Consider the following 288358-nt stretch of genomic DNA (forward strand, 5'->3'; position numbering starts at 1 on the left):
AGCAATCAGGTTCTTAAAAGACGAATTTTAATTGAAGAAAAAGTAAAAGAATCACCTCTGTAAAATCAGGATGGTAAATACCTTACAGGGTAATCAGATTCAGAACACAGAGAATCCATCTAGGCAAAACCTTAAGTTACAAAAAGACACAAAAACAGAAATATACATTCCATTCAGCACAGCTTATTTTATCAGCCATTTAAACAAAACAAAATCTAACACATATCTAGCTAGATTACTGACTAAGCTCCAAGACTCCATTCCTTTTCTGTTCCCGGCAAAAGCATCACACAAACAGAGAGAACCTTTGTTTCTCCCCCCCTCCAGCTTTGAAAGTATCTTGTCTCCTCATTGGTCATTTTGGTTAGGTGCCAGCGAGGTTATCCTAGCTTCTTAACCCTTTAGAGGTGAAAGGGCTTTTCCTCTGGCCAGGAGGGATTTAAAGGTGTTTAGCCTTCCCTTTATATTTATGACACCTTCTCATAAACAAACTAGTGAAATACAACCGAGCTGGACCTACTATAGAGTGGGTGCATAACTGGTATGAAAACCGTTCCCAGAGAGTAATTATCAGTGGTTCACAGTGAAGCTGGAAGGGCATATCAACTGGAGTTCCACAGGGATCAATTCTGGCTCCAATTCTGTTCATTATCTTCATCAATGACTTAGATAATGGTACAGAGAGTACACTTATAAAGTTTGTGGACGATACTAAGCTGGGAAGGGTTGCAAGTGATTTGGAGGAAAGGATTAAAATTCAAAATGATCTGGACAAACTTGAAAAATGCTCTGATTAAATAGGATGAAATTCATTAAGGACAAACGCAAAATACTCCACTTAGGAAGGAACAATCATGTGCACGTATACAAAATGGGAAATGACTGCCTAGGAAGGAGTACTGCGGAAAAGGATCTGGGGGTCATAGTGGATAACAAGCTAAATATGAGTCAGTGTAACACTGTTGGAAAAAAAGCAAACATCATTCTGAGATGTATTAGCAGAAGTGTTGTAAGAAAGACATGAGAGGTAATTATTTTGTTCTACCCTATCCTGATTAGGCCTCAATTTTGGAGTATTGTGTCCAGTTTTGGGTGCTACATTTCAGGAAAAAATGCAAATAAACTGGAGAAAATCCAGTGAAGGCCAGCAAAAATGATTAAAGGTCTAGAAAACATGATCTATAAGGGAAGATTGAACAAACTGGTGTTTGTCTGGAGAAGAGAAGACTGAGAGAGGATATAACAATTTTCAAGTAGATAAATGGTTGTTACAAGGAGGAGAGAGAATTTTTTTTTAATCTCTGAGGATAGGACAACAAGCAATGGGCCTAAATTACAGCAAGGTTGGACATTAGGAAAAATGTCTTGCTTGTCAGGATAGTTAAGCACTGAAATAAATTGCCCTAGGGAGGTTGTGGAATCTCTGTCATTGGAGATTTTTAAGAACAGATTAGACTAACGCCTGTCAGGGATGGTCTAGACAAGACTTAGTCCTGCCATGAGTGCAGGGGACTGGACTAGATGACCTCTCAAGGTCCCTTCCAGTCCTACGATTCTATGATTCTATGAGAACACACATGCAGAAATAGCATCTATATTATTTCCTATTGTTTATATTATATTTCTTCCCCTTTCATTTAAACCTCTCACTTACTGTGCTGAAGTTTCACTGTTTCCTTTACCCCAACTGTGTCAATTCCTGAGTTATGGCCACAGAAAGAGCAAACGAATGTTCAAAGTCAAAAGCAAAGAGGAGCAGAGGAGCAGCTGAGATGGCTGAGGCAGCAATAATGTTGCTGACACTACAAACCTAGGGCCTGAGCCTAGCTTGAGAACATTGGCTAACAATGGGAAGATCTACTTTGGACTGATCAGGCTGCAACCTTCTAACTAAATACAGATGAAAAGTATTATGCTGGTCACTTCTCCTACCCAAGCATCCAGAATCAGTTGAGGATGTAACAAGATCCTATAGGCTGAGAGCCAGTTTAACAAAGGCCAAGGAGACCAAACCTCCACTAATATTTTCAGTTGTTCCCCCCAAAGCTTAAGCTTCCCTCAGACTTTTACAGATGAGTCTCAAACAGCTAGCCCTATTCCTAACTCAAATCTCTATTAGACATTGGTATCCAGATCCTCAAAGGTATTTAGGTATCTACCGCATACTGATTTCAATGGGAGGTAGCCACCTAAATACATTGGGGATCTGGGTTTGGGGAATTTTGCTCCCTCTATAGACTCTTTATGCTAGAATCAGTCACTCTCCACATTCTAGCTACTTCTTTTCTTTCATTTCCTTTCTTGCAGGCCAGCAATATACTGTGTTGATGTGTGAGGATGACGCGCTGCAGCACATGTCCCTATGTTTTTTTGTAGCATTCTGGGGAATTGACATAATGTCCCTGCCTCTCCACTCAGTCACACCAGCTTTACACCAGTGTGGACCCATTAACATCAGTGGAGTACATTGGTGTAAAGCTGGTGTGATGGGATGGAGAAGCAAGCCCAATATATAGGAATCATATTTTTTCTGCGGGCCTTTTTAAAAATAGCAAATTCTGCAATACTAAAAACTCCAAAGAGGCCAGATCTCCAGCTGGTGTAAACTGATGTAGCTTTATTTTCTTCAATGGAATATGGTGATTTACACCACTGGTCATAAATGTTTATTGCTTTGAAGTAAATAAAATTTAAAAATACTTTAAATGTTATTTAAATTACTACAGTTCCAAACTGTAGCTAGTAAACTCTGTAGTTCTACTCTGCCTTCCTAATGCTAGCTCTTAACTGTAAACCCAAAGAGATGATTTTGCCTCTTCTGCTGTTTTATGTCATCGTGTTTGATGGTGGCAAGTGATTTAGTAGAGCTACATCAAAGTTAACAATGCCAAAAGCAGATTTTTTCACAAGCCTAGAATAGATGTGTATTTTATTCCTCCATAGTAATGATTGCATATTTAATTAAAATTAACATGGATTAGTTAATTGAATTAATATTTAAATAGGAGTTGTCACAGTATTTAATGAGGACAACAGGACTAGCCTTACCGTTGTAATTAAATTACTAGGGACTTCTATTTCTGACTGTAGTTACATAACATTTGTCTCAAGAATAGATTATGTAACATTATCACTTCTTTTTTTTAATAGTAAAAATGCCTGCCATTTCTGATGCTTCTCTGTGCTATTTTGATAGCTTTCTGTATTCTGTTTTCTATATGGATTGACCATTCTCTTTGTCTGCCATACGCTAACTGGAACTTTAAAAAGAGAAGAACAAACGGTACGGAAATAAGAGTGTGGGATAATGTGCAATGTTACAATAGCAAATATTATTGTAGAAGTATAATGCACAAAGTATATTAGGCATAAAAATTTAATATCATATGTTGGTGACAAAGATAAGAGAGAAACATTTTAATGAAACAGATCCATTTCCACAACAAACATGAAGAAGCATCTCTGTATCTCAGAGAGCTATGCTTGCACTTTTTTTCCTGGGTTTACTCTTATAAACCATATTATCTTTATTGAAGACGGAAATAAATAGCCAAATAAGATGTATGAAACAATTTCAATATATTTTTGCCTTTGTGATATTTTATTAATACAACTATTTATGGAATAGGCTGTGTGCAATGTGATTAATTTTGACTTTTGCCAGTATTTCCATCTTGAAGCCATGAGCTGATTAATTTAACCTCAACACATTCATTTCTTTTGTTTTCCTGCATGGTTACAGAGATATTATACTGTCAATTTAATATTGTGGAGGGTCTCTGGATAGTGGAACTGATGTGGTTCCACTGGTCAATTGGGGTAACAGGATTTGTGGGGACTGGGCAGAACAGGGGGTACATACTCAGAGCATGAAAGGATGGGTAGGGTCAGAAAAATGTGAAGGACAAAAGTACACTGTCCCCTCATCCACAGTGGTGGGCTATATTAGGCTAGTGCATCCTCAGAGCAGCTCTGTACCTGCTCTCTGGTAGGAGGAGGGGGAATTCTTTCCCATTAACCTCTCCCAAGGAACTGCCCAATATAGTTAAGGCTCCATATGAGAGGATTTGTCCCTTTGAGAATTCTTTTTTCTTGATTAATGTACAGTGGCTCAGATTGTCCTTTCCAGTATTGTGAAAGCATTGTGTAACTATCTCTTCCCCTGGAAGGGAGTAGTACTGCATCCCTATCACCGCCATTCCTTCTCCCGGAAACCCCAGAGATGTCCCACCAAAATTGTTCTGCAAAATTTTGAGTTAATACTGTGGACAGGAGGAGGGTGGAGTAGAGGAGTGGCCATACATTGTAGCAGTCCTTAGATATCCTATTGGTAGTTAATGCTTCTTAATATCACATTGTGTTTTCCTGTGTGCCTTCTGCATATATTGCAGGGACACTCTGTAACATGGTGGGTTTTAGCACCCAGCGGAGTACAGAGGCAGGAGGCTTGCATTGTTTTGGGGGTTATTTACATTCTCAAGGACATTAGTCAGAGAGCTGTTTTCTGTGTTTGGAGTTCATGTGAGTGCAACAGAAACTGGAGGCGCAGGAGAGAGAGAGAGGGAGAGAGAAAAAAGCTATTTCCTCTGAGCTAGATTGACTGAATTTGTTATCTAATCAGGCCATTTTGGGTTGCTTGCGACTGAAGAACTGGATGGGAAGTTGGTAGAATTTATTTAAGTGAAATTCCACTGTGCTAGAATGGTAGTAATTTAAACATGTAATTTGGCATTTTGTGGGTCTTTCTATTTTATAGTCATATCCGTATAAGAAAATAGTTAAATTTTCTTTAAGCTGTTGGAGTATTCAGTTTGTCTTTGTCAGGGAACAGTTAGTAGGTGGTTTTATCATTAAAGGAAGTTTATTCTGAACTTTTCTGAAACTGTTTCAGCTTGAGATATTCAGCACCCTAATAAAGAGACCACAAGCAGACACCAGCAGACTGCAAAATACAACAATTTATAAGGGTGAGATTAAAAATATATATTAGCTGGAACATAATATTGAGGGTTTTTTTAGGGCTGTCGATTAATCGTAGTTAACTCGCGATTAACTCAAAAATATTAATCATAATTAAAAAAACTTAATCACAGTTTTAATTGCACTGTTAAACAATAGAATAATAATTGAAATTTAATAAATATTTTGGATTTTTTTTATTTAAATTACAACACAGAATACATAGTGTACAGTACTCACTTTATATTATTTTTGTTACAAATATTTGCACTGTAAAAATGATAAACAAAAGAAAGAGTATTTTTCAATTCACCTCATATAAGTACCATAGTGCAACCTCTTTATTGTGAAAGCACAACTAACAAAAGTAGATTTTTGTTACATAATTGCACTCAAAAAGAAAACAATGTAAAACTTTACAGCCTACAAGTCCACTCAGTCCTATTTCTTGTTCAGCCAGTCACTAAGAGAAACATTATGGGAGATATTTTTATATTTATGGGAGATAATGCTGCCTGCTTCTTATTTACAATGTCACCTGACAGTGAGAATGGACGTTCGCATAGCACTTTTGTAGCTGGCATTGCAAAGTATTCACATGCCAGATATGCTAAACATTCATATGCCCCTTCATGTTTTGGCCACCATTCCGGAGAACATGCTTCCATGCTGATGACTCTCATTAAAAAAAAAATAATGCGTTAATTAAATTTGTGACTGAATTCCTTGGGGGAGAATTGTAAGTCTCCTGCTCTGTGTTTTACCTGCATTCTGCCATATATTTCATGTTATAGCAGTCTCATATGATGACCCAGCATGTTGTTCATTTTAAGGACACTTTCACTGCAGATTTGACAAAACACAAAGAAGGTACCAATGTGAGATTTCTAAAGATAGCTACAGCACTCGACCCAAGATTTAAGAATCTGAAGAGCCTTCCAAAATCTGAAGTGGAGCACATTTTCAGAAGTCTTAAAAGAGCATCACTCCAAAGCAGAAACTACAGAATCATAGAATCATAGAATCATAGAATATCAGGGTTGGAAGGGACCTCAAAGCAGGACCAATTCCCAGTTAAATCATCCCAGCCAGGGCTTTGTCAAGCCTGACCTTAAAAACCTCTAAGGAAGGAGATTCTACCACCTCCCTAGGTAACGCATTCCAGTGTTTCACCACCCTCTTAGTGAAAAAGTTTTTCCTAATATCCAATCTAAACCTCCCCCACTGCAACTTGAGACCATTACTCCTCGTTCTGTCATCTGCTACCATTGAGAACAGTCTAGAGCCATCCTCTTTGGAACCCCCTTTCAGGTAGTTGAAAGCAGCTATCAAATCCCCCCTCATTCTTCTCTTCTGCAGGCTAAACAATCCCAGCTCCCTCAGCCTCTCCTCATAACTCATGTGTTCCAGTCCCCTAATCATTTTTGTTGCCCTTCACTGGACTCTCTCCAATTTATCCACATCCTTCTTGAAGTGTGGGGCCCAAAACTGGACACAGTACTCCAGATGAGGCCTCACCAATGTCGAATAGAGGGGAACGATCACGTCCCTCGATCTGCTCGCTATGCCCCTACTTATACATCCCAAAATGCCATTGGCCTTCTTGGCAACAAGGGCACACTGCTGACTCATATCCAGCTTCTCGTCCACTGTCACCCCTAGGTCCTTTTCCGCAGAACTGCTGCCTAGCCATTCGGTCCCTAGTCTGTAGCTGTGCATTGGGTTCTTCCGTCCTAAGTGCAGGACCCTGCACTTATCCTTATTGAACCTCATCAGATTTCTTTTGGCCCAATCCTCCAATTTGTCTAGGTACTTCTGTATCCTATCCCTGCCCTCCAGCGTATCTACCACTCCTCCCAGTTTAGTATCATCCGCAAATTTGCTGAGAGTGCAATCCACACCATCCTCCAGATCATTTATGAAGATATTGAACAAAACCGGCCCCAGGACCGACCCTTGGGGCACTCCACTTGATACTGGCTGCCAACTAGACATGGAGCCATTGATCACTACCCGTTGAGCCCGACAATCTAGCCAGCTTTCTACCCACCTTATAGTGCATTCATCCAGCCCATACTTCCTTAACTTGCTGACAAGAATACTGTGGGAGACCGTGTCAAAAGCTTTGCTAAAGTCAAGAAACAATACATCCACTGCTTTCCCTTCATCCACAGAACCAATAATCTCATCATAAAAGGCGATTAGATTAGTCAGGCATGACTTTCCCTTGGTGAATCCATGCTGGCTGTTCCTGATCACTTTCCTCTCATGCAAGTGCTTCAGGATTGATTCTTTGAGGACCTGCTCCATGATTTTTCCAGGGACTGAAGTGAGGCTGACTGGCCTGTAGTTCCCAGGATCCTCCTTCTTCACTTTTTTAAAGATTGGCACTACATTAGCCTTTTTCCAGTCATCCGGGACTTCCCCGGTTCGCCACGAGTTTTCAAAGATAATGGCCAATGGCTCTGCAATCACAGCCGCCAATTCCTTCAGCACTCTCAGATGCAACTCGTCCGGCCCCATGGACTTGTGCACGTCCAGCTTTTCTAAATAGTCCCTAACCACCTCTATCTCCACAGAGGGCTGGCCATCTCTTCCCCATTTTGTGATGCCCAGCGTAGCAGTCTGGGAGCTGACCTTGTTCGTGAAAACAGAGGCAAAAAAAGCATTGAGTACATTAGCTTTTTCCACATCCTCTGTCACTAGTTTGCCTCCCTCATTCAGTAAGGGGCCCACACATTCCTTGGCTTTCTTCTTGTTGCCAACATACCTGAAGAAACCCTTCTTGTTACTCTTGACATCTCTGGCTAGCTGCAGCTCCAGGTGCGATTTGGCCCTCCTGATAACATTCCTACATGCCCGAGCAATATTTTTATACTCTTCCCTGGTCATATGTCCAACCTTCCACTTCTTGTAAGCTTCTTTTTTATGTTTAAGATCCGCTAAGATTTCACCATTAAGCCAAGCTGGTCGCCTGCCATATTTATTATTCTTTCAACTCATCGGGATGGTTTGTCCCTGTAACCTCAACAGGGATTCTTTGAAATACAGCCAGCTCTAATCCGAACCACCAAAAAAGAAAATCAACTGCGATGGAGGCATCTGACTCAGATAATGAAAATGTACATGCATCGGTCTGCTCTGCTTTGGATCCTTATTGAGAAGAACCCATCATCAGCATGGATGCATGTCCTCTGGAGCGGTGGCTGAAGCACGAAGGGATATATGAATCATTAATGCATCTGGCATGTAAATATCTTGCAATGCCAGCTACAACTGTTCTCACTTTCAGATGACATTGTAAACAAGGAGTGGGCAGCATTATCTCCAGCAAATGTAAACAAACTTGTTTGTCTGAGTGATTGGCTGAACAAGAAGTAGGACTGACTGGACTTGTAGGCGCTATAGTTTTACATTGTTTTATTTTTGAATGCAGTTATTTTTTGTACACAATTCTGTATTTGTAAATTCAAATTTCATGATAAAGAGATTGCAGTATTTGTACTAAGTGAATTGAAGAATACTATTTCTTTTATTTTTACAGTGCAAATATTTATAATAAAAATAAATATAAAGTGAGCACCGTACACTTTGTATTTTGTGTTATACTTGAAATCAATATATTTGAAAATGTGGAAAACATCCAAAAATATTTATATAAATAGTATTCTATTATTGTTTAATCGCGCGATTAATCATGATTAATTATTTTAATCACTTGACAGCCCTAGTCTTTTTTTCTTTTAATGTAAGCAGTGGGTGGGATCCTCTGATCCAGCTGAGTTGTGGATGCCCCAAAGCCTCATGTCAGGAGGGCTGGTTAGGCCACCTCACAACTTAGAGCAGTTTCAGGGCTCCTCTATCTTGCACGTGGTTCCCTGGGGATCCCAGAACTCTTACAATGGCTGGAGATTGCCAGAGTACTGGCCATGCTTCCTTTTTCCCAGCCAAATCCCATGTGCTGGGAGCTGGGAGGTATAGCATCCCATCTGCTATACCAACTCTATACCATCTAGCCCAAGAGTGGCCAAATTGTGGCTCGCAAACCACAGGCAGCTCTTTTACAGTTAAAATGTGGCTTGCAGAGCCCTCCACACCTCCTCCCCCCATTCTCCACCTACCAGAGTTGGGCGGGGGGAGCTCTGGGCTTCTGCCCAACAGCAGGGTAGTGGGCCTCAGGGCTTCTGCGCAGCAGGAGGGGAGCTCTTGGGGCTTCTGCCCGTTGGGCTGCACCAGCCAGGGCTCAGGATTTCAGACCCACTCCTGCTGAAGCCCTGATCCCTGAGACCCCACCCCCACCCATCAGGCAGAAGCCCCGAGACACCCCCCATCCCACTTCCCCACTGGACAGGAGCCCCAGCAGATGTTCCCGGCTCTCAAACTTCTGAAGATTATCATATACGGCTTGGAGGGTCAGTAAATTTGGCCATCCCTGATCTAGGCATTTGTCCTACACTTGGGGAATCCCCTGGAGTATGATTCAGCTAATATTATGGATGCTTTGTGCCACCAGAGAATTGGAAAGAGGCTATAGCCGGACTGAGGATCAGGTTCCTTTTTTTATAAAAACTAAAAGGAAACAGAAATTTTGAATCTGATATGCTTGAATGTTTACTCGTTAAAAGAGGGAGCCATAAGATGTTACAGAATGCATTAATTCATGTGCTACTAGTGCTGCTCTGGGGCTGAGACACAAGGTGGTAACCTAATAGAAACATGATTGGGAAACACGATAGGCAGTGTAGACACAGTTCAGCCACATTTGTTGTAACTAGGTCAGACAAGAGAGTCTCAAAATGGCACTGACAACATAGTTTATGTAAAGTCTAGAGGGCTTTGGGGCTTGATTTAGCAACCTTTGCACAACTCAGATTGTCTTTGGCTTCCACTCCGTAGAACATGTATTTCTCCAAGCATATTCTAGCAGCTATTATAGGTGGGACTGGGAGCATTGCCTATTATTAAAGTTGCTCTACAATTCCCATTATAAGACCTTCTTTTCAGTTGTTTATAACTTCACTGAAGTTTAAACATTTGGGCTGAAATTATCCCTGCTGGGTGAAAATTTCAGCCAAAACAGTTCACCCATTTCTGAGAACAAGACTAAGGGAAAATATGCTGCTTGCCCATATTTACAAACAAACAAACAAACAAGCGAAAACTTGCCACCTTTTCTTTGAAATGTTTTAGTGCATCCATGCTTTCAAGAAGGAACTTGAAATTTGGCAGAAGTGGAGTGACTGGTCTTCGTGACTGGTGCCATCCCCATGAAAATCCACACCAAAGTTGGCCAAGGTGTAGGCCTTTGAAAAATCATAGATTTCACATGCTCAGTAGAAACTTCCAAAGTTTTAGCAATTTAAAATCTTTGAAGGTTCCATTCACACTGAGCATGCCTCAACCCAGGTCTAATCACAACTATCTCAACAACTGCTGCCCTGGGCCAGGCCGGGCCAGCTCTGGGTACCTGAACTGACAGGAATCCATCTCTCTTGTGCTTCCAGTGACCCTCGTGCTGGGCCCAGGCAGTGTGGAGGAGGAAACTGCCTGATTTGAATGCAGATGGGACATGAGCCAGTCTGGGAGAAATATACTGAGATAAGGAGCCTGGGGTGTAGGAGTGTGAGCCTGGGACTGGAGTTGGCAGGGAGGAGAGGGAAACTGTGTCTGGGGAGTTTGGATGGGGAGAAGACTGGAAATGGCTGGTCAAGAAACTAAGGACTGAGAGCAGGGGACAGAGAGTAGGACTGGCTGGGGAAGGAAACTGGGACAGGGAACCAGGGGTGGAGAGTGGGAACTCGGGTGCAAGGGGGAAGGACTACAACTAGCTGGACATTAAGACAGTCCTTTTTCTGCTTATAACCATGAGTCCATCCTTTCTCCTCCAGCAACACTCCATCTCGTTCACTACATACCTTCCAACTTCTGCAACAAATGAGACAGGGCCCTATGAGGAGGTCTCCTTCATTATACACCCTTGATTCACTCCCAGAGCAGATCCAACCTGTGCACTGAATGATGCAAGGATCATGCAAAACAGATAGTATGTGATCATGAAAATAAATACTGTATCAATGCACATGCACAAGGGGGCTGAATTAGGTTGCATAAGCAACCTTATTTCTGGCATTTCGTAAGTTTTGAGTGCTTGACTTTAAAACCTTAATGTCTTTTTAACATAGCTTTCTGCATGTAATATAGCATGATGGTGGACCTAAATTAAAAAAAAATGCTTTCTTGTTATATAGTAAATCTGCACATATTTATAGAAATGCATTTTGCTACTTTTGGTGAGAAATAAACATTAGCAAAGATTTTAAGATAACAGTAGCTTGCTTTTCTGACACAGGCTGTGTGTTTTCTGGGGCTATTGTATATGGATTCCTTAATTCAAGCATGAGACTTTCCAATTTATGCTAGCTGTTGCCAGGAAATGATTTTCTGCATAATTAGTCTGAACGTAGAAAAAAATTGCTTGCCATGTGGAAAATCCTTTTGAATGACAGAGTAACTTACCTACAAGACTGGAGAAAATTCTTACATGTTTCTAACAGCCAGTGAGATGACACTAAGCTGACTTTTCATGTCTAGATTCTGATCCCCTTTTCCACACTGAGAGTACTTCATTCCATGAGTAGTCTCATTGATTTCTCTGAGACCACTTGTGGTGTTAGTTGCTACTCATTAGGGAATCACAATGTGATCCCTAGTGAGCAGCTTCCTTTTCTTGATTTTTCTGTGCTAATCTCCTATTTTAGGTTTATATCCAACTATGTTAGTAGATGACGCGTATCTTAATTAGGCAAACTACCATTTAGAGCTGGACAATGGACTGCAAAGGGAGGTGGTAGAGTGGACGGGGATAATACATTTTGCATCCTCCAGGGAGATGAGATAATACAAAGCTGCTACCATCCTAAGGACTCCTAATATTTAAGGATACTGTTCTAAAAGAGAATGGAATTCTGTGTGACTGCGTGCAGTGGTAGGGGAGGATTAGGTAAGATCTAGTAAGAAAAGGGGGAAAGTTAATAAAATTAGGAACTGTCTTTTTTAATAGTAACCTGTTAAACAATAGTAGATAGGAGAATATTAACTAACCAACCAAAAAGTAGAAAACAGGAAAGGGTTAATAACAAAATGAAAATAGATAATTGTTCAGAGTTAAAACAGGAATCAAAACAAGCAATCTCATGTTGCATCTGTATGTTGTCTCTCTAGGACCCAATCCTACAAGCCTTAGTCACATAATTAATCCTTAATCACTAAGGTAGTTCTTTTGAATGTAGTGGGACCACTTGCATGAGTAAGAGGTGCAGAATGAAGGCCTCTTCAGCACAAAGAACTATCTTATTATAATTCCGTAAATCTCCTAGCACACTTTTAGGTATTATATAAGTCTGATACTACTGTTTAGTTAGCATCTTCCTCCAAGGGTGCCCAATTGGCCCAGATCCTCAAATGGTGTATATTGATGTAACTCCACTGACTTCAGTGGAGATAGCCAGACATACATCCATTGAGGATTTGTTCCATTGATTTCAGTGGAATAAGATTTTATTCATTGTTAAGGGGATCAGAATTTAGCCCTAAATAAATAATAACAGTATGGTATTTGAGAGATGTATAAGCATGTTCTCTAATAACAGTACGCTCTAAAGGCCTGTACTGATTTATTCCACTCTGTGAAGTGTTTTGTGTTTAGCAGACTTTAGCTGCACAGATGTTGACATACAGCCTTTATGCATTTTCATGTCTTTCTGTAGTCAGAAAAATGTTAATGAACAGAATAGGAAGATAGAATCATGCCCTCTCCACAACACACTGGCCAACTGCAGTTAATTTTGTTCTAACTCTCTACTGTGACAAAGCACTGCAGAGGACTTCCTGCAGTAGTCTGAAAACAGACATGGATTGTACTCCAGATTCAAGAATTAAAGAAGAGATTTATAAAGGGAAAATTATTCAAGGGCTCAATATTAACATCTCATTGTGAATGGTTTAAATAAATTATTGGTATGGAGATTCCCTTAGCTGTTTAAAGATAGCAAGGATGTGTCCAATTATACATGTGAAACACAACTCAGTCGGGGTCAAATCCTTTCCTGGTAATTGCAGAGGATTCCTTGATGTTAGAACTGTGTTGGTTCCCCTCCATAGGATTTGGGGAACTACACCACCCTACACAGAAACACACCAGGGTGCAGGGGTAGGGTCAACCAATGGTGCAAGGGGCTGCTTCAAACAGTATATTAAAACATACCCTCTGAAGAGCATCTAAGCAGGTGCCCTGAGGCCTAAGGGAATGATTCTCTACCACTTTACATCTTCCCCATGCTTGATCCAGCTACTTGGCCTGGGTTCTGGAATAGGAATTCTGATTAATTTTTAGTGCCATTGTAAGAAAGATCTTGAAAGAGAGCATTCACATGTAACTGATGTTCTGTTGTGGAGGGAGAGCTACTGACTAAGGGCTTGTCTTCACTACCGGAGTAAGTTGACCTAAGTTATGCTACTCAAGCTATGTGAATAACGTAGCTGGAGTCGACGTAGCTTAGGTCGACATACTCCAGAATATTCACTGCTCTGCATTGATGGGAGATGCTCTCCAGTCAACTTCCCTTACTCTTCTGAGAGACCTGGAGTACCGTGGTCCACCAGAGAGTGCTTAATTTAATGGGTCTTCACTAGACCCGCTAAATCAACCCCTGTTGCATCGATTGCAGCAGCATCAATCTCCCCGTAGTGAAGACCAGCTCTAAGAAAAAGATGGTCACATACAAAGAAGTTTTGTTATTCAGAAAAGTGCATTGCATACATTTGCTGAGAGAAGGGCAAGAATCACATGGAAATGGGACATAGGAATTTTCATTCATCAGGCCTTCTGTCTCTGAGTCAAATCTTGAACCTTGCTCTAAGCCAATGTAAAATGATTAGGCGCATGAGGCAACATGTTCTTCTCACCAAGCTGCAGAGCAAAAATAGTTCTGCTCCATGGCTGCTGCTATAACCATAGGACTACTGTCATCTCCATGGGTGCTGGACCCCACTTTGCAGTGCGGTTTGACCCATGGATCCATGTATTCACTAGCTATGTGTGCTCTAACCTCCCCTGACACACTTTATGTGGACTCCCCATGTCCTTCTTGGGTGGTCCTATCTATTAGGATATATACACATAGAGAAGATAATGGGCTGGATTTGACTCTCACTAATTTTACACTTAACTAGGTCAGGTATGCAGGATAAATATTTGTATCATCATGTGAAAATACTTGATGGTTAATAGAAACATTTATGCCACTGAAAATAAATATTCAATTAATTTATTGGAGATAGAGTCACATTAAATTGACAGATACAAAATAATGTAATGGCTCCAATTTTTCTTCTCTAGTCACTGCCAACATTGATTGAGTTTAGAACTAAGAAAGTACAGTAAAAGGACAGAAGACTTAGTGATAACTGATGGCAGCTTAGCTCTCAGGAGAATCAAATAAAAAATCCTGCATTGCATTGCTAGCACCATCAGGAAAAAAATACATATATAAGCAAAACTAGATAAAGATTTCTAATACTCCATCCGGCATTTCCTGAACATGTAGAAGAAATCTGAGTCTAAGGAATATGTAATGATGTCCTTAATATATCATATAAATTTGATTTCCTTTTTGGTGGGGTACAGTTCAAATGGTTGATGAGCCTTCTATAATAAGGAAGGAATGCCCACAAACAAAAGTTTAACAAATGCAAAATAGCTTTGTAGTTTTAATTCTGAATAATTTTTAAATGTGTAATTTCCATTTATTGTGGTTTGTTGTGTGTATGGTCAGTAATTTTTTACATGCAGTTCATCTCTGTTTAATTTATCCAGAGATTATACAACATCTATGCAGCTCTGAGTCAGAATTTATTTAGAAAGCACACTAACATGCTCTGTGAGGAGAGTTATAAAGTTCCTATTCATGTCTATAATTCACTTGCACTGTGGTTCAATAAGTAACCACTACTTTGGTTAAATAACCGGTTCACAGCTAAGTCATTATTATAAAAGAATATCTAATGGACTTTTCAAACAATAAATGATGAAAAACGAACAGCTACCCCAAATTGCAATGGCCGCTTCTCTTCATATTCTTCATTAAACTTTATGTACAGTCAACAACTATACAACAGTCTTTTTAAAGAAATGTATTAATATTTATGTACTTCCATTATTGCCAAAAAGCAGGCATCTTCCCAATGGTCAGATAAGGTTGTTTGCAAATTGTAGAGCTACAACATTAGTTCATTTATTATTAATACAACTCATAAATACTTGCACCATCCAAAATAGCCTTAAACAATTTCACTTGAGCATGCCCTGAATTCTCTTTTTCCCTGGGGAGTTCTGGGTTTTTTGGACTGTAATTAGGTGTCATCAATTCTGATGGGGAGGATTCTATCCCCACCCTGTTTCTCTCAATAAATGACAGACTTTACAGCCTAAGGCAACCTAAACATTTTACTAAATAAGAGCCACTGGAAAAGAAAACAAGCAATATGGAAAGATTATTATTTTTTTGGCGAACAAGTAGTTAAGATGGGGTTTTTATTAAACTTTTTCTAAGCATCTTTTTCACCAAAAAATCATATAATAAAGAACAGCCTAATTCCATTTCAAATTGAAGTAAATCTGTATGACAAATATTTTACAATGACCCTAAAAAGTTAGGTTTCAGAGGAACAGCCGTGTTAGTCTGTATTCGCAAAAAGAAAAGGAGTACTTGTGGCACCTTAGAGACTAACCAATTTATTTGAGCATGAGCTTTCGTGAGCTACAGCTCACTTCATCAGATGTATACCGTGGAAACGGTATACATCTGATGAAGTGAGCATGAGCTTTCGTGAGCTACAGCTCACTTCATCAGATGTATACCGTTTCCACGGTATACATCTGTATACCGTTTCCACGGTATACATCTGATGAAGTGAGCTGTAGCTCACGAAAGCTCATGCTCAAATAAATTGGTTAGTCTCTAAGGTGCCACAAGTACTCCTTTTCTTTTTCCTAAAAAGTTATTTACCTTCTACTGTATAAGTTATTTGTGTTCCATCGTAAAAGCCTTAAAAGCTTTTGTCCAGTATCTAAACTGTTATTCTTCTTCTCTAAATAACTGTCCTGATTCATTTCTCTTGAGATTTTACTACTTTTGACTCAATATTTTGAATCAATGATATAGATTATAATGTACAAAATAATAATACATTAATCTAATGTTTATGAACATATTCATATTTTCTCCACAGCCAACTCATGAACAAATAATTGTTCACACACTGCAAGATTTAGGTTAGATCAGAGGGACAACAATAGAGAAGCAAAGGAAACAAGTTAAGACCTGGGGGACGGGAGGTACAATCTATAGATACAAAAGTATATATACGCCAGACCAAGGTTTGTCAAATACTAGTCATATTTAAAAAACAGCGATAAGTTTGGCAGAAAACCATTTAGCAAGACAAATACAGAAATGATGTGACCTCCAACCCTATACTCATGGCCCAGACCAGAGCAGCTTAATTCAAAGCTCAACTGGCAGCCCTTTGTTGAACAGTTGAGAAGAATAATACATTGAAATAGTCCACTCAACTAGTAATTAAAGGTATGAGTGGGAGAGTAAATATGCTGTCAAGAGGAGCCTTGATTTAAGCCTGCCCATACAGATTCAAATAAAACAATGAATGGATAAACAGAGGAATCAACAAGACAAGCAAGAAGCACAATGAAAAAAATGCATTTAGAATGTCTCTAAAATTATGTATTAGTGCCAAGCTTTCGTTTGATCCTGTAGACACCCAGTTCAGTTCACTAGGACTGCTCACATGTGCAAAACTAAGCAGGTGTCCAATTGCCTACACTTTTTTTTGGTGGGGGGACAGGGTTGCTTGGTTTTGGTAATAAACATAATAAATAAAAATATTGCAGTTAATTTTCATATGTAACACATTTTACCTTCTAAAAACCTTCCTTATAGTTAGAAAAGTAGAAAGACAGACTGGCAATGAAGCATCCTCATGGGATAACTCTACAGTGAGGTGGAAAACTATGGGGAGTGAATGTACTTCACTTACGGCCAGATTCAACCAGATTTAGTCCAATTGAGTAGCACCTCACTTGGAAAGCAAAAAAGAAGAAAAAAAGAAACAGTTATTGGGAAAGAAATGAGTCTCAAAGAGTAAGGGGAGCAGAATCTGGGCCTTAGTATTTAAAGAAATGCTTTCTTTTTTTCTTTTAGGGGGGAGGGAGGGAGAAAGTAAGGAAAATTACTTTAAAGAGAGATGTACCTGCCATTGATTAGGAATGCTGTAGCACCTCTGAAATGAAAATAAATGTACAGCTTCAGGGAGATTAAAAAAGGAGATATTTCAGATAGTCCCTTTACAATCTGTGAAATCCTTTGTGAGCAACTATAATTGTTATTGTATTTCTCTTGTTAAGGGGTACTCAGTAGCAGAAACTTTAATTAAGAGAATCAATGATACTTTTATCTGTTTTCTCTTTGGAAGGATAAGATCTTAAAACCAAAACATAAGATCTCAGAAGAGCTTGAATTAAACTTTAATTTAAACTAACAACTCTGTCCATCTATTTTGCCCGAATGAAATTCTGCTTCGGACTGATGTTAGAAGTAGCATAATGGAATACCACCATTAAAACATAAAAGACAGCCCACTTACATCAGATGGACATGTCCATCAGTTGTAACAAAAACTGATAATTTATTACAAAAGTAGAAGCTACTGATGTATCAACTGTACAGCACCTTCTAAGGTCCTACATAAAACAGGTAACATTAGTTTTACAATCTAAAAACATTGTTAGATCTATGTTTATTCTCACGTTATGCAAATCATGTTATAATACCTGAAGCCAGCATGACTCATGACTCAAGGGGTTAAAAAAAGTTGGAGAAATCCCAGAAGATGGCAAGGGGGGAGAGGAGAGGTGGTGGAAGGGGATGGGATGGGGACAGAGAAGTAGAATGAAACCAGTGAATTAAGGTGAAACAGGAAAAGGCAATGACAATTGAATTACAAAGTAGAATAATCAAATCTACCAAGAAGTGGGGGTGCAGGACATCCATCCAACTCTTCCCCGCCCCCACTTTTGTTATAAAACCTAAGTAATTTACAAGAAGTAAAACCTATATAGCAAAAATATCAGGAAGACTCCCAAAAAATTAGTAGGGTCCTGCAACAAAAAAGACTGTAGTTCCGGAGAAAAACAAGTGTTCTACTGGGCATATCTGTTGGTGGAAAATAAGTATTTGATCTTTTTTTTTCTTTTTGTTGCTAGTTTTCAATAAATTTTAAAAAGGAGGAGAGTGAGGGTGGGCCACAGACAACAGCACCAAAACAACACAACTGAAAACCTTACTCCCAAGAGTCTACTTAAATGCTTGCTTTTAAAGGCATCCAGATAGACCATGCCCCCAGGAGAAGGCAGGGATGACTCAACTGTACAATGGAAAATTATATGTTTTCCTCTCCCCTGGGCCCACTCCTCTGAGAGTTTGGAGAGAGAGGTTAAATTGATGGATATGAGGAAAATCTAATATTAGAACATAAGAACGGCCATATTGGGTCAGACCAAAGGTCCATCTAGCCCAGAATCCTGAATTCTGACAATGGCCAATGAATGCCCAGTGCTTCAGAGGGAATGAACAGAACAGGTAATCATCAGGTGATCCATCCCCTGTTGCCCATTCCCAGCTTCAGGCAAACAGAGGCTAGGGACACCATCCCTGCCCATCCTGGGTAATAGCCATTGATGGACCTATCTTCCAGGAATTATCTATTTCTTTTTTGAACCCTTTTATAGTCTTCGCCTTCACAACATCCTCCGGCAAAGAGTTCAACAGGTTGACTGTGCATTAAAACAAGTGTTGTAAATTTTAACCTGTTCTGCAAACATTGTGGGATCTGGAGCATTATAAAAGTCTACCCCAAAGCAAGCTGAGGCAATTTGGGTTAGTCTTAGGATAGAGTAGAAACAATGAGATTTTGTAACTACTGTAATGAAAAGATTTGTAGAAATACCTTACTAAAGAGCAGCGGGTAGAGAGTGGGCTATTGTTTCAAACTGCTCATTTGCGTGTTCTAACATATAAATAGATCTTGAAATATTAACTTAAGTATTCTGGAGATTTTGACAAAATGACCTACTACTCTCAAAAAGAATAATTAGAACTCATACAGCATGACAGTGAAGCCTGCACAACTCCCTGAAGCAAAATCCCACCTTCAGCTTCCCTTGGAGTTAAACTTATTCAGGGCTCTGATCTGACACAGTTAAGCCTTTAGAGAAGTGCCATCTGTATCTCTAATTTTTCAACATGAATACTAGTTTCTTTTTTTTAAAAAAAACAAGGTATATAACATGGTAAGAGGGGATTTTTATTTTCTATGGTCACTGCTCATATTTGGTACCCAACAATATTTGTAATATCAGGATGGTTATTAAAATGTATTCAATCAGGTGAATAATAACCAGTTAACACTGTAAACCCCAGTGATCAGCAAATAATAAAACTGTCAGCCCAGCCTCTCTTCTAATTGAATTCCAATACAATAGAATAACATACATTTTTTCTCATTTCACAGTTTTGGGGTGGAACTCCAAACAGAACACATTTATAACTATGTGGTTTAAAAGCAAAAAAAAAAACCAGGGATAATCCTAAGAAACATAGAATCATAGAATATCAGGGTTGGAAGCCCTACGCCTCTCGAAGTGGTCATCTAGTCCAACCCCCTGCTCAAAGCAAGACCAACACAAACTAAATCATCCCAGCCAGGGATTTGTCAAGCTGGGACTTAAAAACCTGTAAGGATGGAGATTCCACCATCTCCCTAGGTAATGCATTCCAGTGCTTCACCACCCTCCCAGTGAAAAAGTTTTTCCTAACATCCAACCTAAACCTTCTCCACTGCAACTTGAGACCATTACTCCTTTTCTGTCACCTGGTACCACTGAGAACAGTCTAGATCCATCCTCTTTGGAACCCCCCCTCAGGTAATTGAAAGCAGCTATCAAATCCCCCCTCATTCTTCTCTTCTGCAGACTAAAAAATCCCAGTTCCCTCAGCCTCTCCTCATAAGTCATGTGCTCCAGGCCCCTAATCATTTTTGTTGCCCTCCGCTGGACGTTTCCCCATTTTTCCACATCCTTCTTGTAGTGTGGGGCCCCAAACTGGACACAGTACTCCAGATGAGGCCTCACCAATATCAACTGGAGGGGAATGATCACGTCCCTCGATCTGCTGCCAGCGCCGCTACTTATTCAGCCCAAAATGTCTTTAGCCTTCTTGGCAACAAGGGCACACTGTTGACTCATATCCAGCTTCTCATCCACTGTAACTCCTAGGTCCTTTTCTGCAGAGCTGCTGCCTAGCCATTCGGTCCCTAGTCTGTAGCAGTGCTGGGATTCTTCCGTCCTAAGTGCAGGACTCTGCACTTGTCCTTGTTGAACCTCATCAGATTTCTTTTGGCCCAATCCTCTAATTTGTCTAGGTCCCTGCCTTAGGCCTGGTCTACACTGGAGGAATGCGGGGGGGGGGAAGCTAAATCGGTCTAAAGTTACGCAAATTCAGCTATGAAAATATCGTTGCTGAAGTTGATGTACTTAGAGCTACTTACATCAGTGTCGTCACTGTGGTAGGTCGACTGCTGCCACTCCCCCGTTGACTCCGCCTATTCTTCTCTCTCCAGTGGAGCACCGGAGTCGATGGGAGAGTTCTCAGTAGTCGCTAGACGCAATAAATTGACCCCCACTGGATCGATCGCTCTGGAGGTAAGTGTATACATGCCCTTAGTCTTGGTCTACACTCTAGCCTTGCTCCTCTGATGTAAGTTCCCAACTATACCTCCACGAGAGACGTAGGGCTTATGTTGGTGTAGTTAGGGCGATGCAGTGTCTGTGTAGACACTGTGTTCCTTACATCAGCTGTTTTATCAACTCCACAGCTCTGTGGCTCCACAGCTGGGCTGCTGCCAGGTCTCCTCTTCAAGCTGGGCTGCCACCCAGGCTACTGCCTTGACCTGTCAGCTGGGCTCCCCACTTCCGGCTGAGAGCCCTTCTGACCCCTGGGGTCCTGGCTCCCATCTCTCTGCTGGGAGCATGGAAGCCAACCAGACACCACGTGTGGATCTCCCAGCCGGAGGAGAGAAGGTAACATAGGTCAACTAAATATTGTAGTGTAGACAGGCCCTTATTGTTATATCTCTGGCTCTCTGTGTGTTCAGACAGGAAAGAGATGAAAAATTCTCCTGTGACCCTGTTTTAAGTTTTAAATTTAATCTTCCAGTCTATGAGATGAGGTCCTTTGTATGTAGCATTTCCAATGTGCGATACGGCCATACACCAATCCTTTGTATTAAGGTGTTCTTTAATGGCCCATTTAATCTTGATAGGCCTCCTGAATCAATGTGTGGGGTGGGGGAGGGGAGGAATGATTTCTATGCCTGGGATAACAAGTTCAGAGAAAACATTTTCAAAGTTATCCAAAATTTGTATATTTCTTACAGCATGGATTATAAACATTATGTGTGAGATTAATGCATGCAGCAATTTACAAGCATTTCATAGAGTCTAAACATTAAATACATTCTGATAAGACTAATACCTATTTTGAATAAAACTAACATGCAGGTGAGCTGGCTTGGTTTCCAGCTATAAGTTTCAGTTCTTACCTAATGTTATGGCCTTGGCAAGAGCTTGCACTTGGTTTACCAGCATCACAACTATATACACTGAGTCAACCTTGTCCACATAGAATCATAGAATCATAGAATATCAGGGTTGGAAGGGACCCCAGAAGGTCATCTAGTCCAACCCCCTGCTCGAAGCAGGACCAATTCCCAGTTAAATCATCCCAGCCAGGGCTTTGTCAAGCCTGACTTTAAAAACCTCTAAGGAAGGAGATTCTACCACCTCCCTAGGTAACGCATTCCAGTGTTTCACCACCCTCTTAGTGAAAAAGTTTTTCCTAATATCCAATCTAAACCTCCCGCACTGCAACTTGAGACCATTACTCCTCGTTCTGTCATCTGCTACCATTGAGAACAGTCTAGAGCCATCCTCTTTGGAACCCCCTTTCAGGTAGTTGAAAGCAGCTATCAAATCCCCCCTCATTCTTCTCTTCTGCAGGCTAAACAATCCCAGCTCCTTCAGCCTCTCCTCATAAGTCATGTGTTCTAGACCCCTAATCATTTTTGTTGCCCTTCGCTGGACTCTCTCCAATTTATCCACATCCTTCTTGTAGTGTGGGGCCCAAAACTGGACACAGTACTCCAGATGAGGCCTCACCAATGTCGAATAGAGGGGAACGATCACGTCCCTCAATCTGCTCGCTATGCCCCTACTTATACATCCCAAAATGCCATTGGCCTTCTTGGCAACAAGGGCACACTGCTGACTCATATCCAGCTTCTCGTCCACTGTCACCCCTAGGTCCTTTTCCGCAGAACTGCTGCCTAGCCATTCGGTCCCTAGTCTGTAGCGGTGCATTGGATTCTTCCATCCTAAGTGCAGGACCCTGCACTTATCCTTATTGAACCTCATTAGATTTCTTTTGGCCCAATCCTACAATTTGTCTCGGTCCTTCTGTATCCTATCCCTCCCCTCCAGCGTATCTATCACTCCTCCCAGTTTAGTATCATCCGCAAATTTGCTGAGAGTGCAATCCACACCATCCTCCAGATCATTTATGAAGATATTGAACAAAACTGGCCCCAGGACCGACCCTTGGGGCACTCCACTTGATACTGGCTGCCAACTAGACATGGAGCCATTGATCACTACCCGTTGAGCCCGACAATCTAGCCAGCTTTCTACCCACCTTATAGTGCATTCATCCAGCCCATACTTCCTTAACTTGCTGACAAGAATACTGTGGGAGACCATGTCAAAAGCTTTGCTAAAGTCAAGAAACAATACATTCACTGCTTTCCCTTCATCCACAGAACCAGTAATCTCATCATAAAAGGCGATTAGATTAGTCAGGCATGACCTTCCCTTGGTGAATCCATGCTGGCTGTTCCTGATCACTTTCCTCTCATGCTTTGCTGACTCCCCTCAAAGAATTTTAACAGATCAGTGAGGAATGATTTCCCATTACAAATGCCGTGTTGACTCTTCCCTAGCATATTGTTTTCATTTATATGCCTGGTAATTCTGTTCTTTACTATATTTTCAACCAATTTGCGTCTTTCTGAAGTTAGATTTACCTGCCTAAATTTGCCAGGATTAATCTCGGGAGCCTTTTTAAAAAATCCAGTGTCACATTAACTATCTGCCAGTCATCTGGTACAGAGTGTGATTTAAGCAATAGGTTACAAACCAGAGTTAGTAGTTCTGCAATTTCATGGTTGAGTTCCTTCAGAACTCTTGGGTGAATGCCATCTGGTCATGTTGACGTCTTACTATTTAATTTATCAATTTGTTTCAAAGCCTCCTCTATTGACACCTCAATCTGGGATATTTCCTCAGATTTGTTACCTATAAAGAATGGTTCAGGCGTGGGAGGCTCCCTCACATCCTGTGTAGCCGAAGACTAATGCAAAGAATTCATTTAGCTTCTCCGCAACTGCCTTGTCTTCCCTGAGTGTTCCTTTAGCACCTCGATTATCCAGTGGCCCCACAGATTTTTTGGCTGGCTTCTTGCTTCTGATGTACTTAAAAAATGTGCTACTTGTTTTTGTGTTGTTTGCTAGTTGCTCTTCAAATTATGTTTTGGCCTGCTTAATTATACTTTTATACTTGACTTGCCAGAACTCATGCTTCTTTCTATTTTCCTCAGTAGGATTTGACTTCCAATTTTTCAAAGATGACTTTTTGTCTGTAAACATATATTTCACTCTGTTGTTTAGCCATGATGGCATTTTTTGGTCCTCTCAGGTTTTTTATAAATTATTATTACTTAAGCCTCTATTATGGAGTTTTTACAATGCTTCCATGAAGCTTGCAGGCACTTCACTCTTGTAACTGTTCCTTTTAAGTTCTGTTTAACTAGCCTCCTCAGTTTTGTGTAGTTCCCCTTTTTGAAGTTAAATACTCCTGTGGTAGGTTTCTTTGGTATTCCACCCCTCCCCCCCAAAAAATGTTAAATTTAATTACATTGTTGCCTCAATTACTGAATGGTTCAGCTATATTGACCTGGGGGACTAGATCCTGTGCATCACTTAGGACTAAATCAGGAATTCTCTTTCTCATCTTGTGGGTTCCCAGACTAGCTGCTCCAAGAAGCAGTCATTAATGGTGATTAAAAGTTTTATTTCTGCATCCTGTTCTGATCTGGCATGTTCCCCGTTAATATGGGGACAGCTGAAATCCCCCATTATTATTGAGTTTTCTGGTTTTTTAGCCTCTGTAATCTCCCTGGGCATTTCAAAATCACCAGCACCATCTCAGCCAGGTGATATATTCTTATTCTTACTGCTATACTCTTATTATTCAAACATACAATTGAATTTTATGAGGATGAATAGTTGTAGAAAGCAAATTTGAAACGCATATATTTGAATACTCATGGAATAGATATTTAAAATTTCCTAGCTTTGGGGATCTGTAATCCACTGAGTGTATATTTTGCATTTTTGTCTGAGCCTGATTCATAGAGGAGATAAGTCTTCTACTTTAGCTCAATCTGTTGTGAAACCTGTTTTTAGCTCTGACGGTCCTGCTTTTGACCCCGATGACTACTGGGAAGATGGTTGTTAGATATTACCAACAGAAAATATAGAGAATTATGGTTTAGGTGGGAAACCTACAACCTACTTTCCTATTTTGGATGCTTTGGGATTTATAATGTGCTGTCATGTATAAAAGTACATAATGAGGGACCACCTATATAGCAGGATCTGACCCTATGTTAGCTGCTCGATACAGTATAGATTCATTATTCCTATTTAAAAAAACCAACTGGCACATTGTGCCTAAAGGTTGACACAAATTGTTGATTTTTTAATGATTTTTCTCTGTAATGTTTTAAAGCTTTTTTTGATTATGAACTATATATAAAAACTTTGTTTTAATTTTATAGCTAAACTTACCATAGCACATAGACACAGTGTGTTTGTGTATTAAAACTTAATTACTGAAATACACCAGTGGGTTCGAACTTGGTTCCCTTACAAAATCAAGGACTGTATTAGAAAGTTCATTTTGTCTTTGCTATTATCTAAATGATTTTCAAAGGTGGCATGATAGTTCCTGCAAGCAAATGTGTAGGGTTACTAAAGAATCTGTTGTGAGTAATTCTGAACAATATTATTCTTCTGTGACTTAATCACTGATTTTTACCTAATGATACCAGTTCAGGATTGGAGACCCAAAGTCCCACTAATTTGGTGCTGTTATTATTTATTATTTCCACAGAACTAAAAAAGTGCCAGTGTTAAAAAATAACATTTAAACATAGTTGGGAAAATAACATAGCCAATTAACTTAGCCTCTTTATTTCCATTAAAAGTCTGCAAGCAGACTGTGATTTCCTAGAATATACTTGTTGTTATTCAATTTCTTTAATATTTTGTTCGAGTTTATTTTTTATTCAACAGATTTACCGTAGGAGGAAAAAATTAGGACAAGGGTTTCAATATTATTTACTTCATAAACTAAGCTATTTGGTTAATTATGATTGGTCTATAAGCTATACAATGTTTCTCTTCTTTGATTGGATAACTCATATCTAAGCATCTTGAATAATCAGTTAGAGATAGGTAGCAGTTCATGGATAGGTAGTAGATAAACAGTATTGAGAAATTTCAACATATTTTAATCTTATTCCATTCTTGTCCTCACAGTCTTCAAGGAAGATTTATTGGCCAAGAACACGGTTTACATTTAATTTCTCTTGTCACATTACCACATAGTAATTAATTGTATTTGGATGCATTGTCCTAGTAGTGAACTGTGCGGTCAGATGCTTGTCTGGCTCATTTAATTGCTTCAGTGCCAAGACGTTTTGGAAACCCTTTTTCTCTACTGTGTTTAAACAGTATTCCATTGCATAGAAAATTTTCCATTGCTGCTGTGAATAGTCCTTGTGAATAAAGTCTGATCACTAATGGAAATCAAATAAAAAAGAGGTGCAAGCACAGCCAAAGTGAATTTCTTTTTAAATATAAGCAGTATTTTTGCAGTATTTAGTCAGCTCCAGTTTTAAAGAATGGAAACATTTTTCAAATTATTTTTCAAAAATAAATCTATGTAATATAGTAGTCAATTGTGAACTATCCTTAACAGCTGTAACTCCAGGAAAACATCATCCACTGTATGCTAAACAGATCTGATACATATTCTTTTGGCTCAAAGCTTGGAAGAAACTTAATTCATCATTTGTAGAGCAGCTTTTCAGGTCCATCAATGATACAGATGGATAATCATCATTGTACAGAACCTAGCACAATAGGCCCCTGACTGGGGATTCTTGGCACTAGCACTATATGAATAATATTAATGATAAAAGTAAAGCTAAAACTATCCTGCTCATATTGGACATTGGAGCCAATGCCCTCCCTTGTCTCACCTACTGATGGAACTAGGTAATCAGCTGAACAGGTCTCAGAGAAATAAGAATTATTACTAAATGTCATGGATATTAAATGCTACAACAGAAATCATTGTTTTTCAACAATATAACACTCGAATATTATTGTAACATTCATGTTATTTTAACTTGTCATTTTATTACCCTTAAGGGTAAAATGTTTGCAATAAATTAACAAAAGTATAAATGAAAAGAGATTTTTAAAATACTGTTTTGAATTGATTTGTGTTCAGTAAATACTGGCTCCTGAGCATTACTGATCTGGGGAAAGACATGAACTCTTTAATACCAAGTTTCATTTATGTTGGTGATCATGGTATTTCTTTGAATCCTGCTGAAAAGACAAGGATTGTAAGTGAAGGAACTTTACATCCATTGGCTATTTGCTGTCCATATTGAATCCAACTCATAGTCATCAAAAGCAAAGCCAAAAATAAGTCATATCCTTACTACTCACCCACTCAAAGTGTCTGATTAATGATTGAGCCTACTAAAATGACAGCTCTTTTCAAGGATAGATTAGTTTAATCCATTATCTTTTCACTTCAGTTTAACTCAGATTCAAGTTGTGAGTACAGTGAAAGATGTGTGGTGGCCTCAGGACAGGGTAAGCAGCTGGAGGTGAATGTCACAAATCGGGCACCACCCTGGCTCATTCTGACAGACTTGCCACTCTGTGTGCCTATTAAACTATGCAGGGAATGTCAGCAATGAACACTTGTGACAGGAGAGAGACTGGTAAGGACACTGTGTGTCTGCATCTAAACCACACACGTGCAGGGATAAAACCAAAAGCAGAGGTATCTATTGTTTGATCTAAAGGAGTCTCTCCAATATCTGTAGTAATGATGATCTTGAACAACAGACAAGTTTAGGGAACTTCTATACCAGTGGAGAAACTTGTACCTATTCACATAGTAATACATGCATGGTTCAGACGGCACAATATTATTTTTTTTCAATCACAAACTCACTTGGGGGGAGAGGGCACAGAAGTCCACTGTTGGTGGTACAGCTGTGGATCAGCTGCATAGGTACTTTTTTATCCAGGTTGTGAATAGGTCACCAACCTCAAAGCCAGCTTAGTCTGACTTTTCACAGTTAAACTGGATTTCACTCTCTTTGTGGAAAGGATAAACTTTGAAAGGGACAGCTAAATCTATTCAGCCAAATTCTAATCACAATGATCTTCAAGGGACTGTAGCCAGGTATTCATATGGGACCAAGCATTTGTTGATGACAATTATAATTTATCTGGACTGCAGTAAGTCCCAATCAGAGAATGGGATCCCATGGTGCAAGGCACTGTGCAGATCTAACAAAATTTGGTTTCTGCCCCAAACAGCTTTTAGTTGAAGTATAAGATGACAGGACATTGGACGCAACAGATAGATCAGGAGGTGAGGAGGGGGGAAGCAAAAGATAAGCAGGAGGAAACTGTAAGTTGAATAAGCAGTGATCACATCATACTGTCAGGTGTGTGAGGGGCTTCATAGAGGAGGAAAGTTTTTTAAGGAGAGAGATGAAGAAGGATAATGTAGTGCTTTTGTGGAATGTGTCGTCACTTTGAATATGTCAATCACAAGCTTCTTTGGACTAATAGCTATATAAACACTTGTACGGGGAGACTTTGGCAAGCCAGTAAAGTGCCTGAAACCACTATGGCTTATTGCTACAAGCAGCCAAATCAACAGGCTGTAAATTAGCCAAGTCAGCAGGCTTAGCTTAACCAAGGCAGGGGGGGGGGGGGTTGGGTGCCACAAAGAGGGCAGCTTGACCCCGCATCCTTCCTGATGAAACTTGTGTTGAAGTTGCTGAGACATGCATCTTAGAAGAGCAGGATGTGCCCCAGGAATGTCTATTGGGGCCTCAAGGCTGCAAACTCTGGAAAAACCCATACCTGGTTAATCGATAATCAGAAGGAACTTCTCGCTTGACCATTGAAACTGCTTACTTAACAAGTTTGCTTTAAGGGACATGTTTCAGAGTAGCAGCCGTGTTAGTCTGTATTCGCAAAAAGAAAAGGAGTACTTGTGGCACCTTAGAGACTAACCAATAATAACTAACTAACTAATAAATTGGTTAGTCTCTAAGGTGCCACAAGTACTCCTTTTCTTTTTAAGGGACATGTCATTCTATTACTAATGTATAAATAAGGGGGTAAAATTTGAGGTGGTGGGGCTGTTCAGGACTGGACTCTCCCTCTGGATGCATCTTGTGTTCCCCAGCGCCATTCGGGAGCCACACTCATCTTTGGTAATTATCAAGGGTTGGGGGTGTTTTACTAACCTTTACGGATGTGTGTATAAGTGCTTGAGACTAAATAAAGTTTAGTTTTAAGTGAAAGCACTCTTGTGTTGTCCTGTTTGTGCTAGCCACCTATCGGTCAGATGGCTGTGTCTCCCCTGATTTATTTCCTGACACAACCTTGCACAGAGTAAAAGTTACCAAGAGCTTTGGGTTGAAAGAACCCTGGGTTACACACTGGGCTAAAAAAGAAAAGGAGTACTTGTGGCACCTTAGAGACTAACCAATTTATTTGAGCATAAGCTTTCGTGAGCTACAGCTCACAGTTACTTCTTGTGAAACTCTATTGAAGTTAGTGGAGATGATTGGGGTGTAAGGTGGTGAAGGAAGTGGTCCACAGAGTTTATTAGGTCCATCTTTGATTAGTGAAATTTATACTGTATCAAGTCCCATGTGATTACAATCAAAGACATTATACATAATACAGAACACAAACAATTGGAATCATAGAATCATAGAAGACTAGGGTTGGAAGAGACCTCAGGAGATCATCTAGTCCAACCCCCACTGTAATCCTCAGGTCCTTTTCTGCAGAACTGCTGCTTAGCCAGTCAGTCCCCAGCCTGTAGCGGTGCATGGGATTCTTCCACCATAAGTGCCGGACTCTGCACTTGTCCTTGTTGAACCTCATCAGATTTCTTTTGGCCCAATCCTCCAATTTGTCTAGGTTACTCTGGACCCTATCCCAACCCTCCAATGTATCTACCTCTCCTCCCAGCTTAGTGTCATCTGCGAACTTGCTGAGGGTGTAATTAATCCCATCATCCAGATCATTAATAAAGATGTTGAACAAAACGAGCCCCAGGACTGACTCCTGAGGCACTCCGCTTGATACTGGCTGGCAGCTAGACATCGAGCCATTGATTACTACCTGCTGAGCCTGACAATCTAGCCAGTTTTCTATCCACCTAATAGTATATTCATCCAATCCATACTTCTTTAACTTGCTGGCAAGAATACCGTGGGAGACTTTGCTAAAGTCAAAATATATCAAATCTACCGCTTTCCCCATATCCACAGAGCCAGTTGTCTCATCACAGAAGGCAATCAGGTTGGTCAGGCATGACTTGCTGTCAAAGTTCCTTCCCCACTCTGAACTCTAGGGTACAGATGTGGGGACCTGCATGAAAACCTCCTAAGCTTACTTTTACCAGCTTAGGTTAAAACCAAGGTACAAACTCTTTTACCTTTTGCCCTTGGACTTTTGCTGCCACCACCAAATGTCTAACCGGTATTTATTATTGAGAAAGAGTCGTTTGGAAACGTCTTTTCCCCCAAAATCCTCACCAAAACCTTGCACCCCCCTTCTTGGGCAAGGTTTGATAAAAATCCTCACCAATTTGCATAGGTGACCACAGACCCAAACCCTTGGATCTTAAGAACAATGAAAAAAGCATTCAGTTTCTTACAAGAAGAATTTTAATAGAAGAAACTGTAAAAAGAATCACCTCTGTAAAATCAGGATGGTAAATACCTTACAGGGTAATTAGATTCAAAACATAGAGAATCCCTTTAGGCAAAACCTTAAGTTACAAAAAAACACAGAGACAGGAATATCCATTCCATTCAGCACAGCTTATTTTCTCAGCCATTTAAAGAAATCATAATCTAATGCATATCTAGCTAGATTACTTACTAAATTCTAAGACTCCATTCCTGTTCTGTCCCCAGCAAAAGCATCACACAGACAGACCCAGACCCTTTGTTTCTCCCCCCTTCCAGCTTTGAAAGTATCTTGTCTCCTCATTGGTCATTGTGGTCAGGTGCCAGCGAGGTTATCCTAGCTTCTTAACCCTTTACAGGGGAAAGGGTTTTTCCTCTGGCCAGGAGGGATTTTAAAGATGTTTTTTCCTTTATATTTATGACTCTTGCCCTTGTTGAATCCATGTTGACTGTTCCTGATCACCTTCCTCTCCTTCAAGTGCATGAAAATGGATTCCTTGAGGACCTTCTTGATGATTTTGCAGGGGACTGAAGTAAGGCTGACCGGTCTGTAGTTCCCCAGGTTCTCTTTCTTCCCTTTTTAAAAATGGGCACTATATTTGGTTTTTTCCAATCGTCCGGGATCTCCCCCGATTGCCACAAATTTTCAAAGATAATGCCTCATGGCTCTGCAATCACATCAGCCAGCTCCCTTGGATGCATTAGATCTGGACCCATGGACTTGTGCATGTCCAGCTTTTCTAAATAGTCTTTTCTAAATAGTCTGGTCTTTCACCACTGAGGAATGCTCACCTCCTCCCCATACTGTGTTGCCCAGTGCACCAGTCTGGGAGCTGACCTTGTCTGTGAAGACGATGGCAAAAAAAAAGAACTTCAGCTTTTTCCACGTCATCTGTCACTAGGTTGCCTCCCCCATTCAGTAAGGGGCCCACACTTTCCCTGACCTTCTTCTTGTTGCTAACATACCTGTAGAAACCCTTCTTGTTACCCTTCACATCCCTTGCTAACTGGAACTCCAACTGTGCCTTGGCCTTCCTGATTAACCCCTGCATGCTCTAGCAGTATTTTTATACTCCTCCATAGTCATCTGAATTTCTGCTTCTTGTAAACTTTCTTTTTGAGATTAAGATGACCGAAGATTTCACTGTTAAACTAAGCTGGTCGCCTGCCATATTTGCTATTCTTTCTGCACAGCGGGATGGTTTGTTCCTGTGACCTCAATAAGGCTTCTTTAAAATACGGCCAGCTCTCCTGGACTCCTTTCCCCCTCATATTATTCTCCCAGGGGATCCTGCCCATCAGTTCCCTAAGGGAGTCCAAGTCTTCTTTTCTGAAGTCCAGGGTCCTAATGTTGCTACTCTCCTTTCTTTCTTTTGTCAGGATCCTAAACTCAACCATCTCATGGTCACTACTGCCTAGGTTGCCACCCACTTCTACTTCCCCTACCAATTCTTTCCTGTTTGTAAACAGCAGATCAAGAGGAGCATGGCCCCTAGTTGGTTCCTCCAGCACTTGTACCAGGAAGTTGTCCCCAACACTCTCCAAAAAGCTTCCTGGATTGTCTGTGTATTGCTGTATTGCTCTCCCAGCAGATGTCAGGGTGATTGAAGTCCTTCATTAAAGTCTCCCATTAGTTGTTAAGATCATGTGATTTAGATAGAAGTGATCCAGTGTTTTCTGAAGTATTTATTAATATTGTTTCCTCTTGCATGGCCTTGAATTTTGTTTAATGGCTGATTTATTTTTTAAAGTAATTGCAGTTCTAAAAGCAAATATTTGATTTAGATGTTTGTAGTGTTTCTGTGGCCATGTTGGTCTGAGGATATGAGAGAGACAATTTGTTAGTCTCTAAGTTTGTCTCTTTTTCTTTTTAGGTGGGTGAAGTATATCTGTTATTGGACCAGCTTCTGTTGGTGAAAGATACAAACTCTCGAGCTACACACAGCTCTTCTTCAGGTCCTGAAGATGCCACTTCACTGTTTCAACACTTCTTCAGGTCCTGAAGAAGAGCTCTGTGTAGCTCACCCACAGAAGTTCATCTAATAAAAGATATTACCTCACCCTCCATGTCTGTTTAAGTTAGAGTTTTTCTTTCTTACTGTTAAGAGAATGGGAAATTTATATTCATTGCATCTGTATGAGCCATAAACTAAGCTCTTTGAGCAAGGACTGTCTTTTTGCTCTATTTGTACATTATTTAGTACAATGGGGTCCATGACTCAAGCTTTTGGACACTATGGAAATACAAATAAATAAATAACTAAATAAATAAATAATCATTTTCTTTGTTTATAATTAAACTGATCACAGGCACATCCCCATTTAAAAAGTTATCAGTATTAACTTAGCTGTGTTTAGTGCACTTCATGTAATAGTCTGGATTCAAACAAGGGTAAAATGTTGGTCCTTATAAAAGCAATGGGAGTTTTGCCATTGACTTCAAAGGTGTCAGGATTTTACCGCAGAGGATTGAAAAACTTGTCCTACATGACCTTCAACACCTTGACCTATTTGGAAAAATGTTTTCTGTTAATTTTAAAAAATGTAAGTTCCACAGTATGTTATATTCACATGATGTAGTTTTTCATTACTGAATAATAGTGGAGATCAGGATCTGAATTTACAAGCTGAAGAGCTCCAGTTTCCTGATAATGATTGTCTTTTATGTTGTCTGCCAGAAGGATAAGCAAGTTAAACCATTATAATTCATTCTACTTTCCCTTCATGCAATTGAGCATCTGAAGGTAGTTACCCTGAGGACAATGCAACTCTATTACAGAAAGTCTGGTAAGATTAGAGCCTCTGTGGAAGCTTCATTAAGTAACCTCATAAATGTATTGAAAACCATAATGAAAGCTTTCACTTTTTCAATGTGTTTATTAACTAACTAGGAAAACATAAATACTGTTGATCTGAAAATCTCTGGGTACTGTAAATGCTTTTAAAGTAATTAAAAGAAGGGTTTATGTCTCCTAAGGGCAATTGCAATAGATTTATTTATTCACTTGCAATTTAACTTCAGTTATCCAGATGGTCTTAATATACAATATTTCTGAACTGCTTTAACCTTCAGTATTTCAAAACCACACCTTAGTCTATTCAACATTCATATATTTAATATCTTTTTGGTTAAATGATCAGATAATGCACATCAAAAAATTAGAGCTAGATCATGTTATTTGTACATTGCCTTTAATAAAGGCATTGCATGGGTGCCACTTGGACTGTACACTGTTGCACTTGAAGCAATTTGTGACATTACAGATGCAACCTATCTCCCCTGGGCAGCCAGTCAGCATCCAGGAGATCCTTATATCTGCCTCCAAACAAGGTCAAATTTAATGACATTCAGTTATTCAACCATGTTGCCTGGATATTACTGGGAATAAGATACAGGCACAGAGGTTCAGGTCCTCACCTGGTGTAAAATGGCACAGCTGCAATGACTTCAGTGGAGCTAAGCCAATGTACGCCACTTGAGGCACTGCCTAGTGAATATGGTGAGTGATGACTGCAGATGTTTATTAATTAACCGTGTACTGTAAGAAAACAGGTTAATAAGCAATCAACTAGACAATCAAATGGTTCAGAGCAGTATAATTGTCTGAGAAGGGAGAACAGCCTTAGCAGACCCCAGTTATGCCCTGAAATTAAGCCGAATACCTTTATCCCTTTCCTTATGTTTTTAGCCTTATCTGCCCTTAGTGTGTGTGTGTGTGTACTACATGATGGATTATTTCTATTATGCTTCTGAGAAAAGATAGGCATAAAGATAAATATCAGAGCAGAGTTCAACTACCAAGCATTGCATACATTATGTGTAAGTGGTTCTTACGATGGAACACTTTTGAAAAGTTCAGTAAGGGTTTGCAGAGATGAAGGCGATCACCAATTCTTATATGTGCACAGCACAGTTTCTTTTGCGAATGTTTGAGTATTTTTCAGGGTCCTTAAACCTGCATGTACATTTTAATTCATGGTGGGGAGGGGTTGGGAATAGAAGGGGAAATTAACCTCTGTGTGGAGCACCAATATAAGGCTGGCACTACTTGAGTCTGATTAAAGCCCTAGTGTGAAGTCCATGAGGCCTAAATGTCCTGGGATCTAGCTACATGGGAGTTCACCTCCCTCTTCTTACCACACTGAACCGTTACAAACAACGGAGGCGATCAGCTGAATTTAAAAGGGATGGAGGAGCACTCAGATGCAGCACAAGCTTGCCCCTGAGTTTGAAATAGCCCATGTCCGTTGATGTAAAGGGCATGCTACAAGGCACTTCTGTTTCCACCCGTTGCTGGTAAGGATGGATTTTGTGGGGAGATGGATCTGTGGTGAGAAGGAGAGTTTTCCTTTCTGCTGGCTGTTTAATTTCATTTGCTGCTAAAGGGTAAATTTTAGGAAGATATATATGAGTCTTTGGTGCATTCATTGATATAAGGCCTAATAGTTTTATTGTTTGAGCTTCAGTCTAACCTTACATTGGTTTGTCTTATTTTCTTTGTAAAATGCATTATTGTTTTATTGTACTTGTTCCTAGAATATATAGAGGGGGCATTTAAAAAAAATCTAGCTAAATAAATACATTGTAAAAATGGAATGTTAATCATCTCAATATAGTTTGAAAGTGCAAAGATTCCCCCACCTCCAAAACATCCTATGGGTTTAAAGCACCGTATGTGGCTCACCATTTTGTGCAGGATCAGGAGACTATAGAGAAAAGTATTTTCTAGTCTGAAGATTTCAAAGAACCATTCTTAGAAGAAAGGGAGGAGGTATCTGATGTTGGAGATCTTGCCTCTTTCATGTTTTAAAAAGACTGAAGGAAAGTTCCTCTTTCATCGGGCCTAAAGAAGAAAAGAAGTGGGGTTCCCAAATTTAAATATTTAAAGAAGCCTTTATCAAACTCAGAAAAAATAAAAAAAGCTTTGAGCTGTTTCTTTCTGGACCTAAATTCTTAAGGGCATAGGAAGAAATACAGTGATATTTATACAGTCTCCATGCATCTGAAGAAGTGAGGTTTTTACCCACAAAAGCTTATGCTCAAATAAATCTGTTAGTCTTTAAGGTGCCACCGGACTCCTTGTTGTTTTAGTGATATATATGTCTTATAATATTTTATTTTTTTCTATAATGTACCAAGAAGATGTGGGTATCCCTTTATAGACTTTGCAGTAGCTCACCTTTCCATACTTTCAGCGTATATTGTGCATGGTTACAGTATGAGTTGAAAGAAAAGGAGGACTTGTGGCACCTTAGAGACTAACAAATTTTTTTGAGCATAAGCTTTCATGAGCTACAGCTCACTTCATCGGATGCACAAAAGCTTATGCTCATATAAATTAGTTAGTCTCTAAGGTGCCACAGGTACTCCTTTTCTTTTTGCGAATACAGACTAACATGGCTGCTACTCTGAAACCTGTCAGTATGAGTTAAGTTTCAAAGTCAAAGCTCTTTCTTTATTTTTTCTTCCTGTTATTATTGTTTACCACTTAAAAAAAAAGATTTAGAAAGCCCCTGAGCTAGCTTCATCACATCTCTGCCAATATACGTCGGTGCTGATCTGGAATGCCCCTCTTACTCTGCTAATGGGCCCCTTCTGAGCTGAGACCACACTGAACCGAGTAATTATTCTTCTGATCTACCCAAATGTTCACTGAAATGAGATGGAGATGGCTGAGCTCATTTCACTTGTGATCTAAACCATGTCTGAACTCAGATCTACAGATGTGACAAGTAAGTGCATTATCTCAGTGCTGCACCAAGCTTATCTTTCTTTTATTGGTCATGCGCAGGCACACACATGCACACAGTGAGCCTGTTTGTGGTTAAGAAAAGCAAGGCACTTGTTTTAACCTAAATGCTACACACATTTGCTTGTTGTAAAGAAATGCAGTTTATTAAAGGAAATTCAGAGGAGCACACTCTCTTGCTCCTTTATATAACATTATTTACTTGTATTGCAATAGTATGAGAAGGACCCAGATAGGATTTGGTCCCTGTTCCCCTAAGGGTTATACCAACACAAGGGCGGACACAAGCTGATAGCAGTCCGTCTTTCAGGTAGATGTGGCTATCAACTCTGTCTGTGCAATGCTTACTCGCTTTTAGGAAGCTGTGAAGCTTTTGGCTCCTCACCTGGCACAGCTGAGAAATGGAAAACAAAGCTGTGTTTTTCTTCCCCAGATTTTAGGATTAGCCAGGAGCTAGTCAAATCTTTGTTGCAATTTACAGCAGCCTGGCTGCCAACAGTTCCAAAAGGCCATTCTGGCAGCTTGAGACTTGCTGGAGTCTAAGATCCTCCTCCTTTCCTCCAGGAACAGCCCTGATGCGAGGTTTGAAAATGAGCAAACCTCAGTTTTCTGGTTTCTGTGGCAGCTGGAGCGGCACAAAGCAGCTGGAGCAGAACAGACAGTCTTCCCCTTAATGTTGCAACATCATTTAGTTTTATTATTGTAATGAAAGAGAGCAGCTTGTGATCAATTAGAATGATTAATCCTAATCATTGACCCTTTATTCAACAAGAGGTAGACTTTCATTCCCATGTAAATCTGTTTATGATTTTTGATTATTAGTAAAATTGAAATGATATGATTTTACTGGATGTTAGAAAACAATAACATGGACAGAAATCTCATAGTATAATTACAAGACCATTTTATTTCTCGTGCCTGTTTAAAAGTTGTGGCAGTCCTGTATTGGTCTAATAAATAAATAATAGTTTTATAAAATCAGTGAGAGTTGAAAGTCCTCAGTATCTTGTAGGAGATTCTCAGCAACCTCCAGGATCAGACCCATTCTATACATTCATAGAGATTAAGACCAGAAGGGAGTATTAAATCATCTAGTCTGACCTCCTGTATATCACAGGCCATTCAATTTCACCCTTTTACCCCTGTATTGAGCCCCAACACTTGTTTGACTAAAGTATCTCTTCCAGAAAGGAATCCAGTCATGACCTGAAGCTATCCAGAGATGGAGAATCCAGCACTTCCCGTGGTAATTTGTTCCAATGGTTAATCACCCTCACTGTTTAAAAAATGGGCCTAATTTCTAAATTGTATAGCTTCAGATTCTAGCCATTAATTATTGTTATGCCTTTCTCTGTGAGACTGGAGAGCCCTTTAGTACCTGATATTTTCTCTGCATGAGGTACATAGGCACTATTACCAAGTCACCTCTCAAACTTATTTCTGATAATATAAACACACTGGAAGGCATTTTCTCCAGCCCTTGAATCATTTTTTTGGCTCTTTCCTGCACCCTCTCTAATTTTTCAACATCTACTTTAAAATGAGGACAGCAGAACTGGGCACAGTATTGGTCTCACCAAAGCCATGTAAATCTTTGGAAAGTTCAGTGTGTTCATGGTGGGAGGCAGAGAGATAAAGTCAAAGGCTTCATTCACATTAAGGACTATAAGGCCCTGATCAAGTAAACGTTTAAAGGTAAAATAACTTCTATGCTCCCTATCCTCTGCTCTCTATCCACTGTTTCTACCTCCCATCATCACATTAGCCCATTTTTGGCACAGCATCTCACTGGGAGTTCACGTTCAGTTGATTGTGCACTATGATCCTAAATCCTTTTCAGAGTCACTGCTTTTCAGGATACAGTCCTCATTCTGTAGGTATGCCCTGCATTCCTTGTTCCTGGATTGTAACTTTGCATTTGGCTGTACTAAAAAAGTATTTTGTTTGAATGGGCCCAACTTGGCAAATGATCCACGTTGCTCTATATGACTGTCCTGTCCTCATAATTTACCATTCCACCAATCTTTGCATCATGCACAAATTTCATCAGCAATGATTTTATTTTCAGATCATGGGTGAAAATGTTGAATCTCATTGGCCCTGTACTGATACCTGCAGAACCCCCCTTAAAACACCCTCATTCAGTGGTGACTCCTGATTGGCAAGCCTGATTGAAACCTTATCCTGATTATAATTTATTGTTACTTTTTTTGTAAAATCAGCTACTAGGTATATGCTTATTCTCTCATGCATCTTATTTGAACTGGGCACTTATGAACAGATTTTCAAAGGTATTTTGGTGGCTAAAGATGCAGATAGCACTTAGTGTGATTTTCAAAAGTACCTAAGCAGGTTAATCCCATTGCAATCTGACTCCTAGGTCCCAGAATTAGAATACTTCTATTGAAATCTGACTCTCAAGCCCAATCCTGCAAACACATATGTACTGAAGTCACCCAGGGTTTATAGTTTGGTTCAATGGGTCTCAGCACCCCCACTAAAAATGGTTCCAGCACCCCTGCCTTGTACCCTGAATATGAATGAAGCTTTTGACTTGACCATACTAGCTTCTTCAACAAACATACAACTTTCCAACTTAAATTTCATGGTCACTGCAACTATTAGACATGCAAAGCAACAACTTTTCATAACAATTTTTGAGATAATACTTTCCCAATATTTCATTATGACTTTCTCAGGAAACTGGAGTCCTTGTGAGTGCTGTACACAAAGCAAGTCTACAGGAGTGGACTTCAAGAGACTGCGGTAACAAGGCTAAGATATGGAGCAAAAAATAGTGAATGTAAGTCTGGCCCTTCTGGTACAATGTAAAGAAAAGACAGAATGTTGCATGTAAGTCTGTGGTGATGATACCACATTATGTGGTGAGGCAAATGTTGTCAATGAAAGTCTATAGAAAATGACACTGCAATATGAAGGAAAAGGAAATAACTGTCAATGCAAGTCTATAGAAATGACTTTATGATTTGAGAAAAGGCAAAACAATGTCAGTGCAGCTGTGAGTGGTTTTGCAATATAAGCAAATGCAACATGATATCAACGCAATGCAAAACAAGTTGTGAAGATAGAGGATCTGAAGACTGAATCTGTTATGTGAATAAATAAATTGATTCCCATACGAAACAGTATTTTACTTTCATATGTCATACTTTGTCCTTCTAGTTTATAGTAATCATTTGTGTTAAGTCTGTCTTTATATTAGTACTTCAATTGCTCCATTCAATAGCAATGCCCATATATTGAAGACTTAAGTTACCTCACATTTTTCACTATGATGAATTCACCGGTTTCACTTGCCTTAAATTGAATGCTTTTGCACAAAAACTTATTATTTTTATTACTAATTTTCTCTCTTTCTAGAGCAAATATGTAGTTTCCTAAAGAAAACCTTCTTTTTACTCTAATAATAACAATAAAAGAAATGTCTAGATCTAAAAAACCCAAATTACTAACTGATCCAATGATAAAACACTCAGAAGCAAGGGTTCTGAATGAAGGATATCAATGCAACTTTAATTGAATCCCATTTGGCATTCACCTGGTTGCTGGATCACAGACTCTGGCAATACCGGACAATGTATAGTCCTGTCTTTTTAAAAATCTTCCTATCCTGCCAATGTGAATTCCATTACATAAAATTGGATGCCCAATATGTGGAGGAAGAGGACATTGGTCCCTATCTTCAAGCATAACGGAGATGTGTAAGAATGTAGTAATTACTGTTCCATCAAGTTAATGAGTCAGACGATGAAATGTCTGGAAAGAATTATCATGAAAAGACTTTGGGAAAAGCTGGATCATCAAGTAAGTGACAATAATTCAGGCTTATGCCAGGAAGGTAAATAACGAATGCAGCGATTGTAGGGCAAATATTGCAGAAGTAGTACAGGGAGAAACACAAGAAATTGTACTTGGTGTTTGAGGATTTAGAGAAAGCTTAAGACAGAGTTCCTAAAGAATTGTTATGGTACTGCCTGCTGCTGTGCAATCTACTGGAGCCATATGTTCAAGCTATTATGGACATGTACAAGGATAGGACAGCAGTAATGAGAAGCACTGTGTCTACAATTATTCATTCACTGTGAGTGTAGGCCTACAACAAGGGTCAGCCTTATGCCCATTCCGACTTGTGATTGTAATGGACCCCTTGATGCAGGAGATTAGGGGAGAGGCTCCATGCAAAATGCTTTTTGGTGATGACATTATGTTGAGCCATGAAGATGAATACAAACTGAAAAAGGATCTTGAAGTCAGCTGACAATGACAGAATACATGAGATACATTACTGAGAGGGACAATGAGAAGCCAATAAAACTAGATGATATAGAGTTAGTCTATGCACAAATGTAAATACCTTGGTTCAGTGTTGAGCCATGATGAGAATGTGGATGCAGATCTTAGGAGCCACATGAAAAGTGCTTGACATAAATTAAGGGCATTGACAGGAATTCTCTGAGATAAGAATATGCTAAGTAAACAAAGAGCATCACAGAAAAGCTAAGGGTATATTGACTGAGGTGGCTGAATTATGTGAAATGACAAAACATGGGATATATTTAATAGAGAGTACCTGAACTAGTAGTCATGAGACAGAGACCACGAGGAAGGTGGACATGACCTCCAAACAAGGACATGAGGAGATGATGAAGGTTACTGTTAGCCTGCAAGATGCTCTTGACAAGAACAATTGAAGCTGAAGAACAAGAGCCGCCAACCCTAATTAATGCGACAAGGTGAAGGCAAAGGAGATCATTGAATTCCTGGGAGATAAAAACAGAAATGAAATGAGAAGAACATAGGGACAGAAGATGGAAAGGGACCTCCTGGGTCATCATGTCCAGTCCCCTTCTGTTGCAGGCAGCCCAGTCAAATAATATATTTCATAAATGTGTCATGCTCCATTTTAGGGCATGTTGACACTGCCCCGCAAAGGAGGCATGAATATGTTGTGCTGTAATGCCCCCATGTCGATGCTGCAGGTGCAAACTCTAAAGATACTGAGTTTGCACTAATGTTGTCATCTTTGAAGGGGGCATGAACCTTTTAAGTTTGCATCTGCAGCATTCATTTGTGTGTGAACGTAAGCAAAAGATAGTCATTTCTGTGGCTGTCCTTTACCTCTATGCTTCCCTCTCCCCTGCACACATAACTTGTGACAGCAAGACACAGATTTCCAGAGCACTCACCCAGGACTTTGCACATTTAAATTATCCTTTTAATTTTAAAAATTATATGGGGTTATTTCAAAAGAGATGAAAAATGAATTATTGCAGCACTGTCACTGCTGCACATCAACTCTGCCAGACCTTGGCACTCATCAGAAAGGGTAATCTTTAATAAAGTGGTATTTTTTATTTCTTTTGAAAAAGACTTGCTCTTTTTAATCTCCACTTTTATTTGTTTAAGATGTGCGTATCTTCCCCTTTATCTTATCTATGCTTTTACATTAGAAATGTATCCTGTTTCATAAGTTCATTAGTTATGTTTCACTTTCAGTTTAGGAGAAAGGCAAAGGTGTCAATAATTTCTTATTTTCAAAAAAAGTATGCACATGTCCTGACCTGAACTCAAAACTTTGTCCAAGTTCAAGTTATTTCAAATAAATCTACTCCCTGGCTAGTAACTGAATTCCCTGTTCTTTCCTGCTTGACCTAGATTCAATGTGTAAACCTTCTTGAATGCTTATATCTTTTTGTAATCTAACTCCCCAAGATAGTTGTTTCCAGTTGGAACACTCAACCAGCTTTCAAAGCTCCCCATTTTAATGGGCACATTCCTGCTTCTATTGAAATCAGTGGTAACAGGATAATGTCCTCTAAGACACATACAGTGCACTTTGAGGAATTCTGTTGATACTCAATATATCTCCATTGCAAGGATGAAAGTTTAAGTCAATGCTGGCAGGACCCAAAGTTGTGGAAAAGATGTTCCTAAGGTACAAAGTTTGGATCTAGAAATGAAATCTCCAAAGTTCAAAGGTGTTTGGATTTGGGGTTTTCGTTTAGGCACATTTGCATTTCCAAAGTATCTAGATATTCCAAATAGAGGATCTTGATTAAACAAAAACATTTCTTTTGGACATTTCTTTGACCAGAAGTTGTGGAAAAGATGTTCCTAAGGTAGAAAGTTTGGATCTAGAAATGAAGTTCTCCAAAGTTCAAAGGTGTTTGGATTTGGGTTTTGGTTTAGGCTCATTTGCATTTCCAAAGTATCTAGATATTCCAAATAGAGGACCTTGATTACACAAAAACATTTCTCTTTGACTTCAGTGGGAGTTCTGCCAATATACTGAATGGATGAATTTGATCCCTGGTGCATAGACCATTGAGCTGGTTGTTCATTTATGAATGTTTGATTTTAATCAGAATAATAAACTATGTATAATTTTAGAAATTGATATTTGGAAGTTTTTTTCATTATCCTTCAGTGAGAAGTATGCCTTTATTCAATAGATGGATGAGAGCCAGAAGCTCTGAGTGTAGTTCCATTGGAAAGAATAGGAAACAATGATAAAACTTCCAGACCAAAAAGTAAAGATACCTTTGATCTGGAACACCACTGTGCAATGTATGGTATGCTATACTAGTAAATTAAATGCTAAATGTTATTAACAGGCATGTCACAGGATACATTGTTTAGGAAAGGAACTAAAATTGCTGTGACTCATCTTTTAACCTGTAATATAGGTGGTCTTCTGTTCCATAGCCTTCAAGAAGGAAATGAAATATAATTGATGGTCCAGGTCACTTATTTTATTTGGCACAAAAGATAACCTCCATAATTACTATAGTCCTATGAACAAAAGAAGTTCTTCTAAGAAGTGAAAAGTTACTGTAAATGCTCCTTCAAAGTGGAAGTTCCATAATTACACAGACATAAATTGTGATTTCCTTACTTATGCCTGATTTGGTCCATTCAATCCAATGGAGTATACTGAAAGACTCTGATTCAGTGAGGATTGGAGATGTATAAAAAATAAAGGATGCTGTATGACATGATATAGATGCATGCATGCATGTACTTTGGACTTCACTTGTGTAAAATAGTCCTTGATTAAATCTGGAAAGTATTTATTCTTGTTTCAGGCTCTCCCAACTCACTGGGCTATTAAATCCTTAACATAAGATACTGGAGTAAATTCCACTGAAAATAAATAAAATTACACACTTCAATATTCTATTTTTATTCAGCACAACAACGTCTTTTTGCCCAGGGCTCCAGTAGAATTACTAAATTAGATATATACCAAATACCAAATTTAGTCATTGTACTAAATGCAACATGATTCCTACTATTTTTATTAAATTCATAAATTAGGAAATGCAAAATTCTCATAGTATCCCATAAATACATTAATGTGACTCCCATTTTAGTCAGTCGGGTTTGCATCCATGAAGACAGAATAATGTCTTTTGTATAGTAGAATATATAATCAGGAGTGAATTGTAATGAGAAATTCCAAATATTCCATATGTCCAATGTGGGTAAATTAAGATTATTCTGAGAACCTCAACCCTGCTTTCCCTTAGAATTGCAGTAACATAAAATTTTGTATTAAACCTGCTCTATTGATTTCACTATTTATTTCCATAGTTGCACAACCAAACAATGTATACAATTCCGGTGCTCCACAGTGACACATCAACACAAAACCACACATCTATAAAGACTACTTGGTGATGCAAATGAGTATACAGCTAGTTTAGGTGGCTCCTACACCTTTCTGTCCCTTAGTCCATGGTGTAAGGGGCATGAAAGGAGTGGCAAAAGATATGTAGGGAGTTGTGAAGGGTAGGAAGGAGGTGTGGCTTGATCACACTGTGCTCCAGCTGTGGGGGAAATTTGCTGACTAGTGCAGGGTAGAGTAGCCCCCAATGTCAGGGGCTAGGCAGAGCTGCCTCCCGTGATATGGCCATGAAAAAGTCTAATGCAATCCTAGTAGGCATCAGGAGAGGTATTTCCAGTAGAGACACAGAAGTGTTATTACCATTATGCAAGGCACTGGTGAGACCTCATCTGGAATACTGTGTGCAATTCTGGTCTCCCATGTTTATGAAAGAAGAATTCAAAAAAGAACAGGTGCAAAGAAGGGCTGCTAGGATGAACAAAGGCCTAGAGAACCCATCTTATGAAAGGAGACATAAGGACCTTGGTTTGTTTAGTCTAAGCCAGTGGTTCTTAACACTGGTCCACCGCTTGTTCAGGGAAAGCCCTTGGTGCGCAGGGCCGGTTTGTTTACCTACCGCGTTAGCAGGTTCGGCCGATCAGGGCTCCCACTGGCCGCGGTTCACTGCTCCAGGCCAATGGGGGCTGCGGGAAGGGCAGCCAGCACATCCCTCGGCCCACGCCGCTTTCTGCAACCCACATTCTGCAGCCCAGGTAGTCATTTTTTTTTTAAAGAGTCAATATTTGGTGAATTAATGTTTGTGAAATGGAAGCTGGAACTGGCATAATATAAAGCAAGGGAGAAGCAGGTGATCCAAAGCCTCCCCACAGCTCTTGCAATTCATCTCACATCTGAGCTATAATACTCCTCTTCCCACACAGGTTTATGAGTTTCTCCATGAAAATCTGTGGGAGCTTTTTAAGACACTTTGAATCTCTGGTGTGAACAGCTCTTTGCAGTTCTATTCCTGACTTCCACCCCCCCCCCCCATATATATATGCTCCTTGAACCTATAAATCCCCAATCTACCTATTTTAAAGGACTCATGAATTCTATTTTATAGTCATGGTGAATAAAAATAAAAATTGGGTTTAAAGTTAAAGCAATCTTTCTTTCTGTACGCCACTGTCTGTACTCAATGTCAAATGATTTTAGGAGCTGTAGCAATTTTCATAGCTATTTATTATTTTGAATTTTAAGTCTCTTATTGTTGGCTACTATAACTCTTGTCAAAGAGAGATAAAATGAAATAAAGTATTTAAGGTCATGTTATCATCCATGCCGAGCTCAGGATATGTGCACAAGGCATGAGAGCAGGGGTGCTGGAACTATTTGTGTAGTGAGGGTGCTGAGAGCCATTGAACCAAACTGTAAATCCTATATATAATGGAAACCACTTCAAGCCAGCGAGTGCAGCAGCACCCCTAGTTCCAGCACTATTCATTAGAGCAACATTATTTCCATCCACCTTGTCTACAGAACTAGGCATTTACCTTCAGGGCATTGCTGAATGTCATGGTCTTCACATACTCACTTAGGATAGTATGCCTTCCAATAAACTGAGGATTGTGAGGAGTTTTTGAACAAAGGGCCTCTAACAATGTGCTGGAATAGGGATGAACCTGGAGACTTGAAGTCACTTGGACCTGTTATTCTTTTTCACTTTAAAAACCATTTAAACTATGACTTTCTGATAACTGTGAACTCTTTGGTGATTTTTTTTTTCTTTGTGAATGTTTGTGGGGACACTGGAAATGTAGTATTGTTAAAGAGTAAAAGCCCTAAGTCCCATTTCCCAGAAACACTAAAGCCATGTCTACTCTACCACTTATGTCGGCAAAATTTATATCATTATGGAGTGTGAAAAAACACCTCCCTGAGTGACATAAGTTACGTCAACATATGCTGTAGTATAGATATAGCCTTAGGTACTTGGGATCCTAAGTCCCATTAACTTAGAATGAGACTTAGGCTCCTAAGTGCCTAAGGGCCAGATTTTCAAAGGTTTTGAAATGAGAATTAGTGATTTCAATGAACGATAATCAACTAGCCTGCTTAGGTTCTCTGGAAAATGGCAATTAGACACCTATCTGCATCTTTAGGCACCTAAAAATCTTTGAAAATATCTTTGTCACTTTTGAAAAAGGGACTTATGCTTCTACATCACTTAGGTGTGTTTGAAAATTTTACCATGTAAAGGTTTATAATTGTATAGGTTGTGAATCAGGTTGATCCAAGGCAAATACATTTGTCACTGCTCTGTCTGACCCTAAGCCTGAGTCGCACAGAAAAACATGAGAACTTGGGGGTGAGCTCCACCCACTCCCATAAGGTTTAAGCCACCCTGTCTGGTGCATTTAGTGCAAGTGGGTAGGCTGTGTGCTGGTGAGCTGTGGTAGTATGATTGAGGCAACTGGTACAATACCAAAACCAAACGTGCTCAGACAAACACCACAAACCTGGGGATATATGACCAGTATTGGCCACATAACAGACCAGTATTCTGACCTATGGGACAGAAATATAGCCCTTCCCTGTTATTATTGCCAAAAAGTTGGATGTTCTAATGAAGCATCTCCCAACGATCGAAAACAATTAATGGTACAAATTCAAATCAAATGAATTACCTGTGTGAGATCTGTGTTATAACTAAACACAGATCTGTGATGAGAGATCTATGTTATAACTAAACAGGTCCCACTTTCTCAAATGACAGGTTTCAGAGTAACAGCCGTGTTAGTCTGTATTCGCAAAAAGAAAAGGAGTACTTGTGGCACCTTAGAGACTAACCAATTTATCTGAGCATGAGCTTTCGTGAGCTACAGCTTCACATCCGTGAGCTTCACATTCGTGAGCTTCACATCCGATGAAGTGAGCTGTAGCTCACGAAAGCTCATGCTCAGATAAATTGGTTAGTCTCTAAGGTGCCACAAGTACTCCTTTACTTTCTCAAATGGTCACCCAATGATCTCTAAGGTGGTATAATCATCTGCTCCTGAGGCCTACCCATTTCCCTGCAAAAATCATCTCTGACTTTGACCCAGTGGAAGCAGGATGGAAAAGACCTCAAGCACAATGGCAGGGTGGTGTCAACAAACATTTGTCCATCACAGGCATCCTACCCCATAACGCACAAAAGCATAATGGAGGTATATAACGTATTTGTTGGCCTGTATGTATTCCAAGCACAATAGCATGAGAACTAACCTAACCTAAAGGTCTATAAGACACATTTTAATTTAAATTATAAACATATTAGTTTTCAAAAAAGGTGGAAAAAATAAGAAAAATATCAGCAGTGTTAGACCTGAAAAATAAAAGCATAACAATGCTCACCTGGTACTCAAAAAGATGGCTGTGGCTTCTTGAACTCCCATGAAGATGAAGGAGAGATTGCCCATAAATGCATGCCTCCAATACCCATCACATATTTCAGAGGAATGTGCGGGAAAAGCTAATGGGACAACTAGGTGCTTCAAATGTACTTGTTCATTCTGGGTGGGAGTCTGGAATGGCAAAATTTGAAACCTTGGGTCAGGTGATTTTTCTTAGCTTGGACCTGCTCTCAAACATGTGAGATTCTAAGTGTGAAGACCTGAGAATGACTAATTCCAGTGCCCTCAATGGGAAATGAGGTGCTAACTACCTCTCAGGATCAGGCCCTTAGTCCTGCCATTCTTACAAGAAATAGTGGGTAATTTCATTTATTGTTATAACGTCAACAGTATTTGACAAACTTCATTGCTTTTTACCTCAGATAATTTTGGGCCAGATCCTGCCACCCTTACTTTGCACCAATCTATTAAGAATTAAGTACATGCCTCACTTTAAACACATGTATAGTCTTATTGACTTTGATAGAACCACACATGTTTTAAGTGAAGCATGAACTTTAGTGCTTTCCTGGGTCAAGATCTTTGAGTAGTACTGTACTTTATGCCATGAGAAATCACACTGAAGCCTTTCAAGCTATTTAATGTTTAAAGTTAAGCTTGTACATACACATTTGCAGGATTGGGGCCATAGATACTAGTTATTTGTGAAATATTTGGGGCTTCAATGGATTCCAAAGAGTCATGATATGTAGATTGCAAACTTATAAGCATTTTGAAACTGAATTAAACTGAAATAACTCCTGGCAACTGTCTTCCCACTTTTATTTTTTATATTCAGCTACTATTTCCTGATCATCACAATTTATACCCTTGAATTATATGGAAGGTAATGTCAAATCTAAAACAAATCTGATCAGTTCATTTTGCATTTCTACATATTTTCCAGTCAACATAGTAAGTGCAGAAAGCAAGGTTCACCAGCATCATTGTCTATTAACGTGAACATAAAATTCAGACAATATGTAGCATGCTATTTTGTAAACCAGATTCCTTTTAAATATGGATAATTTTAAACATATTTGATTTCCCCCTATAATTTCTATTAGTTACTACATACATTTGTTTCAATGTCACGCTTTATTTGTCACACATTTCAGGGGTGGAGGGGTTGTGTTGTTTTGTTTTAATTATTTATCAATAATGTGGAAACAAACAAATATCCAACCAGATAAGCAGAAAGAAAACCAGGACCAAATATGCAAGGGCTCTTCTAGGAATTTAAGTGCATGCAGGTATTTAAAAATGTTACCCTTATACTCTTGGGCTCAGCCCTTTAAACCCACTACAACCACAGCAGAGATTACAGCCCCCAGTGTAAATTAGAGCAGTCTTTAATGGCTGCAGGAGGTGCAACCTGCCACAAGCTCCCCAAGGTGCTGAGGCTGGAAAGTGCACAAAGAGGAAGCTGTTCCTGTTTTCCTGTGTGTTTGCATGGCACCTAGGTCAATGAGGCCCCATCCCTCACTTGTTAGACTACCAACCCAGGAGCTGAAAGGAATGTTATCAATGAACACTATTTCTTACCCCCGAATATTCAGTGGATTTTAAAAAAAAAATCTATTGAGGTAATGAAAAGAATAACTGTTATTTTATAAGTTGCATTGTGGAAACATGCAAAGTCCTCAGTCAGGGAATGGGCCTGATTGTTCTAGGCTGCAGAAACAGACAGGAAGACTGGGATTGCTCCTTCCGTGTGACATTCCCCTTCCCAAACTGCTAGCACACCAGGAAGCTCAGGGGAGATTGCGTATCAGGCAAAATCCCTTCTCAACCTACCCTTTGGACTGCTTGGCTCCCCCTTGCTCCCAGTGCAGGAGTGCAGCCTTTAATTGCAACATTTAGTCCTACCTGTTCCTGTTTTGTGTGGATTTCTCAGGAAGCTTTTAGCCCAAGCTCCTGCCAGAAATATCAGAAATAACATTTTTCTGCTCTGTTAGAGCAGTTCCTATGAACTGTGAATGTATGATTCCAGGAAAGCATACTGTGAGGTAGTTTATACTAACTAATCACTTCACCTATCACTGCTTTATCTTATGTTGCTGGAACATGTTGTCATTTGATGAGTTTTCTAAAGGCTAGATGGATGTCTGCATAGAAGTAACTTTTCTGAAAAAGGAAGATGCCTATGAAATGTTTTAGTGGTAATAAGAGCATTTGGAGTCAGAGGCAATAAAAGACTTGGCCTCTCCACTTAGTCAATACCAATATGTCTCTAAATAAATAAATGAATAAATAAATAAAAATGACTGTAGACTTACACAAGCATAACTGAGAGCAGGATTTGGTCCTGAGATATTTTCCTCCAATCTTTAATTTGAGAAATTAGCTGAAAGAGGAACCAGTGTTCAAATGAGGCATATAGAGGGCAGTGACAAACAAATGGGCAGTTTGCTCTAATGTGGGAACTGAATGGGTAAATATGACTGAGACATTTTATGTTAACATTTTTCATAGAACAGGGAGTTTGGAACAGAAACTGAGAGAACACTAATTTGAACTGCTTCGGAGTTCATCTGTGCTTCAGTCCATTAATCTGGAGTGTCTGTGCTGTGAACTGAGGTGTGAACTGAGATAATGATACTAATTGTGCCAACTGGGAAAGCTGCATGTAGAGGGAGCAGCTGACTGATTTGTAGAGTGTATATAAGAAGCCAGATAGTGCTTTTCCCAGCCTGGAGGATACCACATCCTATTCCAGGGATTGAGGTATGGACAGAGGGCCAAGGAAAGCTACATTTATCCTGCCTTCTGATGCAATTGTACTGTTTGTGAATTAAGCCTCGGGAGGCACTTTGAAAGCCTCCTTCGTTCCCTCCCCACAATGCAGATGGTCGCAGTAGCTGCTCATATATGTAGAGTTAAGAGTTCTGTCATTAGATTGTCCTGTCAAATTTCTCTTATTTGCTCCGAATGCGTTCTGCTAAGCTACAAGGACCATCTTCCCCAAGCACTATGTACCCACACGTTAGGGAATCAGCAGGGGTAGGAAGACAGTTGGAGAGATAGCAGGGATGGAGATCAGAGGGGAGAGAGACATAAAAAAGAAAAGGAAAAAAATATACCACAAGAGGAAAAAACAAGATGAGATGGTGAGGATAGGACAAGACTGTTAAGATATAGATATTCAGGCCTGTCTGTAAAGGCCTATACTCTAAGAATTTAGGTGTATTCTTATCACTTAGCTAGTTATAGAGGTTATAAAAGAAAGAATCAAAATCACTGTCTGCCGGTGTAAGGTCCTTCTGTTACTGTGACAGTCTGAGGCCCTGTGCTTAGGCTAAGATCTTTGGCTAAGCAGCAGAGGTAGCCATAAACTGGGAAGCAAACGGTCACATCCTCACATTCCAAAATAGTCCTATTGAAATAAGGTGCTATTGGGCTGTTAGGAACACAATCCTATCCTGATAATGCCTATCACCTCCAGAGAAAGGAAAATGCCTAGAAAATGTAAAAGGAAACTTAGTTTGATAGCATCCTGTCTGGTAAGAACTCACTTATCAATAGTTGGGACGTGAAATCCTCATTTCTGTGTTTGTTCTAACACTGTAGTCCCCATTTCCCTATTGTTTGTCTGTATAATCTCTGTCTAGCTCTGTGATTGTTTCTGTCTGTTGTATAATTAATTTTGCAGGGTGTATACTAATTAAGATGGTGGGATATAATTGGTTAAATAATCATGTTATAATACATTAGGATTGGTTAGTTAAGTTTCAGTAAAATGATTGGTTAAAGTATAGCTAAGCAGAACTCAAGTTTTACTCTATAGTCTGCAGTCAATCAGGAAGTGGGTCGGTGGGTGGGAACAGGGAATGGGGGTGGGGAAATTGGAATCATGTTTTGCTAAGGGCAGGAATGGGAACAGGGACACAGGTAAGGCTCTGTGGTGTCAGAGCTGGGAAGGGGGACACTAAGGAAGGAAACTGGAAGCATGCTTGCTGGAAGTTCACCCCAATAAACATCGAATTGTTTGCACCTTTGGACTTCAGGTATTGTTGCTCTCTGTACATGTGAGAAGGACCAGGAAGTAAGTGGGTGAAGGAATAAGCCCCCAACAAAGACCAAAAATGGAAACAAATTAGCAACTGTGATAGGACATGGCACTAGGGAGCCTTCAGTCAGGAGGGTTGTGATGGAGCATATGCCCTATGTTGCAAAAACAGGATTAACAGGGAGTCTGAGGTCACATTTAGACCATTCTGTGGCACCTCCAGGAGAGAGAACTAATTAAGGATTAGATCCATCTGGGGTCAGTCAGACAGTGTGGTTCCTATAAAGGAAGGACTGCAGGGCTAATAAGGAACAACTGAGAGTGTAAAGCTACTGAAGGGACCTCATACCTGGAATTGGCTCTGAAGGGCAGGGTAGTAAAGGTGAAAGGGTTCCAGACAGTTGCTAGAGTGGCTAAGAGACACCCAGAGAAAATTCCTTGGCAAAAGGCCAGGAAAAGCTGCCTAGAGAGCCTAAGCTCCAGAATGAGGGGACTGGAGAGTGCAGCTCCAAGATAAATGCCTGGAAGCAGGGGAAAGTAGGAAACAACTCAAGGATCTACTAGGGGATCATCAGAAATGTACCATAGCTGCTTATCACAAGGTCCCTGGGCTGAAACCCACAGGAAAGGGTGGGCCTGGGTTCCCCTACCAATGCCATGCAGGAAGACCAGTATAAGTCACAGGAAAGAGGCAAGGACTATTGAGACCAGACAAGTTTGGTTACCTTGGAAGGGGTCCAAACTGAAAGGTGCCCTGGACGAAGGACTAGGACACGGAAGATGCAGGCCGTGGCAGAACTAGAACAGTGGGAATAGAGAGGCACTGAAGGCAAAAGATCCCTACAATGCCACATCCTAACCCTAGGGAGTGCTGCAGCAATGGAGGCAACAGCTTGCAGGGATTGTGCATGAATCCACAATAAGAAGGTTAGCTATCACTACAGAACTAACTTCACATATAGCTATAGTGAAATCTTGCCTGTGCAATAGGACTGACCAGAAAACCACAATTCTGTTTCACAACAAGAGGTTTCAAAATTTGTTTTTGTTTTAATGTAGAATAAAAATGATACCTTGACATTTTGGAAAAAAAAGGATAAGTTAGAGACCCCTTGCCTGTTGGTATGGGAGACACAACTTCAATTTCCTTTCCTAAATCAGGCAGTGACTTGAAACTGGGTCTTACATGCCAGGTAAGTAGACTAACCAGCAGGCTGTACAGTCAGTCAGTGTCTCTAGTTTTGATCTGGACCTGAGGAAATTTTTGTTGAAACCAATGTTTCCACAAAACATTTTGTTTCAACAAAATAGCTTTTTTTTGATAGAAAACATTGTGTTGACACTTTTTTTTACACGTTCTACTATTCAATAAAGTCCTCTTTCCAAAGACCATGGAAGTCAATGTGAGTCTTTCCATTGACTTCAATAGACTAATTATGGCCTGATTCAGCAAGGGACTTAAGCATGTGTCTAACTCTAAGCATTTGAGTGGCCTTCTTGAAGTCAGTGGGACTACTTATGTGTTTAAAGTTAAACATAAACTTAAACTCCTTGCTGAACTGGGAACTATTGGGCTTGACTCACAGCCTATTGAAGTGAATGGGAATTTTTGAATTGACTTGAATGGGCTTTCCATCTAGCCCGGGGGTTCTCAAACTGGGAGTCGGGACCCCTCAGGGGTTGCAAGGTTACTACATGGGGGTTTACAAGCTGTCAACCTCCACCCCAAACCCCGCTTTGATTCTAGCATTTATAATGGTGTTAAATATATTAAAAAGTGTTTTTAATTTGTAAGAGGGATCACACTCACAGGGTCACTGTGTGAAAGGGGTCACCGGCACAAAAGCTTGAGAACCCCTGATCTAGCCCTAGGTGAGGACAAGGCAAGAACCTGCAAATGTTTGAAAGGTGTAAACACTAGAGATGAGGGAAGAGTGGAAAAAATGTTCAGGAATATTTGGATGAATTTTTAAAATGAATTATGATCAGTCACATTCACAACTCTGTCATGCTTGCAGAAGGAAAACAATGGAATGGTTGAGTTTTACTGTACAAATACTTTTCAAAAGTTCATTTTAATTTCAAATATTTGCTGAAAGTGAATTTTGAATTGTATATTCAATTGCAACAATTGAAATGCCAGCTGTGGTGGTTCAGCCAGGTCTACACTAAAAAGTTAGGTGGATCTACCTATATCACTCTGGGCTTGTCTTCACTCCAGGGGGGATCAACACTGCTGCAATCGATGCAGCAGGTGTCAAGTTAGTGGATTTAGTGAAGACCTGCTAAATTGATGGGAGAGCACTCTCCAGTACTCCAGCTCCCCGAGAAGAGTAAGGTAAATCAACTGGAGAGCATCTCCCATCAACTCAGTGCAGTGAAGACACCAGGCTACGTTGACCTAAGCTAGGTCGACTCCAGCTACAATAGTCGCATATTGCAGTAGCATAACTTAGGTCGACTTACCCTGGTAGTGAAGACAAGCCCTCATAGGTGTGAAAAATCCACACTGCTGAACAACATCCCTCAACCTAGATACCGCCTTTGGGTAGATACCTACAGCAATGAGTGAATTCCTCCTGTTGCTGTTGTGAATGGCTACACTGAAGGGCTACAGCAGCACCACTGTAGCAGTTTAAGTGCAGATATAGCCTCAGGCTATGTCTACACTATGAACCTTAAACTGCTGTAAGGTGTCCTGTGTAGCTGCTATATGCTGTGGGGTGAGCTCTCTCCCACAGGCATAATTAAACCACTCCCAATGAGCAGCAGTACCTATGTCGGCGGGAGACGCTCTCCCACTGACATAGTGCTGTCCACACCAGCGCTTTTGTTGGTGAAACTTATGTTGGTCAGGGGTATGTCTTTTCACACCCCTTAGAGACAAAAGTCCTGCTGACAAAAGTACTAGTGTAGACAAAGCCTATGTAGCATAAGCTGTCTGATCTGGAACACAAACAATACCATATGACTTATGAACTCAGGTGAACCACAATGGGAAACAAACATTTGTTCCTGGAGCAAATAATTTTGAAGTATCAGTATGAATATATACAGATGTGTTATCAGCTCTTAATCTGGAAACAAAACATTACAACTGGACTGAAAATTCTAGCATAGGTTAGGCCAGTGTGCGTGTCTCTGAAATTAAAACCAAACCTACACATTTTCCTTTTAGGATCAGGCTGCTGCAGAAAGTCTGAGGACTGTTAACTCAGTCATTTTTATGAGAAATAAAGAGCAAATACCCTACAGTATTGGAGGATGTTGCATTTGAACTCGAAGAGTGACTGCCAGAACCTTTTTAATTCCTGGAGACTCCCTCCTGGAGCTTGATGATGCCTATTATCAACTTTAAAACAAATATACTGATTCTCTGTCCAGGTTTGATTATAATGAGGTTGTGCATGTTGTCCAGATGTTCAGCAGTTCATAAAGAACATCCTTTGGGGGTGTGGGATTATAATAGTGTCTTATTCAGTCAGCTCAAGGGCACAGATGACATTTTCTGTGCTTGTGGCTCGATAACTCTATGGATGTGTTCTAAATAATGCCTCAGACTCAGACTTTAGGATGTTACATCTCAAACACAGAAAAATTTAGGAAGACTGAGGAGGTAGCAAGGGAAAGAAGCCCCTTTGTCAACTTCCCTAGTGTGTGATGTGTGTACTCAGGCTGTGCCTCATTTCTTTCTCCCCCTCCCCACCATTGCAGTTGGCACACTCTGTAGCTTGGTGCAGAAGTCGGAAGTAGGCTCATAGCACTGCCTCCCTTTCCCCCCACTGGGCCCTTTGATAACTTTTGCCCCAGGATGCAGAGAGGAGCAGTCCATGATTTCTCTGAGATCAGGGACTGTAAGTGCCCTGACTTGTGTTCAGGGGTGAGGTTGGGGAAAGGTTGCCTGAACCATTCCCTCCTCTACCCTGTGTACCTTCAGAGGACTCAGGGACTTTACCAGGGGGCTATGGAGGCAGCCCCACTGCGCTCACCCTAGACAAAGGCCAGGAAGAGCTGTTTCTTAAACTGCAGAAAAAAATAAGAAGCGCTTTTCTACCATCTTAACAATAAACAGCCAGCAAATGACTAAATAATTTTCAAAAGCTAAGAGCTCACCAATAAATAGCAATCAGTTAGGCATTAGACAAAGTGTAACAACAGTTATGAAACTCACAAAATAGATATTTTAACTTCAATTTATTTTATTTTTTCTCCTTCCATGGGAATGTTCCCACCATGTTCCAAAATGTTCATAAGCTAAATTAATTGCTGAGATAAACTGATTGTTTTTCATTTAATTATTTTTAGTAATGTAATGCCTCATACCCACAGTCTATTACCAACTGGGTTTACAGACATAGGACTGAGTCATACTGATTAGGTACAGCCTTTCATTAACTGTGGCAGTGAGCAATCCATGCTACAACTGTTCAGCATGCAGAGCTAACATCACTTCCCCCTTTCTTAAACAAGGGTGTAGCTGGCAAACTTCCCATGTCCAGCCAGCACTGCTGGCCAGTGTGGAGCAGAAAGAATGCCTTGAGTTTGATAGGAGGATACAACACCTGCACTCTCTGGAGCACAAGAAGTGCAGTTAGTCATTCCTGGCCACTAGACATGGTGTTCAAAGGGCTCGACATCCCCTCCCAGAGTGGCAGACACAGTCTTGCTGAAAATCTTTCATCCTATTCCTTCATCATCCGAGGAGTGCAGGATTGAGCCCAAATGTTTTTTACTTACTGGACACTAGAAATGTACCAGAAATGAGTACGGATTATTTTGTACTTCATTAAAATCAGTGGATACATTTTTAATGTGAAATATGTCATACTTGGGCTGTAATGTTGTCATAAATACAAAGTGAAGGGTAAACACCTTTCAAATCCCTCCTGGCCAGAGGAAAAACCCTTTCCCCTGTAAAGGGTTAAGAAGCTAAGATAACCTCGCTGACACCTGACCACAATGACCAATGAGGAGACAAGATACTTTCAAAAGCTGGAGGGAGGGAGAAACAAAGGGTCTGGGTCTGTCTGTGTGATGCTTTTGCTGGGGACAGAACAGGAAAGGAGTCTTAGAACTTAGTAAGTAATCTAGCTAGATATGCGTTAGATTCTGTTTGTTTAAATGGCTGAGAAAATAAGCTGTGCTGAATAGAATGGATATTCCTGTCTTTGTGGCTTTTTGTAACTTAAGGTTTTGCTTAGAGGGATTCTCTATGTTTTGAATCTAATTACCCTGTAAGGTATTTACCATCCTGATTTTACAGAGGTGATTCTTTTTACTGTTTCTTCAATTAAAATTCTTCTTGTAAGAAACTGAATGCTTTTTTCATTGTTCTTAAGATCCAAGGGTTTGGGTCTGTGGTCACCTATGCAAATTGGTGAGGATTTTTATCAAACCTTGCCTAGGAAGGGGGGTGCAAGGTTTTGGTGAGGATTTTTGGGGGAAAGATGTTTCCAAACAACGCTTTCTCAAAAATAAACCCAGTTAGATGTTTGGTGGTGGCAGTGGAAGTCCAAGGGCAAAAGGTAAAATAGTTTGTACCTTGGTTTTAACCTAAGCTGGTAAAAGTAAGCTTAGGAGGTTTTCATGCAGGTCCCCACATCTGTACCCTAGAGTTCAGGGTGGGGAAGGAACCTTGACAAATGTGTATCAAGTTTCATCCCACAGTCAATTTAAACAAGAATTGTGGGGTAATAAACAGAACTTTAACCATTGTGGAGCCATTGTGTATCACTGTAAATTCTTTATTTTTTCACAGAACACTTTCCTATTAAAAACAATGAGGAGTACTTGTGGCATCTTAGAGACTAACAAATTTATTTGGGCATAAGCTTTCGTGGGCTAAAACCCACTTCAACAGATGCATGGAGTGCAAAATACAGTAGGCAGGTATATATACACAGTACATGAAAAGATGGGAGTTGCCTTACCAAGTGGGGGCCAGTGCTAACGAGACAATTCAATTAAAGTGGATGTGGGCTATTCTCAACAGTAGAATACCAAGGGAGGAAAAATCACTTTTGTAGTGGTAATGAGGCCAATGTAATCAGGGTGGCCCATTTCAAACAGTTGACAAGAAAATGTGAGTAACAGTAGGGGGAAATTAGTTTTTGTAGTGATTTTCAGACTTTACTTTCAAATTCCAATCTATCATCAGTATAATCTCTTGGTCTTGTGTCTTTGTGACTATATAATGTTAAATTTCTTTATCCTGAAGAGTGCTTGACGAACACCATCTTCTACTTTGATGTGGCAATATATCAGCACTTTCACTTTTAAGGATATCTACCACTAGCTGCTGCAGCCAATTAATGGTTTTTTGTTTGTTTGTATGTTTGCTTGCTTTGTTGTTATTTTTATCTAAGTTATTTCCTACTTCAGTATGAGTGTTTTCCCTGCACCTCCTGATCCTGGCACATCCCATCCATGGTCCCACAAAGTTGTGGGGTTGCCTCATCAACCTTCTCCTGGGGCTGGCAAAGATGGGCAGTCATCATACCAGGAGGAGTGGGCAGTCATCATACCAGGAGGAGAAAGTTGGACAGGATGGATATTTTGGTGCCTATTTCTGTTCCCTTGTTCAGTCAGACCTCTCGTCAGAGTTCCTTTGGAAAGTGTCCAATGACTACTTGGATACTTTTGAGGAGTAGTGGACATTGTCAGGGGTTCTCTGCTCATTGCGCCCTTCTGGTTCCCTGATTTTCACTCTATGACCTTCTCACCCCTGTCTTTTCATTTGTTGTCCCTAGCATTCAGCTGTTGCCTAGGTGCACTCTTCCCATATCCCTAGGTTGAGGGGGAGCGCCTTTAGCTTTGGCTGGGCTTAGGCCTGTTGTCTCCTGGTCCCAAATCGGTACTAGTGTATTTTCTTTGAGATACTCTAAATGAACTTTCCCCTACACACACGCATGTGCACACACACACTCACTTACTCTTCTCCAAGGTTTCTTTGCACAATTATAAGCTTCCCTCTCAAATTACTATAAGCCTGTTTTGCCTAACACTGGACTCTTCTTCAAGTTTTTCTCTTTGGGCAGGTGTGGGAGGGGCATTGATTGTGTTTTTACAACACCTAGCACAGTGGAGCCTTCTGTGTGATTATGACCTCTGGGTACCACTGTAATATAAATACTTAATCATGATGATAATTTCCCTGTCCCAGATATAGCCCCACTCCTATTCACAGGCCCAATATGAGGTTGTTCAAGATAGGGGAAGTCCGCCTTGCAATTTTTACACAACTTTGGGGACCTTGGCCAGAAGCTCCTTTGTGTGCTCTGTGTTGTTTGTCAGTGTGTGCTCACCTCAGACCAGACCCATTCAGATAAACCACCAGGAACAAGGTTTTATTCTGTAAAGAACATAGAACAGGATTACAATCCAGCAGCCTCCTCTCTGCTTGCCTGCTACATGCTCCCAGCTCAGTCAGTCCTGAGACCTTCTGCTTGGAGTGCAGAGGGTACAGGAACCAGGAAATTCTTCCAACATGCTGCAGTTTGTAGTCCACAACTTGTAGTTCCCACAGCTGCTGTTGAAGCACATTGGACCCTGGGCTACACCGAGAACACTAAAGAGTAACTAGCAAATTTCCTCAAGGCTGTACAGATGAAAGTGTTGCTGCCCAGTATCTGGGGTCCAGCCATCCCTGGTTTTAATCTCCATTCCCTGCTTTTAGCTTGTCGATTCTCCTAGCACTCTCCTTACTTACTTGGGCAAGTCAAATCAGAGATAGGAGACAGGCAGAGGTGAAGTAGTCATTCAAAAGCTGTTGGTTTTGGTTACAAGTTGCTTCTGATCTCCAGGCCACATGGAAAACTTGCGGCATTTATTTTTGTTTTTACTGTTCCTTTACCATCTTTGGATACACATTCAGCATCAGCCTTTAGCAATGTAATACTAGAACACTCATGTACTGCTGTAACCAAATGTGAGCCCTAAAAATATTCTTAACACTGAGACATCTGCTGGATTATGATGCACTTTTACTTAATCAATAAGGATAATATCCACTTGCTCCTCCAAAACGGATAACATGGAGAGTCGAAAATCTTTGGAATTGTCAGATCCATTTGTCTGCTAATCATGCTCGATTTCAGTTTGCTTATATGGATCCATTTATCTTTCATGACATTTACTTTCTCAGCTATGCTAATAACTGTAAAGATATGCTTTGGAAATGCCTTGATATGTGAAAAAACATGTTCTCAAGAGAGACTCTACAGTACGTTGCCATGTTTTTTCCTCTGTAATTACATAAAAAGAAAAGGAGTACTTGTGGCACCTTAGAGACTGAGGTTCTTAGTCTCTAACGTGCCACAAGTACTCCTTTTCTTTTTGTGGACACAGACTAACATGGCTGCTACTCTGAAACCAGTAATTACATGTAACCCAATGAGCTGTCAGTATCAGATATGCATTACGTGCACTGTGGCTAGTTGAAATGTCAGTTTTACTGTCTACTGTTCTCCCTTCAGCTGCCAGTAATTGAGGTTCAGGTTTCTTCTTTTCCCGTCCAAAATAAAAAAAAATCTAAATTTTGTAATATTTTGGTAGTAAGCAGACTAGTTTCCTATGAAATCCTGGGAATGACTGAATGGTAACATCTCTGCTATTACATTGGTGACTTTCGCAATAAAATAGCTAGAAGGCACAGACTCTAGCTAGTTTCAAAACTTGATTCTATTAACTAGACTGGTGTGTATCACATGCTGTATTGAGTATCTCAGCATTACAAGTGGGTAATTTGGTATATTTTGGTGTTCTTATTTGATGGGACTTTCACTAGAAAATGTGGATGAACTTTTAAAGTAATTCCCCTGGCCATCACATGCCCTGTAGTACTGATCTGAGCATTTCTTCCTTTGTGAAGAAAACTGGCTTTGTGGCCTTATCAGGATTACACTGTTTTATCATAAGACTATTGTCACTATCACTAGTAGCAACATTGACAGTTTTAAGTGTAGATCAGCTATCTGAATTTTAACCAATGTATTTTCTAAATCTGTTCAGTGACGGCCACTGGGGAGCAGGGTTAGTGCTGTGGGACTGATAGAAGAGTACAACACCTATAGAGCCCATTCAACACCAGCAGTTGCCTTTCTTGTTGCTGGAAATGCACGAGTTGTAGCACTAGAGGGAAAATTTAAAGAAAATTTAAAGAAAAAAGTCTTGTGTTATCCACAGCCTCTAGGTGTGAGGATTCAAGACACATCCTGATTTCCTGCTGAACTTCATTTAAAGTTGAAGTTTAGGGCCTGATTCTGACACTCAAACTCAAATTGCGCAGCACCTTACACCCAGAGTAATCCCTGATTGCGTTCTATGATGAGATAACTGGCTCTGTGGATATGGGGAAAGCAGTGGACATGATATATCTTGACTTTAGCAAAGCTTTTGATACGATATCCCACAGTATACTTACCAAAAAGTTTAAAAAGTATGGAATTGATGAATGGACTATAAGATGGAAAGAAAGCTGGCTAGATTTTTCAGGCTCAATGGGTAGTGATCAATGGCTGGCAGCCGGAATCAAGTGGAGTACCCCAGGGATCGGTTGTGGGGCCGGTTTGGTTCAACATCTTTATTAATGGTCTGGATGATGGGATTAATTACACCCTCAGCAAGTTTTCAGATGACACTAAACTGGGGGAAGAGGTAGATACACTGGAGGGTAGGGATAAGGTCCAGAGTGACCTAGACAAATTGGAGGATTGGGCCAAAAGAAATCTGATGAGGTTCAACAAGGACAAGTACAGAGTCCTGCGCTTAGGGTGGAAGAATTCCATGCACCGCTACAGGTTGGGGACCGACAGGCTAATCAGCAGTTCTGCAGAAAAAGACCTGGGGATTACAATGGATGAAAATATGGATATGAGTCAGCAGGTGCCCTTGTTGCCAAGAAGGCTAACAGCATATTGGGCTTCATTAGTAGAAGCATTGCCAGCAGATCGCGGGAAGTGATTATTCCCCTCTATTCGGCACTGATGAGGCCACATCTGGAGTTTTGTGTCCAGTTTTGGGCCGCCCACTACAGAAAGGATGTGGAGAGAGTCCAGCAGAGGACAACGAAAATGATCAGATGGCTGGGGCACATGACTTATAAGGAGGGGCTGAGGGAACTGGGCTTGTTTAGTGTGCAGAAGAGAAGAGTGAGGGGGGATTTGATAGCAGCCTTTCTCTACTTGAAGGGGGGTTCCAAAGAGGATGCAGCTCCACTGTTCTCAATGGTGGCAGGTGACAGAACAAGAAGCAATGGTCTCAAGTTGCAGTGAGGGAGGTCTAGGTTTGATATTAGGAAACACTATTTCACCAGGACGTGGTGAAGCACTGGAATGGGTTACCTAAGGAGGTGCTGGAATCTCCATCCTTAGAGGTTTTTAAGGCCCAGCTTGACAAAGCTCTGGCTGGGATGATTTAAATGGTGTTGGTCCTGCTTTGAGCAGGGGGTTGGACTAGATGACCTCTTGAGGTCTCTTCCAACCCTAATCTTCTATGATTCTTCTATGATTCTTCTTGTATGATTTGCTTTCCTGGTGGCAAACAGGCTCCTCCTTGGCCACCAACGCAGTATATACATGGGGTCATGATTTGTCCCTCCATTTGGACAGTCCAGAAGAATATTGGTATGTCTACATTTTATCTGATTCAGATGAGGGGATTTATTTTTGTCAAATTGTTTATGCTGGACAGCAACTTTTATTTTTAAATTTTCAAACATTTTGTTGTAAGTATTGCCGCCCTTTAGAGGCATAGAAATGGAAATATAAGTCAGGATGACAATACATCATAGAGATCAGCCTCTGTGATAGGATATACTACAGCATCTCGGAAGACATAACTCAGTGAGATTATTTCTTAGTTTTTAAATTAAACAACAAACCTCAAATGTATTTAGGTGCTTACAGATACAGATAGGCCCCTTGTGGGATCTTCAGAAGATCAACTCCCCACTGATTGCATATCCTTAAACCAAAACAAGCTATGTTGGATATTTCCCTTTCTTTAGTTTTGGGGACACGTTTTCTGTTGTTCCAGCAAATTCCAATGTATAACATTCAACTGTTTATCTTGAAGCCCATGGTATAATATTCTTTGTGTACAATTTTGCTACTTTTGAAAACCTCATGATTTACAGCTTGTTTTCTGGAGGGCTCAGGAACAGTACCCATACAGTGTTATTTACCAAATTATATTTCAGTTCAAAGAAAGTAAGACCCATTGCTACCTCCTGTATCCACAATGGGGAGAATCTTATTCCACAGGTAACCCCACTGAAACTAAAGACATGACATTTGGTACTACTCAGTGTTACTGAGGCTAGAATTATCAGATCCAGAATTAATAGTGCACATTGTGAAATAAGAGAAAACAATAAACAAACACTAATTTAGTCCATCTTCTACAATCACTGAGTTTGAAGTGGATCAGAGATCCCTTCTCTTCTTTGCGCCCGGGTTTGCTTACAATTAGTAAATTCCTTGTGGGGAACAAACATGTTACTGAACTTATTTTAAACTGGTGTGTCACACTACATTGTACATCACACTGCCTTCTAAAGCCGGTAAGAACATTTTTGTCGAAGATGTAATGTTTCACACAAATGTATCAGTTTCCACAACGTTTTGAGAGAGAGAAAGAGAGAGAAATAGACTTTCTCATGCTCCACAGCCAGGTGGTGAGGACACTTTCCTGCTCTGCCTGATTCAGTTATTGGGGATGAAAAATCCCAGCTCTGAAGCAGGCAGAGCATGGACTTGAATCTCCATCTTCTACAGCCCGTCTGAGTGCCTTAACCACCGGGTTATAGACACACAGCTTCCCACATCAAACAGCTCAGGTTTCTATCTGAAAACATACTTTTTGACACAATCTTGTCTTCACAAAAATGTTGGAAAGGTTTTGGTTTTGTTCCAATGTGGAATGAAAACCAATTTGGAAATCTTGAAAGCTGCAGTGAAATGGAATTGTAGTGCTCTGGAAAGTACTGTCCCTGGCATTTGAGAAAATATAATACACGCATTGGCACAGATGCAGATTAGTGTAGGAAATAGCACCTAGGTTCTGTCCTTCTTACTTACATTGAGTAATATCTTAATCCACAACCAGCGCCACTGAAACTAATAAAACTATGTATGGAATAAGGCACTACTCAGAAGGAGAAAGAGTGGCAGAATCTAGTCCTAAGATGTTTTGGGGCTATATTTAACTTGACCTACGCACTCCTTACTTCCCTCCTACATTTCTGTACAGGCTCGCTGGACCTTGGGTCATGGGTGCATGGAAGTATGTGAGTGCTATGTTTCAAATATTCCACTTTGAAGCAGGCAGATAGCTGTGCCAGAGTCACAACTTTATGGAAGTAACAGCCAGCGGCAAAATACTATCCTTTGGAGCAACGGGAATTATGACTCACCGGGGTGTGTGAGGGGGTGCGGTCTCTAAGGCTAAAAGTCTCTTGGGGCTACTCCTGGAAGGCTGAAGCTTACATATCACCTCTTGCTCTGGCTGTTTCTAAAGGCATAAGATAGCCTTTTGTTTGTACTTAGAACTACTAATACCCCTCTTGGGAACCTGTGGTTGGTTGGTTGGGTTTTGTATTTGTTGTTTTTAATGTAATATCCTGCTGATACAATGTCAAGACAAATAAAAAAATAAGTTCTTATAGTGAATCTCAAACTGTGTACCATATTTCTGCCTTTGAGGAGGAAGATAGTCATTCAGTCTCAAGGGAGAGAGAAAAAGTACATGCAGTGGGTTTGCAGTAAGAACCAATAGCAGCATAATTGCACATGAAAAGGGATAAAGCACACAGTGCTCCTTTCAAAAGGTACAGTGTACAGCCAAACACAATGGGGAGTAAATTCCTACTGCCAAAGGAAATGGGAAAGTAGTAAAGACAAAATTGTCTGTCTGAACCTAGCAATTTTGAAGAATTTATGGAGATTGACTGTCATGTGTTGTTTTTTTTAATTTGACCTCCAGCTTGAGGAATACAAATAATATTAGTATACATTCCATAAGCCAATTATGTTGTGCTAACCTACCTATTGTCATTTCACCAGGCTTTGCATGACTGCTATATTTTTGCCTTACCATTCATGGTCTGCCCTAGCATCTTTCAGGCAGTATGTTGGCATACTGTCATTTGCTGAAGCCAGAAGTTGTGATCATCTAGTCTGACCTCCCGCATAACACAGGCCATAGAACTTCCCTGAAAAAAAAATTCCTAGAGCATAGCTTTTAGAAAAAGCATCCAACTTTGATTTTAAAATTGACAGTGATTGAGAATCCACCATGACCCTTGGTAAATTGTTCCAATGGCTAATTAGCCACTGCTGGAGTAGTGTGTCCAGTCCTGATGCCCACAATTCAAGAAGGATGTTGATAAATTGGATAGGGTTTAGGGAAGAGCCACAAGACTGACAGAAGGATTAGAAAACATGGTTTATAGTGATAGACTCAAGTTGTTCAATCTATTTAGTTTAACAAAGAGAAAATTAAGAGATGATTTGATTGCAGTCTGTAAGTACCAATATGGGGAACAAATATTTGATAAGGGGCTCTTCAGTCTAACAGAGAAAGGAATAAATACCATCCAACGGATGGAAATTAATGCTAGACAAATTCAGACTGGAATTAATGGCTACATTTTTAACAGAACAATCTTTATCTCACACTGAGATGCCAGTGAATGAAAATTCTGTGATTCCATGCCGTATGTCCATACATACAGTACCTGAATAAGTATGTAGGAAGTGAGTGCCTGTTTGAAAGCATGTGTATATATTTGATCCAATATAGAACTCCATCTTCTTTATTTTGTTTGCTTGCTGTCAATTCTCAGTCCTTACTGGAGTTCCAAACAGTAGCTTTATTGACAGCTGATACAACTACCAAATATAATAGATATCTAACACATGAAGCATGACTAAAGTTAAATCTATTTTCTGGACTAAATTTTGTCTCGTAATCCAAGTCTTAATGGATATTATTCTAACAGCAAATCCAGACATACAAAAATCTAACTTCTGCTAAAATGACAAATGAATCTTTAGGTTAGCCTCAGAAAACAGCAGTTATAATGGAAAGATAAGATGACATCCAAAATTATCCAAGCCAAAGTCTATCCCCAATCACAGATGGCTCATCAGGGTGCACAGTTTTAAGGCATCTCAGTTCCCTTAGCTAATAGTAGAAGGGAGTAATGTAGCTAGCTTGACTTCCCTAACCCCGTGGATCAGGTACCCCTTTTCAATCTGAGTAAACCACTGTGCAACTTGCTACCTTCAGTTGCTGGGAACTCTGGGAACAGATTGCGGTACATCATGGGGGCGTGCTCACTATCCCATGATGCAGTTCTTTCCATCCCATCATTCCATGGGCTTCCAACTTCATTTTGTTCCATTTTCAACAGCCCTTGTAACCTCTGTGCTTGCCATCTCTGCCTAAAAGCATGAATCCTGAACTGCTAGCCATTCTGGTGATAAGCATTATGAGCACAATGCCGCTGGTCCTGCAGTATTTCATGAGCTGCAAAACAGAGAGCAAATCGGAGTTGACTGCCTTGCTGTGTGCCATGGAAAGAAATAATTCAAGATTCCTTCTGGCATTCACAGAGCAGCTGCTCGCAGTGAACTATCAGTATTAGGCTAGGGAAACAAGCATGGATTGGTGGGGTCACATTGTGATGCATATATGGGATGATGAGCAGGGGCTGCAGAACTTTCGGTTGCTCAAATCCACTTTCTTGGAACTGTCTTCAGAACTCACCCCAGCATTACAGCACAAGGACACCAGAATGAGAGCTGCCCTTACTGTTGAAAAGTGAGTGGTGATCGCTGTGTAGAAGCTGGCAACTCCAGACTGCTACCGGTCAGTCGTAAATCAGTTTGGGGTTGGAAAATCCACTGTGGGAGCTGCAGTGATGCAAGTGTGCAGGGCCATTAATTGCCTCCTGTTATAAAGAACTGTGACTCTTAGTAATGTGCAGGAAATAATTGATAGCTTTGAGGCAATGGGATTCCCTACCCACGGCGGGGCGATAGATGGCACACATATCCCAATTTTGGCCCTGAACCATCTTGCGATGGAGTACATCAAGCAAAAGTGCTCCTTTTCCATGGTCTTGCAAGTGTGGGTGGATCACCAGGGCTGTTTCACTGACATCAATGTAGGGTGGTCAGGGAAGGTGTATGATGCACACATCTTTAGGAACACTGGACAGTATAGAAAGCTGCACGCTGGAACTTTCTTTCCAGACTAGAAGATTCCAGTGGGGGATGTGGAAATGCCCATAGTGATCCTGTGAGACCCCAACTACACCTTGCTTCTGTGGCTCCTGAAGCCTTACACCGGGAACCTAGCTAGCAGCAAGGAGTGCTTCAACAACAAGCTCAGCAGATGCAGAATGACGGTTGAATGTGCCTTTGGCCCATTAAAAGGTTGCTGGAGCTGCCTTTTTGGCAGGGTTAGACCTCAGTGAGGAAACTATTCCAACGGACTGCTGTACTCTGCATAATATTTGTGAAGTGAAGGGGGAACAGTTTCCCCAGAGGTGGAGCACTGAGGTTGATCGGTTGGCTGTTGATTTTGAGCAGCCAGATACCAGAGCAATTAGAGGAGCACAGCAGGTGGCTATTCAAATCAGGGAGACTTTGAAAGAGCATTTTGATAATGATTCCCAGTAATGTGTCTTTATGTGATGCATTCAGCCAGGCAGTGTTTACTTGCTGCTTTGAATGACCCCTGTAGTGCTTGCTTCCTGAGCATTAATGATACTAAGCAAATATTCCTGCCTATAGACACTATGTTTGAATGTTAGAACAAACTAACACATGTATGACACAAATAAAGACTCATTTTATTTCAAATACTCAAATTTAATAACAGAACAAAACCCAAATTTACAGTCAAACAGGGGACATGGCAATGATGAACGGTCTCTTGGATATGGCTCACAGCTGTGCGTAATTCCAGCTTTCATTGTGAAACCAGTCCCTAGGCTTGGAGTGTACGGGGTACCCTTGGGACCAGAGACACAGGAGAAATGTGGTGGAGGAGTTTGGGGTGGTATGGAATGGAGTTCTGTATTAGCTGCAGGGGGAGCATGGATGTGCTCAAACTGCAGTTTAATGAGGGACTTCAGCCCTCCAGGAGCTGCCCTTCTCTCCTTTTCAGGCTATCCAGCCTGAGTTTTTTCTTTAATTGACTCCCTCCATGCTCCTGTTTCACTGTGTGCTGTATCTGTTGACTGCAGCATTTCACAAAACATATCCTCCTTACTCCTCCACGTTCACTGCCTTATTTGATGGAGGTGCTCCACCAGTGTGGAGAAGTGGGTCCTCAAGGGCACATCTGCAGAAGCCAAAGAAACAATGAACAGAGACAGTATTGCGAGTGAGCTCACAGCCATGAATCACAAAAGTTACACCCAATTCTTTCTCACTGTCCCTTGGCTAGTACATAGCTCAGTGTGAGTCCCAAATATGGTGAGTTCACTAGGAGGGAGAGGGAAGGGGGAATTGGCAAGAAGGGACAAAATGTCTGGGTGGTTTGAAAAGGGGGTTACTACAAGTGCCCAGGGAGACTATTCTGAATATTGGTACCCTTTTCCACAGGCTAGGGTAATCACTCCTAAGGGTAACCTAGGATTCAAGCATGTATCTCCTGCATACATGTAGATTCAGACCAGTTCCATATGCTGCTTATCTGTGTGCTGCTCTGATCCCAGCAGAAATAATTGCTGGGTGGCACAGCAAAGTTTCCTACAGTAAGGGGAAAAACAAAGCAGCTCTTCCAAGGGATTTTGGCAGAGGATTGCTGAGTACCTACAGAAAAGTTTCCTAGAGATCTCTGTAGAAGATTCCTGAGACATCCCGGGTCAGAAAACAAACTTTTCTGCTGGGCTCCCACTGCATAGCTGCAAAGGCTCTGCTGTTAATTTCTGTCCCTTATCCCTCCTCTACCACATAACAAAGTATATGACAGTTTAATCTCCTCTCATTGTGCAGTATCAAAGCAAAGTGAACACTTACTGGAGCTCCCATCTCCTTCATCATGTGTGCCAGAGCCAGAGTGCAGGAACTGGATAGAACCCTCTAGAATCAAAAAGAGGTCCTGAATCACCACGCCACCATACAACTCTGTTGTGTGCTCCACATTGTCCTCCAGCTCCACTTCCTCTTCCATCACTTCATCCTCAGGCTTGAGTCCACTGGTCACTCCTTCCAGTCCCCCTGAAGTATCCACTGTGCTCTTGGTGGTGGAGGTGGGTTTGCTGCCGAGGATGACATGCAGCTCCTTGTAGAAGTGGCATGTCTTTGGCACTGCACCAAAGCAATGGTTGGCCTCCCTTGCCTTCTGGTACACCTGCCTAAGCTCCTTGATCTTAGCATGGCACTGATGCATGTCCCTTTCATGACCCTTCTCCTCAGTGCCACTAGCAATCAGTCCATAGGTATCAAAATTCCTATGGCTGGAACAAACCTGCAACTGCACAGCCTCCTCTTCCCGTAGACCCAGCAGATCCAACAGCTCCGGTGTACTCCACACAGGAGTTTGTCTTCTATGGAAAGCCAGCATGGTCAGCTGGGAAGATGCTGTGTGAACTGTGCATGCTGAGTAAACAGGAAGAAGAATTTCAAAAATTCTCAGGCCTTTAAACAGGGAGGGGAGCATACCTGTGTACCTTCAGGGGAGTCGAGTATGGATTAAGGGCCCAATGCTGAACCTTGCTAAAATTATACTTTCCTGCCAAACACTTTGCCTGCTGTTGACCATGCTGAGTAACAGATGCCTATGGGTGTACCTGGGTAAGAAGACCAGCTCACCCCATATCATAAACAACAGGCTATCACAAGGCTCTGTACTTGCTCCAACCTTTTTTCATATTTAAATAAGTGACATGTCTCCAACTAAATCATGAAAACTGGGATATGCAGGTGACCGTGCCATGACAATCCGAGCATCAAACCTCCATGACATTGACAAAGCATTAACTGAGGACCTCTAAACTATGCAACAATATTTTCAGAAATGGAGGCTCAAACCAAACCCTGGAAAAACGTTTGTAAGCACATTTCATCTTGATAATAGGAGTACCAAAACCACTGAAAGTAGCTTTCTGCGGTAAAAATTTACAACACTTGGATTACATGCCAACATATCTCGGAGTGAAACTCGATCACACCCTCATCTTCCATGAAAATCTTGAGAAGGTAGCTGAAATGATAAAAATGAGAGCCAACATAATCCAGAAACTAGCAGGTACAACCTGAGGGCATCAGCATCAGTGCTGCGAACATCTGCAATAGCATTTGTATATTCAGTAGATGAATATTGTGCAGTGGTATGGAACAGATGCAGTCAAATGCGACTTGTGGATGCACATCTGAATACAGTGATGTGGTGCATCTCAGGAATCCTTAAGTCAACTCCAACACCGTGGCTACCTGTTCTGTCTAACATCGCTCCCCTTGTGATATGCCGAATTACTGTGACATTCCATGAAACTCAGTGAATCCAGAAAAACAGATATCTTCCTATCCACCAAGACCTTGACAAAACCCCTCACATCCTGTACAAAACCCCATCCCTCCCGTAATGTTTTGAGCCTTTCTGGGAACATTCGTTTAGCCTCATGCAATCAGGTTAGGATCAAAAGGAGGCTTAGAAAACAGATTAAGCTAAACAAGACTTAAAAAGTTAAGCACCTTGTGCCAGATCCCACACAGAAGGTTCCTGGGTTTGACCTTCTACTATCATCTTCGTCAACTCTGACCTGAATCTGAACTAACCATGGTAGATCCAGACATCTAATGCACAAATGGAAAATCAAGCACTCCCCAGTGTGCAAGTATGGTTCCCCATGACAGACCATCAGACATATCTCTACCTACTGTTTATAGTATGTATAGTACAATTTATAAATATGAAGGACGCATTACTGCAATGAATTCTGCTACTCCTGATGTAGCCATTTGGCTCCATCAACTTCAGGTGAAATTGTAGTTGCTGCTGTACACCAGCCATATGAAAGAAGAAGAAGACCAGATTGGCCAGGATGGGCATTGTGTAATGCCTCCTGGAGGCCAATTAGGGCTACATAACCAAGCACAGTGTCTACACTGTTGCTGTGTTACTCTAATTACATCACAAAAAGCCCTCTGCCTATCACTGAGGTGTTTTTATTATGATGGGGAAGCAGGAGAATTACATTAGCAGGAGGAACATTTCAATATGTACACCTCCACTGTTTTGTCGATGAAAGCTGACTTTGTGGGCAAAACTGTGTAGTATAGACAAGGCTTGAGATACTGGCCACAGGCATTGGAGGGAATTAAGGATAGGAGGGAGGGAGCAGAGGGAGCCAGTCAGCTCTTTCAGCTCTCCAAATCAGCCAATGAAAAGATGTGGGAGGCAGTGACCTTCATCTCAGGGAAAGGTGTGGGTTCCTCCTTCTTCCCCTCAAATTAGTGCCCCAGGGGACATCTCCCTACTAATAAGACCAACCTTTCTCTTCCCTGTCCTGATGAGAAGGGGGTGGGAAGCATTGTAAGGAACTTCATATGGACCTATCAAAACTAGACAATTCATGATAGTAGGTGAAATCCCTTGTAGACAAATTCATGGTAATGTACATTCAAAGGAACAATTTGACCTACCTCTACACACTGAGTGTTTAGGTTTTAAATGGTTTACTACTCAGGTTGGGGAAAAGAATGGATAATTCTGAACAGTTGCTGTCATAATGCAGAGTGGTAGGTAAAAAAGCAGAGGAGGTATTAGGCTATATTAACCCCAAGAGATAGAGGATAATACTTAAATTATTATAATTCCATTACCATTAATTTACGTGTCTGACCATAACTTTGAATCTTGTGTTAGGTGTGTTAGCAGTTGGTCACCCCATCTCACAAAGGATATACCACGAACATATATAGCATAATAGGAAATATGTTTTTCACCCAGAACATAATTAACTTTCAGAATTTTCTGCCACAAGGCGTCATTGAAGTAAAGCAATTAGTAAGGTTCAAAAATGAGTTCCATATTTTCATGAATAATATAATCTGTAGTCATATTAGATTGCACAAAAATTAGATAACCCCTCATGCTTCAGGACATAATCCAACCACTAACATGAGGAATAAGGTTCTACATAGGCATGTTATTCTATAATTGTCAGTTATGGGAAGGTTTATATCTTTCTCTGAAGAATGTGGCCCTAGTAACTTTCAGAGTCAGGACACTAATGGACTATAGATCTGATCAAGTAGAGCAATTCTTCTTTAACATAGTACCAAATTTGCCTTTTTTGTTTATATTTGCAAAAGTATTGGTATATTTAAATTAATAAGGAGGAAGAAATGGTTAGGAAAAATTCAGTAACCTTACAAATTTTGAATACATTTTATGCTGCTAGCCAAACTTTCTGACTTTTAGTTTATCAGTGTCTTTAGGTGTTTGACCTTAAAAATATTCCAGAGTTTGGATCAAATTTCACTGTATCACATGAGAAAATAAAAAGTCTCTGCATTTGTGTATTGTTATGGTGGACATCAACAGGTGATGCTGTTACACATAGTCTCCCAAGTTCTTTTTCTTCATATGCAAGCAAATGTTCAGTCATGGGAAGACATTCTGTGTCATCCATGTCTTGTCCATGCAGTTTTCTTCTTTCTTTTTTAGAGGTCAGGGGGTTGTGAGTAGCAGAAGACTTTGCTCTTTGCCTTGCTTCCAGGTAGAATCAATACTTGTGGAGTGGGCTAAATTTCCTGGAGAACAGTTTGCCTGCATGCCGTTTAACCATTACGGTTCCAGGACTGATGTATATGTGTAAATAAAACAAAGTTCCATTTATAATATACCTAGACTCCATGTCACAGATTTACAAGGTCCTGGATGTCTGCTAACACTCAACAGAAGACTGAAACAGGTGTCAAAAGAAGGGGTAACAGTATAAATATTATTTTTGCTATTTTAAAAAAAAAAACAAAAAACAATTATTACTCCCCATTCTTGTTCTGCATCTGATATTGAAAGGTGGGAAGCACTGTTAAGGATTAAATAAGAAGGTAGACTGGTATTTCTAAACATGGTTCATAATCAGTGTGAGTACGTCCTAATAAATGATCCTCAATCTGGTTTTTAATCCAAAATTATGCTATTCTTCTCAGTAATTTTCTAATAATAATCCTATAACCACTGAGCCACAGTGGGACTCGTGGCATTTAGCACCACTAAAGATTAAGCCCGTGTATAGCAGTGTATGTGTACAGTTTATTCCTTTAGTAAAAGGAAATAATCATAAAAATGGTTATAGAATTTGAAATTTTATTTTCATATTTTATTTGAGTGAGGGCTTGTGCTTAAATTTCAGTCATAAAATGCATTAATTTAAATTGTATAAGATGGCACTATCCCATAGATATGGGACAACTGAAAGTTTGACTCTAATATTTTCAACTAGGTCCCAGGAATTTTTGCCAAAAATATCGGAGGAAAACCGCATTTTCTTAAAAAAAAAAAAAAAAAAAAAAAAAAGCATGGACTCCTTAATGTCCATAAAGAGAAGGTGGCAAGCTCAGTCGTATATCACAGACTCTTCTGCCATCACTACATAATATATAATTTATCTGCCTCAGGAGACTAAATCCATATTGACAGGGTTTGAACTTGTGTTCCACAGGGTCTAAGTATTTACACTGAAGTTTTAGATCACTCAACCATTTCCTTCCAGTAAAGCACATAGTTCTTCTTCAGCAATGATTTATTTTGGGATTAACATTCAAATTAATCATAAATCATGATCTCAACAAAACTGAATGAGAAGTTTTATAATATTTTGATCCAGCATCCTCCATTGCTGCTCACAGTAAAGGGAAAATTGAGTACTGAGCTGTCATTTACCAATGTCACTCTCTTTCAGTAATAACTTGAACTTGCTAATTATTTGAAAACCTCTTACCTTTAGCTTGTGTAGTTTTCCTATCTAGAAATACTTCCATCTATCACTGCCACTGAGCTCACCCCAGTACACTTCTGTTCTTGGAAAGTATCCAAAAATAGAGCTGCAGAATTTACTTTGTGCCCTACGAAGGGGATATCAAGGTACGGTACATATGCAATGTGTCATCCAGTGTTCTTAGAACATGTAAAGGATCCAACTATGCTGTTAATTTGGTCAGGCCTCAGGCCCCCTTGGCACATCTATTTTCTCTGTTCTTCACAGTCTAGATTGTATTTCTATGGCAGGAAGCAGTGGAAAAACAATCCTTTTTAAGCTTGTTAAATTAAAAAAAAAAAGATGAGATGTTCCAACACAGCCAGTTAGCTGACATGATAAATCCTGTCACTAGCCATTTATCTTTTCCTTGACTATGACTTTATCATTTAATCTGTAGTCATGTGAGGAGTACTGGGGAGGAAAGAATATGTATCTTTTTTAAATGGTTGTACTTTAATAACACTTCTGCACATTCTTAAAATATCACTTTGCCTCACTGGTGATGTGAATCCTATACACTGTCTTTGGGATAACATTTTTGAAATGTTGTTCTCATTATTGCTTTGTTTTTAAACTCTTGAAAAGGAAAACTAAGGCCAAGTGTCAAGAGGGCAGATAAACCCCACTCCAGACAAGAAGGGTTTAAAAAAACTCCTTTGGTCACAATCAGTCCCAACCCACTGCACCTGTGAGGCCCTTCAAAGGGAGGATCTTAGTGATTTGCTGTGTTACAGTGAAACAACCTGAGCTAGAGCTTCCAGAAGAGGATATTCGGTTACTGGCTGAGGAACAGATTGAGAGCACCAGTAACCTGAGACCTCTGATAAGATGGACTGGTTTGTTTCTGTTGTTAAAATCCCCAAACGATTGGCTGTTAGCCATGTAGGAGGGTGGAGCTGAGACTTCCAGCAGAGCCTGAAAAATTGTTTCCCCCCCTCCCTGTGTGAGGGAGGGAGGCTGGCCCCTTGTGGGTCTGGGAACTATTTGCTTTTTGTTTGGACTGTTTTGTATCTTCCTCCCTCCCTCTCCCCCCCACCTCAAACAGAAGGGGGTTACATAGACTTGCTAAGAGGTACAGTTGGTGGGCTACGCCCCAGGATTGGACTATAGGACTCCTGTTGCTCAAGGAATGTTGTATGAGCTTAGTGAGGCAGCTGCCGTCACCCCAAGGGGGTTACCTTGGGACATAACCTTTGACATCAAGATTTTCAAAAGTAACTAATGATTTTGTGTGCCTCAGTTTTTTGGTGCCCAACTTGGAGACATCTTTATGGTGCCTGTTTTTTTTTTTTGTTTTTTTTTTGAAGGACTCCCACATCGGGAGTCTTTCCACTGACATCATTTAACTTTGGATCAGACCCATGCTGCACTGAAAACGTCACTGGAGTGATTTCCATTAGAAGCTTCTCCCTCTTATAAGCTCCATCTGTAGAGAATTATAGCTTCAATTTTAGCTATCAATGTGTAAAATGTACAGTAGCTCTGGCAGTGAGTTGCATTCCTTGTTCCCTCTTTCACTGGGCAAAACTGTTTAGGTTATTTGTTTGTGTTTAAAAACCAAGAACAAAGGCCACCACACCAGACTGTGAAGTAATTATAACGTTTTCTGCACAGCAGCAGCCTTCCTGACAGCTGTGGTATTTATATGTAATTATTAGAATTGGGAGCACTGGCTGTTGGGAGTCTGAAAGGACAGGAAACAGGAAGCGGGGGAGGAGTTGAGAGGCGGGGAGAAAGCTACAGAGGGTTCAACAGCAGCTTAGTAAAGAGGTTTCCACTTTGAAAATAAAGTCCTGCTGACGCTTGTTAGTACCTTGCCTGGTTGATACAACATTTTGGCAATGAGGATGGATCTTCTGCTTCTGAACCCACCTGCACCCTTTCTGCAAAGCCCAGGTGAGCCTCCAATTGCTTTTACTACCTGGATCCATATATTTGGGACTTATCTGCTTGCAATCAGTCTACAGAGATTTCTGAAGTAAGAAAGTGTGCTCTGCTAATCCACTGCCTTGGAGCAGAAGGGCAATGTATATTTTACACTTTTCCCCTTGCAGATGATAAATATGAGACTGCACTCACTGCATTAAAGAAGTTTTTTGTGCCAAAAGTGAATGTAGTAGCTAATTGCTATAGATTTCGCCAGCATGAGCAGAAACCAGGGGAAACTATAATGCAGAATATTGCTTCCCTGAGGAGTCTGATTGTAATTTGTGACTTTGGGAATATGGCAGATGAGATGATTGGAGACCAATTCCTTGAGAAAAAAAAACATGCTTCATGTAAGAGAACGCTTACTTCTAGAACCACACCTTACACTAGAAAAAGCAATAACCATTGCTACTCAGATTGAGTCAGCTACAGCTGAAGCCAAAATAATGAGCATGGATACAGGAGGCACAGTCCAGGCTGTGACTCCTTTGCAGGAAAGTTCACTACCACTGCAGACACACAATTGCAAGAGGAAAACTAATGAAAAAGCATCGAATCAGCAAATTCAAAATACAGTAAAAGCATGCTTTCGCTGTGGATCCACACAACACCTTACAAGCTACACAGGATGTCCAGCAAAAGTAGCTCAGTGCAATCATTGCAAAAAGATTGGACATTTTGCTAAAGTATGTCGCAGTAGCCAGTTCAATCAACAGGTACATGTGGTTACAATACAGAGATGTTACTGTGCTGTGGACAAAATCACTACTGCACATATTCCAGAACAGATAAAGTGTACTGTAAACATTTCTGCCATACCCTCAGGCAAACCACGCTCTATTCAGATAGTGTTGGACCCTGGCTCAGCAGTATCTATACTACCTAATTCCATCTATCGGCATTGCCTTAAAGATGTTGCCCCTTACTGAACCCAAACGTCACTTGGTGTGCTATTTGAAAAACCATATTCCAGTACATGGCTGCCTGCCAGTAATAGTTACTTTTGGTGATTGCTGTGTAACTGCAGAGTTCTACATTGTCCACAAAGGCACTCCTATCCTTGGCAGAGATTTATTGGCTGCTTTAAATCTCAGGTAGTTAATGGACAAATTGATCTTCCTCAGCAAAGCACTCTTGCGGTATACACACCAGTTTCAGCTGGGACCCAACACCAGGTTGATGAGAAACTCAGCTGTGCTAATGGGCTTCTGCATAAAGTTAAAATGTGGAATAATATGATTACTGTACAACAGAAGTTATGGCACTTATCATTTTCAGTTAGGGAAGCTGTTTCAGAGAAACTTAGAAAACTTGTTCAAAAGGACATTAATGAAGAGATCGACTCCTCGGAATGGGTTTCACCGATAGTAGTGACGCAGAAGAAGTGTGAGGCATTTGCCTTTGTGTGGACTTAAGGGAGCCAAATAAAGCTATTGTGATGGACAGCCATCCTCTTCCTCACATAGAAGAAGTATTTGCAGAACTCTGCGGAGCAAAGGTGTTTTCTACTCTTGATTTGCAGAGCACATACCACCACGTTATGTTTGCATGAAGATAGCAGAGACCTCACAGCATTTATTACACATGAGGGACTATTTCATTTTAAACATGTTCCATACGGTCTCACATCTGCCCCAAGTGCCTTTCAAAAATGATGTCATTGATTCTGAAGAATCAACATGGAGTTCAGTGCTATCTGGATGATATTATCGTGTTTGGAAATGCTTCTGAGGAACATGACGATAACTTGCAGTCTTTACTAAACTGCATCAGAACAGCAGGCCTCCAGCTCAATAGGTCCAAATGCACATTTAGACAAACTGAACTCTCGTTTCTGGGGCATACAATTTCACAGGCTGAATTAAAACCTGATCCAGATCATATCCTGGCAATTTCAAGTGCTCCTCCTCCAACAGATTTGCAAACCTTACGTTCCTTCCTAGGTCTTACCTCCTGGTATGCAAAATTAATTCCCAGTTATGCTTCTGTCATTGAACCAAACTTGTTTCATATGGAGAAGTTCAACCTTAGTGTGGACAATGGATGCACAAGCTAGTTTCGAAATGGTGACAGACTTGATTGTACAAAGTCCAGTACTTGCCCTATTCAGTCCTGCATTGCCCACAGTTGTAACTACTGATGCTTCTGATTATGGACTTGGGGCTGTCCTCACACAACTTCATGAGGACAACACAGAGAGGACTGTTGCATTTGCTTCCAGGACACTAAGTAATGCTGAGAGAAAATATACTACAGTCAAAAAAGAAGCACTTGCTTGTGTCTGGGCTACTGAAAAATGGAGAACTTACCTGTGGGGCCGCACGTTCAAGTTGCGCACAGACCACATCTCTTTAACAATGTTGCTCACCACAAAAGGACTGGGAAGAGCAGGATACCGTATTGCTCAATGGTCTGCAAGACTACTCTCTTTCAATTATGGACTGGAATATAAGCCTAGAAACCAAAATGTGGTCGCTGATTGTTTTTCTCACCTGCCTTTGCCTTCACCAGATGGTCCACCAGAGGATGAGGATGTAGTGGTTGCGCTTATTACAAGCACTCTCACTGCAGTTACAAGAGAGCAATTTCAAGCTGCTTGTTCAACGTGTCCAATTCAACAAAAACTATGGGAATTTCTGATGAATAGATGGCCCAGTCACCCTAAAAACTTTGACCCCTTATTTTGCTCCCTTATTTTAGAGTTCAGGATGAACTTTCTTTGTTTGATGGCTGTGTGCTACAAAGTACACACTGGCTCCTTGTGCCAGAATAATTACAGTCAAAGCTCATACACCTGGCACACGATACTCATCAAGGAATTGTCTGAACCAAACAACGACTAGGGCATCTGTATTGGTGGCTAGGGATGGACTCTCAAACTGAAGCACTCATAAAATCCTGTGTCACTTGTCAAATGCATAATAAGATAGCAGTGACATGTACCCCTCCATTACAGCCTGTTCCTCTTACTGGATCTGCATGGGAAAAAGTTGTGATTGACATTATAGGACCCTTTGATACTGCTCCAACTGACTGTCATTATGCCATCACTTTAATAGACTATTTCAGTAAATGGCCTGAGGTAGCGTTTACATCGCAAATCTCTTCCGCTACAGTAATTAAGTTCCTCTCTTCAGTTTTTAGCAGGGAAGGTAAGCCCAAAGAACTGGTTTCAGATAATGGTAGTCAATTTACTTCCCTAGAGTTTGAAACTTTTCTAGCAGAGAGGAACATTTTACACAGAAGGTCATCCCTATATTACCCTCAAGCCAATGGGAAAATCGAATGGTTTAACAGAAGTTTGAAAGAGAGTTTGCAAATGGCCAAACTGGAAGGGCAATTGTGGTACCCTTCACTACTGATTTCTTGCAAGCATACCAGGCTACATGACATGCCACAACGCAAAGATCACCTGCAGAGTTACTGCATGGGAAACAGAGGAATACTAAACTGAACATTGCTGGATTGTTAAAGGCACAACCTGATGCCCCAAACGAGGATGATGTGAGCAAAACAGTTGAACAGAACCAAGCAAAGTCTAAGGCTTTCACAGACAAGCGGCAGGGTGCTAAGGAACCAAAGTTCGAGTGTGGTTCCTTCGTTAGAATACGAAAACCTGGAATTTTACGTAAAGGGGACTATAAATTCACAGCTCCTCTTAAAATCATACAGAAGAAGGGACCTTACACCTATCGACTTTCTGATGGGTGGGTATGGAATGTTTCTTATCTTGCACCTGCCCATGCACCAAGAGGAGATTATGCCAACACCCAGTCTGCATTGGATGACTTCACCGGAGTACCAACACAACAAGACATTGCACTGGAACCGGGGCTTGAGAGATGGCCTGTCAGATCCAGACAACCACCTGTCTAGACTAGAGACTACATTATGTAGTATCTACAGTGTTTTCAGTGTAATATTTCTGCCAACAGTATAGTGTCTTGTTTCATATTTTTTCTTGTGGTTAGAACAATAATGTTTGTTTTAATTGGGAGAGTTTCTTAAGAGAGGAGGGAATGACATGTTTAGATGTTGCTTGGAATTATTAGAATTGGGAGCACTGTCTGTTGGGAGTCTGAAAGGACAGGAAACAGGAAGGATGGGAGGAGTTGAGAGGCTAGGAGAAAGCTACAGATGGTGCAACAGCAGCTTGGTAAAGAGGTTTCCACTTTGAAAATAAAGTCCTGTTGAAGCTTGTTAGTACCTTGCCTAGTTGATACACCAACAGCCCAGTGCTACAGTACCATCAAATGACAAAATACACAGAAAATATGAGAGTGAGGACACGGGGAAGGATTTTGCTGAGCAAGGAAGAGGAAATAAGCAACTAAACCCTTCAAAAGTGGAAAATGCTACTTTGAAAAAGCGTTACCTGTGATCAGATTGAAGGCCTTTTACATTTTCCTGAGCTAGGCATACAAAACACTTATTCTCAGTGGAGAAAACACCCAGTACTGTGGGGAAACACCTATTTACTGTCAATTTCAAATATTCAATTGGTAATTAAAAGAGGAAATATCAACTGGTTAAATCAAAGGACTGGAAGTAGGACAAAATGGCCTACTTTTCTCACTAATATGATTGCTTAATCTTGGACTACCGCTGGATGCTCAAGATTCCCAGTCTAAGATTTGGGGTTAATTCTTGGGCATTGTGAATCTTAATTCACTGGTGTTATTAAAATGCTGTGTGGGAGATGCTATAAAAGCAAAAAGTAGTCAGAGTTTCTTTTGCTTCTTCTCCTTTTTCTTCTTCTTATCAATATAACTCCTAATGATCACAATCAAAATCAAAGTACCACTGTGCAAGGCCCTGAACATACATATAATAAGTGATGACCTCTGCCAAAAAAGAGTTAAACTCACTGTCTATGAATTAGACTGAATTCTCAGCCCATATCAAGGGACAACGTGTAGCTAAGCTGGCCCAAGGGCACAGTAGGGAGGTTCCACATGTGTGAATACTCACATATAAGAGCATATGCACATGATAAAGGCATTATAATAATTGCTACATGATTTATCAAATTAGCATATACCTGTCTCTCTCCTACTTACTGGAAACAAAATCCTTTTTATATAAAACTTGGTTTTGGATTTGTGGTACAGAAAAGACAAACGCAACTGTAAGTATAAAGGGGATTCTTCAGGTTGCTGGACACATATATACCTTTGCAGTTCTATTCGGCTCTCTGATATCCAGAGTCCCTAAACTCAGCTTGTGCTGCTCAGTGTCACCACACAAGGTCTCCATAGTTCAGGTCCTGATATAAGAAGTCCTGGCTACTGACTGCATTACAGGATGATTATTATTTATCATTTCTATTACTGTAGTGTTTAGGAGCCCTAATGATGGATCAGCATCCCATTGTGCTAGGTTAAAAAAGACAGTTCCTGCCCCCAGCAGCTTACAGTCTAACTAATGATTTACTTATATTCGCATATCTTTAGTAATTTCCAAACCAAAATACTCCTCTATTAATTTTATAACACTTCAGGGTATGAATGTCAAGGGCTCTATAATGGTATTAGCACGTTTAACTTATTTCTGCTGTACTTCCTTAACAAGATAAAAAGATCCCTCTCTTTTTATAGAGCAAGCAACATGTAAACTACAGGAGCAATTTTTTTCCAGCATTAAAAATATTTAAGAAGTAAAAATGGACACAGATTTACTTCCACAAACCTCCAGGTATGCTTACTAATTCATGCATAGTATTTATTTGTATGTATGCATATTATTTACAGGATGTAAATAATTAGGATGATGTGAAAGCAAATACATTTGCATGTTTACATCTGAGAAGCAATTGGAAGGAACAACAAATTACATGATCAGACCTTTTTTGAAAATAATAATAATATAATATCACCATAGTACTTGATCTTGACATTTAAGTACTTCAGCAGGTTGATGACAAATTCAATAGAGTTCTCAGTAGGATAATAAATTCTATGAGCATAAAATAAAAACAGGAGTTTTTCATTTATTACTGGAGCTGTGTAAAATGTTTGTCAGAATATTAAAAAGTGTTTAGATGTGCTCTTGTCATTTTGGAAGCTTCTGGAAAAAAAATTTCAAGGTAGTTAAATTTTGAAGCAGTACTAGAAACACCATTCTATCTTTCTTTTCTGGTTTAGATATCAAAAGCTTTATCACAGATTGATGATCAGTGTTAAAGCTGAGGTTTTGAAGAGAAATACAGGGCAGAATAGTCTGCCCTATCTAGAACATGATGTAATTTCTACTCCAAAGCATTTTTAAGAAAATGGCGGGGGGGGGGGAGTTGTCTGTCTGAGAAAGCAGCATTTGTATCTCCTCCATCGCGGACTGGACATTCTGAAAGAAAGACTCACAATTTTGGAGTTCACGTCCCAGTTGGCACCTAAGTAAGTGGGATTTTTTTCAATGGATTTGAATGGGTTTTGGATTGAGCCCTGGGTTTACAAGCACTTGTCTTTATCAACCTTCCAAACACACTACAAAGCTCATCTTTTCTGTATGGCTTTTCAGAAGCGGGGAGATTAAGGACTCTGTTCTTTGTAAGGAATTTTATTTCATTTTTATTTTGCTGATACGTAAGTGTCCATTGGCAAGAACTAACTGAAAAGTCTGTAGTATCTAGTATATTAATATTTTGATAGTATGGACTATAACTTGTATATGGGTTGTGACGGGTTTGATCACAGAGACCCTCTTAAAACTACAGTACCCACCTGGGGAAGTGAGGAAACAGATTGACAGAGCGAGACAGGTACCCAGAAGTCACCTACTACAGGAGAGTCCCCACAAGGAAAATAACAGAACATCACTGGCCATCGCGTACAGCCCCCAGCTAAAACCTCTCTAGCACATTATCAACAATCTACAACCTATCCTGGAAAATGATCCCTCACTCTCACAGACCTTGGGAGACAGGCCAGTCCTCACTTACAGACAGCCCCGCAACCTGAAGCAAATACTCACCAGCAACTACAGACCACACCACAGAAACACTAACCCAGGAACCAATCCCTGTAGCAAACCTCGTTGCCTACTCTGTCCCCATATCTACTCCTCCGTTTCTTTTTGCATATCTACTCTAGTGACACCATCAGAGGACCCAACCACATCAGCCACACCATCATAGGCTCATTCACCTGCATGTCTACTAATGTTATATAGGCCATCATGTGCCAGCAATGCCCCTCTGCCATGTACATTGGCCAAACCGGACAGTCCCTACGTAAAAGAATAAATGGACACAAATCGGACATCAAGAGTGGTAACACACAAAAGCCAGTAGGAGAACACTTCAATCTTCAGATTTGAAAGTAGCTGTACTTGAACAAAAAAAACTTCAGAAACAGACTTCAAAGAGAAACAGCAGAGCTACAATTCATTTGCAAACTTAACACCATTAATTTGGGCTTGAATAGGGACTGGGAGTGGCAGGCTCATTACAGAAGCAGCTTTGCATCTCCTGGAATTGACACCTCCTCATCTATTGTTGGGAGTGGACTACATCCACCTGATTGAATTGGCCCTGCCAACACTGGTTCTCCACTTGTGAGGTAACTCCCTTCCCTTTATGTGTCAGTATATTTATGCCTGCATCTTTAACTTTCACTCCATGCATCTGAAGAAGTGAGGTTTTTACCCATGAAAACTTATGCTCAAATAAATCTGTTAGTCTTTAAGGTGCCACCAGACTCTTTGTTCCTCTTGGGACTGTCAGATGACATGCTGAAATTACCTGAGTCTGTTTTCCCTACCAGCTTGGGATACCAGAACCCTGTCTTGTTGAGCCAGACACGCTAGCCTGCTGCAACCCAGACCCAGGGTCTGGTGCATGCCCCCAAAGCTGCAGGCTTTAACTAAAAACTGCTCAGCAGGTCTCCTATCTCCAGCACCTAGAGACCCAGCTCCAAATGGGATCCAAACCCCAAATAAATCCATTTTACTCTGTATAAGCTTTATACAGAGTAAACTCATAAATTGTCCACCCTCTATAACACTGATAGAGACAGATGCACAGCTGTTTGCTCCCCCAAGTATTAATCACTTACTCTGGGTTCATTAATAAACAAAAATAATTTTATTAAGTATAAAAATAGAATTTAAGTGGTTTCAAGTAATAACAGACTGAACAAAGTAAGTCATCAAGCAAAATAAAGCAAAAACACGCAAGTCGAAGCCTAATACATTAAGAAACTGATTACAGGTAAAATCTCATCCTCAGAGACATTCCGATATTCTTCTTTCACAGACTAGAATCATTCCTGGTCTGCGCCCAATCCTTTCCCCTGGTACAGTCCTTGTTAGTTTCAGGAGACATCTTAGGTGGAAACTAGGGGTTTTCTCATGACTGGAAGCCCCCTTTGTTCTGTTCCACCCCCTTTTATATCTTTGGCACAAGGTGGGAATCTTTTGTGTCTCTAGGTCCCCACCTATCCTTCTAAATGGAAAAGCACCAAGTTTAAGATGGATTCCAGTAGCAGGTGACATGTTCACATGTCCTGTGAGACCCCAGCCTCCATTCTTCCAGGGCTGGCCCACATGTACCCAGGAAGGTTTGGAAGTAAACAAAACCATTTGCAGGTCATTGATTCTAAAGCACTCTTAATGGCTTCAATTTAATATGTTTATATCAGTAATGCAAGTTTACATCTTGTTCTCCTAACTCAAGACATAGAAATAATACATGCAAACAAATAAGATGAACACACTCAGTAGATCATAAGCTTTGTAATGATACCTTACAAGAGACCTTTTGCATGAAGCATATTCCAATTACATTATATTCACACTTATAAGCATATTTCCATAAAACATTATGGAGTGCAACGGCACACGGATCCTCAGAGCTTGGAATGGGAATAGGGTTGCCAACATTGTACTTCAAAAATAAGGAACTGTTTTCTTAGCACCCTCACTCCATCCCTCCTCCTGATATTATTATTATCATTAATAATTAATAAAGCAGTACTCACCTACATTCTACAGGGGCAGTATCCTGCTCTTTTTGCAGAACTCAGCAGCCCCTGATCAGTCAGAGATGAAAAAATAAGGGACATCCCTTGTAATAAGGGACTGTTGGCAACCCTAGATGGGAATATATTTATGTTAAATAAAATCCATCCCAGGCCCTCTTTTGAGGAGAACTGTAATCATGCTGACTGCAGTAGCAGGAATTTGTTCCTGACTTCACCAGAGCTCTGTATCGGTAAAGAGAACTGCAGTAGCTGACCTTGTTGCAGGAGCACAATGTAAGTAAATATGGCCTTGAAGCTGGAACCTCATACTCCCAGGAAACTTTGCAGACAGAGTGCACTCATGTATCTTTATTGGTATAGTTTGCAGATGACTCAAAGACTGTTTAGGTAGTCTGTATTGCAGAGGAAAGCAGTGACTCAGAGAAGAACTTAGAGTTCATCATAAATCTGTTATTTTCATGGCATACAGGTAGAGAGAGAGAAGAATAACATAAATACTCTTTCTGGAAAAATGAAGCATAACACTAGTTTGTTTCCAGAACCCTAACACAAAACAGTGAAACACAAAGTCACAGTGTGCTCCTAAGGTAAAGAGGCACAACTCATCCCACCTTTCTCTAGGCTGACTTTCTTCAGGCTGCCCAATTGAACCCAGATCACATTGTTTCCCTCAGAGCCTACAAGCAGGACCAGGAAACCCCTTGTAATTTAAAGTGAGTGTTTCTAATTTAGTACACCAAAATAGCCACCTCAACCTGAATTCTCAGTGCAATGCTATGGTAAAAAGGACTAATATGATCCTGGGGTGTATAAAATGGGGAATATCAAGGAGAAGTAAGAAAGTAATATTGCCTTTTTACACAACATTGGGAAAACCACTACTAGAATACTGTGTACAGCTTGGTATCCACACTTAAAGAAAGATGTGGCAATATTAGAGAGATCAAAGGAGAGCCAAAAAATAATCCAGGCTCTGGATGATATCCTAATGGATGTGAGTCTTAAAGAGCTTGGCTCTTTCATCTTATCAAAGAGAAGGTTTAGAGGTGACTTGATCACTGGGAATAGGTACTTACATTTGATACACATATCTGGAAGGGTGGAGGGCTTTTCCATATTGCTGTCAAAGGCATAACAATTGGAAATTGAAGATAGACAAATCCAACCTTGAAATAATATGCAATTTCCCAGTAGTAAAAATAATTATACATTGAAACAACTTACCAGAGGAGGTGGTGGGTTCACCACCATTTGGAGTCTTTAAGGCGTGATTCATTATCTTTTAGAAAATATGCTTGAATCCAGTCTCTGGGATTCTACTGCCTGTATATGTAGCAGTGGGAGTTGAGCTGCATGGTTATCTCTGTATCATGGTCAGTAGAACAGAGGTCCCATTGTTTCCTGGAGGGAATGTTATGAATAGGACAACAATGGAACAGGGAATGGGAGGAATCAGGCTGGAAACAATGCAGCCATATGGATAAAGCAGAGCAGAGTTTAATAAAGTTCTACTTCTTCAGTGTAACCTGCATTGCATTTGACTCTTTGCAAATGAAATATGGTGGCAGCCTCTGAATGGTGAGATTTCTGTAGGCAACAGCTGGCAGCGTGAGTCTGAAGTCTGAAGTCCCTCTGAGCCCTGGATTTAGGGGACAGAAACCTAACCCGGTGATGGAGCCAGTGGAGGGAGGAATTTGAGCTCTACACAGAACTGGCCCTGCAGGAGAACGACAACAACAGTAGGCAAGAAAAAAAATTACCTTATTGAGGAACAAGGCATACAGAGCTGCACCACTCTGAAGCTCCCCACTGGCTCAACCCTTACAGAAGTCCTAGGAGCCTCAGGGAACTATTGCTCCCCAAAGCAGAGCTAAATGGTGCAGCAACAGTGCTTTTTCATTAGGGAGCAATCTGAAGGAGAGGGAAGAAATCCCTTATGTTACTGCATTACACACACTGGAAGCTGCATGCAACTTTTGGGACTTGACAGATTCCTTAATTCAGGACAGGATAGTTTGAGGACCTTGGAATCACCAACTTTTGGAGTGGTTCTGGGAAAGCTATCTGACATTAGACAGAGGGCATGCAGCAGCATCCTCAGGAGAAGGGATGAAAGTTCAAGGAGGCACAACAACTGCAGAAGTTCACAAAGTGAGACAACAGCAAAGGAGAGTGGGTGGCCAGGGTTCCATACCCACAGTGAGAATCATTTACTGTGGGAGACAACATGAGTGGCTGAAGAAGTGCCCCACACTAGGATGCATTTCAAGGAATGTTGGAAGTGGAACCATTTTAGCAGTGTGTGCCAGAGCAGAGAAAGAATCATTCAGACTTGTACGGGGGAGAGGGGGGCAGGGTCATATGAGACAGTGGTGATACTATCTGAGCAGGGGGTTGGACTAGATGACCTCCTGAGATCTCTTCCAAGCCTAATCTTCTATGATTCTTTTATACCTTGATTCTCTGCTTGAGTCCAGAAGCACTTCAGGTTCAGGCTGTCAGGACAGGAAAGCAAGAAGGGAAAATACCAACCTCTGTGCATGCCACAATGCTGATATGGAAATACCATGCGCACTGTCAGCTGGATAGAGGGGCCTCCTGCAATGTGATTCCTTGGTGAATTGGACTTGGACACATACATTTCAAAGAGCAGGCACAATCTAGTAATGTACAACGACAGCATAATGCAAACCATATAAAATGTGACCTCAAAGTAGCTTACCCGAAGAATGACAGACAATACCATCTCAAAGTTCTGGTGGTGGATGGTAAGCACCAAACTTGCCTCTTGGTCAACACGTCTTACAAATTCTGGATCTGATCAGGGTGCAGATTGAGAATTTTATAGCAGTAGTGCAAAAAGCAAAAGGGGGAGTCCCATAGAAAATGGAGACAATTTTAGAAGCATATGGGGATGGTTTCAAACGGAACAGGTGCCTTGAAGGAAAGCTGTGACTAGACGTAGAACCCACAGTGGAACATGTTTGCTTGTCATGAAGGAAAATTCCAGTGGCACTACATTATCCAGTAGTCAGGGAACTAAAAACTCTGCAGAGAAGGGGTATCATTGCACCTGTAGAGGCTAATAGAGCCGGGGTAAACAGCATTGTGGTTTTAAGGAAGTCCTCAGGTAAATTACACATCTACATAGATCCAAAGCCATTGAACCAGGTATTGAAAAGATGCCACTACCCAGTGTCTCCAGTTTGCTTTATTAAAGTTTTATTCCTTTCTCATTCACTAGTTTGTTATTTAATGAACCCCAAGATTGTTACATGAAGTCAGACTTGCTGAATGAGAAGAAAAACTGCAGACATTTTCATAGATACTAAGGTCAGAAGGGACCATTATGATCATCTAGTCCAACCTCCTGCCCAACACAGGCCACAGAATTTCACCCACCCACTCCTGCGAAAAACCTCTCCCCTATGTCTGAGCTATTGAAGTCCTCAAGTCATGGTTTAAAGACTTCAAGGAGCAAAGAATCCTCCAGCAAGTGACCTGTGCCCCATGCTACAGAGGAAGGCGAAAAACCCCCAGGGTCTCTGCCAATCTGCCCTGGAGGAAAATTCCTTCCCGACCCCAGATATGGCAATCAGCTGAACCCTGAGCATATGGACAAGATTCACCAGCCAGATACCCAGGAAAGAATTCTCTGTAGTAACTCAGATCCCACCCCATCTAACATCCTATCACAGGCCATTGGGCCTATTTACTATGAATAGTTAAAGATCAATTAATTACCAAAATCATGTTATCCCATCCTGCCTGTGTTTGCAACTGAAAGCAGAGATAAACAGAGACACCACAGAAGCACATGGAGCACCAGGCAGAGAGACTTTTGCATGTATGTGGTAGGCACAATAGTAGCTTGACTAGCTTAAGAAAGGAAAAAAGCCAAAAATTGAAGCAACCTCCTTCCAGTCTGCAATTGCCAGGTAATGTTGCAGAGAACTGGAAAAAATCAGATAGAGATTTGAATTGTATTTAGTAGCCATGGGGCAGAGGGAACAATGATAAAGGGAAATCATCTATTTTTTGTATGTTGTTGGAGAGGAAGCATTGGATATTTGTAATAACTTTAAGTTTGAAGAAGATGAAAGCATGAAGTTAAATAAAATACTGACTACATTTGAGAGATATTGCTTGCCAAAAAGGCATGAAAACCTTTGAGAGACCCAATTTTTTTACATGCATGCAAAAAACTGATGATAACCTAGAGCAATATGTCACCAAATTAAGAAAACTCAGAAAACCTGTGACTTCAGTGAGTTGACAGTCTCTGGTCAAAGACAGAATCATTTGTGGCATTAAAGACAATGTGTTGAGAGAGAGTGTTCTGTGAAAGAGATTTAACTTTAGAAAGAGCTCTTCAAACATGCAGGGCAGAAGAAACTGTGAAAGCACAAGCCAAAAAGCTTAATTCATCAGAAGGGTTTATCCATGTACTAAAGAATATAGCCAGAATAGATCAAATCAGAAAGTGGAACCACTCGCTGTGAAAACCACTTCTAGATGGAAGACCAGGTACTGTTATGTGGAAGGTGTGGATTACAGCATGGCCCCAAACAATGTGTTGCCTTTTGGAATCTGTCATAAATGTGGAAACATAATTATTTTGCAAAATGCCACAGAACCCAAATGCAGAAAATGCAAGTGCATTCAGTTAAAGACAATCTGGTTGAGGAGTTTTTCATAGACATATTGGGATCTACCAAGCCTGATGAGAAGGACTGGATACTGCCTATGCCTATGTAAATGGAACAATTATTCCTCTGAAACTGGACACAGGAGCTCAGGTTAATATTCTGTCTGAACAAGACCGAGAGACTGAAAATAAGACCAAAACTGGGACCAACAAAAATAAAGTAACTGGTTATTCTGGAATAAATATACCAGTGAAGGGGAGAAGCAGTGCTAGCATCAATTAAAAAAAACCACCATGTACAGGCTCCCTTTCATTCTAGTGCTAAACAAGGTGACACCAATTTTAGGCCTTGCTGCACATGAGAAGCTCAATTTGGTAAAACAGGTGTTCTCACTACCAGATCATACTGAACCTGGCTATGAGGAACTCTTTCAGGAATATCATGACCTGTCTCAAGGGTTGGGTTGCTTGCAAACATGAATTTACTAAGATGGGGTGATTTTCAAGGGTAGTAAGGTTATAATTCCAATGAGCCTAAGGGTATGTCTACACTACGAAATTAGGTCGAATTTATAGAAGTCGTTTTTTTAGAAATCGTTTTTATATATTCAAGTGTGTGTGTCCCCACAGAAAATGCTCTAAGTGCATTGAGTGCATTAACTCGGTGGAGTGCTTCCACAGTACTGAGGCAAGCGTCGACTTCGGAGTGTTGCACTGTGGGTAGCTATCCCACAGTTCCCGCAATCTCCTCTGCCCATTGGAATTCTGGGTTGAGATCCCAATGCCTGATGGGGATAAAACATTGTCGCGGGTGGTTCTGGGTACATATCGTCAGGCCCCCGTTCCCTCCCTCCCTCCGTGAAAGCAGCAGCAGACAATCATTTTGCGCCTTTTTTCTTGAGTTACCTGTGCAGACACCATACCATGGCAAGCATGGAGCCCGCTCAGCTAACCATCACCGTATGTCTCCTGGGTGCTGGCAGTACTGCATTGCTACACAGCAGCAGCAACCCATTGCCTTGTGGCAGCAGGTACAGTAGGACTGGTAGCCATCATCGTCATGTCCGAGGTGCTCCTGGTCGCCTCTGTGAGGTCGATCAGGAGCGCCTGGGCAGACATGGGTGCAGGGACTAAATTTGGAGTGACTTGACCAGGTCATTCTCTTTAGTCCTGCAGTCAGTCCTATTGAACCATCTTATGGTGAGCAGGCAGGTGATACGGATTGCTATCAGGCCTATTGTACCATCTTCTGCCGGGCAGGGAAGATATGAGGATGGCTAGCAGTCCTTCTGCACCATCTGCTGCCAGCCAAAAATGTAAAAGATAGATGGAGTGGATCAAAACAAGAAATAGACCAGATTTGTTTTGTACTCATTTGCTTCCCCCCCACACCCCGTCTAGGGGACTCATTCCTCTAAGTCACACTGCAGTCACTCACAGAGAAGGTGCAGAGAGGTAAATCTAGCCATGTATCAACCAGAGGCCAGACCAACCTACTTGTTCCAATAAGAACAATCACTTAGGTGCACCATTTCTTATTAGAACCCTCTGTGAAGTCCTGCCTGAAATACGCCTTGATGTAAAGCCACCCCCTTTGTTGATTTTAATTCCCTGTAAGCCAACCCTGTGAGCCATGTCATCAGTCGCCCCTCCCTCTGTCAGAGCAATGGCAGACAATCGTTCCGCGCCTTTTTTCTGTGCGGACACCATACCAAGGCAAGCATGGAGGCCGCTCAGCTCACTTTGGTAATTAGGAGCACATTAAACACCACACACATTATCCAGCAGTATATGCAGCACCAAAACCTGGCAAAGTGATACCGGGCGAGGAGGCGACGTCAGCGCGGTCACGTGAGTGATCAGGACATGGACACAGATTTCTCTGAAAGCATGGGCCCTGCCAATGCATGCATCATGGTGCTAATGGGGCAGGTTCATGCTGTGGAACGCTGATTCTGGCTCGGGAAATAAGCACAGACTGGTGGGACCGCATAGTGTTGCAGGTCTGGGACGATTCCCAGTGGCTGCGAAACTTTCGCATGCATAAGGGCACTTTCATGGAATTTTGTGACTTGCTTTCCCCTGCCCTGAAGCGCAAGAATACCAAGATGAGAGCAGCCCTCACAGTTGAGAAGCGAGTGGCAATAGCCCTGTGGAAGCTTGCAACGCCAGACAGCTACCGGTCAGTTGCGAATCAATTTGGAGTGGGCAAATCTACTGTGGGGGGCTGCTGTGATGCAAGTAGCCCACGCAATCAAAGATCTGCTGATATTAAGGGTAGTGACCCTAGGAAATGTGCAGGTCATAGTAGATGGCTTTGCTGCAATGGGATTCCCTAACTGTGGTGGGGCCATAGACGGAACCCATATCCCTATCTTGGTACCGGAGTACCAAACCGGCGAGTACATAAACCGCAAGGGGTACTTTTCAATAGTGCTGAAAGCTCTGGTGGATCACAAGGGACATTTCACCAACATCAGCGTGGGATGGCTGGGAAAGGTACATGACGCTTGCATCCTCAGGAACTCTGGTCTTTTTCAAAAGCTGCAGGAAGGGACTTTATTCCCAGACCAGAAAATAACTGTTGGGGATGTTGAAATGCCTATATGTATCCTTGGGGACCCGGCCTACCCCTTAATGCCATGGCTCATGAAGCCGTACACAGGCAGCCTGGACAGTAGTCAGGAGCTATTCAACTACAGGCTGAGCAAGTGCAGAATGGTGGTAGAATGCGCATTTGGACGTTTAAAGGCGCACTGTAGTTTAAAGGTGCAGTTTACTCACTCTGTTAGAGCTCAGCGAAACCAATATTCCCACTGTTATTACTGCTTGCTGTGCGCTCCACAACATCTGTGAGAGTAAGGGGGAGACGATTATGGCGGGGTGGGAGGTTGAGGCAAATCGCCTGGCTGCTGGTTACGCACAGCCAGACACCAGGGCGGTTAGAAGAGCACAGGAGGGCGAAGCTTTGAAAACTAGTTTCATGACTGGACAGGCTACGGTGTGAAAGTTCTGTTTGTTTCTCCTTGATGAAACCCACCACCCCTTGGTTCACTCTACTTCCCTGTAAGCTAACTTACACCCTCCCCTCCTCCCTTTGCTCACCGCTTGCAGAGGCAATAAAGTCATTGTTGCTTCACATTCATGCATTCTTTATTCATTCATCACACAAATACGGGGATGACTTCTAAGGTAGCCCAGGAGGGGTGGTGGAGGAGGGAAGGAAAATGCCACACAGCACTTTAAAATTTTACAACTTTAAAATTTATTGAATGCCAGCCTTCTGTTGCTTGGGCAATCCTCTGGAGTGGAGTGGTTGGTTACCGGAGGCCCCCCCACCGCATTCTTGGGCATCTGGGTGAGGAGGCTATGGAACTTGGGGAGGAGGGTGGTTGGTTACAGAGGGGCTGTAGCGGCAGTCTGTGCTCCAGCTGCCTTTGCTGCAGCTCAACCATACACTGGAGCATATTGGTTTGATCCTCCAGCAGCCTCAGCATTGAATCCTGCCTCCTCTCATCACGCTGCTGCCACATTTGAGCTTCAGCCCTGTCTTCAGCCTGCCACTTACTCTCTTCAGCCCGCCACTTACTCTCTTCAGCCCGCCACCTCTCTTCCCGGTCATTTTGTTATTTCCTGCACTCTGACATTATTTGCCTCCATTCATTTGTCTGTACTCTGTCAGTGTGGGAGGACAGCATGAGCTCATAGAACATTTCATCATGAGTGCGTTTTTTTTTTCTTTCTAATCTCCACTAGCCTTTGGGAAGGAGAAGATCCTGTGATCATTGAAACACATGCAGCTGGTGGAGGAAAAAAAAGGGACAGCAGTATTTAAAAAGACACATTTTATAAAACAATGGCTACACTCTTTCACAGTAAACCTTACTGTTAACATTACATACATAGCACATGTGCTTTCGTTACAAGGTCGCATTTTGCCTCCCCCCATCGCGTGACTACCCCCTCAACCCTCCCCCCTCCCCATGGCTAACAGCGGAGAAAATTTCTGTTCAGCCACAGTCAAACAGCCCAGCAGGAATGGGCACCTCTGAGTGTCCCCTGAAGAAAAGCACCCTAGTTCAACCAGGTGACCATGAATGATATCTCACTCTCCTGAGGATAACACAGAGAGATAAAGAACGGATGTTATTTGAATGCCAGCAACCATACACTGCAATTCTTTGTTGTACAATAATTCCTGAGTACGTGCTACTGGCTGGAGTGGTAAAGTGTCCTACCGTGGAGGACGCAATAAGGCTGCCGTCCCCAGAAACCTTTTGCAAAGGGTTTGGGAGTACATCCAGGAGAGCCGCGAATGCCAGGGAAAATTAATCCTTTCACATGCTTGCTTTTAAACCATGTATAGTATTTTAAAAGGTACACTCACAAGAGGTCCCTTCTCCACCTGCCGGGTCCAGGAGGCAGCCTTTGGTGGGTTCGGGGGATACTGTCTCCAGGTCCAGGGTGAGAAACAATTTCTGGCTGTCGGGAAAACCGGTTTCTCCGCTTGCTTGCTGTGAGCTATCTACAACCTCATCATCTTCTTCGTCCCCAAAACCTGCTTCCGTGTTGCCTCCATTTCCATTGAAGGAGTCAAACAACACGGCTGGGGTAGTGGTGGCTGAACCCCCTAAAATGGCTTGCAGCTCATCATAGAAGCGGCATGTTTGGGGCTCTGACCCAGAGCGGCCGTTCGCCACTCTGGCTTTCTGGTAGGTTTGCCTCAGCTCCTTAAGTTTCACGCGGCACTGCTTCAGGTCCCTGTTATGGCCTCTGTCCTTCATGCCCTGGGAGATTTTGACAAATGTTTTGGCATTTTGAAAACTGGAAGGGAGTTCTGATAGCACGGATTCCTCTCCCCATACAGCGATCAGATCCCGTACCTCCCGTTCGGTCCATGCTGGAGATCTTTTGTGATTCTGGAACTCCATCATGGTCACCTCTGCTGATGAGCTCTGCATGGTCACCTGCAGCTTGCCACGCTGGCCAAACAGGAAATGAGATTCAAAAGTTCGCGGTTCTGTTCCTGTCTACCTGGCCAGTGCATCTGAGTTGAAAGTGCTGTCCAGAGTGGTCACAATGGAGCACTCTGGGTTAGCTCCTGGAGGCCAATACCATCGAATTGTGTCCACAGTACCCCAAATTCACCCCGGCAAGGCCGATTTAAGCACTAATCCACTTGTCAGGGGTGGAGTAAGGAAATCGATTTTAAGAGCCCTTTAAGTCGAAAAAAAGGGCTTCATCGTGTGGATGGGTGCAGGTTTACATCGATTTAACGCTGCTAAATTCGACCTAAAGTCTTAGTGTAGACCAGGGCTCTGAAAAGAAATGATAGAGAAGATCCACAAGGGTCATTTAGGAATTGAGGAGCACAAACAAAAAACACAATAGGTGCTGTATTGTCTGTGAATCAATCACAACATTACTAATGTGGTTGGAAACTGCATTTCAATCTTGAAATACAAGTCATGCCAACAGGCAGAGCCACCGAGTCCTTATCCAGTTCCACAAAGTCCTTATGAGAAGGTAGGCACTGATTTATTTACCTCATAATCAAAGGATTATTTTAAAATCACAAATTATTATTCTCTGTATCCAGAAATTTTCACACTGTGCAGTACTAATAGTAAGTCAGTGATAGCCAGCCTGAAGGGAATCTTCTCCAGACATGGAATTCCAGATGAAGTCTTTAGCGATAATGGCTGCGATTTTCCAGTGCAGATTTTAGGCAATTTGCCATAGATTGGAATTTTCATCACAAAGCATCAAGTCCAAATTACCCCAGCAATCAAATGGACTTTTGGAAAGGTCTTGACAGACAGTAAAGACCCTTATGAAAAAGACTTTTCACAGTGGAGGTGATTTGTATAAAGTGTTACTGGTTTACCAAAGTACAGCCATGGAGAATGGCTCTTCTTCAGCTCAGCTGTTAGTGGGAAGAAGGATCTGATCTAATTTGCCAATTACTGATAACCTACCGAAATCTCATAACAATGAAACTATATGGAAGATGAAAGAAAATCAGAAGTGGAAGCATAAATATTATTTGACAAAAGGGTCTGTGATCTCCCATCTCTTAACCTAGTTGATAGTGTGCTTGAGAAATCACACCTCTAATACTTGGGCCCAAATGGGTACCATTAAAGAACAGCTGCATCTTATGGTCTTATGTAGTCATCTTATGGTCTTATGTAGTCATCTGCATCAAGGTCTTATGTAGTCCAGGCAGACCTGGGAGACACATTTCGATGTATTCAAACGGATCTACAAGTAACCCCAGAATGTTCCAACACATTGACAGTAGATGTGGACTCTGGCATTTCCCGTCTGATCCTTTATCATCAATGCACAAAGGAAAAACTGTCAAGGAACAAGAGAACAACTCAAACTCTAATGAAAAGCTGATACTGAGAAGATAAGAGGAGGAGATGAAAGGCCCTGAAAGACTCAGAGTAACTTGCTAACCTGCCTGGAGAAGAGGTATTTGAAGAAAGAGAGTGGTAAAGACTCACTCAAGAGTGATATGCTGGTAACCTCTAGTCTCTAGGGAATTGACACATTGGGTTTATGGAAATATACTACCTGGGTTGAGAGTTTAATGCATGTGTTATTAGATAGTTGTTAGCTGTTTATATATGTCTGTGTATATAAGAGTTAATTTGTTTTTCTTGAAGAGGAAAGACATAGAGATATGTTTGTAGAGGATTATAATTTAGAGACACTCTCATAAGGGACAGTATTATGAACATAGGCATTTAGAGAGATGCTCTTTAAGCAGGAGGTGGGAACACCACATGGCTGTGTGGAGCAGCTCACCACAGAAGCTCTTCAGTTTGTTTTATTAAAGTTTTATTCCTTTCTCATTCACTGATTTGTTATTTAATGAATCCCATGATCGTTACAATCTGCTCACAGCAGAGGCACTGAAAGCAGTCACAGACATGCCAGTTCCAGATGTGAAAGGGTTAGAGCTCTTTGTAGAAATGATAAATTTTTCTGTCCAAGTTCTGACCATACCTGGCTGCAGTAGGTTGAGTGGGACTGGATAGATCCCCAACAACAAGCATTAACACTCTGTAACAAATGATAATGGATGCCCCCCATGTCAGGAAATACTATCAGCCAGGAAAGCCACAGACACTACAGTGTAATGCATCCAAAAGATTGGGTGTATGTCTTTTGCTGTAGTAACTGGTCTCTTATGCCAGCAGAACTCGGGAATTAAAAGGGATATTCCCAGATAAGGGTGGGGGAAGCTTCTGGCTGTGGTATTTGGAGCGCAATGATTCCATCAGTATACCTATGACCACCCTGTAATAGCATCAGGTGCCATGGATCTAAAACCTAGCCTGAAGGCTGCTAAGTTAGAGCTATACTTTCCGTGCCACCATTATGCAAGGCCAGGCAACGAACCTGAACCTTATATCCTGACGCAGCAGGATCAACTGACTAGCAGCTGACAGCTGATTGAATGCCCTTGGCATAAAGCTTCTTGTTCCTGCCACACCTCTTGTCTGAGGAAAGTAGTCACTTGACCAGACCTTTGAGACCTTCCACCTCCTCACCTTGTCCCTGCTCCTTGTTCCTGTTATCAGTTATTGACTCTAGCTTTTTTGCCCTTGACGTGTCTCTCTTCCACCTCTTGTTTAACCCTTGGCGTAGCTTCTAACTCTGACTCCCTGCATGACTCTTGGCCATGACCACGACTCTACTCTGGGCTCTGACCATTTAAGTCAGACATCCCATGTTAAGGGGTTTTAACCAGACACAAACATCGAGGCACAGTCATGGCAAAACCCCTTCTTAGTTCTCCAAAAAAGATTGTTGCACATGTTAATGTCCTGCAGTGCTACAAAGTAGAGATCAGATATTGATCAGTATAATTACTGGTGTTATCTGGGCATATATACCCAGAATCAGCAAGTTATGGGAAAGAGAACAGGGCACAGTGCAGCTTGTTAATGGATTCAATCCCCCGAATTTCAACTTTGAAGCTGATGGAAATCAAAGAGGGTACAGAAAAGGACATCCAACTACAAGCAGGCAAGAGAACAATACTAGTAGGGTGTCTAGAAAACAAAAGCCAAGTACCAGGAGGAGCACACTCACATTTCAAATTAAAGATTAGCTGAGTGTGCAAGATTGAATCATATCTTGAGGACAGAGAGCTGTTGTCCCCACTTCGTTATGTAAGGTTACCATGCAAAAAATACATGCCTCTCACCTTGGCATTGACAGCTGTCTTAGATTGACTTAAGGGTGTGTTTTTTGGCCAGGCATTAATATTCAACTCCATTATTTGAAGGGGTTGAAACCTGCCGGTCATGTGATAGCCCCCAGCAGAAAGAGACCACATGAGCTGCCTACAGGAGAGGGTGAGAGCGGACTTATTTACCTTCAAAGAAAAATAGTACTTAATTATAATGGGCTTCCACTCATATTTTTGGGAGGTCAATGTCCTTCCTGATACAAAAAGCAGGTCAGTGATTTGCAAACTTAAGCCACTTTGTGAGATACTGCATTCACTGACAATGGACTCCAAGTTGCTAATTCAAGGAACCTGAATGCAAATGGAAGTTTGACCATCACATCTCCTCTCCAGTCCACCCACAGAGCAATGGTAAGGTGAAATCAGGGGTGAAAATAGCTAAGAGACTGTGACACAAGAATGTTTTTCTGGTTCAGATGCCTAGCTACTATTTTTGGCAGACAGGAATACCCCATCACAGAGCTGCCAAAACAATCTAACGCAGGCATTGATGGGACAAAGGATCAAAACCCTGCTACCAATGAAGAAAGACCAGTTAGCTAGAAGGCTGGAGATAGCCAACAATCAGAGAAAGCAGGCACTGGAGTAAGACAGGTCATTCAGGAACATATTGTCCCTGGAGACAGACACTCTTGTGAGGATCCAATGAGACACCAGAAGGAGTGAACTAAAGTGGTTATGAGGGGTGCAGTGGCACTCAGAGCACACGTGACTACACAGAGAGAGCCTACAGGAAATAATCACAGAGCATAGAGACAGAACCATTGGGAGGCCAACCCATTGAGAGCGAGTTTACTATACTTAGTGAGAGGGAGACAGATAATTTGGTCTCCTTAACAGAAGATCACACCAGAGGCGACCTACCTCAAAGGCTGTGTAACCAGCTGAATCTGTGGTAAAACAAGATTCCAAATTGACTATGTGCTAGTAATCTCTAGCCAAAGGGATGGAGGGCAGAGCAGGATTGGGGCTTCTTTTTTAAAAAAGAAATGGTAAAATAAGGAAGATGTATTGTGATCAGAAGAACTGAAGTCAGATGGCCCATGTTCCTTGGAGGAACTCTTATTGTGGGAACACCAGGTAAATAGGGAGGAAGCAACCCAGCCACATGCATAAAGCAGTCTGCAGGGTTTATTAAAGTTCCACTTGTTGAACTCAACCTGCAGTCAGCTTCACTCCTTGTGACTGAAACAATGATCCTGGTTGACCTTAGATTCTGTGAATTAATGAATCCCCTGTTCTTTCCCTTCCTTCTTGGGCCATAGAGAGAGTTGGAAGGTCTGAATTGCTTTCAATACAGTTATAATACTTGCAGCTCTGCAGTAGAACAATGGCTATAAACAAATCATCAGCTTCAGGGCTTTAGCCATTTGCCTGCATGGTCAAGCAGATTTTTTTTCCCCCGTTGCACAGTGGCCACATGTATTCTGTCTTTGCTGGCTTTTGCCTTCCTATTGTGGTGGAAAATTAACCACGCATTGTGTTTGGATCAGAACAAACCTGAGGCCAGCTTTACTCAAGCATGCGCATACAGGGAGAGTCAGCCGGAGCTGCTCTGGTGTAAACAGAAAATACAGGAGTTTATATAGCTGAAAACCACAACTGGTCAAGCACATTTCCACCAATGGAGCTTTCCCTTATTTGGCATATAATGCGAGCCTTAACAGTAGTTTTGCCTTATTTGGAATTTGGAATATAGCAAAACAAGCTTTACCTGTTATTGACAGGTTGTTCTTTTGCGGTTAACAGTCTTTCCTAATTTCTAGCTGTTAGGGTTACATTTCTTAAGCTGTGCTGCTGCAATTGCCCCACAATGGAATTTTCCTTACTCTCTTCTTAAGCTTCATATACACAGTTAGCCTGACCAAAGTTTTAGGCCTACCTGAGTCTACTGTGTTTTTTCTCCACACCATGAAGCATCAGCAGTTGGCCACAGCTGGAGATGAGACACTGAACCGTATGCACTAGTGTTCTGACATGGTACAAAAAATCCTCTTACTTAGATGCCTGAATGTGTGTCTTGCTCACATGTTCAGGGGCGAATGATTGCCCAATTTGGGGGTTGGGAAGGACTTTCCACCAGGTCAGATTGATAAAGACCTTGTTTTTTTTGCCCGTCCTTTCATTTGGGCAAATCCCATCTAATCAATTATCTGCCATTGCAGGAGCCTCAGGCATTGGTGATGTCTTGTCTCTGTGTGTTGCACACTCCAGTTCAGCCTCCTGTGTTATTGGTCTCAACAGAGCAGCAAATGGGTGAAATGTAATGACCTGAGAGACACAGGAGGCCAGACTAGATGGTCCCATCTGGCCTTAATCTCTATGGAATTATATCTGAATCACTTGTTATGATTGTACATAGAGGATCATTGCAAAACAGAAAAATATACAGTTTTGAAAATAGAGCCCCTGAAGAGACAGTAAGCCCCTTTAAAGGTGGCTGCCCTAGCATGGAGAGCCTCCTGGGGCAGCAGAACTGGGAGAACAGTTGAAGCTAGTGCCCCTATAATGCAAATGTTGGAGGCTGATCTGTTTCTGCTCTCTCATCTTGTTCCGCTACACATTCTGGCAAGTACAGCATCGCCCTGTTCCCAGCCTTGAGCCAGCTCCCACAGCACAGAAGCTCCCCAGGCAGAGCACTTGTCCCACTTCCCCTTCTATGATTCCTTCCCCCCCATTCAAAGCAAGCTTTTACTGACTGTGGGGGCTCCATGGGGAAGTTAATAATAATAATTAATAATAGAGCTGCAGGTTGTGTTAACTTCTTTGTGCTTTTGTGGAACTGATGGGGTGACTTAAAGAAATTCCTGTTTGCTGTAGCAAACACCATCAACATCTGTCCTGTTCCTAGCTTCCTGATTATTTCCCTACCAGTAGCCAGCGTTCCAATGTAACCCTTTCCAAACAGAGCTGCTCCTCCCAGCCCTCTTAAAACCATTGTCTTAAAACTATATAAACCACTTATAGAGGGCAGTATTATCAACTTTTTTTTCCATTCTTCATTATTTGTGGAAAGGGGAAATGCCTCAATTGTTGCAATGTCAGTACATGGGATGGTAAATATTGAATTTAGAGGCATAGTCAGTAAGATAGAAAACTATTATGGTAATTCTTCAAGGCTATCCATGCTATGAACTAAATCACTTGCATGATAATAGAAAGTTACTTTTTAACTGTTGAATACAATGTAAATCATGAGCAAATCAGAGTAACAATGAACAGCTAATATCTCAATATTGTTGATAAGCTTCTTTCCCCTGTACATAATGTGAACAATTTAGAAACACTCAAAAGAGTTGCCTATCCTGTGCGGAAGATCTGTTAACAAGGAAACCGTATGTGTGTACACAGGTAGTCAGACAGACACATTTGTGATGTGACTGAAGAATCTGTAGCTCTTTGTAGCTGGTTTATTACTGATTAGTGTTTTTCAAGTAGCAGTGAAAGAGGAGTATATATAGTTAATTCCACTGGAAGGAAAAATAAGGACAATTTATTTTAATCAGCCTTAATTCTTTGATGTTTTAAGTGTGCATCTCAAATCTGGTAAAGTAACTATCAAAATCAATAACAAAATGTAAGTAAGTGCAAAATTTTCCCCTGCAATGCTATTTTGAGTCTGATACTGAATTCTGTCACTTTACTGATATAGTAAGCAATCTGTCTTACATATTCTCAGAGTCATTCAGAGTGACTTTAGCCTTTAGTCATGCAGAGTGCCCTTTTGGTGACTTTATACTCTAAGCCTAGGGCCTAATGACCAAAATCAATTCTATATAGGAAATCCAGCTCCTAAATGAGTATTGTATGATTATTCCAACCTGTCTGAAGATACAGGAGAGGCTCCTGCTGTGCTCAGGCTTGTTATATAGTCACTCTTGTTCACTCACCCTGAAGTTGCAGAGTTTATTCCTTCCATTTACAGGAGAACATTTCAATTTAGTTGCTGTGCATTTACTCACTGAAGTGCTCCGACTACTAACTTTAGTCATTTAAACCTGTTATTTGAAAGATTCAGTTCTCTGTTCATAAAAAATGTTTACAAAAGTTTAATCTTGATTTTTAAAACTGTAAAAGTGGTGATCTTAAAACAACCTATGAAGGATTACATCATGCTTACATGATGTAAAAGAGTAGATGTTGGCTGTGACAACACAACTTTCTACTGGATGCTCAATACAGCTAAATTCCACCACATTCAATGTCTCTTCCCCAAAGAGCATACGATCTCTGTAGACAATGTACAGAAAAGTAGGAGCAGAGAGGTAGAAGAACAAAAATCAGTGTGACTGAATAGTGGTGTTAAACTTTAGACTTGTTTCCACAATTTTGTTTGATTTCTGTTGAGATGGCTTTTGAACCTTATTCATTTAGTAATATTCAATACCTTATTCACTCAGTTCCCAAGAAGTAAGCTTGACTTTGAACTCATCACTGAGGATTTTTTTCTTATTGGCATTCTGTTAAACTACACTTGAGTTGATAAGGCTTAAGGGTATGTCTACACTACGAAATTAGGTCAAATTTATAGAAGTTGGTTTTGTAGAAAGCGGTTTTATACAGTTGATTGTGTGTGTCCCCACACAAGTGCTCTAAGTGCATGTAGTCGGCAGAGTGTGTCCACAGTACCGAGGCAACCGTCAACTTCTGGAGCGTTGCACTGTGGGTGGCTATCCCACAGTTCCCGCAGTCTCCGCTGCCCATTTGAATTCTGGGTAGAAATCCCAGTGCCTGATGGGGCTAAAACATTGTCGCGGGTGGTTCTGGGTACATATCGCCAGGCCCCCGTTCCCTCCCTCCCTAGTGAAAGCAAGGGCAGACAATCGTTTTGTGCCTTTTTTCTTGAGTTACCTGTGCAGACGCCATACCACGGCAAGCATGGAGCCTGCTCAGCTAACCATCACCATATGTCTCCTGGGTGCTGGCAGACGTGGTACTGCATTGCTACACAACAGCAGTTAATTGCCTTTTGGCAGCAGACAGTGCAGTATGACTGGTAGCCATCATCGACGTAGTCCTGGGTGCTCTTTTAATCGGGCGCCTGGGAAAACATGGGAGTGACTCAGCCAGGTCATTTCCCTTGTTTCGTCTCGTGGCGATTCAGTCCTACCAGCAGTGCGCTGTCTTTTAACCTCCAGCCAGCAGAAGATGATGGCTACCAGTCATACTGCACCATCTTCTGCTGAGCACCCAGGAACTGATGATGGCTAGCAGTCGTACTGCAGTCTGCTGCCAGCAAGATGTATAAAGATAGATGAAGTGGCTAAAAACAAGAAATAGACCAGATTTGTTTTGTATTCATTTTCTCCTCCCTCCCTCCTTCCCTCTGTGAAATCAACGGTCTGCTAAACCCAGTTTTGAGTTCTATCCTTGAGGGGGCCATTCAGTTTCTCACAAAGCCACCCCTTTTGTTGATTTTAATTCCCTGTAAGCCAACCCTGTAAGCCATGTCGTCAGTCGCCCCTCCCTACATCAGGGCAACGGCAGACAATCGTTCCGCAACTTTTTTCTGTGCAGACACCGTACCATGGCAAGCATGGAGCCTGCTCAGATCACTTTGGCAATTAGGAGCACATTAAACACCACGCACATTATCCAGCAGTATATGCAGCATCAGAATCTAGCAAAGCAATACCGGGCGAGTAAGCGACGTCAGCGCGGTGACGTGAGTGATGAGGACATGGACACAGACTTCTCTCAAAGCATGGGCCTTGGCAATGTGGGCATCATGGTGATGCCGGGGCAGGTTCATGTGGTGGAACGCCGATTCTGGGCTCGGGAAACAAGCACAGACTGGTGGGACCGCATAGTGTTGCAGGTCTGGGACAATTCCCAGTGGCTGCGAAACTTTCGCATGCATAAGGGCATTTTCATGGAACTTTGTGACTTGCTTTCCCCTGCCCTGAAGCGCATGAATACCAAGATGAGAGCAGCCCTCACAGTTGAGAAGCGAGTGGCAATAGCCCTGTGGAAGCTTGCAACGCCAGACAGCTACCGGTCAGTTGCGAATCAATTTGGAATGGGCAAATCTACTGTGGGGGGCTGCTGTGATGCAAGTAGCCAACGCAATCAAAGATCTACTGATATTAAGGGTAGTGACCCTAGGAAATGTGCAGGTCATAGTGGATGGCTTTGCTGCAATGGGATTCCCTAACTGTGGTGGGGCCATAGACGGAACCCATATCCCTATCTTGGTACCGGAGCACCAAACCGGCGAGTACATAAACCGCAAGGGGTACTTTTCAATAGTGCTGCAAGCTCTGGTGGATCACAAGGGACGTTTCACCAACATCAACGTGGGATGGCCGGGAAAGGTACATGACGCTCGCATCTTCAGGAACTCTGGTCTGTTTCAAAAGCTGCAGGAAGGGACTTTATTCCCAGACCAGAAAATAACCGTTGTGGATGTTGAAATGCCTATATGTATCCTTGGGGACCCAGCCTACCCCTTAATGCCATGGCTCATGAAGCCATACACAGGCAGCCTGGACAGTAGTCAGGAGCTGTTCAACTACAGGCTGAGCAAGTGCAGAACGGTGGTAGAATGCGCATTTGGACATTTAAAAGTGCGCTGGTGCAGTTTACTGACTCGGTTAGAGCTCAACGAAACCAATATTCCCACTGTTATTACTGCTTGCTGTGCGCTCCACAATATCTTTGAGAGTAAGGGGGAGACGTTTATGGTGGGGTGGGAGGTTGAGGCAAATCACCTGACTGCTGGTTTCGCACAGCCAGACACCAGGGCGATTAGAAGAGCACAGGAGGGCATGGTGCGCATCAGAGAAGCTTTGAAAACCAGTTTCATGACTGGACAGGCTACAGTGTGAAAGTTCTGTTTGTTTCTCCTTGATGAAACCCACCGCCCCTTGGTTCACTCTACTTCCCTGTAAGCTAACCACCCTCCCCTCCTCCCTTCGATCACCGCTTGCAGAGGCAATAAAGTCATTGTCATGAGGGAAGGACAAGGCCACACAGCACTTTAAAAGTATAAAACTTATTGAATGCCAGCCTTGGGCAATCCTCGGGTGGAGTGGCCTGGTGGCCGAAAGCTCCCCCACCGTGTTCTTGGGCGTCTGGGTGAGGAGGCTATGGAACTTGGGGAGGAGGGCGGTTGGTTACACAGGGGCTGTAGCGGCAGTCTGTGCTCCTGCTGCCTTTTCTGCAGCTCAACCATACGCTGGAGCATATTGGTTTGATCCTCCAGCAGCCTCAGCATTGAATCCTGCCTCCTCTCATCACGCTGCCACCACCTTTCAGCTTCAGCCCTCTCTTCAGCCCGCCAATTACTCTCTTCAGCCCGCCACCTCTCCTCCCAGTCATATTGTGCTTTCCTGCACTCTGACATTGTCTGCCTCCACGCATTCGTCTGTGCTATGTCAGTGTGGGAGGACAGCATGAGCTCAGAGAACATTTCATCATGAGTGCACTTTTTTCGCCTTCTAATCTTCACTAGCCTCTGGAAAGGAGAAGATCCTGTGATCCTTGAAACACATGCAGCTGGTGGATAAAAAAAAAAGAGGCAATGGTATTTAAAAAGACACATTTTATAGAACAATGGCTACACTCTTTCACGGTAAACCTTGCTGTTAACATTACATACATAGCACATGTGCTTTCGTTCCAAGATTGCATTTTGCCTCCCCCCACCACTTGGCTAGCCCCTCACACACACACACACCCCCCCATGGCTAACAGCAGGGAACATTTCTGTTCAGCCACAGGCAAACAGCCCAGCAGGAATGGGCACCTCTGAATATCCCCTTAAGAAAAGCACCCTATTTCAACCAGGTGACCATGAATGATATCACTCTCCTGAGGATAACACAGAGACTGTAGAGAAGGAAGTTATTGCAAAAAATTATTTAGACCAAATTTATTCTACATGAAATTATTGTATTTTCTAGCTTTGTTTTTTTATTATAACAGTTTGTGTTCATGCACTGCTCCCTGTTTTCTAGTGTTGCATATGCATATTGCATTAGTTGTAAGTAACATCTAATGTGTTCCAGATTGATGTGTGTGTTGTATCATGCTATTTTAGGTGCCCAGCACTGGAGAGGGTTGGATAGTCTGCACAACTTGGTGAGATTTGGCAGATTGGTGATAACCTCTTTAGGAGGGACAGATTGGTTTCTTCAGATCCTGGGAAGATGAATTGCAACTGAAATTCATCTGTGTGCAGTGAACAAAGTCTGTGTACTGCTTAAGACTCACATGAGCCTTCAGAATACAGCATATGTACAACTTAAGCGGTTCATAGCCCTTGTGCTGAATATTACTAGAAATGAGCATTTCTGAAGCAGTGTGAATTAGGATCATTAGTAGGTGATAGAATAGTGTTATATAGTGCCTCATCCAGTAAACTGTTTTTTGTTGCCTAGCAAATGGGCCATTACCTTTATGCATTGAACCCTACCCTTATATTTTAAAAGAAAGTACTTCTTAAAGCTCTTCTTTTATGGTGCCTTGTTGGAGAAGACACTTCATTTAGAAATCAATGTGTGCTTTATTACACTACATGCATATTTTTTTTTCTGTACTAATAACACATTCTCAATTGCGGCTTTGAGTGTGGAGTGATATGAGTATTTAAAATCAAATCAAATAAAGGAATGTTTAAAAATAAAACACAGTTGAAAGGCTAAGATAAAGTGAGTAATTATGTAGATAGCTTGGATAGAGCTGGAGAAGGATTAGGGCAAGATAAGTGAAGACATTTAAGCAGGAGTGGAATTGTGCTTGGGGCTGGATCTAAAGCTCATTGAAGGAAGCAAGGTTTAGAAAATTTCTGACCAGCCTTGATGGCTGATCTTATAGGTCTTTTCCATCTTTAACTCACATAATATCCATTTACAAAGACATCTGCTGTAAATACATAGTATCCACAATTAGGATTAGTGTCATGCATGCTGTTCATGTGCTATTTTTAATGGTCAGACATTGTTATACAATAACTAGTTACAAAGGTGGAGTTATTATTCTGGATATAAGTAATTTGTAACATACTACATGTGCTTTATGTATGAAAGTGTCCTTCAGGTAAGAATATTAAATAAGCATTTAAAAAAGAAATGACACTTGGAAAAGTCACTTGGGACACGCCACACACAAAAATTGATTGGGCAAAGGTGACATCACTATGTTAGGAGTGAGGTCAGTAGATCGCTGTAATAAAAGGGACTGCAGAGCAAGGAGCCCAGTCAGGAAGAGGACATGGAAGGTTGTTAGAAAATCTGTACAGAATTTAGATTAGCTACTTTAGTGTAGTTATATAAATTTTAATATCTTCCTTAATAATAAAATTCATCTATATCCCAGACGTTGGGTTATTGGTCTCTTGGCCTTTCCTAGGAAGTAATTGAGCACTTTTTGTGGGGACAATGGGAATTGAGGAGTTCTGATTAGTTTTCTCTAGTTTATAAATTATTTATCACCTTATTTCATTTTCTTCTTACACCTATTGGGACCTTTTCACAGTCATGTTGTATAATAAGAAAGTGAGCACCCAGATTCTGTTTGCTATGGCTCACTCTCATGAGTCATTTAGCATTTTGTAATTCAATGGAAAAAGCTATTGGATTAGTGGAAATGAAGTAAGAGCTTTAGAGATGTTTTCCCTACCATGTTTTCCTTCTTGAAAACGTAATAATGATTTGACTTATTTGAGGGTGGGCAAATTGGCTAACAAGTCTGGACCTGCATTGTTATACAGGACCCCTATCACCTAACCAACCAGTCAGATGCCCTTTTTTAAAATGCATATTTCATAAAATAGATAGATAATACTTAGTCCTGCCATGAGTGCAGGGGACTGGACTAGATGACCTCTTGAGATCCCTTCCAGTCCTATGATTCTATAATTCTACGTACATCATGTGGGTCGAAATTGGATGAAATCAGCACTCTGAGCTGTGTCTTTAGATGTGCTCAGTTTCCCTGTGTATCTTATCTATATGAAAGTTAACACATTTTGATATATTGTTTAAAATGTCCTTCTGTGCTTTTTGTTTTTGTTGTTGTAAGATTCTGTTTGTTAAAGGTGGGATACTGAACATGATGAAATTCAAATATTTGTGACTTCTCATGTTGTCCTTCTTTCAGTTTAAAAGCATGCAGAAGGGAGCATTATTCCCAAATAAGCCACAGTCTCTTTGCTGCCCTCTGCAGCTGAGGCCAGTAGCCACTGGAGTCAATGAATACTGAGCCCTGTTTTGTGACAGGAGCATTAAAATTCTGTACTCTTGGATGTGTCTACACAGCATCTGAGAGCAAGTCTTCCAGCCTGAGTATCAGAGAGCCGGCCACAGCAGGGTCACTTTCCTAGCAACACAGTGGGCATAGCTGATCCTGGCACAGGCTGCCTGATTGACCACACTTCCTGAGTGGTGGAGGGCTGGGAGCTAAGCTCCTGTTTGACCCAGTAGCAGCCAGAACTTGCTGGCTGTCCAACACATTCCACATGGCAACTGTGCTTGATCCTGTTTCCTGTGCCTGGTTCAGCTCAGTCTGCTCTTGTGCCTGCTTCAGTTCTACCCTTTTCAATCCTTGACACCTCTGGCTCTTACCCTAAGCTCTGCTTCCTGACCATAACTTCAGCTTGCCCACTGGCTCTGACCTTCGGCTTTGCTGTCAGCCACACCCCTGAGTGTCTCATGGCCCCATTTTTTGACTCTGGTTTGGTTCAAGTCCACTCACATCTGCATGCCTGGCCACCCCCAGGGCTCCAACCTTAGGCCTGGCTGCCCACGTCCTGGGCATGATCCTGACTCTGAGTTCACAGATTTGTCGTAGCACAATCATGCTAATGTGTTAAAAATAGCTGGGTAGATGAGGCTTTGATGTTGTGGCTCAGGAATTGAAGGCCACCTCCCTTCCCCACCAGGCTTCAGAGCCTGAGCTCCAGCCTGAGATGAAACATCTACACGACAGTTTTTAGAGTGCTGCTAATACAACTCTGTGGCTCTGGGCTGGGAGGCTTATTCCCGGAAGCAGTGTATATGTAATCCCTGACTCATGTCAAGTGGCTTGTGCCAAGTGATATAGATTAATCCCTTATAGGCACTCCTGTGTCACACCATGATTACACACCAGGCATGGACTGCTCACCATACATAACTAGAGGGTCTGCATTAAAATCTGGCCCAAACACGGCACCTACATGCTCAGAATCCCTACCTCCACACACCTAATGGACACCCAGTGCAACCCACATGGTTGTGTCCCATGACATGTTGACAATGAGCTCCCCGTGGCTGTTCACATAAAGGCAAATCCTATTCCTTGTAAATGAAACGCCTCTTGACTTTAATAAGACTAGACTTTGGCACATATTTCACATGGTTATTACTGTGAACAAGAGCAGCTGCTCAGAGCAGCAGTAACTCATCAGAAGTTTTCTTTATTCTTTTTCATGTTTATATTTTTCTGATGGAAGCATACCAAGGATAGCAGATGTTTCCCAGCTCCTGCAAGGAATATGTGTCCTGGAGGTTGCACACCCCTTTTCACGCTATCAAATGTAAACTTGCAAGGGGGCTGATGGTGGTCGTAATATTGCACGGTGAAATTTCTATTTTTCTCATTAAGCTTAATTTATTATGTTTTTCTGCTCTCAACCATACTATTGAACTGAATGAGGCAAAAATGTGCCCATTATTATAAACTGAGTAATATGTTAGATTTACATGAATAAGAATATAGCAATTAACTCCATGTAAAATAGCCATCAATCCAATTTTTATGCATTAGAACTGGGAGAAAGTTCCCCAGTAACGAGTGACACATTTGGGAATCTGACCACTAGAAGCAAGAAAACAAATGAATGATTTTAAAACCAATTTAATTTGCCAGAAAACATTAATCATAGAAGGCCAAACTCTGCCCTCAGGCAAGCTGGTGCAACTCCAGTTGAGTCCAATGGGAGTTGTGCACACAAATCTGAAGGCAAAATTAAGCCTTTAATTTGGACATGTTTAATCTTCTGGCAGTAGAGTAGTTGTTGGACTCTCTATTGCAGTCTTTTTCGGGGTTGGTAAAAATGATAAATGATCATTGATGGAATTAGAGGGAAATCAGATTTGCATTGGATTTGCAGGTGAAATCAATATGTCATAAGTAGCTGTTCAGAAGCAAAAATCATGGACCAGATCCTTAGCAGTATGAACAGAAATGAATATAGCTTTGGTGGCTTCCAGATAGATTAAAAACTGATGCATAAAATTACTTGGAGTGTCCTTGTGTTTATTATACTGAATCCTGGTTTATAACCACCGGAACACCCCAGTATGAGTATTGTAAATTCTGAAAATCTAGAACATTCAGCCAGTTGCAGTGAAGAACAGCTGCTTACATTTAAGATAACATTCTCAAAACCATCACAACATCAAAAACTCTGTTTGAATCCTTTTAGAGTGTCAGGCAAGTCTGATACCCAACTGGTGACTTAATTAGAGAATAAAAGCGGAGCATGGACTGTTCTCAGTTAATATTAGAAGTGGTCAAATTTAACTGTTGAGTTTTGTGGTCTTCAGCCAGGTCTTAACAAAAATGCTTTCACCCCTAAAATGGACTCTAGAGAGTGAGAAAAATGGAAAGCAGCAAAAAAAAAAAGGTCTATTTATCATCCAGGTATGTAGTTTTATAGTGTAACATGCTGCAGTATCTGCACACTGATACCAGTTAAGAGACATGGTACTTCTATATTGAAATGATGGGTACCTTAGAAATACCATAAACAGACAGGTACAGCAGATAGAAGTGATACTTGTAGACCACATCTCGCAAAGAATTTGGGAGGGATGAGGTGGGAAAGAGGAATAGGGGCCTGTGTTCTGTATGCAGAACAAGCCTCAAAAGTAAGAATGTATTCCTTCAAGCTCCCTCCGATCCAAAACAGCCATTTCAGTTCCTATATATTTCCCTTGGTTGACGTTCAGTGTAATAATCCTAGGGCCTCATTAGCCTGACAAAATGATGTTATTTTTTAAATAACTTGCACGCAAATGGCATTCCCCAAGTCTGCCTAGTTCCATTATTAAGGTAGTTCTCCTGTGTGATGTGAGATTAACTGTTTCTAAATGCTACGTGGTGACAAACTATTTTTTGTACTTCCACAAAAAAAAAAATACTTGCAAAACAGAATTGGCTCACAAGAAATTCCGTTCTAGAGTGAAGTGCATGAGCATGCTTTGGATCAATGCCGTAGCACACATATACATTAATGGCTTTCCCTAGCAATGGAAACAATGTACACTTTTTATATCGGGGATTAGAACAGGATCAGTGAGGTGTCCTCTAAGAGCAGATACTGCAGGATTCTTTTGTCCCTATTTAAAGAAATCCATTTCTTCATATGTATTCAGCTAAAGTCTCCCAGTTACTCGTTATCCAGTCCATGTAAGAAATTTTGGATTGATTAATGATCATGCCTAAAAGGCAATGTAGCTATCCGGTGGTAAAGAAAAGACACATAAAATTTAAGACATATATAGAACCAAATTCTGCTTAAATCAGTACATCCAGATACTCCTCTCACTTACACCTGTTTTATACCTGTACAGTGAATTTAATGGATCATTCCTGCTTTACACAAGAAGAGAATCCAACCCTTTGGCTTCAGAAGGGGTTGCACACATTTAAAGGAGAGCAGATCTAGGTCCATAGTAAAATATTGGTGGAGAGTTCATACATCTGTCAATAATTAGTTTCTATTACACTTCCTCTTATGGGTCGGTGAGTTCGTTTAAAAATTATACAAGCCAAACTGTCTTGGCAAGAATCGTGATTAATGAATATTCAGCACCTGCTGGGAAAGAATAAACAAGGCTATCCAGCATGTGAAATCATATATTGCAAATGGGAAAATATTTAAATACAAACACTGGGAGTCTGTCCTCTTATTTCAGTGTAAATAAAAAGGAACCCAGCTGAAATCAATGGAATTATACCAGTGTAAGAGATCCTGAATTAGGCCAAATCAGGTCCTCAATGGTGTTTATTTTAATCTGATATTTCATATTCAGTGTGTATTTTTGATTGTACTGTCAAAGTTCTCTTTCTCCTCTTTTAAATAAAGTTAAAGAATAAACTCTCTTTTAATGCACAGGTATAATTTAAATTCAAAATACACAAAAGAAACATCACAGCAAACATAATTTGTAAACATATTCAACTACAATTTTTATGCTGATGACTCAGAAATCTACCTCTCTACTTCAGACCTGTTGCTTTCTGTCCAAACTAAAATCTTGGCCTGTCTTTTTGACATCTTCTTGTGGTCATCTAGACATAAGCTCAGCCTGGATAAGACAGAGTTTTTAACCTTCACTTCCCCTTATCTCCTTTCTCTATCACTCTGGAAAACACCACCATCTTGCATCTCACTCAATTCATAATCTTTGCATCCTTTTCTACACAAACTACTCTTCAATATCCTCATATCTAGGCTATATCTAAATCTTGCCATTTTTTTTCTGCATAACCTCTCTAAAATGTAGCCTTTCCTATCCATTCACACAAATAAACTCTCATCACCATGTGTCTCAATCACCGTAATATCCTTTTTGGTGGCCTGAACAAATGCAATTTTGCTTCACTCATATCCATTCAGAATGCTTCTGCAATGTCTGTTTTCATAGCCTGACACTTTGATCATATCACCCTTCTCTTTGCATCCGTCTACTGTCTCCCATATCTCCATAGCATCAAACAGAAGCTATTTGGTTTCACTTTCAAAACCCTTCCCGGCCTATCCCTACTCTATCTTCTCTCATTCGCTAGCGAGATGTTGACTTCTGATCAGCCAGTGATACCACTTGTTACATTTTCAAGCAAGAACCTTTACGCTTTCTCTCATTCTGCCCTGCACACTTGGTAGCTTTGCAGATGTTTATGGAGAGCTTCTATCTCATTATCCACCTTCAAATCCCTTCTTAAAACTTCCCTTTGCTGTGATGCTTACAGAACAGTTGACAATGATTAGGCTGCTGTGGTGCTGAGAAAACTGCCTATCATGCTGACCAACATTGTCTCATTGTTTCCTTGTGCTCCCCCAATCTATCAGTTCTTCTGTCCCCATCTGTTGTCTCTTGTTTTATATTTAAATTGTAAACTTTTTGGGGCAGGAACTTTTTTTGTTGTTGTTGTTGTTCTCTGTTTATGTGGCATCTAGCCTAATGAAGTCCTGCTCCATGACTAGGGCTCAGAGGTACTATAATAATACAAATAATTAATAGTAATTCAGCCTCACAGTCCATAGTATATTTATTTAATAAAGCATTAAAAATGCCAATTTTTCATAGAAATTCTTCAGCATTTTTGTTTTATCCCAAAATTTCCCATGAATGAAAAACTGACACAAAAATGAAAAATGTTCCATTAAAAAAAACAGAATAAAATTTCATTTTTTTGCTAAAAACTTTGTTTCAGAAAACTAAATACCATTTTAATGAAAACCAACCCAAACCCCAAAACCTTTAACCCAACATTTTTACAGAAAAGTGAAAAAGTACCCCCTTTTTTTTGTTCCCAGTTTTCACTGGAAAATTCTGAGCAAAATAAAAACTTACCACAATTTTTTTTTGCTCAAAACCCCAATTTTAATTGAAAAAAATGCTACAGTGAAAAATTTCTGACCAGATTTAATATTAAGGTATTAAAGTTAATGATAGGTGTTTTGCTTGCATAATACAATTTATATATATATAGGAAATGGAACCAAATTATGTTTGCTCTGGGAACGTATGGGTCTTGATTCTTTTAAGAACTGGAAGTCAAATCCTACTGAGGAAAATAGAAAAGGGCATCAACTCTGGCAAGTCAAGTGTAAAAGTATAATTTGGCAGGCCAAAAAAGAATTTAAAGAGTCACTAGCAAAAAAATTAACAGCATTTTTTTTAAGTCCAGCAGAAGCAAGAAACATGCCAAATAGTCACTGAGGCCGCTGAATGATCAAGGTGCTAAAAGAATACTCAAGGAAAACAAGGTTGTTATGGAGAACTAAATGAATTCTTTGCATTGGTCTTCACTGCAGAGGATGGGAGGAAGATTCCCACATGTGCGCCATTCTTTTTAGGTGACAGATATGAGGAACTGTCCCAAATTGAGGTGTCAATAGAGGAGGTTTTCAAACAAATTGATATAGTAATAAGTCACCATGATCAGATGATCATTCAAGAGTTCTGAAGGAATGCATATATGAAATTGCAGGAAAAACAAACTGTGGTATATAACCAATCATTTAAATTGGCTTCTGTGCCAGATGACAGGAGGGTAGCTAATGTGATGCCTATTTTTTTTTCAAAGGTTTCAGAGGCAATTACAAGCTGGTAAGCTGAACTTCAGTATCAGGGAAATTGGTTGAAAGTGTTGTAAAGAACACAATTATCGTACTCATAGATGAACATCATGTGTAGGGGGAAGAGTCCACATTGCTTTTGTGAAGGGAAATTGTGTCTTGTTAATCTATTAGAATTTTATGAGGGTGTCAACAAACATGAGGGCAAAAGTGGTTCAGTGGGTACAGTGTACTTGGGCTTTCAGAAAGCCTTTGACAAGCCCTCACCAAAGGCACTTAAGCAAAGAAAGCAGTCATGGGTAGGGGATCTACCAAATTCATGGCAGTGAAAATCACATCATGGACCATGAAATCTAGTCTCCAGCCACCCAGCTCTGAAGGCAGGGTGGAGAGCAGTGGCTGCTGGCCAGGCGCCCAGTTCTGAAGGCAGTCCAGCTACCACCAGCAGAACAGAAGTAAGCATGGTAATACCATCCCATGGCACTCTTACTTCTATGCTGCTGCTGGCAGCGGTGCTGCCTTCGGATGTGGGCATCCAAATTGCCACCCTTCCTTCTGCACTGCTGCTGGTGGCAGCACTGCCTTCAGATCTGGGCACCCAGCCAGCAGCCACTGCTGTCTGGCCACCCATCACTGAAGGCAGTACAGATGTGAGCATGGCAATACTGCAACCCCCATAAAATAGTCTAGCAACCCCATTTTGGGTGGGGGACCCCAGTTTGAGAAACGCTGCTGAGAAAGCATACATTTTTCACATGTGAGTTACGGCATAAATAGGTTTCATGGATGTGTAGCACTCGATCACTTGATAAAGTGCCTTGTTCTGTTCACTCCCTCTGAAGCATCTGGTACCGGCTACTGTCAGAAGACAGGACTACTGGGCTAGATGGACCATTGGACTGATCCAGTACTGCCATTCTAATGTTCTTATGATTCTCAAGTCCATTAAATCTGCCAGAATAGTACCTTGCAGCTGTTGGCATCTGAGTAGCTTGCAGTGGCAATGCAACTCAAACAGAGTTTGGCTCCAAAATATTGCCTTTTTGTGCATTTAAAATGTAATTTATTTGCTAGCCTTTTACAGGATCTCAGTAGAATCTTTGTTATCCTGTGCACACATTCTAACAGACCCACTTGTGCAGATATAGTGAATTACAATAAAAGTCTCATATTGTTTCAGTGCATTACAGTTCTAAAGTCCAGTTCTGCAAGCACCGTCATGCCTCGTGCTTAGTCCATAAAGCATGGCCCTTTGGATTGGGATTGCACACAGGACTTTGCAGGATCAGACCACTTGCTAATGAGATTGTTCTACAAAAGTACTTCAGTATAAGAGCGTTCCATTGTACATGAAAAACACATTAAACAGCAATTTAAAAAATCTGATTTCTCTCTATGCCCTCAGAGAGCAGCTGAACTGGATCACTAGAGAAATATTAAAGACTTTGCCAGTATCACATTTTAATTAACATTAATTAAAACAACATTGTATAAACTAAAACAAAATTAATTTCACTCATAAGATACAATAAAAGATATTTTTCAAAGAAATTGTCTCTACTGAAATAGTTCATCACCAAAAACAGCCAGCTATTAATAAATTGTTTGACTACAGTACTACGCTATGGTATTTTGTCAGGGCCAAATTTTGCTCACCTTAGTCATTGTAGTCCCTGATTCTTAATGTCTTTACCCTGAGTAAAATGAGCAAACCTTGGTTCTTTGTTACAGCCTGATCAAATGTGTGTTGAAATCAACAGAGAGGCTCCCATTGACTTAAATGAGCTTTGTATCTGTCCCTCAGATATTTACTATAATGATTTAATATTAGAGATGCATCTTGTGCTGGATGAGAAGAAGGTTGTAACCTTCCCAGCAGGACCTATGGAATGGTTTTGATCCCTTAGAGTTCTAGTCCTGTGAAGATGAATTGGGAAGGGTGCAAGTGAGAATGGCATTAGAGATGGGAATAAAATGCAGCAGCTGTTTTTTCCAGAGGCTATGATGATGTCCTTCTCTGGATATGGCAGAGGGCCTTCCAGGAGAGCTGGTGCTTCTGAGAGACCACTCCTGGAAGACTTCTGCTCTCATTGTGGATGGTGCCCCACATAGAGTGAGCAACGTGCGGTGTGGCAGATCACCAGGACTTAATGTTTCTGGAGTAGAAAGGAGGGATGGAGGGAATATTAGCTCTGCTTACCTCTTTTCTCAATGACTACTGATACTGAATAAGGAAAATCTGTCTTTTATCTCTATACTATAAGCCTATTTTCCGATTGTGCTGGGAGAAAATTTTCTGTTCAATATATTGTACAACAGGAATGCAAGCCACACCTACAGAATGGGGAGCTGATACTGGAAAGCAATGACTCTGAAAAGGATGTGTTGATGGTGGGAGGGAGTCATAATGCAAAAAAGTAACTCAACATGAGCTCCCAGTATGATACTTTGGGGGAAAAGGGCTAATGTGATCATTGGATATACAAAGGAGGGAGTAATGAGTAAGAATATGGAGGTGACTTTATGGCTGTATATGGCATTAGTGACAAATGCTGGAATATTCCTTCCAGTTCTGGTGTCAACATTTTAAAAGGGACGTTGAACAATTATGGTGCAGGAGAAAATTACAGCAATGATTTGAGGCCTGGAGAAAATGCCTTATAATGAGATAATTTAAAAGCTCAGTATGTTTAGGTTATCAAAAAGGAGACTGAGAGTGACTTGATTATGGTGTATAAGTACTGCTATGAGTTGGGTGAACCATTATCATGGTCTGAGTTTTAAAAATAACCTCAGTGAGGTTGATGGATATGAATAAACCCTTCAATTAGCATAACTGTAAGGATAAGTTAATGTGCAGGTGGCTTTTGTTTGTCAGTTTTCAGTTGAGGGTCACACTTAAGTAAACTGAGTATGCTTCATATTTCTGACTCTGGTCATTCATTATGATGGTTAGTTCCCTTTTAGCATTAGCATGGTGGAGGTGGAAGGTGCTGGAGACTGTCTTACTGGTGCTAGACTGAAGGCACCATGTCTTGCAGTAAATCGGCCAACTTTGCAGCATCATTACTCAGGATCTTTGCCAGCTCAGAGGAAGTTGGAGCCTGTAGCCCACAGCAGATGTCATCTGCATAGATGAATTTCTGTGACTGGGTTGGTGGCAGGTCACTGATGTATAGATTGAACAAAATTTGGCTAGGACAGACCACTGGGATAACCCCGTTCATCTGTTTTTTTCCAAACACTTGTTTTCTCATCCACATGCACCCTGAACCATCTGTCTCGGAGTAGCAGTTCTATGGCGTCAGTAACCCATGATGGGTAGACCCATAGACCCATGTGTCACACCATATCATACACTGCAGTGAGGTCAAGGAAAATAGCGCCTGTTTTCAGGTTTCTTTGAAAACTGTTTTTGATTAATGTGGTTAGAGCAAGTACTTGATTGCATCTGCTTCGACCTTGTGCTCAACATTCAAGATGTTCTCCACCACTGGTGTTGTTTGCTGTAAAATTAGGTGCTCTAGACCCTTGAAAAACACAGAAAGCAGTGATAGTGGATGTTAGCTTGATGCCTGGTTTGGGTCTTTACCAGGTTTTGGAAGGCCGATAACTTTTGACATGTACCAGATTTCCAGCAGTCTTCCTTTATTGGTGACCCTTATGAAGAATTGAACCAGCCAAGATCAGGCTGGTGACCCAAGATGTTTTGGGAAATCTAAAAGGATGTTGTCAAAGCCAGCAGTGGTGGCAGAGGTGATGTCAGGGCCGTAACCAGGGTGGGGTGAGAGGGGCAGCCGCCCAGAGCACAAAGCCACATGGGGCACAGCGAGGGGCGGTCAGGACAGCCCCCACAAATTGTATACCGGTCCTAGTGCTCCAGAGCCTGGCAGAGTCACTTCCCCTCTCAGAAGTGATGTGCATGGGATCTGCCCACCACAGCTGAGTCACCTCAGTTCATGGTGGGAGGGGAGGGGAGGGGAAGGAGAGGACAGCTGGGTCTCCAGGGGCTCCCTCCCTGAGCTGGGCACTCCCGCTCCCCTGCATCCCCAAGTGCCACTTAGAGAGCACCCAAGTGAACTCCTAGGGGATCTGGGGAGGGGGGAGAGGTCATCCAAAGGCAGGTGAAACTTTCCCACAAGGGCCGGGCAGCCAGTGTCCCCCTGTAAACTCTAGGCAGGACACCAACCAGGGGCTCACAGGGGAGCAGCTACTGCAGTCCAGGATCAGGAGTGAAGGAAAGTCCAGCCCCAGGCTACTCCAGGCCAGGTGCCAGTCCCATGAGCTGTGTGCTTACCCTGAGTGCGAAGACAATCACTCAGAAGCTGGAGGGGAAGCCCCCGGCTGATAAGGTGTGGCCAGATACCTTGGGGGACCACATGGGGCAGAATCAGGTTCTGGGTGAACAGACGCTGCTGTGGTCCCTGCTGGAGTCCCATGAAATCCCCTCCATCATCTTCTCGGTGCCCTCTGGCTGTGGCAAGGTGAGTGGCGCCCTGGTTGTATTAGTAGTGCAAGGGAGCCTCTATCCGAATGTGTGCCCCTACCTGGGGCTGCAAATGGAAGTCACTAGGACATATTCTCCCTAAAGGTCAGGCCTTCTTCCATCAGTGGCACCAGCATATTAACAAGGGCCTCACAAATTCTGGCCAACATTTAAGGTCGGGAGGAGGCAATAGTTTTACCCAAACACATCCATGCAGTTTCCCTGACATTCTCTGTTCCTGCTCTGAATTCTCTGCTCAACTTCCGACATGTGACCATCAGGGAAATATAATGATCATTGTGCCCATATGACGAGAACACCCTCCTTCCCCAGTCATTGCCTGTATGATTAGGGAAAGGAGATATTAATAGTGGGCCACCCTCACCCTGAGTACAAGTGCCCCCTTAAGGGTGTTGTTTCACTGGTTCCCTGCCCCCAGTATTACTTCTGCAGCCCATTGGGGCTGCTCTGAATTATAGAAGCCTCCCCACTACTGCCTATGGCTTGTGGCATACGTTAGAATGGACACATCAGTATGTGTTACAGCCCCTATTCCTCCTGGCTCCACCATTCCCAAACCATAACTTGGCATATGTGTACTTGTGGTGGCCTGTGCTGGGAAATTCTCCACTTGTCCTTTGCAATTGTTCATAGCTCCTAAGTGCCTTGAGAGGCATCTGGCAGAAGAATGAGTTGTGGAGTCCTCCCTCTGAACATTTTGGGGTACTTTTCCAAACTGAACTGAATCTCTGAAAATTTGAGGCTCACCCATCATGCATTAAACTACAGATTGTCATTTTTTCTCTAGACTCTAGAACTATTGTCTTTACTAAGTAAAACCAATAGATGACTATACACGGGATATCATGGTGCCTACAGGATATGGCCAGATTTCTCCCTGGTCTTGTTTTCTATGTTTATCTATCTCAGAACCCCGAAAATGTCAGGAAAAAAAACTCTGGTATTTCTTGACATTTGCTTGTACTTACGTCTGTAAAAGGTAGATATGTTGTCTAATGTTCAGTAAATTCAATCTGATTGGGTTGTGAGTAGAGGATTGGAGATAATGTGATTACCATCTGAAGCATAAACGCTATAATTTGTCTATGTAAATTAGCCTTGGGTTGGTTTTTTTACCATGCAGAACTATCCTAAAGGTTGTAAGATTATGGCCTAACATTATTCACCTATATCCAGCTGATTATTTTTACCTCTTGCATTCCTATTTGTCATCAGTCTGAGCTCTGTAATCTGCTATATCAATCTGAGTGAAAGATTTTTGGTGAATAGTTTATTTGCTGGAAAAAATGCAGCTTCAGGTCAGCAGAAACTACCAAATTCAACCTGAATCTGTGAACAAATTGTTTTGGTTGGAAAAAGTGGAAATATTTTGTTTTTACATTTTCTAAATGAAATGTTTTATTTCTTTATTTCTAAAATTATGTTTTGTTCAGAAATTTAACTAGATTAATCAACAACAACAAAAAGAACAAATACCCAAAACTGAAGTAAAATGTTTCCTTTCATTGGACCCAAAATTATTATTATTAATTATTATTATTATTATTATTATTATTATTATTTTGGTTTTGGCTACCAAACCAAATATATATATATTTGCCCAGTTCTACTGCTATAGAATTTTTTTGTTATTTGAAAATGATAGCTTAACATTTTCTGTTTATTTCCCTCTAGTTTCCATTTTTTGTTTTCATCTGAGTTCCAGGCTGTGGCTGCAACCAGAACAAGAAATGACAAAATAGCAGTGGGAGGAAGACTGTTCTTGGAATATTTCTGACCAGGCAGGAAGCACCACAAACTTCATTGTTGTTATGAAATTTCTAGTATGATTCTGCAGAGAAAAGAGGTTTGGATTAATATCTGAATTGAGCAATCTGAGATTTGACCCTCACAAGTTGTTATTTACAGCAGTGGTTTTCCAGCTCTTTCATTAAGTGGACAACTTCATACAAGATAGATCCCTCCAAGCCTTCCCCGCAGCCCCCGCAATAATGCTCAATCTCCCTAGTATGTGGTGCCGCAAACCACCAGGAAAAGATCAGTGGATCAAATCTGAGATTGACTGGTTGAGCTTAATGCTAGTGGACTACAACTAAGACTTATGGGGTGAAACTGAGTACAGGAAAATTTGGGGTGCATGGAGTGGCCTATTATACTGCTGAATAGTGTCCAAAAGGCAATTATAAGAGCCCCACCCTAATGAAATTGGATTAGATAAAGTACACATGAATGCACTGGAACAAGATCTATTCCTGATTTGGAAGTGGAGAAACACGATAACTTGATATGTCTATTCCACTTCTGACCTTTGATTTTAAATAGAGTTGAGTGAATAACATATTCAGCAATAATTTATTTTTCTGGTTGTGGGATATAGACAGGTAGATCATAATTTCCTCAAATTTATTCAACAGATATCTTGTCCTAATGTTTGCATTCTGGATTGCCCAATATTCCAAAATCAAGATGTGTTATTTAATAACGAATGATCAGATAAATCATACCACATTGTTTCTGTTGTGTGAATGTGCAGCCACTTCACATACACACACTTGTGCATCTGACTTTCATATTCTCTATCCACAAACAATTTTATTAAGCCCCATGCCCCCAACTGCAGGAGTCAAACTCCACCTGTGCGGCTTGGGGTGGGAGTGCCACCCCACCCTCTGACTCACACCAGCAGGCCACCCAGCAGGGTTGTGGGGGGGTGCAACCAAAAAATCTGGGGGGGCCCATGACCCCACGTGCCCTCCCCCGTCTTGCCTCTGATAGGGGGTGCAAATATGTTTGCTTGCCCCAGGCGCCAAAATGCCAAGTTATGGCTCTGCTTGATGTTATAGAGCACTCTATCCAGCTCTGGAACTGTGAAATGGCAGCAAAGGATCAGCATTCTTGTCGTGTCACCTGTCAGAACCCAGCACAGTCCGGAGAAGCTAATGGTCCTCCTAGCAAACTGAATTCTGCAAGCTCATATTTCAAGAATCTTGATATCGCCACTTCTGGTAACCCTAAGGACATGCAACCCCCAGTTTCCATACCATCAGGGCCATACTCTGCATCTTATAACTCAATGTACAGGGTTTATCGACAGCCAAGCAACATTTAATCTGGCCCATGATTTCCATAGATATCATACACTGCTTCTCCCACACCCTGTTTATCTTATGTACAATTTTGTCTGCATGTATATTTACACAATTTGCTGAACTAGAGTGTTTTAGTTAGAAATCTAATCTAGTCACATGTGGCAAACATCCTACTCTAAATTTATGTTAGGGAGTAACCCACTACCCCCAGCCTCATCCACCACCACCACGCTGTAAATTCAGGGAGTAGTTTTAAAAAGTGATAGACAAATATAGGACCTGCTCAGAGCTGCACTCCTTTAAAACAGATCTTCACTGGGGACCTGACCTTGCTCTCAGTGTAGTTAAAAGGAGCTAGGTTACAAATGAAAATCAGGGTGAGTAGGCATGGCTGAGCTAAAAATATATATTTCTGCCTTAATTGTGAAGTATGTGGACTAAGAAAGACTAGACTGAGCCACCGAGTTCAGCCTAGAGTAAGGGATGGCATATAGCTCTGTCTTGCTCTCTGGCCCTCCACTATATCTCTGAGAAACAGCTAGTGACTGAGGTCACTGCACATTGGAATGTTACAGGAGGACAAAGATGCATGCCTCATGCTATACTTCCCTTCCTCCCCATTGCCAGTCTTTGCTTCCTGTAGAGGTGCATTGATAACTGTGGAATGAGGGTTTTCCATGTCCCATGGCCCTTCCTTTTTTATCTTTAGGAAAAGGTAGATGAAAGGAAAAGAAATGATGCCTCTTATATCCTTAAATGTGTTTGTGTGTGACTGTATGATTTAGATAAAGCTTTGATTGCATTGTCCTTATTCGCACTATGTACTTTGCCCCTCACTCTTGGCAAGCTGTGGCTGGCCTTTCCATCTATAAGAGCTACCCCTGGGCTATTCTCCAGTTTACCAGTGCATTATATTTGGAGTAAATGGTTGCCTTAATGACGTATGTTTGCTTCAGAATAACACACTTATCTACTGCTTATTGTGCCTGCGCATGACCTGGCCGATAGAGAGAACACAGTACAGCCTGTCAGGAGTGACCACTCAAGGCACAGAGTGTCATATCTGCCATATACAAAGAACAAACTCATACTTGCAATCTGAACTAGTTTTATGTAGAGTTAGAAAAACAACAAGGGAATACGAGCAGTCTCTATGAGACAGACCAATGTGTGTGTGTGTCTCTTCTATGGGTACATCTTTATTTCAGCTAACAGACAGCTGCAGCGGCACAGGAGCCAGCAAACAGAGCTGTAAACAGGGGAGTTTCAGTGGGAATTCTGTTGGAGGAGAAGGTATTTGTATTTGGTTTTGTATTTGTATTATTTGTATGTGTAGAGGCTTGTAGGGGCTTTGTGCTGGCAGAGAAACTGAGCCCTGATTGGGCGGGGGGTTGGGGCTTCTCTGACTAGGGGTCCTATACACGTAGCCAGCCAGTCAGGCAGTGGCATAGACAGCTGCAGCAGCATAGGAGCCAGCAAACAGAGCTGTAAACAGGGGAGTTTCAGTGGGAGTTTGTATGGTGCGTGTTTGGGGTTTGTTTTTGCTGTGGGTGCTGGCGTATTGGTGTGGTTTGTGTTTCCCAGATTAACAGGGTTTAGGTGGCAAGGCTATGACAGAGACAGCAGTGGAAGTGACCCATGTAGTGGAAGACACAATGAAGATGACTGGATGTGGAAGCTGTGATATGTACATGATCCTGGAGGGGGTACCTGGTAAGAGTTTTGTCTGCATGAAATGCTGTCTGATAGAGCTGATGGAGGAAAAGATCCGAGGTTTGGAGATGTAGGTGGACTGTCTGGTTGAGTTTAGAAAGGGGTTCGAGCGGATGATGGAGCAAAGACATGAGGTATCTGAAGGGAAAAGCTCAGACTTGCAGATGGAAGCAGGAATGGTGAATTCTGAGGGGAGACTGGGTTAGGAAAGTGGTCAGTGGAAGCATGTGACTAAAAGAACCAGGCAGAGGAAAAGATGGGCTAGTGAAGGAGAAATAGAGATCAAGAACAGGTTTACAGAGTTGGAAAATGAAGAAGGGGCTCAGCAGATAGTCACTGAAGGTGGAAGTGCAAGGAAGAAGAGAAGAGCAGCTAGTCCTACAGGAAAAGGGGAAGAGTCAATGGAGACTACACCAAATGTGAGCCCTAGGAGGATACAAGATGGGTTGAAGAGGAGTACAAGAGAGAATAGGAATGGAAAGAACTTGCAGCCAGAGGGAACAGGGGATAGACTGGAGAATAGCACCGTCACCAGGAAAAGGCAGGTCTATGTGAACGGGGATTCTTTACTGAGAAGAATAGACAGGCCTGTAACCAGAGCTGATCCACAGAATAGAAGGGTGGGCTGTCTTCCAGGTGCTAAAATACGGGATGTAGACCTGAGGATCTAGACAAATTGGAGGATTGGGCCAAAAGAAATCTGATGAGGTTCAATAAGGATAAGTGCAGGGTCCTGCACTTAGGACGGAAGAACCCAATGCACAGCTACAGACTAGGGACCGAATGGCTAGGCAGCAGTTCTGCGGAAAAGGACCTAGGGGTGACAGTGGACGAGAAGCTGGATATGAGTCAGCAGTGGGCCCTTGTTGCCAAGAAGGCCAATGGCATTTTGGGATGTATAAGTAGGGGCATAGCGAGCAGATCGAGGGACGTGATCGTTCCCCTCTATTCGACATTGGTGAGGCCTCATCTGGAGTACTGTGTCCAGTTTTGGGCCCCACACTTCAAGAAGGATGTGGATAAATTGGAGAGAGTCCAGCGAAGGGCAACAAAAATGATTAGGGGTCTGGAACACATGAGTTATGAGGAGAGGCTGAGGGAGCTGGGATTGTTTAGCCTGCAGAAGAGAAGAATGAGGGGGGATTTGATAGCTGCTTTCAAGTACCTGAAAGGGGGTTCCAAAGAGGATGGCTCTAGACTGTTCTCAATGGTATCAGATGACAGAACGAGGAGTAATGGTCTCAAGCTACAGTGGGGGAGGTTTAGATTGGATATTAGGAAAAACTTTTTCACTAAGAGGGTGGTGAAACACTGGAATGCGTTACCTAGGGAGGTGGTAGAATCTCCTTCCTTAGAGGTTTTTAAGGTCAGGCTTGACAAAGCCCTGGCTGGGATGATTTAACTGGGAATTGGTCCTGCTTCGAGCAGGGGGTTGGACTAGATGACCTTCTGGGGTCCCTTCCAACCCTTATATTCTATGATTCTATGAGGTTGAAAAGGATCCTATTTAGAAAAGCTGGACGAGCACATGTCCATGGGGCCAGATGCACTACATCCGAGAGTGCTAAAGGAGTTGGCAGATGTGATTGCAGAGCCAATGGCCATTATCTTTGAAAACTCAAGGCGATTGGGGGAAGACCCGGACGACTGGAAAAAGGCTAATGTAGTGCCCATCTTTAAAAAAGGTAAGAAGGAGGATCCTGGGAACTACAGGCCAGTCAGCCTCACCTCAGTCCCTGGAAAAATCATGGAGCAGGTCCTCAAGGAATGAATTCTGAAGCACTTAGAGGAGAGGAAAGTGATCAGGAGCAGTCAGCATGGATTCACCAAGGGCAAGTCATGTCTGACTAATTGCCTTCTATGATGAGATAACTGGCTCTATGGATGAGGGGAAAGCAGTGGACGTGTTGTTCCTTGACTTTAGCAAAGCTTTTGACATGGTCTCCCACAGTATTCTTGCCAGCAAGTTAAAGAAGTATGGGCTAGATGAATGGACTATAAGGTGGATAGAAAGTTGGCTAGATTGTCAGGCTCAACGGGTAGTGATCAATGGCTCCATGTCTAGTTGGCAGCTGGTATCAAGTGTAGTGCCCCAAGGATCGGTCCTCGGGCCAGTTTTGTTCAATATCTTCATAAATGATCTGGAGGATGGTGTGGATTGCACCCTCAGCAAGTTTGCAGATGACACTAAACTGGGAGGAGAGGTAGATACGCTGGAGGGTAGGGATAGGATACAGAGGGCCGTAGACAAATTAGAGGATTGGGCCAAAAGAAATCTGATGAGGTTCAACAAGGACAAGTGCAGAGTGGACGGAAGAATACCATGCACCGCTACAGACTAGGGATCGGATGGCTAGGCAGCAGTTCTTCAGGAAAGGACCTAGAGGTTACAGTGGACGAGAAGCTGGATATGAGTCAACAGTGTGCCGTTGTTGCCAAGAAGGCCAATGGCATTTTGGGATGTATAAGTAGAGGCATTTCCAGGGACTTGAGGGACGTTCCCCTCTATTCGACATTGGTGAGGCTCATCTGGAGTAATGTGTCCAGTTTTGGGCCCCACACTACAAGAAGGATGTGGATAAATTGGGAAAACGTCCAGCGGAGGACAACAAAAATGATTAGGGGACTGGAACACATGACTTATGAGGAGAGGCTGAGGGAACCGGGATTGTTTAGTCTGCGGAAGAGAAGAATGAGGGGGGATTTGATAGCTGCTTTCAACTACCTGAAAGGGGGTTCCAAAGAGGATGGATCTAGACTGTTCTCAGTGGTAGCAGATGACAGAACAAGGAGTAATGGTCTCATGTTGCAGTGGAGGAGGTTTAGGTTGGATATTAGGAAAATCTTTTTCACTAGGAGGGTGGTGAAACACTGGAATGGGTTACCTAGGGAGGTGGTAGAATCTCTTTCCTTAGAAGTTTTTAAGGTCAGGCTTGACAAAGCCTGGCTGAGGTGATTTAGTTGGGGATTGGTCCTGCTTTGAGCAGGGGGTTGGACTAGATGACCTCCTGAGGTCCCTTCCAACCCTGATATTCTATGATTCTAAAGGGAGCAGGAAAGAATCCCCTAATTATCCTTCATGTGGGAACAAATGATAAGGCTAGATTCTTGCTGGAAAGTATTAAGGGAGACTATGCTAAGCTGGGGAAGATGCTTAAGGAAATCGAGGCTCAGGTGATCTTTAGTAGGATTCTGCCTGTTCCTAGAGAAGGGCAACTAAGGTGTGACAAGATTATGATTATCAACAGATGGCTTAGGCAGTGGTGATATAAGGAGGGCTTTGGGATGTATGGCCACTGGGAGGCATTCATGGACAGAGGACAGTTCTCTCGGGATGGACTTCATCTGAGTCGGGAAGGAAATAAACTTCTAGGATGGAGACTGGCACAACTGATTAAGAGAGCTTTAAACTAGGAATCTGGGGGAGATGTTTGGGAGATGTCCAGGTAATCTCCACGCCAGATTTTAGCATTGAGAAGGAAGAAAACGAAGTAAGAAAGGATACAGCCGTGGGTAGGAGAATGTATATAAGGAGGAAGGGCAGTGTGGATACCAGTCTAATAGGTTATACTGGCTGTAGAATGACCATGCCTAATAGGGTACAGAATGTGAGCGAGGCCAAACAGCAAAAATTAAGATGTTTGTACACCAATGCGAGGAGCCTAGGTAACAAAATGGAGGAACTAGAGCTACCGGTGCAGGAATTGAAACCAGATATTATAGGGATAACAGAAACATGGTGGAATAGTAGTCATGACTGGACTACAGGTATTGAAGGGTATGTGCTGTTTAGGAAAGACCGAAACAAAGGTAAAGGTGGTGGAGTAGCATTGTATATCAATGATGAGGTAGAATGTAAAGAAATAAGAAGCGATGGAATGGATAAGACAGAGTCCATCTGGGCAAAAATTACATTGGGGAAGAAAACTATTAGAGCCTCCCCTGGGATAGTGCTTGGGGTGTGCTATAGACCGCCTGGATCTAATTTGAATATGGATAGAGCCCTCTTCAATGTTTTTAATGAAGTAAATACTAATGGAAACTGTGTGATCATGGGAGACTTTAACTTCCCAGATATAGACTGGAGGACGAGTGCTAGTAATAATAATAGGCCTCAGATTTTCCTAGATGTGATAGCTGATGGATTCCTTCATCAAGTAGTTGCTGAACCAACGAGTGGGGATGCCATTTTAGATTTGGTTTTGGTGAGTAGTGAGGACCTCATAGAAGAAATGGTTGTAGGGGACTATCTTGGTTCAAGTGATCATGAGCTTATTCAGTTCAAACTGAACGGAAGGATTAACAAAAATAAATCTGCAACTAGGCTTTTTGATTTCAAAAGGGCTGACTTTCAAAACTTAAGGAAATTAGTTAGGGAAGTGGATTGGACTGAAGAACTTATGGATTTAAAGGCAGAGGAGGCCTGGGATTACTTTATATCAAAGCTGCAGAAGCTATCGGAAGCCTGCATCCCAAGAAAGGGGAAAAAATTCATAGGCAGGATTTGTAGACCAAGCTGGATGAGCAAGCATCTCAGAGAGGTGATTAAGAAAAAGCAGAAAGCATACAGCAAGTGGAAGATGGGAGGGATCAGCAAGGAAAGCTACCTTCTTGAGGTCGGAATATGTAGGGATAAAGTGAGACAGGCTAAAAATCAAGTAGAGTTGGACCTTGCAAAGGGAATTAAAACCAGTAGTAAAAGGTTCTATAGCCATATAAAAAAGAATAAGAAAACAAAGAAAGAAGAAGTGGGACCGCTAACCACTGAGGATGGAGTGGAGGTCAAGGATAATCTAGGCATGGCCCAATATCTAAACAAATACATTGCCTCAGTCTTTAATAAGGCTAAAGAGGATCTTAGGGATAATGGTAGCATGACAAATGGGAATGAGGATATGGAGGTAGATATTACCATATCTGAGGTAGAAGCGAAACTCCAACAGCTCAATGGGACTAAATTGGGGGGCCCAGATAATCTTCATCCAAGAATATTAAAGGAATTGGCACATGAAATTGCAAGCCCATTAGCAAGAATTTTTAATGAATCTGTAAACTCAGGGGTTGTACCATATGATTGGAGAATTGCTAACATAGTTCCTATTTTTAAGAAAGGGAAAAAATGTGATCCGGGTAACTCCAGGCCTGTTAGTTTGACATCTGTAGTATGCAAGGTCTTGGAAAAATTTTTGAAGGAGAAAGTAGATAAGGACAGTGGGGTCAATGGTAAATGGGACAAAATACAACATGGTTTTACAAAAGGTAGATCATGCCAAACCAACCTGATCTCCTTCTTTGAGAAAGTAACAGACTTTTTAGACAAAGGAAACGCAATGGATCTAATTTACCTAGATTTCAGTAAGACGTTTGATACGGTGCCACATGGGGACTTGTTAGTTAAATTGGAAAAGATGGGGATCAATATGAAAATTGAAAGGTGGATAAGGAATTGGTTAACAGGGAGACTACAGCGAGTCCTACTGAAAGGTGAACTGTCAGGCTGGAGGGAGGTTACCAGTGCAGTTCCTCAGGGATCAGTTTCGGGACCGATCTTATTTAATCTTTTTATTACTGAACTCGGCACAAAAAGTGGGAGTGTGCTAGTAAAGTTTGTGGATGATACAAAGCTGGAAGGAATTGCCAATTTAGAAAAGGACCAGGAAATCATACAGGAAGATTTGAATGACCTTGTAAACTGGACTAATAGTAATAGGATGAAATTTAATTGTGGGAAGTGTAAGGTTATGCATTTAGGGATTAATAACAAGAATTTTAGTTATAAGCTGGGGACGCATCAATTAGAATTAATGAAGGAGGAGAAGGACCTTGGAGAATTGGTTGATCATAGGATGACTATGAGCCGCCAATGTGATATGGCTGTGAAAAAAGCTAATGCGGTCTTGGGATGCATCAGGCAAGGTATTTCCGGTAGAGATAAGGAGGTTTTAGTACCGTTATACAAGGCACTGGTGAGACCTCACCTGGAATACTGTGTGCAGTTCTGGTCTCCCATGTTTAAGAAGGATGAATTCAAACTGGAACAGGTACAGAGAAGGGCTACTAGGATTATCCAAGGAATGGAAAACCTGTCTTATGAAAGGAGACTCAAGGAGCTTGGCTTGTTTAGCCTAACTAAAAGAAGGTTGAGGGGAGATATGATTGCTCTCTATAAATATATCAGAGGGATAAATACCGGAGAGGGAGAAGAATTATTTAAGCTCAGTACTAATGTGGACACAAGAACAAATGGATATAAATTGGTCATTGGGAAGTTTAGACTTGAAATTAGATGAAGGTTTCTAACCATCAGAGGAGTGAAGTTCTGGAATAGCCTTCCAAAGGAAGCAGTGGGGGCAAAAGAATTATCCGGCTTTAAGATTAAACTCGATAAATTTATGGAGGAGACGGTATGATGGGATAACATGATTTTGGTAATTAACTGATCTTTAAATATTCATGATAAATAAGTCCAATGGCCTGTGATGGGATGTTAGATGGGGTGGGATCTGAGATACGACAGAGAATTCTTTCCTGGGTATCTGGCTGGTGAATCTTGCCCATATGCTCAGGGTTCAGCTGATCACCATATTTGGGGTTGGGAAGAAATTTTCCTCCAGGGCAGATTGGAAGAGGCCCTGGAGGTTTTTCACCTTCCTCTATAGCATGGAGCACAGGTCACTTTCTGGAGGATTCTCTGCTCCTTGAAGTCTTTAAACCACGGTTTGAGGACTTCAATAGCTCAGACATAGGTGAGAGGTTTTTCGCAGGAGTGGGTGGGTGAGATTCTGTAGCCTGCGTTGTGCAGGAGGTCGGACTAGATGATCATAATGGTCCCTTCTGACCTTAGTATCTATGATTCTATGACTTACAGCTTATGTAGTTGTACAAAAGCTAGCTGTATGCTAGCTAACTCACTAAAAAATAGAAGTGAGGATGCTGTGTTGTGGACTTTAACACCTGCTGCACATACCAGGAGTGGCGGGAGATCAGGTAGTTTTGCGCACGCCACACTAAAGCCCATGCAGCCAGTGTCCTCATTTCTATTTTTAGTAACTTAGCTAGAGCTACCCATACTAGCTGTATTCTACACCAGCTGCCATTCACACCCACAGCTGCAAATTAGGCAGCCCCTCCAACATGTTGTATCCAACTGCTACACACAATGGCAGCCACTCACATGTAAAATACCTAGCAGCATAGAGCACCTGACAAAAATCAGCTGCTTAGCAGAGATGGTCTTTTAATACAGGGGGAATTATACACGGTAGAGCTGTACCAAGGATGGAAGTTCTGATTCACAAGGATTTCAAGATTTTGAAATTTGGCTTAGGGATGAATTGGAGCAAACACCAAAAATTTCAAAACTCTCTGTGTATGGTTTTTTTAAACTGTCATTTAGGATCATTTGAAACTATTCTCTATTGATTTTGACTCCTTTATATTGTGTTTTCCATTGTAATGTAATGCAATGCAAAAAGTCTTTTCAAAATTAAAAAAAAAATTCAACATTTCATCCCCAAAATGTTGAAATGTGGGATGTATGGTTCCATTAAAGTTTCTCTGACCAGCTCTAATACACAGTACTTTGGGAAGAGTTTGAGATGGTCTCCTGAGTTTGAGATGGCCTAATAATTATGTGCCTAACTATGGCACCCTTATTCTTGATGAATACCTTACAAAACAAGTATTCACATTGAAATCAAGGGAATTGAGAACTTAGAGTGAGGAGAGATGGCACAATTAGTTGCATGTCCAAAGTGCCACACAGACTTTAAAGTGTTCCATGCATACTAAGCAATATTATTAATAGACATGGTCTCTTATGTAGGTTTTGCTGTACATTTATTATGTAGATATCAATCAAATGCTATAATAGCCAAGAAAAGGTATATATGTATTATGATGCCTACTTTTCATTAGTACCAGTGGTTTGCATCAAAATAACAAGCTTCCTACAATATGAATCAACCCAGTGGGAAATCAAATAAAAAAGCACATTTGCAATGTTCATTTCAAAAGGCATATGGCTTTTTTACATCCAATAATATAAATCAATATGCTAAAGTAAGTGGGCATGAGGCAGAAGCTTCATATTGCATCAAGCCTTGGAAATTCTGAAAATATATTGTTTATGGAAAATTCAGTTAAATGACCCCACTTCTCTTATTCCAATTCAAATCACTGCACTTTAGAAAAAAACTTCTTTTACTTTTTGCATATTATCTCCAAGGGAAGATGCTGATTTTAAAAACTAAGTGGCAATAAACAAGCCACAACACTATCATTAGAGTGGGTAAAACATAATAGACAATTTGATGGGCTCAGTTTTAGCTACAAAACTAAATATTTAAATGCATTAGACCAGAACAGACAAATGATAAATAGACAAACCATACCTGAACATACTAATTTTTAAAAGGACATCACAATAAATGATGCCTTTAGTGGCAATGTATTAAATAGATCTTGCTTCGGAGGGGAAAAAGGTCCTCATTTTGTCTTTCACAACAATCATTCTAAATTCTATTTAGTTGATTGCAATGGCAGTCTCACATGAATATAGCAGCCGCTGATTCACACTCTATAAAATAAAAAGAAATGACTCCACTCACATATAACCGTGACAAAATGGCTAGTTACTAGCAAAGGTTCTCTCTCAATGTTAGTATTCTTCTTTCCTTTATCTTCTCTTTGTATCTGGTTTATTTACATTTTTTTCTCTTTGATTCTGAAAGCATCTATAAAAATAAAAAATGAATCCTTGTCTTTTTAATCATTTAAATTATAGAAAAAAATATATGGAAGCATTAAAAATATTTTTTCCTAAGGTCAACTACATTTAAAACTAAAAGAGTATTGTTTTTTCCCAGTATACAATCTGTGTAATAATTTGGAGCAAATAATAATGTATTATGTTGTAAGTCCATAACCTTAGAAAATAAAAACCCAGTTGGTGCTTGACTTACAAGAGCAAAACAAGCTTACAGAGCATGGGTCTGTGCTGTTTGGCAAGTAGTCAATAAAACTGTAGCTTATGACTTTCTCTCCTAAAGGTTCTAATCACAACAATTTATTTCAGGCATGTAAACTCTCCTTTCCAGACTGCAGCTATTGTCAGTGTGCAGTAGCAGCAGCAGCAGTAGCTGCAACCATGTTAGACTGAGTCCCAGAGCTCCCCCATCTGTCTCTGTAATAGACAGATTTCCTCCTAGATCAATATAACATGTCAGCCACAGTAAAAATATATATGTATTATATTTTACTAACCTTTACAATAACTACTTCACTTTACAGAATATTTTTCATTGTACGTATTATATTTCAGAGAACTATGCAAAGAATAAAAATGGCCAGATCTGAGTATGAATAAGATATAACAGGAAAGGAATGCACATTAAAATCCTAACTATACTGGATGAAATTGGCCAATGAAGCAGGCAAATACTTAACATTTTAGAAAACTTTGGAGTGAATGTAAACCATCACAAGGAATCCCATGCTCATTGTTACTGTTTCCAGTATGTGTCCAGCCGAGGTACATTCAGGGTAGCAATGGAGGGTATATGCAGCACAGCTAGCCGTTTTTCCTGAGAAGCTTCTGCACGGTTTTTAGTATAGCAGCTGTGAGTGTTTTTTACTCTGGAGTGTCACAAATTCTGATCCCACCATTTACTAAAGGTGCCTCTGAGGCAGTTAGTTGCCTTGCTAAAACTCACAACCAGATTCCACATAGCCAGCCTTTTCACAAAAACATCAGATCTTCCTTTCCACATCCCTCCTAAGAGAAACTGCCTTAAAAAAGTAAAGAAAGAACCTTACATTTTAGTCCCTTGATGTGTAAACACTATGGATGGCGCACTGTTGAGCAGCATAGGAGAATATCACTTTTTATATGAGTTCTGTTTTCCCAGAGACAAAGAGTAAGTATCTTTCCATCTGGATACCTTTTATTGTAAATTAAAGGAAAAAGAAAAGAAAGTACAAAAATAAAGTACTTATGAGAGATTCCTTTTGTAACAGCAACCCTCTGGGACTAACTCCTAAATTACAGGGAGTGCCCTGCCCACACAGGCTCACTTTATATTTAAAGGTGTGTTACAAAGAAAATAATGTTATGGTTATTTCTTATTAGTTGGTCGTGGCTAGCTAATCTATGGCTGGTGAATAAATAACCACTTTAATATTGTTGTATACTCCAGTTCTGTAAACGAGAGAATGAATGTGGGGAGTCAGAGAGAAGCTTATACTGTAGTGTTACTGGAAAGAAATTTTTAAAAATTAGAAATTTAGCAATGTCAATGTTCTAAGTGTAATCGAGAAAACAAGATTACTGAGCTTCTAGAAGGTTGGGGTGTGCATCAATGTGCATCATTAAGGACATAAACAACAAGAAAAGATTGAGTTCATACATTGTTTTTCATGCTGTGACTTGAAATCTATGACCTGTAGAGTTTTCTGGTAAATTGTGGCACTTGATATCCTTGTTATACTTAAGGACACAGAATTTACAGAATGCTACTGCACTGTGCTTAATGCAAATCATCCTCATCATGGTCTAGGTTCCTGTGAGCTCAGCATTTCCTGGGAGTTGCTCAGCATCCACAAATCTCATTTTCCTCAACTAAACTGATGCTAGGCTTTTGTAACTTGCAGGATAGGAAATATGGGAATTGCCATATTCAGTCAGACCTGTGCGTTTCAACCCCCACAAATAACACAGCTAGGTTAATTGTTATATCCAACAAGTCGAGTATTCTGCCAGTGCCAGCTGTTTTAGAAGAAATTGCAGGAAACCTTTCAGAAGGCAGCTATGGATTAACCTGTCCTCAAGAAATATTTCTTCCTAACCCTCATAAATCAGAAGTTGGTTTATGGTCTGAAGCATAAGGGATTATATTACAGCCAAGTATCTCTTTCATTTCTTAATATTTACTATTATAACTCAGGATATTCTTATTGTTAATGTAATCGTCCAGTTCTTTTTTTGAATCCCACTAAGATTTTGGCTTCACGCCATCGTATGGCAATGAGTTCCAGAGGCTAATTGAGTGTTATATAAAAATATTTCTTTTTATCAGTTTTAAATCCCCCAACCCCTGAAATTTAATTGAATGTCGCCTTGTCCTTTTAAAATAAGAAAAGGTGAACAAAAGTCCCTGAGCTATATTGTGGATTATATTGGATAGGCTCCAAAGCAGCAAAAGAGAAAACTATCCAGGAAAAATTAGTGGTAGAACTATGTATGACTGAGATTCCACAATTCTTCTTATGTTTTATCTGGCTAGCTTGTAAACTCTTTGGATCATGAACAATATTTTCTTTTGTGTCACTTATACTGTTGAGTATTCTGTCAACTCTCAACAGATTTAACAAATACATTTTCCAGACCTGCATATGTTTTACCATAAAACCCTTCAAAATATAGATAGCTGTACTTGGGGAATTTATTCCGTGTTACTTTAGTGATTAATATAAATAGTCAAAAGTGGTTTTATATATTGATGAGGCCAAATTGAGTTTCTTTATGTAAATTTTTCACATTTATAGAAAAGATCCATTCTTGCAATGAACCAAAATGAAGTAATTTGGATGATAATAAGGGCCATTCTAATAATCCCTTAATGCATATGGGTCAAATTCTCCATTCATTGCCCTAATGATAGCTACATTATGGCAAATGTCCAGAAAGCCTCCACGCATAATAGTAAATTTTCCATATCATCCCTCTTCTTCAGCATTTTATCTTCTCTGAATGACTTAGCACTTTGCCTGCTTCTTGCTTTCAAAAAAATAAATTGGCTGCCCCAAGTGAACACCTGTCACCTCTCCTAATTGTCTTTTTATGCTCATTTTAATTTTTACCGTAAGAGGCACATTTCAGCAAGGTGTACAGGAAAGAAGTAAAAATCTTGCTGTTGTCAACAGGAATTGCACATTTAACTCTCCACAGCCTTCACTGCTGTCAAGGTTCCTCCCCCACTCTGAACTCTAGGGTACAGATGTGAGGACCTGCATGAAAACCTTTTACCAGCTTAGGTTAAAACTTCTCCAAGGTACAAATTAATTTTATCCTTTGTCCTTGGAATATCCACTGCCACCACCAAACTCTAACTGGGTTTACTAGGAAACGTAGTTTGGACACATCTTTCCCCCCAAAATCCTCCCAACCCTTGCACCCCACTTCCTGGGAAAGGTTTGGTAAAAATCCTCACCAATTTGCATAGGTGACCACAGACCCAAGCCCTTGGATCTGAGAACAATGAAAAGGCATTCAGTTTTCTCACAAGAAGACTTTTAATAGATATAGAAGTAAATAGAAGTAAAGAAATCACCTCTGTAAAATCAGGACAGTAGATACCTTACAGGGTAATTAGATTCAAAACATAGAGAATCCCTCTAGGCAAAACCTTAAGTTACAAAAAAGACACACAGACAGAAATAGTCATTCTATTCAGCACAATTCTTTTCTCAGCCATTTAAAGAAATCATAATCTAACGTATAACTAGGTAGATTACTTACTAAAAGTTCTAAGACTCCATTCCTGGTCTATCCCCGGCAAAAGCAGCATACCGACAGACACAGACCCTTTGTTTCTCTCCCTCCTCCCAGCTTTTGAAAGTATCTTGTCTCCTCATTGGTCATTTTGGTCAGGTGCCAGCGAGGTTACCTTTAGCTCCTTAACCCTTTACAGGTGAGAGGATTTTTCCTCTGGCCAGGAGGGATTTTAAAGGGGTTTACCCTTCCCTTTATATTTATGACACGCCCCCCAAATCTCAGCTAGGGTGAAACACTGGCTGGGATTTCTTCCTGGAGCTCTAGGAAAAACAGAGTTAATAAGACACATGCATCTCTAAATATACTACCAAGTACATAAAGACTAACAATATTTTCCACATCTCAAGGACGATTTTAACCAGTTGATTCTGGGAAACTTTCACAGGAGAGTGCATCAGTCACTCTGTTAGAAGCTCCTGAGATGTGTTGGATGTCGAAATCAAAATCTTGGAGAGCTAAACTCCACCGAAGAAGTTTTTTGTTAGTTTCTTTGACGGTGTGAAGCCACTTCAGTGCAGCATGGTCGGTTTGCAGGTGGAAATGCCGTCCCCAAACATATGGGCGTAGCTTTTCCAGAGCGTAGACAATGGCATAACATTCTTTTTTAGTGACTGACCAGTTGCTTTCCCTCTCAGACAGTTTTTGCTGAGAAACAGTACAGGGTGGAATTCTTGATCAGGTCCTTTCTGCATTAAAACTGCTCCCACACCACGCTCGGATGCATCTGTGGTTACTAGGAACGGTTTGTCAAAGTCTGGGGCCCTTAGTACAGGGTCAGACATGAGTGTTGCTTTAAGCTTGTTAAAGGCCTTCTGACACTTTTCGGTCCACTGAACGGCATTTGGCTGTTTCTTTTTGGTTAGGTCTGTCAGTGGAGCGGCGATTTGGCTGTATTGCGGTACAAATCGTCTGTAATAACCGGCCAAGCATAAGAAGGATTGAACCTGTTTCTTTGACTTTGGGACAGGCCACTTTTGGATAGCATCCACTTTGGCCTGTAGGGGGCTGATAGTTCCTTGACCCACCTCGTGTCCAAGGTAAGTCATTCTGTTTAGGCCTATTTGACACTTCTTAGCCTTAACAGTTAGTCCTGCCTCCCTTATGCGCTCAAGGACTTTTTGTAGATGTTCCAGGAGATCTGCCCAGGAATGCGAAAATATGGCCACATTGTCAAGGTAGGCGACTGCATATTCTCCTAATCCCACTAGGAGACCATCTGCAGGTCTTTGGAAGGTGGCGGGTGCACTTCGCAGCCTGAAAGGGAGTACATTAAATTCATACAGCCCGAGATGTGTGGTGAAGGCTGACCTTTCCTTGGCAGATTCATCTAGCGGTACCTGCCAGTACCCCTTGGTTAAGTCCAAGGTAAAGATGAATTGGGCCCGTCCCAGTTTCTCTAATAGTTCATCTGTGTGTGGCATTGGATAGTGGTCTGGGCGAGTTACAGCATTTAGCTTACGGTAGTCCACGCAAAAATGTATTTCCCCATCTGATTTGGGAACTAGAACCACTGGAGATGCCCATGCATTTCCAGAGGGGCGGATTACAACCATCTGTAACATATCCTGGATCTCCCGGTCTATAGTAGTTTTAGCTTGAGGAGACACCAGGTAAGGTTGGACTCCAATTGGGCGGTAAGGTTGGACTTTAATTGGGTGTCAATGGAGTGGTATGTACGTTCAGTCAGTCCTGGGGTGGCTGAGAAAGTTGGCGCATAGCTAGTGCACAGCTCCTTGATCTGCTGTCACTGCATACACCCAAGGGTCATGGAGAGGTTCACTTCTTCCACACCACCAGCACTTTTCCCTTTGTAGGAGACACCTTCAGGCCACTCAGCGTCGTCTCCTCCCTGGACTGTAAACTGACAAACCTTTAATTCTCTGGAATAAAAGGGCTTTAGAGAATTAATATGGTACACCTTAGGCTTTCGGTTGGAGGTGGGGAATGCTATGAGATAATTAACAGCTCCCAGGCGCTCCTGGACCGTGAATGGCCCTTCCCACAATACTTCCATTTTATGGGCCTGGAGCGCCTTTAAGACCATGACCTGGTCCCCTACTTTGAAGGAATGCTCTCTGGCATGTTTATCATACCAGGCTTTTTGCTCTTTTTGCGCATCCTGTAAGTTTTCTTTAGCAAGGGCTAAAGAGGTTCGGAGGGTGTTTTGTAGGGTGTTCCTGGAGAAGGTGTAAATCCCTCCCATTGCTACTTCACCAACTGTAATGGCCCCTTAACCTCACGGCCATATACAAGTTCAAATGGGGAAAACCCTAAACTGGGATGTAGTACAGCTCTGTAGGCAAAGAGCAAGTGTTGCAACACTAGGTCCCAATCATTGGAATGCTCATTTACGAATTTACGTATCATGGCCCCCAAAGTTCCATTAAACTTCTCCACCATGCCATTTGTTTGATGGCGGAAAGGAGTGCTAACCAAGTGATTTACCCCATGAGCTTCCCAAAGGTTTTCCATAGTTTCTGCCAGGAAATTAGTCCCTGCATCTGTGAGGATGTCGGAGGGCCAACCTACCCTGGCAAAAATGTCTCCTAGTGCCTGGCACACACTTTTAGCCCTAGTGTTGCTTTGAGCTACTGCTTCCGGCCATCGGGTGGCAAAATCCATGAAAGTCAGTATGTACTGCTTTCCTCTGGGTGTCTTTTTCGGGAAAGGACCCAGAATATCCACAGCTACTCGCTGAAATGGAACTTCAATGATGGGGAGTGGCTGGAGAGGGGCTTTGACCTGGTCTTGGGGTTTTCCCACTCTTTGGCATACTTCACAAGACCGGACATAGGTAGAAACATCCTTGCGCATTCCCTCCCAGTGGAATGACCCCCCCAAATGGTCTTTGGTCCTGTTCACCCCAGCATGGCCACTAGGGTGATCATGGGCTAAGCTCAAGAGCTTGGCCCGGTATTTAGTTGGAACTACCAACTGTCTCTGAGGATGCCAGTCTTCCTGGTGTCCACCAGAAAGAGTTTCCTTGTATAAAAGTCCTCTTTCTACAACAAACCTGGATCGATTAGAAGAGCTGAGAGGCGGTGGGTTGCTCCGTGCCGCCGTCCAAGCTCTCTGGAGGTTTTCACCTGCTTCCTGTTTGGTCTGGAACTGTTCCCTTGATGCTGGAGACATCAGTTCCTCATTGGATTGTAGACCTATGCTTGGTCCCTCTGGAAGCGATGTAGGGGATGGGGCTGTTTCCATTGATTGTGAACCGCTTTCCTCTGGTGCACTATGTTGGGATTCAGGCTCCAGCTGAGCCTCTTGTGTAGGGTTATCGGCTGCTGCCAGTTCAGGTTCGGTGGGGCCCTCTGGTGTTGAGGTTGCAAGTACTGGATTCAGTGCTGGCAAATGGTCTGGTGTTGGTTGTTCTGCTGGTTCCGGTTCTGGGACTGGTTCCATCTGGGGCTCTGGGACTGGATCCACTACTGCTGTTGCAGACATTGGCCTGGGGTCCGGGTCCATCACCTCTGACTGGGTCCTGATAGAAGTTTCCGGAACAGAGCTAGGCCTCACGGCTTGTTTAGCCTGGCTACGGGTGACCATTCCCACCCTCTTGGCCTGCTTCACATGATTGGCCAAGTCTTCCCCCAACAGCATGGGGATGGGATAATCATCATAAACTGCAAAAGTCCACGTTCCTGACCAGCCCTGGTACTGGACAGGCAACTTGGCTGTAGGCAAATTGAAAGTGTTGGACATGAAGGGTTGAATCGTCACTTGGATCTCTGGGTTGATTAAATTGGGGTCCACTAAGGAAGCATGGATAGCTGACACTTTGCTCCAGTGTCCCTCCACGCGGTGACCTTCTTCCCGCCCACACTCACAGTTTTCCTCCCCTCCAAGGGTATCTGGGAGGTATCTGGGCCTGCAGACCTCTGGTGTGATTCCTGTGCAATGAACTGTAATCTGTTGGGGTTCATGGGGCAGTTGGCCTTTACATGCCCCAGCTCGTTACGTTTAAAACATCGTCCAGCTGACGGGTCACTGGGGTGAGGTGGGTTGCTGGAGAACGGGGTGGTGGAATGATAAGGTGTCTGGAGGGTTCTTTGGGAGGTAGGTGGGGCCTTGGGCGGCCCCTGGTAATAGGGTGTGGTCTGGGGTGGTCCCTTCTGGTCTCCGCTCCAACTGCGACCAGTTTTCTTCTTCTCGGCCACCTCCACCCATCTGGCTCCAATCTCTCCTGCCTCGATTACAGTTTTGGGCTTCCCATCTAGGATGTATCTTTCTATTTCCTCAGGAACCCCCTCTAAGAATTTTTCCATTTGCATTAGGAAGGGCATATTTACTGGAGATTCAACACTTGCTCCTGATATCCAGGCATCCCAATGTTTCACAATGTGGTAGGCATGTCGGGTAAATGACATGTCTGGTTTCCAACTTAGGGCTCTGAACCTCCGACGAGACTGCTTGGGTGTTATCCCCATTCTGACTCTCGCCTTGGATTTAAACAGTTCATACTTGTTCATGTGTTCTTAAGGCATTTCAGCTGCCACCTCAGCTAACGGTCCACTGAGCTGCGGCCTCAGCTCTACCATGTATTGGTCAGAAGAGATGTTGTACACAAGGTAGGCCCTTTCGAAGTTTTCTAGGAAGGCCTCAGTATCATCGCCTGCCTTGTAGGTGGGGAACTTTCTGGGATGGGGAGTGGTACCTGGAGAAGGATTGCTAGGGTTTGTTGGTATATTCTGCGGAGCCTTTACCTTCTCCATCTCCAGTGCATGCTTCCTCTCTTTTTCCCTCTCCTCCTCCACATGCTTCCTCTCTTTTTCCTTCTCCTCCTTCTCCAGCCGCATGAGTTCTATCTGTCTTTCATGTTCCCTTTGTTTTTCCTCAGCCTGAAATCTGGCTAATTCCAGCTTTTGTCGAGCTGTGGAACCTCTCTGTTTTTAACTAACTTTACAACGAAGGTTTAGAAATAAACAAACAAAACTTGGCTGTAAAATTTTGTTGTGCTGGAATAGAATACCTATTCTCTGATAGTGATTGTCAGCCTACAGAAAAACACAATTCCCTTTGTCTCTGCTCTGGCCCCAAATCAAAGCAAAAAACCTCCAACTACTTGGAAACCTGCTTACCAGCAACCCAAAGGAAAAAAAAAATCCTTTTCAAACTTGTGCTCCTTGTAAAAAAATCAAAATCCTAAAAAAAAAAAAAAAAAAAAAGCCCCTACCACTTTTGTCTCCAGGCAAATGGGTAGAACAGCCCCCTATTTACTTTTAGGGAAAAAAAAAAACTTCTGGTTTACCAAGACTGTGAATTTCCCTGCAGGCGGTTAAGTACCCTGCCTCCAGGCAAAGAGAACTTGCAATTCACAAAGATAATCCCCTTTTGTCTCTGCTCTGGCCCCAAAGCAGAGAAAAAAACAAGCTGCTTTCCAGCAGCTCCAAAGGAAAAAAAAATCCTTTTTAAAATCTGTATTTCTAGTTCAAAAAATCTCAATTTGATTTCAAAATGATTTCAGGTTAATCCCACCACTCTGCCACCATGTCAAGGTTCCTCCCCCACTCTGAACTCTAGGGTACAGATGTGGGGACCTGCATGAAAACCTCCTAAGCTTACTTTTACCAGCTTAGGTTAAAACTTCCCCAAGCTACACATTAATTTTATCCTTTGTCCTTGGAATATCCACTGCCACCACCAAACTCTAACTGGGTTTACTGGGAAACGTAGTTTGGACACATCTTTCCCCCCAAAATCCTCCCAACCCTTGCACCCCACTTCCTGGGAAAGGTTTGGTAAAAATCCTCACCAATTTGCATAGGTGACCACAGATCCAAACCCTTGGATCTGAGAACAATGAAAAAGCATTCAGTTTTCTTACAAGAAGACTTTTAATAAAAATAGAAGTAAATAGAAGTAAAGGCATCACCTTTGTAAAATCAGGATGGTAGATACCTTACAGGGTAATTAGATTCAAAACATAGAGAATCCCTCTAGGCAAAACCTTAAGTTACAAAAAAGACACACAGACAGAAATAGTCATTCTATTCAGCACAATTCTTTTCTCAGCCATTTAAAGAAATCATAATCTAACGCATACCTAGCTAGATTACTTACTAAAAGTTCTAAGACTCCATTCCTGTTCTATCCCCGGCAAAAGCAGCGTACTGACAGACCCAGACCCTTTGTTTTTCTCCCTCCTCCCAGCTTTTGAAAGTATCTTGTCTCCTCATTGGTCATTTTGGTCAGGTGCCAACGAGGTTACCTTTAGCTTCTTAACCCTTTAAAGGTGAGAGGATTTTTCCTCTGGCCAGGAGGGATTTTAAAGGGGTTTACCCTTCCCTTTATATTTATGACAACTGCTAATGAACCGACATGAATTAAACCATTTGGGTATTCCTAAAGGTATAGCAACTGACTGTAGAAGACACAATAATGGTCTGGACAAGATATTAGAGAGTTCTAAAGACTTAGGTGCTCTGAACATGGGGCAGTCTATTATCAGTAAGTAAGTGGCTAGGTTATGATTAATTTGTTGAATGCTATCAGTATTCTGAGCTCTACATATTATTTGTTGAAAGCTGGAATTAGGAAGCCATTTGCCCTATATAACATATTTTTTGAACACACAAATTTCTGAACCATGCTATATATTCTTAAATGCCGTTAGATGGTGTTCTTTAGAGTAACTAGCTATCTGTTTGCATAATTTCACATATATATGATCTATCTTTTCTATAGAACTCTTGAAGCTCTTGTAACACCAGGTAATTTGGATTACTCTAGTAAACTCGATGCAGAGGACTTTAATTTACTTTGAAGTTCCCCTTTCCTTTAAAAGTCATTCCTCTCATAATCTACCCGTATGCTTCTGTGACTAGCCAATTCAATTCATTTTTTATTGTGAAACAAGCAGCGTTCCTTTAATAAGGTTCAGAGGAAAAAATGGAAAATATTATTTTGAAAGTATTTTTATGTATGTCAGTGCTTTAAAGCAAGAAGAATAGAAAGCAAAATGTAGTTGTTACACTATCATTACATTTGAAGTGGGTCTTAAAATGCCCATAAATAGCCAGATTTCTCCACCTTGTAATCATACAGATCTCAGAGAATACAGAACACAAGTCATGATGATACAGAGCCTAAATGCAAATATAAGCCAAAATATCAAAATATCTGTACATTTTGCTGATTAACCGTCACTGAGAGTTGACTGCATATGGTATGTGCCACAATGCAGGAATAAGATATGGACAGCAAGGTAATAGAAGTGCAAGCTATAAGAAAAAAAATCTTTTTAAAAAAGATTTCCTGAACTGTAGAGCGAATTTTAATCTCACCATGTAACTGCAATATCTTCAGTGGTCATCAGTGATTTACACAGGTGTAAGTGAGCCAGAATCTGGGCCTGCAAGTTTAAATCTATTCTTCAATGTAAATGTTTAGAAGGGGAAAACAAAACTGTTCTCTTTCAAAGTGATATTGCTGCTGCTACTTTTGTTTATAGCAAGAGCCACACTTTCTTTCAGCTCTAAAACAGCTGAAAAAGAACAGCAAAGGCTGGGGGCTAGTAATCCATCCTGCCTCATGCTGCAATAATTCTTCTATATTGTAGGTTCATTAGCTCACACTAAATAAAGTCCAGTGAAATCTGGGTACAGAATTAGAACAGCTTTAATATATCAGCCTTAGCATATCAAAAAGCGTCTTCCAAACACTGGAGGATTAAACAGCAGATCTCTCCCAAACACCTTGTCCTAACTGCCACTCTTGGAATAGACTGCCATAATAAAGAACCAGGGTTATACAATGTATTAGCTGACGTACACAGGGATGGGAAAGTTTTTAAACCCAACCCTGCACTCTTTCCAGAAACAGAGATCCAAAATCATTATGTCTGGATTCAATACCTTCTAAATTTACACATGCCCCCACAAATATCCTGAATACAGAAATGTTGAAACTGTTTACCTCTGTTCAGTTTTTCTAATGGGGATTTCTGCAGGGAAATGTTTTTCTAACGTAGGTGTTTGGTTTTATCCTGAAGAAATTGCATTTTTTAAAAAGAGAAATCAAATAGAATGCTAGAAAAAAACCCAAATAGTCTGGATATATTCACCCTTCATTCAACATGTGTCACTTCTGTGGAAATCAGTAGCATTTCTATTTGTGGCTTGAAAGGCCCAACGAGGAGATTCTTTTTCCACATCCATACTAGCAGGGGTGCAGAGAGAATTTCCTAAGGAGCAGACCTAGAACCTTTCCTCCCATGCCCTGCACCCAGCCCCAAGCTCTTTCCTTCATACCCAGTCCTAGGCTCTCCCTCTGCTGCTCCCCCACACCCAATCTTGATCTCATACTGCATTTGCTCCCAGACCTGTGCTCTCCCCACTACAGCCAGAGCCACACACACTTCCCTCCTGGTGCCCCACATCCAGTCCCACATCTCTGTCTCCCTGTCACCAAGTATAGCAAATTATCTCTCTGTGAAGTGTCCTCACTCCCTGGGCGATAAGCCTTCGGATGGTTCTCTGTCTTTCTCTTCTGTGATGATCTCTGTATCTCTGTAGACCTTCCCTGGGTATTGTCTCTAATGGCTCATAAGTGCCTGTGTTCTTTTGATCACTTGTCTCTGTTGCATAGTCACCTCATATGGCCTGGGTGCTACTGCACCCTTCACAGCTCCTTTAGTTCACTTCTTCTTATGTCTCTCTAATGGCTGGATCCTCACAGGAATGCCTGTCTCCAGGGCCTGTAAGTCTTTGGCTGACCTTTCTTACTCTAGTGCTTTCTCTGATTGTTGGCCATCTCCTCTCACTGATATCTCCATCTGTCTAGCTGCAAAAGGACTCCCCTCACTACTAGCAGGGTCTTGGTCCTTTATCTCATCAGTGCCAGTGCTACAGTGTTTTGGCACCCCTGTGATGCAGTATTCCTATGTGTCAAAAATGCTAACAAGGGGTCTGAACCAGAAGAAATAGCCTTGTGTATTATTATCTATTGGTATGCTGGAGAGGTGTTGTGGTGGTCAAACTCCTATTTGATGCATATTCCTTGAATTGTTCCAAGGCAAATTGATATGGAGTGTATGGAATGCCATATGTCACAAACTGGGCTTCAGTTTCTCAATCACTGACTTGCATCATGTATCAGGTAGGACATTTGCAAAAAGAAAAGGAGTACTTGTGGCACCTTAGAGACTAACCAATTTATTTGAGCATGAGCTTTCGTGAGCTACAGCTCACTGAAAGCTCATGCTCAAATAAATTGGTTAGTCTCTAAGGTGCCACAAGTACTCCTTTTCTTTTTGCAAATACAGACTAACACGGCTGTTCCTCTGAAACCAGGTAGGACATTAACTTCCCAGAAACTTTAGTAGTTGTCTACTGTAATTAAGTACTTCTTTTCCTTGAAAGTAAATAAGTCAAATCTCACCTCTTCCTATGGTTGTGTGAGCAGTTCATGTGGTAACAGTCTCTGCTGTCAAGGATCAAATGAGCAGCAGATGTCACACACTACTATCAAGGAGCAAAGTTATGTATTCATTTCTGGCCCATGAACAGGCTCGGGCCCAGCTAAGACAGCTGTCAGTGCCCAGGTGTTAGGCATGTATTGTCCGCATGGCATACTTAGGGCTTGTCTTCACTACTGGGGAGATGGATGCTGCTGCAATCAATGCAGCGGGTGTCAAGTTAGTGGGTCTAGGGAAGACCCACTAAATCGATGTCAGAGTGCTCTCAAGTTGGCTCCAGTACTCCACAGTGGAAAAACTCAGTGAAAAACTACCCATATGCACACCTGGAAATGACAACAAAAGTGTTGAAGAAGACTGGGAAGCCCTAAAACAGACCATCCATAAGGTTTGCAAGGAATCCATTGGCCTTGCTACCCACCGCCATCAGAACTGATTTGACAACAGCAACATTGAGATTACAGCCCTTTTGGACCAGAAGAGAAAAACTTTCTGCAACTGGCAAAACCAACCACTATCCAGTCAGAAGCAGAGCTCTTTCCATCAGCTCAAAGTTGAAGTTCAAAGGAGGAACTGAGAAATCCAAAACATATGGTGGGAGGACAAAGCAAAAGAAATCCAAACATTCACTGATGGACATGATATGCGGACCTTTTTTTGTGAGACAAAGATCCTGTACGGACCAAGCTCATTTGGCCTCACACCTCTGATATCCAAAGATGGTAATACCCTTCTTAAAGATAATTAATCCATCAAAGAGCACTGGAAGGAACACTCTCGAAAAATTGGAAAACATCCAGCAGAGGACAACAAAAATTATTAGGAGCCTGAAACACATGACTTATGAGGAGAGGCTGAGGGAACTGGGATTGTTTAGTCTGCGGAAGAGAAGAATGAGGAGGGATTTGTTAGCTGCTTTCAACAACCTGAAAGGGGGTTCCAAAGAGGATGGATCTAGACTGTTCTCAGTGGTAGCAGATGACAGAATGAAGAGTAATGGTCTCAAGTTGCAGTGGGGGAGGTTTAGGTTGGATATTAGGAAAAACTTTTTCACTAGGAGGGTGGTGAAACACTGGAATGCGTTACCTAGGGAGGTGATGGAATCTCCTTCCTTAGAAGTTTTTAAGGTCAGGCTTGACAAAGCCCTGGCTGGGATGACTTAGTTGGGGATTGGTCCTGATTTGAGCAGGGGGTTGGACTAGATGACCTCCTGAGGTCTCTTCCAACCCTGATATTCTATGAAAAGCTTCTAAATCGATAATCGACTATGATTGATGACATGGTCGACTCCATCCCTCAGCACCCAATCTGGGAAACTCTTGCCAACCCCCCAAAACCTGAGGAGGTTCACAAAGCAATTAAACAAATGAAGAACAATAAAGCACCAGGTCTTAATGGCATACCAGCTGAAGTACTGAAAGTGGGGGGAGAAACACTGACTAACAAGTTTCACTTGCTGCTCCTCAAAATCTGGCACACCAAAGAAATCCCTGCTGACTTACGTAATGCTAACATCGTCACCATTTTCAAAAAGGGAGATAGGGCCGACTATAGCAACTATCAAGATATTGCCCTCCTCTCCATCCCTGGGAAGATACTTGCTAGAATCTTACTGAATTGGAAGTACTTCCTCTGCAAGAGGGAGCAGGCAGAGTCCCGGTGTGGCTTCAGATCCTCATGAGGCACAACCAGCATAATTTTCACAGCCAGGCAGATCCAGGAAAAATGTCAAGAACAACACCAGTAGCTGAATATGGCCTTTATCGATCTGACCAAAGCCTTCGACTCTGTCAACCGTGAGGCTCTGTGGAAAACCATGTCAAAATTTGGCTGGCCAAGCAAATGTATCACCATTGTAAGACTCCTCCATGACCAGATGACTGCCTCCATCCTGTGCAGTGGCTCTACCTCTGAGCCCTTTGTCATCTGAAACAGCATAAAACAAGGCTGTTTACTGGCACTCAGCCTTTTCTCCATTTTCGTAGCATCTATGAAAACATTAACCCAAGATCATCTACTACAGGGCATTGGCATCCAATTTCTGATTGATGGCAACCTCTTCAACCTTTCTCATCTCCGTGCCAGAACTAAAATAATATTGGCAACAATAACCGAACTCCAGTACGCAGATGATTGTGCTGTAGTTTCACACTCAAAGAAGGATCTACAAACAGCCCTTAATTGCTTCTCTGAAGTTTACAAAAGCCTGGGGCTAACTCTGAACATGAGCAAAACAAAAGTTCTCCACCAGGAAGTCTCCAGTCAATCATTAGACCCAGCAAGGAAGATCTACATCGACAAAGAGGAACTGGAAAATGTAGAACACTTTGCCTATCTTGGCAGGCATCTTTCACAGAGGGCAGACATAGACATCAAGATTCAGTACAGAATTCGCTGTGCCAGCCTTGCCTTTGGCAGACTGTCTCGCCGGGTGTTAAACAATCACAATATCAGAACATATACTAGACTTTTAGTTTATAAAGTGGTGGTAATCCCAACTCTCCTCTATGGCTGTGAGACTTGGGTGACCTATAAAAAAAACACCTGAAAAACCTGGAATGCCAGAACAAGCACTTTCTTCAGAAAATCCTCAACATAAAGTGGGAGGATCATTGCCCTAATGTCAGTGTCCTCATAGAGGCCAACATCTTCAGTGTTGAGGCCGTGATTATCCAGCACCAGCTGAGGTGGATCGGGCACTGTGTGCACATGCCTGAAGAATGCTTACCAGAACAACTGCTGTATGCCCAGCTCACCAAAGGAGAAAGGAAACGTTAAGGTCAAAATAAATGGTTTAAAGATACCCTCAAGATAAACATCAAGAGATGTGGCATCAACACCACACACTGGGAGACAGCAGCCCAGGATAGGGATAGCTGGCGAAGACTTGTCAGAGAGGAAAAGTCCACTTTTGAGGAAAACCGCCTTGCCCTGCTCACAGGAAAGAAAGGAAAAAGAACATTCATGCAGCAATCTCGGACCAACCCTGTCTTCCAACACGACCTGCAATGTCTGCCAATAAGCCTGTGGCTCAAGGATTGGACTCCTCTGTCACCAAAGGACTCATGGAAAATAAAACGTGAAAAAGATCATCCTCAACCTCGAGGAATTGACAACAACGACTCCACCGGATCGAGAAGATTAAGGTAAGAGCATCTGCCATCTACACAGCACAGTAAAGACACTGAGATAAGTAGACCTAAGCTATGTCGCTCCAGTTACATTATTCACGTAGCAGGAGTACCGTAACTTAGGTCGACTTACCCCGGTAGTGAAGACAAGCCCTTACTAATGATGCAGGAACAATAGCTTTCTGTCCTCAGAATATGATTCCATCCTGCACATTCAGATAATCTTTTATTTGAAAATATGATTCTGCTTCTACCAGCACTTGGGTTCTGTCTTCTGGATACCCTACTAATATTGCTTTCTTGATTGTCTGTGGTTGGATGTGCTTCTCTGTAGCCTCTTTGATTTCCATCAGTTTCACTGTTGAAATTTGGGGATTAGTGGATTCAATGTCCTGATCCCTTACCCCAATTTGCTGTGTATATATGCCCTCCTCAGGGTGTCAGCTAACAGTAGGAATCATCCTGGACCTCTCTACCTGGTAGCTCTGGAGGTGCATCAACATGCACTGAAATCTCTTTGAAGCTTTTAGAATAGGTTTTGATATAATGGGGTTGAGGGGTTTATAGTCTGATTGCACTATTAGTGGGTAGCTATAGGTGGCCCAATGGAATAGCTTCATTCCAAATACCACAGTCTAAAGCTCTCTTTGTATCTTGATGTGCCCTTGTTCAGTCTCTGGGATCTGCTGGCATAAGTGACCAGCTGCAAAAGAGCTATACTCAATGGCTCTCCTGGCTGATAATACTTCAAGACAGGGTGTCTATTATCATTTGTTTCAGTGAATCAGTGCTTGATGTCAGGGATCACCCCAGTCCCACTCAACATGCTGCCTTATCAGTTGACATATGGGTTCTCCTACTGCAGCCAGGTGTGAACAGGACTTGGACAAAATAATTATCATTCCTATGAAGTGCTGTATACCTTTCATATCCACTAAAGCTGGCTGCCTGCTGGCTTCTTCACCACTGTCATGCTGTTTACCCAGGCTCTGCAGGTATGACAATACCCCTGCTCTGCAGAATTTTGTGCTTCTTGTGTACTGAATTACATAGTGACACCGGAATTTTTCTTTGTGGTAAACACACAGACAACAGTAAAGGAGAGCAGGTGGCCAGGTGGCCACTTTCTTTGCAATGCTGTCCTGGTGCAGGACACCTCTTCTTCACCCGCTCATGCTGTCTCCCAGACCCCGTGATATACGTAGAGAACATTATGAATTATTGCTTAATTAAACAATAGCTGGCAGAGGTAAGATGTCCCCATCCAGCCACTAAGAATAAGCAACATGCAGAGCAGCAAGCAGAAACTTTCCAGGAGAACAGACCCAGGAGAACACTCGTGTAACCTGATCAGAAAGCTGTTGAAGCTCAGAGATATTAGTTATTGATAGCTGTTCAGTAGGAAGTAGTATAATCCTCTCACCTGTCATGGGGCTTCATGTCATCTACCCTGTCCTCCACCATAGGCATCTTTAATTGTGTGCTTTATTAATTGGTGATAGCAGTGGGTCGCTGTCATTTTAATTCGTATAATGTTTTATTTGAATTTGATTTACAAAAAATAGAAAAGCAGTTGACGCCAGAATAAAAGGATACTTACCCATATCATGCAACAGGAATATTAATCCTTGATAAACCTGACCCATGTGAAGAGACTGAGGCTAGCAAATAAAGACCAGCCTTGCTTACTAGCATTCAGGATCTACTTAATTTATTACAAATGGGGAACTCCACAATATCTTCCTCCTTCTGGCACCTCCTGTTTTATTTATTCTTTTCACAGGAGGGACAATCTGTCATCTTGTGTGTTAAGAAGTGAATGACCAACACTAAAGATAGAATCATAGAATATTAGGGTTGGAAGAGACCTCAGGAGGTCATTACCTAGGGAGGTGGTGGAATCTCCTTCCTTAGAAGTTTTTAAGGTCAGGCTTGACAAAGCCCTGGCTGGGATGATTTAGTTGGAGATTGGTCCTGCTTTGAGCAGGGGGTTGCACTAGATGACCTCCTGAGGTCCCTTCGAAACCTGATATTCTATGATTCTATGATCTAGTCCATTCCCCTGCTCAAAGCAGGACTAACACCAACTAAATCATCCTAGGCAAGGCTTTGTCAATCCAGGCCTTAAAAACCTCTAAGGATGGAGATTCCACCACCTCCCTAGGTAACCCATTCCAGTGCTTCACCACCCTCCTAGTGAAATAATAGACAATACAATAATTTCTTTTTTTCTTGATGCAAAAAGTCACATTGAAGTTACATTGCCATTTTGTGTGCGTAAGGTAGACAAGATTTGCGTTACAATCATTAAGGGAGGAGGGGTTGAGAGTGTGAAAAGAGTGTTCACAGGGTGTCCAGTACTTTGTGGACTTATTCACTTTACTATGAGTTGCTTGGCATCTCCGAAGCATCTTCTTGCCCTGTAGAAACAGCACAAGCTGTCTTGCCCCTGATCTGTCACAGATGTAGCAAAAATAAAAATGGCTGTGTCATACCGCATTAGCATACCATGCAAATTAGCTCCACTCCATTGTCCAGTCATTCCCACTCTCCTTCGCCTAAAGAGTCTTTTTTTAATGTTTTGCATAACTATGCACAATTGTCTTCAACTCACCCATCTAAGCATGAGTCCTCTATATGTGTGCTGCCAGGATACCTGCTCAGTGTGATTCTACAGGCAGCTCAGCAAGTATACATCTCCCCCTTGTGCTGTGTAAGTGCGAGTCCTAAATCTCTATCACAGAAAACTTTTAGTGTTTAAAAATACAATTTAGACACCTATCTAGAAATGGTAGCACACATAGACCTCAAATCTACAGGTTTTACACAATATAGTAGTTAACCATGGATTATCTTACTTTTGGCGAGTAAAATAATTTCTCACATGCTAATGAGGTTGATGAAGCTACAGCTATCACTTTGCAATCATCTGCTGAGGTGTGGCAAATAAAAAAACAGTGGGATCAAAATTTTTGATGTCAAGTCCTTTGTAATTAGGCAGTCATCATGAAAAATAGACATACAAGTGAACAATAGTTCTGGGTGCACTGAATTTGTAATCTTGGATTGGCAGGCATTCAGCATAACTTTGAAAATGTAAATAAAATAAAAATAATGCTCATTTCCCCCTTATTATTTTTCCTAAAACTCCTTATAGATATTTAGAACTTTCACTCTTGAAGTTTGTTGATGAGGAGTTTGGGCTTCATCACTTTGTTCACTACTACACACATTAACAATCACGCTTATTAATCACCAGCAGAAAATCCCCAATGTTTTAACTTTACCTATAAAATTAATGTACCTAAGTTAAATAATAGCATGGACTTCCTTTTCTTTGTAGCCCTTGTCCTCCACTACTGCATCTGTCATAAATATAAAGGGAAGGGTAAACCCCTTTAAAATCCCTCCTGGCCAGAGGAAAAATCCTCTCACCTGTAAAGGGTTAAGGAGCTAAAGGTAACCTTGCTGGCACCTGACCAAAATGACCAATGAGGAGACAAGATACTTTCAAAAGCTGGGAGGAGGGAGAGAAACAAAGGGTCTGGGTCTGTCGGTACGCTGCTTTTGCCGGGGATAGAACAGGAATGGAGTCTTAGAACTTTTAGTATGTAATCTAGCTAGGTATGCGTTAGATTATGATTTCTTTAAATGGCTCAGAAAAGAACGGTGCTGAATAGAATGACTATTTCTGTCTGTGTGTCTTTTTTGTAACTTAAGGTTTTGCCTAGAGGGATTCTCTATGTTTTGAATCTAATTACCCTGTAAGGTATCTACCATCCTGATTTTACAGGGGTGATTCCTTTACTTCTATTTACTTCTATTTCTATTAAAAGTCTTCTTGTAAGAAAACTGAATGCTTTTTCATTGTTCTCAGATCCAAGGGCTTGGGTCTGTGGTCACCTATGCAAATTGGTGAGGATTTTTACCAAACCTTTCCCAGGAAGTGGGGTGCAAGGGTTGGGAGGATTTGGGGGGAAAGACGTGTCCAAACTACGTTTCCCTGTAAACCCAGTTAGAGTTTGGTGGTGGCAGTGGATATTCCAAGGACAAAGGATAAAATTAATGTGTACCTTGGGGAAGTTTTAACCTAAGCTGGTAAAAGTAAGCTTAGGAGGTTTTCATGCAGGTCCCCACATCTGTACCCTAGAGTTCAGAGTGGGGGAGGAATCTTGACAGCATCTCATTCCTAATGTTTGTTATTTGAGCTCATTGCATTACATCTTAAATTAAGCCCTAATCTTGAATTTGGATCTGTATGAGTGGATCTCTGAATCCACACATAGTCTCATTCAGATCAGTGGGACTCTGCATAAACAGGGCTGGATTAACCCATCAGTGGTCTTTAAGCAAAATATACTTAAGGGACTGTGCCGTCTCATGAATAATAACAAACAGCCAGACAATATTCTCATTATGGCTGGGCTGGCCATGCTGTAAATCTGCCGGAACCAGATGCTCATTCTGATACTGAGCATTTTGACCTCCATTGTGGCGTGGGATGTATAAGTAGGGATATTGCCAGCAGATCGAGGGATGTGATCGTTCCCCTCTATTCAACACCGGTGAGGCCTCATCTGGAGTACTGTGTCCAGTTTGGGTCCCACACTATAAGAAGGATGTGGAAAAATTGGAAAGAGTCCAGCGGAGGGCAACAAAAATGATTAGGGGACTGGAACACATGACTTATGAGGAGAGGCTGAGGGAACTGGGGATGTTTAGTCTATGGAAGAGAAGAATAAGGGGGGATTTGATAGCTGTTTTCAACTACCTGAAAGGGGGTTCCAAAAAGGATGGCTCTAGACTGTTCTCAGTGGTAGCAGATGACAGAACAAGGAGTAATGGTCTCAAGTTGCAGTGGGGGAGGTTTAGGTTGGATATTAGGAAAAACTTTTTCACTAGGAGGGTGGTGAAACACTGGAATGGGTTATCTAGGGAGGTGGTGGAATCTCCTTCCTTAGAAGTTTTTAAGGTCAGGCTTGACAAAGCCCTGGCTGGGATGATTTAAATGGGGATCGGTCCTGCTTTGAGCAGTGGGTTGGACTAGATGACCTCCTGAGGTCCCTTCCAACCCTGATATTCTATGACTCTATGATTCTATGTGAGATGACCCAAGCAGCAGCAGGATGAACAGCTAGTCCCAGTGGGTTCATGGCAAGGCCTGCCCAATTCTGTACTATAAGTGTACTGTACAGCTGTTCATTGGGCCTTGCACCCCACAACACACATTTGGACCTTGGGCATGAGCCTAGTTTGCCTATGCATTAATTAAGTCTTGCACACGGGAGCAGATGAGTCCACTGGTGTGTGGGTCCATTCTCATGAATCCTGTTTGCAGAATCAGGACCTTGGATTGCAAGTGCTTCAAGGCAGAGACCGTTCCACTCTGTTAGTACCATTGAGCACCCTCAGCAATTTCTGTGCGTAAAGTAAATAAGCGATTAATTCAGGGTGTTTTTCTAACATTCAAGTTTTTTAATACACTTAATTGATGCTGTTTGACTCATAAGATTTTTTTTAAATCATGCCTAATATTCAATATGTTTCTGTAGTAGAAAAAATACATTAGCTCTCAGAAATTGCTCATTATTGAATAAAAATGTTATTGCTCATAAAAGAAAAGAAACAAGGCAGAGGTTGTCACACAAATCATTAACTGTAATTCAGAATTTGTATTTGTTTTGTTATTCTCATCCTGGAGAAAAGTCCTAGATCCACTAAAGTCGGTGACAAGACTCCCATTGACTTTAGGGAAGCCAGGATTTCATCCTTGTTTTCTTTTAGGAATATGGGTATTCTTATATAAGAGCAGTTCAGACTAATGATCAACATAATTTAGTATTCTCTCTCCAATGACATCAAATACCAGATGCTTCAGAAAAAGATGCAACTCTATATAATGCTGATAATATGTTCATAACAGAAGTTACTTTCCAGCAACAGGCAGTTAATGGCTGACTTATGTCCCTGAATATCCTTTATAGCTAGTGTAAAGGCTGATATTCGTTCTTATTATAGGGGTAGACCAAGTATCAGGAAACCAATTAAGTTTGCTTATGTATTTATACTCACAAGATATTTTATTACATGCTTTCAACAAGGACCCTCCATGTCTTTCACAGAATACACTATTTGCAGTAGATTCATACTCAAGAACTTAAGCTTTCATTTACAACTATATCTATGTATTCTTATATGTATTTATGTCAGGGTGGCGAAGCACTGGAATAAATTGCCTAGGGAGGTTGTGGAATCTGCAACATGGAGATTTTTAAGAGCAGGTTAGACAAATACCTGTCAGGGATGGTCTAGAGATAATACTTAGTCCTGCCATGAGTGCAGGGGACTGAACTAGATGACTGCTCGAGGTCCCTTTCAGTCCTACAATTTTATGATTCTCTCTCTATTCTAAGCATCATAGTTCTCTGAAGATTTTATGAACTTTGAAAGCATGAACTGTGTGTACATCTACAGCTCACTTCATCGGATGAAGTGAGCTGTAGCTCACGAAAGCTCATGCTCAAATAAATTGGTTAGTCTCTAAGGTGCCACAAGTACTCCTTTTCTTTTTGTGAATACAGACTAACACGGCTGTTACTCTGAAACCTGAGTGTACATCTATGTACTACTGCCTCCTGAGTCTACTAGCAGCCAGAAAAAAATAGTTCAGAGAACTGTGGACTGTCTCATTTATCTCAATGTGTTGCTAACTCTAAATCCTAAACATCTCCATTTTAATTCCAATGTTAACTATTTAATCGTGGATCTTTTTATCAGAAATATCCAGCTAATGGAATATCCTATAATCTGAAACTGTCTGCACCCTTTCCATTTTCCAAGTATGTTAACCTCCCCCTATCCGGTTTCAGTTACCAGAATGAATTGTTAGTTCACAAATCTGCAGCATATTGAAAACTGAGATGTAATAGCTAAATGAGCAATGATACTGTACCAAATGTGTTGGTCATTTTCAAATTAAATTAACAAAATAATGATAATGACAGTTCAGTTATATGGTGCTAAATGCATTACTTAGTAAACTGGGCTTATGCAAACAACATGTATTGATATTGCCAAATACAAGGTCATATGTCCAACAAAAAAAAATGTAGGTCACACTTACTGGATTGGGAACGGTATCCTGGGGTATTAATAGGGAATTTCAAGTATGAATATGGAGGTGATGTTACTCTTAGGCATAGCAGTGGTGAAACAATTACTGGAATACCATGTCCAGTTCTGGTTTCGACGCTTCAAAAATGATGTGATAAATTGAAATGTATATGCAAAAAAATTCTAGGAGAATGATTTAAAGAAAATCTGTTTTACAGTGAAAGACTTAAGTAGCTCAATCTACTTAGTTTATAAAAAAGATTAAGAGATGACTTGATCATAGCTTATAAGAATTGACATAGGGAGAAGGTATCTGATAATAGAGGGCTCTTTAATTTTGCCAACAGAGGCTAAAAAAAGATCCAGTGTTGGAATATGAAGCTAGATATGTTCAAATTGGAAATAAGACACAAAATTTTAACAGTAAGGGAGATTAATGATTGGAACAACATTGTGATAGAATGTGATAGAATCTCCATCATTTAACGTCTTTAAATCAAGATTGGGTATCTGTAAAATATATGCTCTAGTCATCCAAAAAATTATGTGCTTGCTGCAGGAATTAGTGGGTGAAATCCCATGGCCTGTGCTATGCAGGTCAGACTTGATCCTTAGTCTCTTCTGCCTTAACATCTATTAATCTATGTATCTAAGAAAAACTTCCATTTTTAAATTTAAATGAATCCGACACCAAATTTCCAAACTGCTACACCAGAATGCTGTGGATCCAGGGACAAATTACACAGGGCCTTTCCTACAAATCTGAAAACTTGGGACAGAAATTCTTATTCTTGCTAGCCCAAGAGTGATATCTCAACTGAGAATACGAAAAGAAGTTCTATTTTGATTATTTTTACATTCTGGACATTTGTGCATGAGGAAGTCGAAAAAAAAGTAACATTTTTAATGTAAAAACAACGAGGAGTCCTTGTGGCATCTTAGAGACTAACAAAATTATTTGGGCATAAGCTTTCGTGGGCTAGAACCCACTTCATCAGATGCATGGAATGGAAAATACAGGAGCAGATATAAATGCATGAAAAGATGTGAGTTGCCTTACCAAGTGTGAGGTCAGTCTAACAAGACAATTCAATTGACAGCAGGATACCAAGGGAGAAAAATAACTTTTGAAGTGGTAATGAGAGTGGCCCATTTCAGACAGTTGACAAGAAGGTGTGAGTAACAGTAGTGGGAAATTAGTATTTGGGAAATTAGGTTTAGGTTATATAGGAGTTGGAATAACATATCATCTGCCTTGGCAAAAGTTAACACTCATATGCCATGGTTCTGGACCCAGTATTGCAGTTATCATAAGTCTGAGTTTAAACTTTATCCTTCTCACTATCCTTCTACTTCTGAGAACTAGATATTTCTCATTCTTTTCTAAACCTTCTGTTTTATTTGCCATTAGAAGACAAACAGTATACTCCAATTGCATGAGAAGTTATATTGCACTCTATCTGCCCAAAAGCCAGACTGCTGGCCCTTCTGTTATTTTCTGTTTGCATAAGAGCAGATTCTGCAAATACTACTTATTCACCTTAGATAGTTCCTTGCTGCACAGCTGTGCTTATAGTAGGGAAATATTGCACACAGTTTTTGAGGGGGAAGCAGGAGTCAATGATACAATGTGAATCCTTAAAATATGTTAGGTTCAAGCACCTCCCCTACCTGCAATTTGAAATAGTTCTGAATTTTTCAGAACCTTTTTACCTATGCCTAACAGCAACAGACTAAATCCCATCCAAGTATGGTGAATTACTGAAGGGTTTGAACAGTCTATATGCTAACTTTATAGTATATGTATAGTGTCATACAATTGATTGGTACAACAAGCATAGAGTGTGTTTACAATATGACATACAAAAATAGAGTCATGTCACTGACTGATGCTTTTTATATGTTTTTTTAGCAACTCAAGAGCACCAGAAGACTTCATAGAGGGGAAAAAAAGGTTTTAAAAGGTTAAATTAAGCATGTTCTGAATGCCTGCCACAGTTTAATTAATGGGGTCATTTAGCACATATTTCTGGACTCTCCTCAACAGTCATTGTAGCTTTGCAGCTCACCTTTAAAAATCTTATGTCTGACATTCCTCTTAAAACAAAAATTACACTCACAGGGCTATAGTTTAAATTTTGTGACACCATTGTAAATCCAAAGTCGCTGCATTGACTGTAACACTGTTCATGTGGATTTACACTGGTGTCACTGCAATCAGAAGATGGCCCACAACTTTATCTTGGAACAGCCCGATGAGAAATTCAGTAGATACCAAATTTATGTACCTACAACTGTCTTCAGATTATGCATATATCTACATATTTTCTATCAACTACATTCTCATAAGGCTTTTGCATTCTGACAAATTCATACTGAATCCACTGGCTAGCAATACACACAAGACACTTCTGCTAATGATGTAACAAAATAGTTCAAACCATTTTTGTTTTGAATTTATTTATTTTATTTATTTATTTGCTTTTGGCACTCCTTCTTGGAATATTACAGTATTATACTTATGAGAAGGAAAGCAAATAAGGAACAGAACATTACCTTCTCTGGTTGATAGTTTTGTAGTTCCATAAAAGAAGATATCTCTCTATCCAGTCTTCCAAATGTAAAGGTACCTCTTGGCTGATACCTGAATCTTTATATTTGCATGTATTCAGATTTGCAGAACATTCACATGCTAAAATTCCTGAAGCTTTCATTTAAGAATTAAAGTTATTGATCCAAAAATTCATGGCAAAAGTTCATTATTCCATATTTTCTTGCTTAAAATTCATCTAAACCGAGAGCAGGAACAATGCCATGTGACTTAGTTGTCCAATCACACAACACAGATCATGCATATTCAAAGCAACTAGTTTCAGTACAGACCTATAGGCTGAAAATTATTTGTCAAATCTATTTTAAGAACACTTGCAAATAGCTAATACAGTTTCAGAAATCAGGATTGGCTGGCAAAAAAATTCACAAACAGAAAACGGGGCTCAATTCACAACACGAGTTATTTGCAACAAAGAGTACAAATGCTACAGTGTGGAAGATGTTGGCAAATGGTGTTCAGGACTGTGGCTAGGATTTTGTTCTGCCCTTCTTGGATCACACACAAGGAAGAGGGAATGCAAGGTGGCCTCTTTGCCCATGTTTACACTAACGGCCTTACAGCGGCATAGCTGTACAAATGCAGCTGCACTGCTGTAAGATTGCTCGCGTAGCTGCTCTGTGCCAACGAGAGAGAGCTCAATGAATGGCGGTAGCTATGTTATGAGAGAAGCTCTCTTGCCGACATAGTGCTGTACACACTAATACCACTTACACCCCTGAGTGACATAAATTTTGCCGACATAAGTGGTAGTGTAGACATGGCCTTACTCACTGCGTGGGCTACCTACATTGCAGGTCATAGTGTGCATGTGGGATGGGGACAGTGGGCACTCTCCTCAGAGCTCTCCTCCCTTCCTTCCCAGGTGAGCAATGAGAGGTCAATGAGCAGAGCCTGAGTCACGCTCTCCCACATCATGTCCTGACCAGCATATTGGAGCCTGGGGGTGGGTGATAATCTGCTACTTGTATGGACTAGTAGCGGATTATTTACCCTCTGGAACAAACTGGGAAGCAAGCATGAGGTCTCTGGAATAAAGGTTTTAGAAGTAGTTTGTACTGTTTATATTTAATAAAATTTTTGAATATTTGTTTATTGTTGGATTTGTTTTTGTTAGTAGTGATATACATTATGTAATAAGAGAAATGAGAGCTGTCCCTCCAAGAATATGGTAGAGGCACAGGGAGCAAACTGCTTGGACTACAGAGTGAAGAGCATGTGTTGTTGCTACAAGACGAGGATGGCTTGCAGCTACCTTCTCTGTCTGTAGAATGCTCCTAAAGAAAAAGGGGGTTGGATTCCCAGAATAAACAAAGTTATTAAAAAGCTGAATTTTGTGAATAAGGATCTAACACATGCTGGCCTTTACAGCAGACTGTAATCCTGCAGACTATAATTTTACATTCTAGCCTTGTATAAGTGGCATGTTATACATTTGGACCCTCCTTATGCAAGTGTTACTTTAAAAAACATTAGTGTTGAGTGAGTAATTCACAGGAAATGATTTACTCAATAATTTTAGCCTTTTTTTTTTTTGCTCCTGGAATGTCCACCAGCAGGTTGTGATTTCCTTGCACTCATTCATTATTTGAGTGTACCTGACACTCTTGTTTTAACTCTATGGGATTTATTTTGAACAGTTTTCTGTATGTATTTATTGATCAATACCTGAAATTATGTTGGTTAGCTGTGACTGGTCACCTAAATCATCTGTTGTATTATTTCTGTTTCCTAATTGGATTAGCATAATTCATAATCAAAATGGGATCCTGAAGAATTCCATGGGGCTTTGACTCTGTCAGTAAGAGTTAGAAGATGCACAGGGATTAGGGAATTTTAGAAATCAGTTAAACCTTATATATTCTGGGCTACGCCAGCCATTCTTGTGGGATCATTCCCACGGGGGAAAATAGGATAGTGTCACATCTATTAGCTGAGTGTGAATTCTGCATTTAATTTACTCTTATCACATTAATATAAAATCATTCTGCTTCAATGTACACAACTAGTTTCAAAGAATGCAGTCAGGTCCTTTTTAGACTCAGATAACTGCCTCTATGACAGGATTCTGGGAAGTGATTTTGGCAGCCTCATTGCCCTGCTGTATCAAGCAGGGTCCATCCCCTAAAAAGTATACCAAATGCAGTGCTTGTATTGATGTGTCATTTTCTGTCATCAGCACAGTCACTGTCAAAAAGAGATTGCATGTGTATGGGCAGGCAGTTAACCAGAAAACAACTTGGATATTTCTTATCTAACCAAGATAAGACAGCAATAGTTAACTGTGACCCCACACACCTCTAGTTTTCAGAAAACAAATGGGAAGTCATAAATAAAACCTCACAGCAACTGTGACACGCAGTGCCATTTAAAAAAAACTGATGGTTTACTATGACAGGTTGTTTTTGTCTTCAGGGAGATAAAAGAAAATGTTGAAAACCCTATTAGGTATATTTATAGTGTGAGCTTAATGTCCAGGATGTAAGCTATATATATTTTCCAGATGGTTTTTCAAACTAAGGCTTAAATACTTAAGAAATTCCAAATAGTACAAATAGCTTTTTGAAGATTACTTTTGTACATGCCTCAGAAAAACACATAATTGAACATAAATAAAAACAACCCACTGCAGCTAGGTTTAAAACCTGATGTTTCAAAACAGCAGGTTTCTTTAATCCCTACGGAGGTAAACAAAACTCTTGACAATTGCATTAGGGATATTTTATGGTATAGGATTGATGACCAGGAAGTGAGCTAGGACAGAAGGCTATCTTCTACCAACTTCTTATAGCAGCAAAGTTAATACCCTACTTGACCACATAAAGATATTGATCCTTTATCTTTTATACCATACAGTAGGAGTCTTTGTGAAGATTCCTTTCACTTAATGATTTTATCATTCATAGGTCATTTTGCACACACTTTGTGGTTACTTTCCTTTATTGTTATATATAAGATCAAGATATTAAGTTTTCAGAGATTTCCATGTCAAATTATGTGAATGTAAAAACTGTACCATGAGTTTGCAAATCAATACCCAGGCATTGGGAAAAAGTTACAAAAAATGCCAGTTTAGTGGGTTAAGGTTCATAAACTTGCATTTGTTGTATGGAATAGACAAGTATGTTGAGCACCTACAGTTGCCATTGACCTCAGTGAAAGTTGTGCATGCTGAGCACTTCTGCAGCTCAGACCATTTTAATTTAAATACCTAATTATGGAGTTAGGACCCTAACTCCGGATGCTCAAATTTGATAAAGGTGGCCATTATTATTACTTGGGAGGCATACTAATTTAAATATGTAAACAGTTGTGCCATACCTAAAGCCCTTTCCATTTTAGGACTGGCCTAAATGACCTAGTGGTCAAAACATCTCAGCTTTGTCTATCACAATTGCTACTGCCACTGAAGGTGCAATGGTGCTGTCAGGGTTCCCTCCTCACTTTGAAATCTAAGGTACAGCTGTGGGGACCTGCAAGAAAGACCCCCTAAGCTTATTTTTGCCAGCTTAGGTTAAAACTTTCCCAAGGCACAAATTCTGCCTTGTCCTTGAACAGTATGCTGCCACCACCAAGTGATTTAGACAAAGAACAGGGAAAGGACTACTTGGAGTCCTATTCCCCCAAGCCCTACACCCCCTTTCCTGAGGAAGGCTTGATAATAATATCCTCATGAGCTGGTACAGGTGAACACAGACCCAAACCCTTGGATCTTAAGAACAATGAAAAATCCATCAGGTTCTTAAAAGAAGAATTTTATTTAAATAAAAGGTAAAAGAATCACCTCTGTAAATTCAGGATGGTAAATACTTTACAGGGTAATCAGATTCAAAACATAGAGAATCCCTCCAGGTGAAACCTTAAGTTACAAAAAGAGACAAAAACGGGACTACACATTCCCTCCAGCACAGTAAATTTCACAAGCCAAAAACAAAAGAAAATCTAATGCATTTTCTAGCTAGATTACTTACTAACTCTATAGGAGTTGAATTGCTTCTTTCCCTGATCAGGGCAGAGGCCTCACACAGACAGACAAAAACTCCCCCCCGCCCCGCCCAGATTTGAAAGTATCTTGTCCCCTGATTGGTCATTTGGGTCATGTGTGAGCCAGGTTACTTGAGCTTCTTAACTCTTTACAGGTAAGAGGATTTTGCCTCTGGCCAGGAGGGATTTTATAGCACTGTATACAGAAAGGTGGTTACCCTTCCCTTTATATTTATGACAGGTGCTGAATTACATATCCTAAATTTGTCCATTTAGTCGCACCCAAAGTAACTTTTAGGTACACTAGTCCTAAAGAATTATTTTCTTCATCAAGTTTCTGACTTGATAATCATTCTCCTCTCACTTTACAGCAGTGTGAATAATGAAAAACTGTAGTCAATGGCGCTACTGCAGTGTACAACCTGTGTGTGAAGAGACTCAGGCTCACCATTCCTACGAAAACTCATGAACTATTCACTCCTGTTTCTTCAGCTGCAACAGTCCAGTTGTAACCTGCATCTAGCAGAATCCAGACATTCCATCATCCTCTAGTGGAAACTTCCATTCAAAAGCTTCTCATCATTACAAAGGACACAGTAACTGTTATTAACTCAGTGTCTCCTCCACATTACAAAGGAAATGTATGAGGAAAAAAGAGGTAAGCGTTACTGTTAATTAATATTCTTGTTAGACATGAAAGGGTTTGATCATCATTGGGCCCAGTGTTCATTAAAGCGGCAGAGGGACTCTGCTGTATAATGTGCTGCTCAGAACAAGCATGACACACCATACAATATATTTTATTGTTTGGTTTTGAGGAGGTCCAGTCAGTTAACAAGATTCACTATTTTATGTTTTATTTGTACTGACTGGCATATAAAACGTGTTCTTTTAACAGGTTTGTTATTATAGCAAGGAGATTGGTGAGTGGGCTGCAGCATAATTGCAGATGGGATGCTTCCCTGTTAAAAAGCTGCAGTTTCAAATGTCAAGCTAATTTTAAAGGGACACTGGACCTGAAAAAAATATAGAGCAACAATTTACAACGCCCAAATTTCATGCAATTGTGGAGCGCTCTCACAATTTTGGTATATAACAAAATTGCTATCTTTGAAATCATAAGTGGTAGAGCACAGGGAGGAATTCCGTTTCTTTTTTATGTTGCCAATTGGTCATGTAGAGAAGTAGATAAAGCCTAACTTATTCTTTTTAAATAATAATTTTAACTGAATGACACCTGAACCCCATCTAAAAGGCTGTGTGCGTCTGTGTAATCCAAAAACTACCTTAAAATAAGGACGGAAAGCCATGCCCTCAAAAGTTAAGAACTGCTAGACTTCAAGCTGACCCTGCAGTCTTAATTCACTCTCCTTGTGCATATTTGTTATGATACAGTCTTTAATTACATGATTGCTTAATTCAGTGAATGGGTAATTATTTAATATTTTTTTGTATCGACTTCATTCAGTGTTTTGCACCAGACCTTATTTAATGCACACTGTTCAAATCCTGCACTGAATAAAAAATTCTTAATTACCTCATGAGTAAGGTGACCAGATGTCCCGATTTTATAGGGACAGTCCTGATTTTTGGGTCTTTTTGTTATTTCGGCTCCTATTACCCCCCCCCCCCCCCCACACACACACACGATTTATCACACATGCTGTCTGGTCACCCTACTCATGGGTGTTTCTGTGGTGCTCTCACCAGGATATCTAAGGCCTGGTCTACAATAGGAAATTCAGTCAGTATAACTAAGTTGTTCAGAGGTGTGAAAAATCCACACCCCTAAGAGACGCATTTAAAATGACCTAACCCCTCGTGTAGATAGCATTAGGTCGACAGGAGAATTCTCCTGTTGACGTAGCTACCATCTTTTGGAGAAGTGGATTACCTACATTGATGGGTGAACCTTTCCTGTCAGTGTAGGTAGCATTTTCACTGAACAGCTATATCAGCACAGCTACAGCAGTGCCACTGTAGCTGTTCATGTGTAGCAAGCCCTAAGTGCTTTACAAACATCAATTAATTTATCTTCGCAACATCCCTGTGAGATCTGTTGGAATTATATCCCCATTTTACAGCTGGGGAATGGAGTCACACAGATTAGGGTCAAAACTGTCAAAAATGTCCTCTAATTTTCTGTGCCCCTCTTGATACAGTAAGGGCTTAATTTTTCAGAGTACTTAGCAGTTTTATACCAATTTTATGCATTCAGAGCACAGCTCCAATCAACTTCAGTTACATGAGCAAGTGCTCAGCAGTTTTGCAAATGTGGCCACAAGTGTCTCATTTTGGATACCCAGAAAATGAGAAACACAGTTAGTGAAACACCTGTGAAAACTTTGGGTTAAGTGTTTGGCCTCAGTGGTTAAGAACAGCATCACACAATAACTCAGTGGCAAAGGAATAGAACCCAGTTCACCGGAATGGCATTCAACTGCTCTCACCATGAGACCATCCTCTCTCTTCTCCAGCCTGCCCAAATTCTGTTTGATTGCAGAGAAGAAGGAAGTAGGCACAGAAAGACAGTTGCAGCTCCTTAACATAAATTAGAGTTGCTGATGAACAGCTCTAATTTATGGCTCTGGCACAAGGTCCCTCAATAATCTGATGACAGTGGAGGACTGGACACAGCAATGCTCTATTCCACCAAAACCATCTCCACCCCTGAACTGCTCATAGGGGTGAGCAGTGGTGCAGGGGACATGTAGGCTACTAGTACCAGCTTTCTATAGGAGAGTTCTCTTGCACAGAAGGAATTCTTTCCATGTAATTTCTGGCCAACGTAAGACTGCTTTGTGCTGTTCAGTGGGTATGAAGTTGGCTTAACAAAATAAAGAATTTTGTCCACTGTATATACATCCACTGCAGTCAGGAGTTCACATGGCAGCTGTGTTCACATTTGGTTAGATTAGGCAAGACTATATATTTATCTTATAAATATCAGGTAACTGAGTTTGCAGATGGTCATCAACCACGTATTATATCAGGTGGACAGGGACAAGAAATAGATTTCAAGTCCATTTTTCAGAAATGTAACTTTTCCAATAATTATCATACAAATAAATAATCTTTATGAATAAAGAACATTCGGCTAAGTTCCATGCAAAACTCTATGACACTTTTCAGGTAAATTTGGTTTCAGGTAAGAAGAAAATTAAAATAGATTACAATGAAAAATTAGGATTAAATATTTAGGTAGCAACTTCCTTTCAGAGGGGTCACAGTGCACATTATAAACTTTTGCCTAGTATTGAAATGCAGCCACTTCTAGGGTGAAACATGACATTAGCTCTGAGCCAGCCTGTAGCTTCATACAACTTTTAGTAAGGGAAACAAAGAATAACATCTCCCTTTGAAATTAGCGGCAATATTTTTAATTATAACAGAGGAAGGCAGAATGAAGTTTGAATTTGGCTAGAAATTCAGGTTAAACATTCCTATTGTGGTGAAAAATGCCTTGGGATCTTTTATTTGGCTACAAATGGTCAAAGTCTTGGTTTTCTGACTCATCAGAAAGATGGGTCTATCCGTGAGAATGATGAGATTACCAGCAATGCATTATGTTATGTAAAATTCAATACTAGATAATTAGGTTTACAGATTTTGATACATCAAATATACCACAAATACATAGTATTTATTCTGATTTTATACCACATAGCAAGGAGAACACCTACATAAGTTTCTTGTACTTCACTGATCCATTTTAAGAATATAAATGTCTCTTTCAAATGCTTTAATTTCAAACACAACACACCCTTCAGGAACTGATAAATTTCCAAATACTAATATGGTTTGAAACAAATCAAAACCTTGCAGAGCTGTTCTGAAAGGAAATAACTATACACAAGGAAAAAGAATCACTTGATTTCTCTATATCCTATTGCAGATTAATTTTAACGTCTGAGACCTGAAAAGACTTGTCCAAATTGTGCATCTATTACCAACATGGAAAGCTGGAAATCTTTCAAGATTAGTTATCCTTTTCCTGGTTTCAAGTTTAAAACAATCCAAAGTTTGACCCAGATCCTTCTGAAGATATTATGATGTTCTGTGATTGTTCACCTGTTTAAGTTATCATTTCTGAAGAGCATATTGCCTTGCTCTAGTTTTTCTTCTTCTCAAGTCTGTTTTCTTGGTTTCCATTCTGTTTACTGGAATGTTATTGCCAGGATTGATATTATCAGGATCATTGAAAGGGTACATTAAAGCATAACATGGAACAAATCTTGGAAGCCATGTCTTTGGAGAATTCTGCACCCCAGCTCATCAATGGTCAGTGAGTCAGTGAACTTTTTTTATTGTGAAATCTATTGTTTATTGTTGCTATTGTTAGTATTTTATTTATTTATAGAATGCCAATTATGAGTCAAGCACTTTCCAGACATATATGAGAACAAGGTTCAGAGAAGAGCTTACAGTCTAGGCAGACATGTATTAGGGTTAAGGAGGAGGAAAAATACCTCCAAAAGCTCTCCCTAGCTCGAGCGGCCAAAGGGGCCCGAGCCATAGTGTGGCGGGAGGTTGGACGGGAGATGCCTTTGAGACAGTGCATAGTCTGATAGACACAGAGGGGCCATAGCAAAATACTTGGTGGGTGGCCCCGAACCTCCCCTGGATCCCCTGGGATGAACCCCGTTCCTCCTGTGGTGGCCTGGAGTGGAAGTGGAATGGGAAGCCCTTTGGCAAGCAATAGCAATTACTGATCTCGGGATGCAATATTGTTGTGGTAACCTCCTAAACCAGGCAAACAACATCCATGATGAAAGCCAGGGAGGGCTGTAATGGGACAACTGATAATTTGGAGAGGTTTTTATGTGCCTCAGTTCCCCCAGTAAGTGCATTTACGTTGCTGCTTTTTTCCCCTTTTCCTTTGTTAACAGGACAAGGCAGTAATAGCAAGAGCCCAGGGACACCCCAAACAGGAGTGGTGGGACCACTCTTGCTGCTTTAAGCCTGCAAAATTTGTCAGGGCAAAATAATGTATGTATGGTGGTATTTCTCTCTGGGAATCCTCTAAAATTTAGGGCTCAGGGAAAGGCAATAAGATCTCGAAGGGAAAAGACCAGGTTAGAGGTTCCCTGAGCCAGAATCCATAGTAAAGAGTGGGCCAGGGTTCCCCTGCTAGCCACTGAGGAGTGGCACTACGAGGCAGTGAATAGGAAGACTGCCTGAACCTGTTTGTGGGAAGAGAGTTTCCAGTCCAGAAAGGGAAACCATTTGGTGACCTGGGCCAAGTCATGAAGAGGCAGCAGCAGCTCATGGAGCGAGAGAGTGGCCATGGCCCCAAAGGGAAATGCAGAGAGACAGCATGCAATCACTGGAAGGGGCATTCACCTTGTGAACTGTTCCCCAGAATGACACAAGAGATGCCATCCTCGCAGTGAGTGGAGCTCCCTGTCACATGCACCTATGCATTTGTTATTTTGAGTTCAGTGCAAAAATTCATGATGGGTTTTCTGGTTCCTGACTTATTTACTTTACCCTACATGATCAGGAGAGATTCCCATGATACTGCTTGCAATTGGATTTCACCAGATTGCCAGGCCTCTTCCCATGAGATCAAAAGAAACAGCCATGAGGAATTTGTAGGGGCAAATTTCAAACTGTTTTGTTTCCAAAGACTCCAGCACCAGCTGAAGCCAAGGTCACAGGGAACAATGTAAGGTCCTCCGTCATAACTGCCTCCCCTATCTGACCCAGAAGGTCCAAATTTATCACTTCATCTGGGGGCACAAGAACAGCAGTAACCAGGAAGAGCTTTCACATCCCCCCAGTATAACTATTCATTCAGTTCTGACACTGAGTTTAGGGCATTTTTTCATGTCCATTGGTTGTTGGTTTCCTGTCATCCAACCCACTCCATCTCCTGCCACACTTCAGCTGCTCAACCGTACTCTCTCTGGCCCATTAAGATTCTACTCCTCTCCTACATCCCATCTGCCTTACCCTGATATATATTACACAACAATTAATTCTCCTTTTGATACACACACTTCAACCTCATTAATTTTAAATTATTTGCATCTAATGAGAGCATAAACCCATTTGAATCATAAAGTCCTTGAATATAGTGAGGACTAATGAGGCACCATAAATGTGAATCTACATTTTAGTTGAGGGATGGACTGCTGACTGTAGGCGTATGCTTAAGTATTTTGTTGAAAAGGGATGGGCTTAAGCATGTGCTTAAACACTTTGCCAAATTGGGGCCTAAGTAAGACTTTTTTTTGGTCATCAAAACATCCACCCCAAAATTCTCATAATAAAGACATGAAGAACCTTAATCTTTTCTGAAAAATGAAATATACTAAGTGTAGCAACAGAGAACTTATTAGAAAGTAAGAAAGAATTTCTTCATTCTACAGAAAACAAGAATGGGGATCCAACATTCATAGGGTATTAATTGTTTATTAATATTCTTTGCTTTTAATGATTCAGCAATCTGATTCTGATAGGCTGTATATATGTGGGTAACATATGTCTATTGGTAAAAAGGTTCAGCCTAATTCTTAGGTTGTTGTAATTATTGTGTGTTGTATACCTGTTCTTTGCTGCCTTACTTGACTGCCCTGTTTTTCGACTTAGGTTGCTATGTTCAGGGTGCTGGAACAATTTGTACAGTGGGGATGCTGAGAATGATTGAACCATTCCTGTATATAATGGAAACCACTTCAAGCCATGGGATGCAGCAGCACCCCTAGTTCCAGCACCTATGGCTATGTTAGCAAAAATTAACCAAAACAAAACAAAAACCACTGCAGCTTTTAATGTATTCAATCACACTTTGTTCCTGAATGAGCTATTTGTTGCTGCACCAATGTAGAGTTCATGTTACAATGGGCAAAATGTTAATGATCTTCTATACAAATGGTGAGATGCATGCCTCAGAATTTGCAGCCTTCCTTATACAACTTTGTAAAGGTCTAGATTCAAACAGCAAGAGAGTGAGCAAATACTTGGTATCCTCCTAATCTGAGTAAATTACAATTTACAGAAGTAGCAACGACTATTGTTCAATTTATCTGTAGGGGAACTTTCAAAGGGCTCCTTTGGATGGTCTGTGGAGGTTTTAGCTGGCCAGTTTTGGATGTCCAGAAAATTGGGAGAATTTTCAGAGAAGAATGATTTTTTTCTTCGGATATAATGCACAGCACTGGATATTAAAGCTGTCTGGACATTCTGGACTCCCCTTGGTACTCAGCTATTGCGATGACATAAGACTTTACAGCAGCTGGATCCTTACTTTTGTTAGGAAGAGTAGGAGGAGCAACTCTACTTTTTTAAATAATACCTAGCTGTTATATCACACTGTTCATCAGTAGATCTCAAAGTTCTTTCCAAAGTAGGTGAGTATCATTATCCCCTTTTATAGCTGGGAAACTGAGGCACAGAAATGACTTGCCCAGTCTCATCCAGCAGCATAGCCAGGAACAGAACCCAGTTCTGAGTCCCCATCAATTTCTCTATCCACTAGGCATCACTGCAGAAGCATCGTTTCCATAGCAGATGTGCTATGGAGTCTTACATATTGCAGGATCTTGTTTCCTGTTCCTAAACAATAGAATATAAAAGGTATAGGACTTCTCTGTTAATATTAGCCTCAAATACTGATTCAATGATGAAGCAAGAAGATGAGCCTTTTTAAATAATTAGGTTCAGTTTTATCAGTTGCAACCATTGAGGATTCAGAATTTATTTTAATCTATGATTATTTTTAGCCACGGTGAAGTTTGGGGGAGAGGGCTATGCAGGCCTCAAGCAGGCATGAAATTTGCCCCACACCTGGCCCCATTGGCCTGGCTGGAGCTGCTTCCCCCTCCTCTCCTCAATATCGAAGTCAAACTACGCCTATGTTTTTAGGGTAGCAAAAAATATTTGAAGACATTAGAGGAAAAACTCCAAATTATTTTTCACCCCTTCTAACATTCTCAGCACGTTGTGTTGTGTTTACTGTTTGGAAGCAGTGCTGCATGGCAAGATGCTGCAGAGACGCTGAAGGCAAAAAAGAAATCCTGGCCCTAACAGAATGTAACTGACTTCAGTGAGGTCAGGATATAACCATTTGAGAACAGTGGGATAGATCTTCAGCTGATGTAAGTCACTCTAGCCTAGCTCCATTCATGTCACTGTCGCTATGCCATTTTACACCATCTGAGGATCTGGCCTAGAATATTCTCATAATACTGTTCTCACTGAATACTCATTGAACTGTTCTTCTGCTATGTAATCAATGTAATCAATATCAGACAAAATACTAAATGACTGTGTTAAGGTTTACGATCCAAGGATAAGAGGGCATGGTTTTGAAAATGGACATTTTTCTCATCCCTGTTAGATTACCATTGAATTAGATTTTACCATCTGTGACATGTTTAGATTTATTGTCGAATAACAAGGACACGCAAATCATTAGCTATATGTCAGAAAAATTCAAAAAATCAAAATTATCTTCAGTTAAATACAATATGATCCTTATTTTCTCTTTTTTCCCTATCCTTTCTCATGGTACATGTAAATTACCTGTAACCACAAGCCACATGGGAGTATTTTATTAGTATTAACATAACTATGAAACAATATTGCATATATTTACCATAAAACATCAGATGTTGTTGTCCAGATTGCTAAAACAAATGACAGCTTCATTGTCAATAGCATTACCTGAATTGATTGTCAATGCTGTGGCATGAACAGTATGTTTTGAGTATATATTAGCACAATGAACGGGCAGCTCTTAGGACAATAATCATTATAAACCCCAATTAGAGAACCATCTGCCAAATAATCATAAATCTTAATGAAGGGTTGCAGAATCTGTGGATATATTTTTAGCTACCACATGACAAAAGTTTTGCTGTTATATGTCAATATGTGTAGGGTTCCATGAAAACAAGATGAATGTCTCAGATTTAGAAATCTGTTGAAAAACAATATACCCGTACATAACAGTGGTCCCAGGTGGTGCAATAGGACACTGGGGACCTCCACAATAGGATTCCTCTCTGAGCCTAGCAAAGCAATATTTTCCTTTCTATGTCAGTAACTATCTAGAAGAGATTTAGGTTCAATTGGTTCAATTTTGCGATCCACTCATGAACAATGCAAGCAAATACCTCTGAGGAATAATTACCTGAGACACAGCTAGCATAAATGTACTTGGAGTTGACAACCAAATGAGTGTTGTGTGGGCAGCAAATTAAACATCGTCTCACAAAGCAAAAGGGTAGCATGATGGAGAAGAGAGGTGATCATCTCTCTACATGTGGCTCTGTTGAAACCACACATACAATACTGTGTATAGTAAGTTTTGAGCATATCACTACCAGTCATCATTGTGGCTAGTTGGACTCAACAATCAACTCTGTCCTTCATATCATCACCAGTACAGCCCGTACAATTCCAGTGTCCAGCCTTCCGGTTGGCATTGCTCACCTGGCAATTAGGCATGAAAGCAGGGCCCATGCCATATTACTGCATGCAGCCAATTATCAAGACAGCTTACTTCACAGTTGCATCTCAAAATTACATAAAAAATGGTAGCTAAAGTTGAGATGCATTCAGCATGATATTGGAGACTTTGCTGAATATTTTGTTTTTCATTTTAAAAGATGCACCTTCCACAAATATTTCAAACACTGGCGAGGTTTTTTTTTTTGCAAATTCCACATGAAGTAAACTTTTAATAGAGTACAAGACCTCCAGTCTGTCATTCATGTTCCTTGCCCTCTATGGGATGAACAACAAAAAAATATTTCTATAATAAAAAATAAAATAAAATAAAAATCCTTACTTGTCTTGTTGACCCATTTCTCATAGCCTATAACATGCTAACAAGTACACCAGCACAGCAATGTAGTTTTTATGATATATTATTTACAAGAAGCTTTTTAGGCACCGATCTCAGTGAGCTAAAGATTTTTTAAATGCACCCTTTTGGCTATTAAAAGACTGAACAACAGATTTTTTTGCTGTTTCTGGAATATCAAATTTCCTTCACTGCTCAGCACAAAAATATGAAGTTTGTATTTTGAGATAATGGAGCTTTTTTCTGTTCTATCCAAATTATATTCTGTGCAAAACTAGAGGAGTTTGGGCGAAAGTGGCTGTAAGCCATCTTTCCACTTCCCCAATTCTAGAATTTGTTGGGTCCTGTGCTGTTTCTTAAGGCTATTGTGACTTATGTCCAGCTGCCTTTTGCCCTTCCATTAGCCAGAGATCTCTGCAGTGTAGGTATGCCCCTATTCTACTATTCTAGTCAGGTTTTTATCCTACATCCATCATTGTGGTATCTGAGCACCTACCATTGTCCCCTGGAGAAAAAAGTGGTGGCATAAGAGATGTTACAAAAAGTCCGTGCCACCCTGAGAAGGGCTGGATATGTGGGATGTATAGCTGATTTGTGACATCACAGTGGCACAAATTAACCAGAGGCAGGAATTGGCTCCATTTGTGCAGCTCAACCCTGTATCTATTCAAATCAGTGGGAGTTTTGTCACTGGCTTCAGGGAGAACAGGATTGGGCACTTCATTGTAACCAAGGATGTAATTTTTTCATTATAGTTTAACTGTTGTTGGACAAGTTGAGAGATAATTAAAACAACAGGCAGCCTTCACTGAAGCAAACCTACAGCTTTACTGGTAATTTTGTTTTGCTGTTTTTAATTTTTCACTAAATGTTTTAATGTCTCTACACGTTTTCTTACCGACCAAAGTGCTGTTGGGATTTGTGGGGACAAGAGAGAATGTATAAAGTGAACAAAATAGATTTTAAACAAGATGGTAAGAATTGTATTCTTGCAGCTGAGCTGAAACCACTTCAGATGGTTTGGCCCAGTAAAGAAGTTGGTTCAACTAGTAAACATTTAAAGAAAGTGACACACATTGTCACTTTACAATGTGATTAATACTATTTCTCTAGACAACAGGGGAGGAGCATTGACTAGGTAAAGCTAAAATATAGGGCCAGGTTCACTCCTTTGCTGAGTTTATACTCAGTGAAGCAGAGAGGGATGGGTTTTGATCCATTAATTGTTTTCTTGGATCATGTCCCAACACAGGTAAAAGTTGTGATGACGCTGGTTCTGGCCGCACCCAACTGAGAGTGTCAATTCAGGACAAATTGCTTAAAGCAGGGCAGTTACAGCCCAAGGCTTGGGTTTCTGTGCACACCAAGGCACACCAAACCAGCCAAACAGAGAAGACTTTGGTTTTACCTCACTGGCTAACCATAAGTCACACAAGCAATTCCCTTAGACACTCCAGTTCCCCAGTATCACCACCAGTGCCACTCATTATGGGGACAAATGGTTATGAAAACCAATACCCCAGGGAAAGAAAAGAGGTTCTCTCGATCCCAAAGGACCAAGCCCCAAACCCAGGTCAATGTACAAATCAGATCTTACTCACAAATCACGCTGTTGCCAATCCTTTAGAATCTAAAATCTAAAGGTTTATTCCTAAAAGGAAAAAGATATAGATGAGAGCTGGAATTGGTTAAATGGAATCAATTACATACAGTAATGGCAAAGTTCTTGGTTCTGGCTTGTAGCAGTGATAGAATAAACTGCAGGTTCAAATAAAGTCTCTGAAGTACATCCCCAGCTGGGATTGGTCATTCAGTCCTTTGTTCAGAACTTCAGTTTGTAGCAAAGTCCCTCCAGAGGTATGAAGCAGGATTGAAGACAAGATGGAGATGAGGCATCAGCCTCTTATAGTCTTTTCCAGGTGTAAGGACACCTCTTTGTTCTTACTGTGGAAAATTACAGCAAAATGAAGTCTGGAGTCACATGGTCAAGTCCCTGCATACTTTGCTGAGTCACAAGGTTCCAGAACATGAAGTGAAACTAGGCCTCAGTTCTGATGTCACAATATAGTTCTGATCTTAGGAACATCATTTCACCCTCTAAAACTGGGAAATAATTATAATTTGAGATGCAATTAGATTGTAAATTCCTGGGCACAGACCAGGTTTTCCTGTGTGTTTGTACAGCATCTAGCACAATGGCTCGCCAATTCTGATTGGGATGCCTGGCATTCCCACAATAAATGTGTTGCCATGGTTAGGAAGAGGTGATTTCTTCCCAATTTCTAAGAAATGGTCTTTGTCATGGAAGGTCGTGGGTGGGTTGCTTCTTTTTGAAGCAGTAACAGTCTCTTCTCTAGAGACAGACTCTGCTGCTCTGGTGCTAGAGGGTGGACTGCTCTGTTCCCCTGGTCTGATGCCTGAAACTATCCGAGTAGGACCAGGGCTTCACCTGCTAAAAGGAAGAAAATAAAATAAATATATATATTTTGATAACAGATTGTCCATTAATTTACCCTGACCCTCCCCTTTATACTAACAGGAGGAAGGATAGTCCTGGGTTTAGTATACTGAACTGGGATTTGGGATACCTGGGTTCTTCTCCCAGTGCCCCAGTTGTACATCTGTAAAATGGGGATGATACTAACAAAAATACCTCCCTAACTCACAGGGCTGTTGTGAGGATAAATTCATTCATGATTATGAGTTGCTTATATACTGTGGTCATGGAGCCATAGAAGTACCTAGATAAACAAATCAATTAAAAAAATAAATCCAGCCACACTTTAATGACACGAAAACACCTGGATTTTTCTTTTTAAATTATTGAGCATATTTGTTATGGGATATTGACTTACTTTGGCAGCATTGCAAAGGCCCAGGACCTGCAAACACTTACACTCATGCTTCACTTTAAACATGTGAGGACTCCCCAGTGAAATCAATATTATGACTCTCATGTGTAAAGTCAAGCACATGCATACGTGTTTGCAAGATTAGGACCCTAAGCAGCATTGCAACAGGGCACATTCTGAATAACAATGAGCACATGAGTATCAGCAACAGGAGATAAAATCATATTAGGTTTGTATTACATGAGACGTAATGTCAGGGATAAACCTTTGTCACAGGCAAATGGGATTCTGCTCTTAAATGAATGCCTCAGTATCAATAAGTAGAGACAAACACGCTAGTACATTTATTTTCAAAACAGCAGAAATTAACTTGGAATTCTGTTCTATTCCAGTAGACTTTATTTCTTTTACGCCAAATGATTGATGTAAATGTCATCATTTTGTTTGAAGGATACAGTAGAACAGCATTTCTTGACTTTACCGTTAATTTGAGTAGCTATATGATGACAAGCATAGAGAACAACCTCTTTATGTGATCCAGCCAATCAGACAGCAGCTGGTCCATAAAAGTGTGTTTTGTTTTGTTTTAAATATACAGATACAATTCTCTTTTTATATAAAATACTATTCTTTACTGAGTATGTTGGTTTCTGGTTAATTCAAGCATGTGGAGGGGGAGATTTGTTGTTTGTTTGTTTTCATTTCCATCAAAAATATTCTAAAACAGCCTTTTAGCAGTCACTTATGCTGACACCAATTAAGTATGGCACTATGTTAGATTGAGCTAATGTAAAGGTTCCTAGTAAGATGAATGTATTTAAAATATCACACATTCAGGAGTAAATTCAAAACCTAAGAAACATGCTCTTTTAAATTTGCACTTTGAAATCTATTGATCTAGGTTTCTGATACTGTTACATTTCAAGGATGTATTAAACACTGGCCCATGTTGGGAGGAATTCAGGCAGAGGGGCAACTGTGCTACACCATTAAGTGATGAAGTGTACACTCCCCTATACAGCTAACCAACTCTGCAACCAACTTTTGTGTTGCTTGAGATTGTAAGTAAAACCTTCCAGAGGCATATCTTTATTAACACTTTATTAACATATAAATTACAAGTTCATGCTGGGGGGAAGGTCATTTGTACAGTGAAGGGCATTATGCACTGTTTAATGATTACTAGAAAACACAAAAGTAAGATAATATTTAAAAATGGAACATATTCATAATATCTGTCATGACCATCTTATCTTTATATGCAAGTCTTTGCTCATTTTTGCTCATATCCAGTGTGAATGACAGCACACATTTTGGGAGGCATAGACTTAGACCACCTACTGGGTATCTTTTCTAACTAAAATCTGATATTTGATAAAGAACTACAATCTGTGGAATTTATAAATCAAGAGCAAAAGACCTCCAAGAAGCAAAATATTCAAATCAGTTCCCTCACATTTTGGTAATAATAATGAAAGTTTATTTTATGTATTTTGGGGGAATACTGAGCTAGTAAACCTGGCTATAGTTAGCATATTGCAACCGACAAACAGTTTAATGGTGATGGAGTAAACGGGACCTAACAAGTTTCCTACATCAATAGCTTGTCAGTTTTGCTAGAATGTTAGCAAGTTACCTCAATGTAAAACTACAGAGCAAATGGGAAAAGAATTCATCAGAATTCTGCATTAGACAGAGTAAAATGTATGTATTGCAATGCTTTCTTGTTCACAGGTGTGACAAAGATCCTATCTGGTCATTCAAGAGCTTTAGCTGCAGAGATTGCAGTTCTCTTGACACATACAGAGAGTCAGGGTCAAAGTTCTAGTAGAAAGATCCCTGAGGGATCAATTTCAGTTGTATAATGTGAGTATGCAGCACAAGAAGAGATCTGTATCTTAAATATTTGTATTATTAGGGTTGGCTAAACCAGCATGGGGAGAAAACCTGTGAAAACACATATAGCATAAGCAACTCAAGACATTGACTAGAGTGGGGAAGAATAATACATGTATACATCACTAGTAGACTTACACTATAATGGTCACTGTAGTCAATCTTGTTTGAGATCATAGTACAAGAGCGCAAGCATTTTGGACTAGATTTGTTATAGAATATAAAAATGCATATTTATTATAATTCCCATTTCCCTGAGTTTTCTTAGATGACTTTGAACTTTAGTAGGACCTGACCTCATAATATATTAGTGTTTTCTATGATGTATCCAGTGCATAAATGAATAGATGTTACACTTATAGCCAGACAGGGTACTAGATGGTTTTGAAGACTGGTAATGAGAACCAATTTATAACTACCTTCCTAGTATAGAATGAACAGATCATGTTACTATCTGATGACTCTTCAGTTGTCAATGTAGATTGAATTAGTGGATTTTCTCCAATTGCTAGAGAACAGTATATAATTTCACACACTGCCATTAGTGGCTAATTTTACTTGGCACCATTGATGCCAATCTCAGCATAAGCAGAAATAAGTAGAAATGGATCAAGGAGCATGGAGACTGAACTATCACCTCACTGCTATAGGTGGTCTTTCCAGAAAATGATTGAGACATATTAGCAGCTGATCAAGATTGTACAGCAATACTGTGAACTGTTGTACAGATAAGCAGGTTACCTTTATTTCCTGTGTTGTCCATCTGTCACTTTTTCCCATGCACTAGATTCACTTCACAAACATGGCAAATTGAAAGCCTTCCTTAAAACCTAATTGTGTTTTGAATCAAGACTTTTCCATCCTTTATGAATACAAAAGAAGCCCAAAAAAAGGTTTTTTTAGAGAATTTTGAGTACCAGATATATTAATATCTGGAATTCCAATTTAAGACAACATTATCTGATAAAAATGCAACAGTTAATGTCCTTAACTTTAAAGTACATAAGAACATAAGAATGTCCATACTGGGTCAGACCAAAGGTTCATCCAGCCCAGTATCCTGTCTACCGACAGTGGCCAATGCTAGGTGCCCCAGAAGGAGTGAACCTAACAGGTAATGATCAAGTGATCTCTCTCCTGCCATCTAGCTCCACCCTTTGACAAACAGACCCTAGGGACACCATTTCTTACCCATCCTGGCTAATAGCCATTAATGGACTTAACCTCCATGAATTTATCTAGTTCTCTTTTAAACCCTGTTATAGTCCTAGCCTTCACAACCTCCTCAGGCAAGGAGTTCCACAGGTTGACTGTACACTGTGTGAAGAACTTTCTTTTATTTGTTTTAAACCAGCTGCCCATTAATTTCATTTGGTGGCCCCTAGTTCTTATATTATGGGAACCAGTAAATAACTTTTCCTTATTCACTTTCTCCACACCACTCATGATTTTATATACCTCTATCATATCCCCCCTTAGTCTCCTCTTTTCCAAGCTGAAAAATCCTAGCTTCTTTAATCTCTCCTCATATGGCACCCGTTCCAAACTCCTAATCATTTTAGTTGCCCTTCTCTGAATCTTTTCTAAGGCCAGTATATCTTTTTTTGAGATGAGGAGACCACATCTATACGCAGTATTCAAGACATGGGCATACCATGGATTTATATAAGGGCAATAAGATATTCTCCATCTTATTCTCTATCCCTTTTTTAATGATTCCTAACATCCTGTTTGCTTTTTTGACTGCCGCTGCACACTGCGTGGACGTCTTCAGACAACTATCCACGATGACTCCGAGATCTCTTTCCTGATTAGTTGTAGCTAAATTAGCCCCATCATATCGTATGTATAGTTGGGGTTATTTTTTTCCAATGTGCATTACTTTACATTTATCCACATTAAATTTCATTTGCCATTTTGTTGCCCAATCATTTAATTTTGTGAGATCTTTTTGAAGTTAGGATTAGGGTTAAGAAGAACTTCAAAGTAACATGGAGTAACTTTAACATATAATTAATATATATAGTTGGGGAGTGGGAATGAGGATAGCAAAGAGGTTTATATGTATTGGGAGCCAGGGTGGTCTAACATATAAGGTACCAGACTGGATGTCAAGAAACCTGGATCCCATTTCCACTTCAGTCAGTGACTTACTGTGCTGTATTGTACGAATCACTTCACACACATATACCCCTGTGCAGCTGTTTCCCCTCTTACCCTTTCTCTTTCTTTTCTAGTCAGATTACAAGAGATTATCTATTACTGTGTAACCAATCTTGGTTGTGATCTATACACTCTACTGAAGTACCAATAATAAACAATAATGGCATAAACTGCCACTTGGACAAAGATTCCAAAAGTCAGTGGGAGTTTGTCATAGTTTTAAAGACCAGAAGGGACAATTAGAATCATCTGGTTAGAGCTCTTGCACAACACGGACCATGGAATTTCATGCAGTAATTACTGCATTAATCCCACAACTTCTGTTTGAGGCAGAGCATAACTTTCAGAAAGACACATAAACTTGATTTAAAGATTTCCACTACCTCTTTTGATAAACTTTTCCAATGATTCATTATCATCAGTGTTAATAAATTGTGCATTATTTACAATCTGATTTTTTTCTTGCTTTGGCCTTTCTCTTCTAAATTAAAGAGTTTCTGGGTGCTGTAGTGGGGCAGTTGCCTCACACCAGGGGGAGGAAGAGTTAAATCAGGCCACAGGGAGCCTGCACAGAACCCTCCAATTAGAGGAGGGCTCACCAAGCAAGCCAATCAGGAGGTGCCTTGTTGCAGTGGCCAATCAGGGCCAGCAGGGGCCATATATAAAGGGCTGCTCAACAGAGCAGAGGCAGCCTTTCCCTAGTCTGGCAGGAAGAAGGACTGGCTGCCTAAGAGTGCTATGACTAGAGCAGTGCTGGGCAGGGTAGCAGAGCAGAAGGAGCTTCTGGCTGACCACTGCCAGACTGAGGCCCTGGAGGAAGGGCAGATAAGGTGCTTGGGCTGCCCCCACTTGCCTTGAGGGAAGTGGCTAACACAGACTTTGCCCCTGGAGCAAGGGACTAGACTGGTGACTGCAGCAGGCCACTCCAGCTAGTGGCTGGACTATAGTCTGCTGATTCCTCCAAAAGGTGGGGAAATAGAGGAACTGGGCACAGCTGGAGGGCTGTGCCCAGAAGAGGATGATGTGGTCCATGGAGCGATGTGGGTCACAGTGGTGGAGACAGCAAAGTGGGAGGACTTGAGCTAATTCCAGAATGACCAGCAGGAGATGCCATGGTGGTGAGTCTCCCACCACTACAGGTACATATAGACTGATCAAATCACCTCTTAAAATGCTCTTTGATAACTAAATAGATTGTACAGACCTCACATTATTCTAATACCTCATGTCTAAATCTTTTCCAATTTTTCATTCTTTTTGAAGTATGGAGAACAGAATTGGACACACTATAGGAGTAATGGTCTCACCAATGCTTCTACAGTGGGAATAATACCTTTCTACTCCTACTTGATATTCTTCTGTTTAGACTTCTAAGGATCTTATTAATACATTTAATATGTGCTACATTAGCACTACACAAAATCAATCTTTTAATAGGTTCATAGATTCACAGATCATAAGGTCAGAAGGGACCATTATGATCATCTAGTCTGACCTCCTGCACAATGCAGGCCACAGAATCTCACCCACCCATTCCTGCGATAAACTTCTCCCCTATGTTTGAGCTACTGAAGTCCTCAAATCATGATTTAAAGACTTCAAGGAGCAGAGAATCCTCCAACAAGTGACCTGTGCCCCATGCTACAGAGGAAGGCAAAAAAACCCCAGGGTCTCTGCTAATCTGCCCTGGAGGAAGATTCCTTCCTGACCCCAGATATGGCAATCAGCTGAACCCTGAGCATATAGGCAAGATTCACCAGCCAGATACCCAGGAAAGAATTCTCTGTAGTAACTCAGATCCCATCCCATCACAGACCAGTGGGCCTATTTACCATGAATAGTTAAAGATCAATTAATTACCAATATCATATTATCCCATAATAAGAATGATGTGGTGATAGGTCAAACACCTTGTAGCAATATAACAATACAGTATTTTGACAATGTTACAAGTTTTCCCAACATGTATAAAAATAAAATTCAACCCTTTTATACTGGTGAACTCTCTTCAGCATCCTTCTCCTGCTACAATAACGCTCCTTAACTGTTCAACCTGTCATGCATACAGAGATTTATATATTTAAAAAAAAAGAATATAGCAAATCAAAAAATCATATAACAGATGTTAAAATAAATCCTGGGATGTGTATATTTTAGAAGTCACAGAAAGTGACTATCACTATGTTGTCTAATTTGCTAAATAATATGCAATATTGTTAGGCTTGGAGGATTAGTTTTTTATTGGTAAATGTCAGTAAATGTTGATTTAACCACACACACACACTGACAAAAATATTTCCATCAACGATGATCAAAATTTACAGATAGGCAAAGTAATAAAAATTCTGTTTGACAACTTAGAGTTTGCTTAAAGGTATTTACTTTGCATATTTTGATGTGATGTTGAAAATTGATGTTTTAACGCTTATAAAGCTTTGACTTTCAAATTTCACCACCAGTCATTAAATAATTATTGTCTGAACACACCCATAATTTCCCACAATTATGAACATTTAAAATGATAAACATAGAAAATACTTAAAATCCATAATTTGTACAACTGTGAAAATTTAAATCAAAATCATAGCTTAAAAATAAACATTGCTATTATCCCTCAATTATAAAAATAATAAAAATCAAAGTCTGACAATCCTAAATACTATGGAGTGTCATGTGATGTAATAAAATATTCTATTATAAAATATATGCACATGAGGACTGATTTAAGGTTCACCTGAGAACTATAATTATGAATTTTTAATCATACAGTAGCAATGAAATCTCTGATTTAATAATATATAGTTTTGGCAAATGTAAGATGAATACACACATTATATATATATATATATATATATATATATATAATAATTATTAGGCAATCCAATTTGCCTCAAGAAGATACAAGAATGTGGGAACAGGATTAAGTATGTATTAGCACTGAAGAAAAATATCTAGAACTTGTTTAGTGCATTTATCATAATTTTCAATTTCTGGAATGTCCATGAGCTGATCTAGATTTTTTTAAAATATATTTATTATTCAACTTTTTAGTTCCATGCATCAATCACAAAATGTTCTCAGTGAGTATTTGATACTTGAAATACAAAATTCAAGATGTGTTGGCCAGATAAGTCCTGTAGTAGTGCATCTGTTCTTGATGGATCGGATAAGTGTAGCTCTTATAAGTCCCAATTCATCGAGGTACTTAAGAATATGTCTGACTTCAAGAGCATGAAGTCGAATTGAATCACTGATACTATTCATGCACTTACTGTTAGACACATATGCTTAAGCAGCTTGTTGAATCTGGAGGAGAGTGGGTTTTTCAGGGAGGAATCACAGAAAAGTAGTTTTAGAAATTGTAGAATATCTTCAGATTTTCTCTTCTGAGTCTCACAGCTCTTAACACTGCTAGAAAAGTTAGATTACTAAAAGATTTATTGGCTGGTGAGAACATTAAAAGGTTTTTGTGTTTTTTCTTCTCACCTCCACATAAATTAGTTCGAAGTGCACATAAAATCTTAGCTGTCAAGGTTGTGGTCCAGTAGTTGTCGTCTGTCTTCATCCGCCTGCACCCTCTCCGGTGCATAGAGCATCCACCAGTTTCTGCCATTATTTTGATCTTGTGCTAGTCTGTTCAGGCTTCTGTGTGTCATGTCGATGAATTTGGCTTATTTCTCTTAGTCCTTGTAATGGTTCTATTGGTCTCTCCTTTTTTCTCTTTCATGGTGGTGTTCATATTATCACTTGCCATGAAGGTTGTGTTGGTGGCATCCTTAAAATGTGTCCTAAATATGTCCATGATGATCTTTAGATTGGTTTGCTTGCCTTTAGAATTTCTGATGCAAGAAACTCTTTCAAATGGATTCTGAAGATCTTCTGCAGTCATTTACTTTGGCATGAATTGAGCTTATCAATTTCTGCATTAGATTTCTATCACTCTGCTACATAAAGGAGGATAGACATGATACCAGTGTTTAAACTTGGCATTGATACAAATACAAATCATGTTTCTTTTCTAAATCTTTTGTTTGCTCTTTTTGATATTCATTGCTTGACAGCTAGCATGGTGTCACCCCATCATTGCACTCTCCCTTGGTAAAATGACTTATTTCATCTAGTGTTTCTTCATCCACTCTAATGGTTACTTTGGGAACATTGGTAGCCATATATATTGTCTTTCCCTTGTTGATGAATAAACCAAATTGTTTTGCCAAAAGCTGGGTCTTTTCTTCCATCAAGTGATTTGTTGACCTAGCAGGGCGGTGTCATAAAAAAAATGAGGTCATCCAATTGTGCTTTATCATTTTCCCATAAAATTCCTTAGTTGCCTTCTGCGATTACTTTCCTCATGACAAGATGAATGATCAGAGGGGACATAATACACCCTTGTCTTACTCCAGTTGTCACTGCAAACTATTGGCTGATGTTTTCACCATCTCTGCCTGTGTAATGGGTATTATCATATAGATCCTTGATGATTCTAATTATTTTTGCTGATACAGTAGAACACCAGTTATCCAAGCCTCCATTATCTGGTTCTCTGTATTAACCAAACTGAGTGGTAGGGCCCAGGCTGTCAGCCCTGCCACCCCTGAGGCTGACAACCTGAGCCCCACGGTCCCAAGGACAGACAGCCCAAGCCCCACCCATTCTCTGGATTACCCAAACTTTGGTTTATCTGAACTGGCCTCGGTCCCATTAGATTGGATAAATGAGGTTCCACTGAATTCTGTAATATTCCATAATTTTCCAAAATTGTTTCTGTGTAGGCTGTCAAAAGCCTTTTGGAAAGCCATAACATTTACCACAAGAGGTGTTTGCCACTCCACACTATGCTCTGTAATATGCCTGAGAACAACAGTATGGTCTGCACATGATTTCAGTGGTCTAAAATCTGCTTTTGTTCCTTCTTTAAGTTGAAGGTCTATTTGTTTCTTGGTAAGTTCCAGGATGATATTGCAAATGATTTTTGCTCAGAGTAATGTTATTCCTCTTCAGGTATTGCACTTGGTACAGTCACTCTTCGGCAATTTTACTGTAAGGCCTCTCTTCCACTGAGTTGGGTTCTTTTCCTCATTCCATATTCTATCCAAAAACACATGGAGAGCCTGGAAGGCTGTTTTGTCACTTGCTTTAAGCATCTCTCCACTTGTCTCTTCACTTGTCTGGCCCAGTTTAATTTTCTTTCAACCACAGTGATGGTCCAGAGATGGATAAATTCCTTTCGTGAGAGGCTTTGCATAGTTCAACTGTACTATCTAATCTATCTAGTTTTTATATTGCTGCTTATGCCTGGTGACTCAAAGAAAAAGGCTTACAGTTTTCTAAACCTACTGTTCTGCTACAAAGTAATTGCATTTTTTATATGTTCCCAGTTGCACAGTGTTCAGTTTATTGCCCTTGTACAAGAATTTTGAGAGGTCTGCCGAGGTCAGAGTAATTTCAACAGAACCACATGCTCTTGGAATATGCAGTTCCATTGAAATCAAAATGCTTCAAAAAATTGGGTGTTTTTTTTCTGAAATTTTGTTTCGGAAGAAAACCAGAAAACAAAGTTCCAACCATGTCAAAATATTCTGTTTCAACATTTATTTTCAGAATGAAATGTTTTGATTTTTCATTTTGAAATAACTTCTTTTTGCTTTACAATTTTCTTTACTTTGAAAGATACTATATGATGTAATACAAAATAAACAGTAAATGTTGAACAAAATCAATCTGATTTTTTTATTTTTATTTTTCAGAATTTTCTTTCAGAGAATTTGGGGTTTTGGTCTGATTAGGAATGAAGCCAAATTTGAAATCTCAAAATCCTTCACTAAATGAAACTTCCGTCCTTTGCACAGTTCTAATTTTGGGAACTGTTGTCAGACTCTACTGGTGTGGTGCTCTGCTCTGTTCAATGTTGATAAGTCGGCTGCGTGCATGTGTTCCCTCTGTGTGCTGCTCCGGCTCTGTTTGCTGACACAGCAGACCCCCAATGACCACAGACTCTGATAAGGTACGAAGGCACCCGGCCAGGTTTATTGTCAAACGAAGCACAGTAATAGTTTCCAGCAGACTCTACAGGATATACTACAAATATGTGCTCCCTGACAATGGACACAGCTCAGTCAGTGGCCAGGCACTCCACTGCCCCCTAGGCTGGACAAAGACACCACCCCAGGGATGCATTCTTATCCACAGGTACAAAAAAGTTACACATCACTCCTGACGTATTGAGGTGCAACCCCTCTACGTAACAAGGTGCTGCCTTTCACCTTGTACATGTTGGTTCGAACAAAATAACACTATCCATAGAATCATAGAATATCAGGGTTGGAAGGGACCTCAGGAGGTCATCTAGTCCAACCCACTGCTCAAAGGAGGACCAATCCCCAATTAAATCATCCCAGCCACGGCTTTGTCAAGCCTGACCTTAAAAACTTCTAAGGAAGGAGATTCTACCACCTCCCTAGGTAACGCATTCCAGTGTTTCACCACCCTCCTAGTGAAAAAGTTTTTCCTAATATCCAACTTAAACCTCCCCCACTGCAACTTGAGACCATTACTCCTTGTTCTGTCCTCTTCTACCACTGAGAATAGTCTAGAACCATCCTCTTTGGAACCACCTCTCGGGTAGTTGAAAGCAGCTATCAAATCCCCCCTCATTCTTCTCTTCTGCAGACTAAACAATCCCAGTTCCCTCAGCCTCTCCTCATAAGTCATGTGTTCCAGACCCCTAATCATTTTTGTTGCCTTTTGCTGGACTCTCTCCAATTTATCCACATCCTTCTTGTAGTGTGGGGCCCAAAACTGGACACAGTACTCCAGATGAGGCCTCACCAATGTCGAATAGAGGGGAACGATCACGTCCCTCGATCTGCTGGCTATGACCCTACTTATACATCCCAAAATGCCATTGGCCTTCTTGGCAACAAGGGCACACTGTTGACTCATATCCAGCTTCTCGTCCACTGTCACCCCTAGGTCCTTTTCCGCAGAACTGCTGCCTAGCCATTCGGTCCCTAGTCTGTAGCAGTGCATTGGGTTCTTCCGTCCTAAGTGCAGGACCTTGCACTCATCCTTGTTGAACCTCAGATTTCTTTTGGCCCAATCCTCCAATTTGTCTAGATCCCTCTGTATCCTATCCCTGCCCTCCAGCGTATCTACCACTCCTCCTAGTTTAGTATCATGCACAAATTTGCTGAGAGTGCAATCCACACCATCCTCCGGACCGACCTGGGGCACTCCACTTGATACCGGCTGCCAACTAGACATGGAGGCATATATCACTTCCCGTTGAGCCTGACAATCTAGCCAACTTTCTACCCACCTTATAGTGCATTCATCCAGCCCATACTTTTTTAACTTGCTGACAAGAATACTGTGGGAGACAGTGTCAAAAGCTTTGCTAAAGTCAAGAAACAATACATCCACTGCTTTCCCTTCATCCACAGAACCAGTAATCTCTTCATAGAAGGTGATTAGATTAGTTAGGCATGACATTCCCTTGGTGAATCCATGCTGACTGTTCCTGATCACTTTTCTCTCGTGTAAGTGCTTCAGGATTGATTCCCTGAGGACCTGCTCCATGATTTTTCCGGGGACTGAGGTGAGGCTGACTGGCCTGTAGTTCCCAGGATCCTCCTTCTTCCCTTTTTAAAAGATTGGCACTACATTAGCCTTTTTCCAGTCATCCGGGACTTCCCCCATTCGCCACGAGTTTTCAAAGATAATGGCCAATGGCTCTGCAATCACAGCTGCCAATTCCTTTAGCACTCTCGGATGCAACGCATCCAGCCCCTTGGACTTGTGCACGTCCAGCTTTTCTAAGTAGTCCCTAACCACCTCTTTCTCCACAGAGGGCTGGCCACCTACTCCCCATGTTGTGATGCCCAGTGCAGCAGTCTGGGAGCTGACCTTGTCCGTGAAGACGGAGGCAAAAAAAGCATTGAGTACATTAGCTTTTTCCACATCCTCTGTCACTAGGTTGCCTCCCTCATTCAGTAAGGGGCCCACACTTTCCTTGGTTTTCTTCTTGTTGCCAGCATACGTGAAGAAACCCTTCTTGTTACTCTTAACATCTCTTGCTAGCTGCAGCTCCAGGTGCGAGCGATTTGGCCCTCCTGATTTCATTCCTACATGCCTGAGCAATATTTTTATACTCTTCCCTGGTCATTTGTCCAATCTTCCACTACTTGTAAGCTTCTTTTTTATGTTTAAGATCTGCAAGGATTTCACCGTTAAGCCAAGGTGGTCGCCTGCCATATTTACTATTCTTTCAACACATCGGGATGGTTTGTCCCTGTAACCTCAATAGGGATTCCTTGAAATAGAGCCAGCTCTCCTGGACTCCTTTCCCCTTCATGTTATTCCCCCAGGGGATCCTACCCATCAGTTCCCTGAGGGGGTCAAAGTCTGCTTTCCTGAAGTCCAGGGTCTGTATTCTGCTGCTCTCCTTTCTTCCCTGTGTCAGGATCCTGAATTCAACCAACTCATGGTCACTGCCTCCCAGATTCCCCATCATATTGTCCTTCATTCCCTGTCTTTAGGATGGGTCTACCTGTTCCTTGTTATCTCTGTGGAATGTGTTCGTACCAGGATGTTCTGATAACTAGTGTCCAGTACCTTTTAGGTATGTATCTTTCTGCAGTATCAGCCGTTTCCTTGCCAGCTTCTGTGAGCCCCACCTCCCTCTGGCTCATAGCTTAACTTTGCTTTATGTTAGCAAAGTCTTGACTATTACTTCAGTTCAGGCCTCAGGCCTCATACCAAGCCTCTGATACCAAGGGTTTGTTTCAGGGCCTCATCTTACTACAGGAACCTTATACCCCGGCTGCATTAGTATTTTTCATAAGAGAAAAATTCTTAACTGTATTTTGTGGATGTCAAAGCTGATTCACCACTCTGGCACTTAAAGTGCAGGAGGTGGGGGCCCACAAGGATTCTAAAAATTAATACTGGCCACTCCAGGCTTGTATTAAACTCCCAAGGTTACAGCTTCTCTCTGACCTTGGATGGGTAGATCCTGCCACCGCCCAAATGCAAAAAAACCCTTTGAACCCAGGAAAGTACACTTGGGAATTCCAACCCAGGGGGTACCCTCAAGCCCTTTCACCCTCCCTCCAGGGAAGAGCTGAGAAAGAAAACAAAGGAAATCAGCTGTTGCCACCAGCTAATTAAACAACATATGCACAAACCTCTTAGGACACAACCCAATCCTGTTCTTAAAGGTAAATTTTATTAAAAACAAAAAAGAAAATACCTCCGAAACTTAGGCTATTGCTAGATTTAAACAGAGCAAATACAATCATTAAGCATCAAGAATGGTTTTCTTGAGGTCCAGCTTAATGTTTGAATATTCATGGAAAGTGAACACAGAGTAAATTAGAAAGTAAATCCTCTCTAAAAGTCAAGTGGATATTTATAGCAAAAATTTTGCAGTACTGTTTTTGCCCAGCTCCAGGATATTATGCTTCTTAAAAACTATTGCTAAGAAAATTATAAAATTGCTCAGATTAATAGACAAGCCTTATCTAGTGTGTACCCAATCTTTTCCTTACTTGAGCAAAACTCCACATTGAAGCCACTGGGAGTTTTCCTAAGGAAGGTTGGAAAGATTGTTCTGTGTGGGTCTGAATCTTCATTGTCTTTCACCATGTGTAGTTGTAATATGCTTGGAAAACATGTCTCTCATCCCCAACCATTGACTAATCCACAATGAGAATAACAGTTTAGTGCTCTTCACAGCTAAAGGAATTACTCCTTAAACTCAAGGGGCAAATCTATGCCTAGTTGTTGAAAGTTTCATATCCAAAACTTACTTGCAGTCCATGGGAGTATCATTTACACCTTTCCAATGTAAAACATTACCAAATCAGAATTCTCTGAGCATTATCTACTGGTGTAAATGACAAAGCAAATTACAAGGCAGTGGAGAATTGGATCCTATGTCATTTTATCAGCCATACTTTCTTCTTCAACCATACTTCTCCTATCTTGTGTATTCATAGGATTCCTTTAAAAGAAGTCAAGCAGCCATGAAGCTTATACCACACAAAAAATATGGCAACAAGGAGATATTATTTTAAAGACAAATCCTTATTGTATTCACAACCATATCCTAAAGTACCTAGTTTATAAAGAATTTATGGACATGTTTTATTTATAGAATGTTGTGGCAGTTACATACTACAGATATCCTGCAGAGGACTGAATAAATGGCAGAGAATTTGGGTATATTTTTAACAAATATAGCCCTTAAGACAAACTCATTATGCTCTTCTAAAATTGATAAAGACTATAATAACTCCAGCACCTGTTCATTTTCTTAAAGGAATACCAATTTGTCTCAATGTTCTTTAGTTCTAACGAGTAAGAAATATGCACTTGGAAGACATGAGACTATTTGAACTGCAGTGAACAGATGCTTTATGTTTTAGTGTATTAAATTATGTATGATGCATGAATTTTTCTATCCATTAATGTGCAAATTGCAACTGAAATTGAGCACAGTTTGTCTGTCCCATACCCCAAAGAAAATGACCAGTTAAAAGATGCATCTATTTTTATGCCTACATATACACTGTTGCCCAATCTTTAGATTATATGTTAATTATATTGATTACTTAACAATCCCCAGTTATTACTTTAAGGGTTGACAGGTTCTTGTCCCAAGATCAGGCCCAGTATTTAAATTATTACATAGTTGGGAACCCCGATGTGCACAGTTGCAACACTCTCACTATAGGGACTCTTTTTACATTTACAAATATAGTTTATTAATACATTTAGCACAGTCACAAACACCCCCAACTCAGTAAGGTAGATACTACAGAATGTGCATCTGCACATCCATATGCTCACACCATCTCTTGCAGAACAAAATGAAACGTTAGCCATCACCTTCCCCATCACCAGTGGCCATCATTCTGGTACCTCCCAAGGACTACATCTCCTTCTCCTACCGCCCCTATGTTGGGATGTCACTTAACATGTTACCCTGGCACCATTATGTTTGATGAATATTCAGTAGGGGATTTTCCCCCTTTTCCTTATTTGTGTTGGAGTGTCCTTTTTTTCTATAGGTTAGTATATCAATCTCAACTTATCATATATGTCAATTTGTTACAATGGCCCTTTTGTGGTTAGGTATTGCATTTGTTTCTGTCCTAACCAGTTATTTGGGCTCATTCCAAGTTGTGATGTACCTGTTAAGTTTAAAAGGGTATGAACTTAGTAAGCCCTCTATGCCAATTTACTTCAATGCATCTGCTATGATAAAGGTTGCAGCCATATATAACCTTATGCTCTAGCTCATCACCATCTTTCTAGGTGAAAGGTCCCAAACATATATATGCTAACTTTGCTTAGCTCAACATACAGGATGAGGCCTGTAGTTCCCTTGCATTATAGCCAAAATATACTCTAATATAAACATATTATAACAAAACAAATCAAACCCTTAAGAAAAAAAAAACTTATAAGAAAAGATTTATAAGAAAAGAAAAGAAAAGGAGTGGTAGATACGCTGGAGGGGAGGGATAGGATACAGAAGGACCTAGACAAATTGGAGGATTGGGCCAAAAGAAATCTGATGAGGTTCAATAAGGATAAGTGCAGGGTCCTGCACTTAGGACGGAAGAACCCAATGCACAGCTACAGACTAGGGACCGAATGGCTAGGCAGCAGTTCTGCAGAAAAGGACCTAGGGGTGACAGTGGACGAGAAGCTGGATATGAGTCAGCAGTGGGCCCTTGTTGCCAAGAAGGCCAATGGCATTTTGGGATGCATAAGTAGGGGCATAGCGAGCAGATCGAGGGACGTGATCGTTCCCCTCTATTCGACATTGGTGAGGCCTCATCTGGAGTACTGTGTCCAGTTTTGGGCCCCACACTTCAAGAAGGATGTGGATAAATTGGAGAGAGTCCAGCGAAGGGCAACAAAAATGATTAGGGGTCTGGAACACATGAGTTATGAGGAGAGGCTGAGGGAGCTGGGATTGTTTAGCCTGCAGAAGAGAAGAATGAGGGGGGATTTGATAGCTGCTTTCAACTACCTGAAAGGGGGTTCCAAAGAGGATGGCTCTAGACTGTTCTCAATGGTAGCAGATGACAGAACGAGGAGTAATGGTCTCAAGCTGCAGTGGGGGAGGTTTAGATTGGATATTAGGAAAAACTTTTTCACTAAGAGGGTGGTGAAACACTGGAATGCGTTACCTAGGGAGGTGGTAGAATCTCCTTCCTTAGAGGTTTTTAAGGTCAGGCTTGACAAAGCCCTGGCTGGGATGATTTAACTGGGAATTGGTCCTGCTTCGAGCAGGGGGTTGGACTAGATGACCTTCTGGGGTCCCTTCCAACCCTTATATTCTATGATTCTATGATTTATAGGCAAGCAAGCAGACTATCCTTAGATGTATCTCATGTACCTGTTATGTACATCAGTTCATTGCCAGGACACTTCTGTGGTTGACTCATGTACCTGTGGTCAGAACTTCCCCTTAAACTCTATTTTCCACTCCCCAAATACTTGGGATTTTCTCTTGGGCTGTTTATATGTGCAAAGCTTATCTATTCAAAGTTCATAGACCTCAAGCCTTATGCTAACTTGCTGAAGCTAATGTCCTATAGGATACAGGCCTGTAGGTTTCTTGCATTACTGCTGAATATAAGGCAAAGCAGAATATAATGCAACACAGTGAATATAATAAAGCTACCACACCCACACTGGCCACAGTATAGTATGTGTTCATCAGGCTTCCAAAGTATTAATTAGCCTAAATATTCTAACCTGATAGATCCTGTTATCAAGCCCATTGCCTCCTATCTGAAATAGGTTCTGATAGATCATTGCCAACTGTACTGATGCACCTGTGCCGCTGTAAGATCTCCCATGTAGCTGCTCTATGCCAATGGAGGAGTGGTGGTAGCTATGCTGGCAGGAGAGTGTCCTGCAAACACAGGACTGTCCATACCAGCACGTCGGTTGGTGTAATTTACGTCGGTCAGGGGGTGTGTGTTTTTTCACACCCCTGAGTGACATAAGTTTTACCGACAAAAGTGCTAGTGTAGAGTTAGTGCAACTTGCTTATCTAAGGCTAACAGGAGACGACCATCATGTGTATTTTGGTTGACGGTGATTTTGAATGACATTTTTAATATACATTAATAACAGTTAATGTTCCTGCCTCAAAATGACGTCACCAACATTTCTTCCTGACATCAGTTGTCCCCACAGCAAAGCAACTACCACCAATATTTCCTTGAGCCAAATTCCAAGGGGATTTTTTCATCCTTACTTAAGCACCACAGCCACTGAAGTCGTAATGGAAGTTTTGACTATGTAAGAAAATTTGGCTTTGGATTTCACAACAGGCTTTCTAAAACCATAGACCTCCTCCCCCCCAAGAAAGTAAATACCATTTATCTGAAAATATTAGAAAGGTATCTGCCAATTAGCGGTCTAATCCAAAGCCCATTTAAATCCATTGACCGACTCCTATTGACTTCAATAGGCATGGGATCAAGCCCTTAGTTGCTGGGGGTCAGATTCTGTATGGCTCTTACATGGACAGGAGACAATAAGGAGTCCCCTCCTGCCCTTGACCAGTCTGTGTAAAGGTGAGGCAACATTCCAATCCCTACACTCGGGAGAATAGAGTGACTGCTCCCTTCCTACTCCTCCAAGGGTGCACAGTGCCCCAGAGTAGGGAGGGATGAGGACCTGGATCCACACCACCCTCAGATTGCAGAGTTGGGCTGCTGTGTGGGAGAAAGTAGGGATTGCTTGCCCTGAAGCCTTCCAGAGGCAAAGTGCCTCATGGTGCTCTCTCTCCTTCCTTAAAAGTTTTTAAGGTCAGGCTTGACAAAGCCCTGGCTGGGATGATTTAATTGGGGATTGGTCCTGCTTTGAGCAGGGGGTTGGACTAGATGACCTTCTGAGCTCCCTTCCAACCCTGATATTCTATGATTCTAAGGAGTGGGGCAGCTGCATGCCAACCCTTATTATGAACTGTGTAAATCCAATCAAGCGATTGTTGTTTTCAAAGAGCACTAATGTTTATGTGGGAAAACAAATAGGCTTTATTTTAAAGTTCAGCTGATCAGTTTTCAACAGCGTGCACTTTTTGAAATGCAAACAAGTCAGGCACTCGCGCATGGTGAAAGTGAGTATGACCGTCGGGACAGCAGGCTGATGTGCTGCATAGTGTGCATCATCCAAGGGAGAACGGTAGGCTCGCACTTGCTGCATGCAGTCAGTGGTACAGAATGTCCTGAGAAGGTCATACAAAGATCTGAAAATAAGCTGCAATTTAAAGAAGTCTGGGATTAGAAATACAATGGGTGACTGTTTAAATCCTACTGAGCTGTGATTCACCAGACAAAATTAGACCTTTTACAACCACAGCTGACTAACTGAAACTACATTTTTTCTGATGTAGAAAACAGGAATATACTACTAATTTTGAGATCACATTGAAAACTTGTGCTGTAGTTTTCCAGTGATATGGAAGAAGGAGTAAAGGTAAAAAATACAAATTTATAAAAGATTTTATACATTGGAGGTATAGATATTTTTTAATTAGGATGACACAGCCATTTAAAAACAAGGTTACTTTAGATTCTGTCTACACTGCAACCTTTTACTTTAAAGGTTGTAGATAGTCATAGGTCCAAAGACAAAAAGTGATTATCTAGTCTGCCTTCCTGTATTACATAAGGCAGTGCTTTTCAAACTTTTTTCTGGGGACCTAGTTGAAGAAAAGTTTTGATGCCTGCAACCCAACAGAGCTGGGGATGAGGGATTTGGGGAGTGGGAGGGGCTCAGGGCTGGGGCAGAGGGTTGGGGTGCAGGAGTGAGGGCTGCTGGGTGGGGCCAGGAATGAGGGGTTCAGGGTGTGGGAGGGGGCTCTGGGCTGGGGCAGGAGGTTGGGTTGGGGCCAGGGATGAGGGGTTTGGGGTGCAGGAAAGGGATCTGGGTTTGGGGCGGGGTCTCAGGACTGGGGCAGGGGTTTGGGATGCAGGAGAGGTTCAGGGCTCTGGGCTAGGGATGAAGGGTTTGGGGTACAGGAAGGGCTTTGGGTTTGGGGGGGCTCTGAGCTGGGACAGGGGTGCAGGGGGGGTCAGGGCTTGGGGCTCAGAGTGCAGGCTCTGGGGTGGGGCCGGGAATGAGGGGTTTGCGGTGCAGGAAGGGGTTCCAGGTTTGGGGGGGCTCAGGGCTGGGGCAGGGGATTGGGGCATGGGTACGGATTTACCACCTGTGGCTCCAGTCAGCGGCACAGCCGAGGTGCACCACGGACCATGCTGCACCCCAGAAGTGGCCAGCAGCAGGTCTGGCTCCTAGGCAGAGGTGCACAAGTGGCTCCACGTGACTCTTGCCCACAGGCACCACCTTTCCAGTTCCATTGGCCAGTTGCTGGCAATGGGAGTGTGGAGCCAGTGCTCGGGGAAGGGGCAGCGCGCAGAGCCCCATGGTCCCCCTGCCTAGAAGCCGGACCTGCTACTGGCCACTTCCAGGGCACAGCGTGGTGTCGGAAAAGGTAGGGACTAGCCTACTTTACCTGGGTAGCACTGCTGATGGGACTTTTAACATCCCGGTCGGCGGTGCTGACCAGAGCAAGGCGACCGAGCACCTTACATGCTACAACCCAGTAGTGGGTTGTGACCCATGGTTTGAAAAACACTGGTATAGGACATCCCCATAATATCTGTATTAAATCTAGAGCATATATTTTAAGAGGAAACATCCAATCTTAATTTTAAAATATTCAATGATGGAGAATCAACCAAAGCCCTTGGTGAATTGTTCAATGACTAATTACCCTCACTGCAAAAAAAAGCCTTATTTCTAGTTTGAATTTAGTAAATTCAACTTCCAACCATTGGTTCTTTGTCAACTAGGTTGAAGAGCCCATTATCAAATATTTATTCCCCACATAGATACTTATAGACCGTGACTAATTCACCTCTTAACTTTCCCTTTACTAAGCTAAACAGACTGAACTTCTTGAGTCTCACTATATAGCATGTTTTTAATCTTTTAATCATTCTCATGTCTCTTCTCTGAATCCTCTCCAATTTGTCCACATCCTTCTTGAATTGTGGACACCAGAACTGGACACAGTATTCCAGCAGCGGTTGCACTAGTGCTAAATACAGAGATAATATGACCCCTCTATTCCTGCTCAAGATTCCCCTGTTTATGGATCTGTGTTGCAGTGGGAGCTCATGTTCATGCTCATGCTGATTATCCAGCAAGCCAGGAGCATGTTAAAGATCTGATGCTAATGGCAGGAACCTACTTGTGATCTGAAGTAAGGAAATATTTAAACAGATCTGAATTTAGTCAAGCACAGTCAGCAGATGTATCATGAAGTTTGAGAAGGAGGGTCCAGAGGGGAACAGGGGGCAGAGATTGAAGGTGAGGAGAGGGCTAGTTTTGAGGGAGATATCACCTGATATAAGAATAAGGAGGAAGGTAAGAAGACTAAAGTGGGATATAGGATTTTCTAAAGTTCCTAGGAGCCTAACTCCCATTGAAATCAAGAGGCGTTAGTCATCCAGGTGCTTTTGAAAATTGCCCTACTTGCCTATTTGCATCTTCAGGTGCCTAAATACCTTTACAAATCTGCACTTATCTGAGATTGTGCCATGTGTTTGTGTGCATATGTGAAAGGAAAAGGGCCAGCTCTGTGTTATCACTGTTGGGAAAGGTAATTTTTTACTGATTTGACATTTTAGTAGTTCTAAATTACCAAGCTTAGTATTACTTTTGATTGCACAATCCTATTGAACTTGTATGTTTTTCACAACATGGTAAGGAGCTGCAGTATGTGGTTATAGTTCCACTCTGGACCAAAAACCAAATCCAGGGGTATTGCAGTTTACTACTGTATTTTGAAATGATAATTTAATTTATTGTGCTTTTATTACTACTTGATTCAGTTTAACACACTTGCTAGTCTTTCTTTCATTACATTGCAAACACTGCCATCTAACCATTTTTATTTTACTTTATGTCATGATTTATCTTTATTTCTAGCAGACTCAAATCTCTGTTAGCTTAAACATGCTACATTTAAGAAATTCATGAGATGCTTGGTATGGTTAACCGGAATTACTTAAACAATGTGCAGGCCAGATCCTCAACTGGCATAAATCAGCATAGCTCCAAGGAATAAATTTATTTTTTCATAACATATCTATTTTAATGTTCTCACATACTTGTACTAGCCCACAGGAGACTCTAACTCCTGCCATGGCTATAGAAAGCAAAAAAGTGTTGGTGGAGGGGCTTCAGACATAGAGATTTTTGAGCAACTCTGAGGAGTTACTGCAGAGAACAACAGTGAAAGAGCTGTGTGGTGAAGCATCTGGACATGCTAGAAAGAACTCTAATAATTGCTCCAGAAGAACCCTGTGAGGAAAGCTTCTTAGTGAAAGCTTGGATGATGCAGTTTTTGCTCTTAAAACTCAGCTTTTCCCAAAACTATCTGCAGGAATTGTGGAGCTGTAAATAAATGTAGATGAATATTACTAAACTTCTATTCTTTCATCCACTTATTTTTTCTCTCCTAAGAGAAATAATCCATATTGTGGGTCAAAAGTATATGTCCTGTGTCTCTCAGAACCATGACAAAAGAAGACATTGAGCATTCTGATAAGGAGTTACACTCAAGCTTTATCTTGAATAAACATTATATGCTTTGCAAAGGAACAACTTTTACAAGGGTTCATGCTTAGTTGGTCTCCTGAGATGGATCAGAACTTCCCTTCATTCAAGGTAGTCAGAGGTGGAATCATTTGCTTTGCTCCAACATTTTTTCCATTATATATGGAAATATATATAATATAATATTCCTATATATATACCATTGTAATTCTCCAAGGGGTTAAATTTCCCTCTATGCATAGGCCCAGCACAAGGCCTGTGCACTGCTTTCATCCTGTTTTGAGCCCTCAAATTAGGTCTTATGTGGGTTCTAAAAGGTTCATAAGTCTTATGTGGTTGTCTCCACAGGGATGAAATTCACTTCTTTTCTATGTGCTCCACTCAATGCATGAATTCACAAATGTTGTTAGCGTCAATGGGGAGTATGATGTACATTATAAGGAGATGAGCCCTTTAACATTTTTGTTGAGAGGCCTACTCACTTGCAATAATAGACTGCCATTTTGTACCTGTGTTCATTTACACTAAGTCCTGGCAAAGTTACTCTCCTCTCCTTTTGCGTCTCTACTTTTTATTTCTCCTCTTCACTTCTGAATGTGTTCGCTCTTCCTTCTGTTTTGTTCTTTCTATATTTTCTTTTAATTCATTTTCACTCACGTTTTCCACTCCTCTTTTCTTATGGCTCCCCTTTCATTCCACCCACTAACCAGAAGGCTACATGCAGTTTAACATAGGTTTCATGGGTTGCTCCATGGATTGGACTCTATATACTCTTGCAGCTGAGTAGAGTGCTACAAGTGATGAGAAGCTTGGACTAGTGAACTGCTGACTAAACCTTCAATCTCCTATACATGAGTTGTTACAGTGGCTCGTTGTATTAAGGGCCACCAAGGAACAGGGAGACCACTTTACCCACAACTATGGCAGGATTTTTTCTGTATAACATGAAATGGGTCTGTAGTCATGCAGCTTTCCCTGTTCCCCTGCTCCTCTCATGAGTCTTTCATCCTTTGGACTTCTCTGGGGTCTTCCAGGATGGGAAATACTTGAAGAAGAAAACGTATACAGCACTTTTCCCATTCATATCAATAGCTCATACATTAATTAAATGCTAGAAGAGCCATTTTACAATTACATTTTCATATCATTTATTTTCATGCAGATTTCTCCATTCAAGATACCAAATATTTGTCGTTCTAAAGGGATTTAAAACAAAAATTAGAGAAAAGAAAGGACTCGGAGGGAGGGAGGAGGCCTTTACATATAAATAGTGAAGCGTGAGTGAATCCTAAATGTGGAGAGACAGCAGAGAAATCCTATAGCTGGATATGTGTTCAGGGAGGCAATAGAAAGCTGAAAACCAAGAAGGCACTTTGCAAAGCCAGTAAAGATGTGTATTTCATGAAACCCTTATTCCTCTTCATATTTGTATGAGATGTACAACATCAGAGACTGATCAATTGGTTGAAATGTGTGTGGTCTTCCAGGTCTTTCCTCATTACTACTTTGTGGGAAATTCTCCTAATTTGTTGTAGATCTGGGACAGTACCTCAGTTAAGAGGAACATTTCAAAAAACGAAAATAAAATTGTATACTTGTGCTTTGTTTCAGTGTTTTAACCTCTTGAATCTGATAACAACATTCAGTTTATTTGATTCAGACTTTTCCTAATTTTGGTGTATCATTTCTGATTTTTAAGATTGACCCCAATCTCTCTGCTAGACAGCTAGATGTATGATGTGAGACAAAACAAAGCCTACCACATCAAAATGGGAAGGTATATTACTCTAATCCCAAAGAAGATGCAATTTACATATGAAAGTAAAAAGCTAAGCAGGTGTTTACATTTGGTGTTTGAAAAGAAAAAACAATGCAATATGTCCAGGGAAAAGCGAATTTTCAAACACAGACCTAAAATTTACATTGGCTATCTCAGACATAGAAGACATGACAAGCTATTAAAGTGGAGTCTGGAATTTTATGAACTAAACTATATACCTTGAGGAGTGAACATCCTCCTCAAACATCTAGAAACAAATAATGCCATGGCTCTTTAAGTCAAAGACCCAGAATAAAGAGGGAAAGTCTACCCTTAGCTATCCCTCACCCACACACCCTATTCAGCCCAGCTGCTGAAAGCCCAACCACTCTTAACTCATGTAAATGTTAAGGATGCTTGGATCTGCATAGGACACTGGAGCCCGCTTTAGGGCACATATCTACAGACTCCCGGTGCCATGCTTGGGTTCAACCCAAGTACTGGCCCCTTAACATCAGCACAGTCCTGCGCTGTACCTTTGCAACAGATGCAACAACAATACAAGAACAATAAGCTATCTCCTAAGCAGGTTTCCAGCCTGGTATGAGGAAGGCATAAAACCCGACAGCAATTCTGCAGTGAAGGAAAAATTCCTTGCAGTCTCCAACAGATGTATCCACAACATACTTTGAAATCTAGTGTTTAAGAAAAAGCTATGCAATATATGAGAGGGAAGAACTGGCTGTCTTGTCCAGCTCTCTTAGCCTCTCCATTTGATTGTGGGAAGTATTGGGTGTTTGTGGGTAATATTTTCTTTGGAATGACTTAAATTATGTTGCAGTGACTTGTGGCCTGTTGTCCATCACTTGTTGTTCTGCAATACCAAAGTGACCAGTCATGAAGACAGCAGCCAAATCAGATAAAAGGGATAAAGGAACTTATTAATTCTTTTACAACAGTAGTCATTCAGAGAACTGCTAGGTCTAGAATCTGGTGACTGTGTTCATGTCAAATTGGATTGATCTGTCCGGCATGACAACTCCAGTTGTCGTAAAGAAAAAGAGTTCATCACCTAGATCTTATATGATTGAGACTGACAGTAGGGAGTTCAACAGAAACTGTTAACATCTACAGTTTGTCCCTCAGAGAACAATCAGAGCAAACTCTACAGATGGCGGATACAGAACAAGAAGAAGAAGAAAACTTAAAGATTCTAGACTGACAACAGCCAGTTGTTGCAACTAATGGACAGCCAGATGACCAAGTTGTTATGCATTCAAGTTGTGTAATTAGAAAACCAGTACAATTCAGAGAAACTTAATAGATTGATACATACTGAACTTCATAGACAGCATGTAAGTATTGTACATGGAAGAAATGTGGAACTTAAAAGGAGAGATGTAATGGAATATTGAACCATATCACATTCTTCAGTTTCTAGGTGGCGTTGTGTGAAAAATACTTTATTTAAATGAACCTCAGCAATACCTGGAAACCATTAAAGGATCTAATGATGAACTCATCTTTTCTGTATAAGCGAGCTTTCTAGCCAGTCCATATCAAGAACAGAAAAACATGACACCAGCACTCTCTCAGTGACATCTTCATCCAAAAAGAAAGGGAGGGTGACCATCTTGAGGAAGAAGTCAAGGAACACAATGTCGGAAACCACAGTGTATGACATTCCTGCTGCCAGTGCTAGAAAGGGTGGGATTAGCAGGAAGCCAGGGTTTTTGCATGCAGGTAAGGAGATATCCACCGGAATTTCTACTGTTCATCCAATAGAGCCTCATCTTTTGTGTATTCTTTTGGCCATTTCCTTGGTAAATCCCTTAGTTGTAGATCTTCCCATTTGGAGTACACAGTGCAGTGGATTTGAAGACTCACTAGGGAAACTTTTAGGAGCCGACAGCAATATTACACATTGCAGTTTACTTTACAAGTAATACTGAAATCTGTGTGCATGCAGTGGAGCAACAAGTGAGAGTAAATAAAACTTTTTAAATATTTTTCTGCATGAGTAATTCAATTCCTTATAGAAGCAACAATCTCTTCTTTTTTCTAAGATGTTGGGGAAGAGCACAATTACAACTTCCTATCATTAGAAATCATAGCCTTGGGTGTCAGTATTCAAATACTTTTCTTGGGAATATAACATTTCAAGGTAAATGGCATCAGGATGTTTCTGCTATTTTGGTGATTATATGAAATAGTAACATGGCAGCCTTTTATCTGACATGTCATTGTAGATTAGTGGGTTGGATATTTGGCATTTCAGTTCCAAGCATAATTCTAGAATGTTATTGAATACTCCTTTGATAATGACTGGGTTCCTCTATTTAGTGCAAATAAATTAGCATGTATACAAATTGGAGCATAATTTTGATAATGGACCAATTTTGTATATAAATAAAAATCTGGTAGGGAACATTAAAATTATCCTTAAAACTTTCAAGTGGATATACAAGAAAACCAATAGAATCCCAGTTATTCAGTGAAACTGAAAAGGTTCCACCGGTTGTCCTTTTTGAGACAGCCAATCTATATATATTATTCAAGGATGTTTTCCTACATACAACATTCACTGTAACTTCCTATAGCATGGCTAACTTTTTTCCAATGTATTATTTTACTCTACTGTTGTTGTGTTTTGCAAATGTTGTATAAGGAAAATTGTTGATGAAATAATAGGTTGACTGATCAGAAAATGTACATTTTGTTTGTGCTGCGACTATATTGGGTATCAGTTAGAAGCACTTTTTTTCCTCTAGATCAAAATCTCATTACTGTATTTCCTAATGCCTTAAAATGAATCATCTTGCAGAATGGCTGCCTGTAGTACAGCAGAGATTGAGGCTCATTAAAACTCTTACTGAGAAATATGGGCTGTGCCTAATTATTTTGCCTCGGGTTCACTTTATAATAAAATCTGTCCCAAATATATTCATCTTTAAAATTTCAAATTCTGAAAAATCAACCTAGTATCATTTTTATCCCTAATTAGAAGCTTTTGGAGTACTCAAAGGGTTCCTAGCTCAGATAAGTGAAAATGTACAGAACCAGGCTGATAAACAATGTCTTTAAAAAAAAAAAAACATGAAAAGTTTAAAAACTCATACAATAAGGGAAAATGGTAAAAGAATAAATTGTCACTAATATTGTATCATCATCCAAAGCCTATCTTCCATTCTGATGCAAATTATATTTGATATCTGTGCATTTGAACGATAAACTGGAGCTCTTAATTGATCATCTTATACTCAGATTGTAAACTATTTAGTGCAGGGACCATCTGTTTGTGTTTTTATAATACAGGGGGCCCTGTTCCAAGACTGGGTCCCCTAGGCACGACTATAGCACAGATATCCTCATTTCATTTGCTGATGCTCAGTGCATCAGCCTCTTTGGATGGAGGAATGGCTACTGCAACAGATTTAGGAGCTCAGAATTATAAGACATGTTATGCTAGTGGATGGTCCATCTACTCCAGAATCCTGTGTCCAACACCGGACACTGCCAGATACTTCAGAGGAAGGTGCTTAAAACACTGCCGTACAAGTTACTGGATAACTAGCTGCAGGATTCCTTCTAACCCTGATTATAGTTAGAGGTTGGTTCATGTGCTGAAGTATGAAGGTTTGTATCCCTTCCAATATTCCTGTTTGTTTTTTCTTTAAATATTTACAGTTAGAGCTCTGGATGTTTTTGTTATCCATACATGTAGAATGTGGTGCAAAAGGCAAAAGATAGGGGAACTGAAGGGGGAAAAAAAGTAACTCAAGTCAACACTGATGTAAGAACAAAGGTAAATAAATAAATTATATCTATGTATTAGTCCAGATGAGTATGAATTACTCTAATAAAATTTCCCATTCTGTTCATTTATTACCTGAGATGATTAGAAACATGAAAGTGTGAAGAATCTTTGCAGTTGCAAAATTTAAACTCTTTGTTTTACAGCATTTACTGCAAATGTTGAAGCTTAATTATGATAACCTATGCCAGTGTTACTTGTTTCACTTTTGATCACCTTAAAAGGCAAATGTAGAAAATGAGCCTGCTTTTGTTTCTGATGCATTGTTATGTTATGCAATGTTGTAGCCATGGTGGCTCAAGGATGTTAGAGAGATAAAGTTGGTGAGGTAAAATCTTTTATTGGAGTAACTTCTGTTGATGAAAGAGACAAACTTTGGTGGTAATACTGTTCTTCTTCAGGTCTGCGTGTCACAAGTAACTATAGGGTGGAACAGATTGCTTAGCATAAGGAGTTAACATGTTTTAAGAGAGCATTCAAGCTGAAGCAGGCAGTTTACACCGCTGCAGTCATAGGATGAAGGAAGATTAGATGTAATGAGCCATAAATCCAGTGTCTTTATTAAATCCATGATTTTTAGTGTCTAACAAAGTTATGAATTTAAGCTCCCAGGCTCATCTTTTGAAAGTATTCTGCAGGAATCCTTTGAGGATGAGGACTGAGAGGTTCTATATGGAGTTATATTTTGTGACAAGTTTTTGCCTATGAGTGATATGTCATTTTTTATCTTTATCATTTTTCTTTGAGTTCATTTGAGAGTGTAATGATTGTTTCACTTCACTTACATAGTTATTAGGGCTTTTATTGCACTAGATGTGATACACCACATGTTGTGGTACGCATATGTAGGACCCATGGATCTTGAAAAGTATGTTGTGCAGGGTATTGATCATCATAGCAGGGGATATATCTGCAGATTTTGCATCTGTTGTTCTTGCAGGATCTGGTGCCATTTTGAGTTGGTGGATCCTGATCTGTGGGAGTTTGCTTCTGATGATGAACTTGGCAAGTTGTGGGAGTTGTTTGAAGGCCAGAAGAGCAGATTCAGGAAAGGTTTCTTTCAGGATGTGGTCCCCATTGAGTATGGGTTGTATTCTTAAATGATACCCCATCTGGGATTCAGTGTGATTTCGTCAATGACAATTAGAGATGGGCAGTCAGAGGGTTTGTTTTTTTTCTGTACCAAACCAAGTTCTCTCAAGATTTTTGGGTGGCCCATCCCATAACTCAATCTACTTCCCTGGTGGAGTATTAAGATGTATATCTTGGACTTTCTCCTTTGAGCATATTCTGTGGTATCTGAGTGCCTGGCTGTAGAAAACAAATGCCTTGGTGCATTTGGGGTTGGTTACCTGATCTGTGAATGTAAGAGTGGTGATTTGTGGGTCTCTTGTAAATAGTTGTCTGTAGGGTTCCATTGCTGAAGCTGATTGTGCTGTCCAGGAAGTTGATGCTGGTCTGGCAGTGTTCTAGGGACAGTCTGATGAATGGGTGGTGATGGCTGAAGTTGTGGTGGAAATCTGTGAGGGAGTTTAGGTAATATGTTCATACTCTGGACAGATCATCAATGTATTCCAGGTATATAATTGGTTTTTATGGTGTACTTGTTCAGAAATTCTTCCTCCAGGTGGCCCAAGAAGAGACTGGCATACTGGGGAGCCATAGTCTTAGTATCCATAGCTATTCCCATGGTTTGGTCTGTGTTTGTTGTTGAATGTAAAGTTGTTATGGGTGAAAATGAAATGGATGAGTTTAGTGATGTTTCAGGTAGATATCTGAGTGTTGTTAATTGTCTAGTACAGTGTTTCTCAAATGTGGCCACTGTGGCCGCATGCAGCCACCAGGGGCTTTTCTTGCGGTCACAACCCCCTGGGATATGATTGGGCGGGGGGAGGGAGCAAAGCAGCAGCCCTTCCTTCCCAGGGGTTCCCAGCAGTGCCCCACCTTCCCAGGGGTGGTGGGGCTCAGGCTTTGGGCTTCAGCCCTGGGGTGGGAGGGGAAGGCTCCAGCCATGAGGCTTCGGACTCCAGTTCTGGACTCTGGATGCGTGGTGGCAGGCTTCAGGCTTTGTCCCCCCTGCTGCTTCCCTAAACCCCACCCCCTTCCCTATCCAGGGTTTAATTTGTCCCCAGGCTTGCCGGGGCTGAGTAAGCCTGCTGTGAATAGTGATACTTGTATGTTTATTAATATCAGTTTTCACAACAGACTTACTAACTAGCAATAAATAAATTACAATGCTTTGGACGTGTATATATATGTGTATTTGTTTTTCCCAAAACTAATTAAGTATTTTAGGAGAAAGTGTGAGGGCAGCCAGACTTGGTGTTCGCACTCTGAGGCCATCAAATAATTTGTCCTGAGAACCCCTGGTCTAGTAGATATTTAAGGCAGACAGCAGTGCCATCTTTGTGAGGGATGTTGGTGTATAGAGAGGTGACATCCATGCTTTCAAAGATGGTGTTCTGAGAGAGGTTGTTAATGTTGTGGAGTTTCTGGAGGAAGTCAGTTGTATCCTGGAGGAAACTGGCCCTTTGTGTGGTGAGTAGTTTGAGCGTGGTGGGTGTGGAAAAAGCTAATGTACTCAATCCTTTTTTTTCTTTGCCTCTGTCTTCATGAACAAGGTCAGCTCCCAGACTTCTGTACTGGGAAGCACAGTAGGGGAGGAGGTGACCAGCCCTCTGTGGAAAAAGAGCCCTCTGTGCTGGACAAGCACAAGTCCATGGGGCTGGATGCACTAGATCTGAGGGTGCTACAGGAGTTGGCAGATGTGATTTCAGAGCCATTGGCCATTATCTCTGAAAACTCCTGGCAATCAGGGAGGTCCTGGATGACTGGAAAAAGGCTAATGTAGTGCCCATTGTTAGGATATAGATATTCAGGCCTGTCTGCAAAGGCCTATACTTTAAGAATTTAGGTGTATTCTTACCACTTAGCTAGTTATAGAGGTATAAAAGAGAATCAAAATCACTGTCTGCCGGTGTAACAGCCTTCTCTTACTGTGAAAGTCTGAGGCCCTATTCTTAGACTAATGCCTTTGGCTAAGCAGTGGGAGCAGCCATAAGCTGGAAATGTACAGTCACATCCTCACATTCCAAACCAATCATACTGAAATAAGACAATCTGGGGCTGTTAAAAAGGTGATCCGATCTATCACCTCCAGAGAAAGGAAGCGCCTAGAAGATGTAAAAGGAAATTTAGTTTGCTAGTTTTCTGTTTGGTAAGAACTCACTTATCAATAGACACAGCTGGGAAACCCTTATGTCTTTATAGATGTAGTTGTAAAATCCTGACTTCTGTATTTTGTCATTATCGTTCCCACTTGTTATTGCTTATTTGCATGGTCTCTGTCTGGTTCTGTGATTGTTTCTGTCTGCTGTATAATTAATTTTTGCTAGGTGTAAACTAATCAAGGTGGTGGGATATAACACGGCTGTTCCTCTGAAACCTGGGATATAATTGGTTAGCTAATGTTACAATATGTTACGATTGGTTAGGTAAATTTCAGTAAAATGATTGGTTAAGGTATAGCTGAGAATATTATTATATAAATTAGGGGCAAACAGGAAGTAAGTTGGGATTCAAAAATAAGGAAAAACTTGGATTTAAGCTTGCTGGAAGTTCACCCCAATAAACATTGAATTGTTTGTACCTTTGGACTTCGGGTATTGTTGCTCTTTGTTCATGCGAGAAGAAACAGGGAAGTGGGAAAGTGAAAGAATAAGCTCTCTAACACCCATCTTTTAAAAAGGAAGGAAGAGGATCCATGGAACTACAGGCTAGTTAGTCTCACCTCAGTCCCTTGAAAAATTATGGAGCAGATCCTCAAGGAATCAATGTTGAAGTACTTTGAGGAGAGGAAAGTGATCAGGAACTGTCAGCATGGATTCACCAAGGGTAAGTCATGCCTGACTAACCTAATTGCCTTCTACGATGAGATAGCTCTGTGGATGAGGGGAAAGCAGTGGACATGTTGTTTCTTGACTTTAGCAAAGCTTTTGACACTGTCTCCCACAGTATTCTTGCCAGCAAGTTAAAGTATGGGCTAGATGAATGGACTATAAGATGGATAGAAAGCTGGCTAGATTGTCGGGCTCAACAGGTAGTGATCAATGGCTCCTTGTCTAGTTGGCAGCGAGTATCAAGTGGAGTGCCCTAAGGGTCTATCCTGGGGCCGGTTTTGTTCAATATCTTCATTAATGATCTGGAAGATGGCGTGGATTACACCCTCATCAAGTTTGCAGGTGACACTAAACTGGGAGAAGTGGTAGATACACTGGAGGGTAGGGGTAGGATACAGAGGGACCTAGACAAATTAGGGGATTGAGCCAAAAGAAATCTGAGGTTCAACAAGGACAAGTGCAGAGGACCTAGGAGTTACAGTGGACAAGAAGCTGGATATGAATCAACAGTGTGCCCTGGTTGCCAAGAAAGCTAACAGCATTTTGGGTGTACAAGTAGGAGCATTGCCAGCAGATTGAGGGATGTGATCATTCCCCTCTATTCAGTCTTGGTGAGGCCTCATCTGGAGTACTGTGTCAAGTTCTGGGCCCCATACTACAAAGATGTGGAAAAATTGAGAGTCCAGCAGAGGGCAACAAAAATGATTAAGGGGCTGGAGCACATGATTTATGAGGAGAGGCTGAGGGAACTGGAATTATTTAGTCTGCAAAAGAGAAGAATGAGGAGGGATTTGATAGCTGCTTTCAACTACCTGAAAGGGGGTTCCAAAGAGAATGGATCTAGACTGTTCTCAATGGTACCAGATGACAGAACAAGGAATAATGGTCTCAAGTTGCACTGGGGAAGTTTAGGTTGGATATTAAGAAAAACTGTTTCACTAGGAGGGTGGTGAAGCACTGGAATGGGTTACCTAGGGAGGTGGTGGAATCTCTTTCCTTAGAGCTTTTTAAGGTCAGGCTTGACAAGGTCCTGGCTGGGATGATTTAGTTGGGGATTGTTCCTGCTTTGAGCAGGAGGTTGGATTAGATGACCTCCTGAGGTCCCTTCCAACCCTGATATTTTATGATTGTATGTTTTCTATGAGTCCTGGTAATCCTTCAGTAGAAGTGACTTGGGCAGATATAATGGATCTGCCTAGGTTACCTTGTTTGTGTATCTTGAGAAGCATGTAGAACAGCGGTTCTCAAACTTTTGTATTGGCGCCTCCTTTCACACAGCACGCCTATGAGCATGACTCCCTTTATAAATTAAAAACAGTTTTTGAATATATTTAACACCATTATAAATGCTGGAAGTGAAACCGGTTTTGAGGGTGGAGGCAGACAGCTCATGACCCCCACGTAATAACCTCACAACCTGCAGTTTGAAAACACCCGATGTAGAAGGTCCTTGGGGGCAGGGGAATGAGAGAGATTTTTCTCTTGGAGTTGTTTGGGGAAGAATTTGATATCCTTAAATTCCTGTGTGAACTGTAGTGTGGGATCTTTTTTGAGTTCTGTGTAATAGGTGGTGACGGAGAGTTGCTGGTCGGCCTTTTAGATGTAGTCAATGTGGTTGAGAACAACAATGGACGGTTTCAGAGGAACAGCCGTGTTAGTCTGTATTCACAAAAAGAAAAGGAGTACTTGTGGCACCTTAGAGACTAACCAATTTATTTGAGCATGAGCTTTCGTGAGCTACAGCTCACTTCATGCTCAAATAAATTGGTTAGTCTCTAAGGTTTCACAAGTACTCCTTTTCTTTTCACAACAATGGAGACCCCCTTTGTCTGATGATTGGATTTCGGGGACTGTATAGCTGTCCTCTTGCTGGGGAGAAATTGTGGTGAATGTGATATTTAAGGATTTCAGTCATTTTTTTTTCCTGAAGCAATGACTGTAATCAATTATTTGGTTTCATCTGCTGTGAGGTATCAGTCAGAGATGATTCTTTTTTCTTATTACTGTAGATGGGGGCATGGCAGTTGTAGGTGGTGTCCTCTTTCTCGTGACAGAATTATTTGAGGGGAATCAAAGAATTCTAGTTTTCCACACATTTTCTATGGGGTCACGTGGTGGGGCAGAAGTGCAGTCCCATGAAAAGTAAAGATAATTCAGCTCTGGTTAGGGGTAATCTTGATAAGCTGATGTTGGGGTGTCAGGTAGTCGTGGTGAGTCCTTGTGTCATGAATTCTCCCAAAGATGTGTTCTGTTGGTGAGGAGTTGTAGTTTGTTCCTCTTTCTGTATTTATGTGGGATGGCTGTCATCAGGTTTTTCTGGTAGTTATTTTGGGCTTCTTGCATGTTCTCTAGGTAGGGTTCCTGATTTTTTTTTCTGTGCAGTGTATGGGAGTAGGTGGTGGTTTCTTGTTTAATGTGGTCTCTTCTGGAGTATGTGGGGTGTAGGAGATGGTTTCTCAGTTTTTCTGAAGTTCTTCAGCACAGCTGTTCAGCATATTTGGAGCTGTATGTTGTGGTTAGAGAGTTTTATAGATAGTGAGTATAGTGGGGATGGTGTTGCCCATTCGGGTTTCTTCAGTACAGTATGTTTTCCATTGCTTAATCGGGGGAAGTTTTCATTCTTTCAAATTATGGAGCTTAAACCACTTCCAGTCAAAGAAACAGACAATGAAAAGTACAAAAAGGTAAATCACAACTTGTATGTGTTTCCAAAACCCACAATTCATGGGATCACCAGTAGCCTTATGAAATTACACAATTTTACAACTTGTCAAAGCTGCATGACCAGACTATCACCTGTTAAGGTGCAGATAATGTAATAGAGAGAAGACATGCATGAATGGAAATGTGGGAAGGAAGAGACAGGAAGGAGATGGAAAAAGAAGAGGGGTTATGTTTAATGGAGTTCTGGCATTCTTTGAGCCATCTCAACATTTTTATCCAAATGTATCTAGAAATAAAATTGAAATTTCTTCAAATGCATATCATTGTTCTCTGTAGTGACAAGCTATTCTTTCTTTGGCTGCTAACTCAGTTCCTAATACCACAGCTCTTCTGAGCATAAGCTGACTCTTCCATTTTTGTAAAATCATCTGCTTGGTGATCATTACAGCCCTCAAGAACCAAAGTCTCTGTGATGGATTTAAACCAGTTTAGCAGATTAATAACCTAGGATATAATTTCCAGATGAGGTTTGGTTGCTGAAGCAAAGCACTATTTTAATTCTTGTGTCCACCTCTTTCCATAGTTGCCTGACTGTTGGACAGTCCCATAGCATATGCATTGGGGCTCCTTTTTCTTTGTTACTCTGCTAACAAACATCAGAGGATAAGGCCTGTCACTTGTGCAACCTCTCTGGCAGCCAATACATTTTGAATACAATTTTGTGTCAAGTGTTGCCTAAGATCCACAGAGCATATTGTGGAATGTTGCTGCAGAAACTTGATTGCAAATCAGTCATGTAGGGTGTACTTTTCCTGAGTGGTGTTGATTGAGAAGGAGGTGGGAAGGGGTAGGGAAGAGTGGGATGACAAGGGGACATAGGAGAGGAGGAGGGAAGAGCACAAAATGACAGCTAAAAGCAAAAACATAAAAACACATAACACATACACATTGTCAAGCATAGACCTATTCCCAAGCATGACTGACTGTCTTCAGTGTGTGGTGCTGGGATTACAGGCCTACTCTATCCTAAATGGTATCTCTCCACTTAAAATAAAATCACAATAAAAAAGCTACAATTATCAAACACTTAACACTATAAATAAAACTAAAGCAACTGTAAATTCTGTAGGGGCAGACTGTGAGACACCTCCAGGTTTGTAGCTCTTCCAATTGCAACTATTTAAATTATATTTTCTAAGTGGTATTCTGTATTTCCCATTCCAGTAGAGAGCACATTGTAAGGACATAGAAAGGGAGCACACACTTCACAAACATGGCATTTCTTAAACTGATATTCCAAGGATAATCCTGTGTATTATCCCCAAAAATGCAATATTTTCAGTTTGCCACACCCAACACCAGAATAGTGGTAATAAGCTTAGCGTATTGAGTATGTTTTGGAAATTATTTCCAGGACCACAAAACCCCCTTTCTTTGGTTTGCAACCAAACATTCTTCTCCCCATATTAAGGGAACATATAATGCATAGGGGAGACAACTAACTGCTTCCAGAAATTGCAAATTTCTGCACTAAAGAGTACAAGAAACAATTCTATTCCTCAAATAAATCTTAATACAAATTTCATATTCCATGTTCATGTAGTCAGGATATGAGATTATAGAATGTGTTAGGATCAGGAAAGGGGTTGAAAAGGTTGAGGAGCAGGATTCAGAGGGCAGGGTGATGTAGAAAAGAGTGGGGACATAGAGGAAGGAGGGCATAGGAAGAACGGAAGGCAAAGGAGCTGAGGAAATGACCTGGGCAAGGGGAGAGGAAGGAACTAGTTAAAAGGTAATAGAGCAGATATCACTGTTCCATGTAGATCAGCAGCTTGCATTGATCTTCTTTTCTGCTCCATTGGCCTAAAGGAGATACAATAACATTGCTCGGCTCCTGTGAACCTTTCCATGATGCCTTGCTGGGAGGAGTAACATCTGTTACACTTCCAGCACATCAAAGGCCAGGCTTTGCGGCCTCCAGTGATGAGATGTGGCAACATTATAGGGTCTCTCATTGGCACCAGTTTTGAAAAGAGCAGTGAGAGCTGTTAAATCCTGCAGAGCAACAGGGAGCTGCATTGCCCTCTGGTGATCTCTTTGGTATACTTCAGTGTCAAGCTAACAAAGACCTCATCTATAATGCAGTGATTATGTCACGGAAGTCACAGAATCTGTGACTTCTCTTGACCTCCATGAGATTTTCTGTCCCGGGGCTGGAGCTCCCAGCCAGACCCACCCCCACAGCTCCCACACCACACCCTGGTGGGGGGAACCCTGTGGCTGCCCAGGCATAGCAGAGGGCTGGCAGACCCTGAAGCTGCTTAGCTGCTGTGCGGGGCGGGGGACTCCCCCCCAGCTGTCCAGTTGTGGTGGGGGGAACCCCTGCAGCTGCTCATCCGTGGTGGGTGGCCAGGGGACCCTTCAGCTGCCCCTGGGGTGAAAGGACCCCTGCAGCAGCCCAGCTCCATGGACAGGGGTCCCACACTACAATACTGGGGGACCCAGGAGCCCCAGCAGCATTCGGTGCTGAACCCGCCACCCCTTTTGTCCAGAATGTTTTTAGTGAAAGTCAGGGACAGGACACGGGTTTTTGTTAATTTTTGTTTATTGCCCATGACCTGTCCATGACTATTACTAAAATTATCCATGACAAAATTTTACCCTTGCTCATCTATCACAAACAAATTGTGTCCAGTTAGGAATTATATGAAATGCTTCATGAACTCCCAAACAGAAATATAGGAGCACATGCACTTAATAGTGCTAATATACAATTTAAATAAATCCTTTCCACAATCTCAGTTCTCTCCCATGAGATCAATTTAGGATGGTGTTCCTTCAACTCCGCTGTTGAGGCATGTCACATTTAGCCGTTTGACAATTGATATTCATGTTCCAAATGTTAATAAAATATAAGCCTGAGCCAGAAGAGAGAACCCAAAAAATAAGGAAGTTAGACACAATCACTGGATAAGTTACTATAAGCAAGTAGGACACACAAACTTAATATAAAACAGAATAGATACTCAGTTCACCATCGGCTGTTTAAAATACTTTCTGCTTCTAGTGGCTTTTGAAACAGATGCACTTCCTCACCAACCTTGGCATGAAACTGAGCTGAAAACATCACAAAATAGGTGAGCCCTTGCTGCTTGGTAAGTTCCCTAGTTCTTCCAAAGACTGATCTTTGGTCAACCACATCTTTTGAAAAATCTTGAAAAATCATTGTCTTATTTTGTGGCCTCCCTAAAAACATTTTTTGGGGGGTTGTTTTTTTCACTGTGCTAACTGCATTATTTCTTTTATAATTCTGAGAAAATTGATAATCAATGCATTTAGTTTGGAATGTGAGGCCAGCATAGGAGCCAGGAACCTATGTGCTCTGCCTAAATCAAATTTAAGATCTTCCATCAGGCTGAGCACTTCTGAAAGAAGCCAGGGAACAAATTCAGAAGGTTGGCCTCTCTCTGATCCTTCAGGTACTCCTATAATTCTCAGATTATTTTATCAAGAACTCCCCTCGAGATCTGCCACTCTAGATTTAAGATACAATTAGTCTGTTAGGCTTCTCTGCACCTTGGCAGAGAGCCTTTGTACCTGATCTTCCTCCAATGTTTGCCCTTCTGCTTCCTTCACCCACCTTGTCAGCACTTACAGAGAGGAGCTAATTGAGATAAAACATAGTGGTATTGTGATTGTTGTGGCTTTGGTATTGAATATGTCTGCAGCAACTTTCTCGAGCAGGGCCATCACAGACAGTGCCCTCAACAACCACCTTGTTGAGGGGGTGAAGGTTTCTGTTCTCCTTGTCTTTTGACCAATCAAAGAGTCCATGGCAGTCAAATATTTGCCTGCTGACATTCCAGAGATTTTGGGGGTATCTATCTCCTTATGAGAGGGAGGGAGGGTCCATCACAGGCCCCAAACGCTGGATGGAAATGAATATTAGTGATGGCTCTGGAGTTTAATAGTTCCACTTCTCCATGCCACATGGTGCCTCAGGAGTTCATCAATTTGTAAAGTGCTTTGAGATCTACTGATGAAAAGCAATATGTAAAAGCTGGGTTTTTGTTTGTTCTTTGTGTGCCTTGATACCATGAATTGAATTTGCCCACACCTTAGATGGAGGATGAAAATGTTAGTTCAAATTTTAGACATCTCTAAAAATAAAACAGCAATTCCATATTTAATAATAAGACCATGTTAAGATCGGATATCTTTAAGCTACTAGGCTGGAAATGCATGTCTTATCCTATTGCAAGTAGAGACTGAGTCCACCCTGACCTCAGTTTGGTACAGAACACGGATTTTTAGGTGTGGTGAGTTGAGAGATATTGCACATGAAAATTGTCTTTGGTTTGGGACCAAATAGGAATAGTCTTAAGCCTTCTGACAGTTTGATTTGGGGGAGAGATTCCCCATTTGGGGAGGAAAGTAAAAAACCTTTCTCTGGCTGGTTACAAAAATGGCACTGATTTGAAGCTGCTAAGAAATGTGGATGATTGATTGTAGATTGACTTTCTAACCTTTTGCAGAATTTTAGTAAGTAAATTACCTAATTTAGCATGCAGGTTAGCTTGTCCATATTAAACTGATAACTTTTATAAATAGTTAATTGTGTTCCTTCAGAGAAAGTGGAGAAATTTATCAAGATTTTCTCCCTATTCTCTGTTCATTTAGATTGCTCAAACTTAACAGCAGATAGTTATATCATACAAACAAATAATATCTTCCTTGAACCAAAAACTTGAAGGACCTGGAGAAAAATTAGGCAATAGGAGTGGTTCTTTTGTTTCAGTGAGCAAAGACATGAGTGATTTGTAGTGTTTTATCATGTTGGAATGCCCACTAAATCATTCATTATACATAGATTTTTTTATGGCACATTACACAATGGTGTAAACAGGCTGCAAATTACATTGTGTGTTTGCTACACATATCAAATGTCACACAACTCAGGCTTGGATAGGAGCTATCTATTGAGATGGAAGTCAGTGCGAAAACCTGAAGTCTGAAGCCAAGCTCAACATCCAATTTTCTAGCTGCCCCAGCAACCCTCATTCTTTATAAATTGAGTGACTAAATCTATCCCTACATAATATTTCAAAATGTGTGTATGGGGGAGGGTGTGGTTGTATTGGGGATTAAAATGTTAATGCCATGTTTTTGAGCAATAGCCTTTACATCTGACATTAAGCAGGCTTTGACCTCACCTCTTTCAGAGACCCTTCCATTCATATTAGATGCCTGGATCTCTATTGCAGTTACTACTCTTTTGAAGGCAACAGCTACATTTAAGACTCTCAGTCTGGTTTCAGTTCCCAGCCTATCTCACTGATGAGTCATCTTTTGGTTCACTGCAGTAACCTTGATAAAATATGCAATAATCGCCAATCAAATGCTGTCAGTGGTTAATGACCATTTTTGTCGTTAAAAAATCTCCAGTAGAAATAGTAATTAACATCTGAGCATATTAGCCATTTAGTAATAAACAATTTTAAGAGAATCTGTATGGCACTGATAAACCTCCTATGAATAAATGTAACAATAAAACCAGGTTATATAAATGGGTTTATATTAAACATTTTGGAATAGTGGAGACATTTATTAATTTCCTGAGTTATGCTCCAGGACTCTTTTGTCAGGACTTACAGAGTGACCTACTGTAGATTCTGCATAGCGCGTGGCATTGCAGGGCTAATCTATTTGAATAAGACAGTTGGCATTCTGTCATGTGGATTTTTTCCCCCCACCATACAAAGGGATACTCAACCAGTGAAGGTCAGGCAATGCATGTGCAAAGGGAGCAGGAAAACTGCAGGAAAAAAGGCTAGATTGTGCCGTTAGGTACAGATGTGAGCAGGGAGTACTGGGAAAGCTCCTGCTACCACACCAGAAGTAGCCCTAGAAGGCATGCTGCCTTGTCAGAGACACCTCTCAGAGGCACCATAGCCTTCCTGTTTCTACCCGTGTTCTCGTAGGGTAGGAATTTGCTGCTGACATGCCAGAAGACAATTCAGACACCCCCTGCAGCAGCTCAGCTGTGCTGGTTGGCATGTTGTGAGTGCAGACTCCTGGCTTCACCCAATCCACAGCTCTCCCTGTGGACCTGCTCTGAAATAGTGTATGCAGCCATGCAGTGTTCAATGACCTAAGGCCTGGGTAGCTGGCCCATGGAGATCAGGGGTGTTCTTACTTCCCCTACCATCCCTTATAGGGGCATGTTGCCCAAGCCGCAAATTAATCCTACATATTTATCAATGAATTCCTGATGTGTGAGAGCCTGCAAATATAGCAGATTCTTTTGGATTCATGGGTTTCACAAAAATTGTTTGCATTCATAAGCTATATTTTCCTGGAATAAATTCATTTATTTCAGATGGTGGTTCCATTTTGAAAGCAAACCTTTTCAAACAACAAAAGCTAGGCAGATGGGCAGTGTTCCTGGAAGGCCTACAAATCTGGGCTATTTCAGACTGGGTGAGGGGGAGTATATCCCAAAGGAAAGGACTCATGAAGAATGCTGTACAATTCCCTCCCTTTTCTATTGAAGCAGAGCCACCACTGATTGAGAGTTGCTACTAATCTCCAGTGTCTCAGGGAGAGAGGCATTTGCTCACCTTAGAAGGTCCCAGGTCACTTAGTATTTTAGATGTCAAAACCTTGAACTCTACCCAGAAGCCAATAGCCAGGGGCTATTCAGGGCTATATTTACAAGAGGGATTTAGGTATCTAATTACAACTATAGATGCCTAAATCCAACATTTAGGCACCACTGACATTCACAAATCCCCCACTCAGCTGCCACCTAAATCTGTGGGTAACTAAGGTTCCTAAGTTTCCTCTACATGCTGAATTTCTGCCTTTTGGCATGTGCAAAGCCTAACTCCTGAGCAGCTCCATGTGGGATCCACAAAGTAGGTGTTCCCCTGCCTATCTCGCCTGCAGGGCTGAGTCTAGTAGGAATGCTCTGAGCATGCATAAACCTGCACAAAAATGATAGTATCTGTGCCCCATCTTTATACTGAATAGCTCAGTGGTTAGAGTACTCATTCACAATATGGGAGACACAGGATCAAATCTGTCCTCTGCCTGATTCAGAGCAAAGGGTTCAACCCAGGTCTTCTACCTAAGCATCCTAAACACTGGGCGTTAGGATGGTATTCTGTAGTGGCTCTCACAATCACTCCAACTGAAGCTGTTCCACTTTATATAAAACACGTAAATAGTCATTGCCCAGAGAGAGAGAGAGAAAATGATGCTATTGGCCAGTGGTTAGGACATCCACGTGGGAGATCTAATGTCCTAGTAATGACTCTACCTATCAAGAGGAGTACTACACTGAACACTGGTTGCAGTCTCTGTGGATATGAAGTATACTAAGTATATGTACAGCTAGTAAGTATATGTACAGCTACCTACAGTATACAGGTGAAAAAACCATGAATGATGGTGGTGAAATTTTTGTCTGGAGGAATAAGCCCTCACATCCTGACCTAATGTACCTGGAAAAAAAAAAGATGGTCACTCCCACCATTTGAGTATTAATAAGACTAAATGAATGCTAATAACTACTGTAAGACCCTGTGGCCTGAAATGCTAGACACTTAAGGACGGTATCTCTGCTCCCACCCGTTAGTGAACAGGGGGAAGTACAACTACGGAGAGAGCCTCAATTGCATAAGTTTTCTACCCAGAATTCCTCCAATGACACTTTGGGAACCACCATAACTGTGTACGAACTCAGAATTTATTGGCTAATGGAACTGAATGGAGTTAGGAGGGTAAAAGGGTAAGTCTGAGTCATTTGTAGCAAGAATTTTGCTCGAGGATTCGGTGTACTGGCTTCTCTCTGAGGTTTCTGTGGGGGTGAGAGGACTTTGCAGGAAGAGACAACTCAAACTGAGGACTTTGCCACAAAAGATGAGGGGGTGCAATGCAGAGAAGGCTCTTTGCTGAAACTGTAGAGGACTTCAGAAACTGTAGAGTCATAGAGCTGGGTGAACTCCAGTGAAGCTTCTCTGACCCAGCCACTAAATAAAGCTAAAATCACAATAGCTGGGTTAGATGATGGAGCCTCAAGATAGGAGCAGGCTACACTTTTCAAGAGAGTGGTGACATGCCTGCCAAGTACACCTCAGGACTTTGGGAAAATGCTTCCTACTGACACCAAACCACGAGTGAGGTTTAGCAGATATGAGTGACAGAACTGATGTGGTAAGAAGACATTTGGCTATTGAACATTCACTGGTGAGTGGGGAACCAAGCAGCAGTCAAAAAGGTAACAGAATGCTGGGAACCATTAAGAAAGGGATAGATAATACGGAATAAAATATCACAATGCCATTACATCAACCCATGGTACACCCACACCTTGAATACTGCAAGCAATTCTGGTTACCCCATCTCAAAAAAGATATATTAGAATTGGAAAAAAAGTACAGAGACGGGCAACACAAATTATTAGGAAGATGGAACAACTTCCATATGAGGACAGATTAAAAACCCTGGTACTGTTCAGTTTAGAAAAGAGACAATTATGGGAGGATATGATAGAGGTCTATAAAATCATGAATGGTGTACAGAAAGGGAATGAGAGTGTTATTTGCCCCTTTACATAACAGAAGAACCAGGAGTCATCCAATGAACTTAATGGGAAGGTTTCAAACAACAAAAGGAAGTATTTCTTCCACGACATACAGTCAACCTGTGGAACTCATTGCCAGGGGATGTTGTGAAGGCCAAAAGTACAACTGGGTTAAAAAAAGAATTAGTTAAGTTCATGGAGGCTATGTCTATCAAAGACTATTGGCCAAAATGGTCAGGGAGACAACCTTACGATAAACATTTTGGGGTGTGCTATGCTGACAAAATGGGAATTTTTTATGGGAGGCTAAGGAGTTGGTCAGGATATAGAGGAGAAGCTGAGGCAGGAAGGAGTGAGGAGTTGAGTTGAGGGGCTGGTGGAAGCATGCAGATGGATTACGTCTGTGTGTGGATTTGTTAGTGAGCGAAGCAGGAAGACAGAAATTGGATTGGAATCCTGTCTCTGAGAGAGCAGGAGGTGTGGGTTTTCTAGCTAATGTGTGTGGAGTAGGAGCATTGTGTGTGTATAAATTGTAAGTTTACATAAAAGAGAATGTGTTCTGGCAGTTAAAGAGGAATCTGAGGTATAGTAACTCTAAACTGAGCCTGATTTTCAGAGGTGCTGAGCACTGGAAGCTCCCTTCAATATCATGGAGTTGTGAATACTCAGCAGCTCTGAAAGTCAGGCCATTTAAAGTGATTCACCCAAGGACCCTCAAGAAATTTATGGTAGAGCAAGAAAGGCAGAGCATAGCAAGTCTCTGCAGCCCCAGCCTTGTGCCTTAATGACAAGATTATCCTTCTTTCCCACTCCCTACTTTTTAAAGTAGTCTCAACTGGGAGCACTCATTTTGAGACACATATTTCACCACATTTAGTTCCACCAAGTCAAAGTCATTCTCCCAATGAAATTATTTGTTCTAATAAAGATATCTTCACAACTGCTCAAGAAGAATTAATTTCAAATGCCAGAAAATTTGGTTGAACTCATTCATATAAATGATTAAATCAAATGATAATTTAACTTGGTCTCCCTCACTTATTTGTATTTCAGTAAAGAAGTTGTAATACTTCAATTTTTTTGGTGGATACTTTTAGACCTATTTCAATTAGTCAGCTAAAAATCCTCCAAAAATTATTTGAAAGGCTTCCAGAGAAGCTGAACAAATTCCCTTTTAATCAAGAATACTGGAAAATGCTCTCTCCCCATCAGGGACCTAACGGACATAAGTTTTAAGTAATCTAAACAGTCTGTTGCATTCACTAGTATCATGCAACAGTATGAATACAAAGGTTATTCATATTTCAAGAATCTAATTTTCTCTGTTATAATTTTAATGAATTTTGATATTACTTAGGTGTCTCCAACTAGCAATTGTGACATCTCAAACTCTGAGGAATGAACATTGCTGACTGGAAGTATTTTAGGTTTGAATGTATCTGAAGTACATGATTTACAGAATATGGAGTTCATGCTGTTTAATAGTGCAGTAGAACAACTGGGAACAGATTACATAGTCCTTAGGTAGTATCATAGGGCCAGATGGTGTCATAGAGGTCCATGTACAGAAATGTTTTCTCTGTTCTGCAACCAGAAGAGATAGTCATCCCCTTCCTTGGAACTCACAGAGAGTTCTCTGGAGAGCTGGGATCCACACCAAAGAGTAGGTGAGCCCCCATACTGGGTACGGACGGGGCACATCATACCATGATCAGCTCTGCAGAGATTAGGTAGATATTACATCCTAGGGTTGTGTTTTGGAGGGGTTGGGGGAGAGGGCATGGGTGGGGATGGGGATATAGTTCTTCCACAATGGGAAACCGCATTTAAAAGGACTTGAATGATTGGGGTCGGGGGTAATCCCTGACAGCATGGCTCCATTGGAGTAGGGTTGACAGAGCACAAGACAGGATGGTCTGTGTCCTAGAACCACATAGAAATGTGAGACTAGAGCTACTAAAAAAGGGAAAGTCTTTTCTGTGAAAATTTTCATGTTCTCTGGAGCTGATGGGGAGGCAGAGCACCCCATTGCTGTGCCTCTGTGTCCCCCAAAGCTAGGAGAAAGAAGCCAGGAGACCCGCCTGCATTTCAACAAAAGTTTCATTGAATCACTCTTAGGGGTTCAGAGAAATATTTCACTTTACTGAAATTCTGGACAGCTCTACATGAGACCTCTGCACGAACAGCCCCATAACTCTGCTGGATCTCAAAGCATCATTGTGAATCCCAGGAAATTTGTAGGGCTTAGGACCAGACTTGTCCTACAAAAGAGGATTCAGGAGGAACTCCATGGAGAGAACGTTATAAGAATTTTGTCCCTCTCTACCCCTTTCAGTGTCCCCCCACTCCCAGGAAGGGATGATCTTATGCATATTTACCAAATGATCTTCTTGTTTGCAGATAGTGCAATGTAATTTTTAAATAAACAAACAGTATTTATTTTACTTCATTGTATACCTGAATACATAAATAGACAGGTTCAATTATCACCATTTGAAATGAACTTGGGATGCCTTTCTTAACCAATACATCTTATTACGGAAAAAGACCCTTATACTACATAAACCCATTCTGAACAAGTAATGTGGTGAGCCACAAACAGAAAAGTGGTATACCTAAAATCCTAAACACCAGCTCTTTAACTAAAAGCTTGCACTGGGACAGTCTGTTAGGGTATGTCTACACTACGGAATAAGGTCGAATTTATAGAAGTCGTTTTTTTAGAAATCGGTTTTATATATTCGAGTGTGTGTGTCCCCACAGAAAATGCTCTAAGTGCATTAAGTGCATTAACTCGGTGGAGCGCTTCCACAGTACCGAGGCTAGAGTCGACTTCCGGAGCGTTGCACTGTGGGTAGTTATCCCACAGTTCCCGCAGACTCCGCTGCCCATTGGAATTCTGGGTTGAGATCCCAATGCCTGATGGGGCTAAAACATTGTCGCGGGTGGTTCTGGGTACATATCGTCAGGCCCCCATTCCCTCCCTCCCTCCGTGAAAGCAAGGGCAGACAATCGTTTCGTGCCTTTTTTCCTGAGTTACCTGTGCAGACGCCATACCACGGCAAGCATGGAGCCCGCACAGGTAACCGTCACCCTATGACTCCTGGGTGCTGGCAGACGCGGTACGGCATTGCTACACAGTAGCAGCAACCCCTTGCCTTGTGGCAGCAGATGGTACAGTACGACTGGTAGCCGTCATCGTCATGTCCGAGGTGCTCCTGGCCACGTCGGCTGGGAGCGCCTGGACAGACATGGGTGCAGGGACTAAATTTGGAGTGACTTGACCAGGTCATTCTCTTTAGTCCTGCTGTCAGTCCTATTGAACCGTCTTATGGTGAGCGGGCAGGCGATACGGACTGCTAGCAGTCGTACTGTACCATCTTCTGCCAGGCAGGCAAGAGATGAGGATTGCTAGCAGTCATATTGTACCATCTTCTGCCAGGCAGGCAAGAGATGTGGATGGCATGCAGTCCTTCTGCACCGTCTGCTGCCAGCCAAAGATGTAAAAGATAGATGGAGTGGATCAAAACAAGAAATAGACCAGATTTGTTCTGTATTCATTTGCTTCCCCCCCTCCCCCGTCTAGGGGACTCATTCTTCTAGGTCACATTGCAGTCACTCACAGAGAAGGTGCAGCGAGATAAATCTAGCCATGTATCAATCAGAGGCCAGGCTAACCTTCCTGTTCCAATAAGAACGATAACTTAGGTGCACCATTTCCTATTGGAACCCTCTGTGAAGTCCTGCCTGAAATACTCCTTGATGTAAAGACACCCCCTTTGTTGATTTTAGCTCCCTGAAGCCAACCCTGTAAGCCGTGTCCTCAGTCGCCCCTCCCTGCATCAGAGCAACGGCAAACAATCGGGCATCTGAGAGTGCTGTCCAGAGCAGTCATAATGGAGCACTCTGATGGGGCTAAAACATTGTCGCGGGTGGTTCTGGGTACGTATCGTCAGTCCCCCGTTCCCTCCCTCCCTCCGTGAAAGCAAGGGCAGACAATCGTTTCGCGCCTTTTTTCCTGAGTTACCTGTGCAGACGCCATACCGCGGTAAGCATGGAGCCCGCTCAGGTAACCGTCACCTTATGTCTCCTGGGTGCTGGCAGACGCGGTACGGCTTTGCTACACAGTAGCAGCAACCCATTGCCTTCTGGCAGCAGATGGTGCAGTATGACTAGTAGTCGTCCTCGTCATGTCCGAGGTGCTCCTGGCCACGTCGGCTGGGAGCGCCTGGACAGACATGGGCGCAGGGACTAAATTTGGAGTGACTTGACCAGGTCATTCTCTTTAGTCCTGCTGTCAGTCCTATTGAACCGTCTTATGGTGAGCGGGCAGGCGATACGGACTGCTAGCAGTCGTACTGTACCATCTTCTGCCAGGCAGGCAAGAGATGAGGATTGCTAGTAGTCGTATTGTACCATCTTCTGCCAGGCAGGCAAGAGTTGAGGATGGCTAGCAATCGTACTGTACCATCTTCTGCCGAGCAGCCATGAGATGTGGATGGCATGCAGTCCTTCTGCACCGTCTGCTGCCAGCCAAAGATGTAAAAGATAGATGGAGTGGGTCAAAACAAGAAATAGACCAGATTTGTTTTGTACTCATTTGCCTCCTCCCCTGTCTAGGGGACTCATTCCTCTAGGTCACACTGCAGTCACTCACAGAGAAGGTGCAGAGAGGTAAATCTAGCCATGTATCAATCAGAGGCTAGGCTAACCTCCTTGTTCCAATAAGAACGATAACTTAGGTGCACCATTTCTTATTGGAACCCTCCGTGAAGTCCTGCCTGAAATACTCCTTGATGTAAAGACACCCCCTTTGTTGATTTTAGCTCCCTGAAGCCAACCCTGTAAGCCGTGTCGTCAGTCGCCCCTCCCTCCGTCAGAGCAAAGGCAGACAATCGTTCCGCGCCTTTTTTCTGTGCGGACGCCTTACCAAGGCAAGCATGGAGGCCGCTCAGCTCACTTTGGCAATTAGGAGCACATTAAACACCACACGCATTATCCAGCAGTATATGCAGCACCGGAAGCTGGCATAGCGATACCGGGCGAGGAGGCGACGTCAGCGCGGTCACGTGAGTGATCAGGACATGGACACAGATTTCTCTGAAAGCATGGGCCCTGCCAATGCATGCATCATGGTGCTAATGGGGCAGGTTCATGCTGTGGAACGCCGATTCTGGGCTCGGGAAACAAGCACAGACTGGTGGGACCGCATAGTGTTGCAGGTCTGGGACGATTCCCAGTGGCTGCGAAACTTTCGCATGCGTAAGGGCACTTTCATGGAACTTTGTGACTTGCTTTCCCCTGCCCTGAGGCGCATGAATACCAAGATGAGAGCAGCCCTCACAGTTGAGAAGCGAGTGGCGATAGCCCTGTGGAAGCTTGCAACGCCAGACAGCTACCGGTCAGTTGGGAATCAATTTGGAGTGGGCAAATCTACTGTGGGGGCTGCTGTGATGCAAGTAGACCACGCAATCAAAGATCTGCTGATATCAAGGGTAGTGACCCTGGGAAATGTGCAGGTCATAGTGGATGGCTTTGCTGCAATGGGATTCCCTAACTGTGGTGGGGCCATAGACGGAACCCATATCCCTATCTTGGCACCGGAGCACCAAGCCGCCGAGTACATAAACCGCAAGGGGTACTTTTCGATAGTGCTGCAAGCTCTGGTGGATCACAAGGGACGTTTCACCAACATCAACGTGGGATGGCCGGGAAAGTTGCATGATGCTTGCATCTTCGGGAACTCTGGTCTGTTTCAAAAGCTGCAGGAAGGGACTTTATTCCCAGACCAGAAAATAACTGTTGGGGATGTTGAAATGCCTGTATGTATCCTTGGGGACCCAGCCTACCCCTTAATGCCATGGCTCATGAAGCCGTACACAGGCAGCCTGGACAGTAGTCAGGAGCTGTTCAACTACAGGCTGAGCAAGTGCAGAATGGTGGTAGAATGTGCATTTGGACGTTTAAAGGCGCGCTGGCGCAGTTTACTGACTCGCTTAGACTTCAGCGAAACCAATATTCCCACTGTTATTACTGCTTGCTGTGCGCTCCACAATATCTGTGAGAGTAAGGGGGAGACGTTTATGGCGGGGTGGGAGGTTGAGGCAAATCGCCTGGTTGCTGGTTACGCGCAGCCAGACACCAGGGCGGTTCGAAGAGCACAGGAGGGTGCGGTACGCATCAGAGAAGCTTTGAAAACCAGTTTCATGACTGGCCAGGCTACGGTGTGAAAGTTCTGTTTGTTTCTCCTTGATGAAACCCCCCGCCCCTTGGTTCACTCTACTTCCCTGTAAGCTAACCACCCGCCCCTCCTCCCTTCAATCACCGCTTGCAGAGGCAATAAAGTTATTGTTGCTTCACATTCATGCATTCTTTATTCATTCATCACACAAATAGGGGGATGACTACCAAGGTAGCCCAGGAGGGGTGGTGGAGGAGGGAAGGAAAATGCCACACAGCACTTTAAGCACAGCACTTTAAAAGTTTACAACTTTAAAATTTATTGAATGACAGTCTTCTTTTTTTTGGGCAATCCTCTGTGGTGGAGTGGCTGGTTGGCCGGAGGCCCCCCCACCGCGTTCTTGGGCGTCTGGGTGTGGAGGCTATGGAACTTGGGGAGGAGGGCGGTTGGTTACAGAGGGGCTGCAGTGGCAGTCTGTGCTCCAGCTGCCTTTGCTTCAGCTCAACCATACACTGGAGCATACTGGTTTGGTCCTGCAGCAGCCTCAGCATTGAATCCTGCCTCCTCTCATCACGCTGCTGCCAAATTTGAGCTTCAGCCCTGTCTTCAGCCCACCACTTACTCTCTTCAGCCCGCCACCTCTCCTCCTGGTCATTTTGTGCTTTCCTGCACTCTGACATTATTTGCCTCCACGCATTCATCTGTGCTCTGTCAGTGTGGGAGGACAGCATGAGCTCGGAAAACATTTCATTGCGAGTGCGTTTTTTTTTTCTTTCTAAGCTTCACTAGCCTCTGGGAAGGAGAAGATCCTCTGATCATTGAAACACATGCAGCTGGTGGAGAAAAAAAAAGGGACAGCGGTATTTAAAAAGACACATTTTATAAAACAGTGGCTACACTCTTTCAGGGTAAACCTTGCTGTTACCATTACATACATAACAATTGTGCTTTCGTTACAAGGTTGCATTTTGCCTCCCCCCACCGCGTGACTACCCCCTCAACCTTCCCCCCTCCCTGTGGCTAACAGCGGGGAACATTTCTGTTTAGCCACAGGCAAACAGCCCAGCAGGAATGGGCTCCTTTGAGTGTCCCCTGAAGAAAAGCACTCTATTTCAACCAGGTGACCATGAATTATATCTCACTCTCCTGAGGATAACACAGAGAGATAAAGAACGGATGTTGTTTGAATGCCAGCAAACATACACTGCAATGCTTTGTTCTACAATGATTCCCGAGTACGTGTTACTGGCCTGGAGTGGTAAAGTGTCCTACCATGAAGGATGCAATAAGGCTGCCCTCCCCAGAAACCTTTTGCAAAGGCTTTAGGACTACATCTAGGAGAACCGCGAATGCCAGGGCAAATTAATCCTTTCACATGCTTGCTTTTAAACCATATATAGTATTTTAAAAGGTACACTCACCAGAGGTCCCTTCTCCGCCTGCTGGGTCCAGGAGGCAGCCTTGGGTGGGTTCGGGGGGTACTGGCTCCAGGTCCAGGGTGAGAAACAGTTCCTGGCTGTCGGGAAAACCGGTTTCTCCACTTGCTTGCTGTGAGCTATCTACAACCTCATCATCATCATCATCTTCTTCGTCCCCAAAACCTGCTTCCGTATTGCCTCCATCTCCATTGAAGGAGTCAAACAACATGGCTGGGGTAGTGGTGGCTGAACCCCCTAAAATGGCATGCAGCTCATCATAGAAGCGGCATGTTTGGGGCTCTGACCTGGAGCGGCCGTTCGCCTCTCTGGTTTTCTGGTAGGCTTGCCTCAGCTCCTTCGGTTTCACGCAGCACTGCTTCGGGTCCCTGTTATGGCCTCTGTCCTTCATGCCCTGGGAGATTTTGACAAAGGTTTTGGCATTTCGAAAACTGGAACGGAGTTCTGATAGCACGGATTCCTCTCCCCAAACAGCGATCAGATCCCGTACCTCCCGTTCGGTCCATGCTGGAGCTCTTTTGCGATTCTGGGACTCCATCATGGTCACCTGTGCTGATGAGCTCTGCATGGTCACCTGCAGCTTGCCACGCTAGCCAAACAGGAAATGAGATTCAAAAGTTCGCGGTTCTTTTCCTGTTTACCTGGCCAGTGCATCTGAGTTGAGAGTGCTGTCCAGAGCGGTCACAATGGAGCACTCTGGGATAGCTCCCGGAGGCCAATACCATCGAATTGTGTCCACAGTACCCCAAATTCGAGCCGGCAATGTGGATTTAAGCGCTAATCCACTTGTCAGGAGTGGAATAAGGAAATCGATTTTAAGAGCCCTTTAAGTCAAAATAAAGGGCTTCATTGTGTGGACGGGTGCAGGTTTACATCGATTTAACGCTGCTAAATTCGACCTAAAGTCCTAGTGTAGACCAGGGCTTAGAAACATATATTAAAGGTGCTTATGATTGGAGTGATTGTAGTTCAGTTGACTACTGACATATACTGTAGGTGATAAAACCTTATGACACCATTGGGGAGGTTTATAATGCAAGTCTCTTGAATAGGTCATATGTATCCTCTTTTATGATTTTTCAATATGTTTTAAAGGGAGAGAGGGCTATCTGCCCAAAACCATAGAACAAGTCATAGAACAAATTATTTAAAAAGAATTAAATCCAAGAACCTGTTTATGGTGAGAAACTCGCTTCATAATCATTCAATACCTTAATCTAAGTAACATTTCTTTGTCTTTTTGAAATTTGGCATCACTTTTTCAACTACTGCTCAACTATAATCCTGAACAGGGTAAAGTGGATAATTGTCAGTCAACAACATACTGAAAGAATTTTGATATTTTACCTTTTTGCAGACTATCTGTAAGTATCCTTGAATGTATTTATTATTTACCCTTGTTTGACTAATATCTCATCAATTTTTTTTCTCTGTTGATGAATTGTGAATATTAAACAAATGGACTTAACTCCTGCAGTGTTTACACTCCTTTTTCTCTCTTTTCCTATGTATGCTCAATATTTACATTGATTTACATCATACTCTATATATTCATTACCTGAATGTTGTTCTCAAAGCCTAAGATGCTTTAATGGAAATATCCTAGTTGGCAGAGATGGGACTTAATTAAAACACCAGAGCAGACAACCCCAGAATTTGGGGATACTTGAATCTGGGTGTAGATTCAGAACCTGATCAGAACTACAGGGCTGACCCTATCTTTATAAGGTTCTAAACCAAACCTCTCAGTCTGATCACTCCTCAATTTTAGGGAAATTTGGATTCAGATCTGAACTTTTAGTTCACACTCATCTCTGCTAATGAAATGTACTTACATTAGAGTTTATTCAACTCAATACTGCTAAAAAAAGAAGGAGGGCAGTGAGGCAGACTATATATATATACACACACACACATGCTGCATATATCTTTGTTCAGGCTATACGAAACTAGATACACATTGAAATTAAAGGTAACTTAAAAGTGCCATAACTGATGTAGGCAATAATCTGGATCTGTCCGTCAGTTTGGATATTGCACATAAAGAAATGCAGCAACTATAGTATTTTTATGTTACATCTAGACAGTACAAAAATAATGCATATTTTAGAGTAACTATCCTGTAATAAAAAAGTTAAAGGGCTAGATTCTGCCACCGTTACTCATGTTGAGTAGTCCCATTAAAAGCAAAGGGACAGAAACTGGATAATAGTATTATATTTTTCTAAATAAATATTCAATCTATTAATACATTTTGCTGAGAGAAAAGTTAATTTTTTAAAATTGTTTTATAATGAAATGCTATGAAGCAGTAGAATGCTTAGCTACAAGAAGTGCTGTACTGAGATAAGAATCTTATCTGTTGTAGATTTTTAAACAAAGACAGTTAAAAGGTTTTTATTTTATTAATATGACAAACTTTTTCTTATGTTTGATTAAGTGACCTACCAGAAAGCTTATTCTTTTTTTCTGTAATGTGGGTAGAAAAGAAAAGTCAATGAACTGTTTGATTTTATTATGGATGAGTCTGTTTAACTGTAGGTTGTAAATTTGTCAGTCCCAGATTAATGAGAAAAAAAGACTGTTTGCAGTGAAAATGCTGTTAAAAGCAAAATGAGTGATCCAGTGGTGTTTTAGCTCAAATTTTACTGTGTGACATTTGGCATAATTATCGCTGGTTCAGTATAATTCTATTTTTTCAAAGAAAATCCACAATAAATTGCAGTAGCTACCTGTTTTCAGATTAATTTGATCTGTTTATTTTACCCCAGTCTCTGAAAGTAGTTGGGTAGGTATGAAACCTAGTATTTATCATAATCTGCTTCATTTGTTCAGTCCCCATGCGGCAATACTAATTAGAATTTTATCAAAGTCATCCTTACAGCAATAATGATAATCCTTTAGCATCTATCTGGATTAGGTCTCTGTATTATTCTACTAATGAATACTCTGGAGAGGTCCGGGCAGTTTTACAGAAAAATTAACCTCAGAGCATAACCATTTAAAGTGTTCATTATACTGGACACCTGCAAAGTGTACTGACTTTACATGCAATTTACTAGTCCCACCCAGGCCTGCTTTAGAGCATACTAAAGAGAGCATGAATATAAAGACAATTAAATTAAGATGGCATTAGAATGTTGTTGTAGTATTACTGATAAATATCAGATGTGGAATAACATCAGATATCGGTTGTGGAATGTCTCCAGCAACATCATTTACTTCCTGAGCTACAAAACTTAAAACAGAAATAATTTCAGAGGCATTATTTGTGAGACTGAAATCCTGTTAGCATTGCATAGCTAATTTGTTTCTGCAGTGCTAGCTTAGCCTATAACACATTCAACATGAATATCCTACATGCGGTATGTTTTGCTCCTTATACACAGGCTCACATCACTACCACATAGGCTACTTGTAACTCTGAAATTGCCCTGATAACGGGAAGGGGATAAGTAGAGAAAATAATTGTTGTTTTCAAGTATTTGCATCCCCAAGCCTCTCCCCTCCTCCTCTCCCCCCCCCCTCTCTCTCTCTATATATATATTAAAAAAACCTGACAGCCTCTTCATTATCTCATTATGCTACAATTATAGCACACTCGAGTGCCAAGGCCCAAGAGTAATTCATTAGCTTTATTCATCCGTCTAAACTTTTGCCTCCAGAACTAGATTCAAACCAACTCTGAAAATATCAGTCATTGAGTGCTGAGCTATTAGTGTCATACTAATTCAACAGGCAAATAATCTGGACTTTTATTAACAGAAAGAAGAGTTAAATTGATATTTGAATGTTTTAATCAGTTTCTGGAATCGTGAAATACCGTCTTCATTTTAGACCTAATACTGGTGCATGCATAACATGGAATCCAGTTGGCCAGACTGTACATCAGGGGCTGAGTAGCTGCATCGTGGGCCAGGATGCTATGTCACAAGCACAAGCTGCAACTGAAATGCATGCTCCCTAATGCCAGCAGCTGTACATCTCCCTATTCCCCATAGTACAGGCAGACCTTACGGATTTTAGTTAATAAAGCCCTTATGCACAAGTTTAAGCATGTGCTTGAGACTCATTTTAATCAATGGGATTTAAGCACATACTTAGAGGGCTTTGTTCAGTTGGGGCCTAAGTGATGGTGAATGGTTGTGAGGGGTGATGATGGGGTTTGTAACTGGGTTGTGTCTAGTAGGTATATGTTAATGGCGGTGGTGGAGGAGCTGCAGTGGAACTCTGGGACTGAAAATGTCTCTCTGCTTATTAGTCCAGAATCTCTATTTAGAGCATTTTGATGGTTCTGAAAACTTTTCTTGTGGTCTCATTAAAGCGTTCCCCTGCCATGGCTAGTTATGAACCCTCAGACCTTAAGGCATGGATATCATGTAATGTCTTACATTGTTTTTGTCAATGTTTGTTCTTACAGAATGTCAACTATGTCCAATTTAAAAATGAAGTTAATATAGATCACTCAGATGGTTCATGTCCAAGAAATTCTAGGAGTCTCTCTGAGTCTTATGCTGCTGCTGCTGTCACTGTCACACAGCTGTTCCTGTTTCCCTGTCCAAGAGAAGTGGCAATTCCTCAAATAGTCCCTAATCCCAGAAAGAAGACAAAAATAGAAACCATTTGCTAGGGAGGTGGAGGTATTTTCAGCATCTCACAAATGCTAGGAAACAATAACCCTTTTCAGCAGATGCCCTATGTACTTCCTGAAATAAAGAACCCCTTTGTGCTCCTATACAGAGGGGGATATGTCAAATTTATAAAAAAGCAAAGTCCTTCCCCTGTTACAAGGGCAAAGTCCATGGCTCTGCACTAGCTGAGTACCTGCTGATGATGTTGAAGAGCCACATTCCACATCCTTACATAGTAATAGCAACTGTTCCACACAACTTTCCCTTATAAAATAGTGGAATTAAAATGTCTATGTTTGTGAAGAATCTGGATATATATGTTACAGGTCTCCAGTCATTGTCTTTTCTTTAAAAAAAGAAAAGGAGTACTTGTGGCACCTTAGAGACTAACCAATTTACTTGAGCATAAGCTTTCGTGAGCTACAGCTCACTTCATCGGATGCATACTGTGGAAAGTGTAGAAGATCTTTTTATACACACAAAGCATGAAAAAATACCTCCTTCCATCCCACTCTCCTGCTGGTAATAGCTTATCTAAAGTGATCACTCTCCTTACAATGTGTATGATAATCAAGTTGGGCCATTTCCAGCACAATCCAGGTTTTCGCAGCCCAACCCCCCCCCCACCCCTCCCCACACAAACCCACTCTCCTGCTGGTAACAGACAGCCCCCCAACCTGAAGCAAATACTCACCAGCAACCACATTCCACACAACAGAACCACTAACCCAGGAACCTATCCTTGCAACAAAGCCCGTTGCCAATTGTGCCCACATATCTATTCAGGGGACACCATCACAGGGCCTAATAACATCAGCCACACTATCAGAGGCTCGTTCACCTGCACATCCATCAATGTGATATATGCCATCATGTGCCAGCAATGCCCCTCTGCCATGTACATTGGTCAAACTGGACAGTCTTTACGTAAAAGAATAAATGGACACAAATCAGATGTCAAGAATTGTAACATTCATAAACCAGTTGGAGAACACTTCAATCTCTCTGGTCACGCGATTACAGACATGAAAGTTGCTATATTACAACAAAAAAACTTCAAATCTAGACTCCAGCGAGAAACTGTTGAATTGGAATTCATTTGCAAATTGGATACAATTAACTTAGGCTTGAATAGAGACTGGGAGTGGCTAAATCATTATGCAAAGTAACCTATTTCCCCTTGTTTTTTTCCTAACCTCCCCCCCCCCGCCCCAGACGTTCTTGTTAAACCCTGGATTTGTGCTGGAAATGGCCCATCTTGATTACAATACACATTGTAAGGAGAGTGGTCCCTTTAGATAGGCTATTACCAGCAGGAGAGTGGGTTGGGAGGAGGTATTTTTTCATGCTTTGTGTGTATAAAAAGATCTTCTACACTTTCCACAGTATGCATCCGATGAAGTGAGCTGTAGCTCATGAAAGCTTATGCTCAAATAAATTGGTTAGTCTCTAAGGTGCCACAAGTACTCCTTTTCTTTTTGCGAATACAGACTAACACGGCTGTTACTCTGAAACCTGTCTTTTCTTTGCAATAGTGTCCACCTAGTCCATCTGTAGAAACACTTTTTGACATTTCCTTTGTCGTGCAGGAAACATCAAATTGTTGCAGTGTGGTAAGAAATGATACTGCAAATCTGACTGGTCTGTGATAATGCTTTGGTGCAGTGATAGTCAGACTGAGGTTCATGAGCCACAAGTGGCTCTTTAATGTGTCTCCTGTGGCTCTTTGCAGCACATGATATTAAAACACTGTGTGATTTAATTATTAACCAGTGTAAGTTATTAATCTATCAGGATGCTTTTATTATGTTATTAACCAATTGTAGTTGATAAAATAATAATACTTGGTCAGTCATTTTGCTGTGAGAATTATATATATATATATATATATATAAGCCCAGCACTCAGCGGCTGGGAGTGTTCCAGCTATGCCACCCGCCCAGCACACTGGGGCTGGGGGCACGTGGGTGAGCCAGTGGCCGTGGAGGGCCGGGTGTGCTCCAGGCTCTGGTGAGGGAAGGAGGGCAGAAGGGGAGGGCTGGGTCTTTGGGTGGAGTGGGAGGGGTCAAGGACTAGTCTCCCTCAAGGGCATGTTCACACGCCGCCCATGAATGGAACACTGTTCAGATAACTGTCAAAAAAGCTCATGAGTATAGTGACTTGGTCCATGGGGAGGTGGAATTAAGGGGCCACAGTGGGCCTTAAAATCAAACCCATACTATTGTCATTAAAAAGTCAATGCTTGCTGTCAAGTTTCCTTCCCCACTCTGAACTCTAGGGTACAGATATGGGAACCTGCATGAAAACCTCCTAAGCTTATTTTTACCAGCTTAGGTTAAAACTTCCCCAAGGTACAAACTATTTTACCGTTTGCCCTTGGACTTTATTGCTGCCACCCCCAAGCATCTAACAGATATATAACCAGGAAAGAGCCCGCTTGGAAACGTCTTTCCCCCCAAAATCCTCCCAAACCCTACACCCCCTTTCCTGGGGAAGGCTTAATAAAAATCCTCACCAATTTGCATAGGTGAACACAGACCCAAACCCTTGGATCTTAAGAACAATGAAAAAGCAATCAGGTTCTTAAAAGAAGAATTTTAATTGAAGAAAAAGTAAAAGAATCACCTCCGTAAAATCAGGATGTTAAACACCTTACAGGGTAATCAGATTCAAAACACAGAGAATCCCTCTAGGCAAAACCTTAAGTTACAAAAAGACACAAAAACAGGAATATACATTCCATTCAGCACAGCTTATTTTATCAGCCGTTTAAACAAAACAGAATCTAACACATATCTAGCTAGATTACTTACTAAGTTCTAAGACTCCATCCTGTTCTGTTCCTGGCAAAAGCCTCACACAGACAGAGAGAGCCTTTGTTTCTCCCCCCTCCAGCTTTGAAAGTATCTTGTCTCCTCATTGGTCATTTTGGTCAGGTGTCAGCGAGGTTATCCTAGCTTCTTAAACCTTTACAGGTAAAAGGGTTTTTCCTCTGGCCAGGAGGGATTTAAAGGTGTTTACCCTTCCCTTTATATTTATGACACTTGCAAACAAATATCATAGATTCTTTACAGTAATGTCCTGTTTAGTGTTTTTTGTTCTTGTATACCACATTCCAAATGTGTGGTTACAGTTAATGATATAGAAATGTTAAATAATAACCTGAATAAAACTGTGTGGCCCCTTCTTGCTTTAAAAGGTGATCACCAGACATAGATTATATGGGAGAAATACAAGGAATCTTCTATAAAATGATGGAAAACTAGACTATAGGCAAAATGTTGGCAGTATAGCAAAGTTCCTGGTTCTTATGGTCTGGGATTGCCCTATGGGGAAGAGTTCTTGGAATAAAACGTGTGGTGGAATGAATTCTAAACTCCTTCATTCTGCTTTCTTTGGGCTGTGTTTGAAGCCATACAGCATAATTTGAAAATTATGGAAAACCTGTTCATAACCAAAGATCAAAGCCCAGTAAAACAAATGATCAGAAAAGGTAGCCCTTCAAAGTCCCATCCATAAGTCACAGCAAGAACTCAAAAGGTATCTATCCGGGCCTTGATTTTCCACAGAGCAAATAAAAGTGCAGTTCCCTAATTAAGGGTCATCTGATCCTGGCACAAGTTACGGTTGCACAGGGGCAGACCCAACTGATGCAATTGGCTTAATGTCATTTGTTTACTTTCACCCAATGAAGATTCAGACATAGCTCCACTCTACCCTGCCCTGCCACTTGCTTCCCTGTGCCACCTTTGTGCTGCCCTGTCCCAGGGATGGAGGGACATTTCTTATGTTGGGTGGTGGAAAAAGGGCAGCTGGCACAGGAGGCAAAGTTCCTCTACACGGGGAATTCTCTGCTAGCCACCTGAAGCTGGTTTATTGTATGTTAAGGCATTTTGCACTCTGTATGCTTACAGAGTGCAAAATGCCTTAGCATACAATAAAATCTGTCCCACAATGGTTCTTTCTCTGGGTTGCAAAGTAGTCATTGCTTTTCTTTTTTTGACACATACCTGTTCTTTAGACTGTGGGATCCTGTGGGATCCTTAGACAGTGCCTTCTTGAACATCTGGAAAGTACCGAGAGCATCACAGGTGCTGCCATAAACAAATAAGTAATGATAAAAAATTTAGAAGGCCTGCATTTTCAAAACTGAGATTTGAGTGCCTCAATTTGAGACATGGTAAAAGAGCCTGATTTTCACAGGGCTGATGTTCTAGGCACCCAAAAATCACTAGTCATTCTCCAAACTTAGGCTAGAAATGTGTTTTTATTTGTTTAAGTTTCCATAAGTAAATGAATCCAAAACCTAGGCTACCTCAGAAAACATTCTGAGTGTATAATCTGATTATTAGTTCAAAACCACTGGGGTTCCAATGGGAGTTTCTTCCCTTATATCCTGTATTTGTTTTAACATTTTTAAAACAAACTGCAGGTGCTGGGCTCAGATCCTATGTTACTGTACTCCATAGATTCATGAAATAACCCCCCTCTGCCCAAAGCAATAACTACTGCAGGAATAAAGTGATTATGCATTGTTGCCTGGTGTATGATTCCTCTCAGTCTGATCTCTTCATGGAAATAAAGCCCCTCAGCCCACATGCCTTAGGGTTGCAGGTCCAGCAAATGTCCTGTAAGATACCCCTATAGCTTAAATATATCCTCTCCTAGAACTGCAGCCAAAGATGTGAGCCTTCTAGCTTATATTTCAAGGCAGAAGGTTCTCAGGTGTGCCATATAACACATACAGACCTTTCATGGGACTATAACGCAGTATTGCTCTTTGATAGCATAATAATTATACAGCTATATACAAAAATAATAAACCTACTATGGCAGAGTGCAGGGCACAAACAGGTGAGACTGTTCTCTGATCACTCTAATATTGGTTATTTCCCTTGGAGAAAACTGATGGGGGTAATAACTCAATCAGGCTGTCTGGCTGAGCCAATTACCACATTATCCCATGGCTGATAAGAGGCAGCACAGAGGAAGTGCAATGTGGGAAGGAAGGAGAAAGGGAGGAATAAGGCTTGCTGAGCCTTACCATGTAGTGGCACAGAGCAGGAAGTTTTCTGTTACCCTCAGGCCCTGATGAGGGTGCCAAAGCTAGTTGAATAGTGTAAAGAGGCTGTTGTACAGGGACTGTTGTGAGATTGGAGTAGGGAACACAAAAAGAAAATTTTCAGAGTAGCAGCCGTGTTAGTCTGTATCCGCAAGAAGAAAAGGAGTACTTGTGGCACCTTAGAGACTAACAAATTTATTTGAGCATAAGCTTTCATGAAATGAAATGAAAAGACACTATGAGAGCATAACCATGGGTCTGTACAATTTTTGCAGGGAGAAAGCACCCCCCGGACACCTACACATGTTTCTCCTGCCTCATTTTCCTTACCACTCCAGGGCATTCTTTGGGCTGGGGTCAGAGTCCCCTGTAGCTGCCCAGGCCCTTCTGATGCAAAGCATTGCTTATGTGCTGAAATATGAAGTCTTTCCCCCTCAGACTGTCCACTCTCACCTTGGCTGTCTCTGTCTTGCCTTCCTCATGCCCAAACTTCCTGTGTCTCATCCGTAAGTATCCATGTGAAACTCTGTGTATCTGTTTAAATATTCCCCTACTGACACTTTAACATATTTCTTCTGTTTGTTAACTTTCTACTCCACTTCCCCTTTGGGCCCTCAGAAAGGAAAACTTGTTTAACCCAGGGTGTGGTTACTCTTTAACATAACTATTGAGTAGTCATTAAGTGTAAAGTATTCCCCATTGTCCCTGGTGTGGAGAGGATCTGCTTTCTTGCTTGTAAGCCAATGTGGATACACAAATCTAGAGACATTTCATGATACAACAGTTTTTATAGCAAACAAAGAATTGTCCCATTTTTAATTATCTCTGTTGACAGCATTTACCTAAGTAAATGTCAGACAGGAATGGGATAGCAAGGATCTTGCAGGTCAGATATGGAAAAGCCATATGAAAAGGCTTGCACAGAGTCTGCCTCCACTTATGTTGTATGTAGTGGTACTAATTCTTCATTTATGTTCACTGATAAATTGTAATATCTATATCTCACTATAATATTTAAATTTTAGACTAAGACAGAAAAGCCTGTCATCATCTTGGCTTGGTACACCCAGTTAACAGAAACAATATTCTAACCCCATAAAGTGGTTCTTTATGTTTGTTAGCCCTGAAACTGGGAGGCTTTCAAGAAATAGTAGCTCTCTGGCTCCCCATGTGGAAGAAAAGGGGGGGAAAGAAGGGGCATCTAGCTGCTGGCAGCCTTAATTTGCATAATTATCACTTGGTTCAACGTAGTATACGAATGTGTTCAAAGCTGTTCTAGTTGAGTTTCATTAGGTTCTGTTAATAGGAATGTGTGTTAATTTGGCTATATAATTGAGTAAATGAAAAGTCATATGGGTTTATGAATATATTGAAAGGTACACCCTGGGGAAAGTTGGACACACTCATGTAATAGTTGGTGGACTCACAATGGATAGTTGAACCCCAGAAAGTTGGAGGGCATAGTGGACATTTTGCTTAGTCTTACTGTGATATGTTTCAGAGTAGCAGCCTTGTTAGTCTGTGTTCGCAGAAAGAAAAGGAGTACTTGTGGCACCTTAGAGACTAACCAATTTATTTGAGCATAAGCTTTCGCTCTCTTCATCGGATGAAGTTGCATCCGATGAAGTGAGCTGTAGCTCACAAAAGCTTATGCTCAAATAAATTGGTTGGTCTCTAAGGTGCCACTAATACTCCTTTTCTTTCTTACTGTGATATGGACTTCATGAGAGAGTCTGCAGTTTAGAAGTTGCAGTACACTGGAGTTTTGAATAAGGTATCCCATCAGAGCTGAAATCAGTGTTGTAGAGCTGATGTAGGTGGGCAGCAATTGGCTGGAGTTTACCTTGTTGGGTGGCAACAGTGAACTGGAGCTGGCTGGGTGGACAGGAGCAGGACTGGTTGGGTTGCAGCATACCTGCTGGAGGTAACATCAGCAGATCAGAACAGTCCACAGCAGGAATTTACTGCAAATTGAAGAGAGCTCCTGCTCACCTTTGGCTATTGCAGGCTTCACCTTGATTTGTGAGTGAGGCTTAGAAAAGGATTTTGCTTTGAGCCAGAGTTTCAGGACATACAACAAGCCAACCAAAAAGCAATAACAGAGATTGAGGAGTCTGTTATTCCTCACTTACATTTTGTGGTTTCTACATAATTTCATGTTATTACTTACTGAAATATTTGCTTTTTACCTAAATGGACAGTTACTTGTATTACTGGATTCCCAAAAGACTCCCTTGCACTTGTTAAGTGTGGAAGAGACACCATTAAAGAAGACCGGGGTTTTAGTTCTTAGAGCCTGAGAGTGTTAATAAGATCTCAAGTGATGGTTGAGCCCAAGAGAATCCTTGCTGTAACCTGAACATCATATTGGATTGAACCTAAGCCTTTATACAGGTTTTTAAGGGTTACACATTAAAGTGAATGTATGATAGGGATAAATGACTGAACTATGCTGGGAAATGAAATCTCCGCCCAAAGTGTTACTGAGCCTACAAGAAGCACAGGGGAGCTGTAAATTATCTGGCCCAGAACCTATGGAGAAACTCAAGAAAAGTCCACCAGTAAGGTGCCTGATTCATGCATCTAGTATCTGTGTCATGCACCGAAGACTGCCGTGATAAAAACCAACAATTACATAATTGCAGGGGTCGTCAACCTTCGGCATGCGGCCCATCAGGGTAATCTGCTGGCAGGTCATGAGACATTTTGTTTACATTGACTGTCCGTAGGCACCGATCCCTGCAGCTCCCAGTGGCCGCGGTTCGCCATTCCTGGCCAATGGGAGCTGCAGGAAGTGGTGACCATTTATCATATTTACAGTACAAATATTAGTAATCAAAGATAAATATAAAGTGAACACTGTACACATCGTATTCTGTGTTGTAACTGAAATCAAAATGTTTGAAAATGTAGAAAACATCCAAAAATATTTAAATAAATGGTTTTTCTATTTTTGTTTAACTGCGTGATTAATTGCACGATTAATCGTGATTCATTTTTGTAATCACTTGACAGCCCTAATATATATATATATATAAAACATTATCAAAACAAGACACTCCACTACACATAGTTTTTCCCTTGTGTAATCCCATGGCTTAATGCACTAATGGAAGTGCATAGATACTACTGTGATGAGTGTAGTATAAGAACATACAGATTACAATATTAATGACCTGCACATTTGTGTCTATGGATTACTTTTAATGGGCCTCATGACTGAGAGAATTTTTTTATAAGAAACAGTCACTTCCCTCTCTCTGGGCACAGAGGGCTATGACATACCAGTTCCATTGTGCATTAGAGGGGAGGAGGATGCTGCAGGGCTCATAGCACATAGAGGAGAGTTGTATGAATGGGGCTGGGGAAGGAATAGTGTAGTGTTTACTATACAAATCCACCCCATCCCCTTCTTCCAGGGGGCCACTGCACCCCTCAGTCTTTAGCAGTAGTTAAGGAGTCCATCTGCTGCCTCTTTATAACTAGCAAGGGAATGGTTTCTTCCTGCATGGTAAAATCAAAATGCACAGCCTGCTCTGAACGTGCCTGGGACTAATATTTGGCCCTATGTGTTTATTAAAATGAGCTGTAAAGCTAGCTGTAAACTCTAGTCATGTTTGTCGGTTAAATGCCTTCTTTGAGTGAAATAGAAGGTAATACAAGATTGACTAGTATGAACACTATCTGGATGTTCTCTGTGGTATATTGAAAACTGTATTAAAATGACAAACTCCCTCTGAGTGTAAGGAGTTTCCTGGTCCTGCTTGCTTGCTAGGGGGCTTTGATGGAAGCATGCAATCTGGGTCTTCAGCCATCATTCTGCAAAGAGCCCAGGCCAGGGTTGAGTTATGCTCTCTGCCTCAGTGAGCAGCCTACTCTCTTGCTCTTTCTGGTTTTTGGTTCTTGTGTTTTAGGTTCTGGATTCTAAAAAATAAAATAGTGCTACACTGCAACCTTCCAGAAAGATTAAAAACACAATACTCTAATTCCTCTGTGTGTGTGTCAGGAGCATAATATTCTCTGGATAGGAACATACACATTTCAGGAAATATTGTTCTTGAAAATGTCTTAGAACTTAAATGATGAGAAATTTTAGCCAAATGTAAAAAGAAGCAGCATCGATTTTCCTGGAGCCTATATTTGCAAGCCACATTATGAAGCCTCCTTAAGGGACAATTAGATCTTCTGACAATCATGTTACCAAATTGTGGAAAGAGTAAAATCTTCAAATTGCCTAACCTTGCTCTACTTCTATCTTCTTTCTGTGCTGTCCACATCTCTCTCTTATACATACAAACACTTTTCCATGTCAGCTGAAGATCTATTCTGGGAAAATAACAATTCTTTCTATAAGACATTGAGATGAAATCTTTTAACAGAATATTTAATAGGAGAAGAGACGGTGGAGGGTAGGACATCCAAACTGAAGCAAAACAGGCATTAAACACCTCAGGTTTTTTTTACGTCATCCATTATTGGCTCTTTTTGCCCACTAAGTAGAGGACCTACAGTTTCCTTCCTATTCCTCTTGCTCTTAATGTATTTATAGAACCTCTTCTTGATGCTTTTATGTCCCTTGCTAGGAGTAAATCACTTTGCACCTTAGCCTTTCTGATTTTGTCCCGACATACTTGTGCTGTTTTTTGTATTTATCCTTAGCAATTAATCAATGTTTCCATTTGTTATAGGATTCCTGTTTGATTGTTCTGGATGCAGCCATATTGGCTTCTTAGTATTCTTCCTATCTTTCCTCTGCACTGGGACATTTTGCTGTTGTGGCTTAAAATATTGTCTCTTTAAGGAACTGCCAGCTCTCCTGAATACCTTTTCCCCTTAGATTTTTCTTCCCATGGAACCTGATGTAGTAACTGGAGATTATTAGGCCTACTTTAATTGTTAGACTAAGTGGGGAAAAGTGAATAATGGTTCATGAATTGTCACAATGACCTATTATGTAAAACTGTTTAAGAGAAGATGTGAGCAGAAGACAGAAAGACGGAATTGATTTAAACAGAAAGGGTTTATTGAACCACTCAAGGACTGTATTAAGATTATGACTGATAAACAAGAGGGGTAGAGGATTGGAAATCAATTAGACAAAATTGGTGCTTTGGAAATTAAGTCTAACTGGTGGGCAAAATAATGAGAGGGTGACTCATTCCTGTCCCAGGGTTCACTACTCACTACTGTAGCATCTCCTTGTGGCTCATCTGGGGGTTAGCTCTTGACAAGTCTGATGCCCCTTCCTTCAGTTGCTCACTCTGTTGTCCCTTTCTCTCTTTGGATTCAGGTTGCTTCCTCTTTGTGAATCGGTCCTCCACTATAATCCTCACTTTCTGGGGTAACAAAGTCTCACTCGACAAACTATCTCAGGCAGTCTTCTGATCCACTGCCCATTATTTACCACTTTCCCAGTGGCTGATGGGGGAACCCAGGCCCACTCACTATTCCAGGTTCCAGCCTAGGGACCGTATACCCAGCAAACATGATTGATTGCACTGACCCTGATTGTTGCTGTTTCCCTGGGGTCTTTCCTACCTTTCTCCCCTATCTTCTGGCCCCCTCTATGGGTTACCATTTGAGCTTCCTCAACTCCCTATGGCTACTTCACCCTGTCTTGGGTTCTTGTCAGAATCTATAGTCCAAGGTAGGATCCAAGATCTTACTCTCTCACTTGACCTCCTTCTTATACCTAGCCAATTCCCTCCTATCTACAGTGTGACTGCAGAGCTCCTCCCTGTAGCCCTTCTCCTACCACCAACTTCCCCTGTTTTTAAGTGTATCCCAGCTCTTCCCTCAACCTGGTCTACATCAGCCATTAGACCTCATCAGTCCTCGGCTTTCCTTCAGGTACAGTCTATCAGTTAATTGGCATATTTTACCTGCCTTGTGTGGGTAGACACCTCATCACAATTCTACCCATCACCTTTGGGGCAATTAAAAAGACTTTGGGGGAGAAAACTAAACTTTTTACCATCACTGTGGGAAGTTGTGTTGCTGTAACACCAGACCTTGATACTCTAGTGAGGAAGCTTGACCATCACCACTGCACCAACAAGGACAACAACCGGATACGTGTGAGCTCCTGCTCTGTCTTCCCCTCCCTTCTGTGTTCCTTTCTGTCTCCCACTATCTTACACCTGTCTTTTCTCTTTCTCTCTCTCTTGCTTTTCACCTGATCCTGACCTCAACTGTACTACATGGCATTAACACAGTGTGATGAGATAGCCCATCCAGTTCTACTTGGCCTGAGAAGGACCAGTAAAGGAGAGGGACCTCACCAGACTAATCAGATGATGTCCCTCACTGGGGCAGTGAGCGGGGGCCCAGAGCAATAGTTATCATGGCCAACCTGCCAGCCCAAAGTATCCGTCTATGACTGATCAGCCACCCTGCATGTTGACAGGTTTCAGAGTGGTAGCCATGTTACTCTTTTTAGTTTTTTTTAGAGAATAACAAATTTATTTGGACATAAGCTTTCATGGGCTAAAACCTACTTCATCAGGTGCATGCAGTGGAAAATACAGTAGGAAGATATATATACACAGAGAACGTGAAAAAATGTGTGTTGCCACAACTGTAATGAGAACAATTAATTAAAGTGGGCTATTATCAGCAGGAGAAAAAAAACCTTTTGTAGTGATAATCAGGATGGCCCATTTCAAACAGTTGACAAGAAGGTGTGAATAACAGTGTGTGTGGGAGGGAGGGGGGGGATAGCATGGGGAAATAGTTTTTACTTCGTGTAATGACCCATCCACTCCCAATCTTTATTCAAGCCTAATTTAATGGTGTCCAGTTTGCAAATTAATTCCAATTCTGAAGTTTCTCGTTAGAGTCTGTTTTTGAAGTGTTTTTGCTGGAGAATTGCAACTTTTAGGTCTGAAATTGAGTGAGCAGGGAGGTTGAAGTGTTCTCCAACTGGTTTTTGAATGTTATCCTTCTTGATGTGTGAAAATACACCCATTTTTTCATGTTCTCTGTGTATATATATATCTTCCTACTGTATTTTCCACTGCATGCATCCGATGAAGTGGGTTTTAGTCCACGAAAGCTTATGCCCAAATAAATGTGTTAGTCCCTAAAGTGCCACAAGTACTTCTCATTTTTCCCCCTGTATCTTGAGATTAACAAAAGCTGTAAATCCCACATCTTTACTATCCTATCTCTTCTCTTTCTGTGTCTGTGTTGCTAAAAGCAGGAAAGTAACTATAATGCCCAGCTCAGAATTGAACAACAGAAATAATCCCCTCCTTCCCACCACCGAGAACTATTTGACCAAATAAGAGACTTTAACCAGTATTTACTCTCTCCAAAAAGGCACTTTGATGGGTTTTGATTGTTTTGCATAATCACTCAATTTAAGTTTCAGTGTGTTTTGCCTTGTTTCTCTTCTTTTGTGCCAATAAATCAATAAATTTCTAACTTTTGGCATGAATTTCCTAATGTGTTTGGCATCACACTAAGCAGGCTGCAGTCTCTATATACCAAACCCTGGACCTTGTTTAAGACTGCTTAATGCTGGACAGTTACAGGGTCATATTACTGCCTTTAGGTCTCTGGATCCATTTATTAAATCTAAATTAATACACCAGACTTAATCTACTAGTTCTCTGAGTTTGATGTTGAAGTTTATTTTTTTTTAAATGCACTGCCCTTATTCCACTGCTCTCACTCCTTCCTTTCCTTAGAATCAAGAGGCCTTATCATTTCATGATCACTTTCACTCAAGTTGCCTTTCATCTTCAGACTCAAGTCTAAAATGGCTGCTCTCCCAGTTCCTTCACCTTCTGAAGCAAGAAGTTGTCCTCAGCACAGTCAAAGAAATTACTGGACATTTTATGTTTTATCATATTTCTTTTCCAACAGATATCTGGTTAGAGTGCCCCATTACTATCAGGTCTTACATTTTGGATATGGATGGACACTGGAGTGTTCCACAGGCAGAGGGAAGGACTCATCCCTACATAGCTGCAGAGTTTCTGCACAACGGCTCTGCAACAGCTTTGCAGTCTTTTAAGAACAATATCTGCAATGTTCTTCCAGAGGTTTAATAAATAGACTCCACCCCCTATTCAAGGCAGTACCTAAAACAGTCTAGTCATCCATGGTCATAGAATAATATTTTTAATTCATTTTGTATAGCAGTTGGCCTGTGGTTGCAGGTGTCCAGGAGAAATTCAGTACATTGCATTCCCCCAAACGGTGGCCAGTTGAGCAGGAGTTCAGCATGGAAGGGGGCTTTGCCAGTCAAAGTGAGACCACAGGACCATGTATTTATGAAGATGAATTTGAAAGTGTAGGGAAAACAGTCTGTCATAGAGTGCACTCCTTGGTAATGGTATATACCTGCTGCACATCTTGCTTTCAGCAAGCAAATGGTGTTCAGAAGTTCAATGCGTGCTTTATTTAAAAGATAACATTCTGACTTCTAGCAGCTGCCTTCCTGTATACCATGCTCTGAGGAAGGCGGAAGCTGTAATGTTAGTGCATAAATCAAATATTTCTTAAATCAGCAAAGAGCTTTGAATAGTATTTTTTTTTCTGCTAAAGAATGGTGCACAGCAGATAGTGTTATTGGTAGAAAATGAACTTGCTACAATTAAATTTCAGATGCCAGTCTCCTGCAGGAAGGAGGGAGAAAGAGAATTTTTTTTTTTTTTTTTTTACTATTTATATTGTATGCTTAGAAGGACAGTCAAAAAGAAACCAAGACTGTAATATTAAAATTATACATTGAAAAATGTCTTATAGTTCTATTTTTCTGAAGGTTCCTTGGCAAAACCAGTCCAACACTGCACACAGCTATCACAGCTGTGCCAGTCCAGCACAACAGCAGCTGCTTCTGCTTCTCTTAAGTTTTACATGGGCAGGAGAGAGGGTCTCTGCTTTATTTCCTTTCTGCTTTCCTCTAATTATCATTTTTGTTACTGGTCTGCACACATCTGTGGCTGAACTTGACATAGCCAATTGCAGTTGGCGTTTCCCATAGCCCAGGGTTAGCCTAACATTAATTAAAACACAGCACTAGACTTTATTTTTCATTTTAATGGATTTGATGCTATTTTTAATGTTATGCCACTTCCAGATATGAATAAATCCAAATATTACATCCCCAGGTACAAATTGCAGGGTTTATAAGCAACCCTAGTGCTAGCTTAGAAGTTCATGAACTCTCTTTTTCTTGAAGTACATCTTCATCTCTAAACTACTGAGAGTCCAAAGAAATCAATGTATGAAATGGTTACATATAAAAATTATATCTGGCCCTTTAAAAAGGTCTGGCAATAGCATTATGGGCTAAAACGTATTAAAAGCCATAGGAGAATTGCTTTTAGAACCCCTGTGCTGACTACAACAGTATTCCACCTTCTAAACAACTCAGGTTATACGTGTTAACTCTAGTATTCCTAAGTGGCTAGTGGGTCCTGTTTCATTAGCAAAGAATGAAGCTGAATGCAGGTTCAATGAAACCAAGTGGAACTTTATTAAACCCTAGGCACTGCTTTATCCATGTGGCTGTGTTGCTTCAAGCTCAATTCCTCACATTTCCTGTTTTCCTGGTGTCCCATCGAAGACAGTCCGTCCAAGGAACATTGGCTCTCTGACTCCAGTTCCACTGATCATGATACATCTTCTCTATTTTACAAACCTTTTAATATAAATAATTGACACCCAGTCCCTCACCCCCGTCTCTTTGGCCAGAGGTTGCGAACACACAGCCAAGTTGGAGTCTTGTCTTCATATTAAACTCAGCTAGTTACGCAGTCATTGAGATAGTTTGGTCTCCTCAACAGGCAGACACAACAGGAATTACCTATCTCTGCCTCTCTGCCACCTCTCTCCAAGTCTAGCAAGCTATCTTTCTGTGGCATTTCCTCCTTCCCTGTTGGATTTGCCTCTGGATAGTTCTCTGTCCCTCTGTTACATGATGATATCGCCAGGTTTTCTCTGAGTGTTGTGTGTTGGGGCTCATAATTGCCTCCTGTTCCTTTGGATCACTTGTCTGTCTTGCATAGTCACCTTGTATGACCTCATGACGCCTTTAGTCCATTCCTGATATCTCTCTAAAGGCTGGATCCTCATAGGAGTGCCTGTCTCCAGGTCCAGTAGATCATTGGCTGACCTGGCCTACTCTAATGCATGCTTTGTCTGATTATTACCCATCTCCTCTCTGTGATATTTCCAGCCTTCTGGCTGCAACAGATCTCCCCTTATTGGTAGCAGGATTTTGGTCATTCACCCTGTCAATGGGTGTGATGGACTGTTCTGGCCCCTCTGTGATGGGGTATTCGTATGTACAAAAATGCTAACAAGGGGTGTGAACCGGAAGAAACAGCCTTCTGTAACAGTCTCTTAGCGGTTTTCACATCTGATTAAATCGTGCCATTACTCTGTGGGTATGCTTGCATTGAGATCAAACTCCCATATGCATGTAAATTCCTTGAATTTTCTGAGGCCAATTGGTGTCCATTATCTATGAATATAGTATCCAGAATGCCATATTTTTCAAAGTGAGCCTCCAGTTTTCCAGTCACTGTCTTGCTTCTTGTATGAGGCAATGCATCAATCTCCCAAAAATTTGAATAGTAGTCCACTATAATCTAGTACTGCTTTTCATTGAATGTAAATAAGTCTGCTCCCACCTTTTCCCATGGTCAAGTGGGCAGCTCATGTAATAATAGTCTTTCTGCTGGTAGTTATGACACAAGTTCTATCAAGGAGCAGAGTTGTATATTCGTTCCTGGCCGGAAAGCACACTGTTGGGCCCATGTAAGACAGATGTCAATACCCAAGTGTTAGGCATGCAATTTTTGCAGGATATCCTCACATAATGAAGCAGATGCAATAACTCTCTGGCCTCAAAATATGATTCCATCCTGTACACTCCACTCTTTAATTTAAAAATATGGTTTTGCAACTGCTGGTACTTGGCTTTTGTCTTCTGGGCACCATGCTAGTATTGTTCTCCTGATTGCCTATAGTTGTATGTCCTCTTCCAGAGCCTCTTTGATTTCCATTAGCTTTGCTGTTCAAACTGGGAGATAGAACAGCATATTAATGGATTTAATGTCCTGATTCCCTTCCCCCAACTTGCTATGCTGGATACGTATACTCTGCAAAGTGTGTCAGCTAACACCAATAGTCATCCTGCACAATATCTGATCTCTGTTTCGTAACACTGTGCTCTCCTTGGAGAACTAAAATGGACTTTTCCATAATTGTCTCCAGGGGTTTGTGGTCTGATTGCACTCTTACTTGCTAGCCATAGGCATACTGCTGGAATAATGTCATTACAAATAGTATAGCCAGAAGCTTTTTTTCCTATATGGGCTCTGCTGGCATAAGTGACTGGCTGCTCCCCTGAAAAAGCTACACCCTGTCTTTTATCTGATACATCACACCAGAGTGTCAGTGGCTCTCCTGGCTGGTAGTACTTCAGGACAGGGACATGCATTATCATTTGTTTCAGTGTGTAAAATGGTTGCTGTAGGGGACCTGCCCAGTCCCACTCACCATTCTGCTTTGTGAGCTGACATACGTGTTCTGCTACTGCAGCCAGGTATGGACAAAATTTGGGCAAAAAAAATAATTCATATGAAGCAGTGTACTCCTTTCACGTGCATCGGAGCTGGCAGTTCTCTGGCTGCCTTGGTCTTGTTGGGATCTGCATTCATTCTCCCTGCTTTAAGCACGCATTTGATGCATGTCACCTCATGCTGTTTATGTCACATTTTTTTCTGGGCTGAGTTTTATGTTCTTGTCCCTACATCACAGACCATAAAGATTCCTTTGAAAGTTCTGGCAATATGTCATCAATTGCTGGCCGTGGATGGTGGCATCTTTACAATGGCTGGTTCAGTGGCTTTGGGTCTATGCAGATGTGTAATTTGCCTGATAGTTTCTTTACCATCACCACCATCATCGTGCTACTTAACCCTACTGTGCAGACTTTGGAGCTCCATGCATACTAGATTACATAGTATCACTGGAATTTTTTTGTGTGGTTGGCACACAGGTTCCACTGTGGGTTCTACTTCCAATCATACCTTTCTGTCGAGGCACCCATCAGCCTTGAAAACATCTCCATATTGTTTTTAAATTGTCTCTATTGCCCATTGGGCCTTCTTTTGCTTCTTGCACTGCAGCTATAACATTCTGATGCTGCACTGTGATCAGGTCCATGGATTATATGATTGTATTCCCCAAGAAGGGTCTATGCCGTTTATCATCCACCACCACAAACTTCAGTTGGTGCCATCTGTTATTTTATGGGATTGTTTCTTTGTGGAATACATTATGCTCTCATTGTACATTATTAGCATATTCCTGGTCTTGTAAGGGTGTGTTCGTGTCCAGTTCACCCCAGGAAATCACATTGCTGGAGGCCCCGCTATCCAGCTGAAATCACACATGGTGTTTCCCTGTTAACATTGTTGTATGCATGGAAAGTGGTGTTGTCCCTTGTTGCTTTCCTGTTCCATCAGCCTGAATCTGAGCTGCTCCCAGACTCAAGGAGAGCATCATGATGTCATCACCACTGTTTGATGCCCTCTGCCTCTTGTACAAAATCTTTCTGGGACCTTCCTCTATTCTTTCACACACTGTTAAAATGGTTCAACTTGCCACATTCCTTGCAATTCTGGTCAAGTCTGAGGTCCTTTGCCTTTACTCAGTTTGTCTCCCACGGTAAATGCATCTCACTATGGGTATGGAATGCTGGCCACCTGCTTTCCTTTGCTGTTGTCTCACTGTATGTACTTCTGGGGGTCTTGTGTCTTCTAGGGCTTTCTTCCTTTGTCTTGAGACTTCTACTGTTTGTTCCATGTCTAAGCATCTATCTAGTGTGAGACCACTTTCCCAGTGCAGGGACTCCTTTAGGTGGTGATTCTAAGTGCCACAGACTATCCTGTCCCAGATCAGGGAGTCTGCCAAGTCCCCAAAATTGCACGTAGCAACCAATGTGCATAAGGCTGTATCATAAGGGTCTAGCGCCTTCACTTCAGACTGGTCTCTTGTAAGAAACCTGTGCCTCAGTTTAGTTTTGCTTTGGGGAGCAATAGTTTCTCACAGCTCCTAGGACGGTTGTGAGGCTTGAGGCAGTGGCAAGCTTCATAGTGGTGCAGCTCTCTCTGCTTTGTTCCCTGTGACATTCTATACCTTGGGGGAGCATGCTATAACCCCCATGTTCCTCATTTTCATACAATTGTGATCTTACATATAAAGCATGCCTTGTAAGGTATCAGGGGAAAGGCTACTATCTGCTGAAAGAAAAGGAGTACTTGTGGCACCTTAGAGACTAACCAATTTATTTGAGCATGAGCTTTCGTGAGCTACAGCTCACTTCATCAAGTGAGCTGTAGCTCACGAAAGCTCATGCTCAAATAAATTGGTTAGTCTCTAAGGTGCCACAAGTACTCCTTTTCTTTTTGCGAATACAGACTAACATGGCTGTTCCTCTGAAACCTATCTGCTGAAAGTAATTTCTCTATCCATATATGTATTATCATTAATGCATATGAAGTTATAAGAATTGTGTAGTATGGTTCTCACTAAAATGTGCTATAAGTTGGGGAAATCAGCCAGATATTAGCTTCCCTGAGGCAACAGCAAGGAAAGTAACCAACGCCTGAGCAGGGTGTCAAACAACCCATCAACAACTGTTGTCCAGCAAGGGAGCTATAATGCAATGACTCACCTGCATGAGGCCACACTAGGGGAATTGCTCAACCTTGCCTGGAGAGACTCAGTAATGCTTACCTCACTCTGAAGGCAGGGGGTGGGGGGAAAGAGGGAGGAAAGAACATGATAAAAGGGAGAGACGTTTGGCATACTCTTCCTCTCTCTTCCACCTACATCTACAGACACCACCACCACCAAGCGACTGAAGCGCTTATCAAAGGGGAGAGCCTGACTGAAGAGCAACCAGCCAGCCTCTGGTGAGAAGCATCTAAGTTTTTAAGGACATTGATTGAAAGTGTTAAGATCAGTTTAGAATGTGTTTAGCTTTTATGTCATTGGATCAAATCTGACTTGTTATGCTTTGATTTATAATCACTTAAAATCTATCTTTATAGTTAATAAATCTATTTGTTTATTCTACCTGAAGCAGTGTGTTTCATTTGAAGCGTGTCAGAGGCTCTCCTTGGGATAACAAGCCAGGTACATATCAATTTCTTTGTTAAATTGATGAACTCATACAAGCTTGCAGCATCCAGCGTGCATAACTGGACATTGCAAGACGGAGGTTCCTAGGGTTTTGTCTGGGACCGGAGATATTGGCTAGTGTCATTCGGTTGCAAGTAGCTAGGAGCAGCTTACATGCCAGATGCTGTGCGTGAACAGCCCAGGAGTGAGGGTTCTCACAGCAGTGCAGGGTAAGACTGGCTCCCAGAGTCAAGCATTGGAGTGACCTAGCAGATCACCAGAGGGGAACATCACAGTGGCACAGCGAGCAGGGTGTATGTACGGTTTGTTACTCCAAGTGAATTTCACACTGATATTTGTGATTTTAAGTGAGTCTTAAGTGCAGTGGTTAAGAACAGTCAGGAGGAGGTCACAGTTTTCTTATTTTCTGTTTGCTTATTTTGGGAAAGGGAAGTAAAAATCGAGAAGCAGGAAAATAAGTGAAAGCAGTGAAGTGATTGCAAAGTTGGAGCTTTTTAGGCTGCATATTGCAGAAAAGGAGAGGGAGCACCAGAGATTATTGCAACTGAAAGAACTGGAGATAAAAGAAAGAGAGAGAGAGAGAAGAAAAAGAAAGAGAGCGAAAACACCAACTGGACCTGCTAGAGAAACAGACCCAGAGGACCCCGACCCCAACAACTCCCATCATTCCAAAAATCCACAAATGGGAACACTTATGTATGGCATACAATGAGACTGATGATATTGCTGAATATCAGTGGGTGGTGAAGCACTGAAATGGTTTACCTAGGGAGGTGGTGGAATCTCCATCCTTAGAGGTTTTTAAGACAAAGCCCTGGCTGGGGTGATTTAGTTAGTATTGGTCCTGCTTTGAGCAGAGGATTTGACTAGATGACCTCCTGAGATCTCTTCCAATCCCTAATATTCTATGATTCTATGATCTGACTGCCTTTGAAAGGCTGTGTGTAATACATGAAATCCCTGATGATAAGAGACTTCCTACCCTGATTGTGAAATTAACTGCTCGAAATGTATTCAATGGAATGCCTATTGAAGATGCTTTAGACTATTGTAAATTTAAAGATACTGTTTTGTGAAGTTTTCAGATATCCCCTGAAACATATAGAGTTAAATTTAGGAATCTTAGGAGGGATATTGGTATAAGTAATGGGGAATATGTAAACAAAATGAAAGATTTGTTGGGAAAATGGGTGAGGGGTAGAGAGGTGGGAAGTTTTGAGGGAATGCTGGATCTTGTTGCTCAAGAGCATTTTTTAAGCATGTGTAAGGCTGATGTAAAGCAGTGTCTAAGGGACAAAGATGTAAAGTCTGTGAATGAGATGGCTTTTTTAGCTGATCCCTTTGAACAGAATCAGGCATCTATTGAGGGCAGGCCACAGAAAGAGGGGTTTTAAACTGGTAGGAAGGGAGGATCCCATTTTGCTGTGAAGAGAGAAGAGGGCTGGAAGCCTAAACATTCTCTTACCCCAAAACATTCCTCTACTGATAACTCCTATCCCAAATCTCCTGTAAAAGCAGAAGAGCCCAAAAGGTGCTATCAGTGTAATTCCACTGATCACCTGAGGAATAAATGCCCTGTGATAAGAGGAAACAGGCAAACAATAGCTCATGTTAGTTGTGCTGTCCTCAACACAGAAACCCCCAAAGCAATTGAAACCTGTCATATTGGTTCTGTGAGATTAGTCTCTGCAGAACCATATATGGAGCATGTTAAGGCTGTCCAAATTGATGGCAGGGAATATTTGGGGCAGAGGGATACAGGGGCCCAGATCTCTCTGGTTAAGCAGAGTGTGGTTCCAAAGCCCAGTATGTTGCCTGGCCAAATGGCAGAGATTGTGGGGGTGGGTGAAAGCAGATTGCTCATACCACTAGCTAAAATCCATGGGGTTTGGGAAGGTTTGGAAAGTGTTCTGACTGTGGGGATAATGGAACAGCTCCTATTTGACCGCTCCTTGGTAATGATTTTTTCCATGTAGCTCAGGTTAAAGTATTTGCCTGCAGCAGGAGGGAGTGTTACACTGGGACCCCTGAGTAAGGGTAAGGTCTCAGGAACTGCTGATAGAATGAGAGAGAGTCTCTTTGATTCTTCTGCAGCTGGGGGAAACTGTGTGCTTTCAGGTGGGAGGGTGGTTGAGACCAACTCCCGCACTGCAGCTGGAGGCAACGCCACATCAGGAAGGTATGGGGGTGTAATGCCTGCCAGGCAGAGAACTGTCCAGGTTGCTAGCTGTCAGCAGGTTGCATCTGAACCAGAGATAAACCCGGCTCTAGGGAGCAGAGAAATGTGTCCCAAAGGAGATCCCAGAGAAGGGACCGGGGATCTCAGAAACCACTGAGGTGGGTGAGGATTCCTGTGACTCTGTGACATAGGGAAGCAGTGTGCTTCCAAGTGTGTGTGCAGGGGTGAGACTAGCTCCTTTCCAGCAGAAGGCAACATGCCCTCAGGCGCAGGGGCAGGAGAGGTGTTGTCAGTGATCGGTCCCAGTTGCTAGCTGGCAGAGTTCTGCAGCTGAACAAAATTCAGAATCCTTCAAGCAGCACAGGGTAAGGCTGGCTCTCAGAATCAAGGATTAGAGTGACCTATCAGATCACTGGTCCGGATAACACCAGAGGGGAACGTCACACCCCAATAAAGCAAAATAAGTTTTACTTTCCCGCTATCGTCATCCTCCTGCATGTCCAGGCCCGTGTAGAGCTTAAACTTGTCCTTCCACCAGGTCCCTTTCTGGGCTAGGTTTGTGTCCACAAAATCCAGGGCTCCAGCAGGGTTTCAGACTTAGATCCCTGGCTCACTTGGCCAGCTGCTGCACTTCAGAGAACTCACCACTCTGACACTGCCACCATGTTTCACTGAAGAAAGAATGAAGCTGAATGCAGGTTCAGTTAAAGAAATGGAATATTATTATACCCTATGGGCTGTTCTGTCCACGTGGCTAAATTGCTTCCAGCCTAACTCCCCACATGCCCTGTTTTCTTGGTGTCCCCTTAATAACTGTCCCTAGGGACTAGCTCCAGTTTCATTGATCATGATATAGCCCCCTCTCCTCCCCTCCTCCCCCCATGGCTGCCCACATACTCTTTGGTTCACAAGCATCCAAGCCTTCAAGTGCAACCCTACTATGAAAAGTGACTATGCAATAATGTTACCTTCTTATTCAACAGAGCTATTCCCTGTTAACATCTGATCTGGTGAGAAAAATAGATTTCCATTGCTTTTTCCCTCAGCAGCCCCCACAATATTGCCATTGCGGGGTCATTAGCCCCTGCACCCATGGGTTCCACAGATGTTACTAGGGTCCCACTGGTTTGTGTGTTTTTTTTAACCAGTGATGCTGTGTCACATGGAAAGAACCCAAGCTAGCTCTGAAAATATATGTTGAGTTCACAGGGATGTCACATTTTAGAAATTATTTTTTACTTGTCATCTAAGCCATTTGCTAAATGGAAATCATTGGCAGCCGATAAACATAGAGTCCCATAATGCCATAATTACAGACTGACTTTTCAGAGCAGAACCACACTTTTCAGTTGTGGCTTTGGATGTCTCTTGAGTCTTGGTACACCAGGGAGACAAAGTGTCATGTGACTTTGAGCTCATAGGCCTTCAGGATCAGATTCATATAAGTAGTTGGGTGTTATAATGCCTAATGCCTACTCACTCTGTCACCTAGTGAAATTCCCAGCACTGAGTTAAGTACCCAGGTTCCCCATACAATGCGTAGAGAGAGTTTGGCACTGAAAGAAGGAATTTTCAGAAGGTAGCAAGTTGATCGGATAACCACCTATGCTAGCCAGGAATGAAATGCAGGGGAAGGGGGCAAAGTTTAGGGCCCAGATTCACAAAGATTCTTAGGCATCTAACTCTCCCATTGTTCTGGCCCTTAGCCACCTGACTCATGGGACAGAGATATGCACCTGCTTGTGGTAAGTGACTGGTCACATGGGACTGGGAGCAACCTGAATATTTTGTAATTTTTGGTTTAAGAGACCATTTATCATTAAGTTCAGCTTGCTAGGGTGGCAAGATAGACTGGAGTGCCCCTGGAGATTGTCTGTGACTCCATGATAAGACTGTTACAGTGATCCAGGACTTCACATTTGTTCCTGGGTTGTGAAAACGAACTGTAGAACATACCATGAGTTTGGGGTACCTGCCTTGTTTTCTGACAGTCTGCCCTGAGATCGCTCATGAATCACTCCAGACAGTGTGACCAGAGCTTCAAGCAGCTCATTAGCTGTGGGCCAGTATCAGGACTTATTCACAGCCTGACAACTGCTCGAAACTTAGGGGCACACAGGGTTAGGCTGCTGCTGGGCAACAGTTCTGAGAATGCTAATGGTGCTGAAATGTTGGACTTAGGTGCCTAGGTACCTTTGTGAACCTAGCCCTTAAAGGCTACTCCAGTCTCAATAAAGCTCATGCTTTTGTCTGAAAGTTATGTGGTTGTAGGTATCCATACTCATGCACTCACAAAACCTCAATACTGGCAGAAAATGAGACAATACAATTTGATTCACTAACCAGCGGATATGGCTAGGCCTACAAAATAAGAAATAGAGAGAATACCATCCAAATCCCACATCCTAGAAACTTAACCCCTAGGTTGCTTGAAACCAGTGCAACATTTCTGCTATGATAGATTGCAGCAGCATTCTTTTGAACATCAGTATTTCAGTATGATTTCAAACGTGACCTCCCATGAAAGACATATTCTCTTCAAAACTGATCAAGCATTGTGTACATGGTGTGATGACAGCTCAATAGCTCTGTGTACCTTGCTTATTAGAGATTACAGAAAGGGTTAGTTCTGGTAAAATCATTTGGGGTTGTTGCATAATTTGCATAACATGGGAGGACGGAATGCTTTTGGACTGAAAATTCGTTTCTCTGAGTGAAAATACATTCTTAAATTCCACGTTTTGGGAAATGTCATGACAAATGACAGATTTTCCTGTGAATTCCCTTGAAGCAGAACTTAGTAGTCTAGTATGTCTGTATCATACAGCTCTGTAGTCAGTGCTTACTAAAGGTATGTGGTGCACCTAAGTATTGCTTCAAAAGACACGTGCGAGCATTTTAACAGATTTTTACCCAAAGTTGTCATCTTCTGGCCAGGGTATACTTTTTCATTAATTCTAATGAATGTCACAAAATTTTTAATTGTACATGATTTTTTGCATAAACTTTTTACAGGTTATGATTTGCTTCTGTCTTTGTGATTAAGATTTTCAAGCTAGCAAAATGGTAGTCCTCATAGTACATTTTTAAGATTAAAAAGCATTTTTTGCCCATGATCGAAAAAAATGCCTTATGTCATAGCTGTTAGTGACACCAAATTTGTTATAATCACAAACATTTCACTTTTGCAACTTTTTACAACTCTTATTTTTTTTATGTACAGCTCTGATAATTAATACTTCTATTTGTAAGTTCCCAAATCTTCATGTGACATCTGTAATTAAAATTAATTAGTTTTACTGACTGACAATAATGCTTAAAATTTCTGGTGTAAAAATAAGGCTGCCATTTATTCTTGTTCCCATAACAACAAAAGGGATTAGTTGCCTTAAAATAATTTTAGAGCTTTGCATCATTTTGTAGTTTGTGTTACTTTGATAGCAGGATTCGGTGGTTTGAATTTGTTCACTCCTCACTTTGTTCTTGAAGAGATTATTTATTTCTCTGATTTCAAAAGTATGCACTATGATGGGATAAATATCAGGAAAAATGAAGATAAATTGTGCTATGCGCCCTTGGAGATGCAATGCATCTGTTGTTAAACAGTTGACGTCTATCAGTCTGCAGTAATTATAACTGTCTCTTTTAAATCAATGGCAATAGACGTTGCTCTGTGTCATACTCTGACTTAATCAGAGATGTTAGACTTTAAACACAGTAATAATCATCTCCCGAATTGAAGCAGCCTGAAACCAAGAACCATACCTCTCCACTCTCTGACATAGATATCAGTAGAAATGCTCATTAAAAACAGAAAACAAGCGTCAAAATTGATATCAGTCTCTGTAAAGTTAAGGATTCAATCTGAAGTACAATTTAGTGGTTTTTAATAAGGCATTTCAAAAGGTAGAAAAGTTGCTACTTTTAACCATGACATGATAATCTTTATTTTCTTCATGCCCATTCTTGAGGAGGAATAAAAAAAAATCTAACTTAAAATCAGGGTTGTCTGTAAAAAAATTTCACTACACCACAACCCCAGAAGCTTACAAGATTCTCTCAGTAGCTTTGAAATATTCTCATTACATCAATGCAATACCTGACAATGTCAGTGGCCACAAGATACAGCAAACCTTTCCAGTAGGTTTGGTTGTCATGTTCACAGTACTGTTAAGTTCATTCAGGCTTCTTTACTTTGGTGTGAACGAAAAACATATATCATATGTGGGTAGCTTCTGAAGGAAGGAGCACATTGTGAAACTACACCCCATATTCATCATAGTAATATTATTATGATATGATTATGGCATAATTATGATGCATTTTGTACAAGATGAGTCATGTAAGGTGGTGTTGGAAAAGTTATGATTTGCTGAATTTGATTATCCTATTTGTATACATGCATCATTTCTTGTATCTGAAGTTATGAATATTGACTATGGATCTGTATTTCAAATGGGCTTACTCTGAAAAACACCCACATCTAACCTTTCAGGTACAACAATGAAGAAGCCAGGCAGTGCTAATGGCTCATCAACAAAGACAGTGGGCTGTGGAATAGCTTAGCCTTCCTGTGGATGTTTGGGCCAGCCTATAAGTAAGGGCTGCCATGACTCTGCAAGGGCATGTGGCCAGACCAAATGTCTCTGGTATCCATTTTGTGTGCCTGTATTTTTCCACAAACTGGGCTGTGAACTGTTTTTGGAATGAAGGGTTCCCTCCATATGCTAAAGCTATATAAGGCAGGGAATGACATCATCTGTTGTTCTTCACTCCCCCACAACTCAACACCTAAGAGAAGCTCCTAAGGATAAGGACTTGGAATGGGGGTGGGGATCCCAAGCTGCAAAGCAAGTGCAGCTTGTACCTTGAGCATCTACAAGCCTGCTTGTATCATCAGTCAGGGTGAGAAATTGCTAATTCATACCCAATCTTTCTAGTATTTTAGGCTTAGATTGCAACTTTGTTTATTTACTAGGTAATCTTCTTTGATCTGTTTGCTGTCACTTATAATCACTTAAAATCTATCTTTTTGTAGTTGTTAAACTTGTTTTATGTTTTAACCTAAATTAGTGTGCCTTTAATTAAAATGTCTGGGGGGAAATCTCAGCCTGGTTAACATTTCTGTGCTTTGTCCTCTCCACACTGAGGGAGGGGCAAACTTTATTAATGAGCTTATACTGTACAGATCTCTGTGCATTGCAAGATGATATAAGTTTGGGTTTATACTCCACAGGGGGGTGCATGCCTGGGGAGCTGGGAAATTGGCTGATGTCTGCTGTTTTCACTCAGGTAGCCCAGTTTGGGTGAGTGGCACCACCTGATGTCGTGTTGGGTGATAACAGGGTCTGAGTGAGGCAGGCTGTGTTCCCAACCCAGCTGTGTGTCTTAGAGGGGCGCAGTCGTTCCCACAGTTCCCAGACTGCACCCCAGGGGTAAAAACCTGTCTCTCACATTTTTGTTTGTAAATCCCCAAATACAGTGCCTTTTCCAGAACTTGAAAAGCTCTTTGAGATCCACAGATGATGAGAGATAAGTGGCAAACTATATATTTTATTATTATTTATTTATTTGCATAACCATAGTGCTTAGAATCCCTGTTGTGTTTGGTGCTGTACAAACATAAACCAAAAGGGCAGTCCCTGCACCAAAGAACTTTACCATGTAAGTATAAGACAAGAGACAACAGATGGATATAGAAGAATGCAGGAGTACAAGTGATCCATTAGATGATATTGGTCAGTGTAGCATATTGAAAACTGTGTTAAAATGACAAGTTATCACTTCAGGTGTAAGGGGTTCCCTGATCCTGCTTGCAGGCCAGAGAGCTCTATAGGAAAGCATGATATCTGGTTCTTCAGCTCTCAGTCTGCAAAAAGCCAGCCTAGAGCAAGTGTGCTGAGTTGTGTTTTGCTGCCTTGGGGAACAGCCTGCTTTGTCTTTCTCTGGTTTTGATTCTTGTGTGGGTTCTGGATTCTAAGAAACAGTGTTACACTGGAACCTTCAAGTAGAGTACCTTCAAGAAAAGTATTTTATTTTTTTAAATCTAAATTCTCTGTTTGTATGCCATGAATATAGCAGTCAGCTTAATAGCCTAACTGTTGTCAAGTTTGTTGTGGGCATCATGACAAAGGAGACCTTTGAGGGGGAATTGAAGGTGGGTAATAACGTAGTTTTGCAGTTGTTTATGGCGAGCTCCTCCCTAGGGCAAGAGGCAACATGGGAAAAAGCACAAAAGTGCTTGTTTGAAAATTTAGCAAGTGGTCAGTTGACTCAGACAAAATTCCTCCTTTGCGATTCCTGAGGATGCATTTTGGGAAGGCCATCTTGAGAGAGTGGCATCTTTGCTATTTTGGGAAGCTACTGACACTTGGCTGGGATTATCAAAGGAACCTAAGGCAGTTAAGTGACTACATTCTATTTAAATGAAAAGGAACTTGGGCATCTAACTTCCTAAGTCTGTTTTTAACGAAAAATTCCCAGCCTAAGCATCAACAATGTTGATCCCTTGTATCATGTCTTTCTCCCAAACATTATCTATCAACACAGGGCCTGTTGACAGTATTCCTGTGAACATTGCAATCTCTGCCTACCTAAACACTTTCTCCGAGAAATTACAAGTCTCATATTGTGGATACATATTACATTTATGGATACCCCATGCTGGCTGTGTGCTACGTGATCCATGTGCTGCACATACCATATACAATATTTTCTTTTGAATTACTATGAATAGGAATAAAAAGTCTGCACCATAGTTGAGATTTGTCCATCTCTATTGCCCTCTACTTTCTTCTTCTCTGTCTTGTTGTTGTTGTGTGGAAAGCTAATGACACAACATTTGGTCAGACTCTAATCAGGAATTTGGGGGTAATTTATTTGAATACCAAACAGATGACCTAAAGTTTCTGGATTAGTGATAGGTTGAGAAACTGTGAGGTATTCACTCATTGTGGATATTTACATTCTACTTCATCTCTACTTAAAGCTGATTTTTTTTTTTAGAAAAGCTGTTACCATGATGCCATATTGATGTATGAGCATAGTTTAATCTAACACTTCCTTCACAGAACCAGAACTGTAGCCATTAGCTGAACCTTAGCTACAGATGTGACATTTCACATCTTGGTTAAAAGAACTAAACAAAATAATGCTTTAGGTAATTAATGTTCTAGTCACACTCTGAATCATCAAGATTTCAACAATTTAAAAACCATTTGTTGGCATGGAAACATCAGCTTAATTAAAATTGGATTAAACTAATTAACCTAAAACATATTGTACTATTGAATGTTTGATTTAGAATAAATTAGAAGAAACAGAACATTTTTCATGATCATTTTGTGGCTTTTATCTATTGAAAATATTTTTGTTTCCAGAAGGATTCTGCATGCTCAAATAGTTCAGAGCAGATCTCCATAAGTAATGGTGGGGTTGAAAAATAGTGGAAAGAGTTCTCTTTTCAGTAAGGTACCTTTTCCAGCTCTGTGCAGATACCTGAAACTGTATGTACCATGAATGCTGTACCATGACTTTGTCGGGGCCTCACCTAGCAATATATGGCATACAATCTCCTTTTCCAGCTGAGAATTATCTTTCAGACTTGATGTGTTGATACCCAATGAATTGATTGGAGTAGGTGGGAAATGGAGATGGAGAATGGCAAAACAACCCACACTCTCAGGTTAATCTATTAAATTATAAATTAAGAAAAAAAAATAAGAAAAACTAAAGTAGTTAGCTTGGTGCGTACCCTGCAAAAGTAGGCACACTCATAGGCTTTTGTCATAAATATAAAGGGAAGGGTAACCACCTTTCTGTATACAACTATAAAATCCCTCCTGGCCAGAGGCAAAACCCTTTCATCTGTAAAGGGTTAAGAAGCTACGATAACCTCGCTGGCACCTGACCAAAATGATCAATGAGGAGACAAGATACTTTCAAAGCTGGAGGGGGGTGGGGGCAACAAAGGGTCTGTCTGTCTGTGTGATGCTTTTGCTGGGAACAGATCAGGAATGCTCTTCAGAACTCCTGTAAAAAGTTAGTAAGCAATCTAGCTAGAAATGCGTTAGATTTCCTTTTGTTTAAATGGCTGGTAAATAAATTGTGCTGAATGGAATGTAAATTCCTGTTTTTGTGTCTTTTTGTAACTTAAGGTTTTGCCTAGAGGGATTCTCTATGTTTTGAATCTGATTACCCTGTAAGGTATTTACCATCCTGATTTTACAGAGGTGATTCTTTTACTTTTTCTTCAATTAAAATTCTTCTTTTAAGAACCTGATTGCTTTTTCATTGTTCTTAAGATCCAAGGGTTTGGGTCTGTGTTCACCTATGCAAATTGGTGAGGATTTTTATCAAGCCTTCCCCAGGAAAGGGGGTGTAGGGGGATATTTTTGGGGGAAGATGTCTCCAAGTAGGCTCTTTCCCTGTTCTTTGTTTAACACGCTTGGTGGTGGCAGCATAGGGTTCAAGGACACGGCAAAGTTTGTACCTTGAGGAAGTTTTTAACCTAAGCTGGTAAGAATAAGCTTAGGGGGTCGTTCATGCAGGTCCCCGCATCTGTACCCTAGAGTTCAGAGTGGGGAAGGAACCTTGACAGCTTGTCTTTGCAAACCTCCCTCCTTTCCTCTTGTCTGATACAATCTCTCCCTGCATTATGTTAGACCATTATTGCATTTAAGATAGACCCTTATCCTGCAAACAGGTACTACCTGCATGCATGCTTATTTAACATTAAACATTTTCATTGTGTGGAGTGAATAAAATTTTCAAAGGAGCTTCTTAAAAATGTCACTCAGTATCTGAAATTATATCAACATTATTTTCTGGGTGAATATGTTATATATTCCTTATGGCAATTGAAGGCTCAATTCTATATTCCTCACCATTAACTTCAATAGGAGTTTCAGCCTATGCTGCAAACAGACTCATATGGGGCTAGACCTTTACAAATGTGCACCGACTCCCTGAAGTCCTCAGCTGGGTGCACATGGGCATAAGGATTCACATGCATGGATCAGCTTGTAGAACCGGGGTATTAATCAAGAGAGTAGGCTCTGATCCTCAGTGAGTTTAGAAATAAACCAATTTAACCACTTCTTAAGAGTGGAGAGTTGAATAAAAAGTAGGTAAAATAATTAAAACAAAACCATAATCAGTGAGCTGTGTAGATTTTATCTAAAGTGAAACAGTTCTTTATAACAGCAATTGTGTAATCCATGAAGTAACTGCCTTTACATTCACGTACAGAGTTTACCGAATGTCAAAATGTCATGTATCTGTAGCATATAGTATAACTATAAAAATGGAGTAACTCTCCTCTTCCCCCACAAAAAACCCCCTCAAAGCTGGTTAAATTATTGGAGTTCACTCCCTGATTTTTTCTTATTCCTCTTATTCCCAGCTGGGGGTTGGAGGAAGATAGAAGACTGAAGTCATATTTAAAAAGTATAAATATTGCAGCGCTCTCTGGGCTGATTATAGATGCTTGTCCCAAAACACTAGAGTTTCATTTGTAGCAGGATGTGAAAGAATCTGCTTTATTCCACGGCTCGGTGTCAGACTTGCCATTCAGCCCTTAATGCGGCACGTAGTAAACGCTGCTGTGCCTAGCAGGTGGCCCGAGGGTTCTCTGTCAGCATTTTTGTCATGCACTGCAGGAACACTTAAAGACATTCATACAATTCTGAAAACCCAGAACACTTTAATATTGCTTTATGACTCCACTTAGAATATAAATATCTGTGACCTTTTCAGGAAAAGAAAACTTTTTAAAACATATTTGCATTTTTCTTTCTGTGAGACTGGTGGAAATGATATGGATGCTCAAAAATAGTTTAGCCTAATGATTCCTCTCTCTGCTAATTTGAGACGTTGAATAACTGACTGTATATTGGCTGAAGTCACAGAATGGAGCATCAGCTGGCAAAAAGTAAACAAAAGCATGTCCAAAATACATGGGCCTGAACCAGGAAAACCCATATCCAACATTCCCAAACTTTGAGGAAGTTCAGGATTCAGATCTGAGTTTGGTGCCTGACTCTGTCACTGTTATAAGCAAAAAAACCCAGCTTTGAATATTACTGAACTTTGGAGAAGCTTAAGTTGGATAAAGATCCAGATATTGACATTTAAAATGACATTTTCAAAGGGGCCTAAGTGACTTAGGAGCAGAAGCCCCACTTCATAAATGAGTTGGGGAGCTGTGCTGCTTGCCCCACCCTGGTACCGGCCTTGCCTAACTGCCTAAGGTGCAAAGCTGCAGAGGCAGAAAAATGAGGGGGGAAATGACAAAAAAAAACCAAACCCAACCTGGTACATGGGCACAAATATGCTTGCTTGCTGTGGGCACTTAAAACGCCTAGTTTCGTTTCTGCAATTAGGACCAGTTTTTCTAAAGTATTTAGGCACATAAAGATTCAGATAGTGGGATTTTCAAAAGTGCCTAAACAGATTAGTGCCTAACTCATATCTGGCCAGAAGTGCCTAACTCCCATCGCCTTTCAGTTTTTGACAATGGGATTTAGGTGCTTTTGAAAATTGTACCCATGGTCACATCAGCATAATGCTAATGTAACTGAATGGAGAATGAGACACTTTGGGTACACCTACACTGCAGAAAACCCCAAAAAAACAAAAAACAAAAAAATCCACGGCAGCAAGTCTCAGAGCCTGGATCAACTTGTGGAGCTCATGCCACAGGACTAAATACCAATGTAGCTGTTCCCGCTTGGGCTGAAGCCCAGACTCTGAGACCCAGAGAGGAGGGTGGGTCCCAGAGCTCGAGCTCCAGCCCAAGTCCAAACATCTGCTCGGTGATTTTTTTTTCGTGCCAATAGTGCGAGCCCTGCAAACCTGAATCTGTGTACCTGGGCTCTGAGACTTACTGCTGCAGGGGTTTTTTTGTTTTGTTTTTATTTGTTTGTTTGTTTATTTTGCATTGTAGCCATACCCTTTGTGTCTTGAGCCCATCCTCAGACCAAAGACACAGCAAACTGTTTGGGTGATTAATCAAATGCTGGGCCTGGTTCTGACTGTGGAAGGAACACTTCCGTGATTTGATAATACTGCTTTGAGCATCTCTGAGTATCCCTAACATGTGATTGCACGTTTTAAAAATGTCACTGCACACATTTGTCATTGTGCATTTTTAAGGCTCTACGTCTCAGGGGAAAAAAGGTTTTATCTTTTTATGGCCAGTAAAGTATCTGATGAGTTATCAGATAGCTGTTGCATGGAGCCCAAGACACTTCACAGTGAAGGGGAACAGAATTTCTGGTGGATAGTTAGTGGCTGTGTAACCACTTTGCTGCTTCTGCTGGAAAAGAAGTTGATTCTGAGCCTTACTCCACCCCAGGTATGCTTAAAAGGAGAACCTCTTCATACAGGCTTTTCTTATCAATCCATTTGGAATCTAACCTTTTTTCCCCCCTCTTTCAAGGTGAGGTTATAAAAGAGGAGGACAGGCAGAAAAGTAAAGAAGAAGTATATTTATATTATCCCTCTACCTATTCAGAGATATAGGTATTTAATCAAACTTTTTAAACCTTTGTAGTTTACATATATTTCTAAAAAAAAGAAAAAAGGAAAAAAAGGCGTTCTTTTCTCCTGTAGGCCCTGATTCAGCAAGGCACTGACACACATGCCTCACTTGAAGCATGTGAATGGTCCCATTACCTTCCGTGGTACTATCCATGTACTTTACGCATGTGTCTATCTTTAATGCCTTGGTGTAGTGGGGCGTAAATAGACACCATTTTTACTCTTTGCTTACAGAAATAGTATTGCATTATTACAGGTTGTGTCTGTAAAGTCAATAGTAGGTTTGATTCATTTAGTATGAGGCAGCATAATGTGCAAGAACATGGTATTCTTCTTGCTCTTTAGTACACATATTGAACTACAACTCAGAAGGTGCAATCAGGTTCCATTGCATTAAATTCTGTACAAACACAGATTAAGAGACAGTCCCTATCTGGAGCTGCTTACTGTCACAGAGCACTTTGAAGTCCTCTCTTTGTGCTCCTAAAACAATCCTCATATGAAAGTATTAGTACTTGTCTCATCTATGCCCTGCCACTATGCTGTCACACAGGGGCACACGAGAGCATAAGAACTCTTCCTTGTACCCCACTGCATAGTTCATGTAACGGCTAGTTTAAAATGCAGGTCTAGCACTCAGGGCAAAGCAGGGGTTGTAGCCAAGATCCTTCCCCCTGGGAGCAACTTGGCCGGGAGGCACTAAGAGGGGACAGATCCATGACTGTGTCCCCAACATGCACTGACAAATGGCTGGCCGCACAGGAGTATACTACATCCTTTAATGGCAGTAGTAAAATACACACCCCTCCCCCAGCACAACTGAGAAGAATTGAGGCAAATTCCTCCCAGTGCTCCCTCTGGGCTGGGCGTGTCTGCATTGCTCCTTCCTTTGTGCTTTATGCTAAAAGTCCAGCCTAGTCTGGTATTATTTGGTTAATAAATGTAAAGCCTTGACAAATCTTTCATCCTATATTGGGGGTTGCAATGGTGTAACTGAGAATACAATGTGGACTTATTTTTCTATTTTTCTAACATTTGAAATCTGCCCAGAACACACATTCAAACCTGAAGAAAAACAACTTATATTTATGAGCTAGGGTACAAATCCCAGTCTCACTGAAGTCAAAGGCAAAACTTCCACTGTCTGCAATGGCAGAAGAATTTGATTCTTAGTCACTTAATTACAGATGGAAAGGAAAACTGGACAGTGCCACAAACGTAGAAATGGTTTAGTAATCAGTTGATTTTGGTCAAAACCTAGATATAATGCACATTGCTCTTTTTAAGGTATGTGATTTGTACAGACAACTGCAAGGAGAAGACATAATGTTGCCAGGAGCTCATTGCCTGATGTCAAGGACAATTTTATGTTTTGCATCCAGGCTGACAATGCTGGGCCTTTTGCTGAAAAGGCTATATTTTCTCATACAGAGCATGTCTTTTCAATAAAACGTCACTGTGCAGAAGGAAGAAAATGCCTTATGGACACTCTTATTTTATGTGGCCTTTCTCCTTTTAAAACAAGTTTTATGCAGTGGGATGGTAGCTGAGGGGGTCTGTTGTTTTTTTTTCAGCTTTCCCTCAAGTGGCTGGTTTTTCCATCCATATTCCTAGGGCAAGTAGTAAGACATTCAGAAATATCATGAGGTAGGTGGAAAAATTCAAATTACTGCTCTGTCCATCTTGCTATTTTCTAAACAGTATGTGATAACTTTAAAATTGATATCGGTTCTAACCTTGCACCAGTGTTACAACACTGTAATTCTATTGATTCCATTGAAGTGACTCCAGTTTTACATCAGTCCGAGTGAGAGGAGAATTTACCTGTCATCCATTCAGAGTATATCTTCAAAATTGTAGGTGCTGAGACTTTAAATTCAGCTCCTAGCTACTAATCTTTCTGTTGAATATTTGGAGTCAGCTGACAGAATGATTTATGATGGTTAAAGAAGAAATGACAGATTTCCTAATTCCACCACACAAGACCACCTTTTTTGGAGTCAGCCATTCAAACTACCATTTGTCTGAGCACTGGGACTTGTTTTCATAGAATACAAATTGAAAGTTGGAAGAGGACTAAAAGATTTTTATGGATTCACTAATCTGCCTTCTTGGACTATAATGGAATGTTTTGTTAAATTTCAAAATAAAGCATAAATTACATATGTAGAACTAGAATTCATGAGTTTTTGTGGTACAAATAAGGCCAACTTAAGAATGCTGCTTTATCCTATACTATATTATAAATCACAATTCAATGAAATAAGCATTTTAAATTGATAAAAGGATTTTTCTATAATTTAATATTAAACTTTGGAACTCAGTGAAGTAGGGTAATATTGGGGCAAGTAGATAGCCTGTGATTTTGCAATGTGCCCAGAGTATGTGATGGTGCTTTAATAGGCATGATTTCTTCCTATCTCCTCCTTGCTCCAGGTGGGTAGTAATCTGCTATTGGCCCTTGCTAAACTGATTAATATATGGGGAGTGGAGCTAAAACCACATACTCATTGCCTCTCTCTCCACCCATCTGCTCAAGAAGAATCCAAACTCTGAGGAGCTCACACATAGACAGGCGTTTGGGGGAGAGGGGAACATACTGTCCTTTGTGCCCCTAAGCAGGCACTGACTTAGTATACAGGAAAGTTTATACATTATTATTATTTGGTTCTACCAATATTTCTAAATCAGAGGAGCTGATCAGTTTATTTGCTGGAGCATTTATAAATAAGACTAGCATATGCAGTCACACAAGCTAGAAAAAAAAAGTATAAAAGTTATAAACCTCATACTTCAAAAAGCACTTAGGTCAGAAAGATATTTTTGCTTATAGTATTGAGGTTTATACCCCTTTCTGAAGCATTCATCAGTGACACTACTAAGTCTATACAGCATATCAGGATGAAGAACAACACTTAAATACCAAGATGAAAATTGCATTAGAATTACCAGAGGGAAAGAAGCAGAGTGACTTCTCTGAAAGAAAAGGAGTACTTGTGGCACCTTAGAGACTGACAAATTCACAAAAGCTTATGCTCAGATAAATTTGTTAGTCTCTAAGGTGCCACAAGTACTCCTTTTCTTTTTGCAAATACAGACTAACACGGCTGCTACTCTGATACTTCTCTGAAGTATTTTCTTTTGGCTTTTCTGGGGCCAGTATAGAAATGTTTAGATACTACTTATGAAAAACCTAAGACTTGCACCAGGAGAAATGCTGCCTACCCCTTTATGATAGGTAGCAAACTCATCCTATAACAAATTCACACCATTGGCTGGGGTAGGGTAGAGATGCACGCCTCCTGCCCCACTTCTTCTGCGTCACTCCCTGCCCCTTTCTGGATACAGTGTGTTCCCAGGACAGCAAAGAGGGAGCAGTTACTGCACTCCCATGAATGAAGATACTGCAACCATGACTGGCTCTGATGTGGGCTCTGCAAGATGTGAAGAAAGGCTCCTTGTGCCCTTCCTGCCCACAGTGCACTCAAGAAAGGGCTGGTCTCCATCTGGCCCTTTACTGATTAATGCTAATTTACAGTGTATAATGTCCAATTATACTTATCAAAATATTTGAAATGTAATACTGCCCATATGCTATCACTGTACTTTCAAAATCACAAGTTGATGAGATAATTAACTTGACGGCCATGTCTACCACTCTTGAAATCCAATTTATTCAAGATAGCTTCTTTTTAATTAGTTCTTGGCAGAATCTGTAGCTGTGAGAGTAATTCTAAGCTATGTTCCTTGTGAAGTATTTCAGCAAGTCTCTATATTCTGAAAGCCACGATATATAATGTCTAGCAATATCCATTTTCCTGATTCTGTAAGACTAACTCTGGTGTGTAATCCATTGAAGTCAGGAGTTACATATGTGCGTAAGGCTTTGGAAGATTAATCCCAAAGTTTGTAGATAAACTGAAATTCATACTGAGATGCTCTTTGTAGCATTATTACAATTCTGGCTACAACTCTGATTTCTAGACAATATAAATACATTGATCCAGACTCACTGCTATGCTCTGGCTGCTTTTCACCATTCTCATGACATGAAACAGCTATAAACCCAGTGTAAATCAGCTTTTTTAAACTGGGACTATTGCGGTTTTGCATCACCAGAGGGGAGAAAAGCAGCCAGAGTGGCCAGATTCACCCGGAGTAGCAGACATCTGTAGCCAATAAGTAACATCTATTTTTGTGTGCAGTTATTGATACAAAGCAGGTGTCTGTTAGTGATGGGTTAGGTGATGAAGTCTCTGAGATTGCTAAACCCTAGCCCATTGAGAACTTTAAATTCCAAACTAGGACATTACTAGATCCATGTGACAGGGTGAACCTGGCCTTTGTGGCTCGCTACAGCAGCACCCCCCCCCCCCCGACACACACACACTATACCACACCCCAGAAAGCAGTGAAGTGACAGCAAAGGAGCTGCAAAGATGGTCCTCCTGGCCTGCCCAGAGAGGCCTCACGGAAGCAGCCAATCAGAGCCAAGCATGCTCTGGATGCTCCTTTCTGGCCTGGAGATAGAGAGGAACCTTATGACACTGGCCCCGGTAGGAAGAGGCCCAGGGAAATAGCAGCAACAGGTTGGAGTTAGCAGTATGTGGCTGCTGATGATAGGGTCCCTAGGTTTGAACCCAGAGTAGTGGATTGGCCTTGGTCCTCTATCAGCCACAGATAAAGTAGTGTTATCCCAAGAATAGGACAGGGTTTAGCTGGGAGCCTGAATCAAGGGCTGAGTTTAAAGGATCTTCAGCAGGGTCTGAAGACCCTAGTGAGGGCAAATAGACTGTCTATTCGTTGAACTATTTATTACCCCCTGAGGGGTTCATTTGGACTTTGTGACTTGGCTGGAAGGTCAAACCACTGAAGACCTCACCAATATCAGCTGGCAACCTACCGGGGGCATCTGGAGTAGGAAAAGTACTACAGTATTGCACCCAGCTGCAAGGACCTGCTCAAGAGGTGAGTGCCCACATTACTATCCAAAGTAGGATAGGAGCTAACATAGAGGAGAGAGCAGCATTGTGATGTACCAAGCAATAGATTCCTCATATTACATTTCTTTTCCATGCACTTAACAGGAATCACCACAACCCGAATAACATACATAGCTCAGATTTATATCATAGGTGTGATTCTGACCTGAGTTATACCAGCTACTACCTCAGTAACGAAGGGCAGAACCAAGAATCTAGGACAGAATGTGAGTGGCTGCAGTTGTGCAGAGCACCCAGAACCCCCACTACTGGGAAAGCCCACAGGTATGGGATATACTGGCATTTCAAGGGATAGCTCATTCAGTACCTTATGAGACAATCTCTGCTAGCGGTATCATGTGAGTCTCCAGTCCCAATCCCTGCAAGTTTAAGACAAATGTGCTGAACCTCACAAACTCAATGGATCCAGGTAAACAGTCACTGAACATTAAGATTTGCTGAGGGGGCATTAGATCATTTAGTCTGATCTCCTTTCTCTGTCACAGGCCATTACATGTCACCCAGATACCCCTATATTGAACTTAATGACTTTAGTTAGATCGAAGTATTTCAGTCCTCGGGAAACTTAACTATTGTGTGCCATGGACAAAACAGGAGAGGCCAATGTGCCACTAATGCCTGGAAGCTCCTGCAATACCAGGCAGCTGAATAGGTGTCCTGATGATCCTAGCAGTTAATGTTTCCCATGCTGCACAGAAAGATGAAAAAAACATAAAGCCAATCTAACTTGGAGGAAAATTCCTTTCTGATCAGTAATCTGGTGATCAGTTTGACACTGAACATGTGAGCAAAACACACCTGTCAGGCATCTAAGAAAGAGGATTCTTTATATCACATCAGCACTGGTCCACCCCAGCCAGTGTCCCGCCTCCATCTGTGGCCAATCTCTGATGTTTCTGAGGAAAGTGGGGGGAGAGGAAGAAGGCGGGAATACATCTGGTCAATTGTGAATTAGGGGGGAATTCCTTTTTGACCCATGCAGGAGACCAGCTGAAGCCCTGAGGCATGAAATTTGTTTATAGTTATTGTTAATGCAGAGCTGCAGGTATTATAGGCATGTTGAGAATGGGATTGCCTGCATTACTCTCCTCATGGCCCATAAAGGAAGGGAATGAATTGGAGGATTAATAAATTCACAGATTCCAAGGCCAGAAAGGACCACTGCAACCATCCTATCCAACACCCCTGCACTTACAGGTCATAGACTTTCTCTCAAAAATAACATTAATACATATGTTTTAGAAAGATCTGTAATCTCATTCTAAAGATTCCAACCAATGCTGAATCCAACTCCCCTGGTAAACTGTTCAATATCTTCATAAATGATCTGGAGGATGGTGTGGATTGCACTCTCAGCAAATTTGCGGATGATACTAAACTGGGAGGAGTGGTAGATACGCTGGAGGGGAGGGATAGGATACAGAAGGACCTAGACAAATTGGAGGATTGGGCCAAAAGAAATCTGATGAGGTTCAATAAGGATAAGTGCAGGGTCCTGCACTTAGGACGGAAGAACCCAATGCACAGCTACAGACTAGGGACCGAATGGCTAGGCAGCAGTTCTGCGGAAAAGGACCTAGGGGTGACAGTGGACGAGAAGCTGGATATGAGTCAGCACTGTGCCCTTGTTGCCAAGAAGGCCAATGGCATTTTGGGATGTATAAGTAGGGGCATAGCGAGCAGATCGAGGGACGTGATCGTTCCCCTCTATTCGACATTGGTGAGGCCTCATCTGGAGTACTGTGTCCAGTTTTGGGCCCCACACTTCAAGAAGGATGTGGATAAATTGGAGAGAGTCCAGCGAAGGGCAACAAAAATGATTAGGGGTCTGGAACACATGAGTTATGAGGAGAGGCTGAGGGAGCTGGGATTGTTTAGCCTGCAGAAGAGAAGAATGAGGGGGGATTTGATAGCTGTTTTCAACTACCTGAAAGGGGGTTCCAAAGAGGATGGCTCTAGACTGTTCTCAATGGTATCAGATGACAGAACGAGGACTAATGGTCTCAAGCTGCAGTGGGGGAGGTTTAGATTGGATATTAGGAAAAACTTTTTCACTATGAGGGTGGTGAAACACTGGAATGCATTACCTAGGGAGGTGGTAGAATCTCCTTCCTTAGAGGTTTTTAAGGTCAGGCTTGACAAAGCCCTGGCTGGGATGATTTAACTGGGAATTGGTCCTGCTTTGAGCAGGGGGTTGGACTAGATGACCTTCTGGGGTCCCTTCCAACCCTTATATTCTATGATTCTATGATTCATTACCCTCACTGCTAGATTAACCACTAGAAATTTTTTGCAAGGATTGTGGTGGATTCTTCATCACTGGTAATTTTTAATCAAGGTTAGATATCTTCCTAAAAGATATTATCTAGTTCAAACAGGAATTAATTCAGGGAACTTCTATGACTTTGTTATATAGGAGGTCAGATTAGATGATCACAATGGTCCCTTCTGGCCTTAGAATCTATGAAATTACATTTTATTTCAAGGTTGAATTTGTCTAACTTCAACTTCCAGCTACGAGGTCTTATTATACCTTTATCAGCAGGATAGAAAAGCCCCACACTATTGAATATCTTTTTATCCATAATTATAGCCAGACTGGCAAAAGTCTTAGGATTATATATGGATAATATCTAGTTAAGGATGTTCTATATTACAGATTTGTATAATCCATTCATGCTTGATATTTGCAGCTTTGCTGATTTGTAGATGGTAAAGTAAAAGGATAATACAGCCGGCAGAATGTGCTCAGTCATGGGACAGTGAAAGTGTACTTGTTTCCCAGTAAAATGTCAATCATAGGATATCCTAGTCATTTTGTACTTTTATTGTGGTCAATATGGACTGCCATCACTCTGTTTTCTAACAAGGCATGATTGTCTTTTCACTATACTAGCTCAACACTAAGATTTATTGTCAAATTCAGTATCTTAGAGCATGTTTGTGATAATGAAACCTGCCAAGTTTCATCAGTTTGCTTCAGTCTTTTTCATTTTATGAACATGACCCAATTTGACTTTCTGATGATAACTCATTTTGATTTTAACTCACTTTGATGTCAAGTCCATTTCATTCTAAAATCTTGTTGACTTTCACTCATTTCAGTGTTTCCTGATGCAATGTTCTTGTGTTTCAGCAAGTGTCGGAAGTATCATCTTTACATTTGCTGTGTTAGCAGAGAATGTCATTACCTTGAAAACTGCCAAATGTCATAAAATTTGATCTAGCCTTTTTTTCTTTTATTGATGAACATTCAATTTTTACTCTCTAGTGAGAACTACAAGCAGTTTTCATTCACTCCATTCTTAACTTACCAAACAAATACTTCAGTTGTCACTGATTTTAATTCACACCAATAGTATTTCTTAATAGGCTGCTGTATTGTTTAGACACAATCTTTTAACAGGCACAAGGAGAATATGCAAATATGATATGCCAAGAAAGTATGTCAATGCCCTCAAAGCTGCCAAGTTTCATAAACTGATTTTTCCCCGTTCGCTATTTTGATGCAACTCTCCATTATCATGTTTCTATTGTTAACTTCCTCCTTTGTTAATTTAGCTACTCTTAAAAATTCACACCAGTATTTTCTGATATGTAACAGATTCTATTATCTTCCCTGTTCTCCTGGAAGAAGCCAGTCGAGCTTGGACAGCGGGCTCGTGGCAATGGAGCAGATAGGGAAGTTAAGTGGTACAAAGTGTCAGCGACCATTGCAACTCCAGAACTTGAGCTTGTTGAAAAATTTTTGATGGAACAATTTTCAATAATTGTAGTTAAGGGGAAATTGAATGGTTTCACAGAAAACAGCTCAATTGTGACAATTTTCTGAGGCGGGAGTCAGTTTGACAATTTTAATATTATAATTATATATATTTATTATGTTTATACATTATATACAATATTGTTACATAATATAAAAGTAAAAATGAAAATCAAAACACCATTATCAAAAACTAAACATATTGATAGCTCCAAACCATTTTTTTCCATTTAGTGAGAAACTTTGAAATTCTGGCTTTTCATTCCAAATTGGAATTATTTTTTCAAAAGTCATAATTTATGGAAATTCTAGTTCCTGATCCCTCTATTGGAGTCCTATATCTGGCCACTGCAGTCCAGAAAATTGGTGGGATTGGATAGCAGGCAGCAACTTAGAGTCTTCTACGGAGATGTGTTTGTGGAGGCTAACTTCACTTATTCACAAATTTGTTGTCTTTTAGTGGAACCCTCAAGAGAAATAGTTGGGCAAATCAAGTCCTTCCCAGGGATGAGTCTTTAAATTCATGGATTTTAACACCAGAAAGTACCATTTTGATTACCTAGTTTGACCTACTGCATAATGCAGGCCATTGGCCTTCCCTAAATTAATTCTCTTTGAATTAGAACACATCTTGTTTTAAAAAAGTCAGTGTAGGTTGTTCCAATGGTTAATTACCCTCACTGTTAAAAATCTGTACCTTATCTCTAGTTCGAATTTGTCTTATTTCAACTTCCAGCCATTGGCTCATATTATATTTTTCTCTGCTAGATTGAAGAATCCCCTATTATCAAATTTCTGTTCCCCAAGTAGTTATTTATAAGCTGTGATAAAATCACCCCCAACTTCCTCTTTGATAAGTTAAACAGATAGAGCTCCTTGCGTTTCTTACTATAAGATATGTTTTCCAATCTTTTAATCATGCTTGTGGTTCTTCTCTGAACCTCCTTTTTTCCTACCGGCACAGACTGTCCTACTAGTGAAGCAGTGTATGTGTATATGCTTTATTCACTGCCTTGCAGCAGTGAAGATGGCTCTGGCCCTATGAGTCATTCATGAAATGTTGACAAGTAGTGGGTGTGTTATAGAGGCCAAACAATGATCAGATATTCAAAATGGCTACATCTGGATGGGAAAACCATCTTTCACTCATCCTCCTGTTGAATTCTGATCAAGTCATATGTTCCACACCAGTCTAATTTTGTGAAGACCTGGCTGATTAGAGTTTCTCCAGGAACTTATTAATAAGGGGAAGGGGATATCAATTGCATACCATGATTTGATTTAATGCCTGGTAGTTGACACAAGCTCAGAGAGAAATCTCATTCTTGTCTATGAAGAATATTGGGTACAGCCGGGGAGGTAAAGGGATCAATAAATCTCTTCTGCAGGTTTTCCTCTAGGTACTTCAAGGGGGGCATGTATCTCTGACTTGGAGACAGCATAAATGCATCCAAAAGGAACCTCCATTCTGGGGCAGGCTTCAATAAGGTAGTCATAACTGTGGTGCTATGATAAGGTGTCCACCTACTATTTGTCATACACCATGGTGAACTTCAAGTATTTGACTGGAATCCTAGGTTGGCTGGGTCCTCTGTTTGTTTCTTTAAGAGTCCCACAGGTTGGAGTGCACCGCAGAGTGTGATCAGCCATTAACAAGGGTTTGAAAGGCATTCTAGTTGAAACTGGACAGAGCAGAAGAACATTGTTCTTGATTGCCAGTGGATTAGGGGGTCATGGGTGGTGAGCCAAGGGGAAAACAAGGATGACTGGCAAATGGGGGACCCAGATCACCCCAAACTATGTGATTTCCCCATGGCTGCTGCTGGTAATGCCCTCCTGGGCACTGTCTGATACGCGATCGGTCCCAAAGAGGGGCATGACCCCCTGATGGTCTCAATGAACTCAGGAGAGTCTTTGCAGAAGGTAGGATTCTGATGACTTGACAATTTCTTGGTTGATGAAGTTGCCAGATGTGCCTGAGTTGATCAAGATCTCTAAGCAGGGGTCAGGAATCGAGGGATGCCAGAGGTAGAGAGGGTAGACAAAGTGGAGTGCTGGCTATTGGGTTTCTGATGGAATGGTGGCAGAAAAATTCATTGTACGGCAGAGTGAAATAATAACCTGGCCCATGTCCCTTTGCTGGAGATGGGTCCTTGTGTTTCCTGACCTGGAATAGCATCGGTTCTTGACTGGGCACCCTGCTTGCAAAATGCCTGGATTCTCCACAGTACAGGCAGAGTCCTAGAACCTACCACCAGTTCCAGGTCAAAGTTGGAAGGTCACAGAGGCCAAATGGTGTGACCAGATATTCAAAATGGCTGCATCTGGATCAGAACTCCATCTTCCACTCATCCACCTGCTGTATTCTGATCAAGTTATACATTCTGTACATTGAGTTGGAGTCTGGTAGATTGTTCTGAGTTACATAGGACAGAAGGGTCCAACTCAAATGAGGGTCAGGCAGTGTGCCTCTTTTTCTGGTCTCATTCCATTAACTGATTATCAATCCAAATGCACAAGTAGTCAGGGCGCTGAGGTTAGGCGGAAGGTCCACCTCATCTAATTAATCTTTAATAGGATCACTGGGTCCTTGCCAGAAGTGATGTTGTTGTGTGACCTTATTCCAATGGAGATTAGCTGCCAGGCATCAAAACAGATGTACCTAACTGACAATGAGCCAGGACCCCTACTAGAGGGCTTGGAGTGCAGGTATGCTCTCTGTTAGCATCATCAGACATGAACAAACTCCTCAAAGCATTTGAGAAGAGGGCTGGATTTAGGGTGACCAGATGTCCTGATTTTATAGGAACAGTCCCAATGTTTGGGTCTTCTTTTTTTAATATAGGCTCTTATTACCCCCCCACCCCCTGTCCCACTTTTTCACATTTGCTGTCTGGTCACCCTAGCTGGATAGAGAAGCCTATGCCATGGCCTCTCCGGTAAGTAGGCTAATCTTGAGTCCTACTCTGGTTCAGTGTGTGGGGTATGATAGCAGTCACAGTATGAACAACAGGAGACATTGATTCAAGAACCCCCAGAATTTGTCACAGTTCCCAATGAACTTGTGAGGTAGGGGGACTTGGGCTTGTGGACAATAGGTGTGAAGGTTCAGGGGGCCACAGCCACTTCATGGGCTTGCACCTGGAGAGTAACATTCCTGCCTTGTAGCATGGCAGTCTGGGCCTTCATTTATTGGGTTTGCACTTGGGTTTGGAGGACTGTATTCTGATCTCAAAGTGGAGCAACCTGGGCCTGCAATTTGCAAGGGGGAGCTAGGCTCCTGCCATGGTTGTTCCAGAATGGACCTCCACGTCATTAAACCTGAACCCTCCCTTAATCTGGTCTTTGTGGGCTGCTCAAACTGTAAAATGCTGATATGTGGGTGGCCTACCTAGTGGGTGGAGAAGGACCTGGTCTGGTGGTTGCAGTGGCAGTTTAGAGTAGTGGTGATCATAGATCCAGGAGTCAAGTACTGGCCTGAGAGTGAAGCTGAAATCAGGGTCGAGGAGCCAAACCAAAGATCAGCACCAGAGTCAGGATCGGGAGAAGGGCAAAGAGGAAAAGACTAGTCTAGAGTGGAAAGGAGGCAGGGCTGGAAGCAGCTGGAATAATGGACTAGAACAAAGACTGGAGACAGGAGCAGGGCAAGCACAGCTACAGACGTGGTACATGTTGAGTAGCTGCTGTACTGCAATGCTCAAGTAGTGGGCCACAGGCTCTTCTGCCCCATCAGAATGCACAGCCATCTGGAGAAAACTCATTGGCCCTGCTGGGCTTGCTGGGTTGCCTAGAGACCAAGCTGGAAGTCAGCTGTGCTCCTGGAACTATGAAGAAACAGGAATGTGAGAAACAGGAGACCACCTGAATAGAAGCAGAGAGACTTGGAGGGGTGGGGTGGGAAAGAAGGAGTATGACAGCATGTGGGAGGACAGGGGAATATTGAGGGGGCAGGAGGTCAACTGAAAAGGAGACTGAGACAGGTTCAAGGAAATGGGAGTGGAGGATGGTAGAAGGAAAATGTGAGGGATCGGATTTTGTTAAACAAAATGGGGTTTGTGGGGGAGGTTAACTGGAATAGCGGTGGGCCTTTTTCTTGTGAGCTTTGGGAACTATTGTCATAGGACCTCTACAGTATTGCTGCAATACCTCTTTCTCCTCTGGTTCTACTTTTACACACCTCCACATGACATCTCCTGAATCTATCATAGTGTCCATACAGGTCCTGTGATGTGGCAGTCCCTTGTGATGTACAGTGACAGAGTACTTAAAGTGATGACAGAGAGAGAATCCATGTCAAGGCATAGTTTCTCCCACCTTATAACCTGAAGAGATGCCACTTCTTGTGGTGGTAGTAAGTCTGACTGTATACCACATAACATAGCCTCCTTCCTGCTGCTGCTCTTCAGCTCTTTTTCCTCTTCTAACACCCAATGATATGGTGACCTTTCAAGCTAGCAGTGTATACACTTCCAACGTGAATAGAAATCCTTTTTCTCCTTTCCACAAACATTGTTTCATAAAACATTTCAATTATATGAATATTCAAGAAAGCAAATACAATTTTATATGAATCTAGTCAAAGCAAAGTTTCATCACCATGAGACATGCCAGCAAACAACTTTTCACTATCTTCAGGTCTCTAACCAGAAACCAGACTTAACCTTCTCTCATGAATGATTTTACATTGTGACTGCTTAAACAAACTCTGTCAAGTACCTCAGCCAAGAATAATAAAGTGAAGATAGATTTATAATTAATAGGATCCTTCTTAGCTGGCAAAGACTTCTTGAGGAAAGGAGTACTTGCTGCCTTAATGCCCTCATCAGCTAGTGTAAGCTCTGCTTTACAGAAGCCAATGTGGCACTTCTATAGTCATATAAAGCAAAATAGGCTTTACATAATAGGGAAATATCCATGACAGAAAATAATACAAATTGGTTGTGAGCTGTATGGGCAAAACAAGCTCTTGAACATACCATACAATAATTCAAAATGTGTATTAAAATACAGAGCAGCATTAAAGTGAGGATGATGAGTATATAATCCATTGAATGAGACAATCACATGAGACAAGTATAGCCCACAACTTGAGCTCTGTAGGAATAAGAGGCAGAGTGGGCCTTTGGGTACAGCTGTGGACTGTTAGTCAAGACACCTCTCTCTAGCTCTATCACAGATCTATTGCGTGATCTTTGTCATGTCTTTTCACGTCTCTTTGCCTCTGTTTCCCATCCCAGTTTTGTTTAGACTGCAGGGCTCCTTAGGGCAGAAACTCTCTCTAATTATATTTGTATGAGGCCTAGCACAATGGGGCCCAGCCCCAAGGTGAGATGCCCTTTAAGAGGCATTTAGAACCAGGTTCCCACCTGTGCTGGGTTACTTCTTTCATTATAAGACCTGACTTGGAAGGGTCACATTAGTGAGATCATGTGACTGTGATGGTGACCAAGAGTCTGGCTTGCTGGGGGATATTTAAGAGGTAGGATGTTCACAGTAAGGGGGCTGATAGAAGAAGTAGTGCACATGGAGGTGCTCCAGTGACCAAGATCTGGTGGTGCTGCTTCCCTTCTGGGAGGGAGCTAGACAAACAGCTGGCTTAGGATAATGGTGGGTTGAGTACAAGCTTGTCAGGAGCTAGGTAGCTCCCTGTGGATAGGGAAATGAGAACATGCCTCACAGGGCTTGCAAAAGGGGACTGAAGAAGAACTAGGAGGAAAGGCTGTGTACAAAATGGCCTGGAGAATAGTGAGGCAGGGCAGCTTTTGAGTGATTTGTAGATTTAGGGCTCACGGGCCATAGTCTGGAGTGGGAGAGACTGAGCTCCCCTACACCAGTGGTTCTCAAACACAGGTATGCATACACCTGGGGGTACACAGAAGTCTTCCAGGGGATATTCAACTTATCTAGATCAGAGTTTCTCAACCTGGGGCTTGTGACCCCTATGGAGGTCACAGGACGTGTTTAGGGGGATTGCAAGTGCAGGGCCAGCATTAGGGGGTGGCAATTAGGGCAATTGCCCTGGGCCCCATGCTACAGAGGGCCCTATAGAGCTAAGTTACATGCTTCAGCCCTGCCACCTGGGGCTCAGGCTTTAGACAAGGCTCACAAGTGAAAAACAGGATCAAGTATCACACTGAAATGTAAATATAATATTTATATTCCAATTGATTTATTTTATAATTATATGGTAAACATTAGAAAGTAAACAATTGTTCAGTAATAGTGTGCTGTGACACTTTTGTATTTTTATGTCTGAGATTGTAAGTAAGTAGTTTAAGTGAGGTGAAGCTTAGGGTATACAAGACAAATCAGGCTCCTGAAAGGAATGCAGTAGTCTGGAAATGTTGAGAACCACTGCCCTACACCTCAACTTGCCACCTACAGGAGGTGACACCCTTTCCAGAAGAGGGCAAGGAATGCTGAATCAGAGAGCCCAGAGAAGGCTGGGAGAGGGCTGCTGAGCCTGGAAGGGGCTGGAGGACTTTGTTTAGTTGGATTTTTGTTTTGCCATGACATTTGAGGCCTTCTTGCTTTGGCCAGAAAACCAAAGCTCCTGGCTTATCCTACAAGCCTGAGGCTGATCCAACCAGCCAGAGGGAATCTAAAGCATGGTGGCATCTAGGTATCGTAGAAATAAACCATACTCTCCAAGGCCCCGATCTCAGTCAGGGTTCTGGGCACCACAGTAATGCAAATAGTTATTAATTTATCATTATTATTATATTAATAATATATTATAGCATTATGGAATCCTAGAAATTAAAGATGGAAATTATGTCATATAGTCTATCCCTCTGCCAAATTTTACTGGACACCACAGCCACTTACGGGAAAGTTGGAAAATTCTATGGCAGACAGAAACTCATATTCTCCTGTTTCATGCATACAATGCCACTTCCCCTGAAGGAGCATGTCCTCTAGTTATTAGCAGCAAGGGTCCCATGGCTAGTTCTGATTCTCTCTATAGAGGGCAGTAGCACACATATGCACTAGAGAGTTCACTACAGTATTCCTGAGTGCTTTGTAATGTAAAATCTGTATCTATCCATAATCACTATGAATCATTTAGGTAAAAAATGTTTGGCCATCAGTAAGATATAATCCTAAAGGGGGAAACAACCTGAAACATCATGCAAATTAAAGCCTTATATTTAAATACCCTGTAAATGAAAAGCCAAAATATTGCAGTGCTACAGCACAAAGGTCCTATTCCAATCTCACTTTTAATCTCAGATCATATGCTGTAACTATTGCATGCTACAAACCATCATTCAGCATGCAGCAAATTCAATATATGTCAAATTCAGCTGACTGCTGCAGCCTCCATAGGGAACAGTGTCTAATTCTGATAGCAGCAAGCAACATTTTCTCCCTCCAGCACCTGACTGAAACAGCCAGCTAAACACAAACAGCACAAAGGAGTAAGGCAAGCCAGACAGAGGCCTAATGGCTAAGAATGAGGAGCTTATATGTTTGAGTCTGAATCTCTGGGGTACATCTCACTGCAGCTGTAATTTACCAATTTGTTTAATTTCAAATACAGCTAAGAAACATTATAGCCAATTAGTTCCAGCCGGGCAATAAGTCTGTACATTTAAATCATTTACATTTACAGCTTTCCTGATCAACTGGAGTATGTCTCATCTCTTTCCAGATTGTGGCACAACAGCAGCTGTTTTTAAATTCGCAGCTGGGACAGCAGTTAAAAGTCCTTGAAAATTAAATGGAATTCATTCAATTAGGCTAAAGAAACTGCTAAAACAAATATTATTTAGTGGCTTTTTAATTAGTTCTGGAGCTTTAAAAGTAACTTCAAACTCTACCAAAATTGCCATAATCATGACTCTAAACTGCAAGTTTAATTTACCTCTCTATTCAGGGCCCTACTCTGAGTCCTTGATATATGCACACTCCATATTAAGTCTAGAAACTAGAGTTGGAAAATAGCCAGTGCAAGACTATTGGCTACAAAATGTTTTCTAGAGCTATAATGCCCATTCCACTGTCCATGTCATAGACAAGGACATAGGAAAAAGCCCTATTTCTTATGAAGTTTATTGCTTATATTGAACATTGCTTATATTATCTGGCACTGTGAATGTTAAACATAGGCAGGCATGTAGTAGAATGGGATTTTGCATGACATACCTATTTAATTTTCCCCAGAACATAAATTTCAAAGAGTTGTAATTAAAGAGATTAAGATAACTAATAAAGAAATCATCTCCAACAAAGGAAATATCAAAAACATCACAGCTTCATTTTACCACAGATAGGTAGAAGGTGATAGATGAATTAGGGAAGGGCAAAATAAATTTTTGTGATGGGCCAGAGAGGCTCCACAATAGCAGAGACATGGTTATGGAGAGCCAGTGGGCCTATCTAGACCTGCCCTACCATAATTGCATTTAATGCCAAATCTGGTAGGGGAGTAAAAAGAGAATCTGGGTCAGATAACGGCTGACTGGTCAGGATAGAACTCTGCCTCTTTGTCTGAAGGGAGCTGAGGAGGGATGGGTCTGATAGCTGGAGCAGCTATTGGGAAGGAACAGTTAGACCCCCAAGGAGTGAGTGATGTATGAATCAGAGACTGTTTGGGAACCAAGCCCAAAGGAAAGGGCAGGAATGCTCACCCAGAAGTCTGGGGGATATGCCCATGTCATGGCGTGATTCACCCCTGCAGCACCTCCTGCTGGTCATCCAGGGAATTAGCATTTCCAGCTTCCAGAGCGCCCTCTTCAGGCTGGTGTCTCATTTGCCCCCGAGTCCCTCCCGAACCCCGGTGCTTCTTTCACGCCAGGGTGCTGCTCCCTGGCAGTATCCCCACAAATCTGGGTCTTCCTCCCCCAGTCCCAAGTAACCCTCACCCTCTATCCCCACCTCACCTCAGGCTTTAGCTACTGCCAGTCACCATCTAGCTCCTGCTCCCTGGGGCAGACTGCAGTATAATTTCCACTCATCATCATCAAGGAGGGTCTGGACCTGCTGCTTCTGCCTACCCTTGGGCTGCCCTCTGCAACCCCAGTACCCTTTTCCTAGGCCTTCTACAAGGTCTGCAGCCTGGGGGTTTCTCAGGCTGGAGCGGCGCGGCTCGGCCCTCAGCAGTCAGGCCCCTCCCTCTCAACATCTAGAGAGAGACTGTCTCCTCCTGGCCCACTGCCCTCTTATAAAGGCCAGCTGGGCCCTGATTGGGGCGTGGCCGCAGCTGTGGCTGTTTCCCCAATCAGCTGAGACTTGCTGCTTTCCCTAATGGCAGTCCTCTCCCACCGCTGATTTCAAGTCCTTCAGGGCAGGAGTGAGCGACCACTCTGCTACAGCCCAGTATTGAGTTGTTTGCTTTGCCCCTCAACGCCACCTGGAAGGGGATAAAACTGACAGAACAATTAGCTGGTGGGCCATAACCCACCTCATTAGAAACTGGAAATAGACATCTTGAGACTTGGGAACAGGTTGGGGCACCCAGAAGGTCCGTAAGGAGATCTGCTCCAGCCATGTCCCTACAATTACACATTTACAACTGACTGTGCAAACTATTTACAAGTATAGCTGATCCAGAGCATGCCCCTTTTACTCATCTGAGCTTTTCTGTTCTCGTCTAGACAACTGTCACCCAAGTCCCAAACTCAGCTAGACACTGGGAAAGGCTATAAATTGCATTGTCTTTATCTGATGAAAGAGAGAAAGGGCCAGAATTTAGGGACATCTGTTTGGCCCCACACAGCAGCTGGACTAATTCTCAGGACTCGTCTTTCATCCCAAGAAGCAACTTTCTCAAGGGGCTATATTAGTAGTCCGGTATTGTTGGAGCACTTTGGCCATACCCCCCTTTCTTTAACCATCCCCACTACAGTGTATGGGGTAGGCCCGTGGAGAGGTGGTTCAGAGACAGTATTACTAACTCTTTGCCACCTGAAATGGTACAGCAAGTCCCAAGATAGTTGGTTAACCCAAATATAAAGTTACTTTGTGCTGTCAGATTGGCACAAAGCAATCTTAGCAAAGTGCAGGATCTTGCCCAGACAGCTGAGTCTTATCGGCATACTTAAGGTTCCCTAGTCCTAACTACCTACCATAATAGTTTTTTATTGACATAAAGCAATCGAGAGAGTGTGTGTGTGAGAGAGAGAGAGACTAGGAGGAAAACACAAAACAAAACTCTGAGGTACCCCATGTGAGAGAAACCCTGGGATAAATGAGCACTGAGTTGCCCAGTAATATCTTTTGAGTTATTCTTGTGGCTATTATTTTTTCCCCTCTGTCTATCCCTGCCATATAGCATAAGTGCACTGATACCATTTCCATGAAATTTAGTTAAAGGCTCTATTTTTGTTTTTTCACTGGCTTGCCCACTCCAACCTATGGCTCTGGTGTTTGCACAGGGCAAGAACAATGACAACTGGCATCTTCCATGAAGTCTAGAGGAAGGAGGACAGTGCTTTGGAATCCTTTGACTCTCCTCTTCCTTTTCTACATAGAAGAGAGTCAATAATCCAGATCAAGGAATAATAATCCAGGTATTTAACTCCTTCCAAAATCACTCACAATTTCCAGGATACAACAGGGAAGGTTGAGCATCTGTTCCAGAAATTCAGGAATATGATACTTCAGTGTATATATTTGATTTGGACTTTGATTTGCCAGGTCCAGAAACATATGGACTCAGTTTCAAAGTGGTGTTGGCCTATATTAGACTTTGGAATATTTTTGAATAACTGACATAGCTAGTATTAATCTATCAATCTCTATGTAAATTGACCCTTAGCTACCTAAGAGTTGGCCCCTTCTTGTGTTTTACCCCAGAACAGATTGACTTGTGAGCTTAGATATGTTAATGTGGGCAATTGGTATCTTCAATGGTAGGCTGTTGACTTCATAATTGCTCCCCCTAGTCCAAGCTGAACCTAAATATGTTGAGTATCAGGGTATGATCCATGGGTCACCTGTCACCATGCAACGGGTGGGGTGAGTGTATTGAGGGACAATGGTCCTCCTTGTTTTGCTGGTTTGCTTGACTCAAATGTTGATGACAGACCAATATGAAGTTTTCTGTATACAGTTACATTTTATTTCACTTGTACTTTGGGTTTGAATGGGCACACTTTATAAAATGAAAAATAAATAGAAAGCAAATAAGTGGGAAAACATGACCACTATTCTAAATAGCAAAATATAAGTCTAATTATGTGTATGTTGCCAGGGTGATCTTGGTCAATGATGTGGAGTGGTTTAAAACAGTTGGGTGTGATATAATTTTCATTTGCAACACAGGCTCAAACTGTATATCAAGTACTGGTTCTAAATAACCCTTATCCTAGCAACAGTATCAACACCCTGCACTCCCCAGTTTACTCAGTCTCAAGTTTCTACTTTTTGATTTTCCTTAAGTTCATCTTGTGATTGAGAGCAACATTATCTTTAATTAGAGCAGTTGAAAGCTGTTTAGCATTGTCCAGATTGTGACTTAAATAATTATATTTCCCACTCAGTGTTTGAAGAGTTTCCTCTACAGTGAAGACTTCCTGCCAGTTTACAGATGTGTGTAAGCTTCCAGCTTGGCATCTCTGATCTTCAAGTGTCTTAACAACCTTCAAAACTGTATAAAAACCTTGTCAGACATCTGGGTGCAAATTGTTCTCTAACTCTTCTTCAGCAGGCTGATTAATAACCTGTCTTGGGGACCAATGGGCAAATAGAGTATGGAGTGCTGCTAACAGATTATGTAAACATATCCTGAATTCTCTGGGCCAAGAACTTTTATTCACAGCTTCGATACCGTTCAGTTAAAAGCAGTGCAATCTTCCTCATACTGTCCTGCTAATATATTTCAATCTTTTCCTCAACATCACCCTGCCAAAGTTTCTCAGCTATAACCTGCAAGGGAGAACTGTTATGACAATGCAGCCAGCAGACCCATAGTCTGTATGGGGATAAATACTGAAGAATCCAAGGCCTTATAGACTGTTATCCTCACACACTGAGTAACAATTAATTAACCCACAAACCATGACATACCTCTTATGGTGCAAGGATATTCAATTTATAATTCTCTGTAATAATACTGTAGTCAGCTTTTGTGATTTTTTTTCAAGTGTCTAGTAGCAAGTTTTTTTTTTTTCAAGGGGCTAGATTTTAGTGCAGGCATAGAAAGATTTATTGCTGTTCTTGAGAGTGAGAAATTTAAACCTTTGGTCTCTGACTAATTAAGACACTCGGGTTGTGGTTAGGACTTTCATATTAAGTCATTTTAGCTAGAATCCTCCTATTTTCTTTAAGCATTATGCTTTTCTATATAGTTTTGTTGGCAGAATATGCATTCTAAATAGTCACTGGAGCTTAATGAATATTATATAAGGAGGAAATGCTCCTTAAGCCCTTATACCTAAACCAATATTATGTTGTAATGCCATTGTATTACTAGGGGCAGAAAAAGTGCTCTTACTTGGATGACAAGTTTCTGGACTTCTTCCAAAGCAATCACTGTTGCATCAGTCTTACACACACACACAGAATGTAAACTGTCTTTCACTATTAGACTTAAATATGGTTCCAGAATATTATAACTTAAAAAAAACCTGGGTTTTTTTTCTGATGCAGGCTACTTTCACAAAGTTTCTCTAATGGCCCAGTTTTGGTTTTATTCTAACTCTAATTCTAGCTGTTACTGTTCTCACCTGAATATTATCCACATGATAAATGCCTAGATTTGCAAACTCTGAATGAGTGTGCACCTGACAAAAATGCTACAGTAAGTAGATGCTTAGTAATATGTATGGATTTTTTTATTTGAATTTTATTGGCCTTTATTATGAGCAATGTGTTCAGAGGAAATAAAATGCTATAAGTTTATGTGCAGATATCATGTAAAATAACCATTCCTAAAATCCATGGTAACAAACAAGGAATTACAGTTAAGCCATTTTGCTAACACAAAAAAGTTCTGGCTCAAAACATTCCAATGAACACATTATTGCAGCTTGAAAGTAATATCTTCATAGTTAAACTTGTGACTAACTTTACAGTATGAACCTGATTTTGACTCCCACATCCCAGTTCAAATTTCCTTCTAAACCTATGCTTCTGCTGCAATTTTTCATGTACTTTCATGCCACTGGAATTTTATGTGAGAGGTTTAAGTTAATTAGTAAAGTATTTTTAAGATAAGCTTTTAAAAATGAGGGGTCTTCCATTTTTTTGACACGCTTGACACGTTTTTGGAATGTCATAAATCCAAACTTACAGGACCAAGAAATTTTAAATTGGTTTCAGAAACCTAGTCTCATTGTCTTTTGGGGGATGTGTGGACATGGTTTACGATTCTTTAGCACTGCAAAAATTAACCTCTTAAAATTCTGTAACCCGCAGGTAGCATTCACAGTTTGCCAGTGTTCTAATGACAGGGCCACCACCAGTAATGCTAATGGGGAGCATCAATGTGGCAGTATGTCAGGAGCTGCAAGGTCAGACCTCTTTGTATGAAAGACTTTACAGTTATGATTCTCCAATAACTTAACTTAAATTTAGAAGGCTTCTTTAAGGTTTTTTTATTTTGCCAGCCTGAACAATTTTTTTCTTTCTTTTGTCCAACGTCAGTGTAAACGGATCACTGAATTCCAGTGAGAATGTGTTAATTTCATCCTACTTGTATGGTTTCTCTTCAGTTCCTCTAGTGACAGAACCCTGATCTTTCAGAAAATGAGCACATGTAGTTGCCACTGAATCCTATGGGACTTGTGCACCTGCACTTCTTGGGCCAGTCAGGCCCCTGGACAGGCACAAACATACATAATCTGTTTCCCAGTACATCACACAGCTTTGTCTTCTGACAACACTCTTTGTATCGAATCCTTGGTCTGTATTTGATCAGGCATATTGATTGCTGTGAGCAGAAACAAGAGAGTTGAGATGACTTGCTATCTGGTAGTCCTGCCTGTGTAACATGGAAGCCTGTGGTGACAGTATGTATGAGTGTATTATGGGGCAATTTTTCCTTCTCTTGTCCAGCATTCCTGCAACATCTGACAAGGATGAGCGTAGCTGAGAGAATAGTGACCCATTGGACAACATACAGACACTTGTAGGTGACACTATGCCCACTCTCCTGGATGTCTGGGTCACCCTTCCATTCCTGTGCATTTCAGTCCTCCACTTTTCTCCCACTACTTCTGGGGATGCCACCAATTGGTAGAGCCAGCAGTGCTGCTGGTCTCCTGTACCCTGCCGTCCTCCTCTTGGAGTGTGTTGCTCATTGTTCTGCTTTGACGTATTTCCTATTGTGGTGTGCTTTGATACCGCTTCTGTTTGGAAAATCTGTTGGGTGCATGGATACACATCAAGTACATAGTTCTCCCTGCACTCATGTACAGATGTGTTGTCTGGAAGAAACAACTGCTAATTTCTCCCTACTTTATAAAATATATTCAATAAATTATTGGGACAACAATGCACCTGTAGACTCTGCAAATGACTACTCCTTTAAATTTGTACATTGGCAAATTCACCCTGTAATGCTAACCATAGAGTTTGAGTGGTAAAAGACACAAAAGCCTATAATGACTGCATGGGGTATCTTTGCTACACTATTGCAATGGAGGCCAAATATTGCAGTTATCACCATGGAAAAATTGTTTCTCTTAATGTATAAAACCATGTGAAACACAAAGTTCACTACTTATACAGCTCATGAAATGCTTTAACAGTATATTAATGCTGGTGTCTCAGAATGATCCTCTTACTAATAATGGATTATACAGACAGTAAAAGAAGGCTTTGCCAGGATACTATAAGAATTAGATATTCCATATAATGTGCTAAAAACGCTTACTTTGAATTTGTGATTCCAGAACACATCACAATGCTACAGCTTATATGTTTGTTCCCCTTTCCGAAAAGGCAGCAACTGGAAATGGAATATATTCATAATAAGATAGGTGGAAAATTAACCTTATTCTATTATAAATTTGCACATAAACAACAGGATTCATACATACTACAGTGTGTTCTAATTTGAATTCGCATGTCCTGAAGGAATGCAGAATGGAAGGCAATCTTTTTAGCCTGGAGCACCACTCCTTTGGAATAACTGCTGAGCTCATATGAAATAAGGATATGTCTTTTAAAAGTTCAAAATGAGTTTGATAAGGAATACAGAATGCAGAGAACAGTAGTTCCAGATAAACTTATAGTTCAAATATATTTGATATAGCAGAAAATTGTCCAGACATTTCAGAAACTGCAAGAACTGGAAAGTATTTCATGCAGCACATTCATGGCTTTATGTTTGAAGATATATAATTAATGACAGTAGATCAAATAGAAATTGTTAAATTTCACAAAGAGGATAATGTTTCCTTCATTTATGAAAACAGGTTGCTCTCAGATGTGTTTGTCTGACCTCGGAGCTGTATGCACGAGTACTCAGGATGCATTGAAAACACATTCTGTTTCACAACTTCTGACTTTTACAAAGAAAGACTGCATGAAATAAAGAAATATAATATCTATACAGAGAGAGAGAGAGGGAGTGAAAAGAATCCAGAATAAATTAAATGGGCCTTTTGACCAATTCAGTATGGTAGTGGAGTTGGCCTAAAGGCTTTATAAGGGTGACGTTAATTTAATGCAGATAATTACCTATATGAGGGGAAATGTGTGTATAGGCTGGGAAGATGGAATTCAGACATATCTCAACCTATGGCTAGGACACAGAGCTCCACACAACCTCCCCATACTCTCTGCAGCCACTACCTTCGCCTATGGATTGGAGAAGCAGTTATATCTCCACTATGTCATTTGGACAGCGTATTATGGCTTGCCAGTGCGTGTGGACTGGCTTGCCCCCTTGCCAATAACTCCCCCACACTGGTCTATTGCAAGACCAGCTTTAGAGAACTTTTCCTGAGCTCCACTTCTATCATGTTTTTCTTTCATCTAACATGCTACACAACCTAAGGTTCAGTTTAGATGGGGTTTTTAAGTTTCCCAAACTACATTATTCTAAGATGACTGTTTTACCCTTTTGCCATTCCTGGAGTGGCTGTGTATTATGCCATTAAATAAAGAATTAAGACAAGATCAGTAAATGTGCTAGTTTATTAACTAAGTCAGAACACTAACCCAGACCTCTAAAAATAAAAGACCAGTGACATTTTCCATTGTGCCACTTTGACATCTACCTATACTTGATGAGAACTTGTTAATTAAAACTAGTGAGCCAAATGCTGTCCTCACTTTTTCCCATGCTGCCCCATTGAAATCAATGTGTAATGTGTGAGCTAGGTCAGAATTTGATCCACAGAGTTTAAATGTTTTCATACCAATGACGAATGAGGAATAGAACTAATCAATGGATTAATATTGTAAATGTCAGCTGTTTTAAAAACACTCCTCTTTTTTTTCTTTTGAATGCTGAAAGCACATCTTTTCACCATTCCAGGCCTTCCCCTTTTTCTTCCTTTCTTTTATTCTTCCTTAAATGTGTACACTGTGAGGAAATCAATAGTACACAGCTACAAGACATCATCTAAACACCCCAGCAAAATGTTTTCCTGCTAAGCTCTGTTGATCCTTATAGTGCTTGTTATATATCTGATGCTGTGGATGTGTAATCCCCACTATTACATTTAAAATTAAAGTGACGGTGGCTTTCTGATAATGTCATAGAAGTCTTTATATCCCTGTTGGATGTCAGTTGCTTTTGATCAAAACTGATACCATAAGACCAGGAAGTATTAAAGGAGGTAAAGAGTTCTTGTTTTCTCTTGGTCACTAGTAATGATTTATTTAGTTCAGAGGGCTTCTTTTTTCCTTGGATCCCCAAACTACTATATTGTACATGCTAAAATATAGGATAGACATTTTTCTTCTTCCACATATATGGTCATGCATATACATACTGTTTTCTGATCTGTGATATTACAGACAGAGGACTGAATTGTGGTCTTTCTTACACCCATGCAAATCCAGTGTAATTCCATTGAGTGAGGAATGGAATTCAGTGGAATTACTCCAGAGACGCATCCTTCATCCCAACATGCTCAATAGAAGCTGACTTCCTCACACTGTGAGCTGCTACAAATTCATGTTGATGTCTTTCATGAGGAGAATTGAGAGTCAATAATGATGGAGCAGCTAATTTACCACCAGTTTCTGTACAAAGTTTATGGAGGTCCCACCCACCTCAGCCAGCTGTTGTGGGAAGGGTTACGAAATTTTTCTTCCCATTCCCCCACCCCGGTCCCTCCTCTCTTACCCCTCCATCAGAAAAACAACAAGAACACAAACAGATACTACTGGCTTTGCTACATTACAATTGCAGATAGTGATTTTTGAGACTCTATAGTGCAATACAGAACCATATATAAGAGGCCTTGATTATAATCTGAGATATGAATACTCACAGTGGAAATGCAATTCAATTTATACTATCCCTAAAGAAAACAAAAATGGCCATGGAGGCTGTAAGTATTGTGACAAAGTTCCTCCTCTACCTTGGTGGGTCTTGCACTTATTGGTGGATTTGCTCACCTCGGAGATTCATGGCAGCCCTCAGTTTGGCTGTTTTCGTGAACCCACAGTCCAGGTCAACTCCTCCAGTATCAAATAGGGAGTTGTGAGGGATGGAGGGATGGGGGGAACCTGGGTCCACCCTCTACTCCGGGTTCCAGCCCAGAGCCCTGTGGATTGCAGCTGTCTACAGTGGCTCCTGTGACAGCTGTGTGACAACTACAACTCCCTGGGCTACTTCCCCATGGCCTCCTCCCAACACCTTCTTTATCTTCACCACAAGACCTTCCTCCTGATGACTGATAATGCTTGTACTTCTCAGTCTTCCAGTAGTACGCCTTCTCACTCTCAGCTCAGGGGAAATAGTTTTTACTCTGTGTAATGACCCATCTGCTCCCAGTCTTTATTCAAGCCTAATTTAATGGT

The 288358-nt window shown here is 41.2% G+C and overlaps 1 protein-coding gene and 1 long non-coding RNA gene across 2 annotated transcripts; one reads left to right on the top strand and one right to left on the bottom strand.

Moving 5' to 3' along the window:
• Nucleotides 1–92400: 92400 nt before the first annotated feature.
• LOC142071977 (uncharacterized) lies at nucleotides 92401–224762 on the bottom strand. The gene is made up of 2 exons (XM_075128229.1): nucleotides 224068–224762; nucleotides 92401–92483 (listed from the first exon to the last, which is right to left on the bottom strand). The coding sequence occupies exons 1-2, from the start codon at nucleotides 224648–224650 to the stop codon at nucleotides 92401–92403; spliced, it is 666 nt and encodes a 221-aa protein (XP_074984330.1). The 5' UTR covers nucleotides 224651–224762.
• Nucleotides 122368–171973, top strand: LOC142071936 (uncharacterized). The gene is made up of 4 exons (XR_012668193.1): nucleotides 122368–122555; nucleotides 161734–162020; nucleotides 165258–165643; nucleotides 171932–171973. It is a non-coding gene; the product is annotated as an uncharacterized LOC142071936 (long non-coding RNA).
• Nucleotides 224763–288358: the final 63596 nt, after the last annotated feature.

Source organism: Caretta caretta, chromosome 4 (assembly GCF_965140235.1).
Source record: "Caretta caretta isolate rCarCar2 chromosome 4, rCarCar1.hap1, whole genome shotgun sequence".
In the NCBI taxonomy this organism is placed as follows: Eukaryota; Metazoa; Chordata; order Testudines; family Cheloniidae; genus Caretta; species Caretta caretta.

Excerpts from the sequence above, each read along its gene's own strand:
- LOC142071977 (XM_075128229.1), bottom strand. The coding sequence starts at position 224,650 with ATGCAGAGCTCATCAGCACAGGTGACCATGATGGAGTCCCAGAATCGC. Across the intron at positions 92,484-224,067 it reads AGGCGGAGAAGGGACCTCTG|CTGCATGTGTTTCAATGATC; the intron begins GTGAGTGTACCT and ends TTCCTCCACCAG.